We start from the raw sequence: 288,358 nt of genomic DNA, 5'->3' as shown, positions 1-288,358 counted from the left end.
TATAAGGTTCAATGATCTGTCTTCGAAGCAGGCGTTGATCATTTATTTTAAATGAGCTGCGTCGAATCCCTCATGCACATCTAGAGTGATTAGTTATCTTGTTATTTCGTCAATGACCTCTTTGTCTTCTGTGGGATATGATGCTCGTCTTGCATCTTATTTCTGATACTAAGAAACGTTAACTGGTTAAAGGCTCGTGTTATTTAGGTGGTTTCCAATCATTATTCAATGAAATTAATTTTTGAACTTTGAAACAAGTATATTCACTAATACTTGCACACACTGGACCATTCAAAAAAGATACTTCCTCTTTCAGCAGTATCACAGAAAAACATTAGCTCCACTTACAGTAGCTTTTCCGCAAGTGCTCACATCACTCCCCCGCCAAGACTGTGTATTTAAAACTACTCTCTTGTCAATACTGCGCATAACGGCCAAGGTCTGAGATATACAAAATCAAAGAGTTTACAATTTCCTCAATAACAATCGCTCTTACATCCTTGCAACAACTGATAAAATGAATTTATAGAGATTATGATTTTTATGAATATGTGCATACGTAAAGTTATTTACATCCAACTATACATATCGATGGCCACAGGTATTGTACGTTTCTGATGTAGTTATTGACTTGATTGCATTAGGATGTGTACCGTAATATATGATACAATAGACAAAGATATAATTTAAACATGTAGTCTTCTCGCTCCCTACGACATTGTGATGTAGAATTGCAGGGTTCCCCTTAATAGGTTCCCCTTAACGCAGGAAGCGGCTCTAGCGTAGCGGAGTGCGTGCGGCGTGCACATAGGGGGGAGGGGGCTTTTTTGGCTTACAGAAACCCTCCCTTGGGATCAAAGACGATTTTCCTGATAAACTACCCACAATGGCCTCAGAAAAGGTTCGTCTTCGCAGATCAAAGATAGAAAAGATTAATGTGATCATAGTAAAGTGAAAGAGTATCCAAGGAAAAGTCAGAGAATAAATATTAGATTAGATTTACTTTCATTCCATTCATTGATCCGTAGTGAGGAGGTCCTCCAGGATGTAGAACATGCCAGAAATACAACAATACATGGCAAATATTTACAACTAAAACAAATAAGCTAATGTACCATTCCACAGGTCCCAAGTGGAATAATCGTCATTTTTTAATGAACACTATATGAAAGAGTCATTTTACAAATACTAAAGCACTGAATTTAAAATAAAAAAAGTTTGTTTATTTATTTATAAGGTAATAAACATGTAATAACTCTTATAACACTTATTTACAATGAACACATTACTGCACTGAAATTGTGCAGGAGTTATATATATATATATATATATATATATATATATATATATATATATATATATATATATATATATATATATATATATATAAACCAGTTGGTTTTACTGAGAAATTCGTCAATGGAGTAGATGGAGTTGGCCACAAATAAATCCTTTAGGCTCCTCTTAAACTGAATTTCACTGGTTGTTAAGCTTTTTTATGGCTGCAGGCAAGTTATTGAAAATGTGTGTTCCTGAATAATGTACACCTTTTTGTACAAGACTAAATGACTTATCGCTTACTGAAGATTGTGATGGACAGAGAGTATTAAGGACAGAAATCTGGTTGAAATCGGACGTTAATGACAACGAAATCCCAAGTTCAGAGTGGAATATTTAACGTAACGATAGGTTAGTCGCCAGTGGCGGCAGCTTGTTTATTGCAGTAAAGAATTCGATAAAACCTAACGAGGTTATAAAGGATTACGATTGTGAATTAATCTGGGTAAAGTTAAGTATCAAAGATCTGTCAAAAGCGGTAATCGGTTGCTTTTATAGTCCTCCTGGGCCAGGAGCTCTGTTGGTAGAGCGCTTCAAACAGAACTTTCAAAATATCGTTAGTAACTTTCCTGATCATGCCGTTGAAATAGGAGGTGACTTCAACTTACCAGTTATAGACTGCGAACGCCACACTATCACAGCTGGTGCTAGAGACAAGGATTCCTGTGACATTGTTCAGGATGTCTCGTCCAAAAATTACTTTGTGCGGTTAGTTGCAGAACCAACTCATGAAGGTAACGTCTTAGACCTCCTGGCAAGAAACCTACCTGAACTTACCGAATCAGTTAACGTAGAGGAAGATATCAGTGATTATAAGGCTGTGATAGCACCTATGAAAATGGGTCTTACAAAGAAAGTTACGAAAGGTAGGAAGATATTTTTGCTTAACAAGAGTGACAGGACACAAATTTCAGAGTATCTGAGCAGTCGGCATCAATTATTTGGTGATGAGAACGAAGATGTAAAGAACAAATGGAAAAAATTCAAAGGCACCGTGCAATATGCCCTAGACTAGTATGTTCTTAAGAGATGTTAAACACTCACCATCGTTTAATAGCCGTGCTAGAAAACTGCTACGTCGACAACGTGAACTTTACCTCAGATTGAAGAGAAGTAAAAATCTAGATGAAAAACAAAAGCTGATCGAACCGAAAATGAGCATATAGAGAGTAGTGTGAGAAGTGTTCAAGCATTTTGCAAGTAAAACTTTGTCAACCGATCTGAGTAAAAATACTAAGACGTTTTGGTTGTACATAAAATCAGTAAGTGAGTCAAAATCATCTATTCATTCACACAGTGGCAATACCGGCACCGAAACGGAAGATAGCAGACAAAAGGCCGAAATACTAAATTCAGTCTTCCGAGACTGTTTCACCGCGGAAGATTGTAACACGACCTCTCCTTTCAATAGTTGTACGAACGTCGAAATGGCAGACGTTGAGATAACCGATCGCGGAATAGAAAACAACTACAGTCGCTTAATGATGGAAAGGCCTCAGAACGATATGAGATACCTATAAGATTCTGAAAAGATTATGCGGAAGAATTTGTCCCCCTTTTAGCAATATTTTATCGTAGATCGCTCCAGCAAGGAAGGGTACCTAGCGACTGGGAGAAAGGGCAGATCAGGGCCGTGGAACAGATGCACACAATTATAAACGTATACCGTTGACGTCAATCTGTTGACCTATGGAACATGTTTTACGCTCAAGAATTACAGCGCTTTTGAAGAATGAAAATCTCCTCTATAAAAATCGACATGGCTTCTGTAACGCCGGAAATTCATATCCTCCTATTTCCATTTATTGTACTATAAATTTTTTCTTTATTTTGTTACATGAAGGTATGACGTTTCTGTGTCTTTATATATTGTAATTGTTTTACTATATATATATATATATATATATATATATATATATATATATATATATATATTTATGCATTTATGTCGAAGTATAATTGGTTTGTTTTGTAAATATTAAAAGTATTTTTACGTTGGGTCTTGCCTAGGAAAAACTATGCTATCGGACGATTACATTGAAAGGTCGTGTGGAGAACCAAAGTGTTTAGGATCTTTGGTAGCGTTAACTCTGCCGCGTGGAGCGCGGGCAGAGCAGAGTCTGGGGGGGTTAGGGCGGTAGAGCAGATGTGTTGTGTGACGCTCCCGTGAGTTGCCGCGCTTTCGGGGTTTGGCAGCATGTAATTGCGCTCGACTTGCTATGATAGTTTCTGAAACGGTGTCGCGGACGGGAAGCATTAGCTGGCTCACATCAAGAGCCCGTTTCGCCTGGTGACCGTGTCGAGAAGAAGGTGCGCCACCATCCAGCTTCTGCAACAGCGATGGCCGACAATGAGTGACTGTCGCCACCTCCACGATCGACGACTGCAAACCTTCAATCAACCAACAAGGAAGACTAGAAGCACGTAAAGTTTTAGAACTGTATGGCAGACGTCAGCTTTTAAAATTTGCCTCAAAATTACAGCAACTTAGCATGAACCTTTGTTGCTCATTGTCCTAATTGCATTACCAAGCAGGGTCCATTCCTTTTCCGAAATGAAACCGCATGTCGTTGAAATTCAAACGCCAGCATTAAAGTAATACCATTCCATTCACTGCTTTAATTTCAAAGTTCAGTTAAAGTATTCATAGCTGGCTACAATATTTAGATTACAAAAGCACAAATTACGAGTGCGAGTTTTGTTACCATATTTTAGCTTACCTGTGACTGCAGCTCAGCTTGGCATGTACTAAATTTTACTATTGTTAATTGTTCAGAATCATTTAATTCTAGTTCAAAGTTAAGTCTCTTATTTCTAAGTTGCGTAGATTGAAGTAGCTTTTGAAATGATTGTTGAGGCAGCCCAGACTAAGCTTATTTTATTGAATTTCATAGTGCTTCAGAAACAAAGTTCACTATTAATTTCAGTCACTAAATTAACTTTCAATTTTCCGGTTTCATTAATTCTTTTGCTAAATTAAGTCAGAGTGTAGTGAAATTTATTACTTCTGACAAACATTCAGTTTTCACACAACACGTGTCAACCATCAGTTGCCACGCTTTTAGTGCTAATTATACGTGCAATACCCTTTCTTTTTCAGTTATTGTAGTAGTTGTCGACAGGACTGGCGACCGTAATTTTCCTCAAATCTCAAAATGTAATTAACGCCAGTTAATTGTTAACGTAACGACCGCACATTTACTTTCTTTATTAACTTGACCCCTTTTCAAAATTAATTTCACCAGTTTCATTTGCATTTTTCCTCTTTACCGACAAATTAACTACGGTGACTATTGCTTTTCCCAAATTTCCATTAGAAGCAGGCGGGTTAAATTTTTCACTGCCATTAAGGTCGATAAGTGAGGGGGAGGTTACGCAAACAGAGGTCCTACGAGACTCTGCTCGCTCTGTTCCTCCATGAGATCTACAGTGCAGTGAACAACGGCGATCAAGTTGATGCTGTGTTCCTTGACTTCAGGAAGGCATTTGACACCATCTCGCATTGCCGTTTAATGAAGAAAACAAGAACTTATCGAGTATCTGAGCAGATTAGCGACTGGATTGTAGAACTGAACACGGCATTCTTAATGAAACAAAATCGACAGATATAATTTCCAGAGTACCCCAAGGGAGTGTGTTTGGACTGTTATATATATATATATATATATATATATAGTAGATGTTGACGTACGGTGGGGGAATGTTGGCCGTGGATGGAAACTGTCAGGATGCGCCGTATTAAAACTTGGCCGTGATCTTCAAGTATTTTATTATTCCCAGCTACAGTGCCGCATTCCCCCACAGGGTCCTGCGATGTCGAGAACGCCACTTTGCTGTCTGAAAAACAGCTTGATGCAAAAGGGCTACCTTAGCGACCCGTGCAACATACTGCGGCATGCCGGCCATGTCAGGCCGCGGTGTGAGGATGCGCCAGCAGCCGACTCAGTAAGTAGCCTTCGACCCCGTTGCCTCAGCGCCACTTGCTGGGAGCTGCAGGGCAACCCGCTGTGTGCTTCTTCGCCGTCATGGATGAGATCGAGGCGAGAACAAGCGCCTGCGATCCGACAGCCAAATCTGCGGCCGTCGCCTCAGGACGCCTCTGGCGTGTGTTGGCAGCCAACAAGACTGCTTCCGGCAGCGAGCCGTGGAGTGGCCCACCGCCGGCTAGCTACAGACCCTGCATTGGCCTCAGAGGGTCGAGCCAGCGATCCGCCGTGGTCTGCAACACTAGCGCCCCATCCGCTGCCGCGTGTAGCCAGCGGTGTGACAAGCCCTGCCATCCAGGAGAGCAGCCACACTTTAATCCAAAACCAGAACCTATTTATACGCGGCTGTGTGCCTCTGTTTTGCTAACGCCCCTCCGAGTCATGTACTCATAACACCTAGGTTGGGCCAGCCCCCCCCCCCCCCCCCCCCCACACCACCACCACCTCTGCCTGTAACTTGCGCCATACAAACCGCCGCGTTTACTCTTTTCAGCGGTTCTACAGCCCCGTGGCCTCCATTCTGCTTTGCAACCACTGGTGAGTGTAACTTACTGTCAACAGGCCTGCACCTGGCTGTAACTTGGGCGCTCAGAAATATTGCACCGAATCTAACTTTTTCCTATCTTAAACGGTGGTTCCGCTACATTATTGGGGTGTACAGCTACACTAGTAATGACAAACCACTGCAAACAATACCTGTCGTAAAATATCTAGGAGTAACTGTGAACAAATAGTGGAAAAAGCAGGTGCCAAACTCAGATTCATGGGAAGTGTGTGCTGTAACTCATCCATGAAGAAAGTGACTTACAAGGCGCTTCTTCGACTGATCCTTGAGTACTGTCTGTCTATCTGGGATCCTTACCAGATAGGACTGATAGAAGAGATAGAGAAGATCCAAGGAAGAGCGCAGCGTTTCGTCACGGGATCGTTCAGTCTGAATGAGAGCGTTACGGAGATGCACAGCGAACTCCAATGCCAGACGTTACAAGAGAGGCGTTGTGCATCACGGAAAATTTCGAGATAGTACTTGTCCGGGAAGAGTCGGACACCATATTACTTCCCCACACATTCGTCTCACGTAATAACTGCGAGGAAAAAGTTCGAGAAATTAGAGCCGGTACGTAGGCTTACCGACAACCATCCTTCCCAGGGGCTATTCGCGAGTGGAACGGAGTTGGAGGGCTCAATTAGTGGTACAAAAGTACCCTCCACCACACACCATTAGGTGGCTTGCGGAATGTGAGATAGATGTAGACATTAGTTGTCTTTCCGTGGACTCTTGGTAAAACCTTAAGAAAACAATATAAATCTAGTAAACACAGAAACCGTTTTTGAAAGATAAGTGCTACACATTTCTTTGTAACAAACAAACTTGAGGATCTTATTCCAATTTTAGAGAAATATATTAAAAGAGGAAACGATTCGTTTACGTTTACAGTAATTCTTGTGATCTTCAAAAGCTTTAGGTAGGAACCTAACTAGACGTATTGTAGGCCTATTGTTCCAGCTACGGTAATTGCCTTCTATTAAACTTAGTGGAAAGAATGAAAATATAAAATTTGTTGTTCTTTTTAATTCGATAATTTACAAATTAGTTCACTTTCAATCAGAAGAAGTGGGACAGAAATACAAAAAATATGTACTTCCACAATTACGCGTCCACCTTGGACCGTATTGGCAGCAAAACGTTGCGGTGCACCACATGCATATACAACATTCCAGAGCACTGTGCAAGGCGAAGTAGACCTTGGGTGAAAATAGAGTCCCGTTGCTTGGGGACTTAATCGAAAGGTTTTCATTTCAGATACTTTATACTAACTAGGCCAATCAATACTTGTGACTGAAATAACGACACATCCGCAATTACATATCTCGCGAACGGCTCGTTTGCGGATCCTCATTTATTGGAACGTTTCCACTTCTGACATACGTCCACCCGAGTTAGTTATCACTGTTAGTTACGACACTGTTCGTGTAAAAATTTTGCACTTGGGCAGCTCCAGCAACCCGTTCAGCTAGGCGCCCCAAGCAGCCGTGTCTGTCTTGCTTGAGACGAACACGAGATCCGTGTGTAAGTAAACTGAAACCTGGTAGTCAAGGAAGGCAGAATTCGGCTACGATTGTGGACGGGGCCGTAATCAGTTACTATTGGTTGGCTTTTCTTTTAATCACACACAATTTATTTAAAATCAACAACGAATTAAAATACTGGCAATAACTTAAGAATTGTTTCACGGTTAAAATCCTTAATGGCAATAAATTAACAATTGATTAAACTTGCTGAAACTTACGGTTATTAAAATATAAAAGACAAGTGACCAAGGCCTTAAAGCTCGCTGTAAACATACAGTTGCCAAATTAAAGTTTTAAGACAAGTAACGACACTCACGGCTGAAGGCCTTTATGGCAGTAAATTAAGAATTGTTTCACGGCTGAAGGAATTAAACGCCAAGATGACAATTATTTAAAAAATTTAACAAACTTACAATAAAACAGCAAATATAATAACAAAGGTTAATTCATAAGGACAAGCAACTGATCACCAAACAGGTGAGACAAATGATGGTAACTTGGTCAGGCCAAAAACACAGACTAGTGGCAGTCTAACGAGTGACTAATGATAATCTTGGTGAGGCTACCTGGCGTCCAATAAACCAATGCAAAGATGTAAAAATACGCCGAAGCCGGCGGTCTGAACTCTGCCCACAGACTACTGTGTTTAGAGCGCCCCGAAAAAGAAAGGAATCACTACCACCAAGGTAGAAGAATCTCCAAACAACCTACAATCAAGAAAGCTTACACGCTTCACCGGACAGCAACGGCAAGGCGAGGCGAGGCGAGGAAACGTACACTGCCGTTACCTACACTAACCCCCAGAGTAACTGGGGCGTTAGCAGCCACCTGGCAGTAAAATACCGCTGGTTGAACTTAACAAATGTAACAAGCTGAAGGTAGTTAATAGTAATTAGAAGCCCAGGAAAGCTAATCAGATCTGCCTTCCCAAGCACTCCACTCACTGCTCTTTGCCTCAGCATACTTAGAGCAGCAACACGAACCCAGGTCACTGGAGAATCGCGAGATTTCACAATGGTGGAGGTTTGTCAACTCGAACTGAAATGCGTTCAACTTAAAACTTGCAGGATCCGGTTTCGACGAGGTCGACAGCCCTTCGATCCGGCAGTCCCGGCGTGCCGCCAGCAGTCCCGGCGTGTTTCCGCTCTGCGCGGACCTGGCTGCCTCCTCCTGCCTCCCCAACCGAACTCCTCACTCACACGACACGGAAGAACAACGCCGTCACCCCAAAATTAGGGCCACAGTTACTACTTATCGATAACGCCACTGCTGCCACTAGCGGACGGGCAACGCTTGCGAAACCAAGTGGCGCCAGTCAACACAAGAAGAAGACAAACAACCGCAACCGTGTCATCTAAATGATACAGTCTGGCCTCCAACAGAGGACGGAAACCTACAACAGCACCAACGCAAGTCGGAGCACGGCTTATAAGCCTCATAGCTAACCTTGTCAGTTAATCGGAACTTAAGCACTATTCAGTCGAGATCTCAATAGGACATGACCTTAATATTTTACATTTAATTATGTTATTGTCAGAGGTGCTTTTGTGTAGAGTTTACTGTGACTATTTTCAGCGACCTCGCCGTGGTAATATCCCTGTATCTCATTTACTAATGACAGCTTCCCACATTCCTGTGAGAAACGACACATTACCAGGCTGCAGAGCAATATTGCTACCGACTGTGAGGGATATCCTCAGCAAAATAGCAATACACAGCAGTTTGGAGAAGCAGTTACTCAGCAGGTTAACTCAAGGATAGACAAGCTTCACCCTGCCATCCTCAGTGACACGGTTTTCCGTGGCAGTAAGCTCCCTGTGCAGAGACGAAGCGTCTGCTTCTAATTAACATTGTTGAGAGCGAAGCGTGATAGGCACATTGCGCTATGGGTAATTTAAAACTCACCCACTGTATCTACCTTCATTCGTGTAGATGATGTGATTCTGTGTTATCAGGTGAATCTCTTTGAAATAGCCATTATTTTCAAAATAAATAATAAAGAAAACCTCGTTCGGTTATGATCAGACGAGTACACATTGTGCTGTTAACCAGCCCATACATGCAGGCAAGCTGCCGCACGTTATCAGTGCATGTTAGGCTGCTTTACTCCCATCCAAGCAAAGCTAAGCCCAGCCCTAGTTACGTATTCCACGGATCATTTTACGTGATAGCTCGCAATGATGTGCAAAGAGTCATTTTACATTCACATCGAAAATCAATTTGCACGTACAGTTACATTCTGAACATTTCTAAGACTTATTTTTTCAAAAAGAAAAAAAGTTTGAATATATGAGTTAGTAATTTCTACTTACCCTTTTTACGGGTTACAGTAATAGAAATAATTCTACAGAATAGGAGTTGTCAAAGAGAAACTTCCTCAGTTGGTTATCTAATTTAACTTTGCTGTCTGTCTTACATTTTATATCACCAGGTAAGTGATCAAACATTTTTATTGCAGCACTGTGCACTTTTTTGTGCTACAGACAGCCTTAATGTGGAGATATGAACGCATTTTTCCTTCTGGTATTGTAATTATTTACCTCATTGATCCTTTTTAACTGTAGTGGACTATTTACAAAAATTTCATGAGAGAATAAAAATACGTTAGACTGCCCAACTCCTTACACAGATGTCTACAACATGATAGTGGGTGAGCATCTCATACTATTCTTACAACACATTCTTGGACAATGAAGAGTTGCTCTCTTAACGATACCCCAGAACATTATTCCATGTAACATTATTGAATGAAAATATGTAAAATATGTCAACTTATTTGTTTCTCCCCCCCCAAGATTTGCACTGATTCTAGTAGCTGAACTAAGTTGTTTTAGGAGTACAAAATGCGTTTTTTCCGATTTCAATTCTCATCGATATGAACCCCCAAGAATTTTGACGTTTCCACCCTATTTATCATTTCCTTACCAGGCTAAAGCAGTCTTGAATGCCTGGTCGTCTTCCCGCTATGCTACGCTGCGTGCCAAGTTATTCTGTACGCTTTCATTGTAGTGTTATGAGTATTGTCAGGAATCTGATGAAAATATTCAAGTATCACAAGACGAGACTCAATGAAATATACATTCATTTTGGATCTTTGTAGGGCAGAAAATGGTGGCTTTTATTTGTCCTTTTTTTTCTTTTTGGCGTATATCGGGCTTATTTGTTTATTTCGATAAATGTTTTCTCTGTATGTTCTCTCTAGCACTGGCTATTGTCAATTCGAACCATAATCAGCTCACCTTCAATACGTGCTTTCCGTAATAACGACAACCATCTCCATAAAAGTCGAGATCTTTTGCACTTAAGAATCTGAAGACGCCTATTACACTGCAACGCCAACTGGAGTAACGTTTTGGGAGTCTATTTTCTGTAACCCTAGTGTGTTCCAGCCAAATATGACCCCAGTTATACCAGTTTATTTACTTTTTCCAGGATGTGTATTGCGGGTGGTGAAGATAGTTCTTTCTTAATTTCCGGAATGCATTTTAGCAAACAGGATGTTCGTTTCTCATATTATGTTAATAAGAGACAAGAAGCTTTCCTTTCATACAAAGCTTTCTTCGCACTACCACCAGAATGTGGTTTTTAATATACACTGAGCCATATTTTTCTGGTTTTCAATATCCACTGCGCGATATTTTTCTCCTTTTTCAATCAATGTTTTCCCTAAATGTAGAACGTCTGTATACTGCTAAACAGCCTCGGGTCCAGCACACACATTTCTACACCCTTGCCAGCCACTCCATCTTTGTCCTCTTTCAAAATATTTGTGGAGAGAGGAAATTGCTGGTCAAATCTACAAATACGTCGTAACATACTCTAGTTTCCCGAATGAGTGTTTAGTAACTGTTTACACAATTTGTATCGCGAGACACGTACTAATTTATTTGGAGTTCCCTCGTAAACCTTTTCCCTGCTGGACTAAAATTCTGTTTCGTGACTGGTATATATTCCTCAGTTCTTACTTTCTCCTAAATTTCATGAAGTCTGGTTTGTTCATTTTGCTGCTCCTACCGTTGTGATAAATGAGGTGCAGTGGAACTCCATACGGAAACTGTTGCGCAAACTGTTGTCAAGTGCAGCGGGCTAAACGGGTTCCGTGAAGCTTGCCAGTCTTGTGGAAACCCAGGCTGGTCTGTTTTAACCACTGTGCCTCAGTAAACGTGTACTCTTGTTATCTCCGTTGCTGAAGATTGAGCTGCTATAATGCTTGCAGCGGAGATGGGGCAGATATTAGATACAGGCTCCCAGGTAGATGCCATTTTCTTTAATTTCCGGAAGGCGTTCGATACAGTTTCGCACTGTGGCCTGATAAAGTAAGAGCCTACGGAATATCAGACCAGCTGTGTGGCTGGATTGAAGAGTTTTTAGCAAACAGAACACAGCATGTTATTATCAATGGAGAGACGTCTACAAACATTAAAGTAACCTCTGGCGTGCCAAAGGGTAGTGTTATGGGACCATTGCTTTTCACAACATACATAAATGGCCTACTAGATAGTGACGGAAGTTCCATGCGGCTTTTCGTGGATGATGCTGTAGTATACAGAGAAGTTGCAGCATTAGAAAATTGTAGCGAAAAGCAGTAAGATCTGCAGCGGATAGGCACTTGGTGCAGGGAGTGGCAACTGACCCTTAACATAGACAAACTTAACGTATTGCGAATACATAGAAAGAATGCTCCTTTATTGTATGTTTATACGATAGCGGAACAAACACTGGTAGCAGTTACTTCTGTAAAATATCCGGGAGTATGCGTGCGGAACGATTTGAAGTGGAATGATCATATAAAATTAATTGTTGGTAAGGCTGGTGCTAGGTTTAGATTCATTGGGGGAGTCCTTAGAAAATGTAGTCCATCAACAATAGAGGTGGCTTACAAGGATCCCTACCAGATCGGATTGACAGAGGACATAGAGAAGATCCAAAGAAGAGCGGCGCGTTTCGTCGCAGGGTTATTTGGTAAGCGTGATAGCGTTACGGAGATGTTTAGCAAACTCAAGTGGCAGACTCTGCAAGAGAGGCGTTCTGCATCGCGGTGTAGCTTGCTGTCCAGGTTTCGAGAGGGTGCGTTTGTGGATGAGGTATCGAATATATTGTTTCCCCCTACTTATACCTCCCGCGGAGATCACGAATGTAAAATTAGAGAGATTCGAGCGCGCACGGAGGCTTTCCGGCAGTCGTTCTTCCCGCCAACCACACGCGACTGGAACAGGAAAGGGAGGTAATGACAGTGGCACGTAAAGTGCCCTCCGCCACACACCGTTGGGTGGATTGTGGAGTATAAATGTAGAAAGGAGATTATGTTTACACCTCTGGTTATCACACAAGTGTCTTGAAACGGATGCGAGTGAATAAAAATGAAAACAGAATTTTGCTCTTGCAAAGATGTGGACTCCGTTTATCATCGTCATCGAGATTGTAAGCTTTTAATTGGCCCCCGCCCGCACTGTGGAAGACGGGAGACTGTGGTGCTGTGAACACGTGAGCGTGTCGCAGCCGGGTCCGAGAGGGCCAGGCGGCCATCTCGCGCCGCGCATCTACAATGGGACATCTGTCGCGTTCCTGGGGAGGACGAACGCGGAATAACAATGGCCGGGGGTCCGCTGCCCGGCCACCTCGCGCTCGGCTCCAGCGCTCGTGAACCGACCTCCAGACTGCAGGCGGCCTCTGAGCGCCATGTTGCGAGCCTCGGCGACTCTAACTGCAAGTACACTGGTGCCCAACATTAACCCTAGCATTACCAACGTATTTTTTGTTACATGTAATACCAACGGGGGGGCCTCAAAGGCCCATAAAGAATACCACAATTTATTTTATCATATATCAAGTTTATTTACTTCTGATACCTCTAATAACAATTCAAAATGCTTAGACATTGTTTTTGTATACTGGATAATAAAAGATGTTATTATAATAGGAATAAAATGAACAAATCACGAGATTCAGTTTATATATTTTTTGGAGTAATGTTTCAAAATAGTGTTTTCTTATAAAAACGACTTTTTTAATTCGATACACTACATGAAGCAAACAAAATTTACTGTCTCATTCTGCAACGCATTTTTCACACAACACTGTCTTCCTGCAGTGTTTCCCACAGACTTGTTTGTGGCACTGAGAGCATGTAACAGTTGACTTTCCCAGCTTGTTGTACTTGATCTTTTTAGATGCAGCTTCTTGGCAGCATAGGTGGCACCGTCCACGTGTTCCTGGTTCTGCTGTTGAGGATGATGGTTCTACAGAGCAGCTGAACTTCCGTTGTGTGATGCTTTCCATTGCCATTATTACTGGCTTCTGAAGTCCATACAAATTTTGTGCCCGTTTATCTACTTGAGATCTTATTAGTTCGAGACCTAAGTTAGTGATAAAAACCCTTCTGCGGTTTAGCAAATTCTCTTTCCAATTCGGAAAGTTGAGGAGGAAGAGTGAATATGCATTTATTGCTGCTATGTCAATGAGCGTGTAGAAGAGGGACAAAGGCCATCTTCTTATTCCTCTCTTTGTGCTGTAGTGTCTTGCCATCTGGTCTATGGTGTCCACGCCTCCCTTTGTAGAATTATAAAAAAGATTTATGTTAGTCTTTTTTGAGTCTTCATTCAACACCCCTTCTGAGCGATAAGTTGAAAGCATCAACAGCAGTCGCTTTGGCTTCTCGCGGACTAGCGTTGATGCAAGAGTAACTGGTGGCCTCTGTATCTGAGGGTCAGTATAAGCAAAGATGGAAGAGTGTAAACTGCGGCCAGTTGTAGTCTTCAGCTCTTCAGGTATGTGTCGTCTGTTAGACTGTAGGGTGCCAACAAGTGTGAGGTGAAAAGCATTCCATAGAGTCTCAGCAAGCTCCACTGAAGTATAGTACCGATCTGTGGTAACATTACGGCCTGATTTTTCAATAGGTTTTATTAGTCTCTTTACAATTTCCATCGGTCCATTTGAATGCTGTGTATTTCCTGACTTGCCTGTATAGATGTCCATGCTGATCACATATCTAGTCTCAGAATCAGACAGCATTCGAATTAGAATGCCGTATTTTCCAGGTTTTTCTTTTAGAAACACCTTGAATGGACAGCGACCTCGGAACAAAGCCAACATCTCATCCACTGTTGTATGTAGACCAGGAATGAAATACAATGGAAGTGAAGAATTGAAGCTTTCAAAAATTTCCCTCATTGGAGCAAACTTGTCAGTCTGGCGACGAATTTCTCTTGTGTTCTTATCATCAAACCTCAATATTTTAGTCAATTCGAAAAATCGGGTCCGACTCATTGATCCATAGTACACTTGTCGGCCCTGAAGCATAGACCGTAAATCTTGGACAGGTATCTTATTGTCATGATTTGAACCCATGATTAGCAAGAGTCCTATATAACAAAATAACTCATCTTCATCTGTGTGCTGAATACCTAGTCGAGAAGCCTCTTCATTTGAGTGTAGTTTTATTAGATTCATAATTTGAGGTGTAAAAAAGAGCTCTATAGCCTCTTTCGGAGACGCAATTCTTCTTTGTTGTCCTAGCCCCATTGTTTCTCGCACTATATTTTGTACAGAACGCCGATATTGTCGAGATGGCTTCGTAATATACTCTCGTCCACTTTTTGCAATGAATTTATCACATTCCGTATCATTATCATCTGGTGGATTGGCTTCAACCTCATCTTCATTCTCAGACGATGAATCAGTTCTAATTTCTTCCACATCATCATCCACTTCACTTTCCTCTAAATCTGATTCGTTCAAAACTTCTTCTAGCACTCTTTCAATGGAACTATCACGTAAACGTTGTCTGGTTCAACAGCAACAGAAACACTGAAAATAACAATGGTCCGCTTCATAATAATATGTCTGAAGACAACAATGCCAAAATTCGTTTCATGGTAAGAATTTGAAACGAAAGACTCAACTTCGTAAATCTTTCCTTGCTATTACCAACGGGTGGGCTTCTAAGGCCCACAGAGAATTAAATCAAGTAAATGAATTTTAATTACATTTTTATTCCGAAATTCTGTAATGACTCAATAGTACATTCAATAACGAACAATTACCTTTGCTTTCAAGTTCATATATCAAAGGGTGTGGATACAACATAGAAAAACTGAGTCAGTGGGCCTACGAGGCCCCCCCCCCCCCCCATTGGTAATGCTAGGGTTAAAGCAACAAACCCTCTCTTTCCCCATCCTGTGTCTAATTCACGATATAACCATACTAACTGTAAACAGATGTCGTTACGATCGTGTTTTGCTCGGAAGATGGCATTCCTGTCAACGGACAGGCACGCAAACGATGACGTCATGGCACCTTTCAAACGATTTATTGTTTGATGGATTATCCTACATCGACAGCCACCATGTGCACGGTCACAGATGGTGCAATATGGCACAGCGAAGACACCTACCAGACTCTCTGCAGTGGAGGGCCACAGGAGGGATGGAAACACGACAGTCACAAATTATATGGTCCAATGGCTTAACGTGAATCGTTCTGTTGTTTCTGGGAATGTGGCGACAGTTTAGAGAGACCGAAACTGTACCACGAAGACCAGGACTTGGTCGACGACGTCTGAATCAGAAAGAGAGGACCGTTATTTGGCTGCAAGGGCGCGTTAGTACTGCACGGCAACTGGCATCCAACCCCACAGCGTTCACTGGACATGTTGTAAGGAGACAAACAGTGTACAGAAGGCTTTGTCAGAGTGGCCCTTACTGTCGGAGATCTGCTGCATGTGTACCTCTGGCGTGTCTTTACAGAATGGAACGTCCAGAGTGGAGTCATCGACATGCCATCTGGACAGTCGAACATTGCGCCCATGTTCTTTTCACATGTGTGTCCCGATTTGGCCTGGAGAGCGATTCTCGATGGGTTCTCACCTGGAGCGAATGTGGAACAATTTCGGGACCCAAACATTGTGGAGACAGACCGATCCGAAGAGAGACCGATCCGGAGAAGGTTTGTAACGCCGGAAATGCCTACCCTATTTCCATCTATTGTACTATAATTTTTTTCCTTGTTTTGTTACCTCAAGATATGACATTTCTGTGTCTTTATATATTGTAATTGTTTTGCATTTATGTCGATGTATAATTGGTTTGTTTTGTAAATATTAATTGTATTTTTACGCTGGGTCTTGCCTAGGGAAAACTATGCTATCGAACGAATACATCGATAGGTCGTGTGGAGAACCAAAGTGTTTAGGATCTTTTGGTAGTGTTAACTCTGCCGCGTGGAGCGCGGGCAGAGCAGAGTCTGGTTGGAGTAGAGCGGTTGAGCAGGTGTGTTGTGTGACATTTCCGCGAGTTGCCGCGCTTTCGGGGTTTGGCGGCATTAATTGCTATGACAGTTTCTGACATGGTGCCGCAGACGGGAAGCGTTACTTGGCGCACATCAAGAGCCGGTTTCGCCTGGTGACCGTGTCGAGAAGAAGGTGCGCCAACATCCAGCTTCTGCAACAGCGTCGGCCGACATTTAGTGACTGTCTCCACCTCCTCGATCGACGGCTTCAAACCTTCGATCAACCAACCAACAAGGAAGACTGGAAGCACGTAAAGTTTTAGAACTGTATGGCAGACATCAGTTTCAAGGTGTTAAATTTTTCTCACTAAATAACAGCAACGTAGCGTTACCCTTTGTTGCTCATTGTCCCAACTGCATTACCAAGCAGAGTCCCTTTTCCGGAATGAACCCGAGTGTTGTTGAAATTCAAACGCCAGCATTAAAGTAAATATCATTCCATTTCACTGCTTTGCTTTCAAAGTTCAGTTAAAGTATTCATAGCTGGCTACAATATTTAGATTACACAAGCACAAATTAAGAGTGCGAGTTTTGTTACCATATTTTAGCTTACCTGTGACTGCAGCTCAGCTTGGTACGTACTATATTTTACTACTGTTAATTGTCCAGAATAATTTAATTCAAGTTCAGAGTTAAATCTCTTAATTCTAAATTGCGTAGATTCAAGTTGCTTTTGAGTGATTGTTGAGGTAGCCCAAGACTAACCTTATTTTATTGAATTTCGTAGTGCTTCAGAAACAAAGTTCACTATTAAATTCAGTCACTAAATTAACATTCAATTTTCCGGTTTTATTAATTCTTTTGCTAAATTAAGTCAGAGAGCGAAATTTATTACTTCTGACAAACTTTCAGTTTTCACACAACACGTGTCAACCTTTAGTTGCCACGCTTTTAGTGCTAATTATATATGCAGTAATCTTTCATTTTCAGGTATTATAGTAGTTGTCCATAGGACTGGCAACCGTAATTTTCCCCAATCTCAAAAATCTAATTAACGCCAATGAATTGTTAACATAACGACCGCACATTTACTCTTTATTAATTTTACCCATTTCTCAAAATTAATTTTCACCAATTTCATTTGCATTTTTCCTTTCATTTAGATGTAACCCTTTCCTCCCTCTTTACCGACAAATTAACTTCGGTGGCGATTGCTTTTCCCAAATTTCCATTAGGTGCACGCGGTTTAATTTTTCACTGTCATTAAGGTCGATAAGTGAGGGGGGGGGGGGGGTGTTACAGGTTCCCTAACAGTATGGGCACAGATTACATTGACCATTCAAAGACCTTTTCATCAAAATCAAACTGTACAGGCGAATTGGTAAGGTTTAACTGTTGCCAGGTAATATGATGAGATCTTGGGACCTCATGTGTATTGACAGACGATAATGCTCTGCCTCACAGAGCACAGGTGGTTGATGTTACCTTGGAAACTGAAGATATTGCACGCATGGCATGGCCTATTCGCTCTCCCAGTTTCAGTCCCGTAGAGCGTGTCAGGGATGCATTAGTGAGATGGGTTGCATCACATCCACCAACCCCTGTCCATAACTTGAAAGCAGCTCTGCAGGAATAATGGATGTTCTTGCCTCAATGTTGGATTGAAGACATCATTCACAGCATGCTCCATCGTTCTCATGGCTGTATTGCTGCCAGATGTGGTCACACCCTATACTGAGCACATTAAACCAGTTGTCGGAATGTGTGTGTGTGTGTGTGTGTGTGTGTGTGTGTGTGTGTGTGTGTGTGTGTGTGTGTGTGTGCAAATCTTAAGCTTTTTTAAAAAAAAGTCTGACTACAATGTATAGAGTTTTACTTATGTTTAATTGTATGTAATTCTCATGTAAATCTGAAGTGGTTTACTTCCCTTGAATTTTATATATGTAGTTCATGTAGATGGCGCCATGTAACCAAGTGATGTGTTCTCCATACAGCCTGTCTTCCGCAAACAGTAGTATTCAATCAACTGTGGGTGCAGCCCGATCAACAGGGCTTACAGGCTTTGAGCGAAAATAATAGTGGTATGTAATATACAAACCATGTGAGTTAATCCATTACTAGTAACTTTTTTACGACATCATCTGACTATGTACTTCTTGTATGCTTAGCGTTGAGAATGGCTAGCTTCTAGCCGAAATCTAGATTTGGATAATAAAATTTAAAAAGGACGACTGATTGCTGCAATCTATAATTTACAAATCAAGTATAACAATCGCTGAGCGCAACCGCTTTCCGAATGGAAGGTAACCTGATGACTTAATTTGTTCTTAAATGCCATGAAAGTACTACTCTTTGCAGCCTCATTGCAAATATTTGTAAACACAGCCACCGTATATTTTTTATCATAGCACTCGGTTGTATAGGCTTAGCAGCAAAAGGTGCATCAGCGGCTCTAGTACCGAACAATAAGAAAAACAAGTGGGGATTTCTCACAGTCTTAGTAGTTTTTCTCGCAAACAGTTTGGTGCTCTCAGCTAGTACTCTTAGAACTGTTTACATTAGGGGCGAATTTAGCTGATGGTTACAGTCTGATGTTAGCTGCGAGTACTTTCTGTAAGTGTATGAGTCTTGTGAAGACAGAGGTCGGAAGTGTTTACGAACAGCAGGGTGAGAGTGTCTGTGAAAACAGATCACTATCTGCGATATTTTTCAGTCTTATTTCTGTGCGTGAAGGAATCGGTTGCGATGGAAGAGCATCGGGCTGCAGCTGCTGTTTTAATACTTGTAGCGGCAGAGAAAAAAGATAAATGGCAGTGGTTGTGATGGATAAGAGTGGATTAGACGGCGGGATGATTCTGGAGCATGCAACAATCTCATAGTAGAACTTGTGATGGAAGATCCACAACATTATCTTAATTTTACGAGAATGGCAGCAACGTAGATGGAAGACAAATTCCTTCCAATTAAACCCAGAATTCCCAAGTTGGATACTCTTATGCGTAAACCCATTAGTGTTCGCGACAGACTGCTTGTGACACAAAGATTTCAAGCTTCGGCTACATTTATTCTCCTTAACATTTGATGAAGCAACAATTACGATGAAATTACATTAGACAGATTTCGTCTTTATGCCCGTACTCGTTCAAAAGCCACACAAGAAGGTCATCTGATAAATTTAGCACATCCAGACATCCATTAATAAAAACGTTTTTATTTGTATTGACTCAAAGAAACAATCGTTAACTCCTGAACGTCTGTTCTTCAACAACCATTATAATCAATAAATACGTAACATAAAATTATACATACAGCCATATTAGATGAAGTTAAATGGCAGTCTTCCAAGTTCCAAAGCGATTACTTTCAAATATAACTTCTTGTTTCTCTATGTTAATTAATTTATGTTATGAAACTACTTCGTATGATTCCTTAAACTGGCGATATTATGTTAATTTTTTTTCCATGGAGGTATTAAAAACTGCAGTCACTTCAGCCAACAAACTTTGCTTTGTATCTCGGTTCCTGTAATCCAGTAACTGTACATTCCATAACGCTGGCCTTTTCTCGCACAAACTTGTTAAACGCACATCTTTGTCCTGAGTCCACTTTTTGGCAGGTTTTCTTCATCGCAATTTGTGCCGAGCGATTTTAGTTGACTTTTTATTTGTAAATATTCCCAGTTCTTGCATGGGACATCCATACCAATCTAGGGTCCACTGAATATCTTGTTCCTGTGAAGCTCCGCCCTACGCTTTTAAGAAATAGCTTACGTGGGAGAATCGTACTAACATACGCAGTTTGACCATCACACAGAGTCCCGTACGGATCACATAGTAATAAGAATCCCTGGCGTAGAGAAAGAGTTTAAAATAAATAAGTCCCGATGGAATCCCAATTCGGTTTTACAAAGAGTAGTCTACGGCACTGGCGGCTTAATTATCTTGCGTTTCTCGCAAATCTCTCGCCCAGTGCAAAGTTCCAGGCTGTAGGGAAGCAGCCCGGTCACGCCTTATAAAATTCACATCAGTCTTTACATTGTGTGCCAGCCAGTCCGCTGTAACTAGCTCTGACGACATAAATGTTGCGCAATAGTTTAAAAATCAAGTAAATAACCTGAAACGTTTCTAGCATGTCAACAACTTCAACCATTTTCGAAATTTGGACGTTTTTCTGTAAAAATCATTGGCGCAACAGAAAAGAGCTAGAAACTTAAAAATTTATATTTAGATTGCTTTTGCATAATAATTTAGTAGAAACAGTATTCTGGATCTCACAAATTAAAATTTTAGTTGAAATTCATGATTTTCTGGTTTTTGTCTTGGAAATTAAGGAAGCAAGACAGACTAAGTAGGGGAATAAAGCTAGTATGTTTAAATTTAAGTAGAAGGGAGATCCACTATAATCAAAGATGTGAGAAGTTTCAACTGACTAACTATAAACTATAGTGATAGCGTATCTCCAAAGGGCACGTTCAGAGCTCGTCTACTGCGTACAGTGTAATTAAATTAATTCTCTCGCCCAAAATATTTGACTGAACCACGTCAGACTTATTATAATTACTTACCTGTGTGCTGATTGCGCAATTAAATTGAAAGCTTCATCGGCCATCAGCAAAGGAAGCAATGATTTATTAAATAACTTAGAGTGGTGCATTACTAGCCCAGCGGCTAGTCGGGAGAGCGGATTTAATCAGGCGTTCCCTTAGCCGTCCGCACCGCGGCTTTATATGTAAGAATGCTGCGCGAGAAGACGAGGGCCCCAGTTCTCTCCAGACGCTGATTAGCACACCACCTGTGCCGGGAGCCGTGTCGCGTCGGTATCGTTGATATAAACAGCCTCAGATGCAGTAATAAGTTACTCGGGATACGCGTAACCATGAAATCGTTTTCGAGTGAAGTGTTAATTTTGGGATGACAATGATCTATCTTCAGTTTGCGTATGTCGTATTTTCACGTGCCGCTGCAGAACAGACATTCTACCATTATTCAGAGTGGAGTTTGATGAACATTATCAAATTATGACGAGCATTCACTTAAACATTTAATTTGAACAGTTATAGTTGCATCAGCGCATTAGACTCTGAACTGCTCTGGTAGTTGGATTGTGTGGATTCATTTTGGTCTGTGACTTTCAGAATAGAGTGAACATTTTAGAGAGAATGGTTTCTGATTATGAATCTCAGACAATCTCCTAATTCCTCAGAGCTATAAGCTGTAGCTATAAATGTATTTCTCAGATGAAGTGGGCACTAGGAATTCTGATTACAAGCTTCACGTTTTGCTAATCATTTTCTGGTTGTCAATATTGTAGTTAGAGTGCCAGTGTTGAGAACGGCAAACAACAGCATTAAATAAATAATAGGAACATTAACAATTATTTCACCCACCGCCCCACAAGTCGAATGGAAGAAAGCGCAGGTGACTCCTCTATATGAAGTACGGAAAAAGAAAGGACACGCATTATTGCAGGCCAGTACCCTTAACATCTGTTTGCTGCAGAATTTTTGAGCACATTCTGAGGGAAAAAGCTTATGTCCACGGATTAGAACAGTTGTGGAGGCCATCGCTCATGCGAACCTCACCTCAGCGTTTCCTCACACGATATACTGCGAACTATGTATGAAGAGCAACATGGTGATTCCAGTTTCCTAGATTTCCAATAAGCATTTGACACGGTGCACACTGTTAACGAAGTTACTATCACATGCAGTAGGTTCCCAGATTGAGCTCAAAGACTTCTGAAGTAATAAATTTCTCTTTCGTGTGATGAATAGAAGATAGCCCTAAACGTGGAAAAATGTAAGTTAATGTGGATGAGTAGCAAGAACAAACACGTAATGTTCGAATACAGCGTTAGTAGCATCCTGATATAAAAGGTCACGTCGTTTAACAATGTGTGTGTAATATTGCAAAGTGATATAGAACTAGCAGGTGAGCACTGTGGTAGCGAAGGCGATTGGGAGAATTTTGGATAAGTATGGTTCACCTGTAAAGGAGACCGCATAGGGGACACTAGTGAGACCCATTGTTGAGTATTGTTCAAGTGTTTGGAATCAGCAGCCGGTCGGATTAAAGGCAGACATCGAAGCAGTTCAGAGGGAATCCCTGAAAGGAAGGCGACGTTCTGTTCGAGGAACGCTACTGGAAAAAATTGAGAGAACCGACGTTTGAAACTGACTATAGAATGATTCTACCGCCGCCACCATACATTTCGCGCAAGGATCACGAAGATAATACACGAGAAATTAGATAGCCTCTTCCCTCGCTTTATTTGCTAAGGGGTCAGGAAAGTAAAAGACTATAGCTCACACAGGCTACCCTCCGCCACGCACCGCACGATGACTTGCGGAGTACACATGTAGCTGTAGAATCAATCACAATGTAATATCTTTTCTTAGCAATTTATTAAACGAGCAAAATTAGAAAACCCACAAATATCGATGTAGTCCCCTCTTTGAATAACTGAATTATCAGAGTATGATCCTTGTTTCCCCAGTACCACGAACGGCCGATTTTTTTTTTTTTTTTTTTTCAGTCTGAAGAATTTTTTGATGCAGCTCTATATATCTCTATACTTTGCAAGCCTCTTCATCTCCGAGTAACTGCAGCAACCTACATCCTTCTGAATCTGCTTATCTGTATTCATCTTTTTGTCTCCCCCTAAGAATTTTTATCCCACAGGTTTCCCTCCAGTACTAAATGGGTGATCCCTGAAAATTTGTACTTGTGAATTTTTAACAGCTATGACAATACTTGAAAAACTGAAAACGGAAAACGTAGGACACATGAAACGGGTAATAGTAAGCAGTGTGGTGAGTAACCGTTGTTGAGGAATATCACAGAACAGTTTGAAACCTCCCCTTAGAAAAATTAATGAATTACTGTTCTGGTAAACATCTTACGTTATTTGATTTTCAAACAGCTGAGCAGAACTGAACGTACTCAGACATTTCGCTCTTTACTTATTCTGATCAACACTAAACTGACAATATTTTTAGCGCAACGCAATGTGACTTTCAAAAATCCCTACAAAAGAATGGGCGTGACTAACATTAACCTATACGTTTCATGTATCACTTACCTCACAAAAATCTTCGTTACTCGAACTACTGCAATACAGGGAGCGCCACTACTGCCAGCTAATTAAAAGATTCAAACTACTGAAGGCACTAACTACTGATAGGCATAGTTAGCAAACGAAAGATTTTAATAGAGAACAATGTATTTACCTTAATAGTGTTCAAAAGTCATAATTATATATAGCAGTTCATGACATCCAGTCTTACAAATTTACTCTTTCTGATGGACACACGTCCAGATCGTCCGCTCTCAAAATTCTACCATCTCTCTCCCCACATCCACCACTGCTGGCGGCTCACCTCCAACTGCGCAACGCTACGCGCTGTTCACATCCAACTGCCCAACACTACAATAGCGAATATTACAACAATGCCACCCAGCCACAGACTGCACACAGCACAGCCAGTGATTTTCGTACAGAACGCTACGTGGCGTTACCAATATAAAAACCTGAACAACCTAATTACAAGTTTACGTAATTCAAAGTGCAATAAATTGCTAACGACTTAGGTGAACTATTCATGCACCAATTGCATATGTCCCATGTTTTAGTTTTAAATTGTGCAATCTTTGTCATAGGCATTAAAAATTTCCAAGCACAGATTTTCGGATTATCTGTTTGTCGATATAAATCTGTATGGAGCAAGCAGAAATTAATACATTTTAGCCCGTTTCAAAAAGTGTTATATTATAAAGTTTTTACTTAAATAATTAATTTAATTTAAATTTATTGATGTATTTCTCTCTGCCCTCCAGTTAACATCCAACATCGATAACTCCTTTTCGGTAAAGCTGAGGTGACGAACATAAACCACCACATACCATACATACAAGTAATTTAAACGTAAATGTCATGTTCCGACAAAGGGTGATTCGCAGACAGTGAGAAGCCGCAAACAATCTACGATCAAATGCATTGCAACGACGCCCCGCCCGCCAGACAAAATACCATTTGCCCTCAACTCACTGAGTTGAACTAAAACTGACTTCATTTACGTCCATGTTCCTTACTGCGAATAAGTACAAGGTTCGAACTTTCATGTCTCTATAATGCACTTCCTCAAATCCTTGTTACTCTCGTGTGTAATTCGTATATGGTGACCGGTAGGAAGCGCGCGCTGTATGGCGTTGTCGGCACTGAAGCGCAAGTGAGGAAACATTCCGTCTCTCAAGTCCATGCTTCCCGCGATACATCGTGGGCATTGGCCAACTTATCGTCTACAGAAAAAAATTCTATTTGAGCCAGGCGTTCGGGATTTTCGAAGTTTTGGTCTGGGTTCAACCATTTAAGTGATGACAGGCCTACCTCAGTGATGTGTCAGCTTAATTAGTTACGCGTTAATGGCACCTGGAACAACTAAATCCAACAACAATATATGAATTAGTTTTAAAAATGGTAAAAAGTAAAATTACTCCATTCAGTACGTAATTGAAAGAACATGTATAATGCTTAATTTAACTTTCGCATACCCCTTGAGCTACGTCTTCACTTACCCCTGAGAGTAGGGCTACCTGCATTACATTATAGTAATACTTGTTCCACAGATCATGAAAACGACATTTCGTAATCTGTGGAACGTGTCAGTTTAACATAAGATTTCTTTACTCACTATAATTAAACTACTTTTTTACGATTACTACTTGATATCTAAAAATTCATCTGTTGAGTTGAAGGAGTTGCCAAATTCTTTTGTTTTTAAATGCTGGTTGGCTACCTGTTAGACTTTTAATGCTATTTGATAAAGGTCCAAAGTCTTTTGTGTCAGCATAATTGACACCTTTCTGTGCCAAAGTCAGATGCAGCCCAGCATAAACAAGAACATCCTTTGGTCTAGTGTTGTAGCTAAGCACTTCAATATTATTTTTGAAGTGGGAGATGGGTTATTAATAATAAATTTCATAAGTGAATGTATGTATAGTGAAGGTACTGTGAATATCCCTAGTTCCTTGAATGAATGTCTGCAAAGTGATCTTGGGTGGGCTCCAACTATTATTCTGCTCACACACTTCTGCCCGATAAATACTTTTTCAATTAATAATGAATTACCCCAACGTATGATGCCATATGAAAGCAGTGAATGAAAACAGGCACAATAGGCTAATTTAATTAGATAAGTAATTTAAATTACCAAATTTTGCAACAACTCTAATAGTGTAAGTAGCTGGACTCATGTGTTTCAGCAGATCATCATTGTGTTTCTTCCAATTCAATTTCTCATTAGCGCACGTACCCATTCATTTTCAGTATTCTGCCTTAGAAACAGACTTCTGTTTGATGTCTGTCGTTATCAATGATGTTATGCTATTTACTGCCCAGAACTGTATATATACTGTGTTTTGTCAAAATGTAGAGGGAGTCTGATTACGGAGATCCATTTAATAATTTCCTGAAAGACATTTACAATTTCCTCAGCTAATTATTGTTTATGTGATTACTGTGCGTTTATCATCAGCAAAAAGAAATAGCATAGCATCTTCATGAATACAGCGTGGCAAGTCATTAGTATATACTGAGAACAGTAAGGGACCCACGACTGAACACTGTGGGGCACTGTTCTTGATACCTCCACAGTTAGAAGACTCTGCTGATTTTTGCAGAATATATGTACTGTTAATTTCAATCGTCTCCATTCTTCCAGTCGAATATGAATTAAACCATTTGTGCACTGTCCCTCTCACACCACAATACTTAAGCTTATCTAGAAGAATTTAATGATTCGCATAATCAAAAGCCTTTGAGATAAGACAAAAAATCCCAATGGGTGATGTTCGGTTATTCAGAACATTTAATATTTGATCCGTGAAAGAAGATATAAATTTTCTGTTGGAAAGCCTTAAAATCAAACTGGCATTTTGTTAGTACTTCAGTTATACAAATATGTGAAGCTACTCTTATATACACTCCTGGAAATGGAAAAAAGAACACATCGACACCGGTGTGTCAGACCCACCATACTTGCTCCGGACACTGCGAGAGGGCTGTACAAGCAATGATCACACGCACGGCACAGCGGACACACCAGGAACCGCGGTGTTGGCCGTCGAATGGCGCTAGCTGCGCACCATTTGTGCACCGCCGCCGTCAGTGTCAGCCAGTTTGCCGTGGCATACGGGGCTCCATCGCAGTCTTTAACACTGGTAGCATGCCGCGACAGCGTGGACGTGAACCGTATGTGCAGTTGACGGACTTCGAGCGAGGGCGTATAGTGGGCATGCGGGAGGCCGGGTGGACATACCGCCGAATTGCTCAACACGTGGGGCGTGAGGTCTCCACAGTACATCGATGTTGTCGCCAGTGGTCGGCGGAAGGTGCACGTGCCCGTCGACCTGGGACCGGACCGCAGCGACGCACGGATGCACGCCAAGACCGTAGGATCCTACGCAGTGCCGAAGGGGACCGCACCGCCACTTCCCAGCAAATTAGGGACACTGTTGCTCCTGGGGTATCGGCGAGGACCATTTGCAACCGTCTCCATGAAGCTGGGCTACGGTCCCGCACACCGGTAGGCCGTCTTCCGCTCACGCCCCAACATCGTGCAGCCCGCCTCCAGTGGTGTCGCGACAGGCGTGAATGGAGGGACGAATGGAGACATGTCGTCTTCAGCGATGAGAGTCGCTTCTGCCTTGGTGCCAATGATGGTCGTATGCGCGTTTGGCGCCGTGCAGGTGAGCGCCACAATCAGGACTGCATACGACCGAGGCACACAGGGCCAACACCCGGCATCATGGTGTGGGGAGCGATCTCCTACACTGGCCGTACATCCCTGGTGATCGTCGAGGGGACACTGAATAGTGCACGGTACATCCAAACCGTCATCGAACCCATCGTTCTACCATTCCTAGACCGGCAAGGGAACTTGCTGTTCCAACAGGACAATGCACGTCCGCATGTATCCCGTGCCACCCAACGTGCTCTAGAAGGTGTTAAGTCAAGTACCCTGGCCAGCAAGATCTCCGGATCTGTCCCCCATTGAGCATGTTTGGGACTGGATGAAGCGTTGTCTCACGCGGTCTGCACGTCCAGCACGAACGCTGGTCAAACTGAGGCGCCAGGTGGAAATGGCATGGCAAGCCGTTCCACAGGACTACATCCAGCATCTCTACGATCGTCTCCATGGGAGAATAGCAGCCTGCATTGCTACGAAAGGTGGATATACACTGTACTAGTGCCGACATTGTGCATGCTCTGTTGCCTGTGTCTATGTGCCTGTGGTTCTGTCAGTGTGATCATGTGATGTATCTGACCCCAGGAATGTGTCAATAAAGTTTCCCCTTCCTGGGACAATGAATTCATGGTGTTCTTATTTCAATTTCCAGGAGTGTACATTACTTTTTCAAGAATTTTGGATAAAACTGTCAGAAGTGAAATTGGTCGGTAGTTTTATCATACCTATCCAATGGATTAACAACACCATACTTAAGTCTATCCGGAAAATACCCTGTTTCAGTGGGCTACTACATGTGTGGCTAAGAATCCAACTTACCTGTTGAGAACAAACTTTTAGCACTCTGTTGGAAATGCCATCAGTTCCATGTGAGCTTTTGCGTTTGAGTGAATGTTCTAGTTCCGTAATTTCAGTAGGAGAGGTAGACCACATCTAAGTTTTATGAAATTGCATTAGTATTGCCTCTTAAATATACAGCCTTGAATTTTCAGATGAACAGCTGGATCTTGCTTTCTCTACTACACTTAATGATTATTAAAATATTTTCTACTTCTGACTTTTTGTTAAAAATCTTTTCATTGATTTGGATTGAAGTACAGTCTTCCCGTGCTCTGTTGCTCTTCTTCCCTTTTATCAACAATCCAAATTGTTTAAATTTTAGAATCGGAGACGCTAATCTAACACATAATTGCACATACTTCTCGACTTTTAACAACTTTTCTTAACAGCGTACGGTAGTTTTTATAATATTTCACTGTTTCTGGACCATTACTCCTTATAAAATAACATACATTTCCCTTTTCTGTTTACAAGATGTTTTTATTCCTTTAGTAAGCCACGGCCTTTTAGATGGTTTCACTGTTTTCTTAGGGAAACAGTTTTCAAATATACTCACAAAGATATTATCAAATAGGTTAAATTTTAAACTAGCCTCAGGCTCCATGTACACCTGTTTCAAGCTTTCCCTAAAATTTGAAATTGTTAAATCATGAAATGAACGTACTATTTTGGAGGACCGTTTTGCATTACTATATGGAACTATGTGATATAGCTTGCTACACTAGATATTTATCATATTCAGAATGATCATTCCTTACAGGAGAAGTTTTTATTTGAGTACATTTATCTCGGTCTATAAAAACATTACCTGTGAGTATGCTGCTTTCCTGTACTACCCGAGCAGGAAAATCAGTCAGTGACGTCCAACTGAAAGAACCAAGTAGTACTTCGAGGCCATTCTTTATTTCAGAAATCTACGTTTAAATTCCCCACAAACAATAATTTTCTTCCCTCTGTCTGACAGATAGCACAACAAAGAATATGAGTTTTTCAGAAATAGCTGAAAATTTCTCAACGGGTACATATACAAGGCTACAGTTATAAAAGTACCATTATTTATAGGATATAGATTGTGCCGTTTTGCAAACACGTTGTTTTTTTGCTTTTTACCCAAACATGATTCAGCACCTCGGTGTCATCAGTGAGTTGTTATCTATCGAAAACCGTAAAAAGTGAACATATTTTAGGTTGCACCTGATCTAACAAAATGATGCTTAATGAAAGCTTTAGTTCGTTTTGCTTCTTACCGTTATTTTACATTATATGTGTTTGCAGGGATGTGCAAACTCGCCGATGAAATTCACATTTACATCGTTCGGTTTGTAGATGACTGGCGATCAGAGCAGGGCACCATACAGTTGGTTCTGCAAACCATATAATATAAAATCACGATAAGAAGCAAACTGAACAAAAATTTTCTTTAAGCCTCACTTTGTTACGCCAGTTTTCAATAAATCAAAACAGACTGATGATGGCACAGAGGAGCTGAAAGATATTTGAGAAAAAGAAAACAGTCTGTATGCCAAAAGGCGGAAACTATACCCTATAATTTAATCTACAAACACAGAACGAAAGATAAGAACTGCAGATCCAAACGATGTATGCCATTATTTAGTATAAGCTCACAGCCACATGCTTGTAGATGCTGCTGTACACAAAAATTTGTAGTTCCTAAATTTTTTTTACACTGTGATAAATTGTAACATAAATGGCAGCTCCAGCTCTCTCCTCAGTTTCTCTACTTAAAAGCGCTGGAAGCTTATATCCACCTATGTTTCCTATTTCCATGTAAGTGACTATATTATGTACAGGCAGGCATAGTGTATCTACTCCGCCTATAGTTTCTAAATCTCCTAAACAAACAATAAGCTCTTCTACTTTCTTTTTAATATCCTTATATTCTGACGCAATATACTAACATTATTTTCACTGTACTTTTATAAGAATCTTGAGATATTTTAACAATTCTAGTACCTTCCTGTCTGAGCTTCCCATTAAGATAAATTTCATTCGGTGCAAGCTTAATTTCATTCAAGGCTGAACACTGGATACTGATATTAGCCTAAAAAAGCGATTCTCCCATGATCTTCTATATTCATCCCCTTAAGGAGTATACCTTTGGTGGTAAAATGTAGCACTACTTTCGGGCAACTAATGAAACACTTCAGACTGGTTTCCCAGAAGACCCTAAAACAGTGAAGAGTAGTTTCAGTTGAAAGAATGAATACATGGTTCAACCGACAGAAACACTGCTAACTGTTTTCACTTGAGAAGAAAGGTTGAGTAATTCAGTCAGTATGCACAGCTACAGCAGTGTCGAATGTTTTCACCTACTAACTCGACTGTTTTTTCGGCTGCTCCCACAGACGGGTTTCACTAAAAAAAAAAAGAATGAATAATTCAATCGATACGTAAAACTACAACCGACTGAGTAGGCTGTTTTCCAACAACCTAATGAATCGATTGTTTTCATTCGGTTGTTCCCATCACTATCTTCCTGGCTGTATGGCCGTGGTCGAACAAACTTTTCGGTTCCTGAAGTATCGTCCGGAGCTGCGCTGGACATCTTCCGTGGTTCTTCTGGGCGACGCTCTCGACTGACGTTTGAGGGCGATATAAACACAAATTCTTTTGTCTCTGCCAACAAGACTTAATGGCACCTCTCTAGCATGTCGAAACACCTTGATGCTGAGTTAAAGCTCCTGAAGCTGGCTTTCGAGAAAAGTGGCTGTTCAGTCAAAGAAGTAAATGGGAATCCGCCACTGAATAACAATAGAAACAAGAACAACGACAAAACACAGTGATGGCAGAACACGGTTTCTCTCCCTTTTGATAAAAAAAATTAACCTATCAGGTGCACAATATTTTACATAAATATGTCATCAGGACGGTTTTTAGACCACCTAATAAAATACGTTACACACACTGATCTGCAGAGGATCAACGCACTCCCCTGTCAACAGAAAGGAAGAAGCCACGAAACTCAATGGTACATGGACAGTGGCTCTGCAAAGTCGATAGACAACTTTTATCCTTGGCACGCAACAATCTATAGTTTTGTCTCTGACAAAGAATTAACTCTGCCGATCTCGTTTAAACTCGACCGCGCCCATTATACGAGGTCTGCTCAAAAAATTCCGGAACATTTGTAATTTAGCGCCAATAGTGTGTTGGAGCGAAATGCGTTTGGCATCCCTGCACATGCCTGTGTTTAATGTGTAACTGCTGGAAGATTCATTGTCGTATGTCTGACAGTGCTGTATCGAATAGAACCTTGAGTCGCACAGAATTTCGAGATGACAGAGTTAGAGGAGCAACGTGTCTGCATTAAATTTTGTATGAAACTCAAGGCAACTTTTATAGACACGCCAAATTATGCAGGAAGCCTAAGATGATGAGTGATTAAGTTGTACTCGTCGTTTTGAATGGTTCACACTGTTTAAAAATGGCCTGACGTAAGTTACAGATGATCCTCGTTCAGGATGCCCCTCGACGCTCATGTCAGAAAAATCAACGAAATTGTGCTTGCCAATCGAAGACTGACTGTCCGAGAGATTTCAGCAGAATGTAACATTTCAGTTGGTTCATGTCATGAAACCCTGACACAGCATCTCGGAATGCATCGTGTTGCCACCAGGTTCATCCCACGGTTCATGAGTGAAGACCAGAAAGACCATTTTGCAATCTGAAGAGCTTTTGGATCGGGCATATGAGAACGAGATGATCTAGTAGATAGTGTCGGAAGTTCTATGCGGCTTTTCGCGGATGATGCTGTAGCATACAGAGAAGTTGCAGCATTAGAAAACTGCAGCGAAATGCAGGTAGATCTGCAGCGGATAGGAACTTGGTGTAGGGAGTGGCAACTGACCCGTAACATAGACAAATGTAATGTAGTGCGAATACATAGAAAGAAGGATCCTTTATTGCATGATTATATGATAGCGGAACAAACACTGGTAGCAGTTACTTCTGCAAAATATCTGGGAGTAGTGGAATGATCATATAAAATTAATTGTTCGTAAGTCGGGTGCCAGGTTGAGATTGGGAGAGTCCTTAGAAAATGTAGTCCATCAACAAAGGAGGTGGCTTACAAAACACTCGTTCGACTTATACTTGAGTATTGCTCATCAGTGTGGGAACCGTACCAGGTCGGGTTGACAGAGGGGAGAGAGAAGATCCAAAGAAGAGCGGCGCGTTTCGTCACAGGGTTATCTGGTAAGCGTGATAGCGTTACGGAGATGTTTAGCGAAAACGGCAGACTCTGCAAGAAAGGCGCTCTGCATCGCGGTGTAGCTTGCTCGCCAGGTTTCGAGAGGGTGCGTTTCTGGATGAGGTATCGAATATCTTGCTTCCCCCTAGTTATACCTCCCGAGGAGATCACGAATGTAAAATTAGAGATTCGAGCGCGCACGAATGCTTTCCGGCAGTCGTGCTTGCCGCGAACCACACGAGACTGGAACAGGAAAGGGAGGTAATGACATTGGCACGTAAAGTGCCCTCCGCCACACACCGTGGGTTTAGTTTGCGGAGTATAAATGTAGATGTATATGTTGCTTAAGAGAATCATAATTGGTAATGACACGTGGGTCTGCGATTATGATGCTGAGACTAAGGTTCGGTCTTCACAACGGGTCGGGAAAGGTTCTCCTCGACCAAAAAAAGCTCGTCAGGTGAGGTCAAAGTAACGCTGATAGTTTTCTTTGAGTCTGAAGGACTAGTTCATCATGAATTCATGAATGAAAATGTTAATCGATAACACTATAGGGACGTGTTGCGACGCCTGTGAGAAAATGTGAGTAGGAAACGGCCCGAAATGTGGCGAGACAGTTCATGTCTTGCTTCACGATAAAGCACCCACACATTCGCCCCTGTTAATGCGTGACTATTGCTGCTTCGTCCTCTGTCCTCTTCAGACCTGGCCCCTGCAGACTTCGTTTATTTCCAAAGGCAAAAACCCCCTTGGAAGGACGAAGATTTGCAACGATTGACGAAATAAAGGAAAATTTGCAGACGGCGCTTTGTCCGATGCAGCAAGAGTACCAAGACTGCTCCCGGAAGTGGAAACGGCGTTGGCAGCGGTGTATCATTTGTGGGGGAGATTATTTCGAAGGAGATCATGCACAATAAGCAAAAGGTAAGGGTAGAAAAGTTTTGTGGACAAAGTTCCGAAATTTTTCGAACAGACCTCGTACAAAGTATTTACGTCGCTCTCCGACGTTCGACTCTTTAGTCGACAAGAATCAGCGTCGCCAAGAGCACCTCCGGAGATGTCCAGTTCAGCTCTAGACAGAACGTCAGGAACCAGAGGGTTTCTTCGACCATGGCCACACAGCCCGGAGCACTCATCAGTAACTATGTGACTATGCCATCCGGTCCTGAAAGCCTTCATTGTACATTTGGCTCAGCTAGAACAACAGGTAAAAAGATGACATAGGAAGTATATGTCAATGATTAAACTTTCGGCCCACAGACCCCTCATTCTACAGTTAAGTGTGTCGCTGTTCACACTTCCAAGCTATGAATTGTACACAGCCTTCCTCTGCAACAAGTCCACTAGTTCGCAAGACTGTTCCTTACTTCTGTAGCTGATGGTGATGATACACAACTCGTATGGTTATATTTAAGAATGTTAAATGAATTAAGCACCACCTGAATGTGCCACACCACACAATATATGAGAAATGTCCTATCACGACAGTTGAAACCACTTCTTATCTCTGAAAGAAGTATTTCTAGAGATGAAATCATTACCTGAAGCAGAAACGCCGACAAATCTAAAAACATGTTAAAATGAAGCATTTTCTGAAATTAGTCAGTACCGTTATAACGCGGAAATTCCAGGTTGGAATGTCAACAATGCAATAAGGAAAAGGTTACATTGCTACTCACCCTAAAGATGACACGTTGAGTTGCAAACACGCACAACGAAAAGACTAACGACTTTGCTTACAGCCAAAACCTTCTTCAGAAAAGAAAACACACATTCATTCACACAAGCAGGCACACCTAACGCATACATGAACGCCATCTCCACCGGCACCGGCCGAAATGGAGATGGTAGGCATGTGTGTGTGAGGTGTGCTTGCTTGTGTGAATGAATATGTGTATGGAAATTGGATAGTTTTTTTATTTCATCCGTGTCAGTTGCATTGATACCAAATTCAGCTGTAGTGGTTAACGGTTTCGAACTCACACGCCTATTTTCAAACCACACACCTTGAGTAACTGTAATTATTAATATAAAATGGGGCCAAAAGGCACAACGAAGTATGCAGTGGGCAACAAGTACCTTCATTGATCTTAAACTATGCGTCCGTTGCTATTGACTGACACGTGTTAATGCAACTGAGACGGACGAAACAAAAGAAAAATATCCCGTTTCCTCAGTTGTGAACAGTTGCAGACCTAACACCCCGTGGCAGCATGCCGTAAATAAGCAAGATTGTGTGTTCTCTTCTCTGAAGAAGGCTTTGGCCTAAAGATATATCATAAGTCTTTTAGCTGTACCTGTCTGCAACTCAGTGTGTCGCCTTTTCTTTATATTGTTTACAGTATATTAAGCAAAGTTTGAACGACCAAAGGGGTAAAGTCATATCGAATTTTTTCATCCAGTAATCTATCCGTTATTGAGATACGATGGTTTAAACTCTAGTTAAATGTAGCACCTAAAATGCATTATTACGTGAAATGAATACGGCGAAACAGATTAAAATGAAACAAATAAAAAATACATTCGTACTATAAAACTGAATACTCTTTTTCAGAAATCTACCATCAGTCGGATTTTACGTGCAAAAAACATGTTGAATGAGCTTTTTAACGCACTCCACTTCCGTGTTCCAAACTTGTGCGAGTCAGTTCAAAAGAAGATAGACAAATATGTGCAATTAATGGTCGTCCTGTTTTGTGAAAGCTTTATCCGTTGCCACGGAGTAAGCAAGATAGTTTGAAAGACAATTAAAAAAAGATATAATGGATGAGTCGTCGCACAGGTCAACATAAGTCTAAATCGGTTGCCAAGGTCCAATGTCAAAATTTTGGTGAAGTTGGGAACCAGAACGAAAAATCCTCCATCACAGCACAAACAAGGCGAGTATGTCCCATCAGAGTCAGGCATGGAAGAGAACAGAACTAACTTTTCGACTTATCTGGTAGCTTCAGGGACATTTATATCAAAACATCTTGACATATTCGCGCTTTTTTTTAGTTAACCTTACTTCCCCAACACAGTGAGCTCTCATAGCTGCAAGGCGTTCGCAGACCTGTATCTTGCAATTTATAGGTGAAAAGTTCCTCATCCTGTGCAGAAAACCCAGAAGATTTGCCAGCCACAGTAAGTAATATATGCTATCACGTGGCTGAAAAGGATACAAGTAACCGCTAAAAGGTTTTTCTGGGGGAATAAATTTTCTCGGAGTTGATTTGGTCCTGGGGAGACGCTAAAACACTGTTTCGTATTTCCGGGGGGGGGGGGGGGAGGGGTGGTTGATTTTTTTCCCCCCGAGGTAAACGTTCTCTCTACCCTTCCCCCCTCCCCCAAATTCAGCCTCTGTTTCAATTATGGTGAGGGGGTGTAAGAACAAATAGACAAGAATTTATGTGCTTCTCAAGAGTGGGATGAATCTACGATAGTAAGTACCTAGGAGTCGTGGTGCGTCTATAATAGAAAGTGTCCCAGGGTGGAGATACATGCATCCTAAACTTTATTGACACATTGTGTCATATTACACGACGTAGTAAATGCCATGTTGGACGATATGATGGCTTGTGTCATCTTGTACGAAATGACATGTTACTTTCCTTGACACGGTGCATTATATGCATGACGTGGGTACTAATCCTAACAAGTAAAAATGTGCAAACATGTCAAGATGTTTTGATTTGCCTGTCAGGTCATTCGAAAAGCTAGTTCCATTCTTTCATATCCCTAACTCTGTGCAGGACATATTCGCCTTTTTGTGCTATGATAGCAGCATTTTTCAAAAATTTAAAAGTGCAGATCTGAATATTTCTCAGTTTTTAAGGGTTCCGTACGGAGAAATTGGAACGTAGCTGATTGACCTCCGAAAATGCTCTGGCTTCCAGATTTGCATCTCGTCAAGCAGAGGTGTGTTCCCACTCGGAAACGAATATTTTAACAGTTCAGCTGATCTCAGTAAAGTCATATTTAAGACAATAACTGCTTTTTCTGGAATGGACCATTTAGACTGACGAGAAAAAAATGTTACTGGTCCCGAATCAGACCAGATTCCACTAGTGTTCACAGAGCAGATAACTGAACCCCCTGATATTGTACAGGGGTAAGTGTGTTAAATTCAGGATTTAGGTAAAATACAGTGCATTCCTACATATTTGAAACAGTTAGATAGTGGAGACACAAACGTAAATGTCTGAGAAGACAGTTATCCTTCACTAATGACAGCAGTCTAGACACAGGAATAATTCATCAACCACAGACACACATCCATGATCAGATTGTACGTGCGACAAGGACATCAAAGTGGAACAAAAAGGAAAATTTTTGCCGGTAGTGCAAACAGGTCACATGGCAATCCATTAACATTTTTAACCATCTTATGGGATGGTTAAGCTGTTATAAAAGCAATGTGGGCAGTATTAACTAAATGGCAATTTTGTAATTTGAGAAATGCACATAAAGTATGTATATTATTAACATTTATCGTCGACATGATCTACGGAACATGGAACCATTTAACTAAGCCTGGCATTAGTTAATGTCTGCTACACCTGTGCCGAATACTGTCGTACTAGTAGTATATTACGTCAAGAGAACGACTGCTGCTCTGGCAATTGTTGAGGATCATTATGTCTAAAATTACCGATGTACTTGGTCACACCGCTTCTTTGAAAAGCAACCACAAAGGACAGAAAATCACTCTTGGCTATGCATATATAGTCCCAGGTAATGTAATTCAAGAAAGAAATTTGCAAGCGATCACTTCCTGTTGCGCATTGTTCTTCGCTTTCAGGTGTCATTCGAATTCTCAAAACATGAAAAATTGCGCAGTTTTGGAAGTCTGTGGTCGCAACGAATCTCTGTGGGTGGCACAAATGTACTGCGCCATCAATGCGATTATTTGAACGCATGAAAACAATTTGTATCCATCTGAAAACTGTCTCTCTGGAAAACCGTCGTGATGAAAATGAGCAGAAGACGAATCACAGGACTGATAGGTGACAATCCCAGCAGCTGGATTGTACGTTGAAATTTACCTCTTGTAACTAACATTAATTCTGTGACTAGGACACTAGTTTTAAAATATCAACAGAATTTATTTTTGTAAAAAGTAGATTGATATTTCTTGTATATTAGTTTTGTGATACTGTTGACATTTAAGTAGAGCTTATATAAACTTTTGTACGAGAACGAAACGTCAACAAGCTTATCTGCCGCCACCACTAAATTTGACGCGATGGGGACAGGTGGCCGATATAACAAAGCACTTATAGTTAACTACGAAACGGAGCAGCAGCTCATTTGATTTTGATAAGTCAGCAGACAGTAAATTCGAAAGCGCAGTATTAAGTGTGGAACCAGACAGCAAGACATCTCGCATTAGGTACAGCAAATTGATCATACTCACCAAATTTACCGTCTCATAAGGTCGATTTCCCACAGGTACTGCCATAAAGTTCACTACTCACTGACACTATTAAACACAAATTTATTAACGCACACTTCACAAACACAATAAATATCACAGGAGGGACTTCACAGAATTGTTGTGGAGGGAACGGATTAAAAAATAATAATAAAGGCTTTTCACATTTATCTAAGAGATAAGCATTGATATAGAACCGTTGAAAAAATATTTTACAATATACTGACTTTGGATCATTCTGATTTAGTAACTGCGATATTATTATTTCGTGACAGCTTGCAAAAATTTTGTAATTTTAATAAATTTTATTGGGGTCTCCTATATTATTTATAAACACAGAAGGCCATAAGTAACGAGTCCACTATAGAGCTGACAGCCGATATTTTCACATCTCGGTCACACACTGCGATCACTTCTCAACCACGCGTACTCACATCCAAACGAGTTCTACAGGTGCTCCTTTGACGCAAATCATCGCTGCCGCGCTCACCAGACGGGAATATGCAACGCTATCTATGATGCTGAAGTGGAAGCTCTTCGAGCACACGGAGTAAATCAGGCTAGCCAACTGGTCGACGAGTTTGAGTTTAAAAACAGATGAACAACTTTGTTTACAGTTAGACCAGCAATCAGAGAGACTGATCAATAAACAGCCTTGTATAAATACATAGTATTACTTGACACTTCGCTCTCTGTATTTATAGGTTACTAATAAACTACTGGTGTTTGGCATATTGGTTAATTTGTCTTCAGTGATGCTTTTCGAAAACCAGTATGGTGCCCCTTTGAGGAAATATTGTTGTTTTGTTGCCTTAAATGATTGGACAATAAACATTTCGTGAAGCGTATTGGGTGCAACTCCGAAGTGTGTAGAGCAATCCATCGCAATGTACGCAGTGATACCACAGTCTCGTACGTCGCTAACTTGCAGCTTCAGATGATCTTTGGTATTGTAATGTATTGGACTATTGGATGATGATAATGTGTTTTGGATGTGAACAAAGTGTTAGGGAGGATGTGTTGTGATGTAGATTGGGTATTTCCAGCATTAAGGAAACCTTCTCGTCTGTGGAATGTTGCTAGTACGGTCACACTTTCTGCTGTTGGAATGTTTAGTAAATTAATTACAGGTTAGTTTCACCAGAAGCAATAACATGACTATGTTTTTTGTAGTCATCACTATGAATAAAAGTGGACATTTACGTCGTGGTGACAGATTGGTATATAATAATTGTACTTTAAAAGTGAGAATGTTTTGTGAACGTTGCATATGTGGATTTGTAACATCGTGGACTGTCAAGACTGTCAGAACAAGTTGTACATAAACTATGACCCATGGGCCGTTTCTGGGACTGTAACATATCTTTTTTTTTTATTTTCATCCAAAGTAGTTGTTCTGTGTGCTCTTAATTCGAAATTATTATTGCGTATACTGTTAATTCATTAAGTATGAAGGTATTCTACGTTCACTATTTGTTACAGCATTTTATGCCTGTAGTATAAGATAATAAACAACTAAGTACTGCAGTTACACCATAGCTTATGTAATCAGTCTGATGATATTTTCAGAATGGCTGAACACCACAAAGGTCTACAACCGTGACATCTTGATTCACGCACTAGAGAACAGACCACCCACTGTACCACTGATAACAGTTTCAAATCACCATTCCTGCTTTGATGATCCAGGCTTATGGGGTGCGTATAGTCTTTAAAATAATTCTTTTTCAAAAATATTCATGTTTGTTTATATCAAAAAATGCATTGACTAAAAAAACTGTGCATCCTTTTGATCACTCTCGGAAAATCTTCTCATACTTCATATATGTCATGTATGAGGTAGGCTATGCACACTTGCTAGGAAATGTTGGCCTTTAGACTTCTATGAACCCGATAACCATCCTTCGTTTAGATTTTTTGCTGTGTACTGTAGTGATGTTTCATGTGTATCCAATGAATCATACAAGTTGCTTCATCAGCTACCTCCACATGTTAATACTGGTGCAGTTGAGTATAATATGCATTTTCCACAAAAGGTTTGTCAGTCGCATAATATTATGCCTTTAAATTTTCACGGTCATTATAACGCTATGGAAAGCTATGAATTCTATTGGCACTCTCAGTTGCATTGTGTGCTGTTGTTTTAAATATACTCTAATAAATTAACTCATTAGCAATCTAGAAAGTGTGTTAAGTTATGCTTTATGCAGTTCTTTCCTGAGTTCTACCTCTTGAAGTTAATTTAAAACTCAGAGCTTTTGCAATTAAACAAATAGTCCCACAGAGTGAACCATAGTTTCAAAAAATAAAGGAAGATTGTAAGCTGCTTATTCAAGAAAAGAATGACTGTATTATTGTAACAGGCTAAAAGGCAAGTTTATGAATGTGATTTGCTATTTTGTTGTTTGATTCCTGACTGATATCTTAATTTTTGACAAGTTGTTATTTGATCTTTTTGCTTCATTTGATCTATTGCTTCCAAAATATGTAGCATCTTCTGGCCAGAGGGAAGTTATTGTTTTAATGCAGAATGGAAGTGGTACTCTTTGTGGCTTTAGTAATATGAGTTTTACTCTTACATTTTCATGATAAATTGTGTGAACTTTTGAGTAGGGTACAATTAGTCTTTAGGACAGGATTCAAAATTAATATATTGATTGAAAACACTTAGGACTATTTCATTCACAGGAATACATTGATAAAAATTACAGAGGATGCAAAAGAAAGTAAGCAATTTCAACTACTCAGATCTCTATACCTATCACCCATGCATTTCTTTGTATGAGGTTATGGAACCAACTTTGTGTATGGGTCTTAAAAATAGTTTCACAATCCTAAATACACATTTTTTATGAACTTCCATTTGTGACTCCACAAGTATCAAAATGTACAATGTGAAATGAATTATCACTCCATGTAACCGAGGAGAGTAAAATATAACAGTCATAAAGTAGTAGCTGTTGTTGTTCTGGTCTTCAGTCTACAGACTGGTTTGATGCAGCTCTCTATGCTACTCCATCCTGTGTAAGCTTCCTTATCTCCAAGTAACTACTGCATCGTACATCCTTCTGAATCTGCTTAGTGTACGCATCTCTTGGCCTCCCCCTATGATTTTTACCCTCCAGTACTTAATTGCGATCCCTTGATGCCTTAGAACATGTATGACCACCCAATCCTTTCTTCTGGTCAAGTTGAACCACAAATTCCTCTCTCCCCAATGCTATTAAGTACTTCCTCATTAGTTATGTGCTCTACCCATCTAATCCTCAGCATTCTTCTTTAGCACCACATTTCGAAAGCTTCTATTCTCTACTTGTCTAAGCTGTTTATTGTCCATGTTTCACATCCATACATGGCTACACTCCATACAAAAATATGTAGAAAAGACTCTCCGACACTTAAATCTATACTCAATGTTAACAAATTTCTCTTCTTCAGAAACACTTTTCTTGCCATTGCTAGTCTAAATTTTATATCCTCCCTACTTCAACCATCATCAGTTATTTTGCTCCCCAAATAGCAAAACTCATGTACTACTTTAAGTGTCTCATTTCCTAATCTAATTCCCTCAGCATCACACGATTTAATTTGACTACATTCCATTATCCTCGTTTTGCTTTTGTTTATGTTCACCTTATATCCTCCTTTCAAGACACTGTCCATTCCATTCAACTGCTCTTCCAAGTCCTTTGCTGTCTCTGACAGAATTACAATGCCATCGGCGAACCTCAAAGTTTTTATTTCTTCTCCATGGATTTTAATACTTACTCCATATTTCTCTTTTGTTTCATTTACTGCTTGCTCAATATACAGATTGAATAACATCAGGGATAGACTACAACCCTGTCTCAATCCCTTCCCAACCACTGCTTCCCTTTCTTGCCCCTTGACTCTTATAAGTGGCACCTGGTTTCTGTACAAATTGTAAATAGCCTTTTGCTCCCTGTGTTTGACACCTGTCACCTTCAGAATTTGAAAGAGACTATTTCAGGCAACATTGTCAAAAGCTTTCTCGTAAGTCTACCAATTGTAGGAACATAGGTTTGCCTTTCCTTAACCTGTCTTCTAAGTCGTAGGGTATTTGCCTCAAGAGTTCCAACTTTCCTGTGGAATGTGAACTGATCTTCCCCAAGTTTTCTATTCATTTGTAAAACATTTGTCAGTATTTTGCAGCCATGACTTATTAAGTCAATAGTTCAATAATTTTCACACCTGCTTTCTTTGGGATTGGAATTATTATATTCTCCTTGAAGTCTGAGGGTATTTCACCTGTCTCATACATCTTGCTCGCCAGATGGTAGAGTTTTTTCGGGGCTGGCTCTCCCAAGGCCGTCAGTAGTTCTAATGGAATGTTGTCTATCCTCGAGGCCTTGTTTTGACCTAGGTCTTTCAGTGTTCTGTCAAATTCTTCATCCAGTATCATATCTCCCATTTCATCTTCTATGTCCTCTTCCATTTCCATAATATTGTCCTAAAGTACACTGCCCTTCTATAGACCCCCTATATATTCCTTCCACCTTTCTGCTTTCCCTTCTTTGCTTAGAACTTGTTTTGAATCTGAGCTCTTGATATTCATACAAGTGTTTTTCTTTTTTCCAAAGGTCTCTCTAATGTTCCTGTAGGCAGTATCTATCTTACCCCCTAGTGATATATGCCTCAACATCCTTGCATTTGTCCTCTAGCTGCCCCTGCTTAGCCATTTTGCACCTCCTGTCAATCTCATTTTTGAGACATTTGTATCCCTTTTTGCTTGCTTCATGTACTGCATTTTTGTATTTCCTCCTTTCAACGAAATTCAATATCTCTTCTGTTACGAAAGGATTTCTACTAGCTCTCGTATTTTTACCTACTGGATCCTCTGCGGGCTTCACTATTTCATCTCTCAGAGCTACCCATTCTTCTTGTACTGTTTTTCTTTTTCCTGTTGCTGTCAATCGTTCCCTAACGCTCTCTGGAACTATCTGAGGGGATTGGGTGATAGTTGTAGGTAAACAACTAGTATTCTCTCATATGACAATTTATTAGCACTTCACGTCTACACAGATACAAGTCCATGAGGCTAACTCCCTGTTAGCAGAAAACATCTTCCAAAACTCTCCATCTCAAAGATAGCACACTTACACTCTTTACAAATATCGATATTTACGGTGCTGCACGCCACATAGCTCCCCCCCGCGCAGTATGGAGTACGTCCCTGTGAATGGGGGGAGGGGGGTGAGAAGTTAGGAAGGCAACATACAGTTCTTCAGCGTCAGGCGGAAGCGGTCGACTGGTAGGAGACCGGGGGGTGAAACCCGGTACGTCGACGGCAAAATCAGCAAGCGAAGCCGGCGGCCGAAGACGACGTCCTGTCCTGGAGTGTAGGTGTAGCACTTCGTCTGCAGGCAGGCGGAGAATCACCTTGCCAGAAGGCCTAACAAAGGCACGCAAATTGCCACACGCAGCACTTGTGCTTAATTTAAAGCCACGCACCACACGAGTTTCTGCACTTCCTCCCACAATTTTGTCACACGAGAGTAACACACACGCCTTATCACCATCAACAACAACAGATAATTTACGTATGTCATCAGGATGTACATGTGTTGTGAATTCTTGGGTGGCACCTGTACGAGCCAGGGGGGGGCGGCAGGGAGGTGTGGGGAAGCCATGGCAGGGAGAAGCGTTTGCGGAGAGGGGTGTGGCACTGGACTGCGCAGGCGACAACCTCGGGTGATCAACTGACGGCCGAGGGAGTGTGGCCGAAGGCAACGAGGAGCCCACCTGGATTGAACGGCGTGACCAAGAGCTGTCACACGAAGGTGGTGACACAATGGTAGAATCCAAGTGGTTGGCAGCTCGACTGCGAGGGCTGGGAGGAGTGAAGCCTCGAAAAGTTTGGCCACTCGAATTAGATGAGAGCGGAGAAGAAGCATTGCTCGGCAAAGAAGCCCGCTGTGGAGAATCAGTACCCGAATGTATGGTATGAGAAGATGAGTGGCCACTTGAAGTAGGACTGGAAGAGATAGGGGCCGAATCAGGGGGGTCCACCTGAGGCTCAATGAAAGCTGGTTTCACTCGGTTGAGTGAGACCGTGGTTACAGAGTCTTTTATGAGGAGGTCCATGTTATTCCCGGAGCGTTTGACAACCTTGTAAGGACCTGTGTAGGGTGACTGAAGTGGGGCTTTGATTGAGTCATCTCTGAGAAACACATACCCACAAGAGTCTAGAGTGCGTGGTATGTACACGCGCGGAGGTGTATGACTAGCCAGAAGTGGCGGCTGAAGTTTGCTGCAGTGCAAGCGCACTCGCTCGAGAAGTGAATGGAGTTCGGAGGGCCGAGGAAGTGGGGTGGGAGCGACTAATTCTCCAGGCAAAACCACCGGTTGGCCATACACAAACTCAGCTACGGAACCCTTGAGATCTTCCTTGAAAGTCGCACGAAGGCCAAGAAGCACCAAGGGCAGTGCTTCTGTCCATAGTGAGTCATGACAACGCAAGGCAGACTTTAAGGTACGATGCCATCGCTCGACAAGCCCATTGCTTTGGGGGTGGTATGCAGAAGTATGAATTTTGACAATACCACACATTTTACATAAATCGGAGAAAACTGAAGACTCAAATTGCTGTCCCTGGTCAGTAGTGAGGTAAACAGGTGAGCCAAATCTAGAGATCCACGAATCTAAGAATGCTCGGCTTATTGTCTCAGAGGTAATGTTTGGAATAGGCACGGCCTCAGCCCACCGAGTCATCCTGTCAATGGCTGTAAACAAGTAACGGAAACCCTCGGAGGGGGGCAAAGGTCCTACGAGGTCCACATGAACATGATGAAACCGGCCTGGCAGTTGGGCAAAACAGCCAAGGGAAGGGGAAGTGTGCCTGGAAACTTTGTTCTGTTGACACAACAAGCATGTCCGGGCCCAAGACTGACAGTTGCGGCGCATGTCTCTCCAAACAAACCGTTCAGATACCAGATGGGTGGAAGCTTTGACACCGGGGTGTGCTAATGTGTGTAATTTGTCAAAGACCTGGAGCTGAAGGGGCTTAGGAATGAACGGCCGCAACGTACCAGTCAATTCATCACACCACACTAATTCAGGTATGCCGGGGAAAGTAGAGCGTACCGGTTTGAGAGAGGAGCTGTGGTCCGAAATCAACTGCATGGTATCAGGGTCCGCCGGTTGCAACCGAGATAGGTCTGTTAAGTCAATTAAGGTTGTGACAGCACCTACACGCGAGAGAAAATCAGCAACCACATTGTCCGCTCCTCGGATGTAGCGAATGTCATTTGTAAATTGCAAGATGTAGTCGATGTGACGAAAGCGTCGTGGGGGCGGATCAGACGAAGGATTTTTTATCGCAGGAACCAACGGCTTGTGATCAGTGATCACATAGAAATCTCGTCCCTCAACATCAGTTCTGAAGTGTTTTATGGCCTCGTACACTGCAAATAATTCTCTGTCGAATGCTGAGTATTTCTTCTGTGCAGTGTTTAACTTTTTTGAGAAAAACTGCAGGGGTGTCGTAACATCATTGTATGTCTGACTCAGTACTGCGCCGACAGCACTGTCACTAGTGTCAGTAGTGATAAACATTGTCGCGTCCACACGTGGGTGAGCAATAGTGACAGCGGAGGCCAACAGCTGTTTGAGTTCGTTAAATGCCTTGTCCATGTCTGGTGTCCATGGGACCTGGCGGGTGCCGGAAGTTTGTGAGCCTGCGAGTGCATCTGTGAGAGGTGCCTGCACCGCAGAAGCAGCTGGCAAATGTTTACGGTAATAATTAACTGTTCCGATGAACCTGCGTAATTCCCTATAGGTCTGGGGGCGTGGCATCTCAAGAACAGGCTTGATCTTGTCCTGCGGTGGTGTCAGACCGTCCGACGACACAACATAACTTAGGAATGTGACGGATGACTGGTGCAATTGAGTCTTTTTATTGTTCAGTTCTATACCAGCAGCTGCTAACGTGTCTGTCACGACTTGAACACGCTCCTTACTCTGTTCCAAAGTATGAGCAAAAACCAATATGTCGTCCATGTATACGAAACAAAAGTCTAAATTGGATAAGGTTTGATTGATGAAACGCTGCCACGTTTGGGGGGCGTTTTTCAACCCAAACGGCATAAATTTGTATTGAAACAACCCGAAGGGAGTGGTTATGGCAGTCTTTTCAATATCCTCCGGAGCCATGGGGATCTGATGAAGTGCGTGCTTGCAGTCCAAAACAGAGAAGTACTCTGCACCTGCGAGCGCATGATTGAAGTCCGCAATATGTGGGACCGGGTATTTATCAATGGTGTTGCGGGCATTTAAACGCCTATAGTCTCCGACCATACGCCAAGTACCGTCTTTCTTTTGATCAAACAAGATAGCACTAGCCCAGCAACCGGAAGAAGGTTCAATTATTCCCTTTTGTAATAAATCATCTAATTTTTCTTTTGCAATTTTCATAAATTCCGGCTTGAGGCGAGGTGGGCGTTGCGATATGGGCGGCCCAGCGGTTAGACGTAACCGGTGAACTGTGCCATTAGTGACTACTGCAATACGTGGCGCGGCAAAACAGTCAGATGTCCGTGAAGCGGAGCAGGCGGTGGCAGGCAAGCAAAGCTGAGGCGTGCCAATCGCTCGAAGGCTGCGTAGCGAACGCACGCATGTTAACCTGGGCGAGGTTGGTACACTGGTTTTTGGTAGCGGGCCGTGCCGCTACGCGCGCTGTAGGCCCGAGTGGGTGTGGCCTAACAGCAGACGGCTGTATTTCATTGCCACGGGCTTGGGAGGTTAATTGTTCATTCGAAATGCATGGAACATGAGCACACAGGCATACACTGTCATTAAAAGGGGGAATGCTGACACAGTTTGCAGAGTTCAGAACATTGTCATTAATGTGTGCGGGCACGGGAACACCAGATTGGCACGGACTAACCTTGTCTGTAGCCGACGAGTCGTCCGCTTGTAGTGACGCGAGGCGTTGTTGTGTGGAGGTCAACTCGTGATGTATGTCGCGGGGATGCAACAGCATTTCCCTACGTTCCATCCGCAAGTTCGAAGACTCGGCGCACTCCGCTAGCCACTCGTTTGTCCAAGATAGGTTTGGGCACTTCTTAGCCCAGCGCACATGTTTGGTGTTAGCCGAACTGTCACTCGGCGGAGCGAAAGGAATATGTTTGTTCAGTGGGGGGTAAAACACAGTATTTTTCACAAAATCTAGTGACAACTGATAGTGCCTGAGGAAATCGATTCCGAGAATAGGTTCTTCAACTGTTGACTCTAAAAACGTCCACTTCAGCTTGCACTCGGGCGAAAGTTTCACTGTATACAGTGTAGAAACCAAACACTGTAAGGTAGACAAGTTCACTGCACGAAGTACTGTTTTGTGCGGTTGCACTTTATTGGTCGCTAGGCGAGCCGGTAGCAAAGAGACATCTGCGCCAGTGTCTACCAGAAACCGTACACCCGATTGTAAATCTCGGACATAGACTCGACCACACTTACTGTTCCCCCCAGGGGGCTCGCGGTCCTTTCGTGAGTACGTGCGTGGCGAGCACGGGGCCCCGAGCTATTGCAGCCTTCCTTCTTTTTCCGGGCTGCATTTCCTTTCCCTTCCCCTCCTTTCCTGTCCTTCATCCTTTCCTCCGACCTCTCCTCTCCCTCTCTTGGTGTCCCTACTTATGGTGTCCTTCCTTATGTTGGCCCTGCTATTCTCCTGGTTCTGTTGACCTTGCAATTCGGCCTTGTTCTGTAATTCCTTCATCCTTTTGGTATTCTCTGGTCCCCTCTGGGGTTTGACCTCCATCACTAAATTTTCTTCCGTAGTGTGAGCCATTTGGGGAAGAGCACCTTACCTAGTGTCTCCGGCGTGTGCCATCATCATTGATTCCATCGTTTCCTTTACGTCGTTGTTTGACGCTAGGGTCCATAGCCAGCACGGTAGCCAGCCCGTGTGGTGGGGTCGCTATGTACCCTTTTGGTTGAGCCCCCTGAAAACACAGGGATCACACGTCTGATACCTGAGCTGTGACCTCCTCATGTAAGCCTAGGAGTGGTTGCTTGTCGTCCTGGAGCATCGGAACTCCCAGCAATGGCCGCCGTGCCAGACGGCCCTTGCTGTGGCTGGGTGGCGCCCATGAGGAGAGCCCCTGATCGGAGTGGGTGGTATCAGGGCGGACACTATGCTCATGAAACGCATAAGAGTCCACAACTCTGGCCGTTCTCCGGCCGTCTCTTTGACTGGAAAAGATTCTTCACGTGCTGCTTCCTCTGCCCCTTCCGCCTTCCCTTCCGTGGCTACCCCCTGGGAGGAGGGCCAGGCTCGTCGGCTGGGGGCGAAACCTTTCCCTCGCTATCTGGTTTGCTCCAGAACTGATGGGGATACTTCTACTCATACGAAACCTATGTTTTTTGTTGAACACATCGAAGACAAGTTTGGCGAGGTGGACTCTATCAGCAAGATGCGGTCTGGGTCGCTGTTGATTAAAACCGCTTCAGCTACCCAGTCTGCAGCTCTCCGTGCCTGTACCCATCTTGGTACGATTCCTGTGTCAATTACCCCACACCAGTCCTTGAACATGGTGCAAGGTGTAATTTTCCATAGAGACCTCCTCCTTCAATCTGATGAGGAACTTCGGGACAATCTAAGCCGGCGGGGGGTTCACTTTGTTCGGCGGGTTCAGAGGGGTCCGAAGGACAACCGCGTTGACACTGGTGCCTTTATCTTGGCCTTTGAAGGGGACACCCTCCCTGAGAAGGTCAAGATTATGGTCTATCGGTGTGACGTGAAGCCATACATCCCACCACCTATGCGATGTTTCAAGTGTTTGCGTTTTGGCCACATGTCTTCGCGCTGTTCGCAGGCCCCCCTCTGTGGTGACTGTGGACATCCGTTCCATGAGGGAAGTTCCTGTGTTCCCCCTCCTGTGTGCGTAAATTGTCGTGGAAATCATTCTTCACGGTCACTGGATTGCCCAGTGTATCAGAAAGAGAAAAAGATACAGGAGTATAAGACTCTTGATCGTCTCACCTATACCGAGGCCCGTAAAAAGTATACACGCCTTCATCCAGTGACCCTGACAACTAGTTATGCTTCAGCAGTATCTTCACCCCCTCCTCCTCATTCCTTACCCCAGTCCCGAACCCCTTTCCTCCCCCCTCCCCCTGCGGTTCCCACACCATCCCCCCCGGGCACCGCTTCCTCTCCCCGGCTGGAGAAGTGTCCTGCTTCTTCGGCGTCTGCCGGTCATGGGCGCCCCTCGCGGGATCCCCCTTCCCGGCACCTTCCAGGCCAAAGGTCTGCTGCCACGCGGCCACCACGAGAACCACGGTCTGCGGGCCCCCAGATCGCCCGCTCTCTTTCTGTTCTCGATCTTGCTGTGGCTGGCTCCATTTTGTTGCACAGCCCTCCACGATCCCAAACAGAAAGAAAGAAGAAGCACAAGTCCCGGGACAAGGAGTCTCTGGTATCGCCAGAGGTCTCGTCCCCATCTTCACAACCTAACTCTGACCTGTTATTCATGGATGTCGCCCCCTCCTTGTCGGTGACGGGTGGTGACCCACCGGCATTACTGACATTAGCCTGTTCACCCCCCAATTGACTCATCGTTCTTTGGCTATCCAATGGAACTGTAATGGCTATTACCGTCACCTACCGGAGTTGCAATCCCTTCTTTCGTTTTATTCTGCGGCTTGTGTGGTTCTACAAGAAACTCATTTTACTGGTGGTCACTCACCAACCCTCCGTGGCTTCCGTGCTTTCTGTCGAAATCGGGTCGGCCCCCTACGGGCGTCTGGCGGAGTTTGCACGTTGGTCCGAACGGACATTGCCAGCACGTGGATTCCTCTCCAAACTACATTGGAAGCAGTTGCTGTTAGGATCCACCTGGACTCTGGAGTCACAATTTGCAATCTGTATCTCCCTCCTGACAGAACTCCTACACCTGCCTCCTTAAGTGCCCTCCTTCAGCAACTTCCTCCTCCCTTCCTTATACTTGGCGATTTCAATGCACATCATCCCTTGTGGGGCAGTGCATTTCCATCTAGTCGGGGTCATCTCATTGACCAGTTTATTACCGACCACGACTTGTGCCTTCTTAACGATGGCTCCCCTACCCATTTCAGTGCCGGTCATGGTAGCTTTTCTGCCATTGATCTTTCTCTCTCTTCTTCCTCCCTCCTCCCTTCCCTACAATGGTCACCGCACGACGACCTTTGCGATAGTGACCACTTCCCGTTGATTCTCTCGCTCCCTTCCCGCTCCCCCATGGACAGATCACCTCGTTGGTCCTTCCAACGTGCAAATTGGCCTCTGTATACTGCACAGGTCGTTTTTTCTCCCTCATTGTCGGATGGTATTGATGATGTCATACGTGACATGTCTGACGCGATTGTTCACGCTGCTAGCCTTGCTATCCCGCGCTCATCTGGACCATTTCGCCGCCGGCAGGTCCCTTGGTGGAGTTCGGACATTGCCGTTGCCATCCGTGATCGCCGTCGATCTTTGCAACACCTTAAGAGGCATCCATCCGTTGCCAATCTTATTACCTTTAAACGCCTTCGCGCAAGGGCCCGTTACTTAATCAAACGGAGCAAACGGATGTGTTGGGAATGCTTTGTTTCTTCCCTCGGTTCTGCTGTCCCTCTGTCGCGGGTATGGGCTACACTTCGCTCTCTCCAAGGTTGCCATCGGCAGTCTACCCTCCCGGGTCTTCACCTCCCGGATGGCCTTTGCACGGACCCGTTGATTCTCGCGGAACACCTTGCGACCCATTTTGCAACAGCGTCGGCATCAGCCTCCTATCCGGCTGCTTTCCTTCCCCAGAAACAGCGGGCCGAAGCTTCCGCCTTATGTTTTACCCCCAGCCAGTCAGAATCATACGACGCTTTTACTGAATGGGAACTTCTTTCCGCACTCTCCTCTTCTCATGATACGGCCCCTGGCCCAGACTTCATTCATAACCAACTGCTTCAACATCTCAGTGCTCCACAACAGCGACATCTTCTCCGGGTATTTAACCGTATTTGGCTCCAGGGTGACTTCCCTTCTCAATGGAGGGATAGCATCGTGGTTCCCGTCATTAAGCCCGGTAAGAACCCCCTGTTCGTCGACAGCTATCGGCCAATTAGTCTGACGAACGTTGTTTGTAAGTTACTTGAACGGATGGTAGCCCGTCGGCTCACTTGGGTCCTCGAATCTCGGCGTCTGTTGTCCCCTTACCAGTGTGGTTTCCGAGAGGGACGGTCTCCGATCGATCATTTACTTCGCTTGGAATCCGCAGTTCGGCAGGCCTTTTCCCAGCGCCGCCATTTGGTTGCTGTATTTTTCGACCTTCGCAAGGCCTATGATACGGCTTGGCGCCATCATATCTTACTTACACTTCATGAGTGGGGTCTTCGGGGCCCACTCCCGATTTTTATCCGCCAGTTCTTGTTTCATCGTTCGTTTAGGGTTAGGGTTGGTACAGTTTTAAGTTCTCCGCGAACCCAGGAGAATGGCATCCCTCAGGGTTCCGTATTGAGTGTACTTCTGTTCCTCATTGCTATAGATGGACTTGTGGCCTCCGTCGGTCCTTTGGTCACTCCTGCTCTGTATGTGGATGCTTTCTGCATTTGAGTTAGTTCCTCTTCGATGGCCGCTGCAGAGCGTCAGCTCCAGGGTGCTATACGGCGTGCCTCTGCATGGACCATCTCACACGGATTTCAGTTTTCTCCTTTAAAATCGCGAGTGGTCCACTTTTGTCGCCGTGTGACAGTCCACCCCAATCCAGAGCTCTATCTCAATGCACAACGATTACCTGTGGTCCCACAGTTTCGTTTCCTTGGCCTTCTTTTCGACAACAAGCTCACTTGGCTGCCTCATATCAGACGCCTGAAGATAGGATGTTTCCGTAAACTAAACGTCCTTCGCTTCCTTGCCCACACCTCTTGGGGTGCTGACCGTTCCACTCTCCTCCACCTTTATCGGGCCTTAGTGTTGTCTCGCTTGGACTATGGTTGTCAAGTTTACGGTTCAGCTGCCCCTTCTACATTGCACCTCTTGGATCCGGTCCACCATCGTGGTATCCGTTTGGCCATCGGTGCCTTCCCGACTAGCCCTGTAGATAGTCTCCTGGTTGAGGCTGGGATCCCCCCCCTTTCCGTTCGGCGCTGCCAGCTTCTGGTTTCATATGCAATCGCTGTCCGTTCCTCTCCCACTCATCCTTCCTATTCTATCCTGTTCCTGCCCAAGGAAGTCGCCCACCTGACTCCCGCCCTCGGGCGGGTTTACCGGTTGGGCTCCGCCTAGCGTCTCTTCGCCGTGATTTTCAGCTTCCTTCCTTTTCCTGTATCCCACGTTCCCTCCCCAACACACCTCCTTGGTTAGTTCCTCGGCCCCGAGTTCGGATGGATCTCTGCCGAGGTCCGAAAGATTCCGTTCCCCCGATGGTGTTCCGTTGTTTTTTCCGCCACATTTTATCTGAGTTTCGGGATGCTGTTGTTTTTTACACTGATGGCTCTAAATCTGCTGATCGTGTGGGCTATGCCTTCACCTCCTCTGTAGGCATGGAAAATCATCTCCTGCCAAATGCATGTGGGGTGTTCACTGCGGAATTGATGGCGGTCTCCCGGGCCCTGGCCTTTATTAAACAGTCAAAGCTCAATCGCGTTTTGTTATGTACAGACTCAATGAGTGGCCTTCAGGCACTTGACCAGTGTTTCTCCCGTCATCCCTTGGTCTCCTCCATCCATGACCATCTCGCTGATCTCCACCATGCTGCTTGTTCTGTTAGCTTCCTTTGGGTCCCTGGCCATGTGGGCATCCAAGGAAATGAGCTTGCTGATCGTTTGGCTGGGGGAGCAGTCTCTTACCCCCCATTCCCTGTCACCCCTCCTGTAGCGGATTTACGGCTTCATCTCAAATCCCACTTTGCGCAGTCATGGGCCACATCCTGGGAGGCTACCTTCTTGTCTAATAAACTTCCTACGATTAAGGTGACACCTGTCCCATGGCGTTCTTCCTTACGCCTCTCGCGAAAGGACACAACCACCCTCTGTCGTCTTCGCATCGGCCATACCAGGCTGACCCATGGTTTTCTTTTGCGTGGTGAGCCACCCCCACTTTGTGGTTGTGGAGCTTTCCAGTCAGTGGCCCACATTTTGGTGGAATGCCCCCTTCTTTTAGCTCTGCGTACTAAGTACAGACTTCCCTGCACTTTACCCTTAATATTAGCAGACGATTCCCGGATGGTTGAACTGGTTCTCAGTTTCCTCCGTGAAAGTGGTTTTTATTCTCAGTTTTAAGGATTTTCATCTCCCTCTGGAGTAGGGGCAGGGCGGTGAGGGTTGGGATGTCTCCCACTGTAGGCTGTGCTTGGAGATTCCTGACTCCCCTCCCTGGCCATGTTCCCTCTTTTTTCCCTTTTACTGTTTTTATCGCCTTTTAGGTTTGTTTAATCCCTTTTACAATCCGCCCTTTTACACTCTGGCGGTTGAACGCTTTTAAATAGCATGTGGTCTTGCTTGTACTGCTTCACAGGTGGGATATTTCCTCTCTTGAGTTTGCCCATTTACTGACTTCCCTCCTTGTGTTTTTATCATTGACGACACAACTGCACTTTTTTAACCTTTTACCTTTATCGTTTTTGACTCTTCTGAGCTGTCCCTCTGTCAGAACTGACCGTCTTTGTAACAAGGGACTGATGACCTTGCTGTTTGGTCCCTTCAACCCCAATCAACCAACCAACCAACCACACTTACTGTTGTTGTCCAAAACGGAATGCAACGTTGGATGGTGCACGTTGTTTATGTCGCAGGAGGTGGCACCGCTGCCTACCTGCGGTTGGAGTTTGGGTAAGAGCACGGCGACTGGCATTTGCGTGCTTGCTCCCCGAATCTCGCGTGGAAGAAACAGTAAGATTGAGCGGGCCTGTGCTCCTGTGGGTAGTAACTAGGTGACGGAGTATGCGACCCAGAATCTTCCACCGAGGCCGGTGCACTGTCGTTGGGCGGAGCTGGAGGTGCAGGTAGGGCGGCTAGTTTGACAAACTTGTTATTAGCAGCACCAGACAAGGGCGTGGTGTTGGACAGCTTCTTAGTGCGGTCACGTCCAGAATGCAGTGTGTGGAGCTCACGCTGCCTGGCGGAGTAAGCTCTATCGGCGGCACGTAAACGTTCATTTACTGGCCTATCCTCATACGCAGAGATTGCAGTCTGGACAGGCAGAGGCAGCTTTTCTGTCCAGATTTCTGCGAGTGTGTCATCAGGCATAACTTGCTCGTCGACGAGAAGACGGATGCACCACCACAGCTGGGACAGAGACCTGTCGCCGAGATGCTCTTCGTAAATTAGCTGTCGCACGTTTTCTCTCCTGGTTTTTGAGACGCGCTCCAGTATCGTCTGTTTCGCCATAGCATACTTCTCTGCTAGGGGCGGTGCTTTGACCAGATCGTAAATTAAATCGACGCGGTCGTGAAGGTGGTTCATGAGGCACACGAAGCGCGCGTCGTCGTCCAAAGCACAGACATTGAATGTTTGCTCAACCAGGTTGAACCAAAATTCCGGGTGAGCGGGTTTGAAGTCTGGTAGTTTCGGCAGATTCGGCACAGCAGTCACTGTGGAGGTGCACCTATTTCTTCAGATGGGAGTAGAGCACGAAGAGGATAGAGTGTCCGAATTATTGGCGTCCTGTAATGCGGGTATCGCAAAGTTCACTTGACGCCGGATGGGGCGGCTGAGAAGCGACGGACGCACGAACAGTGTGAGAATCGTAGTCACAATGTGCATTCTCATTGACTAGATAGCTCGGAGAGAAGCCGCTAGTACTTACGTACGCCGGTGAATGTCCGTTATGCACTCTGTATTCGTTCGGCCGTGAATGGTGGGGGTGGTTGTAAATGTCCGGATAATTACTGTCCAGCACAGAATTGTTGACTTGATTATGAGCAACACAAGGATCCCACACATGTCCACAAGGATGCACACTCGATGTGATATTGTCTGTTTGGCGAGCATTGAGCACATGTTGACTAACCGACGCGGAAGGATACACACGTGGCGGGAACTGGCTCGGGATTGAATTTACTGCTGGATTTTCCAAAGTGGCAAGATTCCGCTCGACACCACGAACTGTATTGAATTGTGCGTTCGACACAGGAGTAGGAATGTTCCGAACAACACTCTGTGGAGAACACGTGGAAAAGTCTAGGCTAAAAAAGCCAGAGTCCGCGACCGTTGGCGGTTGGCAGAAACTGGCTGCACTCGATGAATTCCACTGCATGTTTGGGCTGAAAGATTCCGAGGGATCTCGCGGCATATCCACTACGACGGCAGGGATGCTGGAAAGATGTTGCTGAGATCCGGGCGGCGGTGAGTGCTGAAAGGCCATTGTCTGAAGCTAAAACACCGGCCCTCGCGATCGCGAAAAGAAAACCGACGCGGTAGGCGCGTAAATAACACTTCGTGCCGTAACTTGAACGCGTATTACACAAAACGGGGTCACCAGTGAGGGGATTGGGTGATAGTTGTAGGTAAACAACTAGTATTCTCTCATATGACAATTTATTAGCACTTCACGTCTACACAGATACAAGTCCATGAGGCTAACTCCCCGTTAGCGGAAAACATCTTCCAAAACTCTCCATCTCAAAGATAGCACACTTACACTCGTTACAAATATCGATATTTACGGCGCTGCACGCCACATATCTATAACCTCTGGTTCTTTCAGTTTATCCAGGTCCCATCTCCTTAAATTCCCACCTTTTTGCAGTTTCTTCAGTTTTAATGTACAGTTCCTAACCAATAGATTGTGGTCAGAGTCCACATCTTAAAACCTGGTTCCTAAATTTATTTATTTTTATTTATTTATTTATTTATTTAACCTGGCAAGATTAGGGCCATCAGGCCCTCTCTTACATCTAACCAGGCATTCTACTTATTTTACAGTAATATGTTTTAGTAGGCATGTTAAACTACATCTAATACAAAAAGTGAGATAAACAATTAGAAAGGTACACCTCGAAAAATACATTATTGAAGAGAAAGATTTTAGGTAGGAGTGCTGGCAGCAGGGAGTATGAGGGAGACTCATGGTGAATGGAGGAGAAGAATAGAGAGACATGATGAAACATGATTAAGGAAAATATAAAGGAAAAGAAGACTGTGTGGCTAATAGAGATAGATGAAGTGGAAGGCATCTCAGGAGCAAGATAGGAGTCGCTAGCTTTGCAATTTGATAGATGAGAGGATTGGCCTTGCACATTAATTTTGTGGAGAATTTTATGCGGATGATAGCAGGAAATGCTTCAACTTCTTCTTAAAAGCCACAGTAGATTGAATTTTCCTCAAGGTAAGGGGCAGTTTGTTCCAGAGGCGGACAGCGGCAACTGAGAAGGAGTTTGCAAAAAGTTTTTGTTTTGTGAGTGGGCACAGTTAGGATACCAGATAAGAGTGACCTTGTGTTTCGATTATGATGGCATGACAGGTTTTTAATCTCTGAAGCTAGGTACTGGGGTGCTTGCGCGACGAGGAGTCGGTGAAGTAGACATAGAGTGTGGTAGTCACGCAGTTTGTCCGGCCGCAGCCACCCTAGCTCGGAGTATGAAGCACTAACATGATCATATCGGCGAATGTTGCAGGTGTAATGCACACAGGCATTCATGGTTAGCTCTAGCCGTCTTTTGTTTTCACTACTCATGCCTTGTTGAATCACATCACAATAGTGGAGGTTCGGTAGAATGAGTGCTTGCACGAGCTGGCGTTTCAAGTCCTGTGGGAATATGTTCCGAAACTTTTTGAGAGCATAGAGACAAGCAGACGTCTTTCGGCACACTGCGACTGTATTCTCCGCCCAGTTGAGATGCTCGTCCAAAGTTACACCCAAGTTCTTCACTGTTTTCTGATATGGTATTGGAGTACCTTCGAGCAGAATAGGGGGTAGCCGTTCGCGGAAATCTGAACTTATTAATTTCTGATGGGCTATTAAGATTACTTGCGTCTTTTTTGCATTTAATTTAAGCCCCAGGTTTTTCGCCCATGTCACTACTGAAGACAGATCATCATTCATCAGAGCGATTGCAGTGTTTACGTCTTCAGGTCTGACGCTTAGGTAGAGCTGGAGGTTGTCGGCATAGAAATGATGTTTATAGGAGGACAAGACCGACGAAATATCGTTGACATATAAAGAAAACACGTTGACATATAAAGAAAACTCTCTGTCTTACCATTATATAATCTATATGAAATGTTCCAGTATCTCCAGGCCTCTTCCATGCAAAGAAACTTCTTTCTTGATTCTTAAACCAAGTGTTAGCTATGAGTAAGTTACACTCTGAGCAAAATTCTACCAGGCGGCTTCCTCTTTCATGCCTTACCTCCAGTCCATATTCACATACAACTTTTCCTTCTCTTCCTTTTCCTAGTATGATATTCCAGTCTCCCATGACTATTAAATTTTCGTCTCCCTTCACTATCTGAATAATTTCTTTTATCCCCTCATACCTTTCTTCAATCTCTTCGTCATCTGCGGAGCTAGTTGGCATATAAACTTGTACTAATGTGCAAGACATGGGCTTTGTGTCTGTCTTGGCTACAATAATGCGTTCACTATGCTGTTTGTAGTAGCTGATCCACACTCCTCTTTTTTATTCATTATTAAGGCTACTCCTGCATTACCCCTGTTTTATTTTGTATTTATAACCCTATATTTACCTGACCAGAAGTCTTTTTCCTCCTGCCACCGAACTTCAATAATTTCCACTATATCTAACTTCAACCTATCTATTCCCCTTTTTAAATTTTCCAACCTACCTGCCCAATTAAGAGATCTGACATTCCATGCTCCGATCCGTAGGACACCAGTTTTCTTTCTCCTGCTACCCATAAAGTATGTAAAATAAATTAAATTGGCTTTTACATTCTTTGTAATTCTTATTAATGTATTCTTATGCTTTAAACAGTTACAGCTCTTTCCAATTAAGATATTTACTTTGAATTATGCTGTATATTTAGTTGTGAATATGCGGCTGCCAAGACAGTGATTTGAAATAGATACTGTTGGCAAAACCATAAGTCCCTCTTCCCTTTTGTTCCTTCCATTCTTTGTTTCTAACTCCTACTTCTTCCATCAAATTCATTCCTACCGCACCCACGTAAAGACTCCACCGTATTTATTTGCTATATCTTTGGTTTCCTTGCATCATTCCAGTAATTTTGGAATCTTATACAAAAACATTTGGATTTCCTGCCACTGTTTTTCCAATTGAACTTATCAGTCACTAATTAAATCTTAGCCAACTGATGAGGAACTCTAGCCTAATCTGGAGTGGCGTGGCATTCATTTTATTCGACGTGTGGAGAAGGATCGCAAAAACTACCGCATCAATACTGGCACCTTCATTCTGGCTTCTCCCAGAGATGGTCAAGGTTATGTGCTACAGATGTGCCGTGAAGCCGTACATCCCTCCACCTGTGTGTTGTTATCAGTGCTTACGTTTTGGGTATATGTCTTCCCGCTGTACAGCAGACCCTTTGTGTGGTGACTGTGGCCACCCATTCCATGAGGGAAGCCCTTGTGTTCTGATGCCTGTGTGTGTCAACTGTGCTGACCGCCACTCCCCTCGCACGTCGGATTGCCCGGCTTACAAGACGGAAAAGAAGATAGAAGAATACAACTCCCTGGACCGCTTGTCTTACACTAAGGCTCTCCAAAAGAATGACACACTCCATCCGGTGTCACCATCTTCAACTTTTGCCTCTGATACTTCCTTTCCTCCTCCTCCTCACACCAGCCCCGCCCCCTCTCCCTTCCACCTCCCCTGCAGTTCCCGCGACCTCCACTCAGGGATTCACTCCCCCTCGCCGGCTGAAGAAGTGCCCCCCCCCCCCCCTTTCTACGGCATCTGCTGGTGATCGGGCTCCCTCCCAAGAACCCTTTCCCTGACGTCTTACAGGCCAGAAACCTATCACCACTACTCGGCCATGAGGCGCACCGTCTGTGTGCCCCAAGGTCGCCCGCTCTCTTTTGGTCGCCGATCTTGCAGACGCCTGTACTCCCCCCTGTGCCCTGCCGTCCTCCACCTCAGTAAGAGAAGGCTAAGAAACTTAAATCCCATGACAAGGCGGCTCCGGTGCCCCCCTGGAAGTGCCAACTCCCCTCTCGCAACCTGAGTCTGACATCTTATTTATGGATGTCACTCCATCCTTGTAGGTGACTATTACTGACAAAGTGGCCTGACCTCCTCCTCAGCTCCTTCATGCCTACCTCGGATTCACACCACACGATCATCCAGTGGAACTCCAATGGATACTATTGTCACCTACCGGAAATACAATGACTTGTCTCCTCTTATTCTGCATTCTGTCTTGTTCTCCAAGAAACACATTTCCATGATGACCACTCTCCAACTTTCCGTGGTTATCGGGCATTCTGTCAGAACCGTGCTGGCCCTGGTGTAGCCTCTGGTGGGGTCTGCACTTTGGTTCGCTCTGATGTTCTTAGTGACTGGAATCCCTACGTACCACCTTGGAAGTGATAGTGGCTAGAGTGCAAACGGCTTCGGCAATCACCCTTTGCAATGTCTACCCCTCTCCAGGTCAGCCACTTGATTATGATGCACTATCTACCTTAAACCAGCAACTCCCGCACCCGTTTCTCCTCCTTGGGGATTTCAATGCCCACCATCCACTGTGGGGGGAGTGTCACTTCAACAGGTCGGGGTATCCTAATCAACCAAATTAACATGGACTTTGATTTTTGTCTCCTCAACAATAGTTCCCTTACCCACTTCAGTGCTGCTCATGGCACCTAAAATGCATACCTTAAGAGCTATTAGCACATCTTCAGTAGAAGAGATGTGTTTCACTCTACCGAAGATGAAGTAGTGCACATAGTTTTAAAGTATGCACTTTAGACCCCACGTTTACTAGACATTCTTTTCTAATTTTGTTCAATACTTCCTCGTCCCAAAAATATGGAAAGCAAAGGCCTTCCAGTAGAAAAGATCTGTTCCATAATATCAAAGATGAACAAGTGCTCTTACTTCTGAGGTATGTATTTTAGAGCTCATGTTTACTAGACATTTATTGCTCATTGTGTTGTTTATTCTGATTGTCAGTTGTTACCCGCGGAACCACTAAGCACAGTAGGAAATTGGTTGTTGCATAGCATCGCAGTGTTCAGGCAAAAATTAAGTAATCAGTGTACTACTTCACACACCAGTCATGTAGGGGTGAGTCAAAGAAGTTGGAGCCGATATAAGTGAAGTCAGAACCATCCATAGTAAAAATGGGGATGGAACATAGTGACCAGAAACTTTCTGTGGTATGTACCAAGGGAATATCACGGTCATGAAGAGATTCATGGCAGCAGAGCTTCATAATGTCTGCTACAGCATTCTTTGTAAAAGGTCAATGTAAAGAATGTGTTACTATGTTTTTGTCCCACAGTGGATAGTGCTTAGTGATACTATCGACAGTTTCATTGCCCCTTAAGCCTTGATGCCCCTTTACCAATAGCATGGTGAGTTTCTTGTTGTGGTCTAGAGCTGTGTCAAAATGATGATTGTATATTTATTAAAGCATTCAGAACATTGCACTCCTAGTATTGCAGTGAGCTCCATTGTAAGGACCCAGGCTGCTGGAGAGAGTCGGAATTGACTATTATGTCATGTCTGTTCACCAGAAATCAACATACACTAGACACTTTCCGTTTTGATCACAACTACAGCACCCGCCACAGAGATAACTTCAAACTTTCAACACATCATTTAAAACTTTATGCCCAAACGCCAGAGTATATGGGGATAAAAATTTTCAATAAAATAAAAGGCAGTAATATATTCAAAATGGAAATTGGTTCACTGAAAAGATTGCTCTTTACTCTCCTGGTGGAAAAGTGTTATTATTCTGTCGATGAATTCATTGAGGACAGCTTCACAATCTGAACACAGGGATTGTATTACATTTATTATTTTATGTACATATGTAAAATATAATGTAAACTTTTGTATTTCTCTTTAAAAAAGTGAAAAAAGTTTCTTTTGTAAACCTTGACATGTCTCCTGTACATAAAATCAAATGATTTGAAAATTGTATGTAATGAGATGAATAAACCACATAACATAACACACAACACAATATATTCTGTCAACACCATCTGAAGGACATGATCCATCTTTGTATAGATGTTCCCGTCCACTTAAAAAATCCTTTAACAGTTGCAAAGTCCATAACAGGTTCAATGTACAGTGTGATACCATTTCTGTTTGATGACAATTACAAGATGTCATAAGATATTTGCTGATGACAGAAGTTCCCTTACAAACCAGTGTATACTTGTGAAACATGCCTTTGGCAATGCCCATATCCTCATAAACAAAGGGTTGTGCCCAAATAGTGCTTGTTTAAGTAGATATTTGGAGCCAACATACTGTTGTCTGGGTTTTTGATGGCATTAGCTTTGAAAAGAAGAGCATTCAGAGGTTGACTGCAGAGTGGTCAAGCAGCATCTTATCACATTATACTGGCATCTGTCAAGCATTTGTAGGGCAGAATTAGTGGCGAGCCATGGCAACTGCAACTGTAGTCCATATACGGCTATGTTAGTATACAATATAGCTTAAGACATACTCGTGAGTAGGCACCACCTACAAACCTCCCATAATTGAATGCATAATATTAATTTCCTTACCTCATAAGTATGGACTAAGTGAGTTTCTGGTTGATATTGGGGCAAAGGTATTAGAGAACTTGTTGGACCAGAATGTGAAAAGAACCCAATAACACCATTCATGGTTCTTGTAATATGTCACATTTAAATGCAAACGGAAATATGGATGGTGATATTTCTAAGGAACTAAAACGCAACCATTCCTAAAACTTTTCTGTAGCAAGAGACATAAATCAAGCACGTTGTATTCAGGAGCATATTCTCCCATTGATTGGTGAACCTTGCTCTAGCTCACAGTTGGGAAATGGCAATTAATTCAGATCAGACAGTTGGTTGGCTGTCATGCCCACAAAAAATGCTGTGCAGAAACTGCAGCAGAGTTGGTATATGATGGCTGCTTTCAGAGGTAGCTGTGCCTCATATCGCATAAACCTGTGATGGGACTGGGATAGTATGTGCTGGGTGAGAGAATTGGGTAGGTCTTCCACTGAGGCAAGGGGTTGAGAACAGGAGTGGCGTAGCGATGGACTAGGCTGTTATGTAAGTATGGTGGGCAGCATAATACCATTTCAAGAGGGTTGGGAAGGATTGTTAATAGGATGACCCTTATTTCTGGGCACAGTACATACAAACATACTTTAATGCTTGTTCCGTAGATCATGAAAATGAAATTTTGTAATGATGTGTATCATGTCACTTTAACATAAGTTTTCTTACCACAAAATAATTATTTTAATTTTTTATAGTTACTACTTCATATCTAAAAATTCATCCATTAAGTAGAAGGAGTTGTCATTCAGTAATTCTTTTAATTTGTTTTCTACCAGGCTTTTATGCTATTTGGCAAATTACCAAAGATTTTTGTGGCAGCATAATTCACAGCTTTGTGTGCTAAAGTCGCATTTAATCCAGACTAGTGAAGATCATCCCTTCTTCTAATGTTGTAGCTATGCACTTCACTGTTGTTTTTGAATTGGGATTGATTATTAATAACAAATTTTGTAAATGAATATATGTATTGCAAATATATTGTGAATATCCTGAGTTCCTTAAATAAATGTCTGCAAGGTGATGTTGGGTGGACTCCAGCTATTATTATGATTACACACTTGTGCAATGAATACTTTTTCTCTTAATGTTGAATTACTCCAAAATATGATGCCATATGAAAGCAGTGAATGAAAATAGGCATAGTAGGCTAATTTACTGATATGTTTATCACCAAAATTTGCAATAACCCTAATAGCATAAGTAGCTGAACCTAACCATTTCAGCAGATCATCGATGTGTTTCTTCCAATTCAACATCTCATCAATGCATACACACATAATTTTTGAATATTCTGCCTTAGCAACATACTTCTGTTAAAGTATATATTTATCAATGGTGCCATTTACTGTTCAGAATTGCATATACTGTGTTTTCTCAAAATGTAGTGGGAGTCCATTTACAGAGAACCACTTAATAATTTCCTGCAAGACATTATTTACAATTTCTTCAGCTGATTCTTGTTTGTTGGGTGTGATTTCCACACTTGTATCATCAGGAAGAAGAACTAGCTTTGCATCTTCATGAATATAGAGTGGCAAGTCATTAACATATATTAAGAACAATAAGAGAACAAAGATTGGGACACCATTCTAGATACCTCCTCAGTTAGAGGACTCTGCTGTATTTTGCAGACTATCTCTACTGTTAAATTCAAACTTCTGATAGTCAAAGCCCTGATGAAGGGTCTGGTTCAGTTGTTCCTGTCTTGATGATAATGGGCGATGAAGGGATTGCTTCTTTGCAGCAAGCTCTTGCAGTTGGCAGGAGGATTAGGCGTGTGGAGTATATGGTGCACGAAATTTGTCTGTGTACTTGGTTTAGGGGATAGTGCTTGCCTTGGTGAGACTTTTGGCAAAGTGGGCAAGGCATTTCTCGCAATTGTAGATGCTCTGTCCACAGGTTAGAAGACTATAGGGAAGGTGTTTTTTGGTGTGTATGGGATGACAGTTGTCAAAAAAAATAAACATTGTTGATGGATAGTAGGCTTGATATTGGCAGAAGTTGTAATGTAGACATTTTGACATCATGATGGTTAAAATGAAATCATGACCAGACATTGTTAATGTTTACAGTTTCTTCTTCTCCTTAATTATTAATTAAAGCCACAGTTGCAGATACCACCAATGGACAATAATCTTACCTTGAAAGCAGACATCCTTTTTTTTTTTATTAATGGTTGCATTTTTAGTGAAAACTATTTGTAGTTCTGCTTTTCAGTTTTGTTTCTTTTCTTTCGATTTACTAGTTAGGACTGTAAAAATACAAAATTCAGAATAAAGACAAATTCAAAGCAAAATAAATCATTGCATCTACGTATCATGAATTTGGCACTCCTATTTCGTAAAGAAAAAAACTTGTCCAAAAATGCAAGATTGTATAGTATGCTGTAGGAGACCAGTGGAAAAATTTCTTTGTTTAAACCACTTTTACTGCTGATGTTTCTGAGAATAGATTCAACACTTGGAGTACGCTGTGATGGCATACACACTTCAGAGCACAGCAACCCCCATATCTCTCTCCTTCTCTCTCTCTCCCTCCCTCTCTGAATGATGAGATCATAAAGAATTTGAATATTCTTATCAAGACTCTCCATCAGAAGAAATTCTTATCCTTAGTATAAGCTTTGTGAACTTATGTTTTTACACTGTGGATTGGTTAGCCATGCTAACAATGTACCTAAGTCAGTAACATTGTTGGAATAAGAAAGCTTTGTGTCTGGATTATTATCATGGCAACAGATTACTTACCTCACCTGTTTTTAACAGCTACTTGGAGCTGGCGGGTGGGGGGGGGGGGGGGGAGATGTTCGGAGGAGGGATGATGTAAAACATCTTTGTAGAGACCACACATGACATTTAAACAAGTTCTGTCAGTTAATAAAGAAGTTATAACCACTAACATGCTGACATAGTAGTAAGTGAATTTTGGATCCTTTCAGGGAACAGCATGGATTACAAAAGGGAACTCCTCTACTGGGGTGCATAATTGTAGACTTGAATATACTTACATTGTTCATTTAAAATATAACCAAACATAATTGCTCTGTCCTTAGTTAAGGACAGCAATTTGGGCTACACAAAGTATCCTTTTGTTCCATTTGGTAAGTCTTAAATGTGTTCCATGCCAGTTAAATTTTTGTGGGTATTGCTAGGTAGTCTGTAGATAATACATTGCTGTTATTCTTCAAAAAGATTTCCTGTGTCCAGTTCAGAACCTGATGCATCATATATGAAGACCATGTAAGATATATTGACTACATTTTGACCATGGCTGTTACTCAGCAACAGTACACTAGTTTCAGTATAGGATTAAACAGCCAACCGGATGCACATAAACAGTAGGTACATTGATCTAGGTTTTGAGACCTTCGAGGGGTGTCTTCATCAGATTAAATGTTGTTAAATTCTATAATAAATACATGGAAAATCAAGTGTGACAAAAAACACATTAACGAAGATGACAATATTCATGAAGCACACAGGTTACCTATGTAAAATTATATTACTGAAAAGCACTAGTTACAATTTTGAGCAGCTATGCTCAAGTCAAGTTAAAAAAAGAAAGAAAGAAAAGAAAAGGTTCTAGCCTTTGCCTTGTGTGCCTAGCTGGGAACAGCAGCAGACTGAGTGGCCTATTGGCTTACATTGCTGCCATGAAAACAGTATGAGTTGCACCCTACCAGGTTGAAACATTATAACACAAATAAATGGAAAAAATGACAGTTAATTTTAAAAACAAAATATTAAGAGAGGTTAATGTCTTTCTGAAAATACACAGTAGTCAAGCAGATTAATAGAGCCATCTGTTAAGCTTTACAGAAATTACTGTTACATAAAGGACAGAATCATATAGAAAATTTTTTACAAACAGTTGTACAATTCAGAAAATATGTGCATTAAGCAGCACATATGTATAAGAGTAGAAGAAAATAATGTTTTGAAATTAGATGCAGGGAAAATATAGTAAAATATAGAAGAATCAAAATTCCATCAGCAGTGGATTGAAACCATAGAAAAAAAATTTTGTTACACAGATGTAACTGTTCATTGAGAATGAGGCCATCATTCTTAGAAATTTGCTTGAAAATCTCCAGCTCTTAGAGTATATCGAGCCTATGACATTTGCTTTTTCTATGTGAAATGTAAATTTCTTCATTGCGTTCCAGTTTGTGTCCGGAAATTAGCAGATGATCAGCAAAAGTGGAATTGTGTACATGAGTGCCTCTTTTTCCCAACAAATGTTGCTTGTACCTGACACTAAAAGACCTTCCAGTTTCTCCTGTATAATAAGCAGAACACATATCACAAGCAGTGGCAGATACATGTGGGGGCCGCAGCACCCCCCACCCCACCCCTTCGTAGGGCCGCCCACACTGCCACCCGTGCTACTCCTACCCCGCACGCTATTCATTTATTTCTTTCGTCAGTCAACTCGACTAAATCGAGTTATCACGTAGTTGTACTTTCCTAGTAGCACGTGCATCCATGTCGTCATATTTTATACGCTTCTGTCTGGCACATAGGGATCGATTTACTGGCTTAGCTCTGTTGACCACTCACCATGACATTGATTGTCTTCTTGACAATGTGATTAACCAATTTCCCAGAAAGAATAGCTGCATAGAATTCATCATTTAAGGAAGAGAACCACAATTGTAACTTTTTTATATCATAAGATGGCATTGTCTCGTATATGTGTATAATCAGTTTAAATAAAACTTTCTTAACCTTTGCATGTGACTTGATTATTTTTTATTATGGTAAAAGTAAAGGTAAGTGAAAATAACTTGAGCAGCTCATTCTTGAGGTTTTTCTGTATCCGCCACTGATTACAGGTGATTTTATACACTCCTGAATTGTGCATCGGAGCAACTGTGGACTTGAGGTTGTGAATGAGATTTTTTTTGCAAGTTATTGTTCTTGGAAAAGGCAATTCTGAATCCATATTTTTAATCAGATTTTTATATGAAATTGTTCATCTCTTCATTAAGCTTGTCAGGTGTCAAAGGTATAGAGACTGCACGATGAATGGCTGAATGGAAAAATGCTTTCTTATGGGAATGAGGATCCACTGAACTAGCGGGCACAATTTGATCTGTGTTAGTGGCTTTTTGAAAAACACCGAAAGTAAGTCTGTCATAGTGAATAGCAATACTGAGGTACAAGTAAATAAGCTGATGGTCACTATTTTCCAACTCACAATTGAAACTATTTTTTTCCTGAGGGCTATTAAATATTTCAAACAAATGCTGAATTCCTTGCTGGGAACCACTGTGTATGATCAAAAAGTCATCTACGTGCTGAGCATGCAACAAAATACCAAGATCAGGAGCTGAAAAATTATTGAAGAATTTGTCTTCCTGCGAATTAATGAAAATATCAGCCAAGATGCCTCCCAGTGGGTTACTAATTGCCAGGCCATCAGGCTGATGGTATAATTTGCCATTGAAAACAAGACAGTCGTATTTTACTACTATTCTTTGCAAACGAATTGAGTCAGTGATTTGTTCATCAGAAATATCTGTTTTGAAAGTACGTAAGTTTTTTCAGTGATGTCAATGGTTGTTTGAACAGATACGTTAGTATATAGTTTGGTAATATCACTTAAAACCAGGTTTCAACTTATCATCATCAGGCATTAATGGAAAAAACTTGATTTTTCCATCTTGGATCTGTATTGTGCAGTATCTGAGGTTTAGAAGGCTACAGCAGATACAGTTCAAACATCTTTAAAATCAGGCAAAAGAAATCCTCTTAGCTGTTTTTAATCAAATCTAGCAGGCCCAAGTCTTTCACAACTCATGGAGGATGTCCATCTGAAGTTTTGTTAGTATTTATGTGCTGCACTCCCTCCCCTCCCCTTTCCACCTGTGCCTCAAATCCAGGAAAGGACTCTGTTGCCCAACAGATACCATAGCAACATACCACCTGTGTGGTAAAGATGTGAGAATGCATGGTGAATCACTTCACGACCTGACCCTTCTGGTCTAGGAAACTACTTAATTCCAGTTTGGTTTTATGAAGCATTGTTTAACTCTAGTCTGGATGGGGATAGCAGTGCAACAATATTTATATCTATTATAATATGACAGTGTTTCCTGTAACTGTGTTTTTGTCTTTGTCATACCAGATGAAATTACACACAACATTACAGTTGTGGGTACTTTGGTTTACTCCAGGAGGAGAATGAGTGGATACTATAACTCATTATAGTTCACTTTACTATAACTCATTATAGTTCACTTTATTAAAAACCAGATAAGAACAATTACTTAACTTTGTACTTTCTCTTTCCATAGGAATGTCTTCAGTCTGTCACTTGATAGAGACAAAATACAGGTCTCTTACTCTGAGTACATTTAACAATAACTTCCACATAGTATTCTGTCTGATGCATTGATCACACCGCTAGCCTATTAGAAGACGATGCTGTTGTCTTATCCAGTGATTGTGTACTGTGCTGAGTAGTACTGTGTTTGGCTGTAAATAGAAGAGTCAATGCAGCAGTGTAGCGAAACTTTTCTGGGGGTGGCGAAGCCATTGTCATTTGTTCTTCACTGCAGCTTGCAGCAACTCTCTTCATGTGGCTGTGTTGCAAGGTATCAGCCTTGCTTTGATACCTCACTCTTTGGACGACACCACAGTTTCCTTAGTCAGTTTCTAGTCAATTGTTTGTGGACAGCTTTCCTATATTTTGCCCGTCCTCAATGTTTGTGACTGATAGTCAGTTGCAGCTGACAATTAAGCAACCAAACGATTGGTTTCAATTATTTGTTGGGAAAAGATATGTTTGTATAAATTTTAACTGTGTCTGCATCCTTTTACCCATAAACAAAATGAGACAGGCGTAATTCTTATAGTTTCTGATATTTGTTTAATGGACATAAGACCATGGTCCATTGCGTAATCCTCTGCCTAACATTTCATCTTCCCGTGCTATAGAAATCACAAGAGGTGTCAACAAGTCATAAAACAGTTACAGTCTCAAACAAACTCAGTGATACTGTTTGTGTGTGTGTGTCTATCTAACAGTTGATTTGCTTCACCATCAGACGGATGCAGAAGATTTTGAAGTCTCACTGGTGTATGTTATGGAGCCTGTAGTCGGAAAGAGTTGATGCTGTATGTTTTATTTAGTGCTTAGGTCCACAACTTGTCTAGTTTCAATTCTTCTTTCCTGTTAAAGTTGTTTCTGTGCTTTTGAATTTCTAATATTAAGTTCACTGGGGAAAAAGAGAATGTGTAGGTCAAATTTCATTTTTATGTGTAAAAGTACTTAGAAAACCTGACAAAACTTTAGGACATAAAGTCTGCAGAAATCCAACTCACACGGATAGATACCTTCACAGGAATTACAGTCACTGTCTCCGGAGAAAAGAGAAGTTATCTCAATATTGATGGACAAGGTTCAAAGAATTTTATTTAATCATGTGACTAGATTTCTCACCTTCTTAAATTTCCTAGGTCCCCTTCAAATTAACTATTTCATGTACCAAGTGGATACGCAAGCCCTCTGAGGTCACCCTTCATTCTTTACAGAGGAAGGTGAAGAAGGTGTCATTTTGCTGGGTGCAAGGGCATGTGAGAATCACAGGGATATGAGACCACAGGTGAAGCAGCCAAGGGTGCTGCATGGAAAAATTGCCACATGGAAAATACTGTTGCAATGTGCTATCTCCTAAATGCAGCCGTCTCACTGCTAAAGCAGAGATCAGACACCTATTGGAAGGAAAGGCACTGAGGTAGAAGAACAAGAAGCTGTGGGCCCCTGACCATTGTGGTGAGATGAAGTTAATTTGTTTAAATAACTGACTGGCATGTTCAGCTTGCATCTGAGCTTTGTCTGCCAAGATTGTGTTTGGAACCTTAATTAATACACTTCTGCTGTCAGCAAACATTATAGTTCATGAACTGCCTTTAAAGTCATTGGAAGATCATTACACAGTTTAAAAATTAGAGTGGGCCCAGTACCAATCCCTGTGGCATTCCAAATATTATATTCTCCCATTCTGCAGTTGTTTTCATGCCTGAGATAAAGTCTATTAACGAGACCCATTGCTTTCTGTTATGAATGTAAAACTGCATATATGCAGGAGATACGCCGTTAATGCTGTAACACCGTAGTGTGCAGAGTAGAATCTTGTGATCCACACGACTAAGGATTTTGTGAGGCCACAGAATTAACAGCTTAATTTTACTTGTTTAGATTTTTTTAGCATTTAGTTTGTGAGGTGGTGCATTGCTTTCTCTGTTGTGTAGCCTTTACAAAGGCCAAACTGAAAGAAGGAAGTTAACAAATTCTGCTCACTTAAATGAGTCAGTAATCATCTTAGGCCACTTCCACTTTTTACCACAGCATATTTGAGCCTGTCAAGAAATATTCCCAAAGTCATTGATTGTTTACAATGATAATGTAGGAGTAATCCTATTAAATCAACACAAGATTTTAACATTCTTTGAGAAATGCCGTGGTAACCAGATGAATTATTCCATTTTTGTTTTGTAATGTGCTTACAAGGCCTCGGACACATCCAACCAGTTTGGCTCATGATTGGAAGATCATGGCAGATCACATGTGTATCAGCTAAAATAAAGGACTCTTAAGATATTTTGCACAATTTACAAAATATATCTTGAGAATGTTTCAGAACTGTACATTGCTGAAAACAAGTTTTGTGTCATATTGATTTCTTGAGGTGGATGAACTAATACTGTCAATGACATGTTTATAGATGACAAGGGTCACCCAACTTGCACAGTAGAAGTAATATCGTCAAACTGCTTTGTTAAAATTTATCAGCAATGTAAGATGTTAAGTTTTATCGACAAGTTAAAACTTAATTTAGAGGCCTCATAATTACAATTTGTGCTTGAAAAGCCAGCAGATATTGCGCAGCAGTGTGCACACAGTAACAACCCATATTATCATTCATTACTTTGAGTGCCAGTTTTTCAGGCAATGTTATCCTATGCGTGGTACATATCTAAATTAATTACTGAAAAACAAATATTTTTAAATGTAATTTAAGTCTCTAGTCCACTGAATCTCAGGAAAAAATAATTTAGTTGTACAAAGATTGCATGCCTTAGATGTTCATGGTGCCACAAATATATTTACTGTCTGTTTCCATCCAGTTGTTGAAAGAAATATGAGGATTGGAGTGAACAAAACAACCATGATTAAAATTTTAGTTCTTTACTAATCCAAATAATTAAAAAAATTACATATCTTGTTACTTCCTAATTGATTTACTTATGTAGGAATCAAAAACAAATCCTCTACTTTCCACCTAAGTGCCTTGGATGCTCGGCTTGCCCTGCTTTTATTGAAGGGTGTTGTTAGCTTTATGGGTATATAAGCAGCAGACGTAAAAGTTTTCATTCTTGATTTTTCTGATAATACCCATTTGTGGGTGCCATATATAATAATGAGTTCAAGTTGTCTGTTGGTCCTGTCAATTTTGAGTTGAATGTACATCATGAATTTAAATGCAATTTTCTCAAAGATCCTTCAGTTTAGATGGTACACACATGACATGCCAAACAAGACTAATACAAGTCTAATTGGTTGGCTTTTCCTCATCTCCTTGTCAGTTATTGTATTTCTTAAGCTAATGTCTGATGGTTGTGCATGCAGTGTGTACAGGAACCCATATTCAGTAGTTTACTACTGACTGCAGTGTTTACTGGAACTAATTATGGAATTTGGTGGTCAATGCTTTGAAAGTGACATTGTTCCAGTCAAAACTTTTTTCTGGGGTGCTTCATTTCATTTGAGTCACATTTTTTTTTTAAATAATGTTCTGAATAATTTTTCCTTTATTCTTGCACTGTTTTATATTTTGAAATTTAAAGTTTCAAGTACACCTTGTCCTCTGGATTAGAAAGAGTTCGCTCCTTGTAGCACTACACACTTTAATACCAGAAGTTATCCATCCATTATTCTTGCTTCTGTTTTATTTTAATTTTGGTTGTTTTAAGGGAAAACAAGACCAAAAGTGCTGTAGGAATATTTTTAAGAAAGAGTTAAATTTTGCATCAACACTCTGTTTAATATATAATTCCTCACCATTCTTAATGTAACTTTTCTTTAAACATTTTTGATGATTCTGAGATGCAATGCCTTTCGTCTATGACCTAACATTTGACCATCAAGATCAGATGAACAGTTGACTATCACTTTTACAGCTAAATCACAGCAGGTTGTTAGGTCTAAAATAAAACTGTCAATAGCTGTTGCACTATGTCCTTCAATCCTTGTAGGGAATTTTATTGTTTTCCACAGTAAATCTGAAACTGGCCATCAACAACACTAGGTGCCCTATAGTTTTCTGGCAAAAAATCAACACTAAAACCTCCACCAACAATCTCTCCAGTTAACTGTGCACAACCTTAGTAAAACTTGGTGAAAGACCTCTTGCTATACATTGAGCCATTATGTCTTACTGATGGTCAGCTGTGTGTCCAGATACTGGCCTGACAATTAAATATTTTGATATGCAGCTGATGGTGCCATTTAACTAATACTTACGAACTGCAGGTTACCCAGCATACAAGATTTTCACTACCTAAACTAATGCTAGGTGCTTTATGACGCTCAAGATATATCCTGCTGGCGGCTGCAAACTATCAATACAACAAGCTTGTGTATTATGATCCCCTATACACGACTTGTGTACAGTGTAGAAGCATGTAGTATTATCTCCAAAACTAATATTCATTTCCAATACTTGCAACCCATTTTGAGTAAAACCAATGGACTTGAAAGATATTTTTTTCCTGTGTAAAGAGTCTTATTGTCCATGCCATGGAAGTATGTACGCTTTCCTCACAATTTTTGTTTAATTTTACTTTAGACACCTTGTTTTATTCTTGGAGTTCCCATATAATGCACACCACGTAGTAGTTTAATTGTTCTTAAGCACGGCCTTCATAAGATTAAAGCTTGTGAATGACTTTATCTGATCATGCATTTGCAGGGTATTCATAACTAAATATTTTGTATTTCAGGTTGTTTAAGCTTGAAGCATTTACTGAATCGTGAAATCATGAGATGGTCCTTGGCGGCACACGACATATGCTTCACAAATATGTTTCATTCGTACTTTTTTATGTTGGGAAAATGTGTACCTGTAGTTAGAGGGAAAGGTGTATATCAGGTTTGTACATACATTATTGATGTTGCTTATTTTTTGATAGAGATAATATGTTGGCAAGTAATGCTCTAAATTAATTGTTTCAGCAAGCATTAGATTTTTGTCTGGAGCAGCTGTCAAAGGGCAACTGGATTCATGTGTTTCCAGAAGGACGTGTTAATATGGCCAAAGAATACATGAGATTGAAATGGGGTATTGGGCGTCTGATATATGAATGCCCAAAACTTCCACTCGTTATTCCGATGTGCCATATTGGAATGGATAACATATTGCCAAACACTCCACCCTACATTTTACGAATGGGAAAGAAAGTGACTTTAAATTTTGGTAAACCTATTGATTTCAGAAATATGCTGCATGGTCTCAGAGAAAGTAATGTCCCTCCACAGGAGGCAAGAAAAGTTATCACTGACAAAATAGAAAACACACTGATGCTGCTGAAGGCAGAAACTGAAAGACTTCATCTTATTACCCTGCAATCTTGACATTAAACTGTTTGTTGCATTATTCTTCAAAATGTTGGAGGTTTTGGTGATGTGGGCATTAACTTGCTGAGCATGAGACTGCAAAGTCTAATATTGAAGGAAAAAGTCTTACATTTATATTTTTGCTAGTCATTTTTTAAATTATTTTTATAGTTCTCTGCAAATTATTTACAAAAGGAACTTCTGAAGACTATAAAAGCACAATTCTTGTTATTGATGTTTGTAAATTCCATCCATTGTAATATATAGGCCTACAGGGGACTCAAAGTATTATGTGAGTTTTAGTTGCCACAGTGGTTATGTTGTGTGCACTCATCTCGTCCTGTTAAGAGCTGTAAGCCCTGAGTAATTTTACAGTATTGGTGGTCTAAACCTTCATGCTTTAAAACAAGAAGAGAAAGTTAAAAGTAAGTTAAAATTCACAAAAAGGTTTGTTATTCATTTGTGTGAAATAGAACATGCTGTAGATAAGTGCAGAGTAAGGGAAATGCTGCCCCCTTCATCCTTTCTCCCCCCCCCCCTCTCTCTCTCTCTCTCTCTCTCTCTCTCTCTCTCTCTCTCTCTCTCTCTCTCTCTCTCTCTCCCCCCCCCCCTCCCCCTCCCCCCTCCCGACCTCCCTCCCTCCAGCTCTAGTCAGATGAACTGATTGTGAATTTATAATTTCTTGGCAACAAAAAGAGAGAAACTAGAGTGAAACGAATAATTGCAAAAATCATTTTATGCTGTTCACTGTATATGTACCAGTAATTTAGTAACTATGACATATATTACAGTGTAATAAATTTTGTTGTGTGTTGATGTCCTCTTGTGTCACAAGTTGTGTGCTAACTTGATGGAAGAAGCGGATTTGTGGAAGAAACCGTATCTAAGACATAGTTACTGGTGCATCCCTCTTAAGTATCCAACTTAAGATTTGTAATAATATAGTTCTATTTCGACAAATGCAGCAGGTGGAACAACACATTCTAGTCATTGAATCAGTGCCTTCTTGTGTATTGTTGTTTTACTGTCTTCTGGTATTACTGGTAACCATGAATAAGTATGAAGAAGTTGATTTCAACTGGTGTATTTGAAAGCATGTTTAAAATAACTAAAATGTGTGAAAGCTATTTTTTGATGAAGATAAAGTGAGAGCTTTGTCAAATGGTAATTTGCTGTATCATAAGTAACCCGTTGGTAGCATTTCTAGGTGCCTGCCAAATATTATAGAAAAGCAAAATGATTTTGTGCTACATCATCCCTCCTGACAGCTATTTTCTAAACATTAATTGTGACAAGTTTGTTGTCCCAGATATTTTTATATTCCATTATCGTGTACCTGGAAAAAAAATAACTACAGATTATAAAGCAGTTTAAAGTTACACTTGTTTCAATTAAATCTCATGTTGACTTTCTCAATATTATAAGCAACATATAAATCCTACATAATCTTTAGTGAGACATGAATAAAAACTGAATATTTACATACTATTTTAGTATGATGTAGGATTTTTATCAGATTTGTAGTTTATAATTTTATATGAGGTGTCTAATTTTTTACCTGACTTTTGTCAATTGTTAAGCAAAGTGAGTAAAGTCAAAGAACATCATTTTCCATTTTTAAAAGTTTATTGCGCTAAACATAAATGAATTTAACTCAGATTAAAAAAAATTATGAAGCTGCTAATAGCAAATAAAAGCAATAATAGCCATGATTGTCATAGGTTTACCCATTGCTTTATTACAGATTAGGGTCAGCATGTTCTTTCAGTGTATGTGGATCAGAGTTGCAATATCACATTACCCATGAGTGCAGTAACTTAGTTTGTAACAATTCTCAGCTTCTCTTCAATAGGTTACAGATATTTATTTCTTCACTGATTTTTGTTGCCTTATAAATTCTGATCCATTGTTTTGTTACATATGTACGTTTCACAATGTCAAGTAACTGACATTAAATTTTTAAATGATATGCTTTTATAACAAGTTATATTTCAGGTTGTTGGTATTTTATGGTGACATGCTTTTAAAAACTGTAATAATTTTTAAAAAGATCTGGTATGGTGCGGTTATTGTAAGCACATGCCGTATTTATTGTGTTTTTCTAAATGCAAATTAAATTTTTATGAACATTGAATGCTCATTTGTGTAGCTGTATTTTTAATATAGAAATATGTGATTTCTAACAGCAGAGATTCTGACTCCACAGTCCTGTAAACAAATCAAGATAAGCAGCAAATAGGTTTGTAACATAAGTTGAGGAAATGTGGCTTACAAAGCACTCATGCAACCCATCCTAGAATATTGCTCCAGTGTGTGGGACCTGTATCATACAGGTGTAACGGGATGCTTTTTTTGGGCGGGGGAGACTGCTGTGGAAGTGATAGTTAACTATCAGTAAAGTTTAAGTGCAGTTGTATAAGTGTTAGCATGCTTGTATTTTTGGAACTTACATTGTCAGATGGTGGTAATAGTTGAGTTACAAGGACAATAAAGCTAAGTATGTCCTGTGGTGGTGTTGTAAGCAATAGTCAGCATTTTAAATGTTTATGCAGAACAGGTGTGAGCTCTTTATCAATTTCGACGATAAAAAGAACACTGTGTTCCCATCGAGTTTGTTCATTTTTTACTTCTATAGTGAATGTGTCTTAATTAGGTCTCAATGTGCACACCTAGTGGTGATCATATCGCATAAAGGATACAACAAACATTTAACTAATTTAGCAATTTTTGCATATCATATACTCGTATTTCTTATAAATTAGACATGTATCATGAGTCAGTTATTTTTATTAAACAGTACCATATAAAGTTGTATAATCAGAATTTTTCATTGAACACAAACTGCTAAATAATAATCTATCTTAAAGCAATAAAAGATCACAATGAACAATTGTGGAAACTGCTGCAGACTAGTGAGACAGTGTGAAGACTGCTTACACCTTTTTCATGTTGGGTGCTGCGAAGCTACCAGCTTGAATGGATATGTGGCTCACCTTGGGCTTTTATGTAGTTTGGATATTGCATCACTATGTGGTGGCAGAGCAACTGATATTAAAACTCAAAGCTTATTTGGTATGAGGGGCAGTCAAATACAAACTGAGTACCGACCACCATGGGACCATTCAATATTAACCATCACATATTATGACATTTATCCCACTAGGAAATGAGACAATCAATCTGTTTCGCAAAATGCATTTGGCTGGTGATGAATCCACAACTGCACCCACTCATGCACTTCGTTGTCTGATTGAAACTGACATCCACACTTGTGAGAATCTCACAGTGAAAGATCCAGGATGTGCAGATGATGTTCCAGTGCTTACCAACCAAATCACTGAAGATTAGCCTTGTCCAATTGCCAGTTTGGGGGCGTTTTGAGGAAGACCATTTGCAAGTGGCCAGAAAACCAGAGAATTGTACACACTGACAAATGGGGTTTATGATAAGAGAATGTTCATTACAAGAATGTGAAAAGTGTTTCATTCTGAGCGATATGATGCACCATGGGTGAAGTCCTCTATTGAATGCATAAATGCACTGTTTTTTGTGAGTCACTTGTTAGATTGGGATGATCACATATGGAGGTGACTAATGTGTTGCCCCCTCAGATGGTTGCACCACACACAACATATGAATGTTTCCTATGATAGATAACTTGCATGGCTCATTTCCAGAAGCGTTTTTTATGGTCAGAACACTGTCCAATCCCTGTGATTTCCAATATTTTCATTAGGCCTTCTTTTAGGATAAATTTTTCCTAAAGACAGATTTGTTAAATAACTACAGAGGCAGTTGTAATAACAGATGGCAGCTTGGACATTACAAAGGTTCAACATCATAATACACTTGGACTTTTCCATCAAAACATAAGAAATTTATTCAATAAGAGAAAAAGAGTTTCTCATATCAGTACAAGGCACTGAAACATCTAAATGTAGTTCATCTGAAAGTCACAGAAACTGAACAGGTGTGCCCAGATGGATACAAGTTAGTATCATGTTACTGTAGTCATAACAAGAGGAAAAATGTGTGTGGTGGTGGGAGGGGCTAAGTACACAAAATGTGGAATAAGGTTGTAATATCATGCCCACATTGTCCATGGGGTGAAAAAGTACTGTACTTAGTAAATATCTAAAAGAACTGTCGCCTGACCAACAACCTGTACCCAAAAGTAAATAACATGGGTTTGCTTTCAGCAAGGTTCGGTAAAGCTAAGATCAAGATACCAGGAGAAAGTGTTTTTTGCTTTTTTTAAATTTGCATGCTGTCTTTATAGTGTACCTAACTGCAGTCTGTAGATTTCAGAAAATATACATATACAATTTCCTGAAGATTTTTATTTTGTCTCCTGCATTACACATTGCCTCCACAAACTCAGATTTTCTTCAGTGCTCTTGAAGTTATGTAATTCCATTAGCTATTATATTACCTGAGACAATCATCTACATATTACACCCATGTCTAAAAGGTAAAAAATTCGCTTTGTTTCATGTCCGCTAACTTTTTCATGCAAAATACCACATTTAAATACAGGTAAAAAGCATCAGGAAGGTCATTTATTACATTTAAAATTGTTCTTTAATATCTGTTCTCTTTGCTAATCGATCTGGTACACAAGTTAAACATTGTTTTTGCCTAAAGTATATAATTTAACTAAGTGAACCAGAAAATATGCAAGCAATTTTGCAGCATTGTTAATAATTTAGTTGACACTTTCATCAGCCACTATCTCTTTTGAGCTAGTCCACATGTCAAAGGAAAAAGCATGAATTCTTTTGATCATTAGTGAACCTTCCTCTGTTAACAAAGTTCACATCAACAGGTAACAATTAGTATTTGAAAGTCTCGTCTAGTTGAGAGGTCCATTCATACTGTAAAACACACAAAAGATAAACAGTCCAGTACTGATGCTAAATAATAAGCAACTCAGTAGTAAAAGTAAACAATGTGCTGTGAAATACTGTTGTTCACACACACACACACACACACACACACACACACACACACACACATTCTGCATATTCTGCATCTAAGTTCCTTCTTCCACTTTATAGCAGCATCTGTCTTCATATATTCTAGAAAGACACCCCTCTTCTTTCCTTAATACTTACTTCTTAAGCTTTCTTCAGGTATGTAAAAATTTTTTTACTAGTCATTCCATTCCCACCTTCACATTAACAACAACTAACACTGATTACATAACTCTCATATTTTTTAAATAGAATTCTCCACCAATGCTACCTTTTTTTTCCTTAACTTCGTTTTTCCAGTAATATCCTTAATATATACTCCAGCTACTGGGAAAGTTTGACTCTTCTGATTCTAATTTTTGCCCTTAGCACATTCTGAATTATACCAACAAACTTCCTGAATCCAAAATCAACAGTTTTCATCCTGTTAACTTCTCCCAATAACAAATGGGTGATTGATCTCACCTGTCCATAAATTTCCCCCAGAGTTTAACTCCTCTCTTTCACACACTTCCTATTGCAAAAAGCTTGCTTCAAACCATTAGTGGATGAAGTTGTGTTGTTACGTTAATTTCTGGTCCTAGTACACCTTTTAGCAAATTCCATATGTTGTGCAAGCCTACAGTCTTCCCAGACATTGGGTCTTTCAGCACAAAGGTATGTGTTTGCTTCACCTACATGACTTCATAAGGCCCTTCACACAAATGAAGGGGGGGAAAAAAAAAATATTTGTTTGCCAATTTATTTATGTGATATAAACTTCGTCTCTTACTTTGAAATTTGATACTTCTGACACCTGATTTTCCTCTCGTTTGAAACCCTGTGCTTCTCGTTTTAAATTGTTGTTAAAAAATCTCAGTGATAGCACTTGTGTATGTTTTCTCTTTACTTGGTCAATTAATTTCCCTCGGAACCTGTTCTCCTTTTGCTTCTTACCCAATAACTTCTTTAGGTGCTTCTCCAGTACTGTTTTGGTAAAATATTCATTTCTCACGATTCACATGGTTGTTTTTCCTGTAGCTCTTATCTATCAGCTATAGTAATGTAAGTTTTGAACAGACCTCCAATACAACCAGAATGTTCTGTACTCATTGTCCTTGTGATAACAGTTCATACAAATCATTGCTACTTAGCACCACAACTCTTTTGGCAAAATTAAATAATGTGGGTACTCAATTTTGTAAGTTATCCACTTTGCTTTGCATCATAGCTCACATGTTGAGTTAATATTTCGAACGTTCTTGCACATCCCTTTAAAATAACATCATTTTTTTCAAATGGTTAGAACATTTATGTGCACCATGATGCCCAAACCCAATGTGAACATATCTGATTAAATAAACCATACATTTGCCTAGAGTACATAAATTCCATAGATGGATCCCAAACCCTTGAGTGCTGAACAATACTCATTCGTGCAGTTTGAATTCTTCCCTATCAATCTTCTCAAACTTCCTCAATCCTGAGAACTTTCCTCTGTTTCTTAGGGACTTTTCATGTAAATTCTTTTATTTGGTTACTGCACTCTATGCCTAAAAAGAAACCTTAGCTCACCATGTACCCCTCACAATCTGGTATTTCCCCGCATTCTGACTGGAACAGGAGATAGCGTGTACTAAGACCGTGGCTGTAAAACAAGGGTAAGGGACAAGCAGATTTATATGAGGAATTGTATAGTAAAGTTTAAATAAAATCTTACAAATAAACTATTAAGTACATGCAATGTGATTTTTTTATTTATTTTCATAAGTCATTGTTTCCAAATATGCTCTAAGACCAAAAAACAGACATTGTGAAGAAGTTATGCAAATGGGTCAGAAATTGATATTCACAGGTATTTACAGACAGTGCAAAATTGTAAAGTTTGGTGGCACACATTTGAATGTATGATGCTGTAGTGCAGTTTCACTGTGCAGCTGGCATGGAGAGTAAATGGAGATGTTTATACCAAGGCATAAAGTCCTTGTGAATTTCATTCTGTGTACTCGGTTGGGCAGTAACTATGCCTCACAGATGTGTTTGTACAATATAAGCAAATGTCAGCATTTGAAAGAGGACTAGTAGTTGGAGTAAAAGAAGTGGGTTAGAGTAATGAATGAATCACTATACATTTGAACAGGAACAATGCCACTATTTGACAATGTTAGTAGGAATGGGTGAACCACAGCTGAACATAGTGCAAGAAGGAAGCAGTCGATCTACAGAGTCCAAACGATGTGAGGACTGAGCAATTTTCAGAAAGGCACTCAGAGCCCTAAATCCATCATCAGTGATGACGATATATTAGATATAGTGTATGGTAATCACGTAACGTGTCTGTCCACAAAGAACCTAATTGGTTGTACAAGGTACTGATGTGGTCAAATAAATGGGTGTTGCAGATGTAATGTACACAGGCATTTGTGGATTCTAGGTAGGTAGCAGGAAAGACACTTGCACTGGTTGCAGGTAAAATATTAACAGTATTTATTTATAGAATTGTGGAGTAGATGTACAAGGCATCTGCACTATCAAACAGCTAAGAAGAAACTGAACTCTCATGCAAACCCCCGAAGACATCAAGAAACTCAAAGAGTGTCTGACAAAGATAATTACACACTGATTTTAACACAATAAGCCATTGCTTGGAGGGCAAAGTCTACACAGAGTTTCTTCCTCTCCAGTGCAGAGCACCAATAGGAAAATCTGGCTGTGGCATTAGAGCTTCCGCTTCCTGTTCACTCAGTTGCCAGAGTGTGACCATGCTGTGGTAGGCTTCAAAGCAGAGAACTGGGTCATTTCTTCCATGTTCTCTTCTGGCCAGTTATTTTTGTGGCTGGCTACTTTTGCAGAACAGCAGCTTGGTCATTTCTTGCAGGTAAGAGGGTATTTGGTGCCCGACTAGTCCAACTGATGCCAATGGCCTTGCTGCAGTGGTAACACCAGTTCCTGCCTGATCATCGAAGTTAAGCACTGTTGGGTTATCTAACACTTGGATGAGTCACCTTCCAGGTCTGCTGAGTGCCGTTGGCAAGTGGGGGTGCCTTTTGGCCTTGTGAGGCTAATTGAGGAGCTACTTGGTTGGGAAGCAGAGCTCCAGTCACAAAAACTGACAACAGCCGGAAGAGTGGTGTGCTGACCACAAGCCCCCATATCAACACCCAGTGATGCCTATCATCTGAGGATGACATGGCAGTTGGGTCGGTACCGTTGGGCCTTCCGAGGGCTGTTCAGACAGTTTTAGTTCAGTAGTACAACTTGACAGAAGTTGTGACGAGCCCTATGGTCCTACTCATAATGTGAATGCCAGTTGTGGTCTGTGTCAATCAATCTCTGAAGCCGTAGAACTTTGATCTCCTCTGGTATAAGTGGCTGACGTTGGGTTGTAGTGTTTCTTCTATCCCTTGAAACTATTGGTCAGCCAGTACTGTATTTTCCATATTGCTCTTTGACATATTCTGCAGGAACCAGGTGGGTTTTAATCAATATAAGAAGACTGTGGAAGGCTTCCCACGTAGCACAATGTAAAAGGTACGCTCTCCTCACTTGAGGGTTGAATCTGGTCCTATCTAAGAAGCTTGTAGAACTGTGGACTGTGTAATCCTGGAGCATAATGTATTCTCAGTCTGCTTTGTTTACGAAGACATGTTCACCATGTTGTTGCAGAAGCTGATTACATATACGAGGGATGGTCAAAAAGTTTCTCGCCCGAGATAGTTACCTTAATGTCTCGCACAAACACCACCGCCTACTTTTATGGTGACTCTTTGGGTATGCAAGTCAAATTTCACGGCTCCATCTTCGTTAGTTTTGCCACTTGGATATGTTGTATAGCATAGTGTAAGCAAAATGGCTAATATGAAGAGAATCGAGAACTGTGCTGTGATTGAATATCTTTATTTGAAGGGAATGACTCCCAAGGCAATTGCAGAGGACATGTGGAATACACATTAAGGACAGTGTCGGACTTCAAACGTGGAAGAACAAGTGTGGAAGATGCCCCAAGGAAAGGAATGCCAGCCACCATTGTCACCGGTGAAACAGTGACTGCAAATCACGATACAATTTTGCAGGATCGTCGAACAGCATTGCAGTACATTGAAACCAAATTTGGAATCTCCCATGAGTGTGCTCATGACAGTGTTGTGGATATTTTGGGAATGCAGAAAACTTCATCTCAGTGGGTCCCAAAAGACTTGAATGCAGATCAGAGACAGGAGTGTGTGCAGTGTTGTGAAGAAGTCGTCCACTAATTTGAAGCGCAGGAAGACAGGTTTCTTGCAGGTATGTGACAATGGGCAAAAAGTGGGTTCACCACTTTGATACTGAGACAAAACAAGTCACAACAATGAAAACATCCTTCATCCCCTACTCCAAAAAACTTTCAGGTGCAAAAATCAGCCGGTAAGGTGATGGCACCAGTCTTCTGGGATGCAGATGGGGTAATTATGGTGGATTACCTGCAAAAGAGCATAATTATCAATGCGCCATACTATTGCACCCTCCTGCATCATTTGAGAGAAGAGATAATGAAAAAAGGCACAGAAAATTGTTGCACAGAGTTCTTTTGCATCAGGACAATGCACCAGTTCACAAAGCCCTTACAACACTGGAAAAACTGCATGACTGCGGGTTCAAATTTTTATATCATATGCCATATTCTCTGGATTTGGCCCCATCAGTCTTTTTTCTTTTCCCAAACCTAAAAGACCACCTTACAGGATGATGATTCAATGGTTGATGCTGTGAATGCTTGGTTGGTCTCAAAATCAAAGACCTTTTATTTGAATGGTTTGCAGAAGATATCTGAGTGTGTCCGCAAGTGTATTAGTGTACACAAGTATTATATTGAAAAATAAATTGGTATTAAGAAATTTCTATCATTCTTTATTTGTTAGGCTAGAAACATTTTGACCTCCTTGTAAGTGGATTGTGCTGTTTAATTTACTGGATTAAAACAACTAAATAAGTAGTAGTCAGTAACGGTGCAGGAGAGAGAAATCCCTGCCGGAAGGTTGAGGCATCCACTATATAAGATTCCTACTAACAGTGCTTGTAAGCTGTCCTTGAAAGCTGTTCTAATACCTAGGAGCACCCAAGGCAAGGCTTTTGTGTACTGCTCCTTGTGGTGCATAATTGCTGCCTTGAGGGAAAGGTTCCATCACTACAATTGCTCTGTGGGTAGTAAGCTTCATTCTAAAGCCATTTGTTAAAACTGAACAAAGCTCCTGGCCCCGATGGAATCCATCAGATTCTGTACTGAATTTGTGGCTGAGTTAGCTCCTCTTCTAACTGTAATCTATTGTAGAAACTTCAAACAAAAACCCATGCTCGGTTCTTGGAAAAATGCACACGTCACACCCATCTACAAGAAGGGTAGTAGAAGTGATCCAAAAAACTACTATCCAATATCCCTGACATTGATTTGTTGTATATCTTAGCACATATTCTGAGCTCAGACATACTGAGGTATCTTGAGCAGAAGGACCTCAATGCCAACCAGCACAGATTTTGAAAACATGGATCATGTGAAACCCAGCTCACGATTTTCTCACAAGAAATACTGAAAGCTTTGGATCGAGGCAATCAAGTAGATGCAGTGTTTCTTGATTTCTGAAAAGGATTTGGACTTAGTAACACACCTATGCTTATTGTGAAAAGTGCGATTGTATGGGGTATAAAGTGATGTTTGTAACTGGATTGAGGACTTTTTGTTAGGGAGGACACAGCATGTTATCGTGGGTGGAGAGTTATTGTCAGATGTGAAGGTAACTTTGGGTGTGCCCAGGAAAGCGTGTTGGGACCCTTGCTGTTCATGTTGTGTATCGATTACCTTGTAGGCAATATTAATAGTTAAATCAGGCTTTTTTGCAGATGATGACATTGTCCAAAATGAACTATTCTGAAAGAAGCTGCACAAATATTCAGTCAGATCTTGATAAGATTTCAGCGTGGTGCAAAGTCTAGCAACTTGCTCTACATGCTCAGAAATATAAAATTTTGCACTTAACAAAATAAAAAGAAATAGTATCCTATGACTACAGTATCATAAATCACTGTTGGACTCAAGATTTTGTAGGGACAGAAAATCAAATGATCACATAGTTGCAGACTTCAGTTTATTGGTATGATATTGGGGAAGTGCAATCAGTCTATAAAGGAGATTGCTTACAACTCACCAGTTCTAGAATGTTGCTTAGGTGTGTGGGACATGCACCAGATAGGACTAACAGAGGATTTTGAACATATACAAAGAAGGACAGCATGAATGGTCGCAGGTTTGCTTAATCCACGGGAGAGCTTCACAGAGATACTGAACTGGCATACTCGTGGAGATAGTCATAAACTATGCAGAGAAATTTTCAAGAACTAGCTTTAAATGATGACTGTAGGAATATACTAATACCCCTACGTATTGCTCACATGGGGATCATGAGGATAAGATTAGAATAATTACTGCACACACAGAGGTATTCAAACAATCATGCTCCCTGTGTGCCATACATGAATGGAACAGAAAGAAACCCTAATAACTGTTACAATGGGATGTACATTTTGCAGTGCACCTCATGGCAATTTGCAGAGTTGAGATGTTGATGTACCTGTAGAAGCACTGGACACTGCAAAGGCTGCATGATTCTGAAAACAGGAGAGACTAGAACTGGCAGTCTTGGTCTATTGTAATAGGCACAGGGCAGCCAAAATGGGATAAACCTGGTTTACAGTAACACATTTGCCATTGTTTCTGGTGGAATATCAGCTAGTGGCTTCTACTCAGCATGCTATACAATATGTGGTTATCATGTATCGTAGGGCAGTAATAACACACTTTAGAGGGAAGCTTCCTGACCAGAACTCGTAATCGTCGTGCCAGTGCAGCAGTTGAAGACGGCGTCCAGTGTGAGAAGTGAGCGCATTGGAACCCGTGCTGCCAGAGTCTCGTGTGTCGAACAGCTGCGTAAGCGGTGGAATGTCACTCGGAAGCGTCTGCAGCATGGGGAGGCAGAGCGGCAGTGACGGCAGGCAGATTGGAAGCGTCGGAAAGCACATCGGGGAGGGACCATGCCAGCTTTAAGTGGTTAACAGAAACTGTTTGAGATTGTCCAGTTAGATGAATTATGAGCATTTCACACCGTGGTGCAGGCACGAATGAGGTGGTTGCAAGGTCGCTCACACGGAGTCATTGCGCAGCATCACGAATTCACATGCAAGGTCCTTGTGGACGAACACCACTGGCGTGGAATGAGGGTGCGGCAGGGGGGTGCATAGTCAAGCGATGTGCACATGTACCCATTCCACAAGGGCCAGAAGACCGATGGCGGCAGCCGGTGGTGCGTCCTCCACAAACTTTGCTGAAAGGAGGCAGCATTCTCTGTATAGAATCTCTGCCAGTGATGCATTCAGGCCTTCGTTATGGACAGAACAGATGCTGAGTAAGACCCAAGGAAGGGCCTTGGACCATAACCCACCGTGGCACATGAGCGCAGCTTTGAGAGTTCGGTGCCACCGTTCGACCAGGCCGTTCACATGCAGGTGATAGGCTGTGGTGTGGAATCTGGCTACACGGCACAGCTCGCACAGTTGAGCAAAAAGTGTGGATCTGAACTGTCGTCCCTGATAAGTAGTGAGGGAAAAAGGGCGGCGAAGCTCGCGACCCATGCAGATATGAAAGAGCAAGCGATGGTCTCTGCTGTTATGTTGACGAGAGGGACCGCCTCGACCCAATGAGTATTGTGGTCAATCATAGATAATATGTATTTGTACCCCTCATAAGGGGGGAGTGGCCCAACCACGTCAATGTGAACATGTTGAAGGCAACCCCTTGGGATACTGAACTTGCCTAGTGGAGGCTGCCGACTTTACTACTTTGGTATGGGACACACGCGCGAGTCCAAGTGTGGCAGTTGTGCAGCATGCCAGGCCACATGGGCATTCAGTGACTAGCCTCATCGTGGCTTGCGTTCCGGGGTGGGCCAAGTTGTGTAAAGCACTGAAGATTCGGTGCCAAAGAGTGGGCGATACCAAGGGGCAACGAGTGACCATAGAAACATCACAAAGGACAGGGGTCGTCGACCTGTGCAGACTAGAGGTTGGATAGCAAACAATGACTCACTGTCTGAAACGAATCGCTGTGTATCACTGTATTCGGTCTGGAGTCAGGCGAGGTCATCTGAGTTCAATGGTGTGGTAAGTGCCAAGATACAAGATACATAGTCAGCTACAACATTCCCCATGCCGCAGATGTAACAAGCGTCCAAGGAATGTTGACAAATATAGTCCATATGGTGGAAACATCTCAGTAGAAGGTCCTCAGCCAGTTAGTGTATTGCATCCAGAAGAAGCTTGTGATCTGAGTATATCGTGGAAGTTGCCCCTCGAGGTCACTCTAGAGGTGTTTGATTGCCCCATAAACCACAAGAAGTTCACGGATGAAAACCGACAATTTACACTGGCTCTAAGTTTCTTCAAAATGGAGGGGAGTGGCTGGGTGGAGTTGACAGTGTGCTGTTGTAAAACAATGCCCACAGCTGAGTCACTATCATCAGTTGTAATAGAAACCAGGGCCTCAGGATCGGGATGGGCGAGTGTGACATCTTTGGCGAGGAGAATTTTGAGATTATCAAATGCATGGGTTTGATCCAGTCCAACTTCTGTTTCCCCATGGTATTTCTGCTGGAGAGGGCGTCTGTGAGGGCCGATTGGACAGAGGCAACCTGAGGGATATGGCGTCAGTAAAAGTTTACCCTATCGAGAAAACTAAAGAGTTGAGCATAATCTTCATGAAGAGGCAGGGCGAGAAAGGTTTCGGCATGAGAATCCATTGGTTGGAGGCCATTCGCCGAGACAGTATGGCCTAGTAATGTATCTGATGTAGAATAAAGTTGAGATTTATTGTGGTTGATCACCATACCATTGGCCATGATGACCGAACGGACAGCACTGAGGTGAACCTGGTGCTCCTCAGCAGAGAAGGAAAAAATCAGAATGTCATCCAAATAAGCAAAAGCAAAAAAGCAGAGGTAGCAAAATGGAATCAATGAACCGCTACCATGTCTGTGCAGTATTTTTCAAGCCTAAGGCATGTAACAGTATTCAAATAGGCCATCTTCGGAATATCCGGCATGTGCATAGGATTTGGTGATATGCCTTCAAACAATCTAAGACAGAAAAGAACTTGGAGCCATGTAGTAATTGCGTGAAATCATGGATATGAGGAATGGGATAGTTAATGATAATTGTCCAAGCATTAACAGATCTGTAGTCCCCGCACATGCGTAAGGAGCCGTCCATCTTATGGACAAGGTAGATAGGTGAAGACCATTTGCTGTTGGATGCTCAGAGCATGCCTGAAACCAACAAATCGTGAACGGTTTCTTTTGCACGTAGAAGTTTGGAAGCATTTAAGATGCCTAGGTTTCTAACATACGATTTGTGAGCATACATCTGACAAATCAGAGAGCCATTCAGTAATACACTTGAGCAAAGATGTGGATGAGGAAAGCATAGTGAGGGATGTGGAGAGCGCAGTCGAGCACGGAACAGTAGAACTAGATGCATGGCAGAGCGCGGCAGCCTGCAGGTCTGGTGAAAGTTCATAATGGTGTAGAAAGTCCAACCTGATCACAGGTTCATCCATGTCAGCGACATGGAAAGTCCAAAGGGAGGTGGCGACTGGTGATAGGCAAAGAGACATCTTGATGGAGCCCAGGACCACAACAGGGGAATGATAATCAGCAATAAAAGTGAGGTTAGCTGGGGAAAGCATCTTGCCCACATTCTTGGCCACAATAATGCTGACGACGGCGCCAGTGTTGATGAGAAAGCAAGTGCCCAATGACAAGTCAGTGATGTAGAGACGTCACACCGCTGGAGTGAATGGTAGGCACCATGAAGGATCATGTCAGGACGTGGTGCCTAAACGTGCCCACCGGAATCATTTGGGTAGGCACAAGGCACGCGACAGTTATGTGCGGCATCCCCATAAGTAGCATGGTACCAGCATAGTTTATACGCTTGAAAGTGAGACGGTGAGGAGTGGGAGGAGGCCGCAGCTGGCTGAATCGTTGCTTGTGGCCACTTGGGCTGCTGCTCGGGCAGGGTCGGCTGCTGTTGGGAGGCTGCAGGCAGTACCTCCTGTAGGCCGCTAGGTGGCAGCTCCTGACAGGCTGCTGAGGTGCTGAGGCAAGCATGCTGGCCTCAGCCAGCAAAGCACAGAACCAATGGTGCAGGCATGTCAACTGATGGTGATGGAGATGTCGTCCGTGGCAGCATTGGTGACAAATGATAGTGTAGGCTTGGTCGGCGATGCGTAGGCGAAACTAGAGAGGGTCGGCAACATGAGATAGCAGATGAACTTGTAGGTCTGAAGGCAGTTTGACCATCCACAAGGTCCAAAGTGCATCATCAGGTAATGCTTAATCATCAATTAATGCACGAAGGCACCACCGAAGCTGTGAGGGTGTGCGGCCGGCAAGGTGCTCGTCGTGAATAATGTGGTGGATAGCCTCTGGTGGTGGGCGAGAAAGGCGCTCGATGAGCAATGTTTTCACCGTAAAATCCTTGGTCGAGGCAGGCGGAGAGAGCAGCAGATCACTGATGAGGTCTGGATGACTGTGGAGGTGACTCACATGGCAGACAAAATGTGCGGCGGTGTCCAGAATCCCGGGGATATCCAGTAGGTGATCCACCATGCCTTATAGTTGTCCTTTTGCAAAGCAGGCAGCTTAGTAAACCTGCCAAGTAGCACATGTTGATGCAGCACTGGCAGGCGAAGATCTGTGTGTGGGGCAGGAAGCCCCCCGACACTGGGAGTGCAGTAGCGGTGGATGGTATGTCGCTTGTCTGCATGGGGAGGTGGCCAAATTGCAGGCCCAATGACGAACACAGCGAAGATGCAAAGGCCGGTGCCGTTGCAACAACAGTGGGCAGAAGGCGGTCGCAGGGCATCTACAGGGGGGGGGGGGGGGCGAGAGGGGGGTTGCTGATCCAGTAACCGGCATGGGCAGAACGGCCAGTGCTGTTACAAAAGTGGGCACAAGGTGATCATGGATCATGGTGTAACCACGGAGTGATGGGGGGAGGGGGGAGGCTGATCCAGTGACCGGCATGGGCAGAACGGCTTAGCCACAGCCTTGTCTCCACAGTATCCTTTCTTTCAGGAGTGCTAGTTCTGCATGTTTCGCAGAAGAGCTTCTGTAAAGTTTGGAAGGTAGGAGACGGATACTGGCAGAAGTAAAGCTGTGAGTACCAGTCGTGAGTCGTGCTTCGGTAGCTCAGTTGGTAGAGCACTTGCCCGCAAAAGGCAAAGGTCCCGAGTTCGAGTCTCGGTCGGGCACACAGTTTTAATCTGCCAGGAAGTTTCATATCAGCGCACACTCCGCTGCAGAGTGAAAATCTCATTCTGGAGTAATAACAATCTTTAGATGTCGTTTATACATTTATTTAGCACCGAAGTAAGCAAGGACAACATGGCAGTACAAAAGTTGCACATCGAGGGAGCGTAGAACAACAGGTAGTACAAAGATGCTGAGTTCAAAGATATGGCACTTTATGCCAGAGGCACCACAGATATGTTGCCAGGAGTATGTAATGATAACTTTCTGATTCAGTCAGAGGCCTCAAAAGATCAAGACAGACATGTTGCAATCACTCTTTAAGTATTTGATATTTGCTGTGCCTGCAGTACACTTGGCAGCCTACTTTACTCCATTGACAGTTGATGCACACTTGGGTGCTCAGCTTGAAGCCTATCTTCACTTTGGCCAGACAAAATGTCCCATTATTAATTTTTTAATTGGTCATACACCTGGGTGACCCATGTTATGCAGATTGTTGAAATGGTTGTACGAAATTTTTGTGGGACTACTAGACATTACCGATTTTGGAAGATGTCACACCATAACTGAGTAGCTGTTCTGTGGATCATAACCGCTCTAACATAAGTCCTGCAGCCACCTCTCGCAGTAGGGTGGTGGTGGTTAGTGTTTAACGTCCCGTCAACAACGAGGTCATTAGAGACGGAGCGCAAGCTCGGGTTAGGGAAGGATTGGGAAGGATATCGGCCGTGCCCTTTCAAAGGAACCATCCCGGCATTTGCTTGAAATGATTTAGGGAAATCAAGGAAAACCTAAATCAGGATAGCTGGAGACAGGATTGAACCGTCGTCCTCCCGAATACGAGTCCAGTGTGCTAACCACTGCGCCACCTCTCGTAGTAATTCCTTGATTTGCAGGCCTATCTGTTGCATTGTAGTGAGCTCTTCTTAACTGATGCTGATTGTTGCTGCATTAAGCAATGAAATAAAATCAGATGAGGTGTTGTTCCCACTCTGAAGATACTGTACATCCACAGTGAACTGGCCAATAAAGTCAAGGTGGCAGAATTGGCATGAGGTACAGTCCTTGCCTGGATTAAGAAAGTGCACTAATGGGAATGGAACGTAATAATTGTTACTTGTCTGCTTTCAATGTCTTCTCAGAAATACCTGATCACCTCATAAAGTGCTAACGGTTCTTGCATAAGCTGACTACTTATATTGCAGTGCCATGAGCTATTGAGAGAAAAACTATATCAGCTGTTACTGACCAATGACTGTTTGCTGTAGGACTGCACCTACAGTAGTTTTGCTAGCATCAGTGGTAACTGACAAAGGCACTGATTACACCGGATGCGCCATGTTATGGCTTGATGTAAACTACCTTTTATTCATTCAAATGCATGTCGCATTTTACTGGTTCGTGACAGTTTGTTTGCCATGAGCACTTTGACAGCGAAATGTGTCGGTTAATGACACTTGTATTCCTGTAGTCTGAGGTATGTGTCAACAATAGAAACTGATTGTACCAATGAAGCATCTTAAATCATGGAAGTTCTTTGGTGTAGGCACGTGTCAGATAATGTCCATTTTGTAGGTGTGTCGGTCTAATCCCCTTCTTTGTCTCAAAGTTCCCTAGAAAGATTTATGAAATTGACATTTTTCCCCTTCCACACTATTAAAAATTGTTGCAAGACTTCGAAAATTAGGTGTACCTGGTCCTTTTGCTCTTAGAGAGACCTAAAAAATACTAGGATTTTGTCTAGATAAGAAAAAGAAAATGGGTAATTATGAAGGACTTTATCTACAAAATATCAACAAGTATGTGTGGCATTTTTTAATCGATAGGGCACAAAAAGAAACTTGTATAGCCCAAACGGTGTAATTATCAGGGGTTGTCATGCGTCTTCATAGGCCGCAGGACTTTGCAAATATGCTTTCTGCCAGTCAGAAACACTGAATATGGAGGATCCTGGTAACATACGCAAAATCTTGTGCATTCGGTATAATGAGCTGATTGGGTACATTTTGGGAATTAAGAGCTCAGTAATTCCAACATAGGCAGTATGAACTCCCATTTTCTTTGCACTAAATATATGGGGTTGACCACAGGTGAACTATTTCTGCTTGTACTAATTCATTTGTAATGGCCTTGGTGGCTCATGACCTGTCCATAGCTAGCCAGCAAGACTTCTTCTAGTCTTGTCTTGTATAGTATTTAACTTGTGTACCATATCATGTTTAATGGTCCTCGTTATCCTAAGAAACACTTGTAACACTGAAAACACCGATAACACTGGGAACAGTAGCACATGCACTGTTATTTGAATGTGTGTGTAGGCAGTCTGCCAATGATTCGTACCAACGAATTTCCTGTCGGTGTGCCTAAGTTTGCCATCTGCACCCAGTAGCAACTGATTTACGTCCACAATTTTGAAATGCAAGGTGAAAACTGCGTGCAGTCTAAGGTCCACTGTGAGTGCAACAGTTCATACAGTCTGATGTTTGTGTCACTTTCAGTGTGCAACTGGAGTATGGTATCCAAAATCTCTGCTTGAGATGCTTCTTTGGGGATGGTGTTTGCCTCTGAACTGTTGTCAATAAGAAGATGCTGGTTTGATCTCTTGTCCATGACATAGAAACTGCAGCTGTCCTCCTTAGGTCGTCCTAAACTTATTTGGCCAACCCATCTCTACTGGTGTGCCACGGCCCACAGTACCTATTGGTAGGCTGCACCTGACATTTGTGAGACTGTGTCAAGTACTACCACTTGTTGTTGTGGCCTTGTTTTACCTGTGACATCATTGACATATACTTCCATGAGTGCTCAGCTCCATTCAGCAACTTGTTACTGCAGCAGGTCGGATGGGGACTAGTGCTACCATTGTTGTCCCTTCCATAACAGTATTGCTTTTGTTGCAGAATTGCAAAAATTCTATTCCCTCTTTGTAATTTGATTTCCCATGTGTCATTTTCATATGAAATCATCACTGATTGAATATGCTGTCGTCTTACTTACCCAAAGTGAACTATCTGACATGTTTTTCACAACTATCAGTTTTCAAGTCTCCGAAACTGTGAAGCCATGCTGTTGCACAGGTTTTCTGTGTGTACCAGTCACAATATCTGCTATTCTGGGAACCTAGCTATTTGCTCAAGCAAGGTAGCTTTCGCCATATCAATTTTGTCAGCAGCAGATGGCTTTTGTATCATGTCACCAATAATAGTAGCATATTCGTCGCCATAGCCGAGTAATGTGCAATACTTCCAATCACCTTCCAATATCTCAACATAGCCAAGAATTATTTCTGTGATAGCAAATGTGTCATCAGGTGATCTGACTCGAAAGGGAGAGTTTAGGCTGAAAACAATCTCTCACATAGTTTGTGAAAATCATTTGTGTTCCGTACTTGTTTTACCAAATGAAACCCCGGTAGGCAGGGCTCCATATTTTTGTACTAATCAGTTCAGCTGCTTTATTCTTGGTGTCAGTGAACTAATGTGATATGTGGTTTATACAAATTTCAAATCATTTGATTTGATGTACTGCAGACATGCCAAGGTTTACAAAAGAAACATTTTTCAATTTTTTAAGAAAAATATAAAAGTTTACATTATATTTTACATTTCTAAGTTACAGCTACACATGGACATAAAATAATACATGTAATACAATCCCTGTGTTCAGATTGTGAAGCTGTCCTCAATGAATTCATCGACAGAATAATAACACTTTTCCACCAGAAGAGTAAAGAGCAATCTTTTCAGTGAACCAATCTCCATTTTAAATATATTACTGCCTTTTATTTTATTGAAAATTTTTAACCCCATATACTCTGGGGTTTGGGCATAAAGTTTTAAATGATGTGTTGGAAGTTTGAAGTTATCTCTGTGGCGAGTGCTGTAGTTGTGGTCAAAACGGAAAGTGTCTAGTGTATGTTGATTTTTGTATAGGAACACCACCATCTCATATATGTATAGTGAGGGGATTTTTAAATTTTTTAACAGTGGTCGACAGGATTCCCGTTTTTTTGCAACACACATTTCTAATTACTTTCTTTTGTAATACTAGGATCCTAGTGACATTTGCTGAATTTCCCCAGAATATTATGCCATAACGAATAACTGACTTAAAGTAGCAGTGATAAACTATGTTTCTGATGTCCATGTTTGTGGCGCCTGACAAAATACACATTGCAAATGCTAAGTTGTTCTGTTTATTTGCTAAGTAATCTATGTGTACCTTCCAATTTAAATTTTTGTCAAGATTTAGGCCTAAGAACTTCACGTGGTTTGCTTCTGTGATATCCTGATCATTGCAAGTTATCTTTATTTCACTCCTTTCTACTGATTTAGCTTCAAATTGCATCATTTTGGTTTTAGTTACATTTAGTTTTAGTCCATTTTGATAGAACCAAGATTCAAGTTTTTCTAAAGTATTTTTGGCTTTTTCTGAAATAGTTTCAGATACCTCATTTTCAATTAGAACTGATGTATCATCAGCAAATAAGACTGAATGAACATCAATAGCAAAGGGTAGGTCATTTACGTAAAAAAGAAACAGATAGGGACCCAATATCGAACCTTGTGGGGCTCCTTGTGGAACTGTTTTCCAGTCTGATGAATAATTGGTTCCATTTGAAATTAAAATTACTCTTTGTTTCCTGCCTGGCAGGTAAGAGCTAAACCATTTTAAAGCATTGTCTCTGATTCCATACATCTGTAATTTGTGGAGGAGTAATGCATGGTTCACTGAATCAAAAGCTTTAGTCAGATCACAGAATATACCTGTGACCTTTCTACCTTTATCTAACATGGAGCATATTATCCGAACTGGTTCTTAAAAATTATATCATTTACAGTAAGAAAGTTATTAATTTGTTTTGCTGCAATATTTTCAAACACTTTAGAGAAGCCTGGCAAGAGAGAGATAGGGTGGTACTTCCCCATATCTTCTGTCGATCCTTTCTTGAATAGAGGTTTGATCTCACCATATTTCAATACCTCCAGAAAGCATCCCTATTCAAAAGATTGATTTATAATAGTTGACAGTGGTTGGGAAATAATATCGTACACATACTTGATTACAGATGTTGTTATTTCATCCCACCCATGTGAGGTTTTGTTTTTTACAGACAATATTTCCTTTTCCACATCCCTTTGGGTGATTTTTTCAAATTATTTTGAGGAAGGCGCAAGGGTGGGAAGGTAATAACCATGTCTCTCGCTTCCTATCACAATACTTTATTCATAATCAACTGTACAGCACGGGGTACAGATGGGAACTGATTCCCGGAAGTCAACCTACAAAGAACATCAATCGAAGATACTATACACGTATCATGTTTTGGCGTATCGATCCGTGTGTCGACGCCACATAGACCCCCCCCCCCTTCAGTATGGAGTACATACCCGAGGGTGGGGGGGGGGGGGGGTTTATAGTCTAAGTTGGTTACAATGAGTTCCTCTGCATCTAACGGCACGGGCCGTGTGGGATGAGAACGTGGAGCAAATCCTGGGATGTTGATTTCGAAGTCGTGAAGCGACGTCGGCGGTCGAAGTCGTCGGCCGGTGCGGGAGCGCTGGTGTGGAAGGGCGTCGTCGGCGGGGAACCTGATGATCACCTTTCCACTCGGCCTAACGTAAGCACGTAGTTTACACACGTAGCACTTCGAGGGATTTTGAAACGCTTCACTACACGTTGCGACACACCACCTAACGGGTCACACGAATCGTCACACGCAAGCAGCACTGACACAGTATCACCACTAACGACAACAGACAATCCACAAATGTTATCAGGATGAACGTGGGTAGAGAGCTCGTAAGTGGCGCCTGCTAATGGTGAGGTATGCTGAGCTGGTGGGGTGGGGAAACCGTGGCACAGCGAAGGCGGAGTGCTGTGAGTAGAGAGGGGTGTGCCTGTGTGGTGGGCGTGGGATGGTAGGGTCTGGGTGGGCACGGCGGGAGCCTGCGTGCTACACCGGTTAGAAGAGCGGCGCGGTGTGCTGTCGCATGAAGACGGGACTGTTATATTAGAGTCCTGGGAGCCGGGGACTGGGCTATGGGAGCCGGGGGGTGAGAAACCCCGGAAAGAGTGTGGGCTCATTGACGGGGCTTGTGCAGGCGTTAGTGTACTTGGATCATGAGCGGAGGAAGAGGGCCGAGGACGGCCGTAGGGTGTGGTCTCTTCACCGGTAGGCGAGATAGGAGAAAATTCAACGTGAGCCGGTTTAACCCTGTTGAGGGAGACGGTAGTTACTGTGCCCTTAATTACAATGTCCATAGTGTTACTCGTTCGTTTGATGACTCTGAACGGACCTGTGTAAGGGGGCTGTAACGGGGCTCTTACAGTGTCATCCCGAAGGAACACAAAGTCGCACGTGTCGAGCGCCTTGGGGACATATACGTGCGGAGGAGTGTGGCTGGAAGGGGATGGGGGTTGAAGCTTGTTACAGTGTAACCTCACCCGTTCTACTAGGGACGGCAGTTCAGAGGGTTTGGCGACTGGAGTAGGAGCAACAAGTTCGCCTGGCAGTGTAAGGGACTGACCGTAGACAAACTCCACGACTGTGCCTTTAAGGTCTTCTTTGAAGGTGGTCCGCAAACCGAGTAAGACGAATGGCAGGGCTTCCGTCCAAAGGGGGCCATGGCAACGTAGGGCCGTCTTAAGTGTCCTATGCCACCGTTCCACGAGGCCATTGCTTTGAGGGTGGTACGCTGTGGAATGAATCTTCTTGATGCCGCACAGTCTACATAGTTCTGAAAACAAGGCCAACTCAAACTGACGGCCTTGGTCGGTTGTCAAGTAAACAGGGCAGCCGAAACGTGAAAGCCAAGTGTCTATGAAAGTTCGTGCCACTGATTCAGATGTAATATTAGTTAGCGGGGCAGCTTCCACCCAACGGGTGGTTCTGTCTATGACAGATAGCACGTATCTGTAACCCTCAGAGGGGGTGAGGGGGCCCACCAAGTCGATGTGAACGTGCTGGAAACGACTGGGAGGAGCAGTGAAGCTGCCTAGTGGGGGCGATGTGTGCCGTGAAACTGTATTCCTTTGGCACGGAATGCAGACACGGGCCCATGCTTGGCAGTCCCGCCGCATGTCGTGCCAGACAAAGCGCTATGCAACGAGCCTGGTAGAGGCCCTCACTCCCGGGTGAGCTAGGTTGTGTAATTTGTCGAACACTTGCCTCTGCAGAGGGGCGCAGTGTACCAGTTGACTCGTCGCACCAAACCTCGCCTATGACACCTGGGAAGGTGGACCGTACTAGTTTGAGTGATGAGCTGCTATCGGAAATGAGGTCCATGGTATCCGTATCGGCAGTCTGCAGCTGAGCCAAGTTAGATAGGTCTATCAGGGTTGTGACAGCACCGACACGGGACAAAAAATCTGCGACCACATTATCCGCACCCTTGATGTATCGTATGTCGGAGGTAAATTGCAATATATAGTCTAAATGACGGAAGCGTCTAGGCGGAGGGTCGGCCGGAGGGTTCTTTACAGCAGCAACCAAAGGTTTATGGTCTGTTAATATGTAGAAGTCCCTGCCCTCGACCTCGGCGCGAAATTTTTTAACGGCCTCGTAGACGGCCAAGAGCTCCCTGTCAAAGGCTGAGTACTTTTTTTGAGCGCCGTTGAGCTTCTTAGAAAAGAACTGCAAAGGGGAGGTAGTATCTCCGACGGTTTGGCTGAGGACTGCGCCAACTGCGGTATCACTGGCGTCTGCAGTTATGAACAATGTAGCGTCCGGATGTGGGTGGGCAACAGTCACTGCATTGGCTAGTAGGTGCTTCAGCTTGTCAAAAGCTTGTTCCATGGCGGGGGTCCAGGGAACTGGGCGGATACCAGTTGTATTTTTGCCAGCAAGGGCGTCTGTTAGGGGAGCCTGAACCTCAGCTGCGGCTGGCAAATGCTTCCTATAATAGTTGACTGTTCCAACGAACCTGCGTAGTTCTTTGAATGTGTGAGGGCGTGGCAAGTCCAAAACAGGTTTGATTTTATCCTCGGGAGGAGTGAGGCCCTTAGCTGACACTATGTAGCCTAAGAATCTTACCGAAGTCTGGTGCAACTGGAGCTTCTTATTATTTAGTTCAACACCAGCAGCGGTAAGGGTGTCTTTAACAATCTGCAAGTGTTCCTTGTTCTTTTGCAAGGTGGGACTGAAGATTAGAATATATTCCAGGTACACAAAACAAAAATCCAAATGAAACAACACCTCGTTTATGAATCTCTGCCAAGTTTGTGCGGCGTTGCGGAGGCCAAAGAGCATGAATCGGTACTGGAAAAGGCCGAAAAGTGTTGTAACAGCTGTTTTCTCGATATCCTCGGGAGCCATCGGAATTTGGTGATACGCCCTCTTACAGTCCACTACTGAGAAATACTTGGCGCCTGCCAGAGCATGGTTAAAATCTGCGACGTTAGGAACTGGGTACTTGTCTATGATAGTCCGTGAGTTCAACTTAGTATAGTCGCCGACCATACGCCAGGTGCCGTCGCTTTTTGTGACGAAGTGGATAGGCGACGCCCAGCATCCGGCAGATGGTTCAATCACACCAGCCGTTAAGAGCTCGTCTATTTGTTCGCGAGCCACTTTCATTAATTCTGGCTTGATACGGCGTGGGCGGCAAGAGATAGGCGGTCCGTCTAGCAAGCGAAGTTTGTGGGCGGTTCCGTTGGTAACCACGGCAACGCACGGCGCTGCGCGAGAGGCGTCTGCCTGTGGCGTAGTGTGCGCGGCGGCCGCTAGGCTGGGTTGTGGCGCGGACGGCGAAAGTTTGTATGAGTGCCAACTGTTGGTTAGCTGGGAGTTGCCAACAAGTGAGCTACGCGAAACAAGGTTGGTACACTGTGTACTAGTAACCGAGGGTGCCGCTGTCGAGCTTGGTGGCGCTAGTGGGCGCGAATGAACAGCTGGTGGCAGTCTGTCAAAAACGTTAACCTGCGCCGTGGAAGTTAGCTGCCTGAACGAGGAAGGAGATGAATCAGCACTCGGATTTACACGGTTTGGGCTGGCGGGGGCGCGGAAACTGCACAGTTTATGCGGTATACTGTCACAAATGCACTCGGGTACGAGAACACTGTAGTTGCACTGACTAACCTTGTGTGCCGCCAATGCGTCGTCTGCTGCAAGCCGCTGCCGTGCTGAAGATAACTCATTACTTAAGTCGTTGAGGCGAAAACCTAACTCCAGTTGTTCCAGACGCAGGCGTGTAGACTCAACACGCTCCGTGAGCCACTTATTGGTCCATGACAGGAGCTCGGGGGAGGGGTTGTTACACTTCCTAGCCAGGCGGACCTGTTTTGTGATAGTATTCGCGCACGGCAAGGCACACGGGATATGTTTCTGCTTAGGATAGTAGAACACTGTGTTTTTGACGAGGTCAGGCCACAGTTTGTGGTGTCGTAGGAAGTCTATTCCCACAATGGGCTCGCTGATGTCAGCCACCAGGAAGGACCACTGCAGGTTGCACTCAGGCGAGAGGGACACTGTATACGAAGTAGAACCCGAGCACGACAAATTAGATGAGTTCACCGCACATAGGACAGTTTTTTGTGGTCGGATCTTGTCAGTAGCGAGACGGGGTGGAAGTAGTGAAACATCTGCGCCCGTGTCGATGAGAAAGTTTGTGCCCGAGTTCCGGTCGCGGACATAGACGCGCCCTTTCGAAGCATTAGCGTTGGACACAGAATAGAGCATGGGACGGCGCCCGTTGCTTACCTCGCAGGAGGTGGCGCCACTACCTACCTGCAATTGAAGTTTGGGTATGAGCACGGCGGTTTACAATTGCGTGCTTGTTCCCCGAATCTTGCGTGGAAGAAACAGTATTTATGGGGGGACGCCTGCTCCTACGAGTGGTCAGGCGGCGGCAGCCCAGAATCTTCTGCTGGGTCAGATGCACTGTTGTTTCGCGGACTTGAAGTTGCCGGTAGTGCTGCGAGCTTGACTGACTTAGGTTTCGTAGGGCGTCCACATTGGGATCCGGGCTGTGGTTGGAAACTGGCGTAGCTGCCAGACTGTTGGGCACGGCGTTCACGTTGTAGAGCGGAGTAAGCTCGGTTTGCAGCGAGCAAGGGTTCGCTGTTAGGTCTATCTTCGTAGGCGGAGATAGCGATTTGAACAGACAGAGGCAGCTTTTCCATCCAAATCTCGGTGAGTGTGTCGTCTGGCATGTCGCGTTCACCGACGAGAAGTCGAAGACATCGCCACAGCTGAGACGGAGACCTGTCGCCGAGGCGTTCTTCATAGACGAGCTGCCGAACGTTTTCTCTTCTTGTCTTCGAGACACATTCCAGTATTGTTTGTTTAGCTGTAACGTATTTCTCGTTCGGAGGAGGTGAGTTAACCAAGTCGTAAATTAAGTCAACGCGGTCGTGGAGGTGGTTCATGAGACATGTGAAACGAGCGTTGTCATCGAGTGCACGGACACTGAAAGTTTGCTCCACCAGGTTGAACCAGAAATCCGGGTAAGCAGGTTTAAAAGCTGGAAGTTTCGGTAGGTTAGACAAACCGGAGATTGAAGCATGCTGACGGCCGCTCGCGCACGCAGGAGTAGGCAAGTCAAAGTTAACTTGGCGTCGTGGAGGCGGTAGAGAGGAAGCTGATGTGCCGGCTGTGTTGGCAGTTCCTGTAGGAGATGCGAAGTCCGTTAGCACGAACCCCGGCGCGGAGCGAAGCGGGACTGATTGCTGTGGTGGAAGGCCAAAGTTGTTCGACAGGTTGTGATGCCATTGATCTTCAACGTCTGCAGCGAAATTGTCCATCACGGAGTCACTGATGAGGTTGCTGGGGCCTGACGCACTCAAATTAATGCACTGATGAACACTCGGAGTAACGGACTGGCGAGTGTCATTCACGTAGCGCGCAGCAGGTGCGGAGTGATACACACGTGGAGCTTGCACATTCGAACAGGCGTCCTGCTGTGGCACATTATGAAAACTATGCTCCCCTATATTTACAGCACTTGCATTAACGTTCGGCACCCGTGTATAAAGGCTTCTAGCACTGCTATGCGGCGAAAACTGGATTACTTCGGGGCTGACAAAGCCGGAGTCGGAAACCGCTGGCGGCATGTTCAAAACAACTGCACCTGACGAGGTCCCTGGGTTCTCGAGGCTGTAGGACTGTGGATATTCACGTCGGACGCCGAACACAGCTTGCGTGCTCGAACCTACTTGCTGTTGCTGGTGAAAACCGGGCGGCGGCGGCGTGTTGTAAAGGGCCATTGTGTAATGAACAGAGGTCCACGCGGAACACGGAAGCCGGCGCGGCAGTCACTTTTAACTCGAAATTCGGAAGTCGGGGTCACCACTGAGGAAGGCGTAAGGGTGGGAAGGTAATAACCACGTCTCTCGCTTCCTATCACAATACTTTATTCATAATCAACTGTACAGCACGGGGTACAGATGGGAACTGATTCCCGGAAGTCAACCTACAAAGAACATCAATCGAAGATACTATACACGTATCATGTTTTGGCGTATCGATCCGTGTGTCGACGCCACAATTTAAAAGATGTGTTCTGGCTGTTTTCCAAATTTGTGATGCCCTGATAGAATGTCATATCCACATCCGATCTTACTACATTTAGGAAGAATTCATTGAAATAACTTGTCATCTGAACAGGGTTTACTATAATTTCATTTTCATGTCTAATTTTCAAAATTTCATGAATTTTTACTTTGGCTCCTAGTTCAGACTGAACAACTGACCACACTGCTTTTGTCTGGATGTTGGGTATATAGTGTTCGCTGATCTAATCAGATTCCGTGTTTCATTCATGATTTCTTCCTCACTGTTACTGCGGATGGAGTTTGTGCCCACGTGGATTAAGGCACCTCCGTAATCGTCGGTACTTAGTTTTGTTACCAGCTTCGCCCGTGTTTCTTTTCGTGGACAATACATTCCTAAAATGTTTGTTGAGTTGATGCGATCGGATTCCAGGTCAAACATTGACCTTGCACTCCGGCTCAATAACATTTTTAATATAGAATCACCTAATAACAGAAAATCGTTTTTGACATCTTCTTTGTTTGTTGCACTTTTACGTTTGTCATCAAATGGTACACTGCACATGTACAAAGAAACAGTAATGATTAAAGTTATTTGTACAATACGCAAGACACATTCTTCTGAATATGTCATTAATTTACAACAAAATTACAATAAGATGTTTACTGATTTCTATTCACATAATTTCACAAAGCATTTGTTGTTCTTCATATCAGTATGGTACTCTTCTAATGAATAGAAAGGGTGTTTTACTAAAAATTTCTTATGTTGATGTTTCAGTTTAATTGTAGGAAAAGCCATGACTGCCCAAGGCAGTGCATTAGCTAATTTTATACCTGCATACTGAGGCCCCTTTTCATAAAGTGCTGTTCTGTGGCTGCCAATGTAAAATCTTTCTTTATTTCTAGTATTGTACTGGTGGAAATCTGAATAAGTGTTTGGGTGCAGTCTTTTCACGAGCAATATGGCTTTTAGAATGTATGCCTTTATAACAGTTAACACCTCTGTTTTTGGAAACAAGTTGCAACAATATTCCCTATATTTTGCTCTACAGATTATTCTCAAACCCCTTTTTTGAAGAATGAGTAGCTTATCTAGATTAGCTGTGGTTGTTGCCCCCAAATTTCAATACCATAGTTCAAGTGAGAGGAGAAAAGAGCATGGTATGCAGTCTTTAGGACTACGGTGTCTCTACAGAACTTGCTAATAGTACTGATTGCAAATATATTTCTTTACAACTTAGTTCCTAGGGAGTCAATATGTGTGTCCCATTTCAGGTTGCTTTGGATTGTTATGCCAAGGAATTTTACACTAGACTCTTTCTTTACCAATTTGTTGCCCATGTATAATTTAATTTCAGTATTCAAACTACTTTTGTTAAACTCCATCAAACATGTTGTACTGGTGCTTACATTTAAATGGCTTTCATTGAAAACCTGAACAATTTATTTTGTGACATTATTGCACTCAGCCTCTAGTTCATTACATGATTCCTTTTTACATACAATGGACGTGTCATCGGCATACAGAACAATTTTGGAATTTATAGTACAGTATTTAATATCATTTACATAGATCAAGAACAGAAGGGGGCCTAACACCGAGCCCTGGGCACACCACATTTTATGCACGTGATCTCTGATTTGAAGACACCACTTTCCGTTTTAAGTAGAACAAATTGTTTTCTATTGCTCATATAACACTTTATTAGGTCATAAGCAGCACCTCTAATGCCCATTTTCTATAGCTTGTCCAATAGAATGTCAACGTTCACACAATCAAAGGCTTATTCCAGGTCTAGGTATACACCTGCCACATGTTCCTTGCTTTCGATACCCCCTATCACCTCTTCAATCAGTTGAGCAGCTGCAGTGCTAGTTGATTTACCTTTTAGGAATCAATTTTGATTTTCGAACATCAGGTTGTGTTTGTTAAGAAAGTTTATAGTCCTGTTGTATATAACTTTCTCAACTATTTTGGAAAAGACAGAAAGGATTGAGACTGGTCTGTAGTTTTCTATTTTGTTGTTGTCACCTTTCTTAAAAATGGGTGTTACCTGTGCTATTTTGAGTCTGTCTGGAAAGGTGCCTGATTCTATTATATTGTTGACTGCTGCAGACAGAGGTACAGAGACATTTTGGCTACAGGCTTTTAAAACATTAGTATTTAGGCCATCATGCCCAGATGAATTGGAGGGTTTCAGAGAGCTAATGATGCCCTTTATTTCTGCACAGTTTGTGGGGGCTAGATATATACTATGGTCACATGTATAACCTTTAAAACTGTAGTGCATGTTTTTATGTTTGTCATTTATGGCTTCCCCAACAGAAGAAAAATACTCATTAAAAATATTTGCAATTTCCAGTTGGTCTTTTATGAGCATACCATTGTGGTTAATAGTAAAGTCCATACAGGATTTGTCATTGCAGGTTCTAAAACTGTTTATGACTGCCGAGATGCCAGCAGTTACGTTGTGTGAGTTTTGAAGCTTATTTGCAACATAGTTGCTCCTGGTCTGTGAGAGTAAATCCTTAAAGTGTGCTTGATATATTTTGAAGGCTTCCTTTATCTCAGGAATCTCTCTGTTATTCAGCATTGCACTGTGGAGTAGTTTTAATTTTTCCCTCACTTCAGTGACATTATTATTTACCCAAATATTTTTGTTTATATTTTTTGTTTGTTTCATTTTTGTGATTACAACTGAGCATGTGGTATCAAGGCAGTAATAGAAGTCAGCAGCAAAGGTATCATATGAAAAGCTATTATTTTCAAACCATTTTATTTGTGCTAGCATGCAGTTTAGTCTATTTATGTTGTCATTATACATTATTCTTTTAGTTACAAACTGTTGCTTTGTAGTGACAGTGGGGGCCTCATGGAGCTGCAATTTAAGCTGTACTGCATGGTGATCTGAGATGGCTAGTTTTAAAACCGATGCACTGTGGGATAGATGGGTCATGTTTGTTATTATGTTGTCAAGACATGTTTTACTATTGCCAATTTCTCTAGTGCGTTCCCGAATGAGTGGGGTCAGGTTAAATTCATCACACAGACGATGTAACTTTTTGGTGCTGACATCATTTGTTAATAAATCTATATCTCCTGTAACTATAATATTTACATGACCATTTGGACCAGAAAATGTTGTGTCATTATTTACAAGCAAATCAGAAAGATTACAAAAAAGGTATCTGTATTTGCTGCAGGTGGCCTGTAAACACCGATAGCTGTTATGTTATCTCTACCCCATTTTAGGTTTATTGAAGCAAATTCTGAGAATCCTTCCAAGCAGAAGGCACTCACATCTATAACATTAAAATTACTTTCATTTACAGTGAAAATTGCTACACCTCCCCCAGTCTTGTCTTTTCTACTGAAGGCTGTGCAGAATTTCATACAGAATAGTTGACTAATGCTAGTCAGAGCTTCATTGTACCAATGTTCAGTTACAACTAATATATCAGGTTTGTCAATCTGTGAAATTACATCTAGATCATTATGCTTATTTCTAAGACTACCAAAATTCTGGTGTATAATTTTAAGGCTGAGTTTTACCTGCTGGACCTTAGAGGATAATTTTGGACAAGCAATGAGGCCAGCAGGCTTTACAAGTTTCCCTGGCTTGCCAGCAGTGGCTGGTGTTGTGGCAGATTTTGTTGAGGTGGGTTGTACCACTCCATGGCAATGGACTTCTTTTCATCACTTTGTGAACAATGTCGCTGACTTCCTCAATAATTTTGCTACTAACAATCTTTTTGCCTCTTTTGTTCATGTGCAGACCATGAGATGTGTACAGCTCCCTTTCTAGACAGCTGACACCTACTAGAGACTCATTCTGAAATTTACTACATAGAGCTTTAATCCTGTCATTTGTTTCATGAACTTCCCGGTTCACAATAGACTGTTTCATAAGATCATTCCTCTGTGGAATGTTGACAATTGTTTTGGTGTCAATTAAAATACCCAGTACCATTTTCATATGTCTAATTGCATCATTTGCTTGATTTCTTGCTACATAAGAAACTCCCATAATAATGACACAGTAATTGGATGAGAAGGAGTCACAATCCTGCATGCACGGCTTCACTACAGCAGAAAGAGGGGCTCCAGGCTGGATGTAGCCTACCGCTGCAAAGTTGTCTTGCATATTTGCGATGTTTTGCGCTATTTCACGTCCATGGCTGTCTCCGTATAATAGAATCCGGCCCTGATTGTGTTTCTGATTGTAGTCGTTTCTTCTGTTTTTCTCTAGGGACGATTTCTTGCGTGTAATTTCACAGATTCCATTTCCTTGGACGGTTTGTTTACGTTCAGTTTCACGTTTTGCACACGAGTTTGGGACTTCGTGTTTTCTGAACTTATCAGTGGCAGTTTTTTTTACTGCTTGAAGGATTACTTCTAGTTTGCACGCACTGAACTTGTTCTTGTTCCACTATTTCGCCGAGAATTTGAAACCTGTTTTGAGTAATGACGGCAGGAAAGCTTTCCTTGGTTTCTAGTTAAGGCCTGCATTCGTTCATCAGGCGCTGTTGTTCAAATTCACACAACTTCTTATTTAAGAGAGTAACTTCAGCCTTTAGGCTCTGGATTTCACTTAGCATATCGCCGACTAGTACAGATAATTCACACCTACACTCACAAATTTTTGCTGTATGATAGTTATCTGAATTCTGAACGCAGCAATGACTACAGTTCCAGCATGTTATAAATTCATTATTTTCTTTCACAGATGAGTCCACTTTTGCACATCGAAAATGATACGAGTTATTACATTCCTTGCACGTGATTCCGGTTTTCAGTACTTTTCCGCATTTTTTACACTTTTCCCCGTCAAAACACGAGTTTTTACGTAAGCTAAGAACTTTACCATTACTATTTGCCGCCATCTTGCCGTATTACACATATGCAAATGTTTGCCACTTTGTTCAGTAATGGGTTGATTTCTACACACGCAGGATTTTCTTTCAATAACTAGTTCAGAATTTTCTTGTTTCAATGCTAAAATTTCCGCCGTCAGCGCTTCAATGTCGCTTTGAAGTAATTTAATACTTTCTTCTTTTGAGTTCACGGTACTTACGAGTTCAGCCGTCTCAATACGCAAACAATGTGGACACGACCATGGAAACTCGTCTTTTATGAGTTTTAAATTCACTTTCGCACATTTTTCGTGAAACCAGTAATTACACTTCACACAAAAGATGCCTTTCATGACGCGTTTCGAACATTCCCTACACGATGAACTACTTAATTTAACCTTTTTTGATGACTGAGATGTGTCACAACACTCTTCTATCGGCGCCATCTGACCTGAATTTCCAAGCACAACCGACTTTTGTGCATGAGCACTGTCCTGTAATAATAGAACATGATCTTAATCATGTTTAATGTCACTGAGAAGATAAACTGTTCTGAACATTGTCTATGCAAATGTTTCATACTGTTGTCACTAAAAGAAGATTGTGAAAGTTTGCCACTTTCCATTTTCACAATATTCATTGTCTGTCCAGATTTGTTAAAAACATTTTGAGAGCCAAAATTAAAGTCCTGCTGGTAAAACTGCTCAGATAAAAGTTGCTCACTGTAAGACACACTGTTGTTGCAAAGCATTCTGTTGCATATCTTGAATTTTGCTGAAAATAATTTGGGTCACCATTGTGGATTCCAGGTAGGTAGGTAGGTAGCAGGAATGACACACGCATTGGTTGCAAGTGAAATATTAACAGTATTTGGTCATAGAGTTGTGGGGCACATGTACAAGACATTCACATTATTGAACAGCTAAAAATGAACTTAACTCTCATTCAATATTCCAAAGATACCACAAAACTCAAAAGAATTTCTGATAAATATAATTACACAGTTTGTATACAATAAGTTGTTTGCTTGCATGGTGAAGTCCTCACACATTCGTAGTCAGTTCTAACTCTTCCATGTTCTCTCCACTTATGCTATGTTGGATTACATCACAATAGTGGAGATTCAGAAAAATGAGTTATAGAAAAAGTGTACATTTCACATCTTGTCGAAACATCTTTCAAAACATTTTGTGGGTATAGAAACCAGCACAATACTTCCTGCATGTGATCACCATATTTTCTGTCCAGATGAGGTGCTCATTCAAGGTTACAACCAATTTCTGCCCTGTCTTCTGATATGGCACTGAAATACCACTGAGAAGAATATGAGACAATTGTTCACAGAATACTGGACTTATTAGTTTCTAATGTGATAGCACTATTACTCTGGCATTCTTTGCATTTGGTTTAAGTCCCAGGTTTTGCACCGATATTAGCACTGAAGACTCATCTGGAGAACTGCAGTACTGATATCTTCAGATAAGGCACTTAGGTAAAGCTGGAAATCACAGACATAGAAATGATGTTCGCACAAGGACAAAACTGATAAGAAATCATTGACCTACAACGGAAACAATAATGAGTCCAGGACTGACCACTCTGACACTCCTGAGAGAATATGCTTCAAGGAACGCTTTTCATACCCACAGACTACACATTGCTGTCTGGTTTTCAAGTGGCTTTCAAACCTTTCCAGTGTACTACCCAAAAATTTTAGCTGTCACATGTTTCTGAGTAGTATGTCAAAATTGGATGAATGAAAGACTTAGCCGAAGTCTAGTAGTGGAAGATGTGCATGGCATATTTCAGGTCATCAGTTACCTTAATGTAGAGTTCGTAACTCATACTAATGTTTGTCACAGAAGTTGAATTTGCACAAGTGTTCAGTAATTTTGTCATGAACAATATATTTCAGGGTTTTGGGTACAGTGGATAGAGTGTTGATTGGTTATCATTTCTAGGAATGGATCAGGCTATGCTTCTTTTCCATGGAGAGAGATTCACAAGAGAGAAATTAAATATGTCTGAAAAACAGATACTAAGCTATTGGCAGCATACTTGATCATGGTTATGCTGATACCATCATCATCTGTCACTTCAGAACACAGTGTCATCATTGTTTTTCTTCTGTTTATTTCAATGAGTTTTAGGTCGAAAGTGTCACGGTTGGTTATGTAATCTGGGGATTCTTGTGGGAGATAGTTCTTTGCATCAAAGGGGTTGGCTGTTGCTGAGAAACAGTCATTCAGTTTGTCACCTGAGAGCTGAAAAACAGTTGCTGATTTTGCCCTTCCACGAAACTGCAGCTCTTGTATCAATACACACAAAGAAATGAGCATACCTGATTTTAGCATTGTGACATTGTTTAACATTATTTTGCAGCTTTCTGCATTTCTCATAGCTTTCTGGTTTGGGATCTAACATGAAACTTCCGTGAGCAGCATTCCTCTTGTTCATTATTTGGCAGATATTAGGTGTCAGTCAAGGAATTTTTCTTATGCAAATTGTATGTGTAGGGGATGTTTGTTGTGGTCTTCAGTCCTGAGACTGGTTTGATGCAGCTCTCCATGCTACTCTATCCTGTGCAAGCTTCTTCATCTCCCAGTACCTACTGCTACCTACATCCTTCTGAATCTGCTTGGTGTATTCATCTCTTTGTCTCCCTCTCTGATTTTTAACTTCCACGCTGCCCTCCAATACTAAATTGGTGATCCCTCGATGCCTCAGACCATGTCCTACCAACCGATCCCTTCTTCTAGTCAAGTTGTGCCACAAGCTCCTCTTCTCCCCAATTCTACTCAATACCTCCTCATTAGTTATGTGATCAACCCATCTAATCTTCAGCATTCTTCTGTAGCACCACATTTCAAAAGCTTCTATTCCCTTCTTATCTAAACTATTTATCGTACACGTTTCACTTCCATACATGGCTACACTCCATACAAATACTTTGAGAAACGACTTCCTGACACTTAAATCAATACTCGATGTTAACAAATTTCTCTTCTTAAGAAACGCTTTCCTTGCCATTGTCAGTCTACATTTTATATCCTCTCTACTTCGACCATCATCAGTTATTTTGCTCCCCAAATAGCAAAACTCTTTTACTACTTTAAGTGTCTCATTTCCTAATCTAATTCCCTCGGCATCACCCGATTTAATTCGACTACATTCCATTATCCTCATTTTGCTTTTGTTGATGTTCATCTTATACCCTCCTTTCAAGACACTGTACATTCTGTTCAATTACTCTTCCAAGTCCTTTGCTGTCTCTGACAGAATTACAATGTCATTGGCGAAGGGGTAGGGATATATTTGTATATTTGGCATACAGAGCTGTGAACTTATCTGTAAGATCGTGGATTTTCCCAACCATTGTGGGCACTGTGATTATTTGGTGCCAATTGGTTCCTGAGCAGTCAGCTGTTAGAGCATTAAGATCTACATGTTTTATGTTTTTACAGATTATGTGGAATGATTTCAGCTTTGGGGGCTTTTAGGATTGTATGAGGAGAGAGGCCTGGAGCTGAAATCTGACCTACATATATCTCTTACTCTGTCAGTCTTTTCATTGAGATCACATCTAAAGGAGAGTGACTGTATAGTGTGTGGCTTGCAATGGAAGAAACCTCATGTTGTTGCATCTGAACAATCTTCTTAAGTTTATTGAGGATGGAAAGTCTCTCAGCCAATCTTAATTCATGTCTCCCATTATGATGATGTGCTCACATTGACACTGAAGTGAATGTATTTGTGACTGTAAGGAAGTATTTGTGTTTATAGACTACACTATTAAGTGGTGCTTCTGGCTCTGTATGAGTTCAGTATGTCTTTCTTTGGTATGGTTCAATGTACTTAAGACCATGGGTTTGAGGTCAGATCATACATGTGCACCAACATCCCCACCACATTTCTTTGGCCTGTCAGCACTGAGAAATATATGTCTCAGGAAATGTGTTATTTTAGCCAGACAGGATGATGGTGTAAAAGTTTAGTTGATAGAAAAGAAGACTTAGTTATTCATAATGTGAGGACAGGGACTGGACATTACAGTGAGCTTACTAACAGCTCTGACATGCACTTCCAGATGGACTTTATTCACATTTCAAGGAAGTGGCATAGCTCATGGGTGAACAGAATTCTGCACACTGGAGGTGATTCTTACTTACAGTCGCTGAATGAGAGTAGGTCACAGAGTTACGGTTCTCTGAGATTGCTCAAATATGGGAAATAGATAATACGAATTCAGTATTATGAGAAGCAAAACTGCTACTCACCATATAGTGGAGATGCTCAGTTGCAGATAGGCACAACAAAAAAGAATCTCACAATTATAGCTTTTAGCCGTTACGGCCTTCGTCAACAGTAGGCAGACATATGCATCCACACCCACACCCACACCCACCCACCCACCTACCCACACACACCCCACACACACACACACACACACACACACACACACACACACACACACGCACACGCACTCATGGAAATGCCACCACTCACATACACAACTGCAGTCTCAGGCAACAGAAACTGCAGTTGTGTGTGTGTGTGTGTGTGTGTGTGTGTGTGTGTGTGTGTGTGTGTGTGTGTGTGTGTGTGTGTGTGTGTGTATTGTTGATGAAGGCCTTAATACCTGAAAGCTATAATTGTGAGAGTGTTTTTGTTGTGCCTATCTGTGACACAGCATCTCCACTATATGGTCAGTAGCAACTTTCCTTCTCATAATATTGTTACAGTCCATCCTGAATTTTCCATTGTTTGAGAATAAATATTCACTGAGGAAATAAATCCAGATAGAGACTAGTATGAAACAATTCAATCCTCTCTCTTAAAGGATGAAGTGTAATCAGTGTGTCATACAGCTTACAGTGGAAAGAAACAAGGGTGATTCACAGGGCTGATGCTACCAGCAGAGAAAAGTATACTTCATAACTACAAACGAGGAGGAGGAAGAGGAGGAGGAGCAGGAGTTTAGAGTTTAATGTCCTGTTGACAGTGAGGTAATTAGAGGTGGAGTATAGGCTCAGATCAGGTAAGGATGGAGAAGGAAAGTGACTATGCCCTTTTGAATGAACCATACTGGCTAATCATGGAAAACCTAAATCAGAATGGCTAGGTGCAGGTTTGAGCCATTGTCCTCCAAAATGAATAACTACAAGATTAGCACTGGAAGCTAGAATTTAATTACAAATAACTATAATGAAACTTGTGGTTTCCCTAATTAGGAGTTCAGAAAAGAGATAACCAAGAAAGTTGTGAGAAATGAAAACAGGGAAAAAGAGCAATAATCACAGTTGTTGTTGTTGTTGTTGTTGTTGTTGTTGTTGTTGTCTTCAGTCCTGAGACTGGTTTGATGCAGCTCTCCATGCTACTCTATCCTGTGCAAACTATTTATCGTCCATGTTTCATTTCCATACAAATACTTTCAGAAATGACTTCCTGACACTTAAATCTATACTCGATGTTAAAAAACTTCTCTTCTTCAGAAACGCTTTCCTTGCCATTGCCAGTCTACATTTTATATCCTCTCTACTTCGACCATCATCAGTTATTTTGCTCCCCAAATAGCAAAACTCTTTTACTACTTTAAGTTTCACATTTCCTAATCTAATTCCCTCAGCATCACCCGACTTAATTCGACTACATTCCATTATCCTCGTTTTGCTTTTGTTGATGTTCATCTTATATCCTCTTTTCAAGACACTGTCCATTACATTCAACTGCTCTTCGAAGTCCTTTGCTGTCTCTGACAGAATTACAATGTCATCAGCGAATCTCAACGTTTTTATTTCTTCTCCATGGACTTTAATACCTACTTCGAATTTTTCTTTTGTTTCCTTTACTGCTTGCTCAATATACAGATTGAATAACATCGGGGACAGGCTACAACCCTGACTCACTCCCTTCCCAAATACTGCTTCCCTTTCATGCCCCTCGACTTTTATAACTGCCATCTGGTTTCCGTACAAATTGAAAATAGCCTTTAACTCCCTGTATTTTACCCCTGCCACCTTTAGAATTTGAAAGAGAGTATTCCAGTCAATATTGTCAAAAGCTTTCTCTAAGTCTACAAATGCTAGAAATGTAGCTTTGCCTGTCCTCAATCTCTTTTCTAAGGTAAGTCGTAGGGTCAGTATTGCCTCAGGTGTTCCAACATTTCTGCGGAATCCGAACTGATCTTCCCCGAGGTCGGCTTCTACCAGTTTTTCCATTCGTCTGTAAAGAATTCGCGTTAGTATTTTGCAGCTATGACTTATTAAACTGATTGTTCGGTTCACATCTGTCAACACCTGCTTCCTTTGGGAATGGAATTATTATATTCTTCTTGAAGTCTGAGGGTATTTCGCCTGTCTCATACATCTTGCTCTCAGATGGTAGAGTTTTGTCAGGACTGGCTCTCCCAAGGCCGTCAGTAGTTCCAATGGAATGTTGTCTACTCCCGGGGCCTTGTTTCGACTCAGGTCTTACAGTGCTCTGTCAAACTCTTTGCGCAGTATCTTATCTCCCATTTCATCTTCATCTACATCCTCTTCCATTTCCATAATATTGTCCTCAAGTACATCGCCCTTTTATAGACCCTCTATATACCCCTTCCACCTTTCTGCTTTCCCTTCTTTGCTTAGAACTGGGTTTCCATCTGAGTTCTTGATATTCATGCAAGTGGCTCTCTTTTCTCCAAACGTCTCTTTAATTTTCCTATAATCACAGTGTCAGTAGTCAAAATAGACCGACAATTAAAAATATAAATATTTGTAGTAACTAAAGTTAAGTAATAAGTACAGATAAGAACAATAGGTGAAGGTACAATTACAAAGCTAATTACTGAAACAATACAATTGCAAGATAGTATTTCAGAGGAAAATGGATATTACACTAGTTCCGTAGTTCACACCTTGGCTTGTGTAGTTTCACTTTATTTTTCAGTCTTTTTCACATTTTTAAGTGGCCACACAGTGTGGCTTCAGCTGTCAGAGAGGCTGCAGTCATGTGTGTATGTGTGTGTTTTCGACAAAGACCTTGTTGGCTGAGAGGTTAAATTGTGACAGTCTTTTTGTTGCGCCTGTCTGTGACTCAGCATATCTGCTACATGGTTAGTGCCAACTTTCCTTTTCATAATAGGCCCACACGTCAACGTCCTCCTCTGCGGACGCAGACTGAATGCTCACACCGAGAACCAAACGTGGCCGCCGGGGGCGTCCGCCATCCCCACCACCGCCTCTGGTCCACCGCAGCCACCCTAGGTCTAGTGGAGGGGGGCGACCGTGCATTTACATAGCCCACTCTCCGCAAATCTCGACACTTTGCCAGAAGATGGGTAGTATGACACTTCCCGAAACGATGCGAGATATCAACGCTACCACCCCGCTGGAGACCAGAGAAACCTTCATCAATAGTTTACGCCAGGAAAACCTACAGTCACATACACGACACCTCTACGGGGAGGAAATAGTCTGCAGCTTCAAATGGCTGCTGAAAGAACGCACAAGGAAAACAAAACTTCTCAGCACACTGGCTTTCCTACAACACTGTCGAGACCAGACCATCTTACCAAGGTTTGCGGTAATTCAACATCCAGTAAAATCTAAGAAGACCGACCGGATATTACGACGAGCAGGCATGGCCTTAGTAAGGGAGCGCATTCATTTCACTTGGAAAGAGCTTGATAGGAATGCGAACACCCTCCTCACATGCCACCTACAACTGGCAGGCAGATTACCAGCCTATGTGTGGGAATGGGCCGACTGCAGCACGTACTCCAACAGTGAGGAGCAAAAACGGGGCTCTACATCTAAACAACTCAGCAAATTCGGCAGATTAGCCACGACTCAGACGACAAAAAAGGAGATGAATGATACCAGACCCGAGGTCAATTTGACTGGAAAAGAACTGGATGTTGCCACAGTCGCAGTCCTCAAAAAAGGACTGAATTTCGCCCCCGTCCCCAAAACGATCCTGAAACGAGACAGTATCAGTGGCGTGGAAGAAGTAGTACAAGGGCTTCCAAAGGAGGAAGCAGAGGAAGTCAGACAGGAAACTTGCAGAACAATCGACAGATCTCGATTGCCTAAAAATAACATTTCTGTGGAAGAACGAACAGCTCTCTGGTCCATTAGAGATGACCCTGATATAACGATCCTACCAGCGGACAAAGGGAACGCAACAGTGCTGTTAAGCACTGCCGAGTACCGGCAGAAAATAAACCTTCTGCTACTAGATGAGGCCTACAAGAGGCTGAAGAAGGATCCAACCCCGACGATGAGTAGGAAAACGATAGCTCTGCTGAAGAAATCGGACTTACCGGAGCAAATGAAGAAGCGACTGTATCCCAGAGCTCCAGCGATACCACACCTTTATGGACTTCCCAAGATCCATAAATAAGTGGTACTTCTGAGACCGATTGTGGACTCCATCAACTCTCACAGTTATGAACTTGTGAAATACCTCGTGACACTGCTTAAACCCCTTGTGGACACTGCAACCACCATGTGACTACAAAAGGAGGACCTACTCGTGAGCTTCGATGTGACGTGGCTTTTCACGAAAGTGCCTCTTCAAGACCCCTTGGCACTTTCAACCCAGCGTTTTGAACCACAAACAGTCAGCCTCTTCGAACACGCACTAACAACCACCTACTTTCAGTGCAACGGGGAATTCTTCGAGCAGATGCAACGGGGAATTCTTCGAGCAGATCGACGGTGTGGCCATGGCCTCCCCATTGGCTCCTGCGATTGCAAACCTCTATATGGAACATTTAGAGGAGGTGGCCCTTCAAACTGCCAGAAAGAAACCGAAGCACTTCTTCCACTATGTCGACAACACCTTTGTCATGTGGGGACATGGCAAACAGGCGCTAGATGAGTTTCTTGAACACCTCAACAGCATCCATCCAAACATCAAATTTACAGTGGAAATGGAGGAAAATGGATGCCTCCCCTGCCTTGATATTTTAATTAAGAGGAAGGCAGATGGATCACTAGGCCATGCAGTACATAGGAAGAAGACACACACAGATCTATACCTTCATGCAACAAGCTGCCACCATCCAGTACAAAGACAAACAGTACTGACCACCCTGGTACAAAAGGCGCACGCCGTCTGCGACAAAGACAGCCTACCATCCGAGCTGCAACACCTGAGTGAAGTCTTCCAACAAAATGGCTACAGTGAAAAGCTGATCAACAGGGCGCTCAAAAGGAAGACTGAAGCAGTGAGAACCCCAGAAGAAAATAATTAAGGAGAAGAAGAAGATAAACATCTCGCGTTCCTTCCGTACGTGGGTCCACTCTCGGCCAAAATTGCATGACTTCTGGGAAAATACAAGATCAAAACCGTTCTCCGACCACCACTGAAGGTGCGGGAGCTCCTACGTTCTGCCAAAGACACGCTGAACCTTAACACACCAGGATTATACAGTATACCATGCAAATGCGGAAAGCAATACATTGGGCAAACACAGTGCTGCATATCTAAATGCTGCAAAGAACATATCAGATGTGTGCGACTAGGCCACACAGAAAAATCAGCCATAGCAGAACACAGCATCAATGAAGAACACACATTCAACTTCGAAAACACGTAGGTACTGTGCCGAGCATCTGGATTTTGGGAAAGCGTTATCAAAGAATCCATAGAAATAAGGATTCATGAGAATCAGTTCAACAGAGATGAGAGATACCAACTCAGTGCAGCATGGAACCCTACGATAGCGGCAATCCATCGGGAGTGTGCCCGTCAACGTCCTCCTCCGCAGACGCAAACAGAATGCTTACACTGAGAACCAAACGCGGGCACCAGCCATCCCCACCACTGCGCGCACGCCGCTGGTCCACCGCAGCCACCCTAGGTCTAGTGGAGGGGGCCGACCGCGCATATAAATAGCCCGCTCTCCGCGAATCTTGACACTTCGCCAGAAGATGGGTAGGATGACACTACCCGAAATGTCGTGAGACATCAATGCTACCACCCGGCTGGAGACCCGAGAAACCCTCATCATCTCTGAAATTTATCTATATCATTCTCAAGCTTTTATGAATATTCTTGAATGTTGTAGACTACTCCAGTACTTCAGTATTTTCAAAAGTTCTTGAATGTTTTAAAATGTTCTGTAAAGTTCCAGTTTTCTTTAACATTCGCAAATATTTATGAATTTTTTGAAATGTTCTTGATGTTCTATACAGAAATCAATAAGAGAGTGACAGAGTATTTTATCTCAAACTAGTGCACTTTTGAATACTAAAGTGGATTTAAGAGTACTGAAGAATCTTTCTGAGTAGTTGCGTGTGAAATGTTAACATTTTTGTGATGTTTTTGAATGTTAATTTTTATGATGTTCTCAAGTGACCTGGAACAGTTTCCGAAAACAAATAAAAATAATGACATGTGAAGAGGGTCTTTTCAAACTACTATCTTAGTAAAGGCAAACCCTGTATGCAAACGTCAACAAGACACACACTTCATGCCATCTCATTCCTTAGTGTTGAGCAGATGAAAAAAATGAAATGAAGTGAAGAGGGCTTCCTGTCAGGTAGACCAGTCACCTGGTGCAGTCTTTTGAGTTGACACCGCTTTGGTGACTTGCATGTCAATGTGGATGATATGATGGTGAGATGATGATGACAATGACGAAGACAACATAATACCCAGTCCCTGAGCAGAGAAAATCTCCAACCCAGCCGTGAATCGAACCCGGATCCCCTCGCATGGTATTCCGTCACGCTGACCACTCAGCTATCAAGGCATCTACATCTACCTCTACATCTACATCCATACTCCACAAGCCACCTGACGGTGTGTGGTGGAGGGTACCCTGAGTACCTCTATCGGTTCTCCCTTCTATTCCCGTCTCGTATTGTTCGTGGAAAGAAGGATTGTCGGTATGCTTCTGTGTGGGCTGAGCAGATGATAGCTTTATAGCAGGGATGGCCCAGGTGTTTGCTGAGTTTGTCGATGACTTTTACCAGACGTCACCCGTTACCTGACTGCAAGCTGCACCTGCATCAACTCATGTTCCACATGTAATACCAGCATACTGTGTTTACTTACCTTCCACACACTCCTCCCCTCCAAACATATGCAATCAAGTCCTCTCAAAGCTGAAGACTTGTCTCTCCCATATATGGATAAAGTTATACATTTTATAACACTTGGGTCATTCTCCACCACAGATATCACGAAATGCTCACCTGCCCTGATATTTCGATTTTATGGGAAGTGGTAAATGGCTTACATTCTACTGGCCGCTTCCCCTTCTTAATCCCCCTGTATCAGGGGTGACCAAGATTTTGGCTCATGGGCTATGCCCTGGCACAAGTGCCATTGTGCTCAGCTTCGCTTCACATTTCCGCTACCCGCCACACCTTGCTGTCTGTGCGGGAGGAGAGGGTAGAGGGGGGAACCACAAGTCCCACATTTAAATGGCAGTGCAGTTGCACAGCATGCATGTTGGTTTTACATTTCACATTTCTCAACAATGTAGATCATAAGCAGAACAAATTTTCAGTATACTTAATTATTTTTGGTGCACCAAAGACATAATTTTTATCTGGTACGAACTGCTGGCATACAGACAGATGCAGACAATTTCATAGATTTGTGTATTCAAGTTGCCACGTAATCATGACTTATTTAGTTGCATAACCGTGAAGAGGTCTTTCAGACAAATATGCCAACTGAAATATTGTAGCCCTTCTGTAACCTCATTATGGAGACATGGAAACTCTACCTGAGGAGAGAAATGTAGTTGTCCTGGACAGCTTCAACATAAAATGATTTGGAATTAAATCAGGAGTTCCATTTCAGGTCAATCAGTTACATCTGCACATGCACATGGGCTCTTTCAACAGAAACATCAAATGGTCTCAAAAAAAAGTAAGACTGACAGTGTCCTTTGTAATTCAAGGCTACAATGAATTTCTGACACCTCACACTTTCTTTAATGGCAGTGGGTTTAGGGAACTGGGCTGTGTTGGTCAAAATGAGTCCCTTTCTATACCACAATTTTCTTTTTAAAAGCATTTCCATCAAATCAGAAAGAAGTTGCTCCTCTCCTAGCAGGCAGTATGCAGTCAAGTCCACTTAAAATGTGAGATCTGCAATTCAGTCCAGATGTTCTCATGTTCATTCTTGCACTCATTTGTCCTTCATAAATTCAACAACAACAAGCTTTAAATTTGAAAAATCATTCCAGGACTGCCTCTTGACTTAACAAATTTACTTTGCAGTAAATAAAATAGAAAGAAACTTCCACATGGGAAAAATATATTAAAAACAAAGATTCCAAGACTTACCAAGCGGGAAAGCGCTGGTAGATAGGCACAATGAATAAAACACAAACACACACAAAGGATTTGAGCTTCCGCAACCGGCGGCTGCTTCATCAGGAAAGAGGGAAGGAAAAGGAAAGATGAAAGGATGTGGGTTTTAAGGGAAAGGGTAAGGAGTCATTCCAATCCCGGGAGCGGAAAGACTTACCTTAAGGGGAAAAAGGATAGGTATATGCTCGTGCACACACACACACACACACACACGCATATCCATCCATACATACACAGACACAAGCAGACATATTTAAAGGCAAAGAGTATGGGCAGAGATATAAGTCAAGGCGGAAATGTGGAGGCAAAGATGATGTTGAATGACAGGTGAGGTATGAGTGGCGGCAACTTGAAATTAGCGGAGATTGAGGCCTGGTGGATATCGAGAAGAGAGGATATATTGAAGGGCAATTTCCCATCTCCGGAGTTCGGATAGATTGGTGTTGGTGGGAAGTATCCAGATAACTCGGACAGTGTAACACTGTGCCAAGATGTGCTGGCTGTGTACCAAGGCATGTTTAGCCACAGGGTGATCCTCATTACCAACAAACACTGTCTGCCTGTGTCCATTCATGTGAATGGACAGTTTGTTGCTGGTCATTCCCACATAGAAAGCGTCACAGTGTAGGCAGGTCAGCTGGTAAATCACGTGGGTGCTCTCACACGTGGCTCTGCCTTTGATCGTGTACACCTTCCGGGTTACAGGACTGGAGTAGGTGGTGGTGGGAGGGTGCATAGGACAGGTTTTACACCAGGGGGCGGTTGCAAGGGTAGGAGCCAGAGGGTAGGGAAGGTGCTTTGGGGATTTCATAGGGATGAACCAAGAGGTTACGAAGGTTAGGTGGACGGCGGAAAGACACTCTTGGTGGAGTAGGGAGGATTTCATGAAGGATGGATCTCATTTCGGGGCAGGATTTTAGGAAGTCGTATCCCTGCTGGAGAGCCACATTCAGAGTCTGATCCAGTCCCAGGAAGTATCCTGTCACAAGTGGGGCACTTTTGGGGTACTTCCGTGAGAGGTTCTGGGTTTGAGGAAATGAGGAAGTGGCTCTGGTTATCTGCTTCTGTACCAGGTCGGGAGGGTAGTTGCGGGATGCGAAAGCTGTTTTTACTTTGCAGTAATATATATAGTCTCCATGCTCTTCATTTGGTTCAATCAAAAACAGTAGCAAGTGCCAGTAGACTAATGTGAGCGACATCATGTATGTTAGTTTTCATACTACCAATATCTTCAGGTGCTGCATACCTGCAAATTTAGCAGAAAGTGCTTCTCGACATACTAAACAGTGAATCTATTGATCATTGTAGTTCTTTGCTCTTTCATTGTTAATTAAATCTTTAAATTCTTTGTGCATGGTGTTGTAATATTATTTCCTAACAAATTTGCAGTACCTGTTGTTTAGGGGGCTACATAATGCATCTCGGAAATTCTAATCTCTCTCTTCTATCATTCCCATTCATTCTTAAAGGCTTGTGATGAGAGGTTGCTGGACTGCCTCTTTCTGTGGAAAAATCAACTGGACCTGTGAATGTCCTTCATACCACAAACAAATAGTGAAGTGTAAACAGCACTGACACCACAAACTAAAGAGTGTTGTGCTGACTGGAAAATGCCATATCACAATACTAAATGAAATGTTGCACAGTACCAATTACTTCCAGGAAAGAATGAGACGGAGTCCTCACCCACTCATGGCCCATACTTTTGGCCAGCAAGAAGTTTGGCATGCTGTGGCTGGTCCTGATCTATATTAATCTTCCTAGCGGAGAGAGAGTGAGAACGGTTTTGGAAAGACAGCCCCAAAATGGCTGTTCAGTAAGGCTAGCTAGGCATTGTATTCCCAGCTGGCTGTAATAAAACACCCTGACAACATCCAGGAAAGTGAGTACCACTTAACAGAAGTGGTCCACAGGGTTGTTGATGCATCCATTGTAGAATTTGCCTCGCATTTTAGGTGAAGGCTTGTTTTGTAGTAGCACCAAAAAACAGGGTAGATTGGGGGAGGGTGGGATGCACTGTGAAAATTCATAATAAGTCTATCTACAAGAAATCTAACAGTTTTGTGTGTAGCTCAGATTAAAACCAGAAAGGAGGAAAAAAGACATGAGTTCCATTTTCTCAACAAAAGTAAGGGAATCAATGAAGAGAATTTCTGGGAGAGCTAGTCCTTGTGGATTCCACTTCATAAACAATATCAAAACACTCCTTCCAAATCACCAGACTAGCCAGTCAAAATCTTATATTTTATGTGTGTCATGAAGCTGTAGAGAGAAGTGGAACATTTGGTACGAACAACCACATTCACAGTGTTGGATGGTTTCAACTCTGTCATTAGCCCATGATATCTCATGAGGTCCTGGGTTGGCCAAACTCAAATAATAGTAGCACAGCATGTTACATCATCTCGACTTGCTATCAAAAGAAACCCTTCTTGTTGCATCCAACAGAATGTGTGTTTGTGGTCATCAGTCTCATTCACTATCCTAGAAAAGACGTATAATTTGTGAGAAGAAACTCTTGAACAAATCATTGTTCAGCCTCTCCTCTGGATAAACAGCTACTTATCCATTCCCTCTATGGGTTTAAGAGGTACTAACTCCACCCTGGATAGCCTCACCCCACTGGAGGCAGAAGTCCAGGAAGCCTTCATGGTGCCAGCTGTTCCTAGTGACAATTCATTTTCATCTAGTTTACAAAAATGAAAAACGACTTGTAACTACAGGGCCTGGATTTTTGTAACCTAAAATGCCCGGAGTTGAACTAGAGTAATGAAAAATTTTGTGGAAGACTGGAGCTGAAATTACAAAAAGGATGATTAATTTAAAACCACCATGTTCTTCTTGAAGACTTTCATGCTTTGAAGAAGTAAAAAAATTGTTGTATAAACATATTAGAGTTATTGCAATGTATGACAGTCAGCATACGGAGATTGTTGAAGGTGACAGAATGTCTGTTGCCGGACAACATGTGTTTGTAATTAGAAATTCTTCCAACATTTGCTGAAACAACTGGAGTGTCTCTTCTTCCCAAGGCATTACAACCCTGAGTGTGTTTTAGCCTCATGAACAAGTTTCCCCCATTCTTCCCTCTTCAGTGCAGTTCTCTGCCATCCTCAGACTCTAAGAAATTTTATATCTTCTTCCACATAATCTATCCACTGTTTTCATGGCCTTTCTCTCTGTCTTCTTCCGGTTGGCCTCCACTAAAAAATCTTTTTAGTTGTTCTTCCAGCGTCCATCCTAAGGACATGTCCAAGCCAGGCTATTCTTCTATTTTTTATAATTCTTATGATGTCAGCTCCTTGTATGAGGTGGTCCAGCTCAGAATTAATCCTAGATCTCCAGAAACTATTATCATCCTGAAATGCCCCATCGATCTTGTGCAGCACTCTACATTCAAATATCCTGAGCTACTGCTCATCAACACTTGTTAGTGTCCATGTTTCGCATCCGTAGGTTACAACTGGTCTGATCATGCCCTTACATATTTGCAACTTCAGCTGCCTATTTAATAACGTAGAGGCCAACTATTTCTTAAACGCATCTCAGTCAGCTTTGTGCCTACGTAACCAGATATCTGAAGCTTATGCATGGCTGCTTCAAGAGTCAGACTAGAAAGCATTGTAGAGAATGCGTTCTCTTGTCCATCTAAATGCCAAACCAATTGCTCAGTTCTCCATCCACTCACACTGCAGCCTTGCAACCAGCCAGTGTTGCAACAATTAGTGAGACATACTTCAATGGTATACCAAGCAGCAACAAATTATTTAGCATTTGAACTCTATTGAGACTACCAAAGCCTGCTTGAAGTCTGCATAGAGGTTATAAAGCTCAAAGTTATACTCTTAGGCCTTTTCATGCATTTGCCCCAACACAAATATCTGGTCTGTTGTAGACCTATTAGGCCAAAATCCATACTGATACTCCCCCAGAATCTCTTCTGCATATAGCGCTAACTTGTTGTAGATAATACTAGAAGAAGATCTCATGGTTACATTCGGCAGGGTAATTGCCCAGTAATATGAACAGCAGGTCTTGTGTCCTTTCTTGTGTATTGATTGAATTACATCTAACGTCAGTTCTTCTGGGATTATTTCCTTATTCCATGTCGACTTAACAAGTTTGTGGATCTGCTTAAGATCAGTTCCCCCATTTTTTAACACTTCTGCAGTTATTTCATCAATTCCTGATGCTCTGTAATTTTTTAGGCAATACACTACCTTCCTCTGATGTCGGATCCTCTATTTCTGGACCTGTAGTATAACTGAGTAGCTGCTCATTCCTGGTAGGATTGCCTTCCAAAATTTCCTTGAAGTATTCTCACCATATATCCAGAACACCTAGTTTATCTGTCAGCAAACTTCCCTCATTGTCATTATAAGATGTTATTTTTGGTCTATATGCTTGAGTTCCTTCTTTAATTTTCTTGTAGAATTTTCTGCTTTCATTCCTTTGGTAGTGCTCTTCCATCTTCTTTGTCTTTCTCTTCATGGATTCCTTTTTTCCCCCTCCTACATACCCTTGCTGGCTCTATTATCTTGTCATTATGTAACACTTGATTTGATCTAGTTTTCTACTGCAAGCATTTCAGCCTTGCTTCATTTTGCTGTTCCATTGCCTGTCTACATTCATCATCATACCAGTCTTCATTCCTGTTTCCTTGTTTCCCTCAGTATTTCATGTGCTGTAGTCCTAATGACATTTTTAATAGAGTTCCATTCTGTGTATCATCGCCACCATCTTTTGTTTGTAGGCCTCTCTTTCAGTTGTTCTATATTCCATTTCTTTACTCTTGTACTACTTTCTTTGGCTCCCATGGCAAGTTTCTGTCTCATTGTGGCTCCTACTACATAATGGTCAGTATCAGAATTAGCTTTTCGGAAAGTGCGGACATTTTCCATATCGGATGCTCGCCTCTTTAATGTCAATATATGGTCTATCTGGTTTGCTTCATTTGTTCCTGATATTTTCCATGTCCTTTGTAAACATTTTTCTTGGAAAACTGGTACTTACTGCCTTCAACTTGTTTGCAGAAGCAAACAAGGCAACCCTCATACCATTATTATTAGTTTCGTCATGCAGACTTCCTTATCAAACACACTTCTAAACACCTCTTCCTTTCCCACTTTTGCATTATAGTCACCAAGAACTATTTTGGAATCATATCTGGGTATTCTGTCACAAACCTTCTGTAGATGATCATAGATGTCCACAGTATCTTCATCTGATACTTCCTTAGGTGCATATACAGGGTGTTTCAAAAATGACTGGTATATTTGAAACGGCAATAAAAACTAAACGAGCAGCGATAGAAATACACCGTTTGTTGCAATATGCTTGGGACAACAGTACATTTTCAGGCGGACAAACTTTTGAAATTACAGTAGTTACAATTTTCAACAACAGATGGCGCTGCAAGTGATGTGAAAGATATAGAAGACAATGCAGTCTGTGGGTGCGCAATTCTGTACGTCGTCTTTCTGCTGTAAGCGTGTGCTGTTCACAACGTGCAAGTGTGCTGTGGACAACATGGTTTATTCCTTAGGACAGAGGATTTTTCTGGTGTTGGAATTCCACCGCCTAGAACACAGTGTTGTTGCAACAAGACGAAGTTTTCAACGGAGGTTTAATGTAACCAAAGGACCGAAAAGCGATACAATAAAGGATCTGTTTGAAAAATTTCAACGGACTGGGAATGTGACGGATGAACGTGCTGGAAAGGTAGGGCGACCGCGTACGGCAACCACAGAGGGCAACGCGCAGCTAGTGCAGCAGGTGATCCAACAGCGGCCTCGGGTTTCCGTTTGCCGTGTTGCAGCTGCGGTCCAAATGACGCCAACGTCCACGTATCGTCTCATGCGCCAGAGTTTACACCTCTATCCACACAAAATTCAAACGCGGCAACCCCTCAGCACCGCTAACGATATAGTGCACAGAATTGATGATGGTGATATGCATGTGGGCAGCATTTGGTTTACTGACGAAGCTTATTTTTACCTGGACGGCTTCGTCAATGAACAGAACTGGCGCATATGGGGAACCGAAAAGCCCCATGTTGCAGTCCCATCGTCCCTGCATCCTCAAAAAGTACTGGTCTGGGCCGCCATTTCTTCCAAAGGAATCATTGGCCCATTTTTCAGAACCGAAACGATTACTGCATCACGCTATCAGGACATTCTTCGTGAATTTGTGGCGGTACAAACTGCCTTAGACGACACTGCGAACACCTCGTGGTTTATGCAAGATGGTGTCCGGCCACATCGCACGGCTGACGTCTTTAATTTCCTGAATGAATATTTCGATGATCGTGTGATTGCTTTGGCCTATCCGAAACATACAGGAGGCAGCGTGGATTGGCCTCCCTATTCGCCAGACATGAACCCCTGTGGCTTCTTTCTGTGGGGACACTTGAAAGACCAGGTGTACCGCCAGAATCCAGAAACAATTGAACAGCTGAAGCAGTACATCTCATCTGCATGTGAAGCCATTCTGCGAGACACGTTGTCAAAGGTTTCGGGTAATTTCATTCAGAGACTACGTCATATTATTGCTACGCATGGTGGATATGTGGAAAATATCGTACTATAGAGTTTCCCAGACTGCAGCGCCATCTGTTGTTGACAATTGTAACTACTGTAATTTCGAAACTTTGTCTGCCTGAAAATGTACTGTTGTCCCAAGCATATTGCAACAAACAGTGTATTTCTATCGCTGCTCGTTTAGTTTGTATTGCCGTTTCAAATATACCGGTCATTTTTGAAACACCCTGTACATTCACAAAGGTAACATAGTTAAATTTGCCTTTCATACGAAGAGTACATATTCTTTCATTATTAAGGGGTGAAAGCAATAACAGATCTATGCATATCCTTGGAGACTATAGACTCAACTCTATGTTACCCTTGTCTTTTGTTTTTTCCTGAATAATACGGGGAGAATTTCTGCTTATACATCTCTCCCCTTCCCTTCCACCCGATTGCCTGCAGTGCAACAACTCCCATCCATACCTTGGCACCTCTTCTGCAACACCATTCATCCCTCCTGTTTGCAACAGTGTACACATGTTCCATGTTCCTAATTTAAGCACCAATAAATCCATATTACTGTTTCCCAGCACAGTTTATCGTCATGGAGGCAGTCTGGTATTCCTCATTAAGTTATTCACAATAACCCTTAAATGCATGAATTTTTTAACCTTAAAAAAAAAGTGTTGAATGAGTGGTAAAATCACAGGGAAGAATAGTGAAAAAATTTCCTATCTCACAATTTTGCAAAAAAAGCACACATCATGTGTATATATACAGTAGTGAGTCGGTATTCCACAAAATAAAAATACATCAGTTTTCAATGGTTGTTTCTGATTTATTTATTGAAAATCAACCCATATACATATCCAGACATCTATTTAAGAAAATATATTTAACACATTATGGGTACGGTACCGTAGTGAATGAATTGTGATTAATTTTTTGTAAAAGCCAAGAGTATAACTTGTTTCCCCACTATTGGTGGAAATTAGTGTAGCAGTTCTTGCCCTTGTTGAAACAAAGGTATGCATTAAATTTACTGCAAGTAATGAATGTATACCCTGTGCATCCTGGAAATTTGCATCTATTTCTTTTTGTATATTATGTAGGCCAATGATCAGTGGAGTCACTTCGGACATCTTGTGGTGGGACAACAGCCCTGGAACACTTCTTCTTTCTTGCCTCCAGTTGATTCTGAATTTCATTACTTGATCTACCACTCTTTGGTCCACATCTTCCTAGGCTACAAAGGCATTGTACCAACTCAAGCCTGAATTGCTTCTGATGCAAGGGTTTTTCGGATGGTCTCTTGATCAGTAGTATTTCCTTGTAAAGGATCCATGCACTTACAACTGCAAGATCAAGCAAGTGGTAAAACAGTCTGAAATACCACTTCTTGGATTTGACTGTAATGGAATGACAACCCAAATGACTGTCCATAAGGTACTCCTTCCATGTGTTTGTTATACACTGTCACAATTTCAGGACAGTCAACTTCCTTGTGGGCTCTTGAACTTCGTTCATAGCATCTTACTTTACTTTCTGGCAATTTTCCCATGAATTTTGACATAAGAGTCACACATCTGTTGTCCCTAAATATCACAGAAGAGATGTCCACACCATCCACACTAGCTACAAATTCTTCTGATGTACCTCTGGGCAGCTTACTTACCTCATTCTCTGTTGGTAATTTGCAATCAGGAATTCGGTTTCTTCGGACTGTCCCTAGGGACAATAAGCCCTGTTTATTCAAATACAACATAAGAGGTACTGCTGTATAATAGTTGTCAAAATAAATTTTATGATTGACATGTTTTGGAATGTACCTCGCAAGTCTGACAACAATATTTGAGCTTGCACCCAAATCTGGTTCTGTTGGTACTCTACTAGCATGATTGTTCTCTTACCAGAGTAGATCTTAAATCTGCAGGCAAATCCTGTGGTTGAGGAAAGAACAAACAACTTGTAGCTCCATTTATGAGGTTTGTTTTGAATGTACTGTCGAAGACTGTGTTTCACTTTTATTGCACCCATTTGTTCATCGTCTGACAAACACCTATCTTTCTAGACTGTGTTGCTACGACCATATTGCTGTGGAACTATGGCATTCGAGGCACAGCCTATAATCTGATGAGGTCCTACTTGACAAATAGGAAGCAGTTTGTGTCTATTAACACTACAGAGAGAGCATACAAATTAAACACAACTGGCATAAATTTTGGTATTCCACAGGGGTCAATATTAGGACCACTTCTTTTTATTATATATGTAAATGATATTCAGTCCATAACAAACCATGCAACAGCTATCTTATATGCAGATGATACCACGTTAATATGCAGCAATCCAAGCTATTCACAGCTCGAAGTGGAATCCAATACTGCCGCAGGCTTAATTCTGCAGTATTTTAATGAAAACAAACTAAAATTAAACACAAATAAATCTGTCTATATTGAATTTGATCTTGGGAGGCAAAAAAACTCACGAAAACAAAATCTTAATGGGTGACGAATACATTAAAAAACAATACTCGACCAAATTTCTTGGCCTGACACTAGATGCAGAGTTAAACTGGTCTGATCATGTGAATGATATTTGCAAAAAGCTATGTACTACCATATATGTCCTAAGAAAACTTATCCCTTTTTGTAACATCACCACTCTGAGGCAAATATATTTTGCACTATTTGAATCCCATCTAAGTTATGGGATAGAGGTATGGGGATCCAGCAGTAAAGGTAATTTGAAAAGTGTACTTACCTTACAAAAGAAGGCACTTAGAATTATGGGAAAGAAATGTGCCAGGGAGTCCTGCAGAAATTTGTTTAAAGAATGTAAAATATTAACTGTTCATAATCTGTATGTGCTGAAGATAATCATTATGGCAGTATACAGTAACAAAACACTTAATAAAGAAATACACGATCACAACACTAGAGGTAGAGAGAGACCCCACATCATCTCTCATAGAACATTTTATGAGAAAAGCCCTCACTATGCAGGCATAAATCTACTGAATTGCTTCCATCCTAATATCTCCAAATTTCCCATTGCAAAACTAAAAATGAAATTAAAATTATGGCTCCTAAACAATCCTGTATATTCAATAGATGAGTTTCTAGATTTGGTACACTCGTACGATGGAAGACCATCTATCTAAAAATATATGTAATCTCAGATCTTAGACTGTGTCACAAACTGTAAATATCTGAATGTCAGATATGAATACTGTGTTACAAACTGTCGATTCCTTAATCTAAGTATGGCAATAACAATCTTTTTGTGTATAGTCCATATATGTAACTCTGTTCTCTCAACTAAATTAAGAAAAAGTTTTGTAGATAAAAGTGCCAACAAATAATATGTAACCCTAGTAAGTAAGGCTCTGACTTATCCAGAAGACTGGAACAAAAAAAAACTTTTTTTGTAATCAGTTGATGTTGGATCAAAATAAATAAATAAATAAACTTATGTGCTCAATTTGCCGAGGCTGGAAGGTGTACATAATGTTCAAATTGTGTCTCTGTACAATATGGTAGCTACAGTATGCTCATTATTCCAATGAGCAGGCAAATGGTCACTAGGCCAAGGGCTACCCAAAACATTTAACCTCTTATCTCTGTGATCAATAGAAATCGAGATACGAGTCCCTGAAAAATCCCATTTTTGAATGTGGCTTCTTGGAACACATTGGTTCGACACAAGGACCAGTTCTTGAGGAACACTGTTGCGTTTATCTTACTGGAACATGGATTGTTCATTCTTGCCGACATCAAATCAATTAATTGTGTCATAAGCGGGTGTTCAACACAAACACATAAAAAGTGAGGAAAAGCTTAAAAATGACATCATCTTTACGGAAAAAAATGGAAAATTAAATTTACTTATCTAAAGTCAGAATTTTAGGACTCATGAATAATGCTTAGATCATAAGGAAAGAAAGGTTGTGTCTCAACAAACTCTGAGCATTACTAATCACCTAAAATAAAATTTAATGATGCTGTCGATCAACTGGACTACGTGTGAACATTTGCACTATACTGCAAACAAGAGCAGTGCACAGTTTAGCCAAATTTTGCCTTCCTAGGGAATGAAAATCAATTTCCCATTTCCCATGTCACTAAGTATGAACAACTTCATAAATCACAGGTGGCTACTGATGTAATAAAACAGTTTCACAAAAGCCTATATAGTGTTATCAAACAAAAGAAAATCTAGGCTGGAATAATGACAATATATTGAGTTAGGTTTCTTTTAATTTGCATTGAGAGTGTTCATTAATTTTGTACTGTGTGGCAGATGATCGGTAATCACTACTTGTCAATGGAAGTAGGAAATGGCGTTATTGGAACAACTGCCAACCTATGCAATCTGACAGTGGGTGGCACTCATTGAGTAACTGTTGTACAACAGTCTTCATTTAATTAATTTCATAATCTCTATTGCAAATGAGCACCACATTTGAACATGAACATCTCTATGATGTGCTGCCATGAAACTCAGCTGATAGGTGTTGCACAAGGATGTTGTCAGCAGTGAATGAAGTTGTCTCTCAATTTTTCCATAGTCAACAATGACCTGTAAGTGAGGAGTGGTGCACGAGTGTGGTTTATCTAGAATTCTGTGCATTGTGAGGTGTAAAAGTACAGCGAATATGGAGAAGGAATGACTGATATTCTTAAGTTTTTTGTACCTCATCAATGATAGAAAGCCAAAAATGAAACTGACGGAACTGAAAAATACACTACTTGTGATGACATATTATGAGAAAAGGGTGACTCGAAATTAAAGGTAGGAATACAATTAGTTGAGAGAACAGGGCTTATGGCAGGACCAACAGAATATAATGTAAATGACAGGAAAATGCGAAATCTGGGAATGTAGAAACATATTTTACTCTAATTACTGTAATTATACTGTTAACTCGTTTATGTTTTTAACATTGCCCAGGTACTAAAAGAGCACTATAGAAATCAATAAGAAAATAAGATGAGCAGACAACAATGTTCTGACAATTTCTAAATCGATGTATGGGGAAAATGTTTTGTCCCTACTGTCATGAAAACCTGTGTGTGCCCCTGTTTTCATCATAGAGACCTTTACCGACTATCATTAACAAAAACAGATCACGAATATACATACTTGCAAAACATCTTTCCAGTCTACTTACTCTGCACGTGGACCACTATGTGCATCACATTAATAATATCAAACAATGGAAAGTCTAGGTTGGAATATCAACAATATGATCAAAAGGATAGACTGTTCCTCACTGCAAAGATGACGCTGTGTAGCTGACAGGCACACCAAAAAGACTGTTACACATCTATCTTTCAGCCAAAATCTTCTTCCAAAAAGAAAGCCAGAAATTAAGAATTCAGTAATTTTTATCAGCAGAACTAGATGTCTGCATTTTGGACACGTGATATTTAAGGTCAGTTTTGATGTGACCTCATTATGAATGTCTTTCCATTATAAATTTCATATATCTGCACTTCCAATTCTGTGACTGCACAGTGATGGATCTCTTCAAGCACACCTTAATGTCATCTTTTTTTTGTATGGTGGAGATCTTTTGATCGGATGGATGGTATTGTGATGGGTATCCCGTTAGCTCCAACTACAGTAAATCTGTTAACAGAGAATTACGAGGACATCACTTTGAAAATGGTTCCAACAACTTATTACTGCACTGCTACGTAGAACGACAAATTTGGTTGTATGCCCTGAGAAAAATGGGAATTTCTTGGATCCCTCAACAGCATGCATGACAAAGTCAAGTTCACAATGGACGTGAAAAAAAGACACTTTCTTGCTGTCCTCATTTGCCAAAAACTCTATGGGCATTTCAGCAACAACAAAATCACAAGCAGTTTCAGAAGACAGTCGAAAGGACAACACTAACAAGGAAGAGAATAAGTAGCTTCCACATCATAACATTTATCATGAATATGAGCCAAAGTACTTTAACTACATAATTAAAAGTGAGATAACTAGCCACAGAATTATAACACCACGAAACACGATCAACAGAATGAAAGAAAATGGTACATCGACTCCATGTTGATTGTAAATGTGGGAAAAATTTTCTCCCAAATGGGTAGTTGCCCATACTCAGCTCCAGAAAACATCCCATTCTATACACTGTACATCGAAGAGGTTTCTGAGATGAGTTGTAATTAATCTGTGTCAGTGAAATGGATAATTCAACAGACACTAAAGGAATACAAGTGTATTATACAGATCACATGACAAAATAAATTGGCAGTAGGAGAACTCATAAATAAATATGGCTGGCTTATGCAGAAGCCTAAAGATTTGCTAAGTAAGAGCCAGCATGCAAAATGACAATGTTCACAGATCAGTAAACATTTTAAGTAGAATAACATAATGCTTCAACAGGATTTATATTACCAGAGTTTGTGAGAGTAATAGTGCAATGTTGCAGCAGAGGCTTCTACCTGATGTATTAATACAGGCAGTAACCTGAGTCTGTGTGCTGTGAGAGAGTGATGGTTACAGGACTTCTTGCAGTTTAAGATGATGAATTATGTAATCGTTGCAGGGGACTGTGAGCATAATGTTTTAATACCTTAAGCTGCCTAAGGAAGAATGCACTTGTGAACTAATATGAAACATTATCTTATCTCCTGCCACTGCACAATGTAACTGACTGCACTACACCATAATTACTGCAACCAAAGTTATCATTGAGGAATTCTAGAGCTCCGACACTCAAATACTGCTTCTACTTGTTACACATTTTAGTGAGTAGGGCAGCTTTTATCCCTGTACCTTGAACATTAATGAGTTATCTATGACACAACTTCTTCCCAGTGCTATGTGTGTAGTAAATTTTCATACAAGTAATATAGATATTTACTTACATACATTAATAAGTTAATGGCTGCTGCACAAATTTTATTTCTAGACTGACATATTAATTATGCACTATTAATGGTCACTGGCTATCTATTGTGGTGTAACATATAACTTTGGGAAGGTGATATGTTGCACAACATCTACAGTACCTATGAATGATGATCACCACGTCTGAAAGTATTTTCTTTTACATATTGTCTTCTTTGTTTTTTGACCTCTTTTTTTCCACGTTTGTAGATATACAATGCTAGGTTAAATACTACCTTTTGCAACTGAAATCAAAATCTTATTAAGATCAAACATGTTCCCCTTTATTCTGAACTATCTTCAATGGCCACTGTAACAATGTGTGTGTCTCTCTCTCTCTCTTACAATTTTGTTCCTAAGATCATGAACAGTTCACATGCTTCTGGGGGGTGGTTGTTTCTCCACAATACCATTTTTCTAGTTCAAATAATGTCTGGTTGCTGATTTTTGGCTGGTCATTTATTACATGTTTCTTCTCTATTATTGCATTTTGAATTTGGAAGTTCTCTTGCAGATTTAGGAGATGGTTCTTATTACTGAATCTGAATATTTTCATGTGCTTTTCCATTGTGGTAAGGTGGTTTCCTTGCCAGAGGTGTCCTGTAAAGATTGAATAGCTAGGGCGATATTTCCATCCTCTTTTGTGTCCTTTACACCTTATTTCAAAGGTTATGTGTGTCTGTTATGAGTATAGTACATCACAGTTGCTACGCACAAGTTGGTAAATATCATGGTGTGTGTAATTTTTTTTTCTGTATTTTCTTGTTCAGGGCTGTTACTGTAATTGTTGGTAACCTTTTTTTTTTCTCTCTCTATCTGTATTATTATGCCCAGCTCCTCGTTACAGTTATTTTTATCTAATGGTACTGTGTTTAGTCTGTGGAGGATACGTCTGTGGGCAGATTCCTTTTGGGCCTGCGTGTGGTTGGGTAATTGGTTTAATAGGGTGCCAGTTGTGTTATTTTATGTAAATGCAGCGTGAGTATTAGTTTTTTATCCATTTTCCTATATGTAGGAAGTTTATTTGGACTATTTTTTGTCTCTAAGGAGAACTATATGTTTTTTTTTTTATCTCGACATGTAGTAGTTTTCCTCCCCCCATGAACCATGGACCTTGCCGTTGGTGGGGAGGCTTGCGTGCCTCAGCGATACAGATGGCCGTACCGTAGGTGCAACCACAACGGAGGGGTATCTGTTGAGAGGCCAGACAAACGTGTGGTTCCTGAAGAGGGGCAGCAGCCTTTTCAGTAGTTGCAGGGGCAACAGTCTGGATGATTGACTGATCTGGCCTTGCAACATTAACCAAAACGGCCTTGCTGTGCTGGTACTGCGAACGGCTGAAAGCAAGGGGAAACTACAGCCGTAATTTTTCCCGAGGACATGCAGCTTTACTGTATGATTAAATGATGATGGCATCCTCTTGGGTAAAATATTCCGGAGGTAAAATAGTCCCCCATTCGGATCTCCGGGCGGGGACTACTCAGGAGGATGTCGTTATCAGGAGAAAGAAAACTGGCGTTCTACGGATCGGAGCGTGGAATGTCAGATCCCTTAATCGGGCAGGTAGGTTAGAAAATTTAAAAAGGGAAATGGATAGGTTAAAGTTAGATATAGTGGGAATTAGTGAAGTTCGGTGGCAGGAGGAACAAGACTTCTGGTCAGGTGACTACAGGGTTATAAACACAAAATCAAATAGGGGTAATGCAGGAGTAGGTTTAATAATGAATAGGAAAATAGGAATGCGGGTAAGCTACTACAAACAGCATAGTGAACGCATTATTGTGGCCAAGATAGATACGAAGCCCACACCTACTACAATAGTACAAGTTTATATGCCAACTAGCTCTGCAGATGACGAAGAAATTGAAGAAATGTACGATGAAATAAAAGAAATTATTCAGATAGTGAAGGGAGACGAAAATTTAATAGTAATGGGTGACTGGAATTCGAGTGTAGGAAAAGGGAGAGAAGGAAACATAGTAGGTGAATATGGATTGGGGCTAAGAAATGAAAGAGGAAGCCGCCTAGTAGAATTTTGCACAGAGCACAACTTAATCATAGCTAACACTTGGTTTAAGAATCATGAAAGAAGGTTGTATACGTGGAAGAACCCTGGAGATACTAAAAGGTATCAGATAGCTTATATAATGGTAAGACAGAGATTTAGGAACCAGGTTTTAAGTTGTAAGACATTTCCAGGGGCAGATGTGGACTCTGACCACAATCTATTGGTTATGACCTGTAGATTAAAACTGAAGAAACTGCAAAAATGTGGGAAATTAAGGAGATGGGACCTGGATAAACTGAAAGAACCAGAGGTTGTAGAGAGTTTCAGGGAGAGCATAAGGGAACAATTGACAGGAATGGAGGAAAGAAAAACAGTAGAAGAAGAATGGGGAGCTCTGAGGGATGTAGTAGTGAAGGCAGCAGAGGATAAAGTAGGTACAAAGACGAGGGCTGCTAGAAATCCTTGGGTAACAGAAGAAATATTGAATCTAATTGATGAAAGGAGAAAATATAAAAATGCAGTAAATGAAGCAGGCAAAAAGGAATACAAACGTCTTAAAAATGAGATCGACAGGAAGTGCAAAATGGCTAAACAGGGATGGCTAGAGGACAAATGTAAGGATGTAGAAGCTTATCTCACTAGGGGTAAGATAGATACTGCCTACAGGAAAATTAAAGAGACCTTTGGAGAGAAGAGAACCACGTGTATGAATATCAAGAGCTCAGATGGCAGCCCAGTTCTAAGCAAAGAAGGGAAGGCAGAAAGGTGGAAGGAGTATATAGAAGGTTTATACAAGGGCGATGTACTTGAGGACAATATTATGGAAATAGAAGAGGATGTAGATGAAGACGAAATGGGAGATATGATACTGCGTGAAGAGTTTGACAGAGCACTGAAAGACCTGAGTCGAAACAAGGCCCCCGGAGTAGACAACATTCCATTAGAACTACTGACGGCCTTGGGAGAGCCAGTCATGACAAAACTCTACCAGCTGGTGAACAAGATGTATGAGACAGGCGAAATACCCTCAGACTTCAAGAAGAATATAATAATTCCAATCCCAAAGAAAGCAGGTGCTGACAGATGTGAAAATTACCGAACTATCAGTTTAATAAGCCACGGCTGCAAAATACTAACGCGAATTCTTTACAGACGAATGGAAAAACTGGTAGATGCAGACCTCGGGGAGGATCAGTTTGGATTCCGTCGAAATGTTGGAACACGTGAGGCAATACTGACCTTACGACTTATCTTAGAAGAAAGATTAAGAATAGGCAAACCTACGTTTCTAGCATTTGTAGACTTAGAGAAAGCTTTTGACAATGTTGACTGGAATACTCTTTTTCAAATTCTAAAGGTGGCAGGGGTAAAATACAGGGAGCGAAAGGCTATTTATAATTTGTACAGAAACCAGATGGCAGTAATAAGAGTCGAGGGGCATGAAAGGGAAGCAGTGGTTGGGAAAGGAGTGAGACAGGGTTGTAGCCTCTCCCCGATGTTATTCAATCTGTATATTGAGCAAGCAGTAAAGGAAATAAAAGAAAAATTTGGAGTAGGTATTAAAATTCATGGAGACGAAGTAAAAACTTTGAGGTTCGCCGATGACATTGTAATTCTGTCAGAGACGGCAAAGGACTTGGAAGAGCAGTTGAACGGAATGGACAGTGTCTTGAAAGGAGGATATAAGATGAACATTAACAAAAGCAAAACGAGGATAATGGAATGTAGTCAAATTAAATCGGGTGATGCTGAGGGAACTAGATTAGGAAATGAGACACTTAAAGTAGTAAAGGAGTTTTGCTATTTAGGAAGTAAAATAACTGATGATGGTCGAAGTAGAGAGGATATAAAATGTAGACTGGCAATGGCAAGGAAAGCGTTTCTGAAGAAGAGAAATTTGTTAACATCGAATATAGATTTATGTATCAGGAAGTCGTTTCTGAAAGTATTTGTTTGGAGTGTAGCCATGTATGGAAGTGAAACATGGACGATAACTAGTTTGGACAAGAAGAGAATAGAAGCTTTCGAAATGTGGTGCTACAGAAGAATACTGAAGATAAGGTGGATAGATCACGTAACTAATGAGGAGGTATTGAATAGGATTGGGGAGAAGAGAAGTTTGTGGCACAACTTGACTAGAAGAGTGGATCGGTTGGTAGGACATGTTTTGAGGCATCAAGGGATCACAAATTTAGCATTGGAGGGCAGCGTGGAGGGTAAAAATCGTAGAGGGAGACCGAGAGATGAGTACACTAAGCAGATTCAGAAGGATGTAGGTTGCAGTAGGTACTGGGAGATGAAGCAGCTTGCACAGGATAGAGTAGCATGGAGAGCTGCATCAAACCAGTCTCAGGACTGAAGACAACAACAACAACAACAACAACAACAACATGTAGTAGTTCTATTTTATTTTCTTGTTCATTTACCAAGCAGAGGATATCATCCACATATCTCCACAGGTACAGTATATTTTATTTTCATGGTACTATTTTCTGGAAGATTCTTTCTTCTGTTTTGGTCATAAAGATATTTGCTAACTTTCCCAACATCAGGGACCCTGTTAGTAGTTCCCTCCTTGTAGGCATAATTCTTTATTAAATTCAAAGTAAATTGTAACCCTGTCATAAACCTCACAGACACCAGAGTTAACCATGAAGAAACACAGATACCAAAGAAAAGTTTAAAACAGAATGTAAATACAAAAGTAAATGAACATTTCAGAGAAAATCTGATCACAGAAGCTGAGAACATTGTCTAAGTAGAGAGGAAGGACACAAGCACTATGAACATAAGCCTAACAAGGGAATTAATAGGCAAATAAAATAAAAACATCATAGATACAAGATATGAAGACATTAAAGCAAGAGAGATAACCACGAAGCTAAAACTTTGAAAATCCTAAGGGAAAACGAAGCACAGAAAACAATCATAATGAAGGCAGGAAAGGGGAACACAGCTGTCCTTATGGGGTAAAAAAAAATGCAACAACAAGACACAAGGATTCATTTCATAGAATAAAATCACAAAACTAAAGTCAGGTCCAAAAAATAGATTCCATATAAAAATGGAAAGTGTACTGAAGACAACAAAACACACACTTGATGACAGACAAATGCTCTGCTACTCCGGACCCAGACACAGCTTCATGAAGTACATACTCCCATGAGACCTGTCATAAATCGTAGAAACGCACCCATGCTCATTCTTTTCAGACATATGCTGAATGTACACACACAGCAGTAGTAAACAACATGATAAAATAGTGAAAAATGCAGAACCACCAATAAACCACAAGTTTCAGATACAGATGTGTTGGTCTCATTTCTTTATTTTTATTCACATGTCAAATTGAGGAGCAAATCTCCAAGATCATGGAACATGTCAGTAAATGAAATTACAACATTAAAGTAATAACAGATAAAAATCAAATGCTTATCAACCTGAAAAAAGTCAGTCCATAAGTTTACGTAAATGCAATCAACACAATTTAATTTTTGAAAGAACTCCTCGACGGAATAGAAGGAGTGATCCGAGAGGAAACTCATCAGTTTTGATTTGAAAGCGCGTGGATTACTGCTAAGACTTTTGAATTTTAGTGGTAGCTTATTGAAAATGGATGTGTCAGTATACTGCACACCTTTCTGCACAACAGTTAAGCAAGTTTGATCCAAATGCAGCTTTGATTTCTGCTGAGTATTAACTGAGTGAAAGCTGCTTATTCTTGGGAATAAGCTAATATAGTTAACAAGAAATGACAGTAAGGAATATATATATCATGTGATATAAAATGATCGATTATCCTTACATACACAGCCTTTTCAACAACTTTAGCAACACGGATGGCATAGAAATAGGTCTAAAATTGTATATATTTTCCCTTTTTATAAAGCACCTTTACTACTGAGTACTTTAATAGTTCAGGAAACTGACCATTTCTACAGGAAAAATTACAATTATGGTTAAATACAGGGCTAACATGTGCAGCACAGTACTTAAATATTCTGCTACACTCATGCTCACAAATTAAGGATAATGCTGATTCATGGTGAAACAACACTCTGGTGGGCAGTTTGCGGGTTTAAATTACCTTTGGGTATGACCATGCGGTGCATTTGAACTGCAGTTGTCACATGGCGGCACTAGTGCAAGAATGGGAGGCTATAACCCAGCAACTGCTCGACCTCCTGATCGAGAGTATGCCAACCCATTATGTGGCCTGTGTACGTGTGCCTGATCATATCCCATATTGATGTTGGGGTACATGCACAGGAAACAGTAGCGTTTTGCAGGACATGTGTTTTGGGATGGTTTTCTCAACTTATCACCAATACCGTGGACTTACAGATCCGTGTCGTGTGTGTTCCCTATGTGCCTATGCTATTACCGCCAGTTTTGTGTGGCACCACATTCTGCAATTATCCTTAATTTATGAGCATTAGTGTAGATACTCCACCATATCCATGAGAGTCCTTAGTCTTCAGAGATTTAATTATTGACTCAATCTCCCCCTTGTTTGTATCACAGAGGAGTATTTCAGACATCAATCTTGGAAAGACATTTGCCAAGAGAGTTATATGATTCCCTGTACAAACTAAATTTTTACCAGCAATGTGCAGAAAATGATTGTTAAATACTGTACATATATCCGATTTGTCACTAACAGAAATATTTTTACTGTGGAGTGACTTTATATCGTCGACCTTGTGCCGCTGACCAGTCACTCCCTGCACAACTGAACACATGGTTTTAATTTTATCCCGTGAATTAGCTATTTTATTTCCATATCACATATTCTTTGCCTTCTTAATAACATTTTTAAGCACCTTAGAGTACTGTTTGTAATCGGCTACTGTAGCTTCATTGTAACTACTTCTAACATTCTGCTGTAATTCTTGCATAGTTCTACATATCCTTATCCCACTAGTCAGCCACCCGGGCTGCCTTTTATTGCTCCTACACCGTTTAGAACATTCTGATGGAAAGCATCTGATGTATAAAATGTGTACTCACAATCCCAGCCAAAGAAACATTCAGACTAACAGAACAAGACCTAGATATTCAAATAACTATGCACGAGGTGGCATGAACTCTGTCCCTCTGTTCTTTGACAAGTGTGAGATCAGGATTCCACACGCAATTTAAACAAAAACCACCATCTCTGTTGATAAGGTTCCTTGGTTATTTAATATCAACAGCTTCCTTAACAACACTATCCCAATAGCTGGAAGTGCACGCCAGAATCTCTCTGTTGTTATATTCCACCGGATGACCAGTGACACGACAATTTTCTGATTGAAGGATTTGCTTGGCTGCATGTGTGCCACTTAGGCTCAATGTATAGGTCCTCCACAGTGCTGATAGTCTGGCCAATATATGATGTGTCACAAATGCAAGGAGTACGGTAAACACTAACCTTACGCAAATCAAGATCATCTTTTACAGACCCTAAAATGACCCTGATCTTAGATGGTGGTCAAAAAACTCACGTCACACGTAATTCTGCTTGTCCAAAACAATGATAGCATTGGCCCCGTCTGCTGGTAAAATAGCAATATCTGGCTCAACTCCTAAGTGAACATAAAGCAGTCCTCTTAGCTGTTGTGATATTACTCTTGGGTGGATGTGCCTCAGTCAACACACAACATGCCTCCCTCCTAGCCTCCTCTGTAACATCAGGAGATGATTTAAAAACAGCCTGTTCAACAGAACCAATAAACTGGGGAACATTTGGGAGTTGGCACAAAATTTCATTTCCCTAGCATGGGTAAAGCCGCATTGTTGAAAGATTTCTCCGTGAGAGTTACCACAGAATGTCAAAATATAGTATTAGACTCCAAGCCATAGAAAAGTTCAAACTTTGCCAAATGTCAGCCACTTACAGAATGAATTTCTCAATCAGATGGTGACCATGAAGCACCTTCCCACCAGTCCCAAGAAAAAGCCAAAATTTTTGAAGCCAACATTAAATGAAGCTGAAACAATTCCCTGGAAACAAAATCTAATAGCTGAAAAGTGTAATAGATCCTTTCACAAGCAAGAGCTAGGCCAGCACATTGCCTGATATGACTGGCGGCAGGAGAATTAAGATAATGTACAACTTGGCAAACAACAGAACAATAATTTGGTCACGACACCTCAGCAAAACCAACAATGCTCATTCCAATCTTACTCTACTGCGAAGTTTATCCAACCTCTGCAAGAAATGATTCATTTCCTCCCCATGGAGGTAAACAATGTGAGACCTCTGTCTCTCCTGGCATATACAATGTTCAAATAACTTATGGAAAAGCACCCTGATGACGACATTGACAATTGCTGATATTTCAACAGGAGCATGCCCTGCCATTTTCAAGGCAAAACTGCAGTATGCAAGCAAGTGCTGTGAATTTAAAACCCTCGATTTTCAGGGAAACACTGTGTAGACAGCACACACACACACACACACACACACACACACACACTGTAAACACTACTTCCTGAAGTTGCAGAGGAGGCCATGGAATGAGGCATGTTGCGTGTTGACTGGGGCATGTCCACCCAAGAGTAATATCACAGCAGCTGAGAGGTCTGCTTTATGTCTACTCAAGAGTTGATCCGGATATTGTTATTTTACCTACAAACATGGGGAATCCTACGGTTGTTTCAGACAAGAATAATTATATTCAAAAGATGCAGGTTTTACTGTCTGATTCAGCGTATTGCTGAACTCACAAAAAGTAGTGAAAGAAAGTAAACAGCCTCCTGAAGATAAGTTCCTTATTACAATAGACTATCAAGAGTTTGAATTCTTACTGTACTGTTCCCCTAGGTTACAAGGCTTCCATAAGGCCCATAAGGAGAGGGTACCTCTTCATCCAACTGTGAGTAACATTGGCATACACTTCTAGCTACTGGGATAGTGTTACTAAGGAAGCTGTTGAAATTAAATTAGAAGGCAATCTTATCAATAGAGATGGCATTTTTTTGTTTGAATTCTGCATGGAATCCTGATCTCTAAAAACTCAACCCAAACAAGCCATGAAGGCCCAACGGTACTGACCAGCAGCCACATCAACTACAGCCCACAGGCGTCACTGGATGCAGATATGGAGGGACATGTGGTCAGCACACTGCTCTGCCAGCACTTTTGTCAGTTTATGAGACCAGAGCCGCTACTTCTCAGTCAAGTAGCTCCTCAGTTTGCCTCACAAGGGCTGAGTGAACCTCACTTGCCAACACCGCTCGGCAGACCAGCTGGTCATCCATCCAAGTGTTAGCTCAGCTCGACAGCACTTAACTTTGATGATTTGACAGGAAATGGTGTTACCACTGTGGCAAGGTCATTGGTAATCCTGATCTCTCACTTGTCAAAAAACAGAGGGACAGAGTTTATGCTACTCAGCCATTGAGCATTGATTTCACTATCAATGACTTCCGACGTCAGTCATCTTTCGTTTACGGTGGATCTTGTGTTTATAGAGTGCATGTGTTTCCCTGGAAATCAGAGGTTTTTGATTTGGTGTCACAGCACTTATTGCAGATTTGCCATGAAAATTGCAGGGTTTGCTACTGTCAAGATATTAGCAGTTGTCAATGACTCACCTACTGCACTACTGTAAGTTATTTGAACTTTGTATATGCTGGGAGAAAAAAGGTCTCAAAAGACCTACATACTTACAATCAGCTACCACAAAAACACATAACAGAGGTAAGCACAATCCTACACTTCGTTCATGACCAAAATTACTTTGAATTAAAGAATTCTGCTTGCACAAAAACATATTGCCAATGGGAACCCCAACATTAGCAAATATCTTTATGAACAAAACAGAAGAAAGAGTTTTCCACAAAATAGTATCAGGAAAATAAAATACACTGTACTGGAGGAGATATGTGGATGATATCCTCTGCTTGGTAAATGAACCATAAAATAACATAGAACAACAACATGCAGAGATAAGCACATTACACACAAAAAAAAAAATTCTCCTTAGAGACAGAACCAGCAGTCGAAATAAACTTCTTAGATACATCCATCAGAAAGAAAAGTAACCAACACTCATACAGCTTTTACAGAAAAACACTACAACAGACAATATTACATCAATTGCCTAACCATCCACAGATCCAAAAAGAATCTGCCTACTGATATATGCTCCCCAGACTAAACACAATACCACTTGACAAACATAACTGTAATAAGGAGCTGGACATGACAGTTCAGATAGCAAAATATAATGGATACCAAGAATCCTCCAGTAACATAATTATACAAGAAAATACTGGAAAAAAAGAAAATACACACACACACACACACACACACACACACGTGTGCCATCATCCCTATCACTACACAGCAATGGCACAACACAGGAACAAAAACGAAAACAGACAAGCTGTTAAGCACTCCCATACTGAAAGAAACTTGACAAGCAAAACTGTGAACATTCTCAAGAAACAAGGAATAAAAATAGCATACCAAAGTAATAACTCTTTACAGAATTGCCCAAAAAAGGAAGATCACACTGATACGTAACAAGAATCTGACATTAGCATCTCCAGTGTAGCATTTGTTATGCTCTATACTTAGGACAGATATGCAGAACTTTGAAATATGATATAAAGAACACAAAAGAGTATGGAAATATTGTACCAGCCATTCAATATTAGCAGGGCACATTTGGCAAGAAAACCATCACTCCACAATAGGAAAGCACATGAAAATAGTCAGATTCAGTAATAAGAAACATCTCCTAAATCTGCCAGAGAACTCCCAAAATGAAAAAGAAATAGTAGAGATGATACACAATAAATGACTGGATTGTTCTTGATCCAGTCAAACAAAATTGTAAGAGAAAAAAACCACATTGTTACAGTGACCACTGAAGGACGCTTTAGAATGAGGAGAAACACATTTGGTATTAATAAGACCATCAATACATTTGTAAGAAAATGGTATTTAATCTATATGATTTGTATTTTCTATTTGTGCATGTATTCCGATGTGGAGGGATACTGCAAGTCTTCAAGACAGGATAATGAGAGCAGTTCCTCTTATGCTTGTGAGACCTGCTTGTGTGAGGTTTATTCGCAGCAGTCTTGTTCGAGCTCAGAGATGTGCCATATGTCATAGCGCTACAAGTACTGTGACAATCTGTACTATGTCACGGGAACTATAGACGAAATTCACCTGTCATTCTAAACCAAACTGTCATGCCAATTGTACAAACTGCATTTTTTAAAAGCAGTTTTCTGTCTGGTTCAACACAGCCCACCCTGGTTTCCTCCCCTGTGCCAACCTTTTCGCCTCACAGTAGCACTTGCAACCTATATCCTCAATTATTTGCTGAATGTATTCAAAGCTCTGTCTTCCCCTATAGCTATGACCCTCTATAGCTCCCTCTAGTACCATGTAAGTTATCCCCTGATGTCTTAACAGCTGTTCTATCATCCAGTCCCTTCTTGTCAGTTTTTACCATATATTCCTTTCCTCGAAGATTCTGCAGATAACTACTTCGTCCTTACCTCATCAGTCCACCTCCATACTGGAACATCACCTCCTTCATACTTCTCTGTTGACACTATACATGGTGGCAGGCAATGTTCTCCAGGCATTTGCCACACCCCAACTCCTTCATCAGATTGCTAAAGGTAGAGTGTAGTTCATCATTCCGAATCCCTCATTGCCAGTGGTGGCACTGCTCTTTGCATCACCTCAAACGTTGCTAAGCACTTACTAGATTAATGTGTGGCTTATGAGGAGCTGCTCGGCCATTGTATCCCATTCTTTTCAACTCCCAATGGATAGTTAGCTGGACTACTCATAGCACTTCAAAAATCATGATTCTTTCTCAAAGTTTGATGGTCCCTGCCAATCAGTACCTGAGCTCTGCCTGGTCTTTGTTCAACTGTAGTACCTTTGCGTTTCCACTCAGTGCATACATCATAAACACCTCATCCAATGCTCATTAGATAAGCACTTTCAGATTTTCAACACAGAAACAGCTCCTGCACAGAAGACATCATCCATCTGAATAACTACAAAGTTAAGCTTGATGGAAATTCCAGAGAGAGAAGTTCAGGATTTGAAGTTATCAGAGATTAAGATTTGACCCCACAATTATTTTCCACAAATGAAACACCTCTCTATTCATTAATTATAATTGCCTGCCATATCATTCATTGAATAATCTGCTTTAACTGACAGCTTTTTAGTCTGGTACCAGTATCATTATGGCCACTCAGTGAATTACTCCTTTCTTTCACAAAATTCTTTCGGATCACTTGTTAATGAAATACACTATCTGATCAAAAGTGCCTGAACACCTATTAGTGGACATTAATGCAGATGGCATATGGACGCTGTCAAACTTTATGAAGGCTGTTGCTATGCTGGGGACATTTTCAATAGTTATCTCAATGTCTGTGGAGGAATGGCAGCCCATTGTCCCTCAAAAATCAATACCGGAGAGGATGGTGATATTGGACATTGGAGTCTGGAGTTAAGTTGATGTTCTAACTCATTGCAAAAGTGTTCCATTTAATTTAGGTCGTGACTTCGGGTGCACTAGCATACTTCTGAAATGTTACTGTTAACAAATCATTGCCTGACGGGTACTGCTTTATGTGCATTGTCTTGCTGACACACACATTGTCTCTGAACTATTCCTCTATAGTTCCTAGTACACAATGCTATAAAATGTGTTCATGTCTTTCCCCATTTAGCATTTTCTTAAACACAACAAGGGGGCCAGACCATAATCACGAAAAACGCCTCCCTAACAGAGCATCACCTCCTCCATACTACACTGTTGACACTACACGTGATGGCAGGTAAAGTTCTCCAAGCATTCGCCACACCCAGTCCCTTCCATCAGATTGCTACAGGGTAGTGTGGTATCACTCTTTGAATCACCTTAAGTATCACTTAGCACTGATTCCAGAAATTTGTGGCTTATGACCAGCTGCTTGACCACTGTATCTCATTCTTTTTAACTCCTGATGGACAGCTATTGTGCTAGCTGGACTGCAGATAATACTATGGAAATCAAGAATGATTCCCTCCACTGATTTTGCGCAATGTTTTTGGAAACACCCTCTGCAAAGTTCGACTGTCCGTCTGTCAGCACAAGACATCTGCTTCGTCTTTAACTGTGGTTGTTTCTTTGCAAATCCAGTTCACAATCACATGACCAACAGTTGACTTGGGAGCTTTTGAAGGGTTCAAATGTCCCTGGTGGATATCTTACTCAGAAAACATCCACTGACTGGCCCACGCTAACTTACTGTGCTCTCTTGATCAACCGATTCCGTTGTTACTGCTTCTATCCTGACAACACAATACTCCTTACCATTTTTATACTGGTGAGTCCACCTCTTGTGACACTAGTAGCCAATTCCTCATATAACAGTACCTGCACACTTCTGATCAGATAATGTAATATTGTCTATTAATTATGAAAAAAAATTCTTTCCAACAATGTATGACTGGGTGTACGCAATAGATTACAAGCACATGGACAAAATCTGTTAATCATACTGCGTAAAACAAAGGAGGACTAGGAATTGTACATGAATACAGGAAGAATAGAAAGGAATTCATTGTTAATGAAATAGTAATCTGAGTTATTTAGTAACTATATAGTAGCAATTTACAATAAAATAACAACAAACAGTAGCAACAATTTATAAAGATCATACAATGCAGTAACCTCATACATTAAAATATGAAAACTACAAGCAAAAACAATATGCACAAAGTCAACAGGTGTTTTCTCTTACCCAAGAATTGTGAGATGCAGTTCAAGTATCATCTCCCGCACTCCAGTTGAAATAAACATGACTAGTCATATAGTTACTTAAAGAAAATATTCTTGCACATTTTACAATATTCACAATTAAAGCAATCTTTTTGGCACAAATATACACTGATATAAAGATACTATAACGCAGTAACAAGTAACCATTTGACTTATATGTTTTAACAATTATTTCCAAAATTCCTTCAAGTGCCATTTGTTAATTGTAATGTACATGGCATATGAGCACAAAAAAAGGAAGTTCTAATTACAGCAGAGTGAAATAAACATGCTTTTTTTTTCCTTTTTCATCATGCTCTCCTCCTACTTTCAAACCCCCCCCCCCCCCCTTCCACACCCTCCCCCCCACACACAAACATATATATATACTTCATTCGTCAGACTTGGAACACATTCTGCAAGTCAGTTTCTTCTACAGAAAATTGGATAATACCCTAAATCATTCCCATTGTCAGTCACTCTTTGGTAACAAAATATCATCACAGATCTAAAATATCCTATAAAACAAAAGGAAGAAAAATATAAAACTGCATTTTTTCAATATTTCTGTCTGCAGACATATTACATTCCTGTTTAGCTGCAGGGCTTTTACAGACCGTATCGGAACTTCTGGTAAACATGATGATTCTTTCATTTTTTTAAAAAAGTAACATTTTTACATGTACATACAGTAACAAAATATAGTCTCTGAATAGATCTTACTACTTGATACACAAATGTGACACTTGTGAGAAACTACAAAATCAATGAATACACAACGAAGTTCTAATACAACAGACACAAAATCCCAAAGAAAATAGTTTTGCATCATGTTGGCTCCTCAGGCACTCCAAAATATGTTAATGCTATAAGACTTAATACAGAATTAATTTTAACACAGCCATAATACTGGCCTGTTTTCTTTTTATGGTCTGCAAGATTCCTTCACTTTTTTAGTGATAATGTATATGAGATATATGTGGCTACTATTTCATCATAATATTAATGTAGATCTTACACATAAGAACAGAACCACAGGGGCAGATTCATAATTTCTCAGTGACCTGGTGAAAGCTGGAATCCCTTAGCATCAGTGAGAGAACAATTACTTTTTCTGCTCACTGTTACACAACTATGATTCTTAGTCTGAGAATAAAATGCACAAGAAGAAAGACTGTTATTGTACATTTCAGAAATACTATGCAAGTACCATGGAAATATGTGTAGTAATCTCTCCAAGCCCCTTTCAGGCCATCCTGCCATATTATACAACAGGTAATAGGTTTTCATTTGAATAACCTTTCTTCTGGTTGAACTGAATAATGTCCACAATCATGCATCTCTTATATGCAACTTGGATGCTTTGAGGGTAATCCCAAATTAGTGGAAAGAGAGGAAGGGGAAAGCAATGAGCAATAGTGCCAAACTATACCAGGATTATTTCAAACAGGACTATTGGATTTTATATTGAATACACAGAACAAGCCTCAAAACAAGTAAAAATATTCTGAAAAGAATGCTATTGATGACTGCAATTTAAACAATGGCTTATTCAGTGTACATTTTGGATTAATTTCAATGGTAAATGATTAATGGTCCAAATTTAAAAAAAATGAATTTTCCTGCTGGTAATTTTGTACTTTTGCATAAAAGAAATACATGTTGGGGTGTTTTAAGGAGGTTCATTTTGCTGAGGTTATGTATAATTATGTACTTCTTGCAGTCAAAATTTAAAATGCATGCAATCTAAAAAAAGTGACATAGGAATTTATAAAAGAAATAGTTACACAAAAATTATAGCACCAGAACAAAGAAGCATTTAAATTTAGCTTTAAAGAAATACTGCCCTTCAACAGCCTAAATAATATAATATTGTTCAATTAACAATGATTATCCAAGTATTTGGAAAATATAATGTAAAGTTTTTGTGTCAAACTACTTATTATGGTCTAAAATAATGAAAAACAATCATGCAGAAAAGAACTTACATACTGCTTACTCAAAATGTGAGCACAAAAATATTGCAATACATACAATAGTCAAGTTTCACTATAAATCTAAGAAAAACTGCAATTACAAAGGGAATTATAGAACTGAAAGAAATACAGGAGAAAACCAACAGATTACATACAATGAATGATCAGTTCACATATTACATATATTAAAAATGTCATTTATAAAATACTATACTCTGTCAATGGGCTTTCAATCAGTGAACAGCATTTTTGCCAACCAAAGCTTTTGCAGAAGATTACAATTTAGTTTTTCACTGGAAGTGTAACATGAGATTCTGTTGTCAATGAGACAGTGGACCTCATGGCTGGAAACAGAGCATTCTAACATTTCCGTCACACAGAATTTGTAGTTGACATATAAAGCTTTACTTTGCTTTCCTTCAATATATTGTGCCATTATTTACATAAGGCATTTCCACATTAAACATTATATGAAAATAAATAAACCTTAAGAGAGAAAATAGCTGTACATGCCAACATAAAAACACAGAAGATTCATTGTTTGAGAAGAACACAACATGCTAGTTCTCATTTCCTCTCACTTCTCGATGTAAATGTACTGTCAAAGATGAAAGCTATTGTACTTGTTGTGGCCAAGATATTATCGCAGTACACGACCAACACTGTCTGATGCTTCTGGTGACTCAATATGTCGTAGTGCTGCCTTATTGAAGTTGCAAATTGATCCAAGGAGTGCAGACCGGCTGCTATCCATGGCGACTGATGTGGTGTGGGATGATTCAAAGGGGCCTGAACACATTAGTTGAGTAATCAGACACGATTATGTTACACAAAAGATACAAATAATAAATTTTAATCCTTTAAAGATGATTTATTGCTACTTAAGAATCAGTTGCTAGCCAATGCACACACAAAAGAAATATTTTTCAGGATAAGGTGTTAGCTTCAACATTAAACCATGTGGAAAGGGTTATAGTAAACAAGATGGGTCAAAACAACATGTTGCACGAGAGACAGGTGGTCAAGACAAGACAGTAAGCTATAATAAAATGAAAATGATAGATAAAAAAAACAACAACAATTAAGTAAGACACAATTTTATACAATATTTTGGACTTACTTGATTTTTTTATACTGAAAGAAAGGAGGAGGAAGAAGAAGAAGAAAAGAAGAAGACTGCAAACAGCAGGAGGGGGTAAAGAAACAAGGCAAGAAAACAGCAAAGACTGAAATATAAAAGAAATGTTAAAATGATAAATGAATAATTTATTGAGATGGAAATAATGGGAGTGGTAAAGACAGAAACATGGCCTACGACAGAAAATTGAAAATAAATAACGAAAAACGTGAGGAACCTGTATTATCTACATTAGGACAATATTGGAATGCTGTTTTTGTGACAACAAATTGGATGATGTCAGGTTTAAGTGAGGACTCAAATTTGAAATAACTTGTTCCATTTTCATCATACAGAGCTCACAAACCTAACTGATACTATTGTCACATCATAACCAGAGTCAACTCCAAATCCAAATGCTGGGTCGTCAATGAAGTACAACACTTAGCACTGAAAGCATATTTATTAGTTAGTTAGTTAGTTATTTATATTACTTGTTCCATGGATCATGAACATGATTCTTTCGTAATGATGTGGAACGTGTCAAGTACAAAAGATTCATTTATCCCAATAATAAATTGTTATATACACCAACACGCAGTTAGAACAGAACAAAACTGATTTCCTGGAGAGTATTATTACAAAGCAGTGGTCTAAATACCCATTGAGTCCTGAGTGTCAACCACAAACCGATATCTGAATCTCTCTTTCACCCTGATGTAATCCAGAAAGAATCTTCCTGTGTCTGCCAATATTTTTCACAGTATACCCCCACCCTTTACAATTTTTGAAGAATGTATCTGCCATTAATACATGAAATTTATTTCAGAACTCTAAGAATCTTTCTCCTCTCTCATTCCTATTATCAAGCCTGTATTCTCCAGCGACTATGTCTTCTATTTCTCCCCCTACTATAGTTGAATTTATTTAATTGCATAGATAAAAAGTCTACTCACCAAGTGGCAGCAGAACACACACAAAGAAGACTGTTGTAATTAGCAAGCTTTTGGAGCCAGTGGCTCCTTCTTCAGGCAAAAGGGTTTGAAGGGGAAGGAAGAAGGGTGGAGGAAAAGGACTTGACATGTCTAGGAAAAGGGGTAGATTTTGGGAAAGGCATCCAGAACTGCAGATCAGGGGAGACTTACTGTATGTGATGAGAAGGAAAGACTGATTATTGAGGACTGCATCAGAGGAGAATTTAAAACCTCAGAGCTTAAAGGTGGAAGACAGGATAATATGCAACACAAAGATTACTACTAAAATATTGTGCACGGGTTAATAAGAGTGAAAAGCTAAGTGCATTGTACATAACAGAGGTGGGAAAGGGGGGGGGGGGGGGGTGGCGAAAAATAGATGGGAAAGACAAAGAATGATGTAGAAAATTAAATGAAGTGAAGCATAGAGTAGTTACAGCGAAAAAATGCTGAGAAGATAAAAATTTATATAGATTACGGCCGGGTGGGTGGAGAGAACCAAGGACATGTTGTAGCCTTAGTTCCCACCTGTGGAGTTCTGAGAAACTGATGTCTGGGGGAAGAATCCAGATGGCGTGTGTGATGAAATAAGCACTGAGGTCACAAATGTCATGTTGTTGAGCATGCGAGTTCCCAGTATACACCCTCTGCCTATGCCCGTTCATCCTAATTGATAATTAGGTGGTAGTCATGCCGATGTAGAAGGCCAAACAGTGTTTACATAATAGCTGGTATATGACGTTTCACAGGTGGCTCTCCCTTTGATAGTATATGTTTTACCAGTTACAGGGCTATTATAGGTGGTGGTAGGAGGGTGCATAGGCAAGTCTTGAAGCGGGTACGACCACAGGAGTACGAGCCATAGGGTATGGAGATGGGTGCAGAAGGAACATAGGGTCTGACAAGAATATTGCCAAGATTGGGAGGGCGATGGAAAGCTTTTCTAGGTGTGGTGAGCAAAATTTCAGACACAATGGCTCTCATTTCAGGGCGTGATTTTAGGAAGTCATGGCCCTGTCGAAGTAGCTGATTAACACATTCCAGACCAGGATAATACTGAATCATCAATGGTGTGCTCCAAAGCTGTTATTTGGAGAGATCAGCAGTACCAGCATTGTATGTGAAGGCCCCCAGGAAATTTGCTTTTTAACTAGGCTGGTGGGATAATTACGTGCTGTGAAGGCTGATGTGAGAATGGTGATGTGTATTGCTTTAAAGAGTCTGCATCCAAGTTGTCTCAGAAGCCAAGGACATGTGGGAGGGAATGTTTGACATGGAAAGGATGGCAACTGTCAAAATGTAAGTATTGTTGTTTGGTGGTATGTTTAATGTGGATAGAACTGTGTAGCTGGCTTTTGCTGAGGACAATATCAACATCAAGAAAAGTGGCATGGGATTTGGAATAGGAGCATGTGAAATTATATAGAAGAAGGTATTAAGAGATTCCAGGAGTTTTAGCAGGCCAGCCTCACCATGTCCATACAATAAAGATGTCATCAATGTATCTAAAGCAAACCTAGGGCTGAAGACTTACAGATCCCAGTAAATTACCACCAAACAATCCATGAAATAGTTGGCTTAGGAAGGAGCCATCCTGGTTCCCATGACTGTACCCTTATCTGTCTGTAAGTCTGCCCCTCAAAGGTGAAGTAGTTGTTTGTAAGTACAAAGTTGATGAAGGTGAGTAGGAAGGGTGTCATAGACTTGGAATTAAGCGAGCACTGAGTGAGTAAATGTTCAACAGCAGACAGACCACGTATGTGGGGATGTCGGTATAAATGGTGTTTTGGGAGTAAAGGTCAATATTTTAAACAGTAATAGTATAAGTAATCCTGAATAAAATATATTATATGAACATAGGTCCACAAATCCTTTGTTAGGGAGGTACAAGTATTGAAAGGAACTTTATTTCTGCAAAATTGGTGTGCACAACATGAACATATATGCAATGCTACTGGACCGTAGCATGATTTTCTTGCAAACAATGCACAGATACAAGCCATGTTTTACATGCAATGTTTACACTACGTAGCCTACCACGTATTATGGTCATGTAACGTATGTAGTACAATCACCCGTTATTTGTGCAGTTGTGCCGTGTAAGCCGCATTGTGTAGTATACCGGTGACAAATCGGTTAGCTGTATAGTGTATGGTGTTAACTGTGTTTGTACAAGTGCTGCTAACAATACCACACGTCTACAATAATGAGGAGTATGCAGATATGGGTTATGCCTATGGCTTCTGTGATGGCAGTGCTACTGCTGCAACAGAAGAATACCACAAGTGCTTTCTGACTCGGCGATTACCTCATCACACGGTGTTTACTCACTTTGCACGCAACAGTAGAGTAGTAGACATTTTTCGCTTGAGCGTGCACGTCAACTAACTTTGAAATTACAGGAACAAATTATCGCGTGATGAGCGAAGTCCCAGTACGAGCATATGAAGAATGTTCCTATGTATGAATGTCCCACACTTGTATGGGAAACATTACACGTGGAAAACCTGTATCCATTTCAAATAGAGCGTGTCCAAAATCACACGACAATGCCCGATGTTGGCGACAATGCCCCATTACTTCAATTCTGTCACCGGGTAATTGAGAATAGTCATTTGCTTCCATACATACTATTCACTGATGAAGCCTAGTTTTCATGACATGGAATAAACAACACACAAAATAATCATCGATGGTCATGGGAACATACATATGCTTCAGTGGATAGCAATTTCCAAGTTCATTTTGCCATCAGTGTTTGGTGTGGCAGGATTGGTAACCTTTTGGTAGGTCCATTTATTATCAATCAGTGAGAGAGAGGTACTTGCATTTTTTGGAAAATTCATTTGTGGAACTATTGGAAGACGTCCCTTCAGCCAAGTGAACTGGAATGTACTTTCAACATGACAGTGCACCTCGACATGTTACCTTACATGTGAGGGACCATCTCAACCGCACCTACCCTAATTGCTGGATTGGCCATGGCGGTGCTATATGGCCTCCAAGATCAACTGACCTTACACCTTTAGATTTCTGTTTATGTTGTTGGATGAATCAGATGTGCACAAAGTCAAGGTACATACATGAGATGAACTGCTTCGTCGCATCATGGGCACTGCTGAATGGATTAGAACCAACCAGAGGCAATTGAACAAGCAACACAACATGTTATCACCAGAGTGCGGCTAGGATGATTGGGTTTGTGGATATTAGGAAGAAGGTAAAAGGTGGGGGTGCGTAGTTTGGGTGGTGTGAGAAGTTCTATGGATTGTCCTTGTGATGGACGTGAGGTTTTAAGGAGGGACTGCAGGTCAGTTTGAATCACAGGAATGGGATCCCGAGGAGAGATGCTGTATGTAGAGATGTCAGACAGCTTGCGTGGACCTTCATTAACATACTCAACATATGTTAGTGAAGGTTTACGCTAGCTGTCTGACATCTCTACATACAGTGTCTGCCATCAAGATCCCATACCTGTGACACAAACTGACCTATACTTCCTCCTTTCAACATCAGGTATCTCACAAAGACTAACACCTTAACTCATAAAAATTTTTACTCCATTCAAACCACAACACCTCCACCTTTTACCTTCTTCATACCATCTACAAACCCAACCATCCTGGCCATCCTATAGTTGCTGCCTTCAAAGCACAGAACATATATCTGCCTTAGTTGATCAATGCCTACAAACCATAGTACAAAGACTTCCTTCCTACATCACAGATGCCAATCATTTCCTAGACCGTCTGAAATCAGTGCCCGTCCCACTCCCACCACACACCTTGCTTGTCACCATTAATGCCACCTTCTTCTCTATCAACATCCCCCACGTACACGGTCCGTCTGCTGCTGAACATTTTCTCAATCAGTGCCTGCCTGATTCCAAACCTATAACAGCCTTCCTACTCACCTTAATCAACTTTGTACTTACAAATAACTACGTCATCTTTGAGGGGCAGACATACAAACAGATCAAGGGTACAGTCATGGGAAACAGGATGGCTCCTTAAAATGCCAAACTTTTCTTGGGTCACTTGGAGGGGACTTTCCTGGGGTCTGTAAGTCTTTAGTACCTGGTGTGATTTACATACATTGATGATATCTTTAACATATGGACTCATGGTTCGGCAGACCTGCTAAAATTCCTGGAATCTCTTATATCTTCTCCCAATTAAATTTCACATGCTCCTATTCTGAATCCTATGCCACTTTCCTTGATGTTGATCTTGTCCTCAGCAAAGGCCAGCTACACAATTCTGTCCACATTAAACCTACTAACAAACTACAGTATTTACATTTTGACAGTTGCCATCCTTTCCATGTCAAACGTTCCCTCCAATACAGCCTTGGCATCTGAGGCAACATATTTGTTCAGGTGCAGACTCTTTACAGCAATACACACCACCATTCTCACGTCAGCCTTCACTGCACATAATTATCCCATCAGACTAGTTAAAAAGTAAACTTCCCGGGCCATCACAACCAATCCTGGTACTGCTGATCTCTCCAAAAAACAGCTTTGGAGCACACCATTGATGATTCAGTATTATCCTGGTCTGGAATGTGTTAATCAGCTACTTCGACAGGGCCATGACTTCCTAAAATCACGCCCTGAAATGAGAGCCATTGTGTCTGAAATTTTGCTCACCACACCTAGAAAAGCTTTCCATCGCCCTCCCAATCTTGGCAATATTCTTGTCAGACCCTATGTTCCTTCTGCACCCATCTCCATACCCTATGGCTCGTACTCCTGTGGCCGTACCCGCTTCAAGACTTGCCTATGCACCCTCCTACCACCACCTATAATAGCCCTGTAACTGGTAAAACATATACTATCAAAGGGAGAGCCACCTGTGAAACGTCATATACCAGCTATTATGTAAACACTGTTTGGCCTTCTACATCGACATGACTACCACCTAATTATCAATTAGGATGAACGGGCATAGGCAGAGGGTGTATACTGGGAACTCGCATGCTCAACAACATGACATTTGTGACCTCAGTGCTTATTTCATCACATACGCCATCTGGATTCTTCCCCCAGACATCAGTTTCTCAGAACTCCACAGGTGGGAACTAAGACTACAACATGTCCTTGGTTCTCTCCACCCACCTGGCCGTAATCTATATCAATTTTTATCTTCTCAGCATTTTTTCACTGTAACTACTCTATGCTTCACTTCATTTAATTTTCTACATCATTCTTTGTCTTTCCCATCTATTTTTCGCCACCCCCCCCCCCCCCCCCCCTTCCCACCTCTGTTATGTACAATGCACTTAGCTTTTCACTCTTATTAACCCGTGCACAATATTTTAGTAGTAATCTTTGTGTTGCATATTATCCTGTCTTCCACCTTTAAGCTCTGAGGTTTTAAATTCTCCTCTGATGCAGTCCTCAATAATCAGTCTTTCCTTCTCATCACATACAGTAAGTCTCCCCTGACCTGCAGTTCTGGATGCCTTTCCCAAAATCTACCCCTTTTCCTAGACATGTCAAGTCCTTTTCCTCCACCCTTCTTCCTTCCCCTTCAAACCCTTTTGCCTGAAGAAGGAGCCACTGGCTCCAAAAGCTTGCTAATTACAACAGTCTTCTTTGTGTGTGTTCTGCTGCCACTTGGTGAGGAGACTTTTTATCTATTCAATTAAATAATTTTGTCAATAATTGATTGTTTTCCATTTGAATTTAGCTATACATACTGGGTTACCCTTTCACTTCACAGGCATAATACCTCTATCTTATGATCATTTGCATGTGACTTCAGTTTGTAAAACTAAACTACAGTTTACACATAGCCATATGGTAAGATTATTTCCCTGACTGTCTTATAAAAATAGAAATAAAATAGCATAACCAGTCCCAGAACTGGGACCCTACACCAGAGCCAAGTCTTATTATCCTAGCCAGTCTCTATTGTTATTTATTTTATTATGTTTGATTTATCATTAGCAGTGGGGAGAAGAGACCAGCTGTTTATGAATTTGGCTGCAAATTTTTCATGAAAAACAAACATCGCGTATGTATAGAAATTAGAACAAAAAAGCATGAAGATTAACTAAATGTGCTTCAAAACACAATATTTGCTTAAAGAAGCAACAGGACGCTATTAGACAGTTTTTCTTTCAAACTGAAGTGAAAACGGAGGGGGGGGGGGGGGGGAGGAAGAGGTTTGAAGAATTTCTTGCAGGAGAGACAAAGACAAGTTATACACTTGTAGATGCTGACGAGGGAGTTGCCATCTTTTATATGCACTAAGATCAAATGTTTTACTCTTTTATTTCCAAAAACAGTTTTCCATGCCTCAGTGTCGCCCTAACCGCCGTCTGCTTCACGTCTGCTGTGCAGCGAGCTACCTTAATTTAAGTATTATCTGTATTTTTCTTACTTGTCACTTCTTCTTCTGCGTGTTTTAGCTTTTAGGAAGCTTTAATAGTAGAGTGCTATTAAGTGTTCCATAGATCTCGTGTTTGTTTTGAATACAGTCAGAGAGTCCCTTTAGTCAGCCATAGTGCCAGTAGTGTCAGTGTCGCCCTAACCGCCGTCTGCTTCACGTCTGCTGTGCAGCGAGCTACCTTAATTTAAGTATTATCTGTATTTTTCTTACTTGTCACTTCTTCTTCTGCGTGTTTTTGCTTTTAGGAAGCTTTAATAGTAGAGTGCTATTAAGTGTTCCATAGATCTCGTGTGTGTTTCGAATACAGTCAGAGAGTCCCTTTAGTCAGCCATAGTGCTCGTAGTGCTAGTGTTTGTTTTCAATACCGTCCAGAGACAGGTAGTGCTATTTTCCTTGTTTCTACAAGAAGTGGTTAGCAATCACAGTTTAGTCAATAATCAACCGCCTTTAGTGAATTAGCAGTCTAGTTAAAAGCTGATTAACACTCTATAGTAAACTGATTTCTTAGGATGGCTAGGATGTGTGGCTGCTGTGTACGGACGCAGGAGGAGCTGGCCACTCTTCGCGAACAGCTGAGCGTGTTGATGGCCGCGGTCAGCCGTCTTCAGGCTGCTGCCTCGGAGTGTAGCGGCAGTGGGGAGTCTGGTGTGTCGCATGGTGCACCCCAGGTGTTAGATGCTTCACCCACTGTCCCTGCTGTCGAGACATCTTCGCGGGTGCCGGGCGCGGTTGGGCCACCCTCTCCCCAAGGGGAGTGGCGGGTTCAGCGGCGTTCGCGGCGCACGAGGCGGAGGGTCAATGTGGAGGCTGGCCGTGTGGCATCGCCCGCTCTGCCTGTGAGTGGACATGTGGCTGCTCCTTCAGCAAGGTCCGAGCAGGCACATGGGGGGAGGGGTTTATTAGTTATTGGGAGCTCCAACGTTAGGCGGGTGATGGAGCCCCTTAGGGAAATAGCGGAAAGGTCGGGGAAGAAGGCCAGTGTTCACTCTGTCTGCTTGCCGGGGGGTCTCATCCGAGATGTGGAGGAGGCCCTACCGGCGGCGATAGAGAGCACTGGGTGCACCCGACTGCAAATTGTTGCTCATGTCGGCACCAATGACTCTTGCCGTCTGGGTTCAGAGGTCATCCTCAGTTCGTACAGGCGGTTGGCGGAGTTGGTGAAGGTGGAAAGCCTCGCTCGCGGGGTGGAATCAGAGCTAACTATTTGTAGTATCGTTCCGAGAACCGATCGCGGTCCTCTGGTTTGGAGCCGAGTGGAAGGCTTAAACCAGAGGCTCAGACGATTCTGCGGAGAGCTGGGGTGCAAATTTCTCGACCTCCGCTATCGGGTGGAGAAATGTAGGGTCCCCCTGAATAGGTCAGGCGTGCACTACACGCCGGAAGCGGCTACGAGGGTAGCGGAGTACGTGTGGAGTGCACATGGGGTTTTTTTTAGGTTAGAGAATTCCCTCCCTAGGCCCGACAAGACGCCTCCTGAGACGCGGCAAGGCAGGAGTAGGCAAAATGCAACAAGGAATAACAATATTAATGTGCTAATAGTAAACTGCAGAAGCGTCTATAGAAAGGTCCCAGAACTGCTCTCATTAATAAACGGTCACAACGCCCATATAGTACTAGGAACAGAAAGTTGGCTGAAACCAGACGTAAACAGTAATGAAATCCTAAACTCTGATTGGAATGTATACCGCAGAGATAGGCTGGACAGTGAAGGGGGAGGCGTGTTTATAGCGATAAGAAGTGCAATAGTATCGAAGGAAATTGACGGAGATTCGAATTGTGAAATGATTTGGGTGAAGGTCACGGTTAAAGCAGGCTCAGACATGGTAATTGGATGTCTCTATAGGCCCCCGGGCTCAGCAGCTGTTGTGGCTCAGCACCTGAAGAATAATTTGGAAAATATTTCGAGTAGATTTCCCCACCATGTTATAGTTCTGGGTGGAGATTTTAATTTGCCGGATATAGACTGGGAGACTCAAACGTTCATAACGGGTGGCAGGGACAAAGAATCCAGTGAAATATTTTTAAGTGCTTTATCTGAAAACTACCTTGAGCAGTTAAACAGAAAACCGACTCGTGGCGATAATATATTAGACCTTCTGGTTACAAACAGACCCGAACTATTTGAAACAGTTAATGCAGAACAGGGAATCAGCGATCATAAAGCGGTTACTGCATCGATGATTTCAGCCTTAAATAGAAATATTAAAAAAGGTAGGAAGATTTTTCTGTTTAGCAAAAGTGACAAAAAGCAGATTACAGAGTACCTGACGGCTCAACACAAAAGTTTTGTCTCAAGTGCAGATAGTGTTGAGGATCAGTGGACAAAGTTCAAAACCATGGTACAATATGCGTTAGATGAGTATGTGCCAAGCAAGATCGTAAGAGATGGAAAAGAGCCACCGTGGTACAACAACCGAGTTAGAAAACTGCTGCGGAAGCAAAGGGAACTTCACAGCAAACATAAACATAGCCAAAGCCTTGCAGACAAACAAAAATTACGCGAAGCGAAATGTAGTGTGAGGAGGGCTATGCGAGAGGCTTTCAATGAATTCGAAAGTAACGTTCTATGTACTGACTTGGCAGAAAATCCTAAGAAATTTTGGTCCTATGTCAAAGCGGTAGGTGGATCAAAACAAAATGTCCAGACACTCTGTGACCAAAATGGTACTGAAACAGAGGATGACAGACTAAAGGCCGAATTACTAAATGTCTTCTTCCAAAGCTGTTTCACAGAGGAAGACTGCACTGTGCTTCCTTCTCTAGATTGTCGCACAGTTGACAAAATGGTAGATATCGAAGTAGACGACAGAGGGATAGAGAAACAATTAAAATCGCTCAAAAGAGGAAAAGCCGCTGGTCCTGATGGGATACCAGTTCGATTTTACACAGAGTACGCGAAGGAACTTGCCCCCCTTCTTGCAGCGGTGTACCGTAGGTCTCTAGAAGAGCGAAGCGTTCCAAAGGATTGGAAAAGGGCACAGGTCATCCCCGTTCTCAAGAAGGGACGTCGAACAGATGTGCAGAACTATAGACCTATATCTCTAACGTCGATCAGTTGTAGAATTTTGGAACACGTATTATGTTCGAGTATAATGTCTTTTCTGGAGACTAGAAATCTACTCTGTAGGAATCAGCATGGGTTTCGAAAAAGACGATCGTGTGAAACCCAGCTCGCGCTATTCGTCCACGAGACTCAGAGGGCCTTAGACACGGGTTCACAGGTAGATGCCGTGTTTCTTGACTTCCGCAAGGCGTTTGACACAGTTCCCCATAGTCGTTTAATGAACAAAGTAAGAGCATACGGACTATCAGATCAATTGTGTGATTGGATTGAGGAGTTCCTAGATGACAGAACGCAGCACGTCATTCTCAATGGAGAGAAGTCTTCCGAAGTAAGAGTGATTTCAGGTGTGCCGCAGGGGAGTGTCATAGGACCGTTGCTATTCACAATATACATAAATGACCTGGTGGATGACATCGGAAGTTCACTGAGGCTTTTTGCAGATGATGCTGTGGTGTATCGAGAGGTTGCAACAATGGAAAATTGTACTGAAATGCAGGAGGATCTGCAGCGAATTGACGCATGGTGCACGGAATGGCAATTGAATCTCAATGTAGCGAAGTGTAATGTGATGCGAATACATAGAAAGATAGGTCCCTTATCATTTAGTTACAAAATAGCAGGTCAGCAACTGGAAGCAGTTAATTCCATAAATTATCTGGGAGTACGCATTAGGAGTGATTTAAAATGGAATGATCATATAAAGTTGATCGTCGGTAAAGCAGATGCCAGACTGAGATTCATTGGAAGAATCCCAAGGAAATGCAATCCGACAACAAAGGAAGTAGGTTACAGTACGCTTGTTCGCCCAATGCTTGAATACTGCTCAGCAGTGTGGGATCCGCACCAGGTAGGGTTGATAGAAGAGATAGAGAAGATCCAACAGAGAGCAGCGCGCTTCGTTACAGGATCATTTAGTAATTGCGAAAGCGTTACGGAGATGGTAGATAAACTCCAGTGGAAGACTCTGCAGGAGAGACGCTCAGTAGCTCGGTACGGGCTTTTGTTGAAGTTTCGAGAACATACCTTCACCGAAGAGTCAAGCAGTATATTGCTCCCTCCTACGTATATCTCGCGAAGAGACCATGAGGATAAAATCAGAGAGATTAGAGCCCACACAGAAGCATACCGACAATCCTTCTTTCCACGTACAATACGAGACTGGAATAGAAGGGAGAACCGATAGAGGTACTCAGGGTACCCTCCGCCACACACCGTCAGGTGGCTTGCGGAGTACGGATGTAGATGTAGATGTAGATTTTCAATATGACCATGGAATGGTACACAGCTTACCTCCTTAACGTGTTCAAATATGCTTCTAGAAATAGCTTTACATGTTATTAACACAAGCAATCTTCTAAAGGTCTTATCAATATAGACAAACAAAAAAATTACAAACCCACTGAAGATAGCACATCATGTATTGAAAGAAGCATGGTTGAAAGAAAATAAATGGTATCGTGCATAAATTTGAATTCTGTATTAGTGTCTCCCATTTTCAAAGTGTTCATAAAAATTCATTTCACTGCTGGAATATATTCTATTTCTTTGTTGTAAAGAGTGCAACAAATGTGAAAACAACACTTTTTTAAAAGTCCAGCACCTTCCTTATCTTCTTTCCTTCCTGTACACACACACACACACACACACACACACACACACACACTACACAAAATTCTAAGATCCACATGTAAGCTTACAGTTTCTGGACCACCACTACTACTATCACACACAAGAGAAATAATGTATTACAATAAAGCACAATTACTTACTAATCTCATGATTTCTGGAAAAATTAAGGCTTAACAATATCCCAATTAAGTACGTCATTAATCCAACTTTATTCATATTTTCCTTATCACTAAATAGATACCAAACATTTACAAAATGCATGCTCATATCTGTAGAGTTTCACATTCCACAAACACAAAAAGGATAATAAAAAGACTGCCTCAAAACTGCCTACAAATGCTGCAACAAATTTAGGATGTCCTACTCTGGACTGCAACTCAACTATGCAGTAAACTTGCCTGCTTACCTTAAACTCCCTGTGCAATGAAGGCACACAAACCATACCTATTTCCCAAAATTAATCAAATGACAACATACTTCACACATGGGTTTTGTTCAACTCTATCTGAACATGCCTCGGAAGGCCCAATGGTACCATCCAACCACTGTGGTACTTTCTCACTGGATGCGGATGTCAAGGGGCATGTGGTTAGCATGCTGCTTTCTCTGCTATTGTCAGTTTCCATGACTGGAGCTGTTGCTTTTGAATCAAGTTTTTTCATTTTGTTTACAACATAATCCATTAATTATTTGTAATACTACATATATGTATTTTGTGTGTGTGTGTGTGTTTAGTGGAATGTTTGTGTTGTATGATAATTATTACGATGATGATGATGATGATGATGATGATGGAAGGAAGAGAGTGAAGCTCAGTGTCAGCACATAGCCTACTACTTGCAAATAGCACCAAATGGGCCATCAAACTTAAAGTCCCCATCCAACAGGCAGATCACCATCAACAGTGTCACATGCCCTCACTTCATGACACACTGTGGATAGGTTTGGTGTCTAAACCAATGCACTGGTGCAAAGTCTGGTGATCTGGAATTTTATGCCACCACCTTGTGAGCCAAATACTGGCAGCAAAAATTTTTTTCCACCACCAGGATTCAAATAGGCTCACACCCAGGTCGAGTGTCACAGCAAAAGCATGTGTTAGTGGCCTCAGCCATGAAGGTGGGTTTTGAATCAACTCAATCGTCCTTATAAGGGCTGAGTGCACCCCACTTGTATACCAGGTGTCCGGTATGAAATGAGCGCTAAGATACGAATGTGTTGATAAGGAACATTCGTTGTGAACGAGTTTTTTTTGTTTTGTTTTTTGGGCATGACATCTGTCAAAGATATTTAGCATACATCAAGTCATGGAACAAACATAATATGTTTTCATTGTGTTAACAATGTTGAATTTTGTACCAGAAAGCATTAATTTTTTGTTTTCATTTGGGAATAAAAAGTGCTGCAGAGTAGCATCAAATGCTTGTCGAGATATATGGTGATCATGGTCTATCACAAGCAACATGCAAAAGATGGTTTCAATAGATCAGAAATAACGATTTTGATGTAAGAAATGAAGTAGGTGGAAGACACCAAAAAAGTTCGAAGCTGCCGAATTGCAAGCAATGTTGGATGATGATGATATTTTTTGAGTCAGAAGCAAATGGCAGCAATGCTAAATGTTGCACAACAAACAATTTCTGACCATTTGAAAGCTATGGGAAAGATCCAAAAGTGTGAAAAATGTGTGCCACACGAATTGAATGAAAGACAGATGGAAAACCAAAAAACCATTTGTCAAATTTTTCTTCAAAGGCATGAAAAAAAATCAAATTTGCATCGAATTGTTGCTGGCAATGAAAAATGGATTTATTTTAAGAACCCTAAACAGGAAAAATCATGGGTTAGTCCGGGACAATGATCACCACAGACTGCAAAACCAGACCAATTCGCAAGAAGACAATGTTCTTTGTTTGGTGGGATCAGAAAGGTGCGGTTTATCATGAGCTTCTAAACCCGGTGAAACTGTGAATACTAATCACTCCAGACAACAAATAATCAAGGTTGTGGACATATTTACAGACTCCAATTGCCATATGAGTCGCATTCATTGGAGATAGCATTCCTAGTTCTGCTGCGATGTCTGCATCTACATCCATGTTATTACAGATAAGGCTACTGATATATAGAAGTACGTCAATATCTTGTACTACCTTCTGTTGAATTATACTGTGAATCGATACATTTCCATTTTTTATGCACATTGTATTTGTCTTATTACCATTTATTTTTAGCCTAACAGAACTCGCCTTTCCATCTAGCTTGAGCATTAGTTGTAAACTTTGTGTTGTTTCCATCAGAAAAATGTTGTCTGCAAAATCCAAAAATGTAAGATATGTTGAAGCAGTCCATCATTCTTTTTTCCGTGATGAAATCTATGACTAATATGACAAATTCAATCCTTATTTAAATTCCTCTCAAATTGCTACAGAAAGGGGTATTTCAGTGTTCTGTTGTTAAACAGCAATGTTACAGGACGTTTTTTTTTTAGTGAGTTGAAGCAGAAGCAAATAGAAGCAAACTGCAGGGAAAAATTATTGTTGCAAAGGCAATGTGTTTACAAATTATCACAGTTCTTGAACTTGGATTTGAAACAGTTTCAAACCCGCTGTATCTCCCTCCCCCCTGAATTAACATCCATGCCATTTTTGCTCCTGTTTGCTAAAAATGGTTTGTAGGGCAGAGTGTTCTAAGTATGTATTGTGAAGAAATATGAACCAATTCTTTCCTGAAGGAATAAAAAATTTGGAAACTCACAGCCTCAAATAGGTTGAAGTCAGTGGAGACACTCCCCCCCCCCCCCCCCCCCCAAAAAAAAATCTTCTGCAGAATTTATTTATTTATTTATTTTACAAGATATATTTTATCCAGTATTAACATTTCTGTGCCCTGTAATGGAGGTGGGGATTAGGAGGGGGAGGACATGTATATCAATGGGTCAAAGGTTTTTTAATTGCTCATATTTGTAACTACATATGCTTAAATATTTCATGCATAATCATTTCCCCTCTTTCTTAGTCCATTCATAAATACTGCATGGAAAGAACTACTGTTGGTAAGGCTTTGTATGAGTTTGAATTTCTTCAACTTTCTCTGCATGATAATTTTGCAACATTTGTAAGAGTGGCAGTTGTAAGATTGTCTGACACCTCTTCAAACATATGGTCTCCGAGTTTAAACAGTAAACCTCTCTTGCAACGTCTGCCACTACAGTTTGATGAGCATTCCATGATGCTTTCCTTTGGATCCTCTCTAATTCTACTATTAATTCTATGTGGCAAGGGTCCCAGACTGATGAGCAATATTTAACATACAGGCCAACAAAAGATTTGTAAACTTCCAGTTTTGTAAATAAATTACATTTCCTCGGGGGTCTTCATCTGGCATCTCCTTTCCTCCACCACTAGCTTCACATGATGATTACATTTCAGATGAATACCTCTCAATATTTTACAACTATTACTGTTTCCATTGATTGTTGCCCAATAGCGTAATCAAATAATAGTTAGCCTTTCATCATATTTATGCACAAAGTGTTACATTTATTTATGTTGAGTGACAACACTCAACTGCCAGTTCCTTCACAAAGGACCAATCCATTCTAATTTGCTACAATTTTCTGCCATTATAATTTTTCAATATACAACAGTATTATCTGCAACAATCCCAGAGAACTCCTGGTACTACCGATGGTACCAATTAAATATACCATAAAAAGTAATAGCCATGCAGTGCTCACTTAAGATATGCCAGAAGTTACTTCCACATGTGACAATTTCATCCCCGTCAAAAACAGCATGTTGAATTCTGTTTGCTAGAAAGTCTGTAATTTTACCATAAAGCTAGTCTGGATGTTAAGCTTCAACAACTGCCATAATTGAGAACAACGAAAAGAGAGAGAATACTGTTAATGCTGGAAAATAAATTAATTTTTTGACATCCTTGTTTTTCTTGGTATTTATTTACCTTTGAAATAAGGGAATTATGTTTCCAAATGTGCACAGGAGCACTTTGAGTAAGGAGACAAATCAGTTTACATTATGGAAGGCTCTAGCCGAAACACGCATTCTTTCAGAGTTAGTTAGAAACAATATAAAGGTAATACAGGGTATTTGGAAATTTCCATTAAAAAGTTCTAGGACTTGTGGAGAGGAGAGAGTATATAATATTTTGAATAGGAACCCATGTCCGAAAACTTATCGTTTTCATTCTATGACGATTTCAATTCAGTTGTTTTAACTCATCCATTTATGCTTGAGGTGTGACACAATACAGCTATTAGGTAACAATTCGAAAGGAAACTTTATATGAGCACTGGCTTGTTGGCGAATGACCTCCAGTGCTTATATGATATTTTGCATTTGGTTATCTGATCTGACTCATCTCCACTCCAAACTTCAATGTAGCCAACCTTCACCAAAGTTATTCCTCAGTCAAGATGGGATCTATTGGTGGCTGAATAGTACACTCTTCTGGAGGGTGGTCGGTAATGGTAACATAGCATGATTCTCCATTGATGGCATTGAGGTGAGGTTCCTGACTGCTTCAGTTGTCCCTACATAGATGCCCATGACGACGAGTTCTGGCACATCAAGGCAATAGGTGAGCCTGAGCTCTCCTTGTCCACTTGTAATGATTATTACTGCCACTAATATATAGATTTGTTTTCTGAGCTTGAGTATCTATTAGTACTTCACTGGAGCTTCACATTTAAACTAAGTTTCTGGATTGTGGACTAGAATTCATCTCATTTAAGATAGTTGGAAGTGTGTGTTCAATGGTACACTATTGCCAAGAGCAATGTTGTACAAACTTGATAGAGTACCTTTGTCAATTCTAGAGCTCCAATCTTCCACAGTCTATCACTGCTTGCAACGTAAATAAGTTGTGGAATGAGTGGCTGGAACTTCTGATAGTGATGGAGATTAAACGAGGCACATCTAAAAGAGATCTTGGCCAGGGTACAAGATGGGCTTCACCTTACTGCCTTTTCCAGGTGGGCATAGAAATGCCCTGTTTGTCTTCTTGTAGGGCAACAGATTTTGAAAATTCTTTTTTCTTTCTTTGCAGCAGCATACAAAATCTCTTGTCATCAACAAGGAAGACATACTCTCATTTTGTCCTCCATTCTACAAATGTCCATTTTTCTGTGTGGTTATACAATTTGTAAGGGAGCAACTTGCGTCACTATCATGCAGAAACTCTTAAACTGTCCGATTGTTGTGGCACTTGTCTGAGATTTCCAGTTTTTCTTTCCTTGATGTCAGCTTTTCTTTTAGGCAGCAGTGTCAATGATCAATGAACCTCTTTCAAAATTAATGATGCTACCTCCCTCTGGTTGGGTTCAACAGTCAATGCTGCTATGTCACCTATTTGGTTTGACATTATAAGGCATCACATAACTCTTTTCTTAAAAACAGCATTCACCGGAATAGTGACCGACATTGCTGATAGTGCTCAATGACTGGCACAACATCCAGAAGTCTGTCAAATGTCTTTTGGTGTACTCTTTTGTGACACACTGCATCGATGTGCTGACACCACCTGATAAAATCCTCTTGTGAGGTGACATCTTTCAAAACAAGCCACTGACAGACATCCTCAGCCATGGTCACATTAAGTGTGATACCTTATCACTTCATTGCGACAGTACCAAAGCACTCTTTCTAGGTGACTGTGTTGTCCCTCAAAAGCACTGGCTATGTTCTTCAGTTGTTCCTCAGCTATGTGGATCTGCTGCTAGCTGAAACCCAACATTTTCTTAATTTCCACCTGAAATTTGTTCCAGCTCTTTATCTCTTCCTTATTGCACTTGAAACACTGCTGGGATGCTCTCAAAGTTAAAGTAGCTGCTAACAAGACACACCTGTAATCCTGCTTCTACTGAGACATTAAAAAACGTTCAAATAATTTCCTATATTTATTTAATAAGTCCCAGAATGTTCCACAAATAAGAAATGTTAAATCACAAAAATTCCCCCGAGTCAAGAATTAGACCGTTGACCAAAATATCACATGCCAGAGACTTTAACTGCTCCACAATGGTGTATGTATGATGCACAGCATATGGCAAAATATTCCTATTCCTGGCAGATTAAAACTGTGTGCCGGACCGAGACTTGAACTCGGGACCTTTGCCTTTCGCGGGCAAGTGCTCTACCAACTGAGCTACCCAAGCACAACTCACGCCCCGTCCTCACAGCTTTAATTCTGCCAGTACCTCATCTCCTACCTTCCAAACTATTTTATTCATCACAGTTTTTATTCCATTCTGTTTCAGGTCTCTTCTTAGTTTAGTCACCCCTCACATCTTGCTATTTCTCTCAGGTTTAGTTCTCATCTGTACCAAATGGAGACCAGCAGCTCGTCGTTACTAATATTGTGGTAACTTTATTGGAGCTTTTAATAGTTTTAATGTGTAAATATTTTCTTATGGCTCATCTCTGTTTTCCTCATGAGACTTCAGCAATATTTTTTTCCCTTACGAAGCATTTTAGCAACTGTTTTTCCTGTTTTCAATCTTTTCCATTTCTCCTGATAAAGGATTTTATCACAAGTATTAATAATAATCATTCTTAGTTTTCATTTTCAGAAGCTTATATACCAAGTACAATCTTACCATCGTCTTAAGCTTTGTGAATTACTTGGATTCAGCAAAGACAAAGAAGAGGATAGGAAGAAGTACAATTTTCATAAAACTATATAGGTCCTCCAAATGCAAGTACAGGCACTACAGTACAGCTAACAATAACAGGAAGATGTGGACATTTTCAAATTCAAATACAGGGTTTTTCACAACTCCTATAACAGGCTTTGAGTGTTGTAGAGGGGGCTTCATAGCTATAGTTTTCCATATCAGACAAAGTCTGTGTACAGGCCTGCAACTATTATCAATTTAATTATTGGAAAGAATTTAAAAAGGCTGTGTGATTGCTTAAAGGCAGTTGCTGGTTTTCTCTGAATTTGTTTATTAATTCTCACGATGCTTTCCAGGATTAGCCCATCATCTGACGACCTATTATGAACAGACAAAATTATTAAACGTTATGTTACAAATTTTACAGAAACGCTAATTTCTTATAAAAGTCAGTTGTAAAAGAACAGTATTTAAGAACAAAACACTTTTTGATACAGAGATGCATAAAAGTAAAAAAGACTTTGATGTAGATTTCAAATACCACCTTTCCTAATATACTAATATATGGTATAACAGGTAGCACCACTAATTGCACAGTTCGACCCTAACTGTTGAAATACCCAACAAGCAAAGACCAGCACCACCATGTGAGTTGGGAGGAAGGCTTAATGACACTAAGTGGTATAAGTGAGTTGATGCAAGTTTAAACAGTGCCACAGAGATTTGTGGCCAATGTAAGTATTACAATAAAATTTTTAAGAGACAGTTGCCTAAAGTGTGTGTCGATACATAAAACATTTTAAAATTGCTTGCTCACCCATGGGCGAAAAATCTATCTTACATACAAAAATTCAAGTGGCACATTATCATAAAAGTAGTGTGTAAAAATCTTAACAAGGCTTTTTGTTTGTATACAGAAGTAAAATCGTCCAGATATGAAACATGTTACAGTGCAAACCGGCTATGTAATTTAGCACAGAAATACATTTTCATTTTTATCACAAAGTGGAAGTTCTTGCTCATCCAACCAAGAACACGTAAAACATTAGATAAAATTCAAACTCCACAAATGAAAGGTTACAATTTAATTTTTACAACAGACAAAATACTTAGGGCTCGTCACTCATCTGACCTAGTGCAAAATAGGTGTAAAATTCATTAAAAAATGGTTTAAATGGCTCTAAGCACTATGGAACTTAACATCTGAGGTCATCAGTCCCCTAAACTTAGAACTAATTAAACCTAACTAACGTAAGGACATCCCACACAACCACACCTGAGGCAGGATTTGAACCCCCAATCGTAGCAGCAGAGTGGTTCCAGGCTGAAGTGCTTAAAACTGCTCGGCAACAGTTGCCGGATAAAATTCACTAGAGGAAGTTATATTTTCACAAATGAAAGGTTATCAATGGCATAGATAATAGCACAAGCAGGAAAGGGATACCGTATTATTTTTTATTTTGGTGGAAGAACAGTCTGCATTAAAAGAGTTATGGTTGCTCATTGTCTGCTCGTTAATCAAAAGGGTAGGGTTAGAGTAATTATTGACGTAGATGTCAATTTCTTCAAGTACATCCAAATTATTATCCTTATTTTCAGTTTGCAATATTGATAAACAATTCCCAATAGAAACTAAATGATGCTTCTATTCCCTTGAATGGTATCCCAGGGCACTATCATTACTTCTGTATCCATGCTCCCTGAAATACGTTTCGGATTCCCTTTCCGTTTGGCCAATGTAGTAACATTCTCAGGATCCACATTTGTTCCTGTACATCCCAGCATCACAAAACTTATTTTTTGGGGCTTCCAAACGATGTCACAAGATCAGCCCTAGTTAGTTATTGGTTTGGAAATGGACCGTATATTGAATTTTTTTACGATTTTGTACAATAATATGACTAATGTTTTCCTTATTTATTATTTTGTTTCTTTCTATTTTCCTGAATTTTTTTTCTCACTTATATTCCTAATATCTTTTTCATTGAAACCATTTCCCAAACCTATATGAATAATTGTTTACATTTCCTTACTTCTTTCCACATTGCCCAACCCGAATCATAGCTAGCCTGTGGAAAATGAAATTGAAGGTAGCCGTTTTTTTTATGAGAGTCTGGGCGTAGTACTTACATTGGCCATGAATGTGTGTGGTGCTCTTTAAACATGCATCGACACAGTTCCGCCACCTAGAATGGCCGTACCTTTCTCCCAGCACACACAGTGGTGCTGGTCATTCCGTGTTTGGTATTTCAACAGTTAGAGTTAATGTGCGCAGTTAATGGTGCTACCTATTATTCTATGCCAGTAATGACAATATTTCTAAAATGGTATGTATTTCTACATCAAAAAGCATTCTGTTCTTGAATATTGTTCATTTAGAACTGACTTTTATATGAAATTAGTGTTTCTGTAAAATTTGGAAACGTAACATCTGTTTATAATAGTTCATCAGCAAAAAGCATAAGACACTTAATAACAAATTCAGAGAAAGCCAGTGATTTTTTTAAGCAACCACACAGCCTTTTTAAATAATTTCCAAGAACTAGATATAGTTTTGATAAGGCACCCATATCTGGGATGTACCACTTGGATGTAAAGTAAGTTTGAACACTGGATCAGTTTCAAATCTCCCACTTCATGGTGCACCACAACTGAGACAATGAGCTCTGACTCCAGCATTGGCAACATTTTGAGCACTTGTCATCATGTTCTATTTTACAAGATAAAGGATGCCTTCTGCAAGATTAAGAGTGCAGCGTGTCTGGAGTATCACAGTCAACCACGCTAGTTTAACTGTACCGGTTTCTTGCAGCCATTGTTGTAGTCAGACAAAAACCATATGTGATGTCACATTATTACAAAAGAATCTGATAATGGTGCCTTCTTCTCAGTTTTTGTATGTGCTGCAAAGGAGGAGATCTAAAAGTGATCCAATATTCAAACTCATTTTGTATCCAAATGGTACATTGCCAAACCTGAGTTCCTTATCAAAACTCTATCTATTGAGTCCTTTCTAAAACTACTAGTAGCCTGTAAAAGGAATTGTGGAACATCTTGCACACACAAAAACTAACAGGTAAGGTTTATAAGTTATCTACTGTGCATTACTAAAATGTACTGAACACATGACAACTTTTTTTTGTGTTTTACAGTTTCGACTCTTGAACATGACTGATGGAATTAAATACATGCTACTGTTACAAACAAATAACTAGGAGTTGCAGGAAAAAATGCCAAGGCACCAATGGACAGCAGAAACTACGAGCTATGACAAAGGAGACTAGTTTGCTTCATCGTGTATGGATCTTGAAAAAAAATAAAAATAAAATAAAATAAAATAAAATAAATAAATAAATAAAATAAATTAGGAAGTATTTCTTGCAGAAACATTTGAATATAGAGAAACATGCGTAAGTCTACATAGATGTGTAACCTTTATTTTGATGGAATTTTGATGAGCAGCTTCACAGCCCTACGACACAAAAGGAACCACTGTCAATAAGAAAAAACGACAAAGTTATATATTCTTAGAACATTTTGTAAAAATTAGCACAAATACACAACCAGAAAAAAATTAGTACACCCTTTTAGAGGTTTCCAATTCAATCAAGATTTATGGTTGCAACATTACATATAAAGTACAAGATATGATTACATTTACAGACCAACAGCACAAGTGGTTCTAAGGTACCAGATTTTGACCCATGCCGTAACACCTGTATCAGTTATGTGGTGCAGCCCCCTTGGGCAGCAAAAGCAGATGCCGACTCTGGCACCCAATGAATCGTACAGATGGTGAATACTATCCTGGGGTAAATTACGTCATGCCTGTTAGACTTCTTCAAATAGTTCTGTAAGAGTTGTCAGTTGGTGAGTCGCATGAGTCACTTCTTGTCCCATCATGACCCACAAGTACTTGATTGGTGACAAGTCCAGAGATTGTGCTGGTCAGGGAAGCTGCTGCATGTTTTGCAGAGCATATTACATCTCATGGGCAGAATTATCCTACTGGAATGACACATCACCTTCCTGTTGCAAGACTGGCAAAAGAACAAGTGTACCAACATTCTGTACAAACCAGGCTCCCTGCAGAAACCCTAAAGATGAATAAAAGTTATACCCAGGCCATAAGTCATGGGGTGGAACCAGTGTATTGGCGTCTGTGCTGCGTGGACATCCAGAACCTTGTCTACCGGTGTGAGTATGTTCACATGACCACTGAAACCAGCATCACTGCACAACTGACACACCAACTCATGTTGTAATCCTCTGAAAGTGGCATCCCATCACTTGAAAGGCCACATTTTGACCCATTTCAAACTCGCTCAGTTGGCTGTAGGAAGCATTAGAGTGTCTCCGCGGCATGGTTGCCTGCTTGTTTCACATGTTTGCACCACACTGAGGCTTCTGGCTGTGAACATTCCCTATTAAAGGTTAGATACAGTTAGTGCTCTGGAAGCTACGCACTACGCTAGCCGTCAGTCAACAATGCCGAAACTGTTATCAGTACATCTCCTATCCCACAGGTGGCATATGCCATTATCAGATCAAAATTGACATTGTCTTCCCAGGAGCTTTTTAGTACAGTGTATGTATTAATCACTTTCAAAGCAACACAAAAATATTATTTTTTTGATAAAATCAATCTCAGCAAACTATCTGATATGTATAATATTTGGTCCTGCAATGCTTATTTAGATAACTACTCTGACTCTCATCACCTTCAGCAACCTCACACCATTTTGCCAGTGCCTTCTTACACAAGAAAAACAGACATATCTCATTTCAGAAGCATCTCTGCATCATCAGTGTGTTTCCTAAACCATTTTCACTTTCTATATATTTTAATTTTTTCCCCTGCAAACCAAATCTACAAAATATTTTGGTCCATCTTTATCCCATACCTAGCCCCAAACATGATATTTTTGCGGAAGATTCATTTGCAAGGCTGTCCCACACACCCTCCCAGCACTTTTTATTCCATTCTCATCACAAGCATGCCTTACCTGATTAGAGGAAGTGCCACCAATGTAAAAAGCAACATCATGTATCAATTCCTACAGCACAGCCTTCTGTGCGGGCTAGATCCAAATAAATGCCCACTGCTAAACTGGGGCCAACTGGAGACTTCCCCAGAGCACAGTATACTTTGCTTCAATGCCTACTTCACAAACACAACAATATCAAACCTCCTCCACCCTCGAATAACATCTTTTCTGCACTGTGTAAATGGAAACAGTCCTTACAACAAATCCTTCACTTCTACAATCCTGCAGTCCTCCTGGCATCCAAGTTCACTAGCCCCTGTCCAACAACATCCTCCTCCACCCCTATCTCTGTGCCTACCTTCCTCCTCTCCCATCACCAAGCTTCATTTCAGTTTGATCTATCTATACATAACTCTAAGCCATACTATTCTTTCTCTGATCATGCTCGGATGAACATCTGGAAGTACACCGTTAATCTACCACACTGAGAATAGCATGTGATGACCTCCTGTTAAGTCCTAACATGGACAGCTTCATCCATTATTTTCAAATGTGTGACAATCAGAACACAGGATGGTTATAAATTACTGTAGAGTTCTGTAATGCTGTATTTTCACAAACAAGGGACTTAAATACACAATCCAATCACCTTATAATAGATGGATTTTCAAATATCAATAAGGGTATCTGCTTACACATGGCATTTCGTAATAAGCACTTATTTTTGGTTACTGAAGAACCTGGCAGAATTTCCAACAAATTCTAACTGAAGTATGCTTAGATATGACATCATGAGTGTTCAGTAGCAGATGACAATTTGGGCACCACACTGGTATTGCAAAGCAAGTTCAAAAATTGTTTAAACAATTTCACAAAATAGGAAGCATATGCCACAAAAAAATAAAAAAACAAGAAAAATACAGAATTAACTGACAGCCCAAGTGTAAATGACAATACAATATGCGAAACGTACCTACAGAGAAGAAATCAGTGCACAGAGCTAAGCAACAGTTGTACTTACCAATGTCTACAGTAATGTTGACTGCAACCTGTACACACACTGTAGTGTAATGATCTCACAGAGGACAGAACGTATTTTATGGTCATAACCATGACCTTTGACACTGTCAGCATATATAATGGCAAGTAATTATGCTGCAGGTATCAGGAAATACTTGAATCAATACCTACAAGGCACAAGGACAGGTTGCACAATTCCTGCAGACGTCGCTTCTTGCATATGGTCACCTCATACCACAGATCTCCCAGTGAGTTCTTTCCGTACAGTTTATGCACGGGCAAACTATCTGTTCCTCCATTTCTAGTAGTGTTACCACAAATGAGAAATTGCACTACCCTCATTCACAAGTAAATTTTAGATGGGTGTAAAAATTATACATGGAAAAACAGGAAGTAATACAAACAAGAGATGAAATAAAGATATCAAATCACTGCACAAAAGTTCATCCAGCACATCATTTTCCAGGCTCATCACACAAACATATCCCACTTTACCAAAAGCAGAGCCAACCATGAAAGTGACACTGTACACCAACTCAGTTCGTACACAATCTTTTATGTGGGCATGACGACTAACCAGCTGCTCCTCCAACTCCACCTCCATCCCCCCCCCCCAAAAAAATTAAAATCAATAGCCACCACCTAACCATGGCCAAGAGCAATGTTGACAAAGGCCAAGAGCAAAGTTGACAAACAAAGACAGATCATGCTACTCAGATAAGCATTGATGACATCATGCTCAACTCCGATGGCTGCTTTATAGTGTGTGTCATCTGGATCCTCCACAAAACCACTGTTTCTGAAATGAATGGCTATTCTCCTTACAACACATTCTTTGATCCTGTGGTCCTCATGACTTCTACCTGCACTAGCCTTATCCCACACTCACTTCCAATCTTGTCCCCATGCGTCCCCCTTCACCCCATTAATCTACACTAACACTCTTCTCTGTGTGGCCTTCATTTTCCTGAGAAAGATAGAGTGAATTTCAGATATTTGGCCTCTGTCATCTTGACATATTGTTGTATTCTTGAATACCATGTATAGGATGAGGCAGCTACTGTACTCATACTTTTTGACATGCGAAATATATTAATGCTAATCTTTTGTTCCTTTTGAGTAATGTCAATATGGTCTCATAAGGAGAAATGGTGTTATCGTAACCTGATTAACCACCGAGATGCAGGTATCAAATTCATTGTTTTCAAATTAAACTACGTCATTTTCAATTCCAGAATACTAGATCAAGATGAGTTCTGCCCTCATTATGCATTCTCTATTAGTTAGTGCACTGTGAACTATCTCTTCAATACTAAAAATCTTGGTAGACCAACAAAACATTTACTTAATAATGATACAACAACAACAAATATTTCAGAAGAAGGATTAAATGAACTTCAGCTTTTGTACTAATATGCCTTACCAACTCAAGACTGATTTCATCATATTTCACTCAAACATATAGTAAGGCTGTAAACCATACCAACACAGACTTTCAGTCCACTGTACTCTTTCAAATCTTCATAAAGACATTATACAATTAACTAAATATATCCCATCTCAGCAAAGCAGATCATTGTTGAGAGAAGCATAAAATTCTGGATGGTGTGTATTCAATCGACCACAAGAGTATTTGGAAAATCTAATTTTAAACGCACACCATTGCTCCTCTTAGAATTTTTACGTAATTACCTTCAAAAATGTTCATAAAAATATTTTCCTTTTTCATATTTGAATATTTCCTTACTTTCTGGCCCACAATCATTTTAATAATCTTTGTGGGATTGTTTTAAATGGCTGCACACATTAGGTGTTTCCTTAACAATGGCTTAAGGCTGTCCACACAAGTACGAACAGCTTGCAGGAGTGCTCTATTCTTTCGAATGACTGCCTCATGTCACAGCTCTATTTTGAGATATCTGGAAAATATTAATTTTCTGTGAACTCCGCTGATTCTCTGTTTAATACAAAGCATATTATAACGCAGAGTACATCCACTCACTGTGACCGCTTCAACCACATCCTCATGTCCTACTACAATAGCAATGTAACAACCGGAGAGAGCACACTTGGAAGAAGCTCCAATTAGTGTTTTCTGTAGTTAGCTCCAACAAGGGACACTGACTGAAAAGAAATGACGGAATGGCTAACAAGTGCTAAATTTTCTGGATGTAAAATTCCAGTACTGCCAATATACACAATTAAAAGTGAAAAAAAATTATTTCTTGTCTTTGGAATTATCAGTTCCTTCCTCAGGGAGGAAAAAGAAACTCATTAGAGAAGGTTAGAAAGAAGGGGAATGTCACTCATACCCCCAGATGAAGGGGAGGGGGGCACCTATTGTGGGGCTGAGGAGAAACAAAGATCATATTTAGTAACCCACTGATCACTGTCTCCTATCAATCGTAGATTCGTGTTATACTTGTGTACGAGTGATCTGCCTCACCTTTCTAACTTTCCCCGTCCTATAGCACATTCCTTCCTACAGAAAGAATTAATAATTCTGAAAGGTAACACCAGTTTCTTCCACTTTCAATTCATCTATCAATAGCATTGTAATTATATCTCCTCAAGGCAAGTGCTGGTTAGTTACGCTGTTTCTTTGTAATTCTACAGCTGTTACGTGGTTAGGATGATGTCCCCTTACTACATTTAAGAAAATGCTAAATGCCAAAGGAAATGAGTAAGTTTTACAGCACTGTAAACTGTGTACAGTAGAGGAACAGTTAGGAGACTACGCCTGATTGTATTAGCATGACAATGCACTCTGTCATAAAGCACCCTCTGGGAGGCTATGGTTTGTGGACAATAACACTATGAAATGGACTGTCCCACCCAGCACCCTGATCTGAAGCCAATGGAACACTTTTGCGATGAGTTAGATTGTTGGTCTTGCTCCAGATCGCAGGTCCAACTTCACTACTTTCTCAGCTCTTGATTTTCTGAGCTCTTGGGGAAGAATGGGTTGTCATTCCTCCACAGACATTCAGGCACTTCATTGAAACTGTCTAAAACTCTAGATATTTTTGATCAGAAAGTGTATCTTCCATTAAACAAAGCTTAAATCTTTTTGGTGTGTGAAGGAGTGACACAATATATGGACTTTTTATAAGAGAAAAGTATGATTATTATATAAACAAAAATATCTCAAAGCATAACACTGGCAAGGAAACTCACTGTGTTTCTGAAACACTGAAAATGTTTTCTCGTTTCTTGCATGCCCTCCACTCATCCAGCCAGAATACAGGTGATACCAAATGGTAATGAATCTAGTCTATTGGTATTCCTTTCTACATCCTGGTATCTGGGGCACTGAATTATTCAGACAGCAGCAGCATACAGGTTTCAGGACAACAATTTTATAGCAGTGATTATTTTACGTAACTGCACTGCTGTCCCTGTAGCTTAGGTTGTTCTGAATTGAACAACGATGAAAATTTTTGACCCATGAAACTGGCATATCAAAAGAATAAAATAAAATGCTTTTTTAAGCATGTAACAACATCAACTATTTACCTGCTAAAGTGGAAGGGCCAGAATGTAATAACACACTGATATTTAAGTCAGTTGGACAAGGAAAGGACAGTTAAGCATTTATGGCCTTTAGACAATGCCAGAAGTAATTTATGATGATAATCACCCTCAGATGAGCAGACAGGTTTCTGAACCTCACAGCTCCAATGTGAGGCAGTTTATTAATTAACCACTGTGTCACCAGCGAAACAGGGGAACAATAATGAGGACCTGGGACTTTACAGATTCCTTGAGCAGTACTTTAGTGGCTACATTTAGAGCTATACTGGGTATAAGAAAATATACAGGACAGCTAAACACGGAATTTTGTACCTCTACTGTGCCACAATAAGCAGAGTATAGCTCAAAAAACATTTTTTAGAGGGCATCATGAATTTCCTTGCAATTGCATAAATCATAAAACTCAGAAATGGTACTTACGTGTTGCTACAGTTCAGGTGCAGTAAGCTCTGTTTCTGGGTGTTTGATAATATTTTTGCTATTAAAACATAGCCATCTAAAATTATAGAACTTTATCCAGAAATGTGTGCCAGTAAATGAAAATGAAACTACATGAGAAAATCTTTTCAGGCCCAAATTACAAAAATCCAAAGTAAAATGGAATTACACAGCCAATGCCTTCTTTTGAACAGTGTGATACAACATACCTGATGGTGGTGTAACTGTCCCAACAGATGTTGCAGTACTGGTACTGTTCGGACTTTCTGACCGTTCTGGTGATTTTCCATTGGTAATTAACTGTTGTTGTGGAGCAGTCTGTTCCTGTAGTTTCTGTGGAACAAGAAGAGAAGTAGAGAAATGAACATATGACACGGCAAATTAAAAAAAATAAAAATAAAAAAAACTAACTTAACATTGTAACTATTACATGTTGTAAAATTACCCATGTTCATAAACATACAACAGAAATTGAAGATTAGGTAACACAAACATTTAACAGATAGCACTTCTCTGTATGTGTAACACAAACAGCAAACTTTATGCTTAATACAAGTACAGTTTTCATTCTCAATTACTGTGACTGTACTGAAAAGAACTCAGCAAATTAATCATCTCCTGTGACTACGAAGGCTTTCCCGGCGTAATAATTGATAATATTCTTCTTGGGTATGCAGCCAGATTAAAACGTCTTCATGTTACAATATTTCCGCGGTCCAACTGGCCGCCATCTTCAGGTGAGAGTGCTGGTGCATGATCTCGCTGGAACTGACTTCCCAGCGCAAGCGGCAGCCCCTATATAGGCCACAGAAGACCCACAATGCGTGCACGAGAAGGTGCCATAACTGCCCTCTAGCGCAGTAAACATACCCCGCCGCCAGTGATGGAAACAGGAGAAATCGAGATATCGCTGTCAAAAATTAAAAAATAAAAATAAATAAAAATTTTTTATTCCGACGATACAACCACAGACCATTGTTTTTTAATGTCAGATAACACTGGGTCCCAAGTCTTATTTAAAAGAAAACCCTTGTCTCTATTAATAAGATTGTCAGATAATCGAATCTCTGTGGATTCTTTTAAAATACAGTCCCAATAGCGAGATGCAGGGGCAACCATTTGTGTCTCGTTATATAGTATTCTGTGTCCCTCGGTGAGACAGTGTTCTGTCACTGCAGACTTCTCAGGTTGAAGCAGCCTTGTGTACCGCTGATGCTCAACACATCGCTCCTGAATGGTCTGGATTGTCTGACCAATATAAGCCTTTCCACAGTGGCAAGGGATCTTGTAAACACCGGGCTTCCTCAAACCCAAGTCATCCTTAACAGAGCCAAGGAGCGCTCTAATCTTCGCTGGCGGACGAAAAATACTTTTGATGTGATATCTTTTCAGAATACTTCCTATCTTCGAGGAAATGCTCCCAGCAAAAGGCAGAAAAGCTACCGATTTGCAGGTATCTTCTGTGGTTCAGGCGAAGGTCCAAATGGGAAAGCACGACGGATCTGTTTATCTGTATAGCCATTCTGCTTGTACACAATCTTAAGATGTGTCCAATTCTTGTGTCAAACTTTCTCTATCTGAAATGGCATAAGCTCTTCTCGCCAATGTCCGCAGGACCCCGTACGCTGGAACAATGGATGACAGCTAGAAGCATGTAACGGTCCGTGTGCGTAGGCTTTCAATAAACACTGTGTCCCATTGTCCCATCATCCTTTCTGTACACCAGAACATCCAGAAACGGAAGCTTTCCATCATTTTCCACCTCCATGGTAAATTTGATGCTAGGATGCAGGGAATTGAAATGATCTAGGAGGCGGTCCAGAGCTTCTCTCCCATGAGGCCACACCATAAACGTATCATCAACGTACCTCCAAAACCAGGTTGGTTTTAAGGACACCGTCTTCAGCGCCATGTCCTCAAAATCTTCCATAAAAAGATTGGCGACTATTGGGGACAAAGGGCTCCCCATAGCCACTCCGTCAGTCGGTTCAAAATATTTGTCATTGAGTAAAAAGTATGTCGACGTTAACATGTGGCGACAAAGCCTGGTCGTTTCCTCATCCAGTTTCTCACCAATTAATTGCAAGGATTCTTCCAGAGGAACCTGAGTAAAAAGCGACACGACATCAAAGCTCACAAGCAAATCCCAGGGACTAAGAAACAAGGACTTCAATCTCTGTATAAACACCATAGAATTGGAAATGCGATGTTTGCATTTACCGACGTGAGGGCCAAGAACAGATGCTAAATACTTGGCTAGATTGTAGGTTAGGAGCACCCAAATTACTCACGATCGGACGGAGCGGGACCCCTTTCTTATGAGTCTTGGGTAGACCGTATAATCTCGGTGGCACGGGAGCACCAGGACGAAGTTTTTTGAGAACGTCGTCAGGTAAAGAACTCTTCTTCAACAGTGAAAGCGTCTTCCGTTTTATCCGTTCAGTTGGGTCGTCCTGCAATGTTCTATATGCTGAGTCTTCAAGTAAGAGATCCATCTTTCCCAGATAGTCATCACGTAACAGAAGAACAATTGCGTTGCCTTTGTCCGCTGGTAGAACTATCAGATCTTCGTCTTCTCTAATGGACGGGACGGCTGCCCTTTCGAGAGAGGAGATGTTACTCCATGGAGGTGTCGCCCGCCGCAATGTATGTGAGACCTCTTGCCTAATCTCTCTCGAAATGGCAGCCAGTTGGACCGCGGAAATATTGTGTCATGAAGACGTTTTGATTCGGCTGCATACCCGAGAAGAATATTATTAATCATCTCCTGCTTTTAACACTAATTGGAGGGTCACATTCCAGAAAATATTTCCACTTCATAATGCAATAATATGACATTTGATACATGTGGATTGTAAATTAAGAGGGATGAAGGTACAGGGGGACTTGGAGGGGGGGCGGCTGTTTGAGGCGAAGGGAAGAAGATGGGTGCGGGGACGGTGACAGGGAGACCAAGGGGAGCAATGTGGATGGTACATATGCAGTGACCGTGTGGAATGTGGAAGGCGCGGGGGCCGCAGGGGGGGCCCAGGGAGACATGTGGTTGGGGGGGTGGGGGCGGAAGAGGGCTCAGGCACACGCAAGGGACAGGAGGGTGGTCCCCAGCAGATGTGAGGGGCAGAAGGGGGGAACTCCAGCAGACAAGAGAGACGGGGAGAGACATGCTGCCTTGTGGGGGAAGGGGGGGGGGGGGGCAGCATGAAAACTGAGGAGGGGTGGGTGTTGAGGTTGGGGGCACAAGCTTGAAGGGGGGTGCGAGGAAATGCGGGCAAGAAGGTGGGGGCATGCGACGGTGGGGGCCAGCCATGCAGTGGCAGGGGGAGGGGCACGCTTCGTCATTGGGAGGGACACTTGGTGGCATGGGGAGGGACACGTGGCAGCGACGGGGTCTCTGTACGAGGGCAGACACTTGGCAGCAGGGAATGGGGTGGGGGCCACTCAGCAACAGGGATGGGGGGAGGTGGGGGCCACACTACAGAGGGGTTTTCAGGGGCCACATGACAGCAGGGACATTGATAGCGGGGCCACGCAACAGATGGGCAAGTCTCCGCAGGGCAATGGTTTGAGACTGAGGACGGAGTGTGTCCACTAGCTGGGGGGGGGGGGGGGGGGGGAGGTTGATTGGGCCCACAGGGGGGGGCAAGGCGACACGGGTCCATCGGGGGTAGGGAGGATAGAGGCAGCATATGGCCACAGTGGTGAAGGCGGCGCGCGAGGGATAAGCAGTATCAGGATTTGTTTGATGGCCTAGAAAATTTGAAAAAGGCTGATGGGGTAATAATCTCCTGTAAATGCTGAGGTGAGAATGGTATATTGCTTGAAAGAGTCTGCATCTGAACAAACCTATTTGCCTTGAGTGCCAGTGCTGTATGGCAGTGAACATTTGACATGGAAAGGTTGGCAACCATCAAAATCTAAGTATTATTGTTTGTCAGTAGGTTTAATGTGAACAGAAGTGTGTAGCTGACTCTTGGTGAGGATGAAGTCAAAATCAAGGAAAGTGACATGTGATTAAAAAAAGAATCATGTGAAATTTAATTGGGAGAATGTATTACGAGATTCCAAGAATTTTAACAAGTCATCCTCATTATGATTCCGTAAGACAAAGGCTTCATCAAAGTATCTGAACCACCTACATTGTTGTCTCCCACATTACTTTATTTTCCAAACGCAGTAGATTCTGCTTTCTACAATGACTTCCTCTTACTGTTTGCCATGTTAACTTTTGTCTTTTTGCACATCTTCTGCAATTGCAATTTACTGTTGTAATATTTTCAATCATATAGTCCACTTTTCTGGCAAAAAATTCTCATTCACTCATTACCTCTTGTTTACCCTTGCCATTTCTTATGATTTTCGTATGAATTTTTCTACATTTTTCCCATTATGTTCCTTCCTTTTTTTTCCTTGCTTGTCTTCCTTTCTTCTCTCATTTTCCCCACCCCTATGCTTCTTTATTGCAACACCTACCATCTCTAGTACTACTAACCCTCCTCTTCTGACATGATAAATCCCATTACGTAGTATATTCAGTCCGTTCAAAAACATTCTTTAGCTTTATCAAAATTAAGGTCTCAATGTCTATTTCATGGAACCCACCTGTCCCTGGGAGTTACCCTCAAAGGTCTAACATTGAAAGTCCATGTTTCGGGATGTAATCCTACTCTATAACAGCCTCTTACACAGTTTAAAATACAGCAAATCTCTTACAAATACCCAGCTAATCTATGCTGATTGCCATTCCACCAGCCTTTTCTCCTATCACAATATCCTGGAGTTATCTGCCCCTGATGTTTCCATGAATGGTATCATCTGCCAAGACACCAAACTGCACATCAAAACACTATCTTACCTTCTCCTAAACTACGTCAACAGCAGTACCCCCTTTCCCATCCCTCACCAGCTCCCTATGGAGCCACACCATCAACCACTACTACTCTCTCTCAAAATGAGTTTGGCTAACCTTCTTATAACCCACAGCCTTCACCACTGCCTCCCAGAGCCATGATCACAAGAACAGAAGCACACCTGTATTGGGTTCTCAACCTCTCATCTAAGGTATTATATCCTGAATTATCTGTGCTATACAAGGATCTCACTTTCTCAGCCCTAAACCTGCATCTACTCGTGCTGCTTAGGAAGGATTTACTTTCCATCACATGTAATTTCAACTGGAAATATGACTTTGCAACACAATTCCAAAACCATTCCAACAGCAAACCTGACACTGAACCCTGTCCTGAGTTCTAACCTCAATCCCAACTTGATCCACTGCTACCACCACAAAGTTGCCACTTACCACTGTTCCAAGAATTCCTTAACATTCCGTGTTGCTTAAGAACCCTTTCCCAGGCCCCTATAACATGACCCTAACCTGACCTCTGCAGAACTCCAGGCTCTTCATTCCCTAAAAGCAGATGACTCCTTCATTATCCTCCCAGCAGACAAAGAATCTACCACTGTGGTATTTGATGAATGGAGTATGTAAGCGAGGGTCCAGGTCAGCTGTTCGACACCTGCAGGTACAGCATCTGCCATCAAGATACCATTCCTGTGACACAAACTGACATGCAGTTCCTCCTTACCACCTTGGGCACCTCACAAGGGTTAACACCTTAATTCATAAAACTTTTTACTCCTTCCAAACCACAACACCTCCACCTTTTACTTTCTTCCTAAGACCAACAAACCCAATCACCTTGGCCATCTCATAATTGCTGGCTTCAAAGCACCCACTGAACAGATATCTGCCTTAGTTGATCAATGCTTGAAACCTATAGTACAAAGATGTCCATCCTATATTAAAGACACCAACCATTTCCTACATTGTCTGAAATCCAAACCCACCCCACTCCCATCGCACATCTTGCTTGTCACCATTGATGCCACCTCCCTCTATATTAACATCCATCATGTACATGGTAGTTCTGTTGCTGTACAGTTCCTCAATCAGTGCCCACCTGAATCCATACCTACGACATCCTTTCTTTGCTCATCTCAATCAACTTACACTTACCAACAAGTACTTTGCCTTTGAGGGGCAGGCATACAAACAAATCACAGGCATAGCCATGGAAACCATACTGCCTTCTTTCTATGCCAACCTATTCACTTGGAAAGGGTTTTCCTGGGATCCATAAGCTTTCAGCCCCTGGTCTGGTTTAGATGCGTTGATGACAGATATACCATATGGTCCCATAATAACTCTGATCTGTTGAAATTCTTGGGACCTCTAAATCCATCTTCCCAATTACATTTATCTTCATCCTATTATAAATCGCAAGACACTTTCTTAATGTTAATCTCTTCCTCACAGATGATCAGCCACACACTTCCATTCACATTAAAACTATTAACAAGAAACAGTACTTACATTTTGACAGATGGCATCCTTTCCACACCAAACATTCTCTCCCACACCACCTGGACATTCAAGGCAAACACATTTGTTCAGATGTACACTCTTTACAGCAATACACCACCATTCTCACCCCAGCATTCACTGGACGTAGTTACTCCACCAGCCTAGTTCAAAAGCTGATTTCCCAAGCTATCACAATCAATTCTTGTACTGTTGATTCTTCCAACAAACAGTGTAGAGTACAAGCCTTGGCACTCAATATTTGCCTCATTCTGAATGTATTTATCAGCTACTTCAACAATTTTATGGCTTCCTAAAAAATCATGACCTGAAATGAGATCCATTCTGTCTTACATTTTTCCCACCACATCTAAACAAAGTCCACATCTGCCCCTGGAAATATCTTACAGTTTGAATTCTGGTTCCAAAATTTCTGTCTTACCATCATGTAATCAACACCTTCCAGAGCCTCCAGGTATCTTCCACATATACAGTCTTCTTTCACGGTTCTTAAATCAAATGTTTGCTATGATTAAATTATGCTCTGTGCAAAGTTCTACCAATCAGCTTCCTCATTCATTCCTTTCCCTCAGTCACTATTCCCTTACTATTTTTTCTCCTCTTCCAATTACCAAATTCCAGTGACCAATCACAATTTAAGGTTTCCTCTCCTGTAACTATCTGAACAATTTCTTTTATCTCATCATACATTCTTTCAATCTCTCTACAGAGCTAGCTAGCATATAAACTTGTGCTACTGTGGTTGGTGCTGGCTTTGTGCCTATCTTGGCTACAATAATGTGTTCCCTACACTGCTTACAGTAGCTTACCTGCATTCCTATCTTCTTACTCATTATTAGACCTACTCCTGCATTACCCCTGTTTGATTTTATATTTATAACCCTGTACTCTCCAGACAAGAAGACTTGTTTGTCTTGCCACCCAATTTCATTAATCCGTACTATATCTAGCTTCAACCTACCCATTCCCCCTTTCAAATTTTCTAACCTACATACCTCATTAAGGGATCTAAACGTTCCACAATCTGTTATGTAGAATACTAGTTTTGTTTTTCCTGATGTCAACATCCTCTCATCCCCCGATGGGAGACCCAAATGAAGTGCTATTCTATCTCCATAATATTTTACCCAAGAGGATGCCATCATCTTTTATCCATAAAGTAGAGCTGCATGTCCTTGGGAAAAGTAACAGCTGTAGTTTCCCCTCACTTTCAGCCATTCACAGTACAAGCACAGCAAGGCCATGATGGGCGATGTTCCAAGGACAGGTCAGTCAATCAGCCAAACTGTTGCCCCTGCCACTACTGAAAAGGTAGCTGCCCCTCTTCAGAGACCACGTGTTTGTCTGGCCTCTCAACAAATACCCCAACATTGTGGCTGCAGCTACGGTAAGGCTATCTGCATCACTGAGGCATGCAAACCATGATATTTCAATTGACATGTACCCACTTAGGCCAATGCAGGCGAAGATGGGCAAAGCAACGACATCACTGCACACAAATCGTCCACATGCCGTCAACACACTGCAGCTCAGAAGAAGACAAGACCACTTGGTTCACCCCAATGGGGTACTGTTTACCACACTCTTTCAAGTTTTTCACCTGCCCATTGTCGGAATGAATGTCCCTTGGTGCTGCCATAAGTCCATGTGGGTCATCAATCTTGGTGACTTTGGTTACAAAAGGGACAGACAAGGCCAATGCCCTAGTTTGGAACTCCAGGTTAAGTGTTAACCAGAAGATCATGTCCCTAACTAGTGAGGTCCACATACGAGGTAGTGCATTAGACACACTTAAACCAACACTTGTGTGAGTGAAAACTGTGACCATGCCATCATCACATGCGTTTGATGATCAAAAGTCTGTGTGAGCAAATGAAAATGATCTCTGAAGTTGAACTTTTCAGGGGCTGCATAGGGTTTGAAATTCTGCATGATTTTATATAATACCGTGTTGCTGGATAAGGCAGCCTTATCAACTGGAGTGGCCAACACACATTACCTAGCAGTGCAGCAAGAAGGTGCAGAATATTCTCCACCTTTTCATAGACTCACCGAAACTGGTGAACGTCAGGAGAGAAGATTCTCTGCTGGCATGGGGGCTCGCTATCACTGTGGCTTGAATACAGAACAATTCAAGCATTCTGTTTGTGCAGTTCCTGCATCTGCACTTGCTGTACCTGTTGTTCCAGTATTCCAAAAATTCCAGGTCTATGGTGACCCCAAGTTAAAGAGAGAGAGAGAGAGAGAGAGAGAGAGAGAGAGAGAGAGAGAGAGAGAGAGAGAGAGAGAGAGAGAGGGGGGGGGGGGGGGAGCGCAATGGGGAATCACCACTGTCAGGATGACTGTAACAATGGAAACTCCGGTAGAGATATCAACAATGTACAAAAAGACAACCATTCATACACACAAGCAGGCACACCTTATGCACACATGAACGCGAACTCCAGCACCTTGGTCCAGAATGGCATTTCACCCCGAGATGCTAGAGTTGGTGGTCATGTGTGCATGGGGGTGGGCTTGCTTGCGTATGAATGGCGTGTGTCTCTCTTTTACTGGTGAAGGCTGTAGCTTAAAGCTTTATGTAAGTGTCTTAATTGTGCCTGTCTGCAACTTAACATGTCTTCCTTATGATAAGTAGCAATCTGTCTTTTTCCTACATTGTCAGCATGAATGTAGCTATACTACCCAAAGGGTGGCTGACTGAACCCCAGGAGAGGAGATGAATCTCGATGTGTGAGTCGATCTGCAAACGAGCAGTTGCTGGACACTGCATAGAGAATGAGCACAGAGGAAAATACAACATGGGACCAGCACGAGCGACTGACAACTGAGCTCACTGAAACAGAGTGCTGCATGTGGAGAAAGCTTGGTCCTTGGGCACTGAAATCAGTATTAGAACTACCAGGCCAAGTCTATTGCCACAGGCAGGTAAACATCTGGTTCCATGGCTCTGTCCATACCATGATTCACCTGTGCCTTCCGTGACAATGTTCTATATTATTCCGTTGCGATAACCATGCCAGCTCCTCTGCATCTATCTCAAAGTCTGCTAGCGGGGATACTAAATCGTTATTATGAGGTTTCGAATTTAAGTAACCCATCCACAGTGTTTGCAAATGAAAAATATAATGGCTGGCATTTGTATTTGTGGTACCTTTGGTTCACACTTTGCTGTCCACGAAACGGGACAAACATATCGATATTGTTTTCAAAGCTCAAAGCAGTCATATATGTCTTCAACAAAAATTAAATACATTTTACAAAATTCAGATATACCATACTGTCAGGCTCCTGAAGTTGCACAGACAGACAACTGCATATCCAGTGCCCTATTTATCTGTATGAGAGTAATCCACAGAACATCTAGGACTGTTACTGGTAGTTGATATGTGAACATCCATTTAAAGAAAGAGTAAGCTTACACAAGTTTAATAATGTTCAATACATGCACTTTGTAATCTGAAAGGAACAAGCAGTTTTCATTTTAGTGATGTTAAAGGTTATGTAGGAATTCTTTTCCTGATATCATTTATAAGGAACAAATTCAGCTCATAACTTCGTTATGGAACACAAATTTCCTCATTCTATGAGGAATATCAATTCACGATAATTTCTATTCTATATTTCAAGGTAGCTAACAACTTTTTAAATCAAAGTACAATAATTACTAAGCATTTTGAACTAAATATAAAACCGTGTCCCACTTAGATAATCCTGTGACACAAGCATATGTCTTTAGTACCAGTGTCTTTTTAAATTCATGTCATGTGTATCATGTAGACATGAACAAATATTGTCCTACTTTTGAAACCAAATGTTTATTTTGTAAGCAAACATTGATCGGCTCTTTATGCCAGGCACTCAGTGGTCTTCCTGTTTCTATCCTTTTTCCTGTTTCTGCACGCACTGGGTGCACACAGTGCAGGTTTTTGTATTTTAGGTGCCAGTTACACATTTCGACACACATTACCATTCTGTACATGGTTTTGCTCAATTATTATATCCAGACAGTAGTTCGCTCCTAATATGTCACCAGCAATTCTTCAACGTGACTAACATACCTCATAACAAGTGAGGAACTGAGATGCTGCACTTTTTTTCTGATGAGATTCTAAAATATTTTTGTGAGACTTAGTGACAATCTCTTGGGTAGTACATTGGTTCTTGCCAAATCAAGTAAACAGCAAAGAATATGAGATGTGACCATTCTAACCAATCTCTAACTAGCGTAACAAATGTGACACTATATGTGGATGGGTAGGAGGCATATCTTCCCCTAGTCACCAACTTTTCACCCAAAATGAAGTTCATGGTTCTTCTTTGCAAAGGGATTAAATTTTTGATTAAGTGTTAATTAACACTATTGTGATACTTATACAGGTACAAGGCATATGAGCTTCAATAAACAGAAATGTTGCTAAAGCTCCATCATTTACTAGAGGTTGATTTACGAACTGAAGGTCTAATATGAGAATTCCTAGTAAATAGTGACATTTTGAAAAGTTACATCTGTATAATAATTAGATTAAACTCCAAAAGAATAACCTAAGAGCAGTGTTTTCAAGGATTTTGCTAGATGGGAGGGGGTTACATGTCTCACGAAAACTGAGCCCAATGATCAAATTCTGGTTTCATTTTTTAAAACAGGACCCAGAACTGCACTCAAATAATTAATCATTCACATTATTTGTGACACAAACACTGTAGGAAAGTGTTATAGAAGAGAGTGACTTTGTCAGATAACATGGTTACACCTGACTGCAGCATGGTTACACCTGACAAGAGGATATTCTGCTGCAGCTTGTATACGTCTTCAAGCACTGACTCTAAAGTGGGTCTCCTGATGAAACTGCACTGCGATGTTCTGGTGTCGATGCAACACTGCATCAATAAACTTCTCTTACCAAACAAGCTAGTCAGTGTGAGGAACATCTAATTCTCCCTAACCCAATGTAAAGGAAAACTGGACTCAAGAGGGTCGTAACAATGTTTTAGGAAAGAATTAAATGTCCTTGGTACACTTCCTTCCATTGCTCATTCTGTATGTACTCTCTGAACAATGTAACTGAGTCAGCATCTATGATTCTGTGAAGCTTTACTTTTCATTTCTTAGCTAAACTCAACAGGGATGCTTTACTGCTCCCATTTGACAATCATGGCCAAATAAATGATTTTGCCATGGGGCCCTCATATATTTAATGAAAACCAGTTGGATTTAGAAATAAAATCATTCACTGCTGTTGCACTATGTCCTTATTGGGAATGGTATTGTGGAGAACAAACCAAAGCTGGACATCATCAGCAATTCTACATGCCTTTTATCAGCACTATCAAAGATGAAATCAATACTGAAATCTCCACAACAACTGATGGATAGGTAAGTGAAGGACAGTGACTAATGAAGGTTGAGGCCATGAGGGTTACGGGAAGGTAGGATATATTGCAGGGAGAGTTTCCCACCTGCACAGAAGGCCTTTTGGCCGAAAGCTTACTTGTTTAGCTGTATTTTGTTGTGCCCTCTGCAATCTAACATCTCCACTACATGATGAGTAGTCATCTATCCTTCTCATAACATTTGCCATTATTCCATCCTGGATTTTCAATTGTTTGGTTATTACTAAAGTACAGTATTCAAAGAGCTGCTCAATGCAGTACTCATTTAGATCTACACTTTTTGTGTACAAACTCACTACCTCTTTCCTTATATCATATCAATAGTAACGTGATGTTACTTTGTCTTCCTCTGAGTGCATCAGATTCATTTCTATGACTTCCAAACGATGTTCTGCTGTGTATAGCACTTCTATAGCAATACCTACAGATTTTCAGTTTCTTGTAGCGATATGAGAAGCTCATATTTTTAATTTAGTGAGCTAAGAAAGTTTCAATTCAAGAATACAGATGTATTACTCTGGTCTGTTAAGATTAACATCCTTTTTTGTTTCCCTACTGCAATATTAGACACATTTGCCCCAAAATAGGTCAAGTAAAAATACTGGAAATTAGTCATGGAAGTAACTTCATACAATAATCATTCACATGTAGATCATCACATGAAGTAAAACACTCTGCTGAGCAGCTCCTGAAGCTCTGGATTTACATATTTGACAGAGTGCCACAACCAGAGCTTGTCGTACAGTTCAGCAAGTGACACAATCTTCACACTGGTGTGAAAAGCATTCCTATTGCTATGTCTCCGGTCAGTTTCAATTGCGCAATTGATAATATGGTCCAAACCATTCCTGACACCCCCCATGACTGCTACGTAATCTTCATCACTATCTGTCTGCAAAAGCCCTAGTTAAAAGGTGACATTGTAGAGTCTGACACTTATATAGGCATCCACAATGGAGTGGGGCTTAGGGAGGTTGGCTGTGTGAGGGCACTCACCCCCTACTAGAATCAGGATACAGGTTTTTTATTCAACAGAATTCTCTAGAATTTCTAGCACTCATTATCTGCAATTACAGTAAATTGTAGGTATAACATTACTGACCACAATGAGAAATACTCTAGTTTCAGCAACCACAATACATCTTGAGTTTTTTTAGCTGTCACTCTGTTCATGGACAATTACGTCTATTCCTTGATGCACCTGCCATTCCAGTGCAGATCTGCAGTCAAGACGGATGTGACAAATCGGAGAGACATGAATTACCTTGGTGCAGACCTAAGCTGCTAAAAGTTGATTGTACTGGCTAATTTTAGGATATTTATATTAAAAGTGAAGAAAATTCTCCAGCTGTATTTAAGGTATTGATTTTATTTTGGCAACTAGTTTCAACATTGTAACAACGACATCTTCAGGCCCATACACTTGTTGATGTCAACTTTGTGGGGCTGATACTACAAGTCAGTGGTGAGATACGGATGTGCTCCGTGTGGAAGGTGGTTAGTAACTCCACACGGAGCACGTCCGTATCTTACCACTGACTTCTAGTATCAGCTGCACACAGTTGACGTCAACAATTGTACGGGCCTGAAGATGATGAAGTTACTATGTTGAAACTAATTGTCAAAACAAAATCGACTTTCTAAATACAGATGGAGGAATTTCTTCATTTTTAATATAAATTTATACCAGCTGATGTCCCACTGTCTTCAATTTCAACTATGGATGTATGAAGAAATTTAGGATAGTTTTGGGAGGTTTCCCACATTCATCCAGTTATGCAAAGGCCCTGAGCTACACTTTACCCAACCAACTCATTAAAAAATGTAACTTTCAAAACACATTTTGTTCAACTTCGATCATGTCAGCTGACACTAAAAAAGTATAAATCACAAAAATAATGCAATAAGTCCATTAAATGAACAGATCTGAAGTTTTATGCGCTAGCGAAGTGTTGGAGACGGCGCCAGAGTTGAATCCCTCTTTTCTACAGTCATTCCCTGTTTATCCAATACAAGAGGTATTGATATCGCATTTTAGTTGACATCCTGGTGAATTTTCTCAATCATATGACCTTTTTCCTATTTCAATTTTAATTATTTTGATTTCAGTTCCAATCTAACATTATGGAAATGTGGATAAATTATTTTGTGAATCTTGGATTTAATCATATGAGGCCACAATTTTGGTTCAATGAATCAAAAATGTTGCAGCCGTGCTCATATCAGTAACATAAAAATGTGCTTTATATGTACTACCCTCCCCCCATGAACCATGGACCTTGCCGTTGGTGGGGAGGCTTGCATGCTTCAGCGATACAGATGGCCGTACCATAAGTGCAACCACAACGGAGGGGTATCTGTTAAGAGGCCAGACAAATGTTAGGTTCCTGAAGAGGGGCAGCAGCCTTTTCAGTAGTTGCAGGGGCAACAGTCTGGATGATTGACTGATCTGGCCTTGTAACACTAACCAAAACGGCCTTGCTGTTCTGGTACTGCGAACGGCTGAAAGCAAGGGGAAACTACAGCCGTAATTTTTCCCGAGGGCATGCAGCTTTACTGTACGGTTAAATTATAATGGCGTCCTCTTGGGTAAAATATTCCGGAGGTAAAATAGTCCCCCACTCGGATCTCCAGGCGGGGACTACTCAGGAGGACGTCGTTATCAGGAGAAAGAAAACTGGTGTTCTATGGATCGGAGCGTGGAATGTCAGATCCCTTAACCGGCAGGTAGATTAGAAAATTTAAAAAGGGAAATGGATAGGTTGAAGTTAGATATAGTGGGAATTAGTGAAGTTCGGTGGCAGGAGGAACAAGACTTTTGGTCAGGTGAATACAGAGTTATAAATACAAAATCAAACAGAGGTAGTGCACGAGTAGGTTTAATAATGAATAAAAAAATAGGAGTGCGCGTAAGCTACTACAAACAGCACAGTGAACGCATTATTGTGGTCAAGATAGACACGAAGCCCACGTCTACTACAGTAGTACAAGTTTATATGCCAACTAGCTCTGCAGATGAAGAAGAAATTGATGAAATGTATGATAAGATAAAAGAAATAATTCAGATAGTGAAGGGAAATGAAAATTTAATAGTCATGGGTGATTAGAATTCGAGTGTAGGAAAAGGGAGAGAAGTTAACATAGTAAGTGGATATGGATTGGGGGTAAGAAATGAAAGAGGAAGGCGTCTGGTAGAATTTTGCACAGAGCATAACTTAATCATAGCTAACATTTGGTTCAAGAATCATAAAAAGAGGTTGTATACATGGAAGAACCCTGGAGATACTAAAAGGTATCAGGTAGATTATATAATGGTAAGACAGAGATTTAGGAACCAGGTTTTAAGTTGTAAGACATTTCCAGGGGCAGATGTGGACTCTGACCAAAATCTAAAAGGTGGGAATTTAAGGAGATGGGACCCGGATAAACTGACTAAACCAGAGGTTGTACAGAGTTTCAGGGAGAGCATAAGGGAGCAATTGACAGGAATGGGGGAAAGAAGTACAGTAGAAGAAGAATGGATAGCTCTGAGGGATGAAGTAGTGAAGGCAGCAGAGGATCAAGTAGGTAAAAAGACGAGGGCTAGTAGAAATCCTTTCGTAACAGAAGGGATGTTGACTTTAGTTGATGGAAGGAGAAAATATAAAAATGTAGTAAATGAAGCAGGCAAAAAGGATTACAAAGACCTCAAAAATGAGATCGACAGCAAGTGCAAAACCGCTAAGCAGGGATGGCTAGAGGGCAAATGTACAGTTGTAGAGGCTTATCTCACTAGGGGTAAGATACCGCCAACAGGAAAGTTAAAGAGACCTTTGGAGAGAAGAGAGCCACTTGTACGAATATCAAGAGCTCAGATGGAAACCCAGTTCTAAGCAAAGAAGGGAAAGCAGAAAGATGGAAGGAGTATATAGAGGGTCTATACAAGGGCGATGTACTTAAGAACAATATTATAGAAATGGAATAGAACATAGATGAAGATGAAATGGGAGATACAATACTGCGTGAAGAGTTTAACAGAGCACTGAAAGACTTGAGCCGAAACAAGGCCCCGGGAGTAGACAACATTCCATTAGAACTACTGACGGCCTTGGGAGAGCCAGTCCTGACAAAACTCTACCATCTGGTGAGGAAGATGTATGAGACAGACGAAGTACCCTCACACTTCAAGAATAATATAATAATTCCAAACCCAAAAAAAGCAGGTGTTGACAGAGGTGAAAATTACCGAACTATCAGTTTAGTAAGTCACAGCTGCAAAATACTGACACGAATTCTTTACAGACGTATGGAAAAACTGGTAGAAGCTGACATCGGGGAAGATCAGTTTGGATTCCGTAGAAATATTGGAACACGTGAGGCAATACTGACCTTACGACTTATCTTAGAAAATAGACTACGGGAAGGCATACCTACATTTCTAGCATTTGTAGACTTAGAGAAAGCATTTGACAATGTTGACTGGAATACTCTCTTTCAAATTCTAAAGGTAGCAGGGGTAAAATACAGGGAGCAAAAGGCTATATACAATTTGTACAGAAACCAGATGGCAGTTATAAGAGTCGAGGGGCATAAAAGGGAAGCAGTGGTTTGGAAGGGAGTAAGACAGGGCTGTAGCCTCTCCCCGATGTTATTCAATCTGTATATTGAACAAGCAGTAAAGGAAACAAAAGAAAAATTTAGAGTAGGTATTAAAATTCATGGAGAAGAAGTAAAAACTTTGAGGTTCGCCGATGACATTGTAATTCTGTCAGAGACAGCAAAGGACTTGGAAGAGCAGTTGAACGGAATGGGCAGTGTCTTGAAAGGAGGATATAAGATGAATATCAACAAAAGCAAAATGAGGATATTGGAATGTAGTCGAATTAAGTCGGGTGATGCTGACGGAATTAGATTAGGAAATGGGACACAAAGTAGTAAAGGAGTTTTGCTATTTGGGGAGCAAAATAAGTGATGATGGTCGAAGTAGAGAGGATATAAAATGTAGACTGGCAATGGCAAGGAAAGCTTTTTTGAGGAAGAGAAATTTTTTTACATGAAGTATTGATTTAAGTGTCAGCAAGTCGTTTCTGAAAGTATTTGTATGGAGAGTATCCACGTATGGAAGTGAAACGTGTACGATAAATAGATTAGACAAGAAGAGAATAGAAGATGTAGGTTGCACTAGGTACTGGGAGATGAAGAAGCTAGCACAGGATAGAGTAGCATGGAGAGCTGCATCAAATCAGTCTCAGGACTGAAGACCACAACAACAACATATGTACTACTGAAATATGGTTACCATTTAGGTGCCAAAGTAATCTAACCTGAAAATACTAAGTATAGAACTAGTAATATTTTGAGCTACAGTAACTTTTGTGTATTTCTTATTAAATTTAGTTCTTAGGGCAAAACTTGTTTTTAAGCCCACCAAATCATTTATCCCTGAACAGGCAGGTTTCGAATCGTGGACCCTCTTGGAAAAATTTCTCTGGACACCAATGGGCACCTAGCTTAAAAAACTCTAAGTTACGAGGGTAATCCCAAAAGTAAGGTCTCCTATTTTTTTTGTGAGTACGTAGACCTGTCTATTTCTACAATGGTTTACATCAGTTTACAGCTTTAACATTTAGCTGTTTTTCGACATAATCACCATTTCTGTAGATGCATTTTTGTAGACGCTGTGGCAGTTTTTGTATGCTCATGTCATACCAGCTCGCTGCCATGCTGTTCAGAAAGTTATGAACCTCTTCTTTCACCTTGTCGTCGGAGATGAATCGCTTTCCGGCCAAATGTTCTTTTAACCTAGGGAACAGGTGATAGTCACTTGGCGCCAAGTCAGGACTATAGGGTGGGTGGATGATTATGTTCCACTGAAACTGTTGCAAGAGAGCAACGGTTTGCCGAGCTATGTGTGGGCGAGCATTGTCATGGAGAATGTGTACGCCCTTGCTTAAGATTCCTCTTCTCTGGTTATGAGTTGCCAGTTTGAGTTTTTTCAGAGTCTCACAGTATCTGTCAGCGTTAATTGTGGCCCCAGTGATTCGGCTCCAATGACGAGGTGAAAGAAGAGGTTCACAACTTTCTAAACAGCATGGCAGCGAGCTGGGATAACATGGGTATACAAAAACTGCCACAGGGTCTACAAAAATGCATCGACAGAAATGGGGATTATGTCGAAAAATAGCTACATGTTGAAGCATAGCATCTGATGTGAAACAAGCTTATACGCAGTCTTTACACTGCTGACCATTTCTCACGATTCTACAGAATCCTTATCACAAAACTTATGCGAAGTCCACGTAAAAGTAGTGGTAAGTTTCTATGCGACTAAAAAACCTAGGCTTACACACTACTTAAACTAACTTAAACTACCTTATGCTAAGGACAACACACACACCCTTGCCCGAGGGAGGACTCCAACTTCCGACAGGGGGGTAAAGCCACGAGAATTGTTGTAAAAAGCCTCAAACCCTGTACCTACATCGCACAGCCCATATAAAAGCCCAGTAGTTTTCAACAGCTGTGGTTTTACTTGTCAATCACAATTATGTGTGTGCAATGCATAAAGGTGAGTGGTGAGGAAATCTGTATGCAGTCATAAAATTGCCTGCTGATTTGTCCCAACATGTAATAAGAGGTAGTGACGCATATTTTAGTTCTAATGCGAAAGCATGCATTGAGAACTTGGTAACAAGTGTATTATATCAGTGTGCTTAAGTTTGAGGCAATACTTTAGGGTTACATGGACAATGCTTGGAACTAGCTCCAACATTAAGAGTACATTAAAAAGAAAAAATCAATTTCCGACAAGTGAAATTTCTGTGATTGTGGTGCACATCGTCCTCTACTTATTTCATGTGATACTATATGCAGTTGCAGGGGATAATGATTTTCAATTGTGTCATGCTTAGGGCTTCTCCTTGTTTGAACATGAACTTCTGATGCTTGCAGTTATTCTTTAATTTTCTGTGGAATGAGTGGGAACATACAATTGTTTCTGGTTACAGCTCACACTTGGTCAGATAGCTTTTTTGCATTACACTGGCAAGTTGGGGGCATTACTTTCTAAAAACTAAAATGTCATTTTCCTTAAGCCGTCACCTCATTTTCCAGCTGGGTGGTTTGCTAAAAACATTAGTAATGTGTTTATTTATTTGGTTCAGTTCCAGTAGTGTTGTGGCCTTACCAGAGGAGTGGTAGTAACAGCACTTTTGTCCATACCCACAGTGCACTGCATGATGGGAGGCAACCCAAGTTTGGACTGTTCTGCACATTCACCAACTGCTGGTTACCAGTGAAATTTAGTCTCCTCCTGTATTCTTTGCCGTGAGTAACAATTAGAGTAATAAATACGCTTCTCTCCTGAGGGTACTGTGGCAGTACACTTCACTGTTGATAACAATCAGTGTTGTTACGGAATAGCAAACTGCTAAGTGAACCTCCCCACTCCTCTGCCCCCTCTCACTGCTCCAGAAGGAACTGTAGTCAAGTCAAAAGTGAACACATCATGTTGTTGTTGTGGTCTTCAGTCCTAAGATCGGTTTGATGCAGCTCTCCATGCCACTCTATCCTGTGCAAGCTTCTTCATCTCCCAGCACCTACTGCAGCCTACATACTTCTGAATCTGCTTAGTGTATTTGTCTCCCTCTACGATTTTTATCCTCCACGCTGCCCTCCAATACTAAATTGGAGATCCCTTGATGCCTCAGAACATGTCCTACCAACTGGTCCCTTCATCTTGTCAATTTGTGCCACAAGCTCCTCTTCTGCCCAATTCTATTCAATACCTGCTCATTAGTTATGTGATCTACCCATCTAATCTTCAGCATTCTTCTGTAGCACCACATTCCGAAAGCTTCTATTTTCTTCTTGTCTAAACTATTTATCATCCATATTTCACTTCCATACATGGCTACACTACATACAAATACTTTCTGAAACGACTTTCTGATATTTAAATCTATACTCAATGTTCACAAATTTCTCTAGTTCAGAATCACTTTCCTTGCCATTGCCAGTCTAAATTTTATATCCTCTCTACTTCGACCATCATCAGTTATTTTGCTCCCCAAATAGCAAAACTCACCATCTGCAGCATCTGCAGCATCGTTGACAGAACCGACTGCGGACCTTTGGTGCAGAGCCGGGTGGAGGGTCTGAATCAGAGGCTCAGACGGTTTTGCGACCGTATTGGCTGCAGATTCCTAGACTTGCGCCATAGGGTGGTGGGGTTTCGGGTTCCGCTGAATAGGTCAGGAGTTCACTACACTCAGCTGGCGGCTACACGGGTAGCGGAGGCTGTGTGGCGTGGACTGGGCGGTTTTTTAGGTTAGAAGGCCTCGGGAAAGTGCGGGATGGGCTGCAATGTCAAAGGGTGCTTGGCAATTACAGGACGTGCTTGGATCAAGGAACAGTCGGAATTTTAGTTGTAAATTGTTGTAGTTGCACTGGAAAAGTCCCTGAGCTTCAAGCGCTAATAGAAAGCACAGAAGCTGATATCGTTATAGGTACAGAAAGCTGGCTAAGGCCTGAAATAAGTTCTGCAGAAATTTTTACGAAGTCTCAGACGGTGTTCAGGAAAGATAGATTAGGCAGAATTGGTGGTGGAGTGTTTGTGTCTGTCAGTAGTGGTTTATCTTGTAGTGAAGTCGAAGTAGATACGCCGTGCGAATTGGTATGGGTGGAGGTTATACTTAACAGCCGAATTAAGTTAATAATTGGCTCCTTCTACCGACCCCGTGACTCCGATGATACAGTTGAGGAACAGTTCAGAGAAAGTCTCGTAACAAATAAATACCCCACTCATACGGTTATAGTTGGTGGGGACTTCAACCTACCCTCGGTATGTTGGCAAAAATACTTGTTCAAAACCGGTGGTAGGCAGAAAACGTCTTCCGAGATTGTCCTAAATGCATTCTCTGAAAATTATTTCGAGCAGTTAGTCCACGAACCCACGCGAATTGTAAATGGTTGCGAAAACACACTTGACCTCTTGGCCACAAACAATCCAGAGCTGATAGAGAGCATCATGACTGATACAGGAATTAGTGATCACAAGGTCATTGTAGCTAGGCTCAATACCATTTCTTCCAAATCCATCAGAAACAAACGCAAAATAATTTTATTTAAAAAAGCGGATAAAGTGCCACTAGAAGCCTTCCTAAAAGACAATTTCCATTCCTTCCGAACTGACTATGCGAATGTGGACGAGATGTGGCTCAAATTCAAAGATATAGTAGCAACAGCAATTGAGATATTCATACCTCATAAATTGGTAAGAGATGGAACGGATCCCCCGTGGTACACAAAAAAGGTCCGAACGCTGTTGTAGAGGCAACGGAAAAAGCATGCGAAGTTCAGAAGAACGCGAAATCCCGAAAATGGGCTAAAATTTACAAACGCGCGAAATTTGGCACGTACTTCAATGCGAGATGCCTTTAATAGGTTCCACAACGAAACATTGTCTCGAAATTTGGTAGAAAATCCGAAGAAATTCTGGTCGTATGTAAAGTACACAAGCGGCAAGACGCAGTCAATACCTTCGCTGCGCAGTGCCGATGGTACTGTTATCGACGACTGTGCCGCTAAAGCGGAGTTATTGAACGCAGTTTTCCGAAATTCCTTCACCAGGGAAGACGAATGGAATATTCCAGAATTTGAAACACGAACATCTGCTAGCATGAGTCTCTTAGAAGTAGATACCTTATGGGTTGCGAAGCAACTCAAATTGCTTGATACGAGCAAGTCTTCAGGTCCAGATTGTATACCGATTAGGTTCCTTTCAGATTACGCTGATACTATAGCTCCCTACTTAGCACTCATATACAACCGCTCGCTCACCGATAGATCTGTACCTACAGATTGGAAAATTGCGCAGGTCGCACCAGTGTTCAAGAAGGGTAGTAGGAGTAATCCATTTAACTACAGACCTGTATCATTGACGTCGGTTTGCAGTAGGGTTTTGGAGCATATACTGTATTCAAACATTATGAATCACCTCGAAGAGAACGATCTATTGACACGTAATCAGCATGGCTTCAGAAAACATCGCTCTTGTGCAACGCAGCTAGCTCTTTATTCGCACGAAGTAATGGCCGCTATCGACAGGGGATCTCAAGTTGATTCCGTATTTCTAGATTTCCGGAAAGCTTTTGACACCGTTCCTCACAAGCGACTTCTAATCAAGTTGCGGAGCTATGGGGTATCGTCTCAGTTGTGCGACTGGATTCGTGATTTCCTGTCAGGAAGGTCGCAGTTCGTAGTAATAGACGGCAAATCATGGAGTAAAACTGAAGTGATATCAGGTGTTCCCCAGGGAAGCGTCCTGGGACCTCTGCTGTTCCTGATCTATATAAATGACCTGGGTGACAATCTGAGCAGTTCTCTTAGACTGTTCGCAGATGATGCTGTAATTTACCGTCTAGTAAGGTCATCCGAAGACCAGTATCAGTTGCAAAGCGATTTAGAAAAGATTGCTGTATGGTGTGTCAGGTGGCAGTTGACGCTAAATAACGAAAAGTGTGAGGTGATCCACATGAGTTCCAAAAGAAATCCGTTGGAATTCGATTACTCGATAAATAGTACAATTCTCAAGGCTGTCAATTCAACTAAGTACCTGGGTCTTAAAATTACGAACAACTTCAGTTGGAAGGACCACATAGATATTATTGTCGGGAAGGCGAGCCAAAGGTTGCGTTTCATTGGCAGGACACTTAGAAGATGCAACAAGTCCACTAAAGAGACAGCTTACACTACACTCGTTCGTCCTCTGTTAGAATATTGCTGCGCGGTGTGGGATCCTTACCAGGTGGGATTGACGGAGGACATCGAGAGGGTGCAAAGAAGGGCAGCTCGTTTTGTATTATCGCGTTATAGGGGAGAGAGTGTGGCAGATACGATACACGAGTTGGGATGGAAGTCATTACAGCATAGACGTTTTTCGTCGCGGCGAGACCTTTTTACGAAATTTCAGTCACCAACTTTCTCTTCCGAATGCGAAAATATTTTGTTGAGCCCAACCTACATAGGTAGGAATGATCATCAAAATAAAATAAGAGAAATCAGAGCTCGAACAGAAAGGTTTAGGTGTTCGTTTTTCCCGCTCGCTGTTCGGGAGTGGAATAGTAGAGAGATAGTATGATTGTGGTTCGATGAACCCTCTACCAAGCACTTAAATGTGAATTGCAGAGTAGTCATGTAGATGTAGATGTAGATGTAGATGTACTACTTTAAGTGTCGCATTTCCTAATCCAATTCCCTCAGCATCACCCGATTTAATTTGACTACATTCCATTATCCTCGTTTTGCTTTTGTTGATATTCATCTCATATCCTCCTTTCAAGACACTGTCCATTCCGTTCAACTGCTCTTCTAAGTCCTTTGCTGTCTCTGACAGAATTACAATGTCATCGCAAACCTGAACGTTTTTATTTCTTCTCCATGGATTTTAATTCCTACTCCGAATTTTTCTTTTGTTTCCTTTACTGCTTGCTCAATATACAGATTGAATAACATCGGGGAGAGGCTACAACCCTGTTTCACTCCCTTCCCAACCACTGCTTCCGTTTCATGTCCCTCGACTCTTATAACTGCCATCTGGTTTCTGTGCAAATTGTAAATAGCCTTTCTCTCCCTGTATTTTACCCCTGCCACGTTCAGAATTTGAAAGAGAATATTCCAGTCAACATTGTCAAATGCTTTCTCTAAGTCTACAAATGCTAGAAACGTTGGTTTGGGTTTCCTTAATCTAGCTTCTAAGGTAAGTCGTAGGGTCAGTATTGCCTCACTTGTTCCAACATTTCTACACAATCCAAACTGATCTTCCATGAGATCGGCTTCTACTAGTGTTTCCATTCGTCTGTAAAGAATTTGCGTTAGTATTTTGCAGCTGTGACTTATTAAACTGATAGTTCGGTAATTTTCACATCTGTCAACACCTGCTTACTTTGGGATTGGAATTATTATATTCTTCTTGAAGTCTGATGGTATTTCGCCTGTCTCATATATCTTGCTCAGCAGATGGTAGAGTTTTGTCAGGACTGGCTCTCCCAAGGCCGTCAGTAGTTCTAATGGAATGTTGTCTACTCCTGGGGCCTTGTTTCGGCTCAGGTTTTTCAGTGCTCTGTCAAACTCTTCACGCAGTATCGCATCTCCCATTTCATCTTCATCTACATCCTCTTCCATTTCCATAATATTGTCCTCAAGTACATCACCCTTGTATAGACCCTCTACATACTCCTTCCACCTTTCTGCTTTCCCTTCTTTGCTTAGAATTGGTTTCCATTGGAGTTCTTGATATTCGTACAAGTGGCTCTCTTCTCTCCAAAGGTCTCTTTAACTTTCCTGTTGACGGTATCTTACTCCTAGTGAGATAAGCCTCTACAAACGTACATTTGACCTCTAGCCATCCCCGCTTAGCCATTTTGTACTTGCTGTCAATCTCATTTTTGAGACCTTTGTAATCCGTTTTGCCTGCTTCATTTATTACATTTTTATATTTTCTCCTTTCATCCATTAAATTCAACATTTCTTGTGTTACCCAAGTGTTTCTACTAGCCCTCGTCTTTTTACCTATTTGATCCTCTGCTGCATTCACTACTTCATCTCTCAAAGCTATCCATTCTTCTTCTACTGTATTTCTTTCCCCCATTCCTGTCTATTGTTCCCTTATGCTCTCCCTGAAACTCTGTACAACCTCTGGTTTAGTCAGTTTATCCAGGTCCCATCTCCTTAAATTCCCACCTTTTTGCAGTTTCTTCAATTTTAATCTGCAGCTCTTAACCAATAGATTTTGGTCAGAGTCCACATCTGCCCCTGGAAATGTCTTTTAATTTAAAACCTTTTTTTTTTTATACATCATTAAACCTACTCGTGCATTACCCCTATTTGATTTTGTATCTATAACTCTGTATTCACCTGACCAAAAGTCTTGTTCCTCCTGCCACCAAACTTCACTAATTCCCACTATATCTAACTTCAACCTATCCATTTCCCTTTTTAAATTTTCTAACCTACCTGCCCCATTAAGGGATCTGACATTTCACACTACGATCCGTAGAACGCCAGTTTTCTTTCTCCTGATATCGACGTCCTCCTGGAGAATTGGAATGGGGGACTATTTTACCTCCAGAATATTTTTCCCAAGAGGACACCATCATCATTTAATCGTACAGTAAAGCTGCATCCCCTCGGGAAATATTACAGCCGTAGTTTCCCCCTTGCTTTCAGCCGTTCGCAGTAACAGAACAGCAAAGCCATTTTTGTTAGTGTTACAAGGCCAGATCAGTCAATCATCCAGACTGTTGCCCCTGCAACTACTGAAAAGGCTGCTGCCCTCTTCAGGAACCACACGTTTGTCTGGCCTCTCAACAGATACCCCTCCGTTGTGGTTGCACCTACGGTACGGCTATCTGTATCGTTGAGGCACGCAAGCCTCCCCACCAACGCCAAGGTCCTTGGTTCAAGGGGGGGGGGGGGGGGGGGGCGGGAACACATCATACAAAATGAAAATATGTACCAAAGTAGAATTTACACCAATGTCTCCCACTGCCTTAATTAGGCCATCTGACACACCTCTAGGACCAACCTTAACATTCACTACCACATCTGTTTCCATCTAATCAGTTGTTATAATTCTAAGTCCTGTTAGCAGTCTCTCCAAAGTTACTGGTATTTTAAATTTCTCATGATTCACACAATATCAAACTTTCAGGCATGAAGGTATTGCTGAACATACAAAGCGTATTCTCGTAGAAAAACATGGGATATGCTTCACACACCACCCAAATAACAGAGATGGAAGCTGTCGATTTAATGTCATATTGACAACAATGTTATAGCGTATGTTCAGCTAGCACCACATCCACCTCAAATGAAGCATCGAAGAAACTGTCATAGCTAACTTAGGGAAGTAATAAATTAACTACAGCAGGATGTCTGGAAAGGGGTTCCAACTAGCTCTTCTCTGTCACAAATCCTGCTCAACTTCCATGCCTCCAAGCTCAGTCCTGCTACTTTTCCTACATAAGTAGTGAGTAAAACACAGTTATTACTAAGTCTTAAATCATTTATGGACTTGAAGAATAATACTAAAACTTGGATGCTTTCCTGGCAAACTATTTGTAGAAATGGTTCTCGAGTGAGATGCCAGATGTCATCGTGATATCCCCACAATATTTCAATGGCACGACGGATTGAGATCTTCAGGTGTGTTACAGACACTACTGAGCTCTGACTGAAGCCTGCTATTTGTGTCAGTCTAAGTGGGAGTGGTAGACCTAAATGTGCTAAATTTGGTGGCCAATTGCAATGATTTCATTATCACTTGCAGGGAGGACAACTACACCACTTGTTGGACAACAAACCAAGGACTGGCACATGCACAAAGACTGTTGCTCCTAATGTGCGATGCAATTGGTCCCACCATGCCCTCTGTCAGAAACTGCATGCTAAAATATATGTCGGTGTTGCTATGCAACCAACCCCTCCATCGCCATTCAAATATTTTGTTGAATTTTCTCATTTTGAGATAACTGAAAGGTGATCTGTTTATTTGTTAAAAACTAACCCAACAGCCAAGAGCCATTTCCTTTTCTTTTTCTTTAAGACAACCGGTATCAACAGACTATGCTGTCCTCTTCTGGTTTTAAAATCTTTTGTTGTAAAATATGTTCATTTTATTTTAAGCTGACCTCGTGCACAAGATGTCAGTCGCGTAAAAATAGGACATTAAAATGGTTTGTTATCGCTGAAATATTTAAAAACATAAAGCAACTTGTGCAACAAGCTATTTCCATACACATATTGCTCACAGTTGCTTGTTGTTTCATACAAATACCGAACAGAATAGCACAACTGTTTACATATGCTGGACATATTCTAAACAGTTTTTTATCAGATATTTAGGTCGCAACAGCAGCATTATCCCTGACCAATAGTTTCTCTTAGTGGATGCTATGACTTTAACATTTGGGATCCCATGCTGTGCGAATTTGGAAGCTTGGTCCTCAGGTCATAAGATTTGTTGAGCAGTGAATTTCCATAATTTTTATTTTTTTTAATTTCACTGTCCTGGTACAACATCAACAAGAGAATTTTAGTACTTTGTGGTCATTATTGTACCCCTTTCTGTGGCAACACTGAGCCACTGCAGATTTCTCTGGTTGGTTCGGACGTGTGTGTCACCAATGCTTGATGAAATCTGTCTTCCATGGTGTGACAAGTTTGTCTGACATATGACTTCCTACAGGTACTAGGAATTTTAGAAATGCCTTGATTGTCCTTCACTGATCCTAGAAGAGCTAGAGTTTCACTGGTGCACAGAAAACATATTAAACATTGTCTTTCTTCAGTAATTTTCCTATTTTTGAATAAAACACAGCCAAAGTATGGCGTGATAACTATTCCTCTCTATTCTTCTAGCTCCTCCCATTGACTGACATGTGCAGGGTGTAAGACATGGGGAATATCCATTTTGCAGGAAGACAGTGCAGAGATGGCGTAGCTAATTGCATCAGCTGTCTGGATCCAATATGGCTCATGCTCTATGGACCAACTTTCTAAGTACACAACTTTGTTGTGAAGGATGGTCACAGCTGACGAGTTTTAAGTGTATACCCAAGTTTGTTGATTTAGGTACACAGCATGACTCAAGGTCCCACCCCCTTATCTGCAGCAACACTCCCAGGAATGGAATTTCTCATTTTTCTCCATCTCCATTATAAACCTGATGTTAGGATGCTATGAACTGACATGATTTAATGCATTCAGCAATGCGGTCCAGTGGGGCAGAATACAAAGACGCCATGAACATTATGCCAACATCACACTGATTCTGAACTCCGAAACTTGCAATGGTCTCTCTTCAAGGTCTTCCATAATGTGAATTACCGAGCATTCGATCTCATTTAAGTATATGGCTGAAAGAGTCACCCTTCAGAAATTGTGAAACGAACCCTGTCGTCCAGGACTGTGTGCCACAAAGAGCACAGATCTGGCAAGGGATGAGGAAATTCGCAGGCATCTATTGTGCTGAATGAGGCCTAAGCGCTGTAGTGTGCGAGTGAGACAGACGAGAACCTACATCTTAGGGAAACCCTGTAGGAGATGTTTGTGGCCAAGGAGAGGTAGTAGTGTTAAATATGACAGAACTAAGATCGGCCATAAAAGAAAACATTTAAGGAAACTATTTAATTCTGTAGTAGTGCAGGGAATGAAGCCACAGTAATTTTAATCTCCCATCCTCCATAAATTTTTATGGCGATCCAAATAAAACTTGAATATTGGTCATCTCCATAATAGTTTAGGACTTACTGTTAAAGTGAAATTATTAAGTTTTGTAACAAAGACCTGAATGCAAAAATCTGAATGCTTTGGTCGATCTTAATCATCAACATTTCATACAGAAGCACATCATTAAAATGACAAATGTTGCGACTATCAACTCTGAAACTGTATTTGTTTAAAAGATATAGTAAATTTAAATTATCAGTATTTTCAGTTAACCATCAGAGCAACATTTCCTCCACACAAAACACATTGAATGATAACAGCATGACAATTTAGTGCATAATTATTTAGAATGTGAAAGTGGCCAAGCTTTGATTATTTAAATAGGTTAAAATGTGAAATAATGTAGAATAAGCTGCAGCCAATCAGATGGATAGCTTCAGGAAAGAGAAATGCCGCAGTCAGTTGAGGAAGGATGTTCGGCGGATGGGAAATATGGCTGGGTACGGGCACAGGGACAGTGCTGGTGGAGATGTGAAAGTGGGCAGTCGGTCTTTAGGCAGCTATGAAGGGAAACGACTTAGAAAATTTCACGTTGTGTGGTATTGCGGGACAGTCTCTGAGCGATGAGCAGCTGTGTACCTGGTGTGAACTCTTAACTTTTTGCATAATTAACGAGGTGGAGTATTGGACTTTTAATTCACGATGAGATTGTGAATGATCGAACTGTGTCAAATGGATATGCGTTGGAGTATAACAGTGATTCCAAATACGACCACTTTCACTATTGGTTTACTTTCTGAATAAACATTATTCTAATAAAATCACAACTGCATGGCCTACATCATTTATGGGTCATTAATTTAGCTCCCGATATTATTATTACTGATGTTGTATGTTATATTAATATTGTATGTTTCATACAATTTCACAAACTTGACATCAGTCAGACAATTTAACCAAAGGGTTACAAACACCTAATTTAGGGTGTGTAATGCAACACGTGCAGTTCAACCCCTAGACAGTTTGAGCCAAGACATTTCGACAAAGAGGAACCGCATGTGAGCCCGAACATCTATGGGACATTCACTCACAATAAAAAGATTAGCTACAATGGGTGATAAGTGGCTACCCATTGCTACACTTTTAGTCTGTTCAAAGTATTGATCACTGAATAAAAACTAGGTCGAAATGAGCATATAATAGAACAAATCTATGAATTCCCCTATCAGCATCTCATCAATGAACAACAGTGATTTCTGCAACGGGATTTGACTGAAAGGTGAGACTATGCCAAAATTCACTAGTATATCTGATGGTACGAGCCGACGAATGAAGTTTTCCAAGTTGCACATGTAATGCTCACATTTTCCTACTGAAGGCTAAAGGGCTAAATTGCAAGACTGGATGTTTTGTCAAGTCATGTGTTTGCACCGTAATAGCCTAATATTACTCACAATGGGTCAAAATGGCACTATCTTTGTGAATCAGGCAATCTGTATAGCCTGGGAATGATGGATGCTTGCGTACATAGTCTCTTGGCCACAAAATGACCCTGATGCCCTTGAGGAGCTATAACTTTCTTTGTTGTCGTTTTGGCTTGGGGTCCTTGTTTAGTACACAATATGCAGAGCCATCTAATAGCTAGTTCATCTTGCTTAAGTACGTCAGTCTGGAGAGGATGCCATATGTGTTGCCCTTATCCTTCTGGAAAATCATAACATGAGGAGCCTGTCATAAGTATTGAGACACTGACCTCTCTACACTTAAGATATTGTTCTTGGGTACTGATGCCCATATCAGAGCACTGCATTGCTCCTCCTAGTCATCTCTACAGTGTCCCTGGTAGTTTCAGGACTCCCTGTTTGACAGGGCTAATGATATCCAGAATTAGTAGTACCCTTGGGGTGGGCATGAAGTTCAGACCCTTCTCCAAGACTAAAAGCTATCCCTCAGACAAGTTTTGAGCATTAGGCTGTACTTGGTCCATTTAGAAAGTGTGTCTTCTAACTTACATTCTTACAGCAAACAACAACAAAAGCATTTAAACTTTTCAATTTTACACGTTGTGTCATGTTGCTGGTTGGTTGGTTGTTTGGGGAAGGAGACCAGACAGCGTGGTCATCGGTCTCACCGGATTTAGGAAGGATGGGGAAGGACGTCGGCCGTGCCCTTTCAGAGGAACCATCCCGGCATTTGCCTGGAGTGATTTAGGGAAATCACGGAAAACCCAAATCAGGATGGCCGGACGCGGGATTGAACCGTCGTCCTCCTGAATGCGAGTCCAGTGTCTCACCACTGCGCCACCTCGCTCGGTGTCATGCTGCTGCTTCCAGTTCAAGAACACCCAAGTAGCACTACAAACACACGACTAAGAATCTGCTGATGGTCCAGGCAAAAATCTTCAGATCAAACATAAAGATCTCAGAATATGATGTCCAATACACTCCGAGTATGGTGAATCCTCTCCCTCACTATTATTAATTGTTTTCCACTGCAGTCTTCATAAACTGCATCCTCTTAGTGAAGATCGGAATAAATCTAACATATTGGAATCTTCATAAGAATGTAAGGGCACACAACAGTCTGCTCCTCTTTTTCTGAAGTTTATCAAACTTATTTTTTTCACCATTTCCTCTCCTGTGCAGGTACAGGATGTGCTGTGCTATAGATTTTCCTGACAGAATAGTTGTAGAAATGGTTTTCAGGTGAGTAGTTGGATGTCACTGTGATGTCCGAACAATATTTCACCAGCACAACTGACCAACACCTTTAGGTGTGACAAACACATTGCTCAGCTATGACTGACACCTATTTAACCAGTCTAATTGGGAAACACACAATTGTGAAGGTACCAAATTCAGTGGGCAGTAGTTAAGATTTCGATATCAAAAGCAAACAGGACACTTCTTGGATGATGAATGAAGGACTTTGGCGCATGGGGAAAAGCTGTCATTCCTACTATGTGCTGACATCAGCCACCCCAGTACCCTCTGAGCGAAGCTGCATGCTGAAATAACCTTCTGCACTGTCATATGGCCATCAATGCTATTGTTGTCCAAATATTTAAGGTGACACTGCAATGTCACCCCTTGGATTACCAGTAGTTTCCCATGATGGTCACTGTGACTTTAGAATTTCCATAACCAGATCCCATGCTGTGCTAAATTGGAAGCCTGTGTGTCTGTTTACAAGATTTGTTGAGCAGTGTATTTCCGCCACATTTTTAATCATGCTATCCATGTACAAAAATATCAATGAGAGAACTTTGGTGCTTTTGCAGTGCATATTGTGCATCGAACTGAGAGAGAAGGTGGTAGACATTCACAGCATCACGTTTACAACAGAGTTGGAGAATAAATGGAGAACTACTGCTCCTGGATGTGTTGGTATGGAGAAAAGAGGATGGTACTTTGGATCATGCTGTATTTTGTTAACCAACACTGACCGATTCACACTTACAGGCCAGCAGCTGTCACCATCTTTCCCAACAAAATGGTATTCTTAGGACATTGGAGCATTGATCATGAGTCATATCAGATTTAAACAGCTGATCCAATGAGCAATGCCACCTTCATACCACCTCCCTGCAAAATGGAAGTATTCTGACTGGACTATTTGCCATGCATTACACCCTGTAAATGTCAGGCAATGGGAGGGGCTAGAATAAAGAGAAAAATAAGGAGGAATAGTCATCCTGTCATACGTTGACAGTGTTTCTTAGAAAATAGGAAGATCACCAAAGAAACACAAGGTTAAATTTGTCTTCTGTCCACCAACAAAACTGAGGACTGTTCTAGGTTCAATGAAGGACAATCTTGGCTTGCAAAGGCCTGGTGTTTGTATGATTCCTTGTAGCCATGGACAGTCATACACTGGACAAACTTGTCACAACATGGAAAGCACAAGTGTCAAACTTCGATGACACACATCTGGCCCAACCAGAAAAATCGACAGTGGCCGAGACTGTCTCGGTATGGCGTACAATATTAGCCACTAAACTGCCAACATTTTATCTTTGTAATGGAACTGCTTAATAAAATAAGTGGCAGAAATTAACAGCTTGACAAATCTTATGAACAGACATACAGGTTTTCAATTTACCAACACTGGCAATATTAAAGTGACAATGACCAGAATTGGAAACTACTGGTCATCAAAAGGATGGCGATGCAATGGTCACTTAAATATTTGGATGACAATGGTGAGAATGGTGCTTCAGCAAGTGGCTTCTGACAGAGTGCAATGGTGTGGCCTACGGCAGTGCACAATAGGAACAACAGCCTTTGTGCATGCCATTGGGTCCTTGGTTCATCGTCTGACAGATAGTGTAATTGTCCTTCCCAGTACTGATATGAAAATATTTACTACTGGCCACTGAATCTGGCCTCTTCATGCCCATGCATTTTCCACTCAGACTGACATTAATGGCAGGCTTCTGCAATACTAAGCACTGTATTTGACACAGCTGAAGATGTCAGTCATTTTCACCAATGGAATATTGTGGGGAAATCAGAACAACATCTAATGTCTCATCTCAGAACCATATTTACAACATTCTGATGAAATCATCTGCCAGATACAGTTATATAAAACTTAGATGTAGCAACTTGAGTAGTAGTTGAAGACAGTATTATTAGTTGCATCAGAGCCCAAACAGCTTATTTTCCTTGCTTTCCTCCTTCATCACAATGCTGGATCCTAGGTGACAGTAAGTGTAAATCCATGTAAATCCTCTACTACTGTACAGCCTGTGTTCCAGATGGGTTATCATCATAATGATGCCGTTATTTACGGCAGCTGTTATAAAACATCTCTCACATCTCCCCAAAATCATCATGATTGTTTTCCATTGCTTAGTTCAGTCACACACTATATAGTTTTCCAAGTAGCTTGAAAGGTTGCTATGTTTTCAGCAGCAAATGTAAATTTTAATCTCCACTATACTACTGGTCTCCCGCCTTGAAGAGTGACACTCCATTCCATCAAGCAGCAGATTATTTTATTCACTCACAGGTTTTAGGAATGAAAATATCAGTGTAGTGAATCAACTCTGTAATGTGAAAGTGGTTAATCACCTGTAGCCCATCTGCCAATTCCCACGGAGCAGAATTCGCATCAGCAAGAGAGGAGAACCAATAGGAATGTTTCATGCCGAGATCATTAATTCCACTGATATCCCAGTCTAGTACAAAGCCCTGAGTAAGATTAATGCAACTGGGTTACAGCATATGCCCCACCAATTGCCCTGTGATTTATGTTTTGTCTCACAGCCATTCCCACTTGGCACATGACTCACCTTGATGTTTAAGAGGTTTATTTTTATTTTTACAGAGATGTATGTATACTTCCCTTACAATCTAGGCAATGCACCTAAGAGTCTCAATCTTTGTGATACACAATCTCTCACTGATTCACTTAGGCTGATTACTGAAGCATGCCTATAGATTATAGGAAAAAAGGGTTGACAATATTGAAGAGCCTCTAATGAGCCAAACTTTTCGCAGCCCAGACTGGTCAAGTTTGCTGTCGTGTGCGCCGCTTAGAAAAATTCAGGGTGCACATTTGCACTGCAAAATGCTTCAGGTGATATATATATATATGTGTGTGTGTGTGTGTGTGTGTGTGTGTGTGTGTGTGTGTGTGTGTGTGTGTGTGTGCGCACGCGCACGTGCGTGCGAACAACTCTCTTAACATAACAAACAGCCATATGACATCAAAGCTGGCAAATATACAAACCAGTTTTTGCTTCCTGTTTCTTTTATCACCTTCTGTTGTCAGTAACTCTTGCACTTTCACCAAACGTTTCTGCTGCCTGACCTATATAAAATGCAGATACACACAAAAAGATTAATTTTTTGATGAAAAAATATATGTGCTAAATCTGATACTTTGTTACAGAAATTACCATTTTCTGTTCTTCTTTTAGTCTCTCTTCCATCTTTTGTCGTGCATCCTTAAGGGCCTCTCTCAAATGAGATGAAAATTTTAGATAAGCTTGTTCATCAGCTGACGTATTTGAAAGACCATTTGAAGTGAAACCATTAAAAAAAGGATGTGCCAAAAGGGTAGGAATTGAGGGCATACCATCTTTGCATGCTTCTGTAGATAAAATGGACTCTAAAAGTGAACCTGGAAGAAGAAGAAGAAAATATTATACATACTGAAACATAACAAAAGTTTATTGTTTGCAGCAATAATGGAAATTCCTGGATTGAAAAATATATAAAATAAAGGAAATCCCTCCCTCACCTAAACCAGACTGACTGTGCTATAGGTGAGTGGCTGACTTTCCATTATTTTACATAAAATTTTATTTCGTAGTCTTATATTCTACAGGAAATCCACACCTTGAACTTAACATCAACTGTAAAAAGAGATGAGTCTACATTTTTTAAAATTAAGACATGTTAGATCGTAAAACAGGAAAGTGAACTAATATACAGGGTGATTATAATTAAACTTTCAAACTACTGGAGAAATAAAATCACTGGTCAGAATGACATCAAATTGCAACGGAATATTATTTGAGAAGAGGGAAAATGTATGGCAGAAGAAAAATAAATAGTTACAAAATGAAGCAATAGATGGCACTGTAAGCATCATTATTTAATAGTGGTTGACTGCAAATGACAAATGAATCGTACAACAATGGCTAAGGTGTACGTTTGATGTTAAACAAACTGTACTACTCAGTGTGCATGAGTGTACAGGTGTGATATATTAGTTACGTAAGCCAATCTGCCATAGCAAGATCATATCACATCGGATGGGAAAAATCGGTGTTTAATGGTTCTGAGGCCTAAAACTGCATAAAAAGCATCAATCACATCAGTTTTTAACTGTCCTGAGGCCAAAAACTACAAAAGAATCATCAAGCAAAATCAAATCAGATTATTAATTTCCATGTGACTGAAGCAAACCATGTTCAATATGCTGTCCACCATTTTCTGCAAGAAGTTGAAATCGAGAAACAGCATGTTCTACAACTGATCAAAGTGTTTCCGGGGTCATGTTCAGAATGTGTTTTTGCAATACATGCATTCAATGCAGCTAAGTTTGCAATTGGAACACTGAATACAACATCTTCCAGATAGATTCACCACCAGAAGTCACACAGATTAAGATCAAGTGATCTGGAAGGCTAATCTGTAGAGAAATGTCGACTGATAACTCTAGCATTTCCGAAATGGCACTTCAACAGCTGCTTAACTGGATTTTCAGTATGTGTAGGTGGGCCATCATTGCCCACTTCCATCCTAGCAAAAAATTCTAAAGCAACGGTCTCTCTTGCTGTCAGGTCAACTGGAAGCAAACTGTGAACATGGATAATTTTGAATGGATAACAAAGAAGGACGTTTCATAGGATGTTATGCACCATGCTCAAGGGTATGTCCAACGTTCGGGCAATTCTCCGTGCACTACACGTTTGCACACCACCACTTGTCTCCTCCCGCATTGCTTTGGCCACCACTTCCACTGATGTTGAATCAATTCTTTTTCCCCCTCTACCAGGTTGCACACCAAAAGAATCTGTCTTTTTTTGAATAATTTTCTCCCAACCCATGGCAGTCATCAGACCAATGCCTTTTTTCAAACCAGAATTTCTGCACAGCAATGTGTGCACAGTCATCATTCTTGTAATACAGATTTACAAGCAGAGCACGATCCTGCATTGAGACAGTCATGGTGAAAACACAGATGTGAAAGGAGGAAAAGCCGTGCACCCGGCATGTTTATACCAACTTCAAGGGGGCAGGTGTTTTTATTTACATATTCCGACGCATATAACGCCACCTATTGATCAATTTTCACACTTTATTTTCTACTGCCATACGTTTTCCCCCTTCTCCAATAATATTCTGTTGCAATTTGATATCATTCTGACCAGTGGTTTTATTTATACAGTGTTTTAGAAAGTTTAACTTTGATTATAATCACTCTGCACACAATAACTAAAGTTATAGATTCTTTTATAACAAGAAACTCTACAGGAAGCTTTTAAACTCCTTTTGTTGTTAGTCAGCCTCTGTTTATCATTACACACATTCACCCAATGAGACAAAGCAGAAGAAGTAGCAAAGAGTCTCAGGAAGAAACTTTTTCTTTTGTGTAAATATTTTGAAGACACAAGGGGTAAAACCCCGTTATAATGGATCTTGAATACAATTCAGTATTCCAATTCCTACGAAGATCTAACAAACTAAAGGATATAAAATAACATAAATAGGAGGCTTTAATGCAATTCAAACCTTGTCTTAGGTTCAAAGAGATTAAAGTAGGGAATACAGGATGGTTATCACCAAACATTCATTACTTGAAAGGGCCCTCATGACATAAGTGATAGTAAGACAGTGAGACTATGTAGAAACATTTGTATGGCCGCACAAAAGAGAACTAATGAGTAAACATTTGAAAGAAACACATGTTAATTTCCACATCAGACTGCATAACATGTTTACGTTCCAGGTTACCAATGTTGGTCAATGTAATGACTACCTGCATCCACAACAGCCTGGCACCACAGTACAGATTGCTCTACCACACTCCAAAACAGATCAGTTGGGATGTTGGATATGTCTCTCATTATGGTCATCTTCAACCTCCAATGTGTGTGACTGTCCCATTGATAAATACTCTCCTTCAAGTAATCCCACAGCCAGAAACCACACAGATTCAAATCTGGTGATCTTGGTGGCCACACAGTTTGATATGATCAGCCAAGGATTCAGTTTTCTTCAATTGTGTGTAAGCAAGTGACCTGATTAAAAATATGAGGTGGAGCTCCACTGTGCACCAATAGAGCAGGGATCACATGTTGACTAAGTACATCACACTGTCCTTGGTCCTCTTATGTCATTGTGCCAGTTCTGGCTTATAACATTATTAACACTGCAAATCCTGCACATCATTCCTATAAAGCTGTGCACCCATGCAGTAAAAAGTTTTCCACCTATGCTGACTCAAGTAGTGAAAGTTTAATTATAACCACTGTGCAAGTTAAGAAAGTAAAATAGAGACAATATTATGAGACGGATAGATTGCTACTTTCCATACAGTGGAGATGTTGAGTAACAGACAGGCACAACAAAAATACTGCTAAACAAGTAAGATCTTGGCCAAAGCGCCCACTTCTGAATCGGACAACACACACACACACACACACACACACACACACACACACACACACACACACACACACACAGATATATATTCACACAAACACAACTCGCACATATACGACCACTGCCTGTGGCCTCAGCAGCCAGAAACAGTGGCCACATGTAAGCAAGCTGTGTTTACATTAATGTGTGTGTATGTTGTCTAATTCAGAAGTAGGCCCTTTGGCCAAACATTTACTTTTGATGAGTCTGTTTGCGACTCAATGTATCCACTATATGGTCAGAAGAAATCCATCCTTATCATAATGCTGTCATTATTCTGCCCTGGAATTTCAACTGTTTCAGAGTAAAACAGACTCCATAGAAATAGAAGAGTAAATGGACATTGCAGAACAGAATATGAACAAACTAAAACAGTAACAAATGTGAGAAGGCACTGGGAGGTAATCTGTACTCAGTGGCTGTAAACTGTAATTAAATATAAAACTTAGCTACTTTGTTAAAAAAACCTGAACACCAAAAACAAACAATGAAAAGACCACATTGGATAGCAAAAATATAAGGAAAAGATAGATTGCTACTCGCAGTAAACATAACACACTGAGTTGCAGACAAGTACAAAGAAAAGACGCACATTAGTGTCATCTTTACAGCGAGTAGCAATCTAGCTTTTCCTTTTATTGCTGAACACCAAAAAGTATGAAAACTAAAGCAGATGAAGGTGGTGGTTGTTTTTGTGATCTTCAGTCCTGAGACTGGTTTGATGCAGCTCTCCGTGCTACTCTATCCTGTGCAAGCTTCTTCATCTCCCAGTACTTGCTGCAACCTACATCCTTCTGAATCTGCTTAGTGTATTCATCTCTTGGTCTCCCTCTACGATTTTTACCCTCCACGCTGCCCTCCAATGCTAAATTTGTGATCCCTTGATGCCTCAAAACATGTCCTACCAACCGGTTCCTTCTTTTTGTCAAGTTGTGCCACAAACTCCTCCTCTCCCCAATTCTATTCAATACCTCCTCATTAGTTATGTGATCTACCCATCTAATCTTAAGCATTCTTCTGTAGCACCACATTTCGAAAGCTTCTATTCTCTTCTTGTCCAAACTATTTATTGTCCATGTTTCACTTCCATACGTGGCTACACTCCATACAAATACTTTCAGAAATGACTTCCTGACCATTAAATCTATACTCAATGTTAACAAATTTCTCTTCTTCAGAAACGCTTTCCTTGCCATTGCCAGTCTACATTTTATATCCTCTCTACTTCGACCATTATCAGTTATTTTGCTCCCAAATAGCAAAACTCCTTTACTACTTTAAGTGTCTCATTTCCTAATCTAATTCCCTCAGCATCACCCGATTTAATTTGACTACATTCCATTATCCTCGTTTTGCTTTTGTTGATGTTCATCTTATATCCTTCTTTTAAGACACTGACCATTCCGTTCAACTGCTCTTCCAAGTACTTTGCTGTCTCTGACAGAATTACAATGTCATCTGCGAACCTCAAAGTTTTTATTTCTTCTCCGTGAATTTTAATACCTACTCCAAATTTTTCTTTTGTTTCCTTTACTGCTTGCTCAATATACAGATTGAATAACATCGGGGAGAGGCTACAACCCTGTCTCACTCCCTTCCCAACCACTGCTTCCCTTTCATGTCTCTTGACTCTTATAACTGCCATCTGGTTTCTGTACAAATTGTAAATAGCCTTAGGCTCCCTGTATTTTACCCCTGCCACCTTTAGAATTTGAAAGAGAGTATTCCAGTCAACATTGTCAAAAGCTTTCTCTAAGTCTACAAATTATTATATTCTTCTTGAAGTCTGAGGGTATTTCGCCTGTCTCATATATCTTGCTCAGCAGATGGTAGAGTTTTGTCAGGACTGGCTCTCCCAAGGCCGACAGTAGTTCTATTGGAATGTTGTCTACTCCCGGGGCCTTGTTTCGGCTCAGGTCTTTCAGTGCTCTGTCAAACTCTTCACGCAGTATCATATCTCCCATTTCATCTTCATCTACATCCTCTTCCATTTCCATAATATTGTCCTCAAGTACATCGCCCTTGTATAGACCCTCTATATACTCCTTCCACCGTTCTGCTTTCCCTTCTTTGCTTAGAACTGGGTTTCTATGTGAGCTCTTGATACTCATACAAGTGGTTCTCTTTTCTCCAAAGGTCTCTTTAATTTTCCTGTAGGCAGTATCTATCTTACCCCTAGTGAGTTAAGCCTCTACATCCTTCCATTTGTCCTCTAGCCATCCCTGCTTAGCCATTTCGCTCTTCCTGTAGATCTCATTTTTGAGACGTCTGTATTCCTTTTTGCCTACTTCATTTACTGCATTTTTATATTTTCTCCTTTCATCAATTAAATTCAATAATTCTTCAGTTACCCAAGGATTTCTACTAGCCCTCGTCTTTTTACCTACTTGATCCTCTGCTGCCTCTACTACTTCATTCCTCAAAGCTACCCATTCCTCTTCTACTGTATTTCTTTCCCCCACTCCTGCCATTTATTCCCTTATGCCCTCCCTGAAACTCTGTACAACCTCTGGTTTAGTCAGTTTATCCAGGTCCCATCTCCTTAAATTCCCACCTTTTTGCAGTTTCTTCAGTTTTAATCTACAGTTCATAACCAATAGATTGTGGTCAGAGTCCACATCTGCCCCTGGAAATGTCTTACAATTGAAAACCTGGTTCCTAGATGAAGGTAAGACTTAAAAATACATTACAAGCTGGACAACGAGAATAATTCAATTTTTTATAATTAAAGTGTAATCACAGGGCTATAGTACCTAACTAGAAAGTTCCGTGCAAATGAACACTGGCCTTTCCGACTTTTCAATACAAAAAGAAAAGCATACAATCAAACTGATGATTCCCTAAATCTAGATATGTCGGAAATCAGATTTCATAATGAGATGGAAAACTGACACGCCAAATAGATAGTGACTGCTGTAATTACAATGAGCCTAGAATGTTGTACACAAAGGTGGGTCTAAGATAAGCAAATATTTTAACCATTTCATCCTTGATGGTGCTGCAATCTGTAAAAATTGGGGTAGTATAATTCTTGATAGGAACCTCTATTTTAATTGTACATGTTGATTTTACATAAAGAAATTCTCATCTGCATAAAAATTTTGCTAAAGCAATGTGAATTCAATTTCCTGGAAACTTTTTATGTTTTTCTGGTCAGTATTTTTCAACTTATAACAATTTGAAATCTTTAATTTCCAAAAAATTTTAAATTCATTTTAATTACTTTTTTTTCAGACATAATGGCTACAACAGATAATTTTTTCACACTTGCACTAAGGACACTGTGACTGGCAGCTCTTGTGAAGACGGTTGGTGCAGGTACTGGCAGCTCTTGTATTCTGGGTTCCCCCTTTTTGTTGTCCACTATCTGTAGATGTGACAGCCTAAACATTCGAGTACAGTGTTGTGGGCTAGGTACGGAGAGCTTACTCTTAGGTGAACGCAGGTTTGAGCCATTCTATTGAAACTGTTTCCTTTTTACCATTCTTATCCATTTTAAAATTGTGGCTTCTTCTTGAGATTACCTTGTAGGGTCCAGAGTACAATAAAATCGGTTGTAGACACACCACATTAGCCCTGGGCTACACTTCTGCAGTTTTCTGTAAATTTTCGTGCACAAACTCTCTCTGGTCTCCTTGTCTGACTGGGTTAGTAGGTTGGATGTTCCTCTTTCTTGTGTTGAGTTGTGCAAACTGTGTAAATAGCTCAGGGACAGCCAGCTGTAAGGAAGCTGTCATTATTACCTTTCCTGGAATCAACAGCTGCTTGGCATAACCAGAGGCAGTGCTTCAGACTACGATGAAGGGCAGTTTAGAGCATGTGGTGTAACCACTCTGCCATCTCGTTGCTGGTGGGATATAGCTTACAGTGCAGAGGTGGTTGCAGCTGCACAATAGAAGAAGTTTGCAGAAAAGTTACATTTCAATGCCAAACCTGGAGAACCATGAGTGAGCTATCACTCTCACAAATGACTTGGCAGATATTTCATGGATTGTGGCGACTTCTGGCCACCTGATGAAGCATTCAATGATCATGAGTAAACACCATTGTCTTGATGAGTATGGTAGCAGGCCCACAATGTCTACACGTATATGCAAAAATCTTGATGAGGGGATTGGAAAGAGCATGAGCGAAGCTAAGACACGCCTGCCAATCTTGTTGCATTGGCATATCAGGCATGCACATGCCCACATACGACTAGCTTTTTGTACTTTGTTGGAGACTAACTTGGCTGTGGCTTTGATTCCTGGATGAGCTAGATTATGCGGTGCATTGAAAACATCATGGCAATATTTCTCTTGTATATAAGGCCACTTCTTCCCCTTTGTTACATTGCACCAAATTTCATCCGGCACATTAGGACCCAACATATATCTGAACAGCAAAGCTGCTCGCTGCTCCTGTATAAGACACCATAAGAGATTATCATTCCTGTTGCTCAGACACCCCTCTGCCCAGTGGATGGAGAGCTTAAACTGACACATTTCCAAAAGGAAATCTGTTACAACATTGTTTTAGCCTGCTATGTGCCATGCAACAGATGTGAACTGTGCGATATGCTTGCCCTGCTTGCACTGACATTGTGAACTGAGGTCCATGACTTACTGAAAGATAACTGCTAGCAGTTCGTCATCCATACGGATTGCAAAAGTGTCTCCTTCCCTTCAACAAATGCTCGGAAATGCTTGATAGCTAAATAGCTAGCATACAACTTACAGTCAATAGCACTCCATTTTTGCTACTGTTGTGTCAAGTTTTTTTGAAAAGAAAGTGAGTGGCTGCCATTTGCCATCAAATTTTTGTTGAAGCACTGTGTCCACAGCTGTTTGACTGGCATCAAATGTAAGTGTTGTATGTGTGCTCATTCTTGGGTGTTCCAGCAGCAGTGTCTGTGACACTACAGGAAACTCAGTAGGATAGATAATTTCCTCATAGATAACTGTGTTGTTCACAACAGACAACACGTATTCACAACTGCACTAGGTACACTTGTGGTGAGTGATAAATTATGTAGCAGATGCAGACTGAAGCACAGTCTGTTCTTTATAGTAAACCTCAAGTTTGCTCACTCATTGTGGTCAGTACTTTCGAAGTTTCTTCTTGGTGCCACCATAATATTTTGTTGTGCCTCCGTAGAGCAAGGGAGAAATTTTGAGAAGATTTACGTTTTTTTCTTAGGTTTAAGATATCCATCTGACATCTGGTTTCTCATACATTGTGACAGCCAACTTTCTTCCACAAAGTGGTGTTTTTTGATGGATCAATGCTTCACAATGCTAGAGTTTCGAACACTCACAAAATGATTATTGGATGTGTTAAAATGATCTTCAGCAGGGTTGGAGTGTAATGTTTGGAGCAGAATAGTGGATGCCCTTGAGCACGAAGTTATCAACACAAAATTGAGCAAGGGTAATCTAGGAATACGTCTAATCATAAATAAATTAAAAAAAAAACAGAATGTGTGTGAACTTCTATGAACAGCATAGTGAACACATTATCAAAGACAAGACAGACACGCAGCCAACACCCACCATCGTAGCACAATTTTAGATGGCTACCACCTCCACAGATGATGATTACATTGAAAGAATATATGATGAGATAAAAGAAATTCTCATGGTTGGGTGAAATGACAATTCAATTGTGATGGGGGGGATTCAAATACAATAGTCAGAAAAGGTATGTCATAGGACAACACGGACTTGGGTATAGGAATGAAATGGGAAGCCACTTGCTAGAATTTCGCAAAGAGCAAACTTCAGTCATTGCAAACATTTGTTTTAAGAATCCTGGGAGTTGGTTCCTTAAGTGGGAAAGAGTTGGATGTGACAGAAGGTTTCAGACAGATTAATGGTAAGCCAGAGATCACAAAACCAGATTTTGATGTATTCTAGCCATAATTTAGGTATTGGTTATCCACTACAGATCAAAACTGAAGAAATTGCAAAAATATAGGAAATTTAGGAGATCACATAGATAAGATGAAAGAACCACTGGTTCTAGAGTGTTTCAAAGGTAGCATTACGTGATGATTGACTGGAACAGGGAAAGGTATACAATGGTAGACAAAGGGATAGCTTTGAATGATGAAATAGTTAAGGCAATGTAGGATCAAATAACCAAAAAGATAAAAACCAGTAGAAAACACTGATGTAACACATATGAGATATTTAATTCAACTGACGAAAGGAGGAGATACACAAATACAGCAAAAGAATCAGGCATGATGGAATAAAGAGGCTTAAAAATTTTGTTGACCAGGAGTACAACATGGCAAAGCATAAATGGTTGAGGAAGAAACGAAAACCCTCTGCAACAGGCATAACTATGGGAAACATAGACACTCTACAAGAAAATTAAAGAAACCTTTGGAGAAAGGAAAAGTACCTATATGAATACCAGGAGCTCAAATGGCAAGCCAGTACTAATCAAAAAAAGGAAAGACTAAAATCTGGAAGTAATAAATAGAAGGGCCGTATAAGGAAAAAGAAATCTACTTGTTGTGGAGGGAAGAGGAAGTAGATGAAGACTAAATGGGATAAGTGATACTGCAAGATGAATTTGACAGAGCAATGAAAGACTTAATTTGGGACAAGGCAACTGAAATAAATGATACTCCATCAGATTTATTGATGTCCATGGGAGGACATACCAAGACCAAATTGTTCCACATGTTGATGGGTTAATGCAACTTTTCATACAAGTCTATCCTATGCAAGCCTCTTCCTCTCTGAACTGCTGCGACCTAAATCGATTTGAACCTAGGTATTGTATTCCACCTTTGGTAGCCCTTCACAATATTTTACTCCTGTTTTGGAGTTAAGAGGTAAGAAAAACTACTGTTAGAGACTGGAAGAAAAATTGAGCAAAAATTGAAAAGTGGTGTGCTTCCCAAGCTGGTGGAAGTGGAATAAAAGAAAGAGTGTCAAGTGTTGAAAGGTAAGCATAAAGAAGTTGAGGAAGCTTTATTTTTGTGGTATGAACATTTAAAAGGAGAAGGTGCCTGTTACTGGGTCAATATCACAGGAAAAAGCATTGTAATTTCAGCAGAAAATGGGAGGAGAATATTCAGAATTTACTGCCAGTGACGGATGGTTGTATCGAAAGGGGGTAAAAAAAAAAAAAGACTCTGCATTTGCCAGATTACAGTTAGTGAAGAGGTTCTATTCACTGACACAGATGCTGTGCCTCTGTACAAAGACTGCCTTTCAAAGTTAATTGGCAATGAGGGAATTTCTGGTGAACAATTGTAAAATTACAATGATAGTAGTTTAAATTTCAATATGCTCCCTACAAAAATGTTTGCTTCAAAAAACAAACGTGCAGCACCTGGATGCAAGAAAAGTAATGAATGAGTTACTATATTGGCTTGCAATAATTCCTGGCAACCACAAGCTTAAGCTTACATTAATAAGGAAATCACGGAAACCTGGAGCTTTGAAATACCTGAAAATCAGGACTCACTGCCCCTACATTACAATCATCAATAGAAAACATGGATGAATTCATAAATCTTTATAACCTGATTCCAAAATGAATTTGTATAAGCTGTAGAGAAATATTTCAAAGACAACAATCTACCAATAAAAGGTCTGCTGCTTTCTGATAACACATCTTCGCACCCTGCCACTGACAGACTCACAGATGGAGATATCAAAGCATGATTTTCACCACCAAATGTGGCTCCTCTTTATCAACCAATGAACCAGGGCATCCTAGAAATGCTAAAGAAGAAGTATTGCTATCATCGTCTCAGTTTGCTGATAACAACAATCGATAACAATGAAAACTTTGTAAGCGGTGTGAAGGCAATTGACTTGTTACACGTCATTAGACAGTTGGCCGAAGCATGGGAAGAGATTCTGAACATATTACTTTTAATGTCTTGCAAAATTCTTTTAGACAATGAAGGTGGACATTTTAACTTTGAACCCGTGAGCGAAACCAAAGTTAAAGATGGAAACTATGACATATCATCGCTCAAAAATGCACTGGCCAGTGAGGCTGTCGACGAATTGACAATATTGTGGAAGTGGTGACACAGGTGGAAATAACACAAGAGGAGGTGGAAAACTTAGAAGTGGAGGAATACTGCAGCAAGACTTGGGCCTTATCTTCCACCACATAGTTGAGTCAATGTACATGAAACTGGTATCATCTTTGCTGAATAATAATATGTTAAAGTTTAACACAATAAGATAAGTAATACGGTTAGAAACTCTGTCTTGAGGCAGCCTAAATAACGGCATGCCATTATCTGAACCATATTCATCCAGTATTTGAGAATGAGAGCATTTACTGACCTCCACTTTACATATAACCTCAAACTTTTACAACACTTGACTATTTCATCCTGCATACATGTCGGCACTAAGTGTTTAATTCATTGTAACTATTTATGACATTTGTTTTGCATTAGACATCTGCAACCAAGCTTATTTTTATTGTTACCATTGTCAGTTTTCTAGGTATTATATACCACCAATTACAACTCAGTCACTATGTAATGTCACAGTTGCATATGCAATGTCATCTGCTGTCTAACCTTGTACCCTCGTCAATACTGATGAGGAAAGTGCTGTGTATTTTACTATGTAATTTTCTTTACATTGAACTCATCTACTGTAAATTTTTATTGCTGTTCTTGTACTTTTTGTTTTATTCTTCTTGGTTTAATGCTGCTTGTAAGTCATATGTAATTTCATGCAATTGCGCTGTAGAGTGCCATGTCCATTCTTGTAATATTGGCCGTGTTCAAAATTTGTATCCTCATATGATGGTCAGTAAACTTGTATCAGGCTGCTCATGTCTGTTACCTTTACAACATGTAACTATTGTGTGCAATGGTACATGTAACTACTAAGTCTGCTGGTTGCTTACAGTTTCAGGGTATGTTTCTTGCTATGGTCGTAATGCTTTTACTGCACATCTATGTTGGTTTTGTGACTCATTTCATTTCATGTATAGTTAAGGGATTTGCTTTATTTCAACACACATATGATTATAGTAAATGCTGAAATGCATAATAATGGATTAATAAAGTAATTTTGCATTAAGTCAACGATTTTTCCTTCAGTGACCTATTCAACAGTTTACAACCTAGATATATTTTTCAACATGGTTGCATACCTCCTTTGTGACTTTGTTATGGCTATGTTAAACTCTTTCTCACAGACACACCTGCACAATATGATGGAAGAAAAAAGTTTATCACTTACTTCATTTTCACTATTCATGCAGTCGTACTGCAGCATCAGGAATGAAATTTTAATTCATTACTTCTTTACTATCTATTCAGAACACAGTTTTTAGAGTATTCACTTCTACTACTGAATGTATCTGGAAAATTATATCATTGTAGAACACACAGTTCTGGAGTTACGTTGTCATATAGACATTGAGAAGCTTGAAAAACTAGCTTTTGTTTAAAACAGAGCACAAATCACAAATACTTTATTCATCTAGAGTTTCGTAATGAGAACATTTAGTATCTTCTAACAAACTTTAACCGTTTCAAATCTTTCCTAAACTTTTTCTCAGGTGCACTCTTATTATCAAATATTTAGCATATTAACTTATTTGTAAAGCAATCAGACGTTTGAGGGTATTTTATACATAGGAACTTGATTCTTTAAAGAATTTGATGTTTACGTAATAATAACAATAATAACAACAGACATTGTGCTCAATCATTGCCCTGCAGTATACCAGGTGTATAAGTATGAAGCCCGAATTTCCCTGTAGATGGTGCTAGCCTTTAAGAAAACTGTGCAGAATCACATCGAATGCTTGTCAAAGCTTTCGGCGAAAACGCTCTTGGAAAAAACAGTATTTCTAGTGGTTCAAAAAATTCAAAAGTGGTAATTTTGACGTGAGAAATGACAAGCATTTGAAATCACTGAAAAAGCTCAAAGACAATGAATTGCAGGCCTTACTGGATGAAGATGGGGGAGGAGGGGGGGGGGGGACCGAAACAGAAGAGAATTGAAGGATTTGAGATGTGGTGCTACAGGTAAATGTTGCAAATTATGTGGACTGATAAAGTAAGGAATGAGGAGGTGCTGTGCAGAGTCTGAGAGGAAAGGAATATGTGGAAAACACTGACAAAAAGAAGGAACAGGATGGCAGGACATCTCGGAATGACTTGGAATACATCCAGCAAATAACTGAGGACATAGGTTGCATGTGGCCCGCATCAAACAAGTCAGGAAACTCATGAAAAAAGAGGGAGGGTGGGGGGGGGGGGGGGGGGGAGATCATTCCATGTCAATTCAACCAGATTGAGAATATGTTCCAGCTCATAGTCTCAGATTTGGCTGAAATTTAGCATACCAATGCTATCATGTGTAGAAAGCTCATGTACAAATTATTAAATTCCCCTGAGTATAAGTTCCAGAATTATAGCTTGCAAAAGAAGGTGGTGCAACCCAGAAAATGCAACAGGCATTTGGCAACATTTGGCAATCAATCTTCAGAGCAAACTTCGGCCTTTATATCTTATGAACTATTCCTCACATTCCTGTGAAATTTATACCACCTAGTAACATCCACTTAGAGAACACACTCAATGTGTCAAAACACCAACATGTTTCTGATGGAAAATAAACTATGTCAAAATGTGATAAAAACGAACATGTTAAAAGATACATATTGCCAACCACGCCAAATATAATTCACTCAGGAAGAGGATAATACTTTTTGTAGTAAGCCTGATATGAGCTAAAACCACACACAACACATCGTGTTCACATCTTTGACACACACAGAGTTACATGTACAGGAAAATATAAAAAATTGAAAAATCACTGGAAAAATGTGTATTTTTAAAGTGTTGTAGCACAAAAGGGACAAGTGATATCCAAGCCAAGTTTCATTCACTGTGTAAAAGATAATGTAGTATGTCTCAAAATTTCAACATGTTATTGCAAGGCATTTATGTATAATGAAAACTGACATATTTATTTGGTTCCATTTGGTTTAATATGATTTAGCAATTAATAGAGATAATGATGATGATGACATCTGGTCTCCCTTATCTGAGAGATTCAGTTCATGTTTCACATAAAGCTGCAGCAAGTGTTGGAAACCATTTGGCAACTGAATGTTAAACAATGAAAGTGTTCCGGAACAGTATGAGCCATTTTTAAAGAGGAAGAACAGAAGAAACAAGCAAGCTTCACAGGTTACTTATGTTTTCAAGAATCTACTTCAGACTGGACAGTGCTGTTGTGGTAAGGGCAGTATGGAGGCAGAAGAGTGTGTCTGTGGTGCTTTTGTTCCAACAAATTGCAGTATTGGTAGACAACAAGAGTCTAAATGTCATAAAACAACATATGTACCTAAATATGGTATTCGCTTTGTACACCCTCTGGATAAATCAGACCAAAATTTGTTGCTATGGAGATTTGGTATCGCCATGTGGGTGCAAGAAATACAATTTCAGGGAACATCAATATTTACCATCACTGTATGTAAGTACTTGCGGGTAAGTATTCTTTCCTACAAAAAAGTTGTTTTGACCCATTTCAGGTCCATAAGAAGACAGTGAGGTGTAGCCTTTGATGATGTAAAAACAGTACTGAAAGTGAATCAGTGCACAGGACTTAACATGAAAAGTTACGTTCCAGGTGTGTCACACTACTAAAAAGTGAAGGACATTCTGATAATGTATATGATAGTGACAAAGAGTATCAGACACCTTCAGCCACAGTGGCCGAGCAATTAAATACTTTACCTCTTGTTTAGTCTCCCATGAAGACACAGAGATTTGGTAAAAGAGACAGACCCAGCGTGGTAGTAGAAAACTACAAGAAGCTGAAATGGAAACTAAACACAAAATGGCAGGGACACTAATGGTGGTAGAGGAAGAATTATCTGCTCCAAAGAAACAGAAATCGTGCTCTAAAGTTGTGCATTATTTGAAAGGAAAGTGTGTGTTATCCGCAGGTCATAAAAAGGTAGCTATTCTTACCCTTGCACGTTCCAGTTGATCTAGCGAGCATACTGCAAAGGAATTCAATGTTTCTTGACAAATAGTAAGGCAAGCCAAGAAAATCAAAGCAACCCAAGAAGTGCTTCTAGAACTTCAACACGCTCAGGGCAAGCAACTGAGTTCAGAAATAAAGGCGCAAGTATCATAGTTATACAAAAATGATGACTACAGCAGAATAACACCCAGCAAGAAAGACTATATTAGAGTAACAATGGAAAATATACATGTGTAGATGCAAAAATGTGTCTAACTATGTAACATTTCTTAAATATTTAGAATTCAAGAAAAAGTACCCTAACACCAAAGTGGGTTTATCATCTTGTTTTTTCAATCTTCAGTCAAAACAGATTGTATGTGTAAGTACAAGGGGGCAAACAATGTATGTCTATGCGAGACCCATCAAAATGCTAAACTGATGATTGCTACTAAAAGGATTCTGTTCTGAATTACGAAGATGTAATGAAACTATAGCTGTGTGACATCAGTTCCTATCAGAGCATGACTCACAGATGTAAAAAGTGCCCAGGTAAGGCAAAACTTGCAGAACACATGAATAATGAACTGTAAAAATTTCAAAAATTTATCCATGCATTACCATGATTTTCACATTGACGCATAATGGAATTTTTTCGCAACGAGTTGTGGTAAAACTGTACATGATGTTACTGGTGCTACCATTAAGCGCTTGGCATCATGAGCTAGTCTGCAGCATCCTGCAGAAGGCCACATTCTAACATTTATTCAGTTATTTACCTGGACACTGAAAAATATCTCTTACATACAATCATTTTACGTTTTGAAAGATGAGGTGAAATTTGTCAAAGAGTTGTTAAAAATTAGATTGGAACACATTAAAACTATTGCAGGCACTAAGAACCATCATCACTTCCTTCAGTGCCCTCTGATAATGTGCATGCTCAACATGCGTACTCAAACATGTCTGTTTATGGTGTGACTGACCCTGGATTCAGAAGCAAAAGTGGCAACATACAACCAGGTTGCTTTGTTGTTGCTACTTATAATGACAAATGGTACTTAAAACATGTCATAGAGTGCTGTGAAGCTTAAGCTGACGTATTAGAAGCAAAAGTGGCAACATACAACCAGGTTGCTTTGTTGTTGCTACTTATAATGACAAATGGTACTTAAAACATGTCATAGAGTGCTGTGAAGCTTAAGCTGACGTATTAGTAAACTTCATGGCACGGCATGACCAGCAAGATCATTTCACTGGGCACATTTGACAGATGTGTGTTGGATTCCTATTGCACATATTCTTATGACAGTTACAGTTCCTATTACTGTGCCAAGAAGATAGTACAGTTTGCTGTACAGTACCTATAGCATATGAAAACTTCTGCTCAAGCACAAGCCTCTGGTTTATGGCAGTTGAAGTGCAGTAAGCACTTTTGATACATTGTGTTAATCTACCTGTGCATTGTAGCTTAGTGATTAAACAATGGGGGGGGGGGGCTAAGAAGATTTTAAGATATGGTGTCCCCCCCCCCCTCCTCCTATGGCTCCTACCCTTGTCACCGTTCCACTGCAAGACTTACCCTATGCATCCTTCCATCACCACCTATACTAGCCCTGTAAATGGCAAAACCAACTATCAAAAGGAGACCCACCCGTGAAACAACATGTTGTATACCAGCTCTTATGTAAGCATTAATTGGCCCTTTATATCAGCATGACTACCAACAAGTTATCAGTTAGGATGAATGGGCATAGGCAGAGGTTGTATACCGGCAACACACAATATCCTGTTGTACAGCATGTTCTACAACATGATAGCTGTGACCTCACGTGTCTGTTTCACCACATGCGCCGTCTAGATTCTTCCCCCAGACACCAGTTTGTCAGAACTCGGCAAGTGGGCACTAGAGTTGCAGTTGGGAGATAACACTTTGCTCTACTAATCTTAGTGGATATTTTCTTTGCACATTTCCATCCATCAAAATGTTGAGCTACTCATCGATTACATAGGTTCTCACAGGCATATGTCAATTCAATGACTTTATCCAAATGTACAATGACTATAATATACAATTCCAAGTTAAAATCATCATTTATTTCTCTGCACAACTGCTTCCTACATTCAGCCACTTGTCATATTGACAAACTGAGCTTTTTATGCCTTTGTTGCAGGATTCTGCTGTCTGTGATCTAAGCTGAACTTTTCATTATCTTCACACTGCTGTGAGCCTAGCCATAGTTTCATCTTCAGAAAAAGGTGAAAGCCACTGAGCATCAAATCAAGGTCACACAGAGAACAATCAAAGAATTAACTGTTAAAACTATTCAGCAGCTTTGGTGTGCATGCTGCACTATGTGACCTAACTTTTTGTGCATAGAAACTATGCCAGAACTCAACATTTGGCACCTTTTGTTCTGGATGGCTATTCTAAACTTGTTTATGTTCTCACATAAATTTCAGACTTTACTTTTCATAAAATCAATTAACAGCAATCCAATGCTGGCAGGAAAAACAGTTGTCATCAGTCTTCATGCAAAAAATGTTTGGTGGCACTCTGAAAGCTTACATGGTGACTACTGTGGCCCCAATCCATCCGATTCCCCCTCCACATTGACATATATATGTTACAGCCCACATCACAACATGATTTAAGGACTTAGTCTTCTCCTGCACCAGAAATGTTATAGTGGCTACCAAGGTATTCATTTTGTGGACAGCAGCTCTACCTGAGGGGAAGTGACGGATAATTTTGTAAACATGAACTGACAATTTCCTCTGATTCTGTCATTCAAAGTTCATCCATCAAAAAAAAAAATTGTCATCCACTTGTTTCACCCAACCTTTCTACAACTTGTACAGCATGTAACTCACAGGCAGCAGAATTTTCGATGATAGCTGCCATTTTTATTTACAGTTGTGGGGCAAACAACAGTTCCATAATCTTTACACAACACTGCCAGACTAGCAGCTATGCAAAAATCACTCCACTGCTCCACTTCTCTGCACAACAGAAAGCACTGGAACTTACTTTCTAAAAGCCTTCATATAGACAATGTTGTTGAACTTTATCTTGCACGTTCATTTCAATGCAGCTGCCAGACTACAGCATCATTGTTGATAGCTGCAGTAATAGGAACTGCGACACAAATGAAATATAAACTAAAACTGAAGAGAGTTTATAATAGTTTGTCTTAGCCAGAGCATTGAACTTTGTGATATATTATGAGCTTGTACTATATATTACGACATGGTAATATAGTCAAAGTACTGTGCTTTGACTTTTGAATGTGGACGTGGATGCTTGTTTCTTAGTAGTGGAATATTGTAAATTAATAATCAGTGATTAGTGTACAGGTTAGAAGGTAACGGATGAATGGGGTGAAAGCCTATGTATTTGCTTTGTACAAAAAACAGGTGGAGCTTCGTAGGAATTTGCTCCAATTTTTGTTTTATTTCTTTGAGCATTTGATGTCAGTTATCCACAGCTAGGGAATCTGCTGAATTTTAAGGGGAACTTTCCTGACTCAACATCACACGCAACAAGGTAAGATTTTCATAAGAAATGTGTGATGTTCCATCCTACTTGTGTGTTGATCTGACACACATTTAAAAAAGTGAAATAATAATAAATATAACTTGTTGATAAATAAATAAATATCAGTTGTTGATAAGAATATACTAAAAGCAACCTAAACCACTGAATAATAAAATATGTGTTTCACTATACAGCAGTACTACCAGTCAAACAAAAACACTAGTCACAGATACATATTAAGAATTGTTATTATTTGATACAAAAATCCGGCTTAGTTCTGATTAAAAATATAAATCTATACTACGATACTAAGACAATTCAACTTTGGTCACACAGTTTTATTGACACTTGTTAACACGAGAACACATTGCACCCGGCATATACCCCCAATTTTAAAGGTAATTGTTATAACCTTTAAACACCAATAATTGCGTGGATATTCAACACTCTCTCTTAGGAACAATAGCTCATCACATGATTACAACACAGACTCTTGTATTCGACTGCCGTGCCGTGACATGCGGCCGGCGCCGTTCGTAGCTAGGTGGCGCTCCCGCGCTCAGCCGATTTGCGGAGTGCCTCTATCGCCGTTTGCGCGTACTGTCGTAGCGGCACTGTTAAATGTCGTGGCACTGTCACAACACTCCCCCCCCCCCCCCCCCTTGGAAAAAAAAGAAACACTCACTTCCTTGGAGACACAGACAGCGCGGAGACATCCATGGCCTCTTGTGAGGCCCCGAGGAGATCCCCAGGAGAGACACGAGAGTATGGTCGAAAATGTCCAGGACGGAAGCTCGTGCGTGGAACGTGCCTCCTGGATGAGATGATGGGTGAAAACTCCGGAGCAGCATCCATAGGTGTCATGGACCTGGGAATGTGCTCCAGCGAGATGGGTCCCGGAGAAGGTGGCGTCGCGGCTGGGGCCGGTTCCGGCATACTCGGAAGCGGTAGCGATGTCGGCTGCATCAACACGTACGGTAGATCGGCAGCAGCGACAGGACTGGCTTCTCGGGCTGGTGGAGGCGAAGGATGGGGCGGTGGCACCGGCGCCCACTGAGTATTTTCCCGCATGAGGGGACACAGCGCAAGGCCTGACAGTGTGAAGCAGGTGCAGTAGAGTGCGCGGTTGGTGGCCATGCAAGAGTTCAGCAGGGCTGCCATCACCCAGAGGCGTGAAGCGATAAGAACTCAGAAATTGCAGCAGAGCGTCATCTGTGGAAAAATCACTAAGGAATTTTTTCATCTGGCATTTGAAAGTGCGGACAAGGCGCTCAACCTCCCCATTCGATTGCGGATGGAAGGGAGGTGCTGTAAGATGATGAATCCCTTGTCCAGTACAAAAATCACGGAAGGCCTGGGAAGAGAACTGAGGGCCATTGTCCGTGACGATCGTGGATGGAAGACCTTCTAGCGCAAAGATTTTGGACAAAGCCAGTGTCGTCGCCGCAGTGGCGGGTGACGGACATCTAACAACAAACGGAAACTTCGAGAAGGCGTCAATCAACAGTAGCCAATAAGTCCCGAGGAAGGGGCCGGCAAAGTCTGCGTGCACCTGTTCCCATGGCTGAGCTGGATCAGGCCACGGAGAGGGCATTGTACGAGGTGCAGCCAGTTGTTGAGCACACTGACCACACGCAGCAACCATATGGGCGATGTCCGAATCAATACCGGGCCAATAAACGTGCCTGCGGGCCAGGGTCTTAGTCCTAGCAATACCCCAATGGCCTTCGTGCAACAGTTCGAGAACATCTTTGCGAAGAGAGGCTGGCACAACGACCCGTGGAGATGCGCCATCCGTGGCCAGAAGAACAACACCATCACGAACAGACAGACGAAAGCGCAAGGCATGGTAGTTGCGAAGGGGATCCGATGCCCGGCCCTTGGTCCTGTCCGGCCAACCTCATTGAACAAAACCGATCACCCGACGCAGGACTGGGTCCCGCGCAGCAGCCGACGTGACCTGCGAACGATCGAAAACCGGGGCGGGGCCCATCGGCAATGGCGACAATGCGTCAGCGCTGGCGTGCTAGGCCATGGAGTGATAGTGAATCTCATAATGAAAACGAGACAAGTCTAAGGCCCAACGTTGCAGGCGGTGAGCTGCCTTATCCGGAAGCGACGCCGATGGGCTGAACAGAGAGACCAGCAGTTTGTGGTCGGTGATGAGGTGAAACTTAGAACCATACAAAAAAACGCTGAAATTTTTTAGAGCATAAATGATAGCGAGCGCCTCGTTTTCGATTTGAGAGTAAGGCCGTTGCGCCTCGTTGAGGGTCTTGGAAGCGTAGGCGATGGGTCGTTCCGACCCATCCTCATACCGATGGGTGAGAACAGCCCCTAGGCCATACTGTGACGCGTCAGTCGCCAGAACCAAGTGCTGACCCGGACGGAATGTGGCAAGACAAGGCGCCGACTGCAAATGAGTCTTCAGGTGGACAAAAGCCTGCTCACACCCGTCGGACCAACAGAAGGGGAAGTTTTTGAGTAACAGCTGATGCAGAGGATAAGCGACCGCCGCTGCGGATGGAATGAATTTGTGATATGCAATCTTGCCTAGAAACGTCTGAAGTTCTCTGACCGTAGACGGCCGGGGTAAAGCATTAATGGCCGCAACGTACTGACGTAGAGGACGTATACCCTCACGGGACAAGTGGAAACCAAGATACGCAATGGAGGGTTGGAAGAACTGTGACTTGTCCAGATTGCACCTCAACCCAGCCAAATGCAAAACCCGAAACAGTGAACGCAAATTACGAAGGTGCTCCTCAGTGGAGGCCCCCTTGACAACAATGTCATCCAGATAGTTTATGCAGCCGGGAACGGAAGCCATGAGCTGTTCCAAAAACCACTGAAAAATGGCCGGTGCGCTAGCGACGCCAAATGGTAACCGCTGGTACTGATACAACCCACAAGGAGTGATGATAACGAGAAATTCCTTGGAAGTAGCGTCCAACGGCAACTGATGGTACGCCTCCGATAAGTCAAGTTTGGAAAAGAACTGGCCCCCAGCAAGCTTGGTAAACAACTCCTGAGGACGGGGAAGAGGATAAGTGTCAATGAGGCTCTGAGCGTTGACAGTGGCTTTAAAGTCACCACACAATCGCAGACTCCCGTTTGGTTTAGAAACCACCACAATCGGCGATGCCCATTCGCTGGAGGTAATCGGAAGGAGAATCCCTGAAGCTGTTAACCTGTCTAGCTCAGCCTTGACAGGTGCACACAACGCCACCGGAATAGGGCGTGCCCGGAAAAACTTAGGGCGAGCCGTAGGTTTAAGAGTAATGTGGGCTTCAAAATCCTTGGCACAACCCAAACCAGCAGAGAACACGGACGAAAATTCGGAACACAATCCATCCAGCTGTTGATACGGAATATCCTCAGATATGAGGTGCACATCATCATCAATGGAGAACCCGAACAGCTGGAAAGCATCATAACCGAACAGGTTTTCAGTGCCCGCATGATCCACCACATAAAACGTGAGGGGCCAAACAACAGACTTGTAGACAGTGGAAGCATCAAACTGGCCCATGATAGGAATTTTCTGTTTATTATAAGTCCCCAGATTTCGCGTAACTGGAGACAAAGGAGGGGAGCCCAATGCCAAATACGTGTGAGAATTAATGAGAGTTACTGCAGAGCCAGTGTCCACTTGCATGCGGATGTCTTTATCCAGAACACCAACAGTAACAAACAACTTATTTGTTTGAGAAAGCACACAGTGAACATCCATGTCCGACGCCTCGTCCTCGTCGACAGGAACTTTAGGGGACTGACACACAGAAGCAATGTGGCCTTTTTTCCTACATGAATTACCTGTGGCCCAACATTTTGGACACGCTGTCCTGTCGTGCTGTACGAAACAGCGGGGGCAAGAAGGAATTGCGGAACGAACCGGCTTCTGTGGTTGCTGGTTTCACTGAGAGCGCTGCGGCCCAACGCGACGTTGTTGACGCGAGTGAACTGCCGCCACATCGTCGTTCTCCTGTGAAACAGGCAAATTGTCCGTGTCGAGAGTTGACTGTACAGCGCCTACATCACACCACGCGTCTATTTGCGCGCCAGCAGCGTGAGACACTTCAAAGGATTGAGTGATGCTTAGAACTTCCGACAACGACGGGTTTGGCAGTTGTAGGGCACATTGCCGAACTTCTTTATCAGGAGAAAGCCATAGAATAGCATCCCTAACCACTGAATCAGCATAAGACTCGTGATGTGTGTCCGTGACAGACTGACATTTCCTACTCAGACCGTGTAGTTCCGCCGCCCAAGCCCGGTAAGATTGATGGGGCTGTTTACGACACTGGTAGAACGCCACACGGGCGGCAACGACGTGGGTGTTTTTTTTGATAGTAGTCAGACAATAAGTCACACATTTCTTGGAAGGACAGGGAGGCAGGTTCCTGCAGAGGGGCTAACTGAGATAGCAGCTGATAGAGCCGAGGGGAAATCCAAGATAGAAATAACGAGTTACGCATAGGAGCGTCGACAACGCCGAAAGCCAAGAAGTGTTGCCGCAAACGCTTCTCATAATCCTCCCAGTCTTCAGCGGCCTCGTCGTAAGGAGGGAATGGAGACGGAGAAGAGGAAGACAGACGATGAGTAAGCAACATCGACAACGCCTGAATCGCAGCCGTCAGCTGTGTTCGTTGAGCCTGAATAGTAGCCGTCAGCTGTGTTTGTTGTTCAATGAGCGCTTGCATAAGCTGTTCCATGTCTGCCCCGTCACGAACACGCAAATCCATAACACAGTGAAAATATCCCATCCTCGTCGCCAAAAAGTATTATAACCTTTAATCACCAATAATTGCGTGGATATTCAACACTCTCTCTTAGAAACAATAGCTGATCACATGATTACAACTCAGTCTCTCGTATTCGACTGCCATGCCGTGACATGCGGCCGGCGCCATTCGTAGCTAGGTGGCGCTCCCGCGCTCAGCCGATTTGCGGAGCGCCTCTATCGCCGTTTGCGCGTACTGTCGTGGCGGCACTGTTAAATGTCGTGGCACTGTCACAACAGTAATAAATGAGGAAAATGTCACAATAAATCACAATTTATACTGGCTCTGGGCAGTTTTGGTCCCCCCTGGCATATAAGGTACCAACTTTTAACACATGTACCATGAAGCATTATAAAAACAAGTGTGCAATATTTAGTCCAACATGCGACTGCCACATTATGTAGTAAGTTATAGAAATTGAAGAACATGCACGAGTATAGGGACAACAGCTACAATACACCAACTAGGCGCACAACACAGGAATCCAACACAGTTCTAACCCAGCGACCAAATGGCACGAAAGTTCTGGGATATACCATGAAGAGACAGACTGCAACAGTCCTTTTAGGAGTAAAACACTTCCAAGATGATAGTGATAATGACTTTTACCCAATAAGTCTGTTGCTATCTACATTGATCAACAAGAAGTAGTGCAGCACCAAGAAGGAGAGAAGGGAAAAAAATGAAACATCATGGGATCAGAGGGTTGTTTCAGCAATAAGAAAATCTAGTCAAATTTGCAAAGAGCTTAGCAATATGAGCCCACTTATCAGTATGATGTTGCACCCCTCTGGCTTGAATATGTGCAACGAATGGGTTGCAAAGGGTGTCACAAAGCTGTTGTATCCTCTCCTGAGGAAAGGTGTGCCACAACTGTTGTAAATGATCCTTGATATCTTGGATAATGGAACTATAACAGAGCTGACATCCAAGCTCATCCCACACATGTTCTATTGGTGACAGATCTGGGGATATCACTGACCACAAAAGTACCTTAACATTGTGCACACAGTTCATACAGGAATGTGCCATAGGTGGGTGAGCATTGTCCTTTTGAAAAATTCCACCTTGATACTGATACATGAGAGATGGGTTGGGTCGGGTTGTTTTGGGGAAGGAGACCAGACAGCGAAGTCATCAGTCTCATTGGATTAGGGAAGGTAGGGGAAGGAAGTCGGCCATGCCCTTTCAAAGGAACCATCCTGCCATTTGCCTGGAGCGATTTAGGGAATCATGTAAAACCTGAATCATGATGGCCGGACGCGGGATTGGACCGTCGTCCTCCCGAAGGCGACATGAGAGGATTAGAGTTTCCTCACAGCACCACCAACCATGACATAAGTCACACTTGATTTCTCACCACAACTTTCCACCACAATTAACATTGTTGTGCCTCTCCAAAACACTGTACAAATGGGACCTCTCCCCAAGTTGCTGCCATACTTGCCGACAAGGGTCATCTGGGGCAATGCAGAACCATGATTCATCAATGAACACAATGTGATGCCACTCATCAGCCGCCCATGTTTCCATGACAAGGAATCACTCCAAACACAGCTGTTTGTGTTGTGATGTTAACAGCAGCCAACACTTGGGACAGTAACTCCCGAGTCCAACTGCTGCTATAGTTGAGCTGGCACAAGTTGATCCCTAACAGTTGCAGTGGTCTGGGTGCAGCAGCTTCTCAGGCCTACCTCAATCAACAGCATAATACGACTTGGTAAACATATCTATGGCAATGCCTCAGTGCTGTCACAGCTCTGTAAAAGGATACTGTTTTTGCCTGCAGCCATTGGCACTCCGCAGATGAAAGCCGTCAACAGCAATGTGAGCTGTCTGGAATTTTCTTATGCAGTCTTGACTATAGTTTCTGGCAAATCCTGCAGGACGACACACACGAAGTTGCATGGTCCGTTACTTGTTCTCAGATGGTAAGCAGAGATGTGAAGTGATTACCAGTGGTAAAATGACAATTTTCCCTTACAGTGGTCAGATGTGGTTAACCAGAATTTTTATAATCAAAATATCCACGGGTGTACTGCCGGTCTATAGTGTCCAACGGGCACAATATTTCGGCGATCAAACATGTCGCCATCATCAGGTGAACTGACGGACTGAGCTCCTGTGAACGTGCCGGCACGGAGACCCGCACGGAGACCCGCACGCAATGGCTGCTCAGGGGGAACTGGGTTCAGTCGCGGTGGCGGCGGCGGCGCGATTTAAATACCCTCCGCCCGCAGGCACGCTCCCTCCACCATCCGCGCCCCGCGCCACGGTCGCGTGGTGGAACAGATTGCGATGGCATTTGATATGACGTTGGTGTATGGCTCTGTCCGCCGTGGTCGTCACAACTATAGGTTTGCTCGATTTACTCTTGATTAACCCAATCGCTGGTTCCCACGCCTTGCTAAGATTACAGCCACAGTCACGGTTTATAAGGTCTTCACTGGTGCGAATATCGATGGCCTCTCTAACAACGCTGTCCCAGTATCTCAACGTTTGTACCAGAATCCTCGTGCGGTCATATTCCATAGCGTGATTTTCCGACAAACAATGTTCAGCGACCGCCGACTTGCTCGGATACATCAGTCGAGTGTGCCTCTGGTGTTCATGGCATCGATCCTTGACGGTACGCATCGTCTGACCAATATACGACTTGCCACATTGACATGGAATCTGGTACACGCCAGCCTTCCTCAAACCGAGGTCATCTTTGGCGCTCCCCACCAGTGCACGAGTTTTATTTGGAGGACGAAACACAGTTCCGACCCGGTGTTTTTTCAGAATGCGGGCGATTTTCCCCGAGAGTGAGCCTTTGTATGGAATAAATGCAGTGCCTACCTCGTCCCTCGTGACTTCATCCATCTCAACAAGTTGTGCTGCAGTGGTTGGGCGGAGAGCACGTTGAATCTGCCACCCATTTTTTCAAAATACAGTTCTCAGATGTTCCAATTCCTGGGGTAGACTCTCTGTGTCAGAGATAGTGCGCGCCCTATGTACTAGAGTTTTAAGTACCCCATTCCTCTGTGAAGGGTGGTGGCAGCTGTCTGCGTGCAAATACAGATCAGTGTGCGTTGTCTTCCAATACACCCTATGACCAAGGGTGCCGTCAGCCCTTCTCTTGACCAAGACGTCAAGGAAAGGTAATTTACCCTCTGTTTCAGTCTCCATAGTGAATTTGATGTTGGGTTGTATGGAGTTTAGATGTGTAAGGAAGTCAAGGAGTTTATCCATCACATGTGGCCAGATGACGAACGCGTCGTCCACGTAACGGAAAAAGCAAGTAGGTTTCCATTCGGCTGACGATAGGGCTTTCTCCTCTAAGTTCTCCATGTACAAATTCGCTACCACCGGTGAGAGTGGGCTACCCATGGCGACTCCCTCCGTTTGTTCGTAGTATTCTCCATTAAAAAGAAAATACGTGGAAGTCAAGACGTGCCTAAAAAGTTCAGTGGTATTCTCGTCAAACTTCTGACTAATCAATTCTAGTGACTCTCACAGGGGTACCCTCGTAAACAAGGAAACGACGTCAAAACTCACCAAACTTACGAGGCACATTGCAGAATCAAGTGCTCATAACACTGTCTCACAGGAGTATGTGGCATCTTTATGTTCATTACATTGATCACTCAGCATCAAGCACTCTCCCCAATGTCTTATATACCCTACCACGGCTGGTAACAACATTAGATTTGAAAAACAGTAATCATTTACATACCTGCCAAGAGTGCAAATGTGGTGAAGTTACATCTGAACATGCCTTCTGAGTACTTCACATTTTCGTCAGGCAACTAGAACTATTTTCTTAATGCTACATAATTACAGAAATGTAGTAGTGGTGGTAGTAGTAGTAGTAGTAGTAGTAGTAGTAGTACAGTATTTCCACTATCTTCCTAAGAGTTCAAGAAGTTGTATTCAGACATTTGAGCTTCTTATGTAAAAAAATTTGTATTTCTTCTACACTTACGTAGCAATGGCGGACAATGTGGTGGCAGAATATCACAGACTGAGTCATAAAGAGGATAAGCAAAGGCCATTTCATAAATTACATGTCCAAAACAATACACGTCCACGGCTTCCATTGTCTTAATTTTTTTGTGGTGTAGTATATATGGCCTGTAGAAAGATGGAAGTCCCAAAATACCATTTTCAATGTCGATTAACTTGATTCGTCCATTTTCTACGATTACATTTCCTGGGTGCAGATGGCCTGTAAAATGACACAAACACCTTAAACAACCAGTGGTAACATTCATACAATGATCATACACAATGTGATGAAAATACTTACCATATGGGAGACCTTTAGAATTTAAGAAAGAAAGGGCTTCAAGGATCTGCTTTCCATACAGTGAAACTTCTTCAACCAACAATGGCTTACGCTGCTTGGGGTTGCCGTACTTTCTCAGAAACGTTGATTTAGGTTTTGAACAATATAGTAAATCACGCAAGGTTCCTGCATTATTTAGAGCACGAACTACATACCCTCCAATCTCATTGGAGTTTATAAATTCTGGTTTCTGGATAAATGGATGCTGTTGGAATAAAGAGCCAACAGATAAATCACTTGCACAGCTACTTTTCTTGGAAAAGTGGTGAAAATGGGTTGAATGGAATTTGCAATTATCAAATAATTTAGTGCAAACAAGATGTTTGACTGAATGCCCTTCAATGTTTTCAGTTCAATTCACTTAGATCAACTGCAAAAACAATGACATACATTTCTACATTTCATTATCTTCTGCAAAACTCTGTATTACACAAATATTAATATGACAATAAAAAGAAAGAAAATAAACTGTCTGAATAATGTTAGATACATACCTGCATACTTGAAATGCTCTTGCAAGCACTTAGCATTTCACGGTCATCCAAATGTTTGTCAGGTCCGTATTCAACCCAAGAAAGCACCATTTCATCTTTAGGTTGGTTATGATTTTTTACCAGGAAATAATGTTTCCGAATACGCCAACCCATTTCAGGTATAGGCCTCATTATTTCATAGTTAACTTCTCCTCTAAGAGCCATTGAGACATGTTGTAAAGCCACTTCTGTAAAGACAGCAGTAGATATATTCAAGAGAAACAGACTACAGAGATTTATTGTGGATTATTAACTAAACATCTAAACTCAGAGTTGTTTCATTAATTAGTAACACTGATAATAGTAAGTATCCAATCACTTATAGATAGAAAAATGTTCTTTGCGATATTCTTGAAATAACAGTTTCTACAATAACTGTATTATGGAGTATCATACAATGGCTATGTTATGTAAACGTTGTTCAGCTTTTTACATTGTAATGACTATCAACAAGTTGTCAGTTAGGATGAATGAGCATACACACAGGGTGTATACTGGCAACAACATCCCTTTACAGAGCATGCTCTACAACACAACAGTCATGACCTTAGTGTGTTTCAATACATTCGCCATCTGGATTCTTCCCCCAGATACCCGCTTCTCAGAACACCGCAGGTTGGAACTAGCACTACAACATGTTCTTGGCTCTGTCCACCCACTTAGCATTAATTTACATTAATTTCTTCTAGCTCAGCACTTCTTCACAGAAACTACTCCTTTCTTCACTCCGAGTTTTTTACATCTTTCATTCCCCACCCACCCCCCTCCCACATCTGTTACATACAATGTACTTAGCTGTTCAATCTCATTAACGCATGCTCAATGTTCTAGGAGTAAACTTGGTCTTGCATATTACCCTGTCTTCCACCCTTAAGCTCTCAGATTTTCAAATCTTGTCTAGTGCAGTCCCACAACAATCAGTTTTTCCTTCTCATCTTGTCCAGTACGTCTCCATGACCTGGGTTTCTGGGTGACTTTTCTGCACTCTATCACTTTCCTAAACCTCTCCTGTTCCTTTCCCTTCACATCTTTCCTTCTCATATAAACTTTCTGCCAGAAGAAGGAGCCACTGGCTCTGAAAGCTTTCATAAGTAAAATCTTTTTTTTTTTTAATGTGTGTTTTCTCCTACTATCACTTGGTGAGTAGATTTATCATCTCTACAATTACATTATATTGTCAAAGGTCGATTATTTTCACTGTTGAATTAAAATTTAAACCAGTAGTATGTTACAATACAAAAGGAACTGTACAATACTAAATCCTACTATGAAATGTAGTGCATGTCCAACATTGTAGATGCTTCCGTAACTTGTGAGTGGTATGCTGTTCAAATGACAAACTATTTCACAAACCATAGATTCTTTGCCAAAATTATTTTTTATAATGCAGTTAGTCAGAGGGCACAGTCATATTTACTCTCTAGCTTGAATAAAACAACATTGTGATTAACGAATCACTGACAGAGGGCAGTGTTGCTGAAGTAAAGCTAGCTACAGGTGACAAGGTTGTGCATAAACCTACAAAACAGGCAACGCAGCAGCCATTTAACATCTTCACATTCATCCTGTAAAGAAAGACAAAGAATCTGCAGCATTTTTTATATAAAATCTTTATTTCTATTGATGATATACTACTTAATTTGTGCCTAACTAACATAGTAGTTTGTAAAGTTCCTATTTTTTTCCAGGTTACTTTCAACAACCATTATATATTTGAGAAAGAGCATGACATAAAACTGTATTAATCTTTCTTTATTATCATTATCAATGTAAGTAAAACACCATCATCACAGTACCTATATCAATGAAAATAAAAAGCCAACTACAGAAAAACACATACAAAAACAGCATAAGGGTAATGGGTGACCCCGAGTAATACTTACAAACGAAGACTAATATTACTCACATATCATTACAAATGTAGACATGGAGTCCATATGGACTATACATTCATCGTGATGTATCTTTAGCAGAATAGTAGATGTTCTAACACAGTAAGCAGTAACCCATCGGATAGTAATTGAAAACTGATCATGATGTAGCGATCATATACAGAAAAACAGATATTAAAGATGAATGATCATAGAAGTCAAACATACAGAGATGTAACATATACTACATACTTCACATAGTTGACCTTTACAGATTGTTTGACAATACCAATAAAGAAGTGGATTCACACTATTTAGATATGTCCATCACATGTAAACAGATGTGCTATGTTTACCGCGTTTGTACGATGTAACAAGCGTCTGTTAGCACTATGTATATGGACATATGCTTTTGCATAAGGTATTTTACGTTTTTAAATATTTTAGCGATGACAAACCTTTTATAAGTGCTGCTTTTTTATTCACCTGACATCTCGTGTGTGAGGTTCAGCATAAAGTGAACATGTTTTACAAGAAAAGATTTTAAGACCTGACCATCACAACATAGTCTGTTGAAACGGGTTGTCTTAAATAAAGACAAATTTTATGCAATCTTGGCTATGGAATAGTTTTTTGCAATATAAAACCACCACTTAATATGTAGTAACTACAAGGCAAGTCATTATCAAACAATTCACAAAGCTATATCAACAAAAATAACTGTTTTTTGAAAATATGACTGGCTAGATAAAAAGATGTATTCACCCAGCAGCGGCACGAGAAAACACACCAAAGTTAACAAAATGTAGAAGCTTTCAACCCAGTGGACCCTCCTTTTGGCAGAAGAGTTGAAGGGGAAGGAAGAGGGATGAAGGAAAAAGGTCTGGCGAGGTTTAGGAAATCCAGAAAATTCGGGAAAGTAAGTAAGGAGACTTATGGAATGGAATGAGAAGGAAAACTAATTTTTGGGGGCTGCATCAGATGAGATTTGAAAAGATGAGAGCTTAGTCGTGGAAGAAAATTAATAACCAAGACAGATATTACGGACAAAACACTGAGCAAGAGTTAAGAGAGGAAAGCTAAGTGGCAGAGCTGGGGGACAGGGAAAGACAGATAAGTCAGAAAATAAAATATATAGAAAACTAAAAGGGAATGGAGAACAGAACAGTTATGGAGAAGGAATTATGAGACCAATAAATTTACATTTATCAATTAAAGCTAGCTGGATAGCAAAAACCAAGGACATATTGTAATGCCAGTTCCCACCTGTGGAGTTCTGAGAAACTCCTGTCAGGGAAAGAATCAAGATGGCATGTGAGGAGCAACAGTCACCAAGGTCATGATTTTCATGTCGCAAAGCATGCTCTGCAACAGGATATTGTGTGTCACACTATACTCCCTCTGCCTATGTCCATTCATCCTAAGTGAAAACTTGGTTTGGTTTGGTTTGGTTTAGTTTCGCTTTAGGGTGCACAAATAACTGGGGTCATAGGAACCAAAGTCAATAGAATACAAAGACAGAGGAGTTAAAAAATGACTATGCATCACTCCCAATTGACATAAAAGAAGACAGCTAAAAACAGACACATGGAAAAGGACTAAAACAAAAACAGAATACAGAAGCGAAGGTCCAAAACTAAAAAGTAAATGGCCTTTGCCATATTGCTTTGCCAGGTAAAAAGTAAGACGTGGTCAACAGACAGCGTATCATTTGCTAAAACGGCCAATAACTCAGATGGCAAACCCAAATGAGAACGTAAAGAGTTAAGAAATGGACATTCCATCAGGAAGTGACGGACAGTTAAAACTTGAGTGTGATAACTTGGTGGTAGTCATATCAATGCAGGAGGTCGAATAGTGTTTATGTAACAACCGGTACACAACATGTGTTGCTTCACATGTGGCTTTCCATTTGATAGCATATGTTTTGCCAGTTACAGGGCTTGTATAGGTTGTGGTAGAAAGAACACTGGGGAAGTCTCACTGTATCTTCATCCGTTAAGCTCTCAGGTTTCCAAATATGGACTGGTGCAGAACCCCCAAAAATCATTCTTTCCTTCTCATCCCATCTATGAAGCCTCCCCTGATCCAGTGTTCTAGGCAACTTTTCCCTAATTCTCTGTATTTCCTTAACATCTCTAGCCTTTCGCCTTCATTCTTCTTCCTTTGCAAGCTTGTACATTTTGTTAACTTTTGTGTGTTTTCTCCTGCCCCTACTGGGTGAATAGGATTTTTATCAATTCAACTATATTAAATTCATGAAGATAATAATTCAAAAACTTATGTTGAGCAAAACCAACTGGAAAAAAAACCTGATTAATAACAATTAGAACTATGAAACTACCAAGTCACTTTTATTACAGTAAAAGAAGCATCAATAAGTAAAGCAATAATTTCTTTTTTCTGAAAGCAGGTTGGTTTTATTTAGGATTCTAACACAACATATTATTTCCCACTCTTTTGGCTACAAGCCCCTATTTTTCAACATAATCTCTGTTCAACATGATGGGCTTATGCCAACTTACTGGGAGAGCCTGTATGCCCACATGGTACTATTCTACTAGTTGGCCTCAGAGCCAACGTCTTGCAATATCAATAACCTCCCTATCATCCACTTACTGCTTCCCACGAAGTGAATCCTTCATTGGACCAAAATTATTGCTTTTGATGCTACACTCCTGGAAATTGAAATAAGAACACCTTGAATTCATTGTCCCAGGAAGGGGAAACTTTATTGACACATTCCTGGGGTCAGATACATCACATGATCACACTGACAGAACCACAGGCACATAGACACAGGCAGCAGAGCATGCACAATGTCAGCACTAGTACAGTGTATATCCACCTTTCGCTGCAATGCAGGCTGCTATTCTCCCATGGAGACGATCGTAGAGATGCTGGATGTAGTCCTGTGGTACGGCTTGCCATGTCATTTCCACCTGGCGCCTCAGTTGGACCAGCGTTCGTGCTGGACGTGCAGACCGCGTGAGACGACCCTTCATCCAGTCCCAAACATGCTCAATGGGGGACAGATCCGGAGATCTTGCTGGCCAGGGTAGTTGACTTACACCTTCTAGAGCACGTTGGGTGGCACGGGATACATGCGGACGTGCATTGTCCTGTTGGAACAGCAAGTTCCCTTGCCGGTCTAGGAATGGTAGAACGATGGGTTCGATGACGGTTTGGATGTACCGTGCACTATTCAGTGTCACCTCGACGATCACCAGAGGTGTACGGCCAGTGTAGGAGATCGCTCCCCACACCATGATGCCAGGTGTTGGCCCTGTGTGCCTCGGTCGTATGCAGTCCTGATTGTAGCGCTCACCTGCACGGCGCCAAACATGCATACGACCATCATTGGCACCAAGGCAGAAGCGACTCTCATCGCTGAAGATGACATGTCTCCATTTGTCCCCCCATTCACGCCTGTCACGACACCACTGGAGGCTGCACGATGTTGGGGCGTGAGAGGAAGACGGCCTAACGGTGTGCGGGACCGTAGCCCAGCTTCATGGAGACGGTTGCGAATGGTCCTCGCCGATACCCCAGGAGCAACAGTGTCCCTAATTTGCTGGGAAGTGGCGGTGCGGTCCCCTACGGCACTGCGTAGGATCCTACGGTCTTGGCGTGCATCCGTGCGTCGCTGCGGTCCGGTCCCAGGTCGACCGGCACGTGCACCTTCCACCGACCACTGGCGACAACATCGATGTACTGTGGAGACCTCACGCCCCACGTGTTGAGCAATTCGGCGGTACGTCCACCCGGCCTCCCGCATGCCCACTATACGCCCTCGCTCAAAGTCCGTCAACTGCACATACGGTTCACGTCCACGCTGTCGCGGCATGCTACCAGTGTTAAAGACTGCGATGGAGCTCCGTATGCCACGGCAAACTGGCTGACACTGACGGCGGTGGTGCACAAATGCTGCAACGACGGCCCACACCGCGGTTCCTGGTGTGTCCGCTGTGCCGTGCGTGTGATCATTGCTTGTACAGCCCTCTCGCAGTGTCCGGAGCAAGTATGGTGGGTCTGACACACTGGTGTCAATGTTTTCTTTTTTCCATTTCCAGGAGTGTATTCTGTGGCAAGGAAGCCACACACATTTATGTACCCCATCTGTTGGACTAGTGTGTCAGCACTATAAACACAGAACTCCAGTTGTGCAGTGTGGTATTTTATTGTGATCCATCGATCGCCTCTCCTTGAAACGCACCTCCATTACAGACACCATTTTGAAGGGTATGTATAGTGCCATCACCTAACAAAACTTTGAGAAACTACAGGAGCTGAAGCAGGAATATTGCACAAAGTCCCACAACAAATTCTGCATTCTTTCATATGACATTGGCCAAGAAAGGCAAAACAAGAAAGAAAGAAGGAAAAACAAGGAAGAAAGAAAAAACAATGTGTTGCATTACTTATTGAACGACCCTGATAAAACAAGAAAGAAATGTGTCCTCCTTTTTTGACTTTTTCATTGCAAGCGAAATGTGACACCATCCGCACTGCAACAGGTTGGTACAAATACATACACTCTTATGTACATAATATATATTTCAAAATAAACACACAAAATCCAACAACAATTGAGTCATACATATCAAATAAGTCAGAAGATAGTCAAATAACGTAATGGGAGCACAGTGATGATAGTGAACAATTGACACGAATGGGGGAAAGAAATACAGTAGAAGAAGAATGGGTAGCTCTGAGGGATGGAGTAGTGAAGGCAGCAGAGGATCAAGTAGGTAAGAAGACAAGGGCTAGTAGAAATCCTTGGGTAACAGAAGAATTACTGAATTTAATTGATGAGAGGGGAAAATATAAAAATGCAGTAACTGAAGCAGGCAAAAAGGAATACAAACCTCTCAAAAATGAGATCGACAGGTAGCGCAAAATGGCTAAGCAGGTATGGCTAGAGGACAAATGTAAGGATGTAGAGGCTTAGCTCAGTAGGGGCAAGATAGATACTACCTACAGGAAAATTAAAGAGACCTTTGGAGAAAAGAGAACCACTTGTATGAATATCAAGAGCTCAGATAAAAACCCAGTTCTAAGCAAAGAAGAGAAAGCAGAAAGGTGGAAGGAGTATATAGAGGGTCTATACAAGGGCGATGTACTTGAGGACAATATGTAGATGAAGATGAAGTGGGAGATACAATACTGCGTGAAGAGTTTGACAGAGCACTGAAGGACCTTAGTCAAAACAAGGCCCCGGGAGTAGACAACATTCCATTAGAACTACTGACGGCCTTGGGAGAGCCAGTCCTGACAAAACTCTACCATCTGGTGAGCAAGATGTATGAGACAGGTGAAAGGCCCTCAGACTTCAAGAAGAATATAATAATTCCAATCTCAAAGAAAGCAGGTGTTGACAGATGTGAAAATTACCGAACAGTCAGTTTAATAAGCCACAGCTGCAAAATACAAACGTGAATTCTTTACAGACGAATGGAAAAACTAGTAGAAGCCGACCTTGGGGAAGATCAATTTGGATTCCGTAGAAATATTGGAACACGTGAGGCAATACTGACCTTACGACTTATCTTAGAAGAAAGATTAAGGAAAGGCAAACCTACGTTCCTAGCATCTGTACTCTTAGCGAAAGCGTTTGACAATGTTGATTGGAATACTCTCTTTCAAATTCTAAAGGTGGCAGGGGTAAAATACAGGGAGCGAAAGGCTATTTACAATTTGTATAGAAACCAAATGGCAGTTATAACAGTTGAGGGACATGAAAGGGAAGCAGTGGTTGGGAAGGGAGTGAGACAGGGTTGTAGCCTCTCCCCAATGTTATTAAATCTGTATATTGAGCAAGCAGTGAAGGAAACAAAAGAAAAATTCCGAGTAGGTATTAAAATCCATGGAGAAGAAATAAAAACTTTGAATTTTGCCGATGACATTGTAATTCTGTCAGAGACAGCAAAGGACTTGGAAGAATAGAATGGATAGTATCTTGAAAGGAGGATTAAGATGAACATCAACAAAAGCAAAATGAGAATAATGGAATGTAGTCAAATTAAGTTGGGTGATGCTGAGGGTATTAGATTAGAAAACGAGACACTTGAAGTAGTGAAGGAGTTTTGCTATTTGGGGAGCAAAATAGCTGATGATGGTCGAAGTAGAGAGAATATAAAGTGTAGACTAGCAATGGCACGGAAAGCGTTTCTGAAGAAGAGAAATTTGTTAACACTGAGTATAGATTTAAGTGTCAGAAAATCATTTCTGAAAGTATTTGTACGGGGTGTAGCCACGTATGGAAGTGAAACATGGACGATAAATAGTTTAGACAAGAAGAGAATAGAAGCTTTTGAAATGTGGTGCTACAGAAGAATGCTGAAGATTGGATGGGTAGATCACATAACTAATGAGGAGGTGTTGATAGGATTGGGAAGAAGAGATGTTTGTGGCACAACTTGGCTAGAAGAAGGGATTGATAGGTAGGACATGTTCTGAGCCATCAAGAAATCACCAATTTAGTATTGGAGGGCAGTGTGGAGGGTAAAAATCGTAGAGGGAGAAATGGCTCTGAGCACTATCCGACTTAACTTCTGAGGTCATCAGTCGCCTAGAACCTAGAATTAATTAAACCCAACTAACCTAAGGACATCACAAACATCCACGCCCAAGGCAGGATTTGAACCTGCGACCATAGCGGTCAATCGGTTCCAGCGCTTAGAACCGCACGGCCACTCTGGCCGACGTAGAGGAAGACCAAGAGATGAATACACTAAGCAGATTCAGAAGGATGTAGGTTGCATTAGGTACTGGGAGGTGAAGAAGCTTGCACAGGATAGAGTAGCACGGAGAGCTGCATCAAACCAGTCTCAGAACTGAAGACAACAACAACATGCCTTCAACAGCATTGATTACATAGGAAAACATATTGCAGAGGGTAGTGGTGTCAGTTATACTGGGTAGAAAGATACCTTCTGAACAAAGAGTCAGAAGCTTATGATCTTCTTCCCCTTTTTTAACCATACTAAATGGTTAGTTTACACCCACCCAAGGGTCTACATGGCTTGTGGCAGCAACACTACAGTAACTGCCTGAGGAGGTGGTATCACCCTTGCCTGGTTTCAGTAGTAGTATCATTAAGGACTGCAATCCATGTACCTAGTTATAGCAAAAAATCATATGCAGTTGAAAATATCAAGAAGGGTTTCTTTTAAGACAGCTGTCCTGGCCACACCCATGTGCTCATCCTGTTCACGATTGTGGACAGTAGGGCCAGTTTCCAGTATCTGGTGCACAAGGGTCTTTTGTTCAGTATGGATATGATGGGCCGGTGGGCTGGTATTTCAATAATCCTCCTGAATGGGTTGTGGTCAAAGGTTACGAGGCAGCTTTTCTCTGACATCAGGTGTTTCCCAGTCTGTAATAAACTTACTTTCACTGCTAAATGCTGTAATTCATTGAGGTCCCTGCTTTCAGATTTGGAGTTGATTGCGGTTACAATGTAACAGTATAACAAAACAACTTAGTAGCTAATGGCCCTTGATTTCATTAGGAATGAAAACAAAACTATGAACATTTGATTACTATAAAATGAGGTATCGAGTATTAGTTAGGATTATGCCATACCTTGGAATGATGTAGAGTAATTCTCTGGGTCTAGGAATTTTCTTACAGGAAGAGATGAAGCTAATATGGGATTCATAAGTATTAAATTCAAGTAACTCTGAAATTGAAACAAAGACAGAATGTATAATAGGTGACCACAATTGTGACAGAATTACATCTATATACATGCTAAGTACATTAGAAACATCAATCAATATAGGAATGGAAACAGTAACAATCCTACTAGTAGAGCCTTGTTTTAATATGTTCAGGCTTTCAATATACTTACTTACACACACACACACACACACACACACACACACACACACACACACACACAAAATCACATCACAGTCTTCTTCATACAACAAACTGCAGTATCTCGATAACATTCTTCACCAGAGCTTTGACTATACAAAGTTAAGTCACATACCAAAATGAGAAATATTCATCCTCTGCCCATCCGACCAACATATTATTCTTATCCACCCTTGCACAATTCGTGTTCCCAAACCATCACCCTATGGGTCACATCCTTGTTGCAGAGGTAACAGAAGAATAGCTTGCCCTATGCATCTCCTCTTACCACTACTCCAATTCTTTTACTGGCATGTATCATACCATTAGAAGCAATGACACTTTTGAAAAAACGTCTGTCATTTATCAACTCTGCAGCAATCACTGAGCAGCTTTCTGTGTCATCATGTTCACTCGGCCTCTGACACCTATAAACTACAGTGAAGGGAAAAATCTGACAGACAGATGGACAGTAAGTTGTTAAATACAATATAGCTGTTTAAAGAGCTGCTTCAAACCTCCTGTCAACTAGGTCTCACCATGCACAACTGTAACACCATCAATAAATGGTAGCTATGCGAAATAAGAATTTTCTTATCTTTTCGTAACTGCATTTTCACTTCTGCTTTAAGACCTTACTAGTCATAATCACACATAGACATAGACATCTACATCTACATCCATACTCCGCAAGCCACCTGACGGTGTGTGGCGGAGGGTACCCTGCGTACCTCTATCGTTTCTCCCTTCTATACACCTTGATGATCTGCAACCCCATAATACTTGTTGATACTGACACTGTCAAGTGCAGAAACTTCTACACGTTGACAGACAAAGCCAAACAGTTGCCATCACACAGACTTTCGACATCAAATATAATAATCACTATTCCATCCTGTATAATAGCACTGTAATATTTAGCACCCCAAAATTTCATAACAGAAGACTTAATAGCAACAATTGTGACTTAACAAATGTATTTTGGCCACTACATTATAGATTATGATGCACATGATCATGTATGATTATTTATGTACTTAACTACTTGGTTATTAGTACCCTAATCCTCATACTGCATTTGAAGATATACAGGTGGATTCAAAGCCCTTTTTTCCCCTCAGTAGTGAGAATACTATCATAAACCATTAGCCAAACTCATGAAATTAAGTTGTCACAGAGATAAAACAAAGTTAATGGCAATCTAGTTTGTATCTATCATGTTTAAAAATAGTGACAAGCTTATATAACTTAAGCCTGTCATGTCATCCAACAGAAACTACAGTAAGCAGTTTCCTACTTGCAATTGATGTTGCATGTCTCTAGTAGCTGCGCTATCTTCGAGTGTATTATAAAGCATTACAACTGCTTTGCAGGGCACCTTCTTTCTAGAAACAGAAATAGAAAGGTATATAATCAATCATATTGGGTTCAGGTGCAGAGTACAGACTGAATGGTAATCAAGGGAGATACCAGCAACATGAGTGTTCCTCTTCTGTACTCACTCCCTAAGCCGACAAGTAAAAGACCTGACTTCAGATTTTGCCATAATATCCACTGTTTCATAGGAAGCTTAGCACACAATTATGGCTGTTACATCAACTACTGTAATATATGGTAGGTGGTTTCCCTAGTTTTTAGTAACATTGCATGTGTTGGGTAACTATGCGGTTTGTGGGATTGGCAAACCATTAGGACTGCTTTACAGATGTGCTGCGAGGTTCTTCTTGCATAAATTCATGAGTACATAAATTTCAGAGACAGCGTAAGGTAATAGCTTGTCTTCTTGCACTCAGTAGCAATGTGTCTCAGACCTTAAAGGTACTTTTGTTTTTTCAGGGTTGACTGTGATGTGTAGTGTTTTGCCATTTCTCTTTCCATTTCATCAGGATGCAGCATATTGTGTATGTTCTTATATCAGCACTTGGGATGTTTAGTTCTATTGTTTATAAAAGTAATATTTCCTTGTATAGCTGGTCCACTAGCTCGTAACTTAGTATGATGAAAAGACTTCACGTCCAAAAATTCACAATCTTGTCATACTCTGTTAAAATTCTTAAGACAGCATTTTTATCATTTTTATCCAGATGTTGCATCGGTATATGTCTTGTCTGGTTGTGAGGACATATATCTAGACTGATATAAAGGACTATTTAACCATTTCACTGCTACAGGCAAGCTTCCTACATTCTGCATTGTTGTGTCTTTTTTTGTGGCTGTATCACTCCCCAAATGCTAACAGACAGTGCCCCAGCCAATATGAAGTACTTACCTGATTTTTCGAAAACTATTCTGTGAAATAAAATTGACTTTTGCAAATCTTACAGCCTGATATCTTGATTTGCTCAATTGCTTTTTATTATCCGTCACACTTACTGCACTGCAACAAATAAGTAATACAGTGCACAAAATTTTTAAGAGTTTGCAGAGGTAATAACATACTGCATAAACTGTGTGTATAGTTGATTTTAGCTCAGACATTGCAGTGAATGAAATGCAGATAAGATATCGAAATTTATTTCAAACTCTCAGCAAGAAGATATCTCATTTCATTCTGGAGTTATTGGGTTTTATATCAAAAGGACTGCAGAGCGTGATGTGCCCATTCATGTCCTTGGGCATCGCGTCATGTGGTCATAACAACCATCATATCTCGAATTACTCAAGACATTGAAATGAGGCTTTCTGCAAATGATAGCATGCAATGAGGCACATATGGTTCACGGGAAATATTTGAAACATATGTATTCATCAGGATATGGACATAACCTGTTCACAGCAGTGAGAAATCTGTATCTCAGGAAACATACAAACATCCACAGCACTGTACGAAAACCAATGCACCATGCTTATACACATCCACAGCACCTGGGGAATAGTGTAGGAGGATGTGCATAGGAAAAGGGTTAATCCCTAATCTGACAAGGGGATGTTGTACGTTTCAAGAGATAGAGCATTACAATATGTCAATAGGTGACATTGTTTGAATTTACGGTGATATTTATGGGATGCAGATATTTCTGCGTACTATATTGCTAGAAGTTCACCAATATTGATGGAATTAGTGTTAAGTAGACAGACAGAACCTATGGCACTGTAATGTTCTTTGTCTTCTGTGATAGCCTCTGCTATGTATTCGGACCACCACGGAACAGTCTTGTGTTAAGTGCAACTGAAGAGATAGGTATTGTAATGTCTTCAGCATGAATTACTGTTTCTGCTGTTTCTTGAACAACTTTGTTGATTCTCTTCTCTGCATTTATGGTCCACACATTAGCAGTTTAAGCTCCCAAACTAGCTCTTTTTGCATTGATCAATGTGTTGCAGATTTGGGACCTATGCAGTAATTGGATAGCCTAGTGGTTACTATCACAAAGGTCATATAAAAAACAACAACACTGATTGCCAGAGGGATTTCAGTATCTTTCCAAAGGAAGTGGGAAATGCATATGTTGGCAAGAACGAAGAGAGATCTTGCAGCAGTTCTGCACTACAGAAACTCAAAATTACAATGAAAAATTATTAAGGCATCAAAGAAGATGCAAATTATGACAGAAATCAATAGTTCTGACCACAGACTTGAGGCTACATATAATGTAATAAAACGAGAGAGAGAACAGGATAACATCACTACTGAATTGAATTAAGTTATGAACGATGAATTACAGGTATAAAATGTTTTAATGACATTTCTTAAATATAGTATAAAGTATAGGGACAACCAGTTCAAGAGAAAAACCGCAGAGTTTGTTGAGAAAACAATTTTCATAAAATTTAGTCATGCGAATATATCACCATCTTCTTCTGAAATTATGAAAATTATTTGTTCTCTTCAAAAGATAAAAGCTCATCAGGTTTTGATGGTGTTTCTAACAAAGTACTAATGATTTGTTCCCATGTAATAACCCCATACTTATCTGAAATATGTGATACATCCCAGATTAAAGTTTTTTCCAGGGAGACTGAAGTATGACATTCTCAAATCCCTATTTTAGAAAGGGAATAGAGAGACGTTAAAAACTACTGACACATTCCACTGCAGGCATTTTCCAAAATTTTTGAGAAGGTGAAATGTATTTTTAGAATAGTATCTCAACTGAATAACAATAATGTCCTCGGCCAATCTTGGACTTAGAAGAATAGCTCTACTGAGAATGCCATCTACATTTTCACTCACCAAATTCTACAACCATTAAATACAACACAGTGCCAGCTGGTATTTTCTGTGACCTATCTAAGACATTTAACTGTGTGAATCACAGTATTCTCCTAGATAAATTGAAATTTTATGGGGTTGGTGGTATAGCCAAGTGATGGATAATGTCATATCAAACCAAAAAAATGCAGAAAGTTGTAACTAGTAACTCCACCAATGTAGTCTACAGACGTTAATCTGACTGGGGAGAATCCACATATGGGGTTACCCAACACCAAATCTTAGGTCCACTTTTCTTAATCATACATGTAAATGATCTTCCATCTAATATACAACAAGCAGAATAATATACTGTAACTGAACAGACAAAATGTGTACTCACCAAGTGGCAGTGGGAGAACACACTTATAACAGTATTAAAATCTGCAAGCTTTCAGAGCCAGTGGCTCCCCCTCCCAGCAGAAGGGTTGAAGGGGAAGGAAGAGGGATGAAGGAAAAGGACAGGTGAGATGTAGAAACTGGGAGAATTATGGAAAAGTCACTCAGAACCCCAGGTCAGGGGAGACTTACCCACAGGGATGAGAGGGAAAGTCTGATTATTGGGAACTGCACTGGGCAGGATTTGAAAACCTGAGAGCTTAAAGGTGGAATATTGGGTAATACCAAAGACAGAGATCAACAGAGATTACTGCCAGAACATGAAGCACAAGTTAGAGTAGAAAGCTAAGTGGTGGGGGGTGGGGGGAGGGGGGAGGGTAGAAGGGGGGATAGACAGGTCCGAAAAACAGAAGATATAGAAAACTAAAAGGGAGTGAAGAAAGAAATAATTACTGTGAAGAAATGTCGAGACCAAAGAAATTAATGTAAATTAAGGCCAGGTGGGTGGCAAGAACCAAGAACATGAAACGTCAGTCCCCACCTGTGGAGTTCTGAAAAACTGATGTCTGAGGGAAGAATCCAGATGGCACATGTGGATAAACAAACACCGAGGTCACAACTGACATGTTGTATAGCATGGTCTGCAACAGGATATGGTATGTTACCGGTATACACCCTCCACATATGCCCATTCACTCTAATTATGTAACTGGTGGTAGTTATGCCAAAGTAAAAGACCAAACAGTGTTCACAAAACAGTTGGCACATGACATGGGTTATTTTTAGGTGGCTCTCCCTTTGATAGTATACATTATGCCTGATACCACGTACAATTCAAGCACCGGCACGACGGTCAGGAATGGTAGAGCAGAGAGGGCTGTGATGAAGACATCAGCCAATGGTAGGCTGACCGAGCCCTCTCTAGGAAGACACTAAGACAGCAGCGGCCTCTAGGTAAAGAGAACATAAGCACTGCATCACCTGACCAAGGCCCCAGTTGAAGACTAGCCATTTTACGAGCTCTACAGCAGCGACTTGGGAACTGCATTGTTTCACTTGTATTAGGAGTTGTGAATACGGAAGATATTTTCTTATATTGTCTGTCCCCCACCGCTTGTGACACTCTATTGTAAATTTTCCAAGTTAGGTATTGTCACTTATCTTACTGTCATAAGACGGATATCAACTGCGTTTTTTAAAATAGGAACCCCCATTTTTTTTATTACATATTCGTGTAGTATGTAAAAAAATATGAATGTTTTAGTTGGACCACTTTTTTCGCTTTGTGATAGATACCACTGTAAGAGTCATATACATATGGCTCACAATATTAGACAACAGTTGTTAACAGGTACGTTTTTTAAATTAAAATACAGAACACAGGTATGTTTGAATATTTTATTTCGGTTGTTCCAATGTGATATGTGTACCTTTGTGAACTTACCATTTCTGAGAACGCATGCTGTTACAGCGTGATTACCTGTAAATACCACATTAATGCAATAAATGCTCAAATGATGTCTGTCAACCTCAATGCATTTGGCAATACGTGTAATGACATTGCTCTCAACAGCGAGTAGTTCGCCTTCCGTAATGTTCGCACATACATTGACAATGCGCTGACACATATTGTCAATAAAATAGAAAGAAACTTCCACATGGGAAAAATATATTAAAAACAAAGATTCCAAGACTTACCAAGCGGGAAAGCGCCGGCAGACAGGCACATGAACAAAACACACAAACACACACACAGAATTACGAGCTTTCGCAACTGGCAGTTGCTTCGTCAGGAAAGAGGGAAGGAGAGGGAAAAATGAAAGGATGTGGGTTTTAAGGGAGAGGGTAAGGAGTCATTCCAATCCCGGGAGCGGAAAGACTTCCCTTAGGGGAAAAAAAGGACAGGTGTACACTCGCGCGCGCGCACACACACACACACACACACACACACACACACACACACACACACACACACACACACACACACACACATCCATCCGCACATACACAGACACAAGCAGACATATTTAAAGGCAAAGAATAAGGGCAGAGATGTCAGTCGAGGCGGAAGTACAGAGGCAAAGAAGTTGTTGAAAGACAGGTGAGGTATGAGCGGCGGCAACTTGAAATTAGCGGAGGTTGAGGCCTGGCGGATATCGAGAAGAGAGGATATACTGAAGGGCGAGTTCCCATCTCCGGAGTTCGGATAGGTTGGTGTTGGTGGGAAGTATCCAGATAACTCTGACGGTGTAACACTGTGCCAAGATGTGCTGGCCGTGCATCAAGGCATGTTTAGCCACAGGGTGATCCTCATTACCAACAAACACTGTCTGCCTGTGTCCATTCATGCGAATGGACAGTTTGTTGCTGGTCATTCCCACATAGAAAGCATCACAGTGCAGGCAGGTCAGTTGGTAAATCACGTGGGTGCTTTCACATGTGGCTCTCCCTTTGATCGTGTACACCTTCCGGGTTACAGGACTGGAGTAGGTGGTGGTGGGAGGGTGCATAGGACAGGTTTTACACCGGGGGCGGTTGCAAGGGTAGGAGCCAGAGGGTAGGGAAGGTGGTTTGGGGATTTCATAGGGATGAACCAAGAGGTTACAAAGGTTAGGTGGACGGCGGAAAGACACTCTTGGTGGAGTGGGGAGGATTTCATGAAGGATGGATCTCATTTCGGGGCAGGATTTTAGGAAGTCACAAGTGGGGCACTTTTGGGGTTCTTCTGTGAGAGGTTCTGGGTTTGAGGGGATGAGGAAGTGGCTCTGGTTATCTGCTTCTGTACCAGGTTGGGAGGGTAGTTGCGGGATGCGAAAGCTGTTTTCAGGTTGTTGGTGTAATGGTCGAGGGATTCAGAACTGGAGCAGCTTCCGCTTAGAGGAAGCCTTCTTGGTTACCCAAGCCTGCCAACCCAAAGTTTGGTACAGATTTATTGATGACATCTTCATGATCTGGACTCACAGTGAAGAACAACTCCAGAATTTCCTCTTCTACCTCAACTCCAGAATTTCCTCTTCTACCTCAACTCCTTTGGTTCCATCAGATTCACCTGGTCCTACTCCAAATCCCATGCCACTTTCCTAGACGTTGACCTCCATCTGTCCAATGGCCAGCTGCACACATCCGTCCACATCAAACCCACCAACAAGCAACAGTACCTCCATTATGACAGCTGCCACCCATTCCATATCAAATGGACCCTTCCCTACAGCCTAGGCCTTCGTGGCAAACGAATCTGCTCCAGTCCTGAATCCCTCGACCATTACACCAATAACCTGAAAACAGCTTTCGCATCCCGCAACTACCCTCCCAACCTGGTACAGAAGCAGATAACCAGAGCCACTTCCTCATCCCCTCAAACCCAGAACCTCTCACAGAAGAACCCCAAAAGTGCCCCACTTGTGACAGAATACTTCCCGGGACTGGATCAGACCTTGAATGTGGCTCTCCAGCAGGGATACGACTTCCTAAAATCCTGCCCCGAAATGAGATCCATCCTTCATGAAATCCTCCCCACTCCACCAAGAGTGTCTTTCCGCCGTCCACCTAACCTTCGTAACCTCTTGGTTCATCCCTATGAAATCCCCAAACCACCTTCCCTACCCTCTGGCTCCTACCCTTGCAACTGCCCCCGGTGTAAAACCTGTCCTATGCACCCTCCCACCACCACCTACTCCAGTCCTGTAACCCGGAAGGTGTACACGATCAAAGGGAGAGCCACATGTGAAAGCACCCACGTGATTTACCAACTGACCTGCCTGCACTGTGACGCTTTCTATGTGGGAATGACCAGCAACAAACTGTCCATTCGCATGAATGGACACAGGCAGACAGTGTTTGTTGGTAATGAGGATCACCCTGTGGCTAAACATGCCTTGATGCACGGCCAGCACATCTTGGCACAGTGTTACACCGTCCGAGTTATCTGGATACTTCCCACCAACACCAACCTATCCGAACTCCGGAGATGGGAACTCGCCCTTCAGTATATCCTCTCTTCTCGATATCCGCCAGGCCTCAACCTCCGCTAATTTCAAGTTGCCACCGCTCATACCTCACCTGTCTTTCAACAACTTCTTTGCCTCTGTACTTCCGCCTCGACTGACATCTCTGCCCTTATTCTTTGCCTTTAAATATGTCTGCTTGTGTCTGTGTATGTGCGGATGGATGTGTGTGTGTGTGTGTGTGTGTGTGTGTGTGTGTGTGTGTGTGTGCGCGCGCGCGAGTGTACACCTGTCCTTTTTTTCCCCTAAGGGAAGTCTTTCCGCTCCCGGGATTGGAATGACTCCTTACCCTCTCCCTTAAAACCCACATCCTTTCATTTTTCCCTCTCCTTCCCTCTTTCCTGACGAAGCAACTGCCAGTTGCGAAAGCTCGTAATTCTGTGTGTGTGTTTGTGTGTTTTTTCATGTGCCTGTCTGCCAGCGCTTTCCCGCTTGGTAAGTCTTGACACATATTGTCAGGCGTTTTCGGTGGATCACGATAGCAAATACCCTTCAACTTCCCCCACAGAAAGAAATCCGGGGACGTCAGACCCGGTCAACGCGTGGGCCATGGTACGGTGCTTCGACGACCAAACCACCTGCCATGAAAAATGCTATTCAATAGCATTTCAACCGCACGTGAGCTATGTGCCGGACATTCATCATGTTGGAAATACATCGGCATTCTGTCATGCAGTGAAACATCTTGCAGTAAAATCAGTAGAGCATTACGTAGGAAATCAGCATACATTGTACCATTTAGATTGCCAACGATAAAATAGGGGACCAATTATACTTCCTCCCATAATGCTGCACCATACACAATCTGCCAAGGTCACTGATGTTCCACTTGTTGCAGCCACTGTGGACTTTCAGTTGTCCAATAGCGCATATTATGCAGGTTTACATTACCGCTGTTGGTGAATGACGCTTCGTCGCTAAATAGAACGCGTGCAAAAAATCTGTCATCATCCCATAATTTCTCTTGTGCCTAGTGGCAGTGCTGAACACGAAGTTCAAATTTGTCGCCATGCAATTACTGGTGCATAGAAATATGGTACGGGTGCGATCGATGTTGATGTAGCATTCTCAACACTGACATTTTTGAGATTCCCGATATTCACACAATTTGTCTGCTACTGATGTGCAGATTAGCCGCGACAGCAGTTAAACACCTATTTGGGCATCATCATTTGTTGCAGGTTGTGGTTGACGTTTCACATGTGGCTGAACATTCCTTTTTTCCTTAAATAACGTAACTATCCAGCAAACGGTCCAGACACTTGAATGATGTCATCCAGGATACTGAGCAGCATACAAAGCACACACTCGTTGGGCACTTTATTCACAATAGCCATACATCAACACGATATCAACCTTTTCCGCAATTGGTAAACGGTCCATTTTAAAACACGGGTAATGTATAATTAATCAAATACCATCCGCACTGGCGGAATGTTACGTGATACCATGTAATTATACATTTGTGACTTTAACAATGTCATCTATCACAAAGCAAAGAAAGTGGTCCAACTAAAACATTCATATTTCTTTACGCACTACATGAATATGTAATAAAAAATGGGGGTTCCTATTTTAAAAAATGCAGTTGATATCCGTTTGACCTATGGCAGCACCATGTAGCGGGCCAACCATAGTGCCGTCTGGTTTACCCCTTCAAGCCAGACGAGTTTCATTCTTTGTAGTTTTTTCTTGATGCTTATTTCGTGAGATATTTAGCCCAGTCACTATCAATGGACCACCCTGTATAAGGGTGCTACTTCTAGAATATAAAATAGTAAGCAACAGAAAAGTAGGTTAACTACGTTGAAAAGAAATTAAAACAGAGTAAGAACCTGATAAAATAGTAAGTGGTCAAGGAGGTAGAGCCCATCGTCAGTAGGTCTCTAAACAATCTTTTCTTTCAGAAAAAACATTCAGTAAAGATTCATGTAACATTCTGCCATGCCTATCAATTACGGAACTGTAATTTCCTAAGCTGATTGTTTGATGACTAAAAGTCTTATGCAGTGATAACAGTATGATTGGGGAACTTATGTACTGATGAACTTAGATTCTATCTAAAGTTTTCCATTACATATGGAGGCGATTCTGGTGCGTGATCGAAGGATCCAATTATTAGTTTATGCCCACTCTTGATACTACGTCTTTTCCCAAACATCCCACATGCAGTTTTAATTTTTATCCCAGTGGATTTGAGTTTCTTGTCTACTGTGACAAATACCTCACCTCCACTTACCTTTAGCCTATCCTTTCTACACTGAAGCACCAAAGAAACTGGTATAGGCATACGTATACAAATACAGAGATATGTAAACAGGCAGAACACGGCACTGCAGTCGGAAACGCCTATATGAGACAAGTGTCTGGGCAGTTGTTAGGTTGGTTACTGCTGCTACAACAGCAAGTTATCAAGATTTAAGGAATTTTTAATGTGGTGTCATAGTCGGCGCATGAGCAGTGAGACACAAGCAACTCCGAGGAAGCAATGCAATACAGATTTTTCTGTACGATCATTTCACAAGTGTATCGTGAATATTAGGAATCCAGTAAAACATCAAATCTCTGACATTGTTGTGGCAGGGAAAAGATCCTGCAAGAACAGGACCAATGGCAACTGAAGAGAATTGTTCAACATGACAGAAGTGCAAATTGCTGCAGATTTCAATGCTGGGCCATCAACATGTGTCAATGTGTGAACCATTCAACAAAACATCATCAATATGGGCTTTTGGAGTTGAAGACCCACTAGTGTACCCGTGATGACTTGCCTGGGCCTATCAACACCAACATTGGACTGTTGGTGACTGGAAACATGTTGCCTGGTCAGAGGAGCCTCGTTTCAAATTGTATAGAACAGATGGATGTGTACGGGTATGGAGACAACCTCATGAATGCATTGACCCTGCATGTTATCAGGGGACTGTTCAAGTTGGTGGAGGTTTTATAATGGTGTGGGGTGTGTGCAGTTGGAGTGATGTGGGATTCCCGATACATCTAGATACGACTCTTTGACAGGTGACACGTACGTAAGCATTCTGTCTGATCACCTGCACCCATTCATGTCCACTGTGCATTCCGACGGACTTGGGCAGTTCCAGCAGCACAATGAGACACCCCACACATCCAGAGTTGCTGCAGAGTGGCTCCAGGAACACTCTTCCGGTTTAAACGCTTCCGCTGACCACCAAACTCCCCAGACATGAACATTATTGAGCATATCTGGACTGCCTTGCAATGTGTTGTAAAGAAGAGATCTCCACCCCCTCGTACTCTTACAGATCTATGGACAGTCCTGCAGGATTCATTGCATCAATTTCCTCCAGCACCTCCTCAGACATTAGTCAAGTCCATGCCAAGTCGTGCTACAGAAATTCTCTGAGCTCGCGGGGGCCCTACATATTAGGCAGGCATGCCAGTTTCTTTGGCTCTTCAGTGTACACTCTCTTTAATTTTCCTCAAATATCTCACTGCTAAAATTACTTGACTGTTGACACTTCATGTGTTGGAGTGTCTTCTCCAATCAGAGTACTCAATAACACATCCAAACTCTTCACCATTGCCAAACTGCCACAACAATTCTTTTTCTTTTTCTTCTTCTTCTTCTTCTTCTTCTTCTTCTTCTTCTTCTTTTTGGATTCCAAATCCTAGACCTGGCCTTTTTATTTTGCATTTCATCACACATGATAAACACACCCAAAATAATACATGCCAAACAATGGTGATGAAACAACACACATTTCATTCACACCACAAACTAACGACTACATGATTCGTTCACACAAGAGACATGATTCAGCTTCACATATTCAATTATTAGCATCATAGATCTGCTTACTGTACGTAAGCTTCATACGACATGGTTTAAAACCATGATTTCTGAAAGCAGCAAATGATTGTTTCAACTGATTCTATAGACAAATGAATATAACACTGAAACCTGATGGTCTTCCATAGCAAAATGGTAAAGTTACTGCCTGCAAAACTGAATGTAATGGGTTCAAATTGCGTTGAGTAATTATAGTTTCTTTTTTTTTTTTTTAAATCTTTATGAAGATGACTGAGTATATTATTAATTCAATTAATTGGTTTCAATGCATTTTTGTTTTGTTTTTAATCTCGTCGTATCACCTTCATCATCATCGTACTGACTTTTTTTATTTGCTCTTATTTTTCTTCCTATCATTCATTTTTCATTTGGAATCTGCTTGGGTCACTTATTACGTGTGAATGAGCTCCAACCAGGACTGCTCATCGGTCAGTACTTCGTAAGTTTGCATAGCAAAAGCGAGATGTTACAGTTCACTTTTTGCGCTGAAACTGAATTTTCTCTGTCTTGAGTTTGGTCATACACGTCAACTTTGAGCAAAGCGAATGCAATTAATAGCTCTGCCACAGGTTGCCAACCATTGTTTTCTCAGATACATTGCCCGTCAAGAGGCTGTGGTTAGGACACGAGTGTAAATTTAGGGCTACACTTGCCATTTAAAATCAGCTGTGGACAGAGCATCTTGCATTCCCACCATACTGGATGGCAGCAGCATCCACTGTTGCTCAGCATTATATGAATGGCATTTCAGCTTTTATGAGGTGACACACTGTGGTACCCAGTGACAGACATCATCAACCAATTAATTTTAATTGGACTATAGTATAATGTGAGCTCCATAGCTGTTTATGAAAACTTCGAAATCTGGCACTTTGTTGTTAATTCTTCGGCAGCTCATCACTAGCACTGTAATACTCTCATCTGTAGTGTGAATTTTGTTGGCTCTTATATTGATGTTTCCAAGTCCACTGCAGTTATCGTTATCTAAAATACTCTTGTGTGTACCCCAACACAGTTGGCCACCTGGGTAGCAGACACGGACGTGTGGTGCACATCTGGCCCATGTAGGGAGACCAGCACTATGATTCAAGTTCATGACGTCACAGAGAACCTTTGAAGACTCTAGCTCAATCCTTCCACTCAGTTCAGAACCAGAAGACCACCATCAGTTATGGCGACAAAGCTGCATATTTCGAGCTTCATTGAAACTCCAAGCACAAGCTTGGTCCTCCCAACCTTTTCTATCAGTTGCTGGAATGATCGAAATATGACCTAGGAGCCCAGGCAACAGTCATAGTTTGTTCAGGCATGCACCATTATTTGCAGCTGATTGCACAATGTCCCCTAAAAGGCTGCCACAATAGCCTCAAATGTGTTGAATGAGTCCCCCAGATATACACAGGCTGCACCTGGTGTCCCTTCCAAACCTCTGTTGCCATTTTCATAAGGGGTACCATTGTTCGCCATATGCTTGAACTGCCATAGATTAACAGACTCCTACCCTTTTGTGTGTGCGCCTCCTTTTGATACAGTGCACAGCAAGTTTCCCAATGGGTGAAGAAAGTTTCACTGATAGTTTCTTTTGCAGTGAAAGGCAGCACCTCAGACTTTTTGGTTATGGGGAACAGTATAACAACATGCATTCTCCCTGGTCCCTGTCTACAATGTACGCTGTGCCTAAATCTACCACTGACACACCACTCACAGCTGAGTGTATGGATAGTGACTATCACACAGTTTCTTTAAAGGAGAGAGGATCTGCAGGAGAGGATAGAATTTGGGGTACCCTTGGTACCTATAGTATATGCCTCTCAGGAGCTCTCCCAACACACACATTGGCAGCAGTTTCCAACTGCTTGACAGTAGTCAGATCAATATTCAGCTGCTTATGAAGGTCAACTATTTCATCCTATGTTCCAGGGCAGCATTGTGGCTGGTGCAATATCTTACATAACACTACACAGTTATCTTTAAAATAAAGCTTGCTGATTCTCTTTTAATTTATGAATGTGTTAAACTAAAGGTATTAATACTTCCCTTTAAGAACTGAAGAAACCAATATGTAAAACAAGATTTCTATTAAAACAAAAGAAAAACCTGTATAAAACTTACCAATTACTGGACACTTTTTTTGGTTTTAGTCACTAACAAATTCGAAAATAGTGTTATTCCATGATAAATGCGTATAATACACACTTCTGATGACAATGAATACTAGATGTAACAAGATATGTTAGTTATAATGTGTGCTACAGAAGCTAACTACACAAATGTTGATTTGCTACAAAACAGACTACACACAACACTCACAACTCACAGAAAAGTAGATTTTCAACCACAAAAAATTCTCAGAAATATACCAATTTTTCACGTAACTGTACACTGAAATTAGAGAATAATGGTTTTTTTTTTTTTTTAATGAGGATACTGTTGCAAAAAGTTTCTAAAAATCACAAATTAATTTTACAATTACAACATAGTATCAGTTTCTTGTGGCACTCACAAATGTTTAAAAATGTGTTATCACAATACACAAGTATTGGCACAATCAATGAAAGATTATGCAAAAATGACATGAACAGCAAATTGTTAGAATCTAGAATTTTGAATCGGCGCAGGAATGTGGTACACACGGTTTCACACAAATGAAAATTCGGAAGTTGATTACATGTGTAAGTAAACATGCTGTATGTCCCCAGTACTGAATAATATTCTTCATTTGTGTGGCCATAGTGTCTTTACAGACGAATGGAAAAACTGGTAGATGCGGACCTCGGGGAGGATCAGTTTGGATTCCGTCGAAATGTTGGAACACGTGAGGCAATACTGACCTTACGACTTATCTTAGAAGAAAGATTAAGAAAAGGCAAACCTACGTTTCTAGCATTTGTAGACTTAGAGAAAGCTTTTGACAATGTTGACTGGAATACTCTTTTTCAAATTCTAAAGGTGGCAGGGGTAAAATACAGGGAGCGAAAGGCTATTTACAATTTGTACAGAAACCAGATGGCAGTCATAAGAGTCGAGGGGCATGAAAGGGAAGCAGTGGTTGGGAAAGGAGTGAGACAGGGTTGTAGCCTCTCCCCGATGTTATTCAATCTGTATATTGAGCAAGCAGTAAAGGAAACAAAAGAAAAATTTGGAGTAGGTATTAAAATTCATGGAGACGAAGTAAAAACTTTGAGGTTCGCCGATGACATTGTAATTCTGTCAGAGACGGCAAAGGACTTGGAAGAGCAGTTGAACGGAATGGACAGTGTCTTGAAAGGAGGATATAAGATGAACATCAACAAAAGCAAAACGAGGATAATGGAATGTAGTCAAATTAAATCGAGTGATGCTGAGGGAATTAGATTAGGAAATGAGACACTTAAAGTAGTAAAGGAGTTTTGCTATTTAGGAAGTAAAATAACTGATGATGGTCGAAGTAGAGAGGATATAAAATGTAGACTGGCAATGGCAAGGAAAGCGTTTCTGAAGAAGAGAAATTTGTTAACATCGAATATAGATTTAAGTGTCAGGAAGTCATTTCTGAAAATATTTGTTTGGAGTGTAGCCATGTATGGAAGTGAAACATGGACGATAACTAGTTTGAACAAGAAGAGAATAGAAGCTTTCGAAATGTGGTGCTACAGAAGAATACTGAAGATAAGATGGATAGATCATGTAACTAATGAGGAGGTATTGAATAGGATTGGGGAGAAGAGAAGTTTGTGGCACAACTTGACTAGAAGAAGGGATCGGTTGGTAGGACATGTTTTGAGGCATCAAGGGATCACAAATTTAGCGTTGGAGGGCAGCGTGGAGGGTAAAAATCGTAGAGGGAGACCGAGAGATGAGTACACTAAGCAGATTCAGAAGGATGTAGGTTGCAGTAGGTACTGGGAGATGAAGAAGCTTGCACAGGATAGAGTAGCATGGAGAGCTGCATCAAACCAGTCTCAGGACTGAAGACCACAACAACAACAGTGTCTATAGTTACTTTGTAATTTTCGAGGGTATTTTTGTTCTATCGTTGCAACTACAAAAATGCTTGATTTTTTTTCACCAGACGCGTTTTGCTTTTTTGAGGTAAAGCATCATTAGTGGTCTGTAATTAAGTTATTTGCTTTTAGATCAAAATAACAGCTCACTGTTCTAACCAAACTGTTTTTTTTTTAATATACACTCCTGGAAATGGAAAAAAGAACACATTGACACCGGTGTGTCAGACCCACCATACTTGCTCCGGACACTGCGAGAGGGCTGTACAAGCAATGATCACACGCACGGCACAGCGGACACACCAGGAACCGCGGTGTTGGCTGTCGAATGGCGCTAGCTGCGCACCATTTGTGCACCGCCGCCGTCAGTGTCAGCCAGTATGCCGTGGCATACGGAGCTCCATCGCAATCTTTAACACTCGTAGCATGCCGCGACAGCCTGGACGTGAACCGTATGTGCAGTTGACGGACTTTGAGCGAGGGCATATAGTGGGCATGCGGGAGGCCGGGTGGACGTACCGCCGAATTGCTCAACACGTAGGGCGTGAGGTCTCCACAGTTCATCGATGTTGTCGCCAGTGGTCGGCGGAAGGTGCACGTGCCCGTCGACCTGGGACCAGACCGCAGCGACGCACGGATGCACGCCAAGACCGTAGGATCCTACGCAGTGCCGTAGGGGACCGCACCGCCACTTCCCAGCAAATTAGGGACACTGTTGGTCCTGGGGTATCGGCGAGGACCATTCGCAACCGTCTCCATGAAGCTGGGCTACGGTCCCGCACACCGTTAGGCCGTCTTTCGCTCACGCCCCAACATCGTGCAGCCCGCCTCCAGTGGTGTCGCGACAGGCGTGAATGGAGGGACGAATGGAGACGTGTCATCTTCAGCGATGAGAGTCGCTTCTGCCTTGGTGCCAATGATGGTCGTATGCGTGTGTGGCGCCGTGCAGGTGAGCGCCACAATCAGGACTGCATATGACCGAGGCACACAGGGCCAACACCTGCCATCATGGTGTGGGGAGCGATCTCCTACACTGGCCGTACACCTCTGGTGATCGTCGAGGGGACACTGAATAGTGCACGGTACATACAAACCGTCATCGAACCCATCGTTCTACCATTCCTAGACTGGCAAGGGAAATTGCTGTTCCAACAGGACAATGCACGTCCGCATGTATCCTGTGCCACCAAACGTGCTCTAGAAGGTGTAAGTCAACTACCCTGGCCAGCAAGATCTCCGGATCTGTCCCCCATTGAGCATGTTTGGGACTGAATGAAGCGTCGTCTCACGCGGTCTGCACGTCCAGCACGAACGCTGGTCCAACTGAAGCGCCAGGTGGAAATGGCATGGCAAGCCGTTCCACAGGACTACATCCAGCATCTCTACGATCGTCTCCATGGGAGAATAGCAGCCTGCATTGCTGCGAAAGGTGGATATACACTGTACTAGTGCCGACATTGTGCATGCTCTGTTGCCTGTGTCTATGTGCCTGTGGTTCTGTCAGTGTGATCATGTGATGTATCTAACCCCAGGAATGTGTCAATAAAGTTTCCCCTTCCTGGGACAATGAATTCACGGTGTTCTTATTTCAATTTCCAGGAGTGTATAAAGCAAAACAGTAAAGCAAAACCCCTCTGGTGGTTGGGGGAGGGGGGGAGGGGGGGGAATCCAGCATTTTTGTAGTTGCAATGACAGAACAAAAAGACCCTTAAGAAATGGATAATATGTTTTATTGATTGTCTTCTGTTTGTTGCTTTTTCCCATGGGGCAGCCACAATAGGGAAAGCTATTGGGTTGTAATTTTCTGCACAGAATTTTCTCTCTCTGTTGCAGACAACCGAATCAGTACCATCATTATTATGGCATTAATTTAATTTGTTTCATCAGACAAATGTCCACCCTGATGCCACTTCCTCCAATCAAGGACTCTCACCCTGTGCACCACCCAGCCACAACAAAGCTTATTTGGTACGATGGTCACAGCCGAGAATCCTAGTGGAACATACATCTACACTTGGGCAGTTGTGGCGAACTGGCAGTTCAGGCATAATCTGAACTATGATCCTCATGTTATCAGGATGCTCTACTGAGAGTGTACAAGACAAGTGGTCATTAGTGCCCAGACAAAGTTAGGAGTTCACCGCGAGGCACAAGGTTAAAACAGCAACTAAAAGGGACAATACTATGAAAGACATAGACAGGTAGAGGATTAAAAGAAAACAGCATAATCAAATGTCCTTAGACAGGTTTGTCAAGTTGATAATACGAAGAACGCGAGCAGCTGCTCCTGGGTCATCCGCTAAAATGGCATCCAGAGTACATGGCAGGCCAAGATCAACACGCAGTGTATTAAAATTCGGACAGGACGTTAAAATGTGGCGGACCGTCAGCAATTGCCCACATGGGCCGAACAGCGCCAGCGCAGCCGTCAGCAGATGGCGGTGGCTGAACCGGCAGTGTCCAATTCGTAACTGGGCCAAAACGATCTCCTCCCGCCGAGAAGGGCATGAAGAGGACGTCCAAGCCGCAGGAAGAGATTTCAAGGACCGAAGCTTGTTGTCTGTAAGTGCAGACCAATTGGCATGCCACAGCGATAAAATGCACCGACAAATGACCCTGCTACAATCTGATGAAGGGACACAACAAGAAGCTGTCCGAGGCTGGAGGAAAGCCGCCTTGACCGCGGCATCTGCAGCTTCATTCCCAGGAATACCGACATGGCCAGGAACCCACATCAAGCTAACCGGAGAACCGTCGTCCACCAGCCACTGAAGAGAGCGTTAGATCCGGTGCATGAAAGGGTGAACCGGATACGGATCACTGAGGCACTCGATGGCGCTCAGGGAATCGGAGCAGATGACATTAGCAGAATGTCGGTGGCGGCAGATGTAAAGAACAGCCTGGTAGAGGGCAAATAGCTTAGCTGTGAAGACCGAACAATGACCATGGAGCTGGTATTCGATACTGTGTGCCCCGACAATAAAAGAACACCCGACACCTTCATTGGTCTTAGAGCCATCTGTATAAATGAAGATCGTAATAATGAACTTCGAACAAAGTTCGACAAAACGGGAGCGGTATACTGAACCAGGGGTAACCTCCTTTGGGAGCGAGCTGAGGTCAAGGTGAACGCGAACCTGAGCCTGGAGCCAAGGTGGCGTTTGGCTCTCACCCACTCGAAAGGTTGCAGGGAGTGAAAAATCAAGGTGCTGAAGGAGGCGACTAAAGCGAACTCCAGGGGGTCTTAGGGCAGAGACATACAACCCGTAGTGACAGTCGAGAGAGTCGTAAAAAAAGGAACGGTAAGTTGGGTGGTCGGGCATTGAGAGTAGCCCAAAAGGCATACCGACAAAGCAGTATATCATGCCAGTAGGTTAGTGGCAATTCACCGACTTCAGCATGAAGACTCTTGACGGGACTAGTATAAAACACTCTGATAGCAAGACGGAAACCCCGTTGTTGTACGGAGTTGAGGCCGCGTAAGATGGACGACTGTGCAGAGGAGTATACGAAGCTCCCATAATCCAGCTTAGAGTGGACGATCGACCGATATAGGCGAAGTAGGACGGTTCGATCCGCTCCCCACGACATACCACTGAGAACACAGAGGACATTTAGAGAACGGGTACAACAGGCAGCCAAATGATACATGTGGAGACCAGCTAAGTTTCCTGTCAAATGTAAGACCTAAAAATTTTGTTGTTTCCACAAATGGGAGAGCAATGGGACCGAGTTGTAAGGACGGTGGGAGAAACTCTTTGCAGCGCCAGAAGTTAATACAGACCGTCTTCTCGGCAGAAAAACGGAAGCCATTGGCGACACTCCAGGAGTAAAGATGGTCAAGACAGCACTCCAGGAAACATGTACGCTGCGCGCTGCAATAGACGGTAAAATCGTCCACGAAAAGGGAGCCTGATACATCAGCTGGGAGGCAATCCATCATTGGATTGATCGCTATGGCGAAGAGAGCGACGCTCAAAACTGAGTCCTGTGGCACTCCATTCTCCTGGCAAAAGGTGTCTGACAGGACAGAACCCACACATACCCTGAACTGTCGATCCATTAAAAAGGAACGAATAAAAAGAGGGAGGCGACCGCAAAGGCCCCATGTATGCATGGTGCGGAGAATGTCCGCCCTCCAACAGGTGTCGTAAGCCTTCTCCAAATCAAAGAACACAGCCGCGGTCGGGCGCTTCCGCAAAAAGTTATTCATAATGAAGGTTGACAAGGTAACCAGATGGTTAACAGCAGAGTGGCGCCTACAAAATCCACATTGTACATTGGTAAGTAGGCGTCGAGATTCGAGCAGCCAAACCAAATGAGAGTTAACCATTCGCTCCATCACCTTACAGACACCGCTGGTAAGCGAGATGGGTCGATAACTAGGTGCTTGTCCTTTCCTGGCTTAGGAATCGGTACAACAGTAGACTAGCATGCAGGAACATGTCCCTCAATCCAGATGCGATTGTAAGTTCGAAGAAGAAAACCTTTACCCGCAGGAGAAAGGTTCTTCAGCGTCTGAATACGAATAATATCAAGCCCTGGAGCGGAGGACCATGACCGGGCAAGTGCATTTTCGAGTTCCCGCATGGTGAATGGGGCATTATAACTTCCACGATTCGAGGAGCGGAAGTTAGGTGGCCTAGCCTCCTCTGCCTGTTTTCGGGTGAGGAAGGCTGGGTGGTAATGAGAGGAGCTTGAAACCTCTGCGAAAAAGTGGCCGAAGGCATTGGAGACATCCTCAGGGGCTACAAGGACGTCATTCACGACCGTCAAGCCAGAAACTGGTGAGTGGACCTTAGTGCCAGATAGCCGGCGCAGGCTACCCCAGACAACAGAAGAAGGAGTAAAACTGTTGAAGGTGCTTGTGAAAGCAGCCCAGCTGGCTTTCTTGCTTTCTTTAATAACACGACGACACTGCGCACGTAATCGTTTATAATTGATACAATTCGCCACCGTAGGGTGGCATTTAAAGGTGCGCAAAGCACGTCGACGAGAACGTAAAGCGTCTCTACATGCTGCGGTCCACCAGGGGACTGGTACGCAACGTGGAGAAGAAGTAGTGTGAGGGATGGAATATTCAGCAGCAGTGAGAATGACTTCCGTGAGGTGTGCGACCTGACTATCGCAGCTTGTGAAGGTTTGATCCTGAAAGGTCGCCCTGGAAGAGAAGAGCCCCCAGTCTGCTTTGGAGATGTTCCAACTAGTTGAGCACAGAGAGAGGGTATGATGCAGTAGATGGATAACATATGGGAAGTGGTCGCTCGAATATGTAACAGAAAGTGCAGACCACTCAAACTGACGTACAAGTTGGGTAGTACATATAGGGAGGCCTAAATGGGAATAGGTGTGAGATGTGTCCGAAAGGAAAGTAGGGGCGTCAGTATTGAGGCAGACAAGATTGAGGTGGTTGAAAAGGTCTGCTAACAGGGAGCCCCTCGGGCAGGATGCTGGAGAGCCCCAAAGGAGATGGTGGGCATTGAAGTCTCCAGTTAACAAAAATGGTGCAGGTAGCTGAGCAATAATTTGCATCATGTCTGCCCTGGTAATGGCAGATGGTGATGGAGTGTAAACGGTACAAATGGAAAATGTAAAAGTGGGGAGAGTAATTCAGACGACAACTGCCTGCAGGCCGGTGTGCCATGTGATGGGATCGTAGTAAATATCATCCAGGACCAGCAACATAAACCCTCCATGAGCCAGAATACCTGTCACAGGGGGTAGGTCAAAACGCACAGAGGTGTAGTGTGCCAAGGCAATTTGATCGCATGGGCGTAGCTTCGTTTCCTGGAAGGCTACGACGAGCGGATGGTGCAAGTGGAGCAGCAACTTTAAGTCCTCTCGGTTGGAGCGAATGCTGCGAATATTCCAGTGAATAAGCGCCATCGTGAGAAGAAAAACAAAAAGAAGATGCAAGAAGGGGTCACCTCGAAGGCCACTGATGGCCTGGCTTTAAGCGAGCTCTGCCGCCGCTATCAGTAGGCGGAGAGTCATCGTTCATTGGTTCAATAGCTTCCTCGGCAATCTTGTGAAGATGGCTGGGAGGGGGAGCTTCCTCCGCCGGTGAACGTCCAGATGTTCGGCTACCAGCGGTGTGGCCAGGCCAAATGGATGACGGCCTGGGGCGGCAACTGCTGGGTGGCGCAGGAGAGGAAATGCGCAGTGACAGAGAATGAGAACTGTGCTTCCTATGAGCCTTCTTGGAAGGTTGTTTAGTGGAAGTACTGGTCGATGGCTGGGAGTTCGAGGTACGTAGGAAGTCTGCACGGGACGGTTCCTTCTTGGAGGCCCATGCATCTGACTTCTGGGTCTCCATCTGACTTCTGGGTCTTCGTCTTGGCATATGCTGATGAAGGTGCTTGTGTCTGAGGGGTGACGGCAGGAAGAGGAGACATCAACCGGGCGATCTTAGCACTGGCAGAACGGACGACCATAGTGCTGAAGGTCAGATCACATGCCTGTGTCACCACCTCCCTGGTAGTCCGAGGAGAGGCAAGGACAGTATTGTATTTCCCCGCTGGAAGCAGTGTGGGCTTCCTACTAGCAAATAGCTTGTGAGCAGCCAGGGTGGACACTTTCTCTTTGACCCAAATTTCCTGTATACAGCGTTCTTCCTTGCAGATGGGACAGTTGCGGGAAGACGCTGCATGGTCACCCTGACAGTTCACACAATGAGGAGACGGAGGTGGACAGTGACCCTCATGGGCATCCCTGCCACAAGTGACACATTTAGCTGCATTATAACATGACTGGCGAGTGTGATTAAAATGCTGACACTAGTAGCAGCGCGTAGGTATCGGGACATAGGGGCGAACAGAAATAACCTCGTAGCCCGGTTTGACGCGCGATGGCAGCTGAACACTATCAAAGGTCAAGAAAAGTGTCCGGGTCGGTACATGGTCATTGTTGACCTTTTTCATGACCCTATCGACAGCCGTCACGCCCTGCTCAGCGAGGAAAGACTGAATCTCCTCGTCAGTCAATCTGTTGAGTGATCTAGTATATACCACACCACGAGACGAATTCAAAGTGTGGTGAGCCTCCACCCGGACAGGGAACGTGGACAGGAGTGTGGCCCGAAGCAGTTTTTGTGCCTGAAAGGCGCTCTCAGTTTCTAGTAACAAGGTACCATTACGCAACCTGTTACAAGACTTGACCGATCCGGCTATGGCATCTACACCCATCTGGACAATGAAAGGGTTGACAGAGGAAAAATCCTTTCCGTCCTCAGATCGAGAAACTATGAGGAACTGTGGGACAGGCGGTAGTACTTTTGTCACTGGTGGCTGGTCAAGTTTCCGGTTTTGGGCAGAAGTCAAGAGAGAAGAAGAAGAGAAATCCATTCCGTAGGAATCCCTCCATGATTGCCAGTGTCTCCGATGGCGCGCTCCTTCCTTGTGGGGACCCTCTCAGAGGGCACTCCCGCCTTAGGTGAATGTTTTACACCTCAGGTCACACCTCCCGAGAAACAGCCGGAGGGACCAATCGGCATGGTTGGAAGGTGTCAGCTCAGGCAATCACCCCTCCCTTGTTTACCCAGGGCGGGGAATTACGCATTACCCCATCACCGGCTACGTATGCGAATGCGTGGGTCGGCCTTCAGGCACGCACAAGGAGGAAGGAAGAAGAGGAAAAAGAAGGGAGAGAAAGGACAGACTGTCTCAAACGCCGAGGTGGAGACCAGAGAAGGCAAGAAGAAGGCAAGGGAAAAAGTAAGTAAAACAGAGGGAGAAGAACAAAGAAAGGAGCCGACCAAAGGAAGGAAGAAACCAGAAGTGAAAAACCAAAATGACCACAAACGTAGGTTGTGGAACCGTCCGTCTCCGGACGCAAGCGCTAACTACCCCCTTGAGGGGGAGGGAGTCCTTTTAGTCGCCTCTTATGACAGGCAGGAATACCTTGGGCCTATTCTAACCCCCGGACCCGCAGGGGACCACGTAAAGAAAGAGAAACCTAAAGGGTAGCAGGTGTGGCATTAAGGACTGTCAGAAAGGAACATGAAAGTAAGCAGAAGTGAGGATAGCTGAAAATGGGATGCTGTGATGGCTCAGGAGCCGTGGTCACCACAAAGACATTTACAACATAGCCACGAGTATGCTGAGGGGTCAAGACAGAAAATCCTGTTACTTTTAACACTAATACTGAACATTTGCTCAATGTGACCATTGAAATTGATAATACCTTATTAAGATTTATCAATTGATGACAGAGGTACCTAAAGGCTATATTAACCTGAGCATCACATCAATGGTAAAAGCAAAAGCAAAACTTCTGTTTCACAAAAACATCAGAAACTCTGCAGCATATGTTAGGCTGAATCCCACTGAAACAAACAAAACTGTGTCCTTGATTAGAACAAACACTGATATCTACCTACAAAAGGGAAAGAGGTTGTTAGTTTCAAGTCCAACACTTTGTGTGTGTGTGTGTGTGTGTGTGTGTGTGTGTGTGTGTGTGTGTAAATGTAGTTTGTACTAACAAGTTCAAAATGAAGAGAAATTTATCTAAATTACCTGAAGACCAAGCTGCCGCTCAGCTACGAATTCTCGATCCATGTTTCCAATAAGTTTTTTAGGAGGTAGTGGTAGAGGGAGACCTGACTGCTGCAACGCATTGTGCAGCGATACAAAATCACTATACCTCCTACAGACATGCCACGATTTCTCTGGTATTGGTCCACGTTGCACACGTATAACATATTCCTGCAGCAGGATGATTCACATTATTAGAAACAATAGAAACAAGTTACATGAATGGAAGTATTCACTGAAAAATTCAATTAAATAAAAAATAATTCATACATGATGCCACAGTCAATTAAACAAAATCAGTGCACTTTACCCTAATTTTCTGTACTGATTTTTTGTTAGTAAAATGAAAAGTTTCTATGCCTGTATATACGGTCAACAAAACAAAACTGTTCACCCATTCTGACAAGTTCAGGTACCTTCAGATGTGTAAAGCTTGCACCAGTGGTAATACAACATAAACTGGCAATGGCGGCAGCACCACACGCAATACGCTTTTAGCACCGTGTATGTTCCCTTCTTATTGTGACAATTTTACTTATAGACCTTTCTGATTTTCCGTGACTGTGTATAATTCCCACATAACTGAAACGATGATATGTTTAAGCTTTGAATATACAAATAAGAATGAACTTTTACAGTAATGTGGTAACCATGTAGCAATGTTTGAGGCTCTGGACTTCCTGCCTACTTCAGTGTTGGTGTTACACATGATGGTGGATAATGTTCTCCAGACAATTGCTAAAACCAAAGCCTTCCATTGGAATTCCACAGGATATAGCTTGATACGTTACTCCAAATCACTCGCTTACAGTCATCCTCTGTCCACCTTCATTGTGGCACTTTGCGCTGACTATAGAAAAAATTGGCTTATGAAGAGATGCTCAACCATTGTAGCCCATTCTTTTTAACTCCCTACACACAGTCGTTATACTAGCTGGAGTGCTGATAGCACTTGGGAACTCATGAAAGGATTTTCAACAGAAAATGCTATATATGGTTTCACTGATCAAATATTAAATGCATTGAATAACCAAACATCATCCATTGGGATATTTTGTGATTTCTCAAAGGCTTTTGATTGTATGAATCATGAAATTCTTCTAGATAAGGTTAAGTATTGAGATATGAGTGGGTCTGCACAAATGGTTTAATTCATACTTATCCAGAAGAATGCAGAAAGTTGAAATTAACAGTATAGATAGTCTGCAAAAACCAACAGAGTCCTCTAACTAGGGGGGGGGGGGGGGGGGGTTGTTTGTTTATCTAGAATGGTGTCCCACAGGGTTCATTCTTGGGTCCCTTATTGTTCTTAATATATATTAACTACTTGCCACCCTATAATCATGAAGGTGCAAAGCTAGTTCTTTTTGCTGATGATACAAGTATAGCAATCACACCCAACAAGCAAAACTCAGCTGAGGAAATTGCAAATAATGCCTTTCAGAAAATTATCAAGGGGCTCTCTGCAAATGGACTCTCACTAAATTTTCAGAAAACACAGTTTATACAATTCTGTAGACGGCATAGCACCATTGATAGATATAGACTATGAACAGAAGTCTGTTGCTAAAGCAGAATGCTCAAAATTTCTGGGTGTGTGCATTGATGAGAAATTGAATTGGAAGAAACACATTGACGATCAGCTGAACTGGTTAGGTTCGGCTACTTATGCTATTAGGGTTATTGTAAATTTCTGTGATAAACATATCAGGAAATTAGCCTACTATGCCTATTTTCATTCACAGCTTTCATACGGCATCGTATTTTGGGTCAATTCGTCATTAAGAGAGAAAGTATTCATTACACAAAAGCATGTAATGAGAACAATAGCTGGAGCAAGATCACCTTGCAGACATTTATTTAAGGAACTCGGGACATTCATAGTACCTTCGGAATATATATATATTCACTTACGAAATTTGTCATTAATAACCCACCCCAGTTCAAAAATAACAGTGAAGTGTATAGCTACAACACTAGAAGAAAGGATGATCTTCACTATTCTGGATTAAATCACTTTGGCACAGAAAGGGGTAATTATGCTGCCACAAAAATCTTTGTTCATTTGCCAAATAGTATTAAAAGTCTGACAGATAGCCAACCAACATTTAAAAGCAAATTAAAAGAATTTCTGAATGACAACTCCTTCTACTCAATAGATGAATTCTTAGATATGAAGCAGGAACTGAAAATTAATTATTTTGTGTAATAAAAACTTGTTAAAGTGACATGTTCCACATCATTACAAAATGTCGTATTCATGATCTATGGAACAAGGATTAATGTATGTATGTATGAATAAATGAATGAATGTGCAAAGCTGCATAGAACTGTACAAACAATGTAGTCAGTAGCCTGTGGACATATGTAGTAGATCTATGGATAGGTCACTTATGGTACAAAAAGTGTGTTCAGATTCCTGAAGAATGGTATTCAACTTAGTGTTCATTCATTCGTCATTCTTTGATCATGTTCTATAGGTCTCATCAAGCGGAACTATCAGATGTGGTGGTGGTGGTGGTGGTGGTGGTGGTGGTGGTGGTAAGTTCTATGCGACCAAACTACTGAGGTCAACGGTCCCTAAGCTTACATACTACTTAATCTAACTTATGCTAAGGACAACACACCCATGCCCGAGGGAGGACTTGAACCTGACTGGGCAGCCGAGCGAACCGTGACAAGGCACTCAGACCGCACGGCAAACCATCCACAGGCTGGTCGGTACACCGGACCTCGACACTAATCTGCCAGGCAAATTCATGCCAGGGACCAGTATCAGATGTGGAGTGAGTCTAGGTATACATTAACAAATGACAGAAACTTGTAGAAACATAGTCTGTACACAGTATTAACAGTAAAATATCACTAATTAGAATGAATTCTGCTATTTCATTAAAAAAGCTGCCTCTTTCTCAGTCACATTAAACTGACAGTCATAGTGAAATTCATCAGAAGTTGCCTGATGGTCTGGCAAGGTTTTTTTTTCTTTTTTTTAAGACTATTGGTTTTGTTGCAGGTAAAATGAATGAAGATGTTTCAAATTGTTATAGAGAATAATGTGATAACACATTGTGGCAAAATCTTGGATTTTTGCTGTGCAACACATATGGTGGAGAAGAGACACATTCACTTTGGTGGCAGCAACAGGTAGTGTAATATCCACGTCTACACGTAGTTGTTCTGTAGGGGAAGGTTCGTTGGGCAGTATCAAAGAGCTTTCTGACTTCTTTATTTTCTTTTCCTTCTCTCCCTCTTTTTCTTCACAAGATTTTAAATCTTGAAGGGCTTCATGTTACACACCCAAGTAAGAGGACGATCGGACCATTCTATGGTCAGATACTTTTACACCTTTCTTCCACAGCCTATTCTTTGCATGTGGGCCAGTTAAAATACAGAACAATAACATCTTAGGTGAGGGTCACCACCTTTCCTAAATGCTGGAGAACAATGGAGGGTCTCCAGGTGGGGTCAACAGAGGCATCCGATCCCACCAGTCAGCTTTGACCCGTGACGTAAGGGTGTTGTGTGATGTCATGACGGCGTGGAGTTTAGTTTGTGAGTGTATTGTGTTTGTAGATGTCGTCTTGTTGCACTTGGTGGTGTGTATATGGTCCGAGTGTTATGTGTTGTATTGGGTTCATTTAGGCGTCCGAGCTTGAGTGTGCATTTACTGGTCGTGACCATTATAGAAGAACTGAAATTAGTTTCAGTGAGTTGAAAATAAAGTTTCCATTGTGTTTATGTTATTGCAGTGCCCTCTGATGTTATTGGTTTGCTGTTCGTAGCGCGGTTAAGTCGTTTAATTCAATTTGTGGCTTCTTTTGTTAGGTACGGATATGACTTCTAAGTTTAATAGTGCGCAACTGCGAGTGGAAATGGGGGATGACAAGTTGTCCATCATTAAGTTTCTGCAGATGTTTGAGCTTGTGACGGAGATAGCGAAATGTGGTATACGCAAGCAGAATATGCGAGTTGGGGGTTAGTGTGTAGTTCCGGAACTTTTCTATGGTAAGTAGGTTTTTTTTGTGTGTACTGTTTGCCTGTTATGATGTTTTATTTTTACTCCATGTATTTACTGCATTTATTACTGCATGTGTTGGTGGTTGATGGTTTGGTATCGGCACTTGTGGTTTATTTACGTATCTTAGGGGAAGTACTGGATTTCAAATTTTTTTTGGTATAGTTGGCTGTGGGTTGTGTTTGAGCTGTATAGATTATGGGAAGTGACCAATTCCAATTTGTCATGGCAGCTATGTGTGTTTTGGTATCATGAGCTGTTGATGAGGCATATAAGTCAAGGGAACTGCTCGATTCCAATGTGTCGTCGTAGCTAGGTGTTTTGGTACCATGAGCTGCTGTTGACCTATACAGGTCAAGGGAAATGTCCGATAACAATTTTTGTTGTTTTAGGTGTTGGTTTTGTGGTATCGATAGTTGCGATGTGATTATAATTTTTGAAGTAGTTGGTTTTTATTTTGTGGGTTTGACACTTGTGGTTGAGCTATGCAGTGAAGGGAAGTGACCGATTCCTGTCAATATTGTAAGTGTAGCGGAATTTGGGAAATTTGTGGTGTTTTTATGTCATCGTTTTGTGTGGTTTGGGATCTGGATGTGTGTGTCTGCATGTGTTTATATTTAGTTTGTCCCCACCCAAAAATCCCCAATTTTCCGCGTTGGTCCCATCAGTTTGATTATATTTTTGGAGAGAGATGTGTCTGTTCGTTTTATATGTATTGTCGTGTTTATGTAATGACATCATGGGTCAAGACGGATGGAATCTGACGCTTCTGTAAGACCTCCAGATGGATCACCACTGGTACAATATGGATATGTAAAAGAGAAGTTTTAATTATTTAGACAATTGTTCATGTCTTTGAACAGAGAAAGTGCTGGGTGCAATTTCTGAAAAATTTATTATCATATCCATAGGATGAAGTTACTAATATTTTTTTTCAGACGTCAAAGTATGGCAAGTGATTGCCTTATACTCTTGATTGTTCTTTTATTTTTTTTAAATTGGGCTAGACTTGCAAGCAGGGAATGCCATGGTCCAAGAAGTTGTGTAAAATGAAAGTTGTCCACAGGGGCAATATCTGTGAAGAGTTCTGCTACAGGCAGGATATGAAGAACAGTGGAATGACAGGTGACCAAAATGGGAACATTGAATGCACCTTACAGTTGTTCAGAAGTAAGGCTCAACACTATATCTACATCCCAAAACTTCTTTTTCCAACAGGATGCCAATATGAAGGGACCTGTGTCAACTCTTGTTTTCTGTTAGCCCTTTGTGTGCACTGTACAGAATGAACAATACCATGACATTTCAGATTTTGCCTGAATTCTTTGTTAGACTAGAGGATTAAATCTGTTTTGAAAGATAATGCCCTGAGTCGCATTAAGGCTTTTGTGTTGGGTAACAGTGACAGGGATATCACTCAGCTTGGTACAGGCTGAGGCTGCGTGAGATTTTGCTTCAGTCACTGCTTAAATTAATAAGGATCCAATCTGGTATTGTCGTTACAGGGCATAAAACAGGGTATCTTGCACATATTTTGTATGTGGGATACCATGGGAAATCTCCTAATACTGACTGACTCTGAATAAAATATGTAGTAGTAAAATTTACGATGGTTTAGTAACAATATAATGTTTGCTCCTCTAGCGCTCTGCGATTAAGGAGGGTAGAGACTAAACATTGTAAATAATAAATTACTGCACCTAAGCAGAAAAACTTAAGAAACCATATACATGGTCTCTACTTATGCACTCATTTATAACCTGACAAGGAGGTTAAAATATATATATACATGATTTACTCCCATAGAAATGAAGGAAAGCACCACTGCACTCAGTATTTAACTACACTGAAAAAATATTACGACACTACTGTGACAACCAGGGAGCCCTGTAATGAAACCACTATTTTTTTTTATTTTTTTTTTATTTTTTTTTTTTTAGATGACAGCACCTGAGATCCTAACTTCACTGACATATCTGCATAATTATCTAGAATCAAGTAAACTGAACGTTTCAATACTGTCTGTTCACCACTTAATGTGACAACGATGTAGCATGTGATATCATGTGTATGCAAACAGAAAGAGAATACGGCACAACATATCTTTTGCATTTATGTTAGTTTTTGAAATGCAGTAAATTGTGAAAGACTGTAGAGTACCACAAAACTTTGATTAGTATGGTTGGTGACAGTTCTATGAGTTGACAAATAAAAAAAAAATAAGAATATGAAATCTTGGAAACGATTACACACTGACTGGTAGCATAGCTCAACATCTAGGTGATGTCAACTTAGCTCTTGGATTGGGAACTGGTATCAAGTGGTATCAAGCATTTCAGTTATTCTGCTTATTTCAATTTTCATATAGTGTAGGAGAACTGTATCAAATAAAAAGTAGCATCTTGTCAGCAACACTACAAGCTCAGATCTTAAATATTGATACACTATTGGTGTGATGCCTTTTAAGTTCTTATGTGTATTATCTTATTTCAATCAAAAGTTTTTAAATATCCTGGCAATTCAATACAATTATCACATTTGTATTCTTACTGGAGACAAATACTAACATAATTAAGATGGCCAAAAGAAATTTGAATGATTATTTTTCCTTAGTTCTGTAATCCCGTAACAAGAAAGCTACTATTCACATAAACACAACTACTTAAAAATAAAATACAAAAACATAACTCAATAAAATACTTTGGTAAAGTGTTCTAAAATACTTTGGTAAATTGTTCGGAGCCTGTATGGAAGAGGGACTATTAAAATTTAACTCCAGTTGCAATCAGCAATATTTCAGTCCAACTGTTGATGTAAATTTTGTCAGTACAAGGACTACCAACAAGTTTTCGTTTTAACTAGCTACTTCCATTTTCAAAGTAGTCCTAATAAATTGCTTTACAATATACTTCCAAAAAAGTTGTCTTGCAATCATTCCATGTATACACAATCACTGATGCAAGACATATTCAAGATCTTTAATTGTGCTTTCATCAAAAACACACATGTGCAAAATTAACAATGTTGTCAATGTGTTTTCCCCGATCAAATTTCTGTAACTCTACCAATAAAATTACGCAATATCAAAATTTACTACCCCACACCATCTTCTTATGGTGCGACAATACTTCTCTTGCAGTGAATCCTCAATGTACATCTTTTTCATTGTGCGCTTATTATAGTACAAAAACTAGCTCTATTTTATATTAGATGTAACTTTTTTTATATATCAGTAAAGGGTACTACTCATAGTGAAAAGAACCTGAACTGTATTTCATGATTTCAGACCTTAAACATCTGACATATCAATTTTTAGCATTTGGATAATATAAAATGTTAACTTGTTTGCCCTACTTTCAACCACTAATGTTTCAAGGGAGTTATTTCTTTAAAACATTGGGCATACTAAAAACAGCCTCACGGTATGTTTACTTCGTTATTAAGTTCATTGTGAACAATCAATTACAGTTTGAAAACAAAATTCATAAACGAAATAATAGAAAAGAGGAAATGATTGACATTATCCATCACTCAGCAGTAAAGTGACACAAAAACAACGAATGCATTAAGCCACACAAATATTTGACCACCTGACCCAGTGATGTAAAGAATTTAATAGGTAATACAATTAACTTCAAATAAAAATTGAACTTATATCTGCTAACAACTACTCCATAGTACAACTCGTGTATGTGGTGTGCGTGTTTGTGTGGTTAACTCTTGATTACTAAACCCTCGTAAAATTTACGATTGCAGTTGGTACCAACTCACAGTCCCCGCCAATCTGGTATTGTCAGTACAGGGCGTAAAACAGGGTATCTTGCGCATATTTTGTATGTGGGATACCATGGGAAATTTCCTAACTGTAGTAAAATTTACGATGGTTTAGTAACAATATGATGTTTTGCTCCTCTAGTGTTCTGCGATTAAGTAGGGTAGAGACTAAACATTGCAAATAACAAATTACTGCACCTATGTAGAAAAACTTAAGAAACCATATACATGGTCAACATGTAGCTCATATTTTTCACCGATGAAGACTTCTGTAATCGTTGAACTGAAGTTTTTCGCATCACAACAAGGGATTCGGAACATGCAAATAAATCATTATCCCAATTTTGTTGCCATTAACAGGAAAGTGGTAAAATAACATACGAATACATGGCTGGCTCTGTACTAGGAACTGTCATTTCAGTTCACTCTGACAGTTACCTACCGTGTGCCCTTGTATGTTTTGATAATTTTCAATTGCGCATGTCAACGTTTCTGTGTCGTCTAGACAAATTTTCCTTTGGCTCTTCTTCTCGAACATCGCCATTTGTCACTACAAAACATTAGCCGCCACATCTGTACAATCTGCGCCTTTCCAAAACTTACAACACAAATTTTTCACGCCATCAACCCTAATAGCAACAAACAACCACTGCTATACATCATCAAGAATGTTTTAAGTTGTTATTAACCACTGACAACTGCGATTAGGCAATGGACTAACATCTTTGAACAGTCGGATTACTCGGGATAAAAGCGTCTCGCTAGAGACTGGCTGTGGTTTGTTGATTTACTAGATTGTCAATCCTTCAATATAATGAAACAGCATCACACTAACAATAATATTGACAAAAATCGTCTGTTGGCAACATAAGGCTAAGATGCCCAACAACCAAAAGAAAGCGTGCGCTGCAGTTATATTAGGTACAGCAGGTGAGCAACAGAACACTACGAAAAAGAGGAAATGGGCTCGAGAATGTTCGATGAAAAAAAAAGGAGCGACTGGCAGTATATTAACTTAATGACAATCAGAACCATGCACCGGAAAGATTTTATATTTTTCCGATGAGTCCTCCACGTACCAATACAGCAAGTTATTAATGCTGAAACGAAGTAAAACAGAGAAGCAAGATGCGTTAATGAGAGAGGCAAACACAGTCAACCAGAGATTGGGCGTAAGGCGAATGCCCCACTAGGCGATTTTCTCCCCTCTATAATAATCGCAGCTGGAACAGTTGCCTATGGTGCCACACATGATACGATTAAAATCGTGGCGGATAAAGTCGCTGCGACGATACTGGGTGTCGCAATAACAGCAAAAATCGGTGACTTCTGCAGTTGTGTTGCAACCAGCCACGAGAGGCATCATGCATGATTACCTGTCATTCAAAACTGAAATATTTAGCACTATACGCAGTTCAACGTCGCAGAAGGCGTAACAGCCAACGAAAACGGTGGATTCATCAAATTATTATGAATCGTCCAAGTGAAGGAAAGTTTGTGTTGTTAGACAAAAAAATTATGATTTATCCGGAGAAATTCTTTGATTATTATCGCATGTCTGTAGCATCCTTCGACTTACTGCTCTCGAATATAGAAACTAACTTACAAACGAAGGATACCAAGTTAAGTGACTATGTTGGTGCGGAAGAAAAACTTCTAGTAATATTGAGGTACGTTTTTTAATTAAATAGAGTAAGTAATTTATGGGCATGAACATACACTTCACATAACATTAACATGAACCATGGGCCTTGCCGTTGGTGGGGAGGCTTGTGTGCCTCAGCGATACAGATAGCCGAACCATAGGTGCAACCACAACGGAGGGGTATCTATTGAGAGGCCTGACAACGTATGGTTCCTGAAGAGGGGCAGCAGCCTTTTCAGTAGTTGCAAGGGTAACAGTCTGGATGATTGACTGATCTGGCCTTGTAACAATAACCAAAACGGCCTTGCTCTGCTGGTACTGAGAATGGCTGAAAGCAAGGGGAAACTACGGCCGTAATTTTTCTCAAGGGCATGCAGCTTTACTGTATGATTAAATGATGATGGCGTCCTCTTGGGTAAAATATTCCGGAGGTAAAATAGTCCCCCATTCGGATCTCCGGGCGGGGACTACTCAAAAGGATGTCGTTATCAGGAGAAAGAAAACTGACCTTCTACGGATCGGAGTGTGGAATGTCAGATTCCTTAATCTGGCAGGTAGGCTAGAAAATTTAAAAAGGGAAATGGACAGGTTATAGTTAGATATAGTGGGAATTAGTGAAGTTCGGTGGCAGGAGGAACAAGATTTCTGGTCAGGTGACTACAGGGTTATAAACACAAAATCAAATAAGGGTAACGCAGGAGTAGGTTTATTAATGAATAGGAAAATAGGAATGCGGGTAAGCTACTACAAGCAGCATAGTGAACGCATTATTGTGGCCAAGATAAATACGAACCCCACACCTACTGCAGTAGTACAAGTTTATATGCCAACTAGCTCTGCAGATGACAAAGAAATTGAAGAAATGTATGATGAAATAAAAGAAATTATTCAGATAGTGAAAGGAGATGAAAATTTAATAGTCATGGGTGACTGGAACTCGAGTGTAGGAAAAGGGAGAGAAGGAAACGTAGTAGGTGGATATGGATTGGGGCTAAGAAATGAAAGAGGAAGCCGCCTAGTAGAATTTTGCACAGAGCACAACTTAATCATAGCTAACACTTGGTTTAAGAATCATGGAAGAAGGTTGTATACATGGAAGAACCCTGGAGATACTAAAAGGTATGAGATAGATTATATAATGGTAAGACAGAGATTTAGGAACCAGGTTTTAAATTAAAAGACATTTCCAGGGGCAGATGTGGACTCTGACCAAAATCTATTGGTTAAGAGCTGCAGATTAAAATTGAAGAAACTGCAAAAAGGTGGGAATTTAAGGAGATGGGAACTGGATAAACTGAAAGAACCACAGGTTGTATAGAGTTTCAGGGAGAGCATAAGGGAACAACTGACAGGAATGGGGGAAATAAATACAGTAGAAGAAGAATGGGTAGCTTTGAGGAATGAATTAGTGAAGGCAGTAGACGATGAAGTAGGAAAAAAGACGAGGGCTAGTAGAAATCCTTGGGTAACAGAAGAGATACTGAATTCAATTGTTGACTGGAGAAAATACGAAAATGCAGCAGGTGAGGCAGGCAAAAAGGAATACAAAAGTCTCAAAAATGAGATCTACAGGAAGAGCGAAATGGCTAAGCAGGAATGCCTAGAGGACAAATGTAAGGATGTAGAGGCTGATCTCACTAGGGGTAAGATACATACTGCCTACAGGAAGATTAAAGAGACCTTTGCAGATAAGAGAACCACTTGTATGAACATCAAGAGCTCAGATGGAAACCCAGTTCTAAGCAAAGAAGGGAAAGCAGAAAGGTGGAAGGAGTATATAGAGGTTCTATACAAGGGCGATGTACTTGAGGACAATATTATGGAAATGGAAGAGAATGTAGATGAAGATGAAATGGGAGATACGATACTGCGTGAAGAGTTTGACAGAGCACTGAAAGACCTAAGTCGAAACAAGGCCCCCGCAGTAGACAACATTCCATTGGAACTACTGACGTCCTTGGGAGAGCCAGTCCTGACAAAACTCTCCATCTGGTGAGGAAGATGTATGAGACAGGCGAAATACCCTCAGACCTCAAGAAGAATATAATAATTTCAATCCCAAAGAAAGCAGGTGTTGGCAGATGTGAAAATTACCGAACAATGAGTATAATAAGCCAGAGCTGCAAAATACCAACACGAATTCCTTACAGATGAATGGAAAAACTGGTAGAAGTCCACCTCGGGGAAGATCAGTTTGGATTCCGTAGAAATACTGAAACACGTGAGGCAATACTGATCTTACGACTTATATTAGAAAATAGATTAAGGAAAGGCAAACCAACGTTTCTAGCATTTGTTGACTTAGAGAAAGCTTTTGACAATGTTGACTGGAATACTCTCTTTCAAATTTTAAAGGTGGCTGGGGTAAAATACAGCGAGCGAAAGGCTATTTACAATTTGTACAGAAACCAGATGGCAGTTATAAGAGTTGAGGGACATGAAAGGGAAGCAGTGGTTGGGAAGGGAGTAAGACAGGGTTGTAGCCTCTCCCCAATGTTATTCAATCTGTCTATTGAGCAAGCAGTAAAGGAAACAAAAGAAAAAAATCGGAGTAGGTATTAAAATCCATGGAGAAGAAATAAAAACTTTGAGGTTCGCCGATGAAATTGTAATTCTGTCAGAGACAGCAAAGGACTTGAATGGAATTGACAGTGTCTTGAGAGGAGTATATAAGATGAATATCAACAAAAGCAAAACGAGGGTAATGGAATGTAGTCGAATTAAGTCGGGTGATGCTGAGGGAATTAGATTAGGTAATGAGACACTTAAAGTAGTAAAGGAGTTTTGCTATTTGGGGAGCAAAATAACTGATGATGGTCGAAGTAGAGAGGATATAAAATGTAGACTGGCAATGGCAAGGAAAGCGTTTCTGAAGAAGAGAAATTTGTTATCATCGAGTATAGATTATATGTCAGGAAGTCTTTTCTGAAAGTATTTGTATGTAGTGTATCCATGTATGGAAGTGAAACATGGACGATAAATAGTTTGGTCAAGAAAAGAATAGAAGCTTTCGAAATGTGGTGCTACAGAAGAATGCTGAAGATTAGATGGGTAGATCACATAACTAATGAGGAAGTATTGATTGTGGCACAACTTGACCAGAAGAAGGGATGGGTTGGTAGGACATGTTCTGAGGCATCAATGGATCATCAATTTAGTATTGGAGGGCAGCGTGGAGGGTAAAAATCGTAGAGGGAGACCAAGAGATGAATACACTAAGCAGATTCAGAAGGATGTAGGTTGCAGTAGGTACTGGGAGATGAAGCAGCTTGCACAGGATATAGTAGCATGGAGAGCTGCATGAAACCAGTCTCAGGACTGAAGACCACAACAACAACATACTAGGTTACAATGAAAGTTTACATTACAAGTTCATGTCAGCTGCCTAATCACTTGTAATATTCTTCAAATGACAAGATCGAGTCTTCGTCTGGCAGTCCAGTAAGCGGTGAAAAATAAGTGATTGGACTCTCATACGTAGGGCTCTGTGTGCTTGTCGATGTCGATGTACCTGACGGCGCAGTATTTGTGAAGGAGTCAGTAGTAGTGCTGCTCTCTACAGTCTTTCGACTGTAGAATTTTATTAATTGTAATGTTTTCATTTGAAAGTCTAGTTTATTGTCAGTAGTAATTTCTTTTAAGTAATGCAAAAGAGATGTCCAAAACAATTCATCAGGATCTTTTTGTTTTACAGCACAAGTTGAACAATGTGTCAAAACTCTTACCAACTCTCTTCCAAGTGGATCCTGAAGTTTTCTTTTATTTGCTTTAGCACTGGAAGGCTTAGCAGCAGTGTTAGGTGGCGATGTACTGTCTTCATGACGCCTTTCCACTTCACCATCCTCAAGAATAGAGTCATCAATCATATTCCCTGAGGTCCTGAAATTAAAAGAAAATTTTTTGGAAAAACCCGCATGTCACTTTGTACAGTACAAATGTGTGTGATGTGATAAGCAAATAGTAAGTCGGCATTGAGTAGGTAATTAACTATCATACCCAATGGAAATACATTTAAATGTTATGAAATTACAGAAGAAAAATTTTACTTACTGCCTCAATTCCATGGCTTCTTGCAGGAAAGACATCTGTCGATAGTAGACATATGATTTTTGTAGTCATTATGCTGCCAGTCTTTTTATTTTATTTTTTTAAATTCCTTCAGGCTGCGACTGTATGCATCACGCATTTTTCCGCCGCTTTTGTACTTCTTTTCCTGTAGGAAGAATAAAAACATTTATTCTTACTCCTGCTCATTGAAATTTCCACCAACCTGTATTGTGTCTTAGTCTCTACTTATTTATAACACATACCTTGGAATGGGATGCTCCATGAAGTCTCTGCAATATGTGTTTTTACTACGACGCTCAACTGTTGCATTTATAATTGAAGATACATGCAGAAAAAAATGGAACAGCTTACAACCAAAGTACATGTCAATGCCAACGAAAAAGGACATTCAAGAAATATTTCTGAATTTTGTGAAAACTACAAATTTGGTGAAGCCCTCGAATAGCCTTAAAAAGTTTGATTCCATAGTGCTTATGGCATTTGTGGATAATGACTATTGCTTCGGGATGAATTGATATAGGTCGATATGAACACGATGATGATTCAAAGATTTTATATGGAATAACTTCGGAAGAGCACTTTATGATGTAAGGTTACCTTTTCCAGACGCCAAACCTTTGACTGATGAACCAAACAATGAAGATGCGCCTTTCGTATTTATAGGCGGCGAAGGTTTTGCTCTTGATAAACACTTGATGCAGCCTCTTGCAAGAAAATCACACACATTCTCGAGGAGAGTGTTTAATTGTAGGCTGAGTAGAGCAAGGCATGTAGTAGAATGTTCGTTTAGCATCCTCGCTAACAATTTGCGAATTTTCCACAGGGACATAGACGTTAATATTAACTTGGCTGAAAGTTTTATAAAAACCTGTTG

General features: G+C 41.4%; 2 protein-coding genes and 1 non-coding gene across 5 annotated transcripts; 2 read left to right on the top strand and 1 right to left on the bottom strand.

Annotated features, from left to right (window-relative positions):
* Positions 1 to 38,463: 38,463 nt before the first annotated feature.
* Positions 38,464 to 75,253, top strand: LOC126272674 (tafazzin). Its single transcript, XM_049975694.1, has 4 exons — positions 38,464 to 38,959; positions 39,399 to 39,527; positions 72,507 to 72,655; positions 72,739 to 75,253. The coding sequence occupies exons 1-4, from the start codon at positions 38,845 to 38,847 to the stop codon at positions 73,135 to 73,137; spliced, it is 792 nt and encodes a 263-aa protein (XP_049831651.1). The 5' UTR covers positions 38,464 to 38,844; the 3' UTR covers positions 73,138 to 75,253.
* Positions 75,254 to 89,332: 14,079 nt separating this feature from the next.
* Trnal-caa (transfer RNA leucine (anticodon CAA)) lies at positions 89,333 to 89,407 on the top strand. Its single transcript has one exon. It is a non-coding gene; the product is annotated as a tRNA-Leu (tRNA).
* Positions 89,408 to 145,116: 55,709 nt separating this feature from the next.
* Positions 145,117 to 282,515, bottom strand: LOC126272673 (PX domain-containing protein kinase-like protein). Of its 3 annotated transcripts, none has more exons than XM_049975691.1 (11): positions 282,214 to 282,499; positions 273,962 to 274,150; positions 248,826 to 248,922; positions 239,329 to 239,555; positions 238,796 to 239,039; positions 238,472 to 238,714; positions 210,961 to 211,184; positions 210,792 to 210,872; positions 177,280 to 177,403; positions 170,524 to 170,582; positions 147,974 to 148,060 (listed from the first exon to the last, which is right to left on the bottom strand). In XM_049975691.1, exons 1-10 carry the CDS (start codon positions 282,313 to 282,315, stop codon positions 170,563 to 170,565), a joined length of 1,551 nt encoding a protein of 516 aa, XP_049831648.1. In that variant the 5' UTR covers positions 282,316 to 282,499; the 3' UTR covers positions 147,974 to 148,060; positions 170,524 to 170,562. The 3 variants fall into 3 exon arrangements, with proteins under 3 accessions (XP_049831647.1, XP_049831648.1, XP_049831649.1); XM_049975692.1 differs by having other exon boundaries at positions 170,524 to 170,562; XM_049975690.1 differs by lacking the exon at positions 170,524 to 170,582 and having other exon boundaries at positions 145,117 to 148,060; positions 282,214 to 282,515.
* Positions 282,516 to 288,358: the final 5,843 nt, after the last annotated feature.

This window comes from Schistocerca gregaria, chromosome 5 (assembly GCF_023897955.1).
Source record: "Schistocerca gregaria isolate iqSchGreg1 chromosome 5, iqSchGreg1.2, whole genome shotgun sequence".
NCBI classification, from domain to species: domain Eukaryota; kingdom Metazoa; phylum Arthropoda; class Insecta; order Orthoptera; family Acrididae; genus Schistocerca; species Schistocerca gregaria.
The sequence above is the reverse complement of the archived record's forward strand: the minus strand, read 5'-3'. Positions and strand labels throughout refer to the sequence as shown.

Excerpts from the sequence above, each read along its gene's own strand:
- LOC126272674 (XM_049975694.1), top strand. The coding sequence starts at position 38,845 with ATGTGTTGTGATGTAGATTGGGTATTTCCAGCATTAAGGAAACCTTCT. Across the intron at positions 38,960-39,398 it reads GTTTAGTAAATTAATTACAG|AATGGCTGAACACCACAAAG; the intron begins GTTAGTTTCACC and ends TGATATTTTCAG. Across the intron at positions 72,656-72,738 it reads GAGGGAAAGGTGTATATCAG|CAAGCATTAGATTTTTGTCT; the intron begins GTTTGTACATAC and ends TAATTGTTTCAG.
- LOC126272673 (XM_049975690.1), bottom strand. The coding sequence starts at position 282,315 with ATGGCGATGTTCGAGAAGAAGAGCCAAAGGAAAATTTGTCTAGACGAC. Across the intron at positions 248,923-273,961 it reads AGCGGCAGCTTGGTCTTCAG|AGTTACTTGAATTTAATACT; the intron begins GTAATTTAGATA and ends TTTCAATTTCAG. Across the intron at positions 177,404-210,791 it reads GAAACAGGAAGCAAAAACTG|AAACTACAGGAACAGACTGC; the intron begins GTTTGTATATTT and ends CTTGTTCCACAG.